The following is a 288,358-nucleotide window of genomic DNA, read 5'->3' on the forward strand; positions in this document are numbered from 1 at the left end:
TGCCAACATGATAAAAAGAAAACTTCTCAGCCTGGCATTCAAGGTCCTCCAAAATCTGGCCTCAACCTATTTTTCTGGCATTACCTCATGCTGTTACTTCATTCCAGCCAGATTTAGGTGCTCCTTATCTCCATGACTGGAATGGCCCTCCACCCTCCTTTCTCCTTCTCTGCTTGTTAAAATCCTGCCCTAGAAAAAAACACTGGTCCTATAGTCCAAACAGTGCCTTTGGCACTATCAGTGTGACCTCTAACAAGTAATTTAACCTCCCAGGGGTTAGTTTCCTCATTTGTAAAATGAAGGGGTTGTATTAAATGGTCTCTAAGGACCCTTCCAGCTCTCCATCAATCAATGGTTATCTTACCTTCTATAGAGATGTTAGTCATTATGAGTCTCCCTAGTTGAAAGGGATCTCACTCATCTTTTTTCTTAGAACTACTTTTCATCTAGACTTCTTTGAAATATCCACATTCTCTCTCCCTTTTACTGAAACTTATGTTGTTTGGTCTTTTTCAGTTGTGTTCCACTCTTCAAGACTTCATTTGGGGTTTTCTTGGCAGAGATATTGGAGTGCTTTTCCATTTCCTTCTCCAGCTTGTTTTACAGATGAGGAAACTGAGGCAAACAGGATAAAGTGACTTGCCCAGGGTCACACAGCTAGTAAGTGCCTGAGGCCAGATTTGAATTCAGGAAGAGTTTTCCTGACTCCAGGCCTGGAGCTCCATCCACTGTGCCACCTATGCTTGCCTAGGGATAGGTTTCCTTTGCATTTGGTTCCAAGTGGATTCAGTGTCTCTTCTTCCTTGTTTCATAGTTCCTAGGTTCATTGTCTAACACTGGAGAGCACCCCAGAGGTCATCTAGTCTAACTCCTTCACAGTAACAATATTTCCTAGGGCCCCAACATGTTGATTGGGTGTGTTGCTAAAGCCCTACCTCAAATGGGTTAAGCTGATTCTTTTCCTTAAGAAGAAGTCAAATCCTTAAGCCAGTCAAGTTTCTCTTTGAGACTGGCTCAAGTCCGTGAAATGGCTTTCTGTTTGTGTCAGTACTGATGGTCTCAGGCTCTATCTCTGAGGTTTCTGACCATGTACCAGCATCATGTATAAGGCTGTGCCCAGTGTCCTCATTGAATGTCTTTCTGCTATGGCTAAGTTGTTGTTGATCCTTCCTGTTCCAAGAGGACCAGTGATGGGGTGAACTGGATTTCAGTGAGGTGGCATTCCTCAAAGTCATCAGCCTCACTCTTTCTTCCAGAGTCATCAAAGCCCCGTGGCAAGACAAAAGTCATGATGATTGTTGACAGCCCAGTATGCAGTGGATGACCTCAGCATCTTTGATGTCTGACCAAGCTTAGAGGGCTCCACATCACCTGCTTCAGCTGCCTTCCTGGCCATTGGAACAAATTGTTCTTATCCACTCATTCTGAGGTGGAAAAGTCTTCACGTGCTTGGGGCAGACACTCTTCTAACTCACTGACAGTGTTGTGGCCTGTCAATTACCCTCAATCTGGCTTAGCTTGTCTACCAAGATGGTACTGTGGTGTGTATGCTGCACATGCTATAGCTTCTTGGAGCCACAGGTGAGAGTTGAGGGCCAGGTGGACACCAAAGGTGGACGAGAAGCCCTCAAAAGGGCCCAATTAGCCCTCCCACCAGACATGCTTGTCCTCTTGGAATGCCCATACCCCTATGACTAAGTATGCCTGCTTTGATTAACTGGGTAATGACCTATGAGTGTTTTATTTCATTCCAATATTGGACCTAAACTCACAGGGGACCAGCCTGAGTTAGGCACAGATCACAACAGTTCTTGCACTCTTCCAAAGAAGGGAGGGAGGTACCTTCTCATACCTCTTCTTGGTCATTATGATTTCACAGCTTCCAGTTTTGCGATTATTCCTTCCATGTAAATTGTAGTCATTGTGTATATGATCTTCTTGGACTCTGCCTACTTCACTTTGAATCAGTTCATATATTTCTTCCCATGTTTCTTGAAAGACCAGTTCCCAAATTGTAGCATTTAGAGGATGTGTTTCTCTTTAAAGGCTATCTCACCAGTAACCTGGATGAAGAGGCTGTAGGCAAGAGCTCCTATTCCAGGTGAACACCCTCCTCACCTGCGAGGTATTTGAGGAATGTTTCTTTTGCATCAAGAAGTTCGATGGGAAGGCATCCCTTACCTAGCAGATTCTCCTTTCCTGGGCTTGGCTCACTTTTGCCGGAAGGGCTTATTTCTACTAGGTCTAGGTGGGTGGTGTATACAAATAAACATATATATATATATATATATATATATATATATACACACACACACATGTGTGCGTGTGTGCGTGTGTGTGTATGTCACACATGTCATACACACATATATGTGTGCACATGTCACACACATCATACACATATACGTGCACATATCACACACATGTAGATGTTACATGTTATACATGTGTACATGTTACACATTCATGCATACCTATGTGTGTGTGACATACACACATACAAGTATATATAGCACATAAACACATTATGTATGTTACTATTCTCTGCTTATAGGCTCTCCCATTTATGCAGAGGTGTGTTCAAGAGCCAATTGTTAAATTTAGTCCTTGGCAATAAGCAAACACTACAAATCAGGACCTGATCTAATGTTTTGTTGACTGTGTAGACTTAAGAAAATGATGAAGACAATGTTAATAGTGCAGAATAAATTTAAAAGTGTGTTGTGCCTACATTTTTTTCCCCTGACCTGGTTGTTAGACATTTACTATCACACCTCCCTCTTTATGAAAGCTTGCACTTGCCTAGAGGTATGATCTCAATGAGTCTCTCTCCTTTGTATTTTGGACTTCCAATTCACTTCAATAAATCTTTATTAAGTGTCTGCTGTGTGCCAGGCTCTATGCTAAGCACTTGGGATAAAAATAAGAAAAAGAGACAGTCTCTGCCCTTGAAGAGTTTATGATCTGAAAGGAGTCAGAGATTATTCTTCCTGTTCTCCTGCCTTAGCCTCTCTGAAATGAGAATGTATCTTCTGTCCCTTCAGAGATACAAACTTCTCTCCAGAGCTTTACCTGTGCCAGCATTAATCACACCAGAAGAGGATTTAGTGACTGCCAAATTTTCTATTATGTAAAGGGGGGGGGGTAAAATAATAACAATGAAAAGACAGTGAACAGGGGAGGGAACAATTCATTTGGTGAAGAGGAGACTGACAGTATGAACCAAGGCTCAATCAGCTTCTCCTCCCAACAACTTAATGAAGATCTGAGTTTTAACAGAATCCCCTTTAAAAACCAAGAGAGAGGAAATGCTGAGCTGCTCTATGAATCACCATGTGTACCTGTTGTTTCAGGTGTTTTATGTTTGTTTGTTTTTGTTTTTCCCAGGACTAGGGAAAGGTCACTTCTCAGCTTCTGATTTGCATCATCTACATCTGAAGCTCATTGAATTGAGGAGGAAGAATCAGGGGAGTTGGGCAACTAGAAATTGGGTGTCCCATTTGACCCTGTCAATGCTTTCCTCCCACACAGTGAGTAACCAGTATGACTGTTAGTTACAGCTTCTGGTTTCTCTCTCCCAGGAGGCTTCAAGACAGTTTCAGAAAGCTGAGTTCCAAACATGTCTCCAACTGGTGAATTCTGGGCTATCAAAAGAGACTGCATGAGTCTTTTATCTCCCTTACAGAGCTAGCTGGGCAGGGAGCCTGTGAAACCCGACTGATATCTGTAGTTATCATTTCCATCATTTCTTATAAAGTGATATTCCATTACATTCATGAACCACAACTTGTTCATTCATTCTTGAATTAATGGGCATCTTTTTCTTTTTCAAGTTCTTTGCTACTACAGAAAGTGCTGTGTTTTGGTGTACATGGGGCCTTTCTTCTTATCAATGAACTCCTTGGGGTACTGAACTAGAATTCTTTATATTAGAAGAGAAATTTGTTATTTTGTGAATTCTTTAACTCTGTTCACTTTTATTCAATTTGACACAGCTGTGTGCAAGGCACTGTGGGTACATAATCAGAAAAGAAATAGTCTTTCCTTAAGGTTTACAGGCTAGTCAGAGATTTTTCAACTTTTCTTTTTTGTATCAAGGACCCCTTTGGAAGTCTGATGAAACCTAAGCACAATAATGTCGGTCATTCAGTCAACAAGCATTTCTTTAAAATTCTATTTTATTTTCAATTCCAAATCTTTCCCTCCCTCTCCCCTTGTCCCATGCATGGAGAAGAAGGCAATGAAAATAAAGCCTGTTACAAATACACGTTGTCATGCAAATCAAATCCCCGCCTTGTTGGGAAAGAAAGAAAGAGAAAGGAAGGAAGGAAAGAAGGAAGGGAGGGGAAAAAAGGAAGGAAATATGCTTGTATCTGCACTATTCTATGTGGAGGTGGATAGCATGTTTCATGTTTGGTCATTGTGTTGACAGATCAAGAAGCATTTATCACATTTCAGACACTATATACTAAGCTCTGGAATACAAATACTAGCAGAAGAAAAGAGAGTCCTTGCCCTCAAGGAGCTTATGTTCTATTGGGGGAAAATAACTCATAAGAGGGAGCTGAAAGGGTTGGAGGGTGGCGGGGGCAAAGGTACTCATAGAGGAGTGTTAGAGAAAGTCCAAAGAGTTTGGAGTGAAGCCTGGAGAGCAATAAACAGAAGAGTAATTAAAGGCTAAGGGCAGCTAGGTGGCTCAGTGGATAGAGGGCTGGGGCGGAGTCAGAAGACTAATCTTCCTGAGTTCAAATCCTGTCTCAGACACTTACTAGCAGTGTGACTCTGGGCAAATCTCTTCGCCCTGTTTGCCTCAGTTTCCTCATCTGTAAAATGGGCTGAGAAAGAAACTGAAAACCCTGAATGGGGTCATGAAGAATCAGACATGACTGAACAACGACAACAAAACTAAAGGCCAGTCTAAAATGGAGGTTTAGGAATGAGCCAGCTGGTCAAATGAAGGCACCCAGGGGGTGGGGGGTGGGGAGGAGTGTATTTTCAATGTGAAGAGGCTTCTGTGGCATGACAGAAAATATAGAGATGCAGGAGTAGAAGTTTTGATATCCTAGGATGCTTTTCTTCAGGAACTCTGCTCTCAGTTTTAAAGACACAAAATAAATTACACAGAATCATAAAGGAAAGCAAAAGTTAGTAAAAATAAAGATGTAATTTTTTCCCCATGGAAATTTATAGAACCTTGAAATCTATCCACAGATCTGGACCCTAAATTCATAACCTTTGTATTAGGGGATACAAACTTGTATATTAATATGGGGGGGGGGGGAGAGAGAGAGAGAGAGAGAGAGAGAGAGAGAGAGAGAGAGAGAGAGAGAGAGAGAGAGAGAGAAGGGGAGGGAGGAGGGGGAGGGAATAACTGGAGGGGACCGGGAAGGCTTCATAGAAGGGATTACATACGAGCTAAGTCTTGAAGGATTCTGAGAGTCAGAGCTTGAGGTGGGAGTGTGCATGGCATGCCAGGGGACATATTATGTGAATGCATGGAAGAGTGTCCAGTTCGATGCAAGGCACTATGGCTACAAAGACAGAAATGAAACAGTTCCTTGTCCTCAAGGTGATGGCTCTGTGAGTGGACAAAAAAGGATGGAGGGAGGAAGAAAGGAGGGAAATAAGTATTTCTTAAGGACCTACTATATGCCCAACACTGTGCTAAGTACTTTACAAATATCTCATTTGATCCTCACAACAACCCCGGAAGGTAGGTGTTATTATTACCCCATTTTACAGTTGAGGAAACTGAGGCAGACTTGCCAAACATCACACAACTTTAAAGTGTTTTGAGGACAGATTTGAACTCAGGTTTCCTGACACCAGGACCAGATCTTTATCCTCTGTGCCATTTAGCTGCCATCATAAGGGATGTTGAGGTAGAATCCACAGGATTTGGCAATGGGTTGGATAAGGAGGGTGAAGGAAAAGAGAAGAGTCTAGGCAGACTTGGAGACCATGAACTCAGAAGACTGGGAAGATGGTGTTACCTCAGAAGGACATAGGGACATTGAGAGAAGGAGTAGGTTTAGTTGAGAAGATGGTGGTTCTTTTTGGTAGCCACGTTGAGTTTGAGATGTCAACATGATATCCAGGTGGAGACGGCTAGCACAGCATTGGTGATATGGAACTAGAGTTCTGACAAGACATTTGGGTTGGATTTATTGCTTTGTGAGTCATCTTTGTAGAGATGATAATTAAGCCTATGGGCGTGGGTGAGATCACACAAAAAAGTTTGTTCTATAAAACCCTTCAGATACTTGAAGACAGTGATCATGTATCTCACCAGTTCTTCTCTTCTGTAGGATGTCCCCAATTCTGAAAAGCTAATCTTCATATGGCACCGTTAAGAGTTCCCCTTGCTCTCCTGATTCCCCTTATCAAAGAAGCTCCAGCTTATCCTTAAGATGAGGCTCATGGAATTGTTCTGGCCTGTTCAGTGCATGTTCTAGCCTTACTTCAGAGCAAAGGTCCCACTTCCTCCAGGAAATTCCCTTGACCTGCTTCTCCCTACCTTAAAATTAATACTTTTTTCCTTCCTCCCATCATCCCACCCAGTCTAACTAAGGCTGGAAACTGTTAGTAAATTTTCTTTGGTCATTCAATACTGTCACTGTTTACTATGTGAAAGGTACTGAGCTGGGCCTGGGGATGCAGAGGCCAGGGAGGCAGTCCCAGCCACCAGAGCGCTTACAGGCTAGCAGAGTTTTGGTGTGGTCACTGGATCCAGATGGCTCTGGAGGAGCAAGTGAGGCTGGTGAACCTGCACAGCCCTCCCTCACTGAAATCAAAGTGAACTTCGAGTGATGTCATCATCTCCCTGATGTCATGGTCCTTTTCTAAAACAAAGGACAAACACAACAACATTGCATTTAGTCCTAGTTCTTTTGCTTTTTTGTGTGTCCTTATTTGCTTTATAAAAGTAATTGAGCATGTTCTGTTTTTACTTTGCTCTTCATTAGTTCAGACAAGTTTCATGACGTTTCTGTGGGTTCATGTTTGTAATTTCTTAAGGTGTAATAAAATAACATGGACCACAGTTTCTTCAGTTGTCTCCCAGATGACCATTACCTATTTAGCCTCTCAGTATTTTTTCCCCTGCCATTAATGCCTTGATACATATGGTATCTTTCTTTTTGCCTTTCATTTTCTTGAGATACGTACCTGGGAGTGGGCCCAATCTTAATTTCTTTTTTTCTATCCTCCACTTACCAATTCTCGCCAAGTCATGTTGGCCTCCCTTCCCTCCCAATACATTAACCTGGATCTCCTATTCCTCTGCACTTTTCCCTTCCTGGATGGAATGAATACAAGAAGCAGGCAAAGACTGAAAAGAGTATACATTGGGGGAGGAGGAATAAGGAAGGACTCAGTCTTTTCCTGACCAGGGCCCAACATGTTCCTGGGTGGATTTCATTGTCTAGTTGTTTATTTTTCTGTCTCCTATTCTGTCCAAGTGAGAAAATCTCATGACTTCCTTTAGGTTGGGATAGAGACATGTGGGCCAGACAATAATGGAATTGGGTGTATTTAGAATGGCTTGATTGACAGGATACAAAGAGTGGTAATTAGTGGACCAATATTAATTTGGAAGGGTGACTCTAGCAAGTACCTGGAGGATCTGTGATGTTCCACATTTTTAATCAGTAGTAATAATGGTACCATATTCACATAGTGCTTCAAAGTTTTCAAAGTGCTTTCCTTATAATGACGATAATATGAAAACAGCCTTTTCAGATTTGTAGATTACATAAAGCTAGGAGAGATGGCTAGCATGTTGTACGGCAAAGTCAGAATTGAAAAACATTTCAAGGCTGGAACTAGAATGTGGCTATGAGAGGGTTCCCACATGTAGGGGAGGCTGAAGCCTCCTCATTAGTGCTTGGCTCAGGTAGATTCCAAGAAGTTTGGAGCTGAGGACTCATGGAAGGGAGCCAGAGATCATTTCTGGGCTTGTCTATCTGACCACGTGTCTGTTCCATCTGTCCAATCATTTGATAGCTCTTGGGAGAGGATTAATGTTGGGGGTGGGGGGGAAGTCCAGTTTCTGTTCCAAATCCAAAGGGGTTTGTCAGGCCCTGAGACCTGCCCCAACTGCAAGCTGTGTTATATGGAGACATCTGGTATATAATGTGGGATTGACAGGTCCCTCTGCAGGGTAGGGGAGGCCAGGTATCAGATGCTAACCAGCCCCCAGCCCCAAACTCTCACAGCATCCCTAGCTCCAAGTTACACCTGCTTCTTTTCCTTCATCTCCCCAAGCATCAGAGTCCCGTCCAGTGGGAGAATAACTGAATCACCAGATTTTAGAGCTGAAAGGGATCTCAGTGACCATTTGATCCAATCCATACTTCCCAAAGTATGTCAAACCCTGTAATCTGTCATTGAGCCTCTGAATTCACTTCCAGTCAAGTGAAACTTACAGCTTGCTTCCTGAGGCAACCTCACTCCTCTTTGGGATGGTGTCAATTGATAGTTTCTCCTGACATCAAGCCTAAATTTGTGTCACTGGAACTTTCTCCTATTCCTTCCAGTTTCATTACCTCTAGTCAAGCAAAGCCAGTCTAAACTCTCTTCCACACAACAGCTCTTCAAATATTTGAAGATAGCTGACATGTTCTCCACTGTTACCCTCACCAGTCTTCTCTTCTCCAGGCTAAACATCTCTAATTCCTTTAATTAGTCCTCATGGCATGGACTTAAAGCCCTTCACCATTCTGGTTATTCTGTGTTTCAGATGTCCTCCAGCTTATCAACATCCTTTTTAAACCATGGTGCTGAACACAATAATCCAAATGTGGTCTGATGAGAGCAGAATGCAGGGTCACTGCCTCCTTATTCCCAGAGGTTCTATCTTTCTTAAAGCTGCTGAAGTCTCATTAGCTTTTTTGTCCACCATATCAGCCTGTTGATTTGTTGAGAGTACAATGTACTAAACCCCGAAGATCTTTTCCAGATCGAGTCTAATCACACCTTCCCCATTTTATATTGGTGAAATAATTTTTGGAATCCAAGCATAAGACTTGATATTTATTCCTACATTAAATTCCACTTTGTTAGAATTAGCCCAGTATTCTAGCCCTATCCAGTTTTTTTTGGAATTTGACTGTCATCCATTGTGAGCTATGCCTCCTAGCTTAGTGTCATTGGCAAATCTGATAAGCATGCCTGCTTTGCCTTTATCCAAGTCACTGATAAAAACTGTAGATGGCATTCCTGCATTCTATCAATTTAAAGACTTGTCAAAGATAGGAGGCCTGGGAAAGACTTTAATTTAGAAAGGCCAAGGTTGTCCACTGCATCCTGGGCCATTGCTAGTCATACTGGCTTCTGTTTTGCCACTGGACTTTGATTACTCTGGAGAAGAGAGACTGATGCCTTGGGCAGCTCTGCCTCACTTAAATCCAATTCACAGGGAAGCCAAGACACCACTCTCACTATGTCATTGGTCCTTTTAAAGAATGAAGGATGAACAACAAGATTAGTCCGCCATTGCGTGTTTTTTTAAAATTTTATTTTCTTAATCAAGAAAAATCTGCTTCCTCTCCTTCCCACTGTTCCCTCCAATTAAGAAAAAGAAATACTCAAGCAAAACAAAATTTTACATGGGCCATGTCCAGAAAAAAGCATTATTTTATACTCAGAGTCCTTTGCCTCTCTATCAGGAGGTGTTTCCTCATTAGACATCGTCCCTAATTCTTTCAAAGTTATCTTTACAACATTATTTTTGTATAAATGTTTTTCTGGTTCTGCTCATTCACTCTGTATCAGTTTATTCTTCCCAAGCTACTCAAAAACCATCCCCTTCATTATTTCTTAACGCACAATAGTATTCAATCACATTTATATTCCACATTTGTTTGATCATTCTCCAGTTGAAGAATACCCCCTCAGGTTCCCATTCTTTGCCATCTCAAAAAGAACTATAAATATTTTTGTACATTCTTAGAATTTGTTTTGCTTGGGACTAACCCCTCCCTTAATCTAACTTTCCCCTAATTCTTCCTTCTCCTCGTTCCCTCAGATTTCCCTGTTGAGTGAAACGTATTTCTGTATCTATCTGTGTATGTATGTGTATTTTCTCCTTTGACCAGTTCAGATGAGAGTAGGACGGTGGCGCCCTAGACAGAAATAGGGAAATTAGGAAGAAGGGTATAGATAATGGGATAGATAATGAATTCTCTTTTGGACATTTTGAACTTGAGTTGCTTAGAGGTGTTGAGCAGGAATTTGGAAATGTGGGACCTGAGTTCAGGAGACAGATGAGGGCTGGGTATGTTGATTTGTGAGTCATTTGCATATAGATGAGAATTGAATACATGGGGACCAAGGGAAGTGGAAAGAAAAGCCTAGTAAAGACCTGGAGTTTAACCTTGCATAGAGGGATCAGGGTTATGATCCAGGAAGGGAGATCGAGAAGGAATGGTCAGACAGTTAGGGAGGAAAACCTGAAGAAAGCACCATCATGAAAACTCGGGGAGAAGAGATAATTTAGGAGGGGATGATCAACAGCATTAAATGCTGCAGAAAGGTCAAGGATGAGGACTGAGAAAAGACCATTAGATTTCACAATTAGGAGAGTGAGAAGCAACTTTGGAGATAGCTGTTTCAATTGAGTGGTGGGGTTGGAACCTATATTGCCAGGAGAAGAGAAGTGAATGGGATGTAAGGAAGTGGAGATAATGAGTATATACTGTTTTGTTTTGTTTTTTTAAAGTTTGGCTGTGAAAAGGAGAAGAGACATGAGAATAGTTTGAGGGAATGCTATGATAATTTTTTTTTTTTAAGAATGGGAGAGTGGGCAGTTTTAGGTACCAGGGAAGAGACCAGTGGATAAAGAGGATGATGACTATTAAGACAGAAGGATGTTAGAAGGGACAAGCTCCTAGAAGAGACAGGAGTGGATGAGATAATCTTGGCAAGCAGAAGGACCATCCCTTCTTAGTTTGCAACAAAGGAGAAAAAAAAATGAGGAATAGGAAGAGGATTTGAATTGTAGAATTGGGAGAGGGAGCTGACAAAAGATGACTTCCATTCTCTTAGTAAAGCATGAAAAAAAAAAGGTCTTTGCTGAGGGTGGTGTGGGAGGTTTGGGGAGAAAAGAGGCTTGGACACTGTAGGGAGTGTGACACCAGCCCCTAGAAGAGTAAAGGAACCCAGCAGTTGAGATTAGAGAAGAAATTGGGCTGGATCCTAGTCAAAATGGTTGTGACTTCCTCCAGCAGTGTTCCAACAGCACATGGGATGATGATGGATATGGACATTTTGAACTTGAGAGGCCCATGGGACAACTCAGATGGAGATGTTGAGAAGGAATTTGGAAATGTGGAACAAAGACATGGAGGCAATCCAAGACTAAGGTTTGGAAAAAGGAACAGGCCACAAATGGATAAGGGAGTAAGGTGTTTAAAGGGCCTTATTTTGTTTCTAGTGATTAACAAGTGGACCAGTTGACTATAGTGTTAAGATTTCAAAAGGAACAAATTAAGACTTGAGTATGGGATGGCCAGAGAAAGCAGGGAGGGATGGAGTGACTGAAGGGTATGGTAAACACAAAGAGTTAGGAAGGGCAGAGAGACATGGAAGAGTAGGTTATAGTCAGGAGGGTTTCAGTTTTGGATTGTGGAGATGGTATAACTCCTGTCTGGAGATGAGGTGGACTAGAGGCACAGCTTAAGGTATCACAGATTTAGAGCTGCATTGGGCCTGAGAGGCCATCCAGGCTAACTCTCTCAACAAAACTAGCAAGGGTGAGAGGTAAGATTTGAACTCTGGTTTCCTGACTCCTGTTCCAATACTTCTTCTCTAGTATGCCACATCCTAGGTTGTTGAACTGGGAAGCATGGAGGTTTGAGGGGACACCAACCTATGTACTAAGACAGTGCCTATCCATGGCAACACTGTCCCTGAATAGAGGGAAACCTTGGACCTTATGCTCATTATCAGCCATCATGCTCTTGGGAGGGAAGGAGTTCTGGGGGGGGGAAGGGGTCCCTCACTTCCCTTTTGGGGGGATAGAGAAAGCAGGGCAGGAAGCTACAGATTCATCATTGTTGGTGAACAATGAGCCATTAAAGCTCTAATTAAAGATGTAATTACGGCAAATAAATTCTGGGCTGGGAATGGATGATGAATGACCGGAAGCTTGGCTCAGATAGCAGAGGGGGTGGGGAGAACACCACTACCGACGTCCCTGGAGAGATCACCCTTCATAAATTACCCTCTTGACCCCCAGAGATCACCCTGTTCCTGGAAAATGCCAATCAAGGGTACTGTAGACCACCCCTCCTCCTTTCCCTGATTATATTGAGAGTCTGAACAAGGGATGGCAGGTACAGTGGAAAGCACTCCAAATGTAGTCATAAGACCCAAACTGGGCCTCAGTTTCTTCACCTGTCACATGATGTGGTTTATCAGCTCTAAATCTCTGATTCTATTTACTTTCATGGCTTGCCTAGAAGCATGGGGCATTTGTCCTCATAGGAGACAGCCTTTCTTTAGAGAACGGAGGCAGGGAGGGAGACCAGCTTCTACCAGTCAGTAGCGGTTAATCTGGGGTCCAAAGAGTAAATGCTTCTTCCTCCAGAGACCAGAGAAGACAGCAGTCTGGTCACAGATTCAAGTCTCAGCGTGGACTGGTCAGAAGGATGAACCCTCAAGGAAGCAGCCCTCCTCATCAATTTTCCTGATCATACAGCACCTATTCTTTTTTCCATTTTAAGTGCCCCTTTATGTGTTGTCTATAAGCTTCTTGGGGGCAAGAACTGTCTTGTCTTGTTCTTGATTTAACACAGTCCCTTCCCTTACACATGAGGAATTTAAGCTTTCTCTTGAAGCGACAAGGCCCAAAGTGCCCTGCATTAGGGGCAGGTTCTACTACACATCCTACCTCTTTAAATATCATCTTTGGCTTAGAGGCTGGGGAGAGAGCCTATGGTGAGGCCTCAGAATTGGTGTGGCCTTCTCTGTGTCAAATGTGCAGCCAAGAACAAGGGAGTGAGGTGGGTATGGCCATCCTTACAACAGGACAGAAAATGAGGAAAGGACAGACAGCCTGGGGCAGGGTCTATGAGCTAAATATTTTCCATTTTGTGCCTTTTCCTCCTACCTTCAGGATACCATGACCTTAGGGTTAGGAAAAACCTAGATGTCCTCTGAAATCCTGAGCTTTGGAGGCTGGTATGCCAGGATTATAACTCTAATGGCTTATCCTGTCACGGGGATGGGGAAGGGTCCTATGACTGCTCAGGCTCAGTTCACCCACCAGAAACAGGAAGACTAAACTCCTTATCCCCATATTCTGTGCCTAAGCTGTGAGTACCTACTACCCTTGGACAGGTATGGTGCCCCAATCTCTTCTATTTTCTAGTGACTATTCCTTGGGGCTGAGGATCAGGCTTAAAGCACTGGAGGAGAGGAAGAGACCCTGGAGGTGTGGGAGAAGAGAGAGAGGGAAAGAGGGGAGGAGAGAGGGAGAGAGAAGGGAAGAGAGGGGGAGAGAGAGGGGAGGAGGGAGACAGGGAGAGAGAGAGAGAGAGAGAGAGTGAGAGAGAGAGAGAGAGAGAGGGAGAGAGAGGGAGAATGTGTGTGTAAGGGGGTGGGGGGGGGCACTGACAGCAGAACAAATGCCTGTAATTTTATAACCAATCTCAGTGTGTCCACGGGGGGCCGTTTGCGCCTCCGCTCAGGACCAATCAGTCTGACAGAGCTATGAGTCTGCCTGAGTGAATGTGAGCCTCTCCCCCCACACCACCACTCATAGCAACCTCATTACCACCCACCCATTCCTCCCTGCTTACCCCTGATGCCCAGTTACCAAGGATCAGGCTCAGGCAGGGGGCCTGAAGTAGGCAGGGAGACACTGGGCTCAAGAGATGCAGGGACTTCAACCCTCATAATAGCCTCCTGAGGCTGGCCCGGGGCCAGGGGGCACATGAGGTGAGGCAAGTAAGAACCTGGCAGGGTCACTCAGACCCAGAGACTTGCACTCTAAGCAAATTCATTAAAGGTCTTTGAAGATGAAGCCAGCCCATCAGGAAGGAGATACTGAGAGAGGCCTCGATAACAAACATTTGTTGAGTACTAACTCTACCCTTGCACTCAAGAAGTTTATAGTGTAGTTAAGGGATTCTTAACCTGGGATCCATGAACTTGTTTTGTTCCCTTGTAATACTGTGCATTTTGTTTCATGCATTTAAAAAACATTATTTTGAGAATATTTCCCCATCCTGCCAAAGGAGATCACAATGCAAAGAAGGTTAAGAACTCTTGATTTAGTTGCAGAGATATTGTGCATATACATCCAAAGAACAAGGGACTTAGAGACAGAAACACACACATCCAGAGGAAGAGGGAGGAGACAGACATGGCCAACCTCTCTGCCTATCTCTTATCAGCCAAATTGGGCTACTCTCTGTCCCCTGTATACTCCACGAGCTTCCCATTTTCCTGTCTTTGCTCAGCTCCCTATATCCTGGGATACTTTCTTCCCTCCTTTGTTGAATTCCCACTTATCCTTCAAAGCTAAATTTGAATATCACTTCCTCCAGGAAGCCTTTCTTGATCCCCCTCACCACCCTCACTGAACACTTGGGTTGAACCATTTTTAGGCATGTTAAATATATGTATGTCATATTCTCTACCAGGCTGAACTCTTTAGCCCTTCTTTTTCCCCAAAGCCTAAAACAGTGACCCAAAAAGTAGATGCTTCGTAAATATCTATTGGATTGAGTTGTTGGATGGGCATGGATGGGAGATGAAGAGACGGAGAAATGATAGATGGAGAGGAGAAAAAAGTCAAGAGGCCATGGGAAACTAGAAGAGGGAGAAGAAAGACACCCACATCCAGGTAGGGTAGGGTGAGAAGATGGAGTTGGAAGCACCAGGGGGAGAAGCAGAAGGAAAGAGTAGAAAAGGTGAAGGGCAGAGAAGGTACATAGGAGGAAATGGGGGACTGGGCTGTAGGGGAGAGTAAGTACAGAGACATAGGGGAGAACCGGAGAGAAGACAAAAAGAGGAGAGGGAGATGAGATCATGAGCTTAGACTGCCTCATTTGGTAGATGAGGAAACCAAGGCTCAGGAAGGTGTAAATGACTCGTCCAGAGTCACACAGGCAGGATTTGGACCAAGGTCCTCTGACTTTACAGCCATATCATGAAGACACAGGGTGGGGTGGGGGATCAAAGCAAAGAGGGAATGGTGGAACAGTGACATTGGTTGTAGGGTTGAGGCTCTGGTCTTGCCAATGATGAGGCTCCTGGAGAGAGAGAGAGAGAGAGAGAGAGAGAGAGAGAGAGAGAGAGAGAGAGAGAGAGAGAGAGAGAGAGAGAGAGTGTGTGTGTGTGTGTGTGTGTGTGTGTGTGTGTGTGTGTGTGTGTGTCTGTGCGTGCTGGAAGGAGAGTGGTGTGTGTGGGGCTTTCTGCCTATGATCGGTGGTTATTAAAGGGCGGCCTTGCTGGGCTATCTGGCTCCGGGGACGGCCAAGCTCCCATTAGTCTCTCTAATTGTCAACAATCTAATTTAGTGTCTGCAGCCCAAGTCGGCTGCGGGTTAAACAGAGAGAGCTAGGCTTGGCCATAAATCTGTCCTCCCGGTCCAGCTCCCTGGTGCTAACTCTGCAGCTAAGTGGTGGTGGTGGAGGGTGGGGGAGGAAGGGATTAGGGCTGTCCTCAGGGTGACCCTCAATTGCTGGTGTCAATAGTCTTGGATCACAACTGATTCCTGCCCCACCTCATGGAGTAGGACCCATAGGGAACTTGTTTGGGAGCATCCCCCAGCAGTCACCTCAGATCCTTAAAGGGACGGTCTCTAAGGGCAGAAAATGCAATCCTCCACACCCATTAAATCTTTACCTATGTCTTTGACACTCTCATGATCATTTCAGATCACTTGTTCTTCAAACGACAGATTTTCAAATGATACCACGATGAGAATACAGATATAAGGAAGTTAATTCAGGTGAGTCACTACCCACCTGAGTAATACAGAAGAGTTGAATAGTGTGACATGCTGTGGCTGACTGTGACAATGTAAATGACACTATAGCTAACAATGTGATTTGACAGAATGGTTGAACCCTAGTTGTGGCCCAGAGACTAGAGCCATTAATCCTCTCTTTCCCCATCCATGATCCATAGATTCTCTGTTCTGCTCTGCTCTCAAACCATGGGAGAGCTGAAAGGGAGTACTGGGTTCCTGGCACGGGGAAGGGAGGCCGTTGACAGCCTTAGATGAAGGGTCAATAGCAGAGACCAAGGAATCAATAGCTCCTCTCCACAGCAAGAAAATTCCTCATTCAGCCTCCCCTAGATCTAACTGGGAACATCCTCTTACTCTTACCACATGGTCTAAAGTTCTGACTCTTTTTTTCTTCCTTTCTAGGGTCTCAAATGAAAAAAAGGGTTTCCCAGTCTTCCCAAGCCCATGTGGGATGGGCTCAGACACTAATGACCTTGCTCCCCTGAGAGCTGCTAATTGAAAGCCAAGGGTTTGTCGGGTAGAAGGAGAAGCTTCAGGACTGAGGGGGGTCCTGAGAGGCTAGGGTTGATGTGGGGAGGAAACCAATTTCTCTCAGTTGCAGCTCCATCAGCATCCAGACACCCACCCAGTCTCCCCTGCTGCTAACGAAGTGCCTTTAATTAGCAGTCTAATAAAATGCTCTTAATTGGTAAGAGCCAATCAGGAAGAGGGGAGGTCTTCTTCCCCCACCCCCTTCACCATCACTGCTGATGGCTGCAGCAGTTGTAAAGGAGGAAGGTTGCTGTCCCAGACCAGAGAAGGAAGAAGAGTAGAGAGAGTTTTGCAAAGGTAGCTTTAGGAACTCCAGCCTTTTTGGGGTAAAAGAGCCTTGATATTGATAGGATTTTAAGAATGGAGTTCACTCTGTCCAAGTCTCAAGCTTTGACCAGGCCAGGAATCAGACTAGTAATGAAATACCCCATTAGGTTTGCCTTAGTAAGGGCACTTGCCTCCTTCCTGGCCTCTGATATTAAAGCCTCTGGAGGTACAGCGATACTCTTTTATGGGAGCAGATAGGTGGTTACCACCAGTAAGAGGAGGAAAAAAAGCTGCTCTCCTTATGGGAAGGCTATGGAGGACCTTCTACCATGACTGAAAGGTCCTGAAAGGGGAATGGATAACATAAACCACAAACTCCTCATAAGGAAGTGGGTATAAAATCTAGAAGGATCTCCTTTACCAGATTCAATCTCACAGCATCAGAGAAGAGAGGTACCATCTATGTCCATCAGTCCTAGACAGACCATGGGGGCTAATTCCTTTAGGAAAGAGGGAGAGGAAAGAGAAGAGAGGGAGAAATTTCTTATATTTTGGGAAGAGATTCTCAGGAATCACATCATGACTACCCATAGAATCACCAATATTTTCCCATTCTTTATAGCTTATCAGACTGTCTTGCCTCAAGTAGCCTCTGTTAGGGCTCAGTATAGTCAAATTGCAAATCTCTTGGTAAGCTGACCAACTTGCAGAGAAAATGTGTGTGTGTGTGTGTGTGTGTGAAAGAGAGTGAGAGGGAGGGAGGGAAAGGGAAAGAGAGAGTGAGAGGTAGAGAGAGAGAGAAAGAGAGAGAGAGAGAGAAGTGAGAGCACAAACTGGGCAGCTTTTTAACCAGGGCCATATCCACCATGGTTGTTCTCAGGGCTTAGCTCAATGTTCTCTAGCACTTTAGGGTTTTATTGTCATATATGAATGCCTCATTATTTTATTGTTTATATTTAATAACTTGTACTGCTTTTCAATTTTATTCTCCTTCCTATGGCTGGGTAAAGAGACAAGACACTTGGCAAATTGACAATTTAATCTTATATTTGTAATTTAAGTTACTTTTTTGGAACAGTTAAAAAAACACACTCTATTACCATGATCCTAGCTCTTGAATATATTAGTACGTTAACTATACATCACCATAACATAATCACAAAAGTCAAAGCGCTTGTTACTTGAGTCTAGAGAACAAAAAGCTAAACAAAACCAAAGTCTCCTAGGAAACCTCACATCTCTATACTCCTAGCCCCATCCTCACAGTTCCAGTCTGTCTGAACACCCCCTTTCAACCACTGCTTAGGTTGGACTCACTTTCTTACCAATCTGGGAAAGCATTAAAGAAGGTAGTATTTTTCTCAAGGTGATTGCACAAGCCCACACCCTAGCAAACTATAGGTTCCTTCGGTGCCAAGAGTTGCCAGGTGTAAGGGTGGGGTGGGGTGGGGGGAGTGGATCAAAATATTAAAATGACATTCATAGTCAGAGAGAAAAGCCCTATTACTCAAAGTAGCTGAGTGGCCAACTGCATTGGTCAGAAAACAATTTTCAGTTGTCTTCTTTCTGGGAAGTCTCAGGTCACATGAGCTAAACTTCCAACAGTGAGGTTCCAGAAACTCACTTGGAAATCAGATAGCCACACTCACGGATTTACCACTTTCTCTCCTTAGCACCCAAAATTCTGGTTATGAGCAATGAGCAAAGGTGTGAAGGAGTGCAATACTCAGCTCATGCTCCCTAAGATCTTCACATCTTATGATACATATAGTGAAACTGGCAACAGGAAGAGAGGATGGATTCATTTATGGTGAGTGAAGCCTGCAACGATGAAACTTGACATCTCTGTAACAATGACATCCTTTGTCAAACGGGGAAGGAGATATATCTGATGTGTGAACAGGAAGGGACAGAGAGAAAGGGAGAAAGTCATTTTCTCAGATCCCAGTAAGCTTGTTTACATAACTCCAATATGTGGGGAGAAAAGTTAGGGAGTAAAACTAAACTTGATCAGGAGATAAAGACTAGAGTGTGGCTTGCAACAGAGGGAATTCTCCTTTCCATTTGCAAGCAACTTGGCTGCCATAGATTCAGATCTGTAGATTAGCTCACCAAGGCCACATGATTTGGGTGTGGGATCACTCTCACTTGAGGCAATGGGGATTTCTCATATGAAATCAAGTTCTATAAGGGTTAATCTCTAATATGTCCAATATAATCCCAGAAAAAAAAATCATTTAAACTCTTACCAATTTCTCCCCCTGAAAAATTTCTTCCTCACTTAAGAAATGTGTTAAATCAACTACAGGTATTCAGACCAATGAGAAATGAGAGAGAGAAATGTATTTCTTTCATCTTCAGTTTCTGATTGTACCAAATCAAAAGATGAAATTTGTTTTGACACAAGCAGGGGACCAACATAGAGTAGCCACAGCCTCTCTTCAGTAAGAGGTTAAAGGTTTTCACATTTATGACAATCACAGACATTAATATATGCCATTGTTTCAGTTCAGAGTCTCTCAGAATATTAGGATTTAGCTAAAAGAACTTTGCCAAGAGACAGCTGCATAATAAGATTTCCCTTTCACAATTCCTTCATATTCATTTTTAAATTGCATACTTGAAAATACAAAGTTCTTCTAGCATTGAAAATATGCACATTTGGTAGTTCAGGGTGTTAAGAGAATGTGTGCATGCACACTTGCACACGCACACACACTTCCCTTCAATTAGTCTCATCCCATATTTAGCTGATGGAATTTTCCAAAATCTTTAATTTTAGCAAGTAATACCAGAGTCCTACATATATATGAGAAGACATCTGCAATGGAGGTATTTCATTCTACTTCAGCTACTTTCCCATCATTCCTTTTAACAGGTTAAGAGACTTTCTTTGTTCTTTTTTCTCTTTTCTTTTTAAAAAGGTCAGACCCTATGTTTATTCTAGCCCAGTTGGGGATTAGTGAAAATCAATTCCTGTTGAAATCATGCAGAGATGGTAAGTGGGGTTTACCTTCCCTGGAAATGAACTTCTACTTACCTGATTATTTCTTCTACAATGCACTGGTAAATGACCCCCAAAGCTCAGAAATGTGAGATTCAAGTTTTTCAGGCCACTTAACTTCATTCCCTTTTTCATCATCAGCAGAGAGGACGGCTCATGGAAGGTACTCCTCTGAGCTAACAGCTCTGAAGTTGCCAAATCCATGCTCAATCTCATTAAAAGCTAGAAGCTTCTTTATGGTGTACACCAAATAGACTTTGAAATAAGTCTTGAAAACAGCATAGTTTCAAAAGGACCTGGGGTTAGAGTCATATCTCCAGTACCAATTATGACCCATTATCTCCCCTGTATTAAAGAGCAGCATAGAGCAGAAGGCTAGGAAAGTTATGGCTATTGTATGCTAGTTTTGCAATAGCTACAAGTCCATGTCCATTTATTTCAGTGTTTGAAATGTATGCATTTTGGAGCTGACACCTCTCTTTCACCTGCAGCAAAATCCTTAATTCAAGAATAAAGACCAATTAAGTGAAAAGTCATTAGCAGACACCCCAACAAGGGATCCTAATAATGACTGACTAGGAAATCAACCTTTGCAGCATTTGTGAGGGGGTTAGTCACTGTGCTAGAAAATTATTTTTCTTCATATGACCTGGAATACAAATATTAAGTGTGCTGATATACTGAGGAAGGGAAAAGCATATATACGTGTATCCAATTCTTCTATTAATACTCAACCACCAGAGTCTGTTCAGGCCACATTTTGGACACACCTCCAGAAGAAGACATGTTAGATGCCCTCCTGTTTGACTGATGCCTGGTTCTAAGAGTCCTGGAATAGCCTCCTGGTTCTGTCTGACTTTCAGGCTATCAGTGTTGCCTGAGAAGTTGTTTTGTTTGGCCAGCTGTAACTAAAAAGGGAAATGATAGATTTGCCTGCTCAGCTTCCATGAGAAACTTGAGGAGGGACATACATGATGGTAGGGCCTTGGTTATCCTACTTGCTCTGAGCCCAGTTTGATGGTTAATGCAAGTTTACATATTCCATGTTATGGGGTCTGGGAACATGTAGAGTAAACTTCTGTGATTCCCAGTGTCCTCACTAACACTGTGGAGGGTCACATGAGTCATGGTCACATGTCTGATCCAACATGGATGCTTTCTAGACAACTATTTAATGATGGTCATTCATTTACATTACCAACTAAATGCCTGAGAAATCTGTGTGGGTTAGGGGTGGGAAGGGAAAGGAAAGGAAGAGAGGGGAAGAATGGCTAATACAATCCCAATCTCCTCCTCAATTAGGTGAAATTTGTTTCCCAAATTTCAGCCTGATTCTTCTTTGATGGCAGCTCAACCCTAAGTACATGGTTTAGAAAAGAACGCAGGCAGATTCTGCAATACAAAGTTAAAGTGATTAGATTTTATTTGGGGGGAGATGGTATTTACTAGCCCCAAAGCAATCTTGATCATCTTTTCGCTCTTGACTATTTCTTCAACTATTTGGTTCACAATTGCAGGAAAGATGTTACCACTTGAATGCTCAGCATCCTGATATGAGCAGAAGTAAGCTGTTATGCTGAATACACCCAAGGGATTGGCCCTGGTCACTCTAAACCTTTTTTGTAGTCTGAGGGATTTAAGATGAAGTACAATTGCTTTTATTACACATCTAATTGTTAATGAGAGGAAATGTAATCAGTTCCTCCTTCCAATGCTCTACATGGAATCAGGGAGACTGCTGTGTCCAGGAAAAAAAAAAGGCAGACAAAGATGGGGGCTGGCATAGTCCTGTTTTTTGGTGGGGGAAGAGGTGAGGAGTGCTAGTTCCTATGTACCACTTTTACAGGCTCAGTATCCACTACAGACTCACCTACTGGGATAACCTGAAGCAAAATCTTGGCTTGGACACTTTATCTGAACAATTTTTTAACCCTTTTGAGTGTGGTATCTTCTGGTTGATCTACCTCAAGCATGCTGAAGACATTCATATATCTTCTTTCTAAGTGGTTAGAGAACTGGGAAGAGGGAAGAGAGAAAGAGAGAGAAAGGAGGAAACAAGAGATCCTGGATCAATGTACCAGATATGCCAGTGGTAATAAACCACAAAAATGCCACACACACATTCACACATCCTTTCACTCGGGACAGCCCCAGAAGGCATTAGGCAACTTTTGCCTCTTCTTCATTAATGGTGTTTCTCAGTCAGGTGCTGGATGCTCCCAAAGCTCAAAAGTCTGCAGAGGCTGCTAAGCTGTCTAGCTCCAAGCAGCATCCTCCTGTCCCTCAGGAGGAGCTCTCTCAGGGGCACTAGTTCTTCTGCTTAACAGCAAAGCAACAGAGATTCTGGCAAAACACTAAATATATTTATAGGTCATCTGTGCCTGCAACCAAAGAGGGGGAAAACAGGTGCAGTGGGGAAAGGAAGAAGGGACAGGGAAGGGGGGAGGTTTAAAAGTTCCAATCATTCACCAAAGATAAAAGACATCTTCTGATAGCAGCACTTTAGCAGTCAGCTGTGCTGAGCAGACCATCCTGGGTCGACTGCAGGCCAACTCTGTTCAAACATGAGTCTGAAAGCCCCACTTTTCAGCTAGTCCTGGGTAACTGGATAGTTGTTGTTTTTGTTGTTGCTTGTCCTGGCATTGGCAGATACATTAAATACCGCAACTTTAATGAGTCCTGTAAAAGGAAAGGAAAGAGTTAGTTCTGTTTTCCAACATCTTCTTCAAATATAAGAGTTAATGAACATCAACTTTGCTTCTACTTGGGGTAGAGATCCCAAGAGCTTCCTTAACCTCATACCCCAACTGAGCAGCTATAACCACAGGTAAGAAAGACTATTTTTTAAGGATATATAAAAAGTCTGGCACTTGATAATACTGCTGCTGTTTGAACCATCTAGTGAAACTCAGGACTGTGTCTAGTCTAGTATAAAGCACTAAGTAACAGTAACAGCTAATCCTGGTCAATCAATCAACTTTTCATTCATTAAAAATTTATTTAGGACCTACCACATATAATAAGGTATTGTACTAGGCAATACAAAATTTGATACAAGGATTTCCAGCCAAGATGTCTGCCTGGATGAGAGGCAGATGTATCAACTCCCATATACTTACTTGAGTAAAACTCTGAAGTTTGCACCAGACTGAATAATGGAAAACAAATCCAGTAAGAAACCATAGGAAGTGACTACTCCAGTTCCAAAACTGCACAAGGGGTCAGACATAAGCCCAAGGGCAATAGGAAAAGGGGATTGTCAGCAAAGTCAGTTCCTGCCAAGGTTCAGCCTTAGATCACTCCTACCACTTACCACCTTTGTGGGACTACACATGTGCTACAGAACAAAGGTGGAAAAAATCATGCAACTGTTTTGACTAGGTCCACTAAAATTTATCTCACAAAACCGCAACTGGGTCCTTGCTGCTACTAGACAACCCTATTAAAACTCCCTTATCAACTCACTATCCCACTCTCCACAGTGGCTTTTTCCAAACTTTCTCATCTCTCCTCAAACCTACCATTATTCCCCTCCTTTCTTCCTCATCTCCTCTCACTCAAATGCCTTCGCCACTCTCTTCTCCTTCACCCCCATCTCATGATCAAGCGGCTTTGATCCTTAACAAGGCTAAAACCTCTGTTTAAACAATCTTATTCCATCCCATCTCCTCCAAGAGACTGCCCCTTCTGTCATCCCATTCTATCACTTATTTTCTTTCTTTTTTAATTTTTAAAAATATATTTAATATTTCATTTTCCCTCAACTACATGTAAAAACAAATTTTAATATTCATTTAAAAAAAATCTTAGAGTTCCAAATTCTCTCCCTCCTCTCCCCCTTCATGGAGAAGGCAAGCTGTTTGACATGGGTTATAGATGTGAAGTCATGCAAAACATTTGCATGTCAGTCATGTTGTCTATCACTGGCTCATTTCCTACTGCCTACAAACACGTCCATGTCTGCCCCATTCTCAAAAAGCCCTCACTTGATCCTTCCATGCCTGCTAATTACTGTCTTTTATCTCTTATGCCCTTTGTAGCTAATCTCCTCAAAAAGGCATTCTACAACAGGGGCCTCCACTTTCTTTCCTCTTAACTCAATTCTTAACCTCTTACAATCTGGCTCCATTATTCAAAGCCTTTCATAACATAGCCCCCTCCCACCTTTCTAGTCTTCTTATACCTTACTCCTCATCACACACTCCGATCCAGAGGCACTGGCTTCTGGGTTGTTCCACGAAAAAGACACTTCATCTCTTGGTTCCGGGATTCTCTCTAGCTGTGCCCCAGGCCTGAAATGCTTTCCCTCTTCAGCTCCACCTACTGACTTCCCGGGTTTCCTTTAATTCCCAACTAAAAGTCTACCTTTTACAGGAAACCTTCCCCAACCCCTCTTAATTCTAGTGTCTTTTCTTTGTTAATTACTTCCTATTCATTCTGTAGAAAGCTCACTTTGTATATATTTGTTTGCATGTTGAGGGCAGGGACTGTCTTTTGCCCCTTTCTATATACACCCTGTGCTCAGCATAATACCTGGTGCTTCATAAATGTTTATTGATTGATTTATTGAAAACTGAGGGCAAAGTAAATATATAATTAACCCATCACCTCCTGAAAGTAATCACAAAAAGAAAGGTCCCAGAAATGTCATAGCTGAAATCAGAGCTCACACGCTACTGTAAGCCACCAGAAAGAAAGATATAAAGTACTAAGGAACCACAATCAGTTACAGTAACATCTACTATAAATGAGATGAGAGCTTGAAATACAATACTCTAAAAGGCAAAAGGTATAAACTTATAACTGACTATATTTTACAGGGGAAAAAGAGGACCTTTAAAGGGTAAGAGGATACCAAGCAATCTCGATGAAAAGACAAGAGCTGAGAGAAATAAGTGAATCAAAAGAAATTCAGAAAGGCAAACCTATCTGATCAATTGGAAACAGTTTTACATAGCGTTAATATTCTAACTGGAGGGAGAAGAAAAGTATGTTTTTCCAGAACCTTCATGTCTTTAAAGAGAACTGAGTGAATTCCATAAGAAAAGCAGAGGTCTCTGGAGGTGGATGGGCTCTGTTGTGAGTGTCCGAGAAGGGAAGGTAAAAGGAATATACTAATGTACAAAAAAAGGAAAAGGAGATGGAGCAGATGCTATTCCTCATAATTGGGATTTGTGAGCAGAGTTTACACAAGTGAAGGAAGGGGGATGGGCATCAGAGGAACTTCAGACTTCCCTGAAGTGGAGAAAGGAGAGTTGAACACAAACATACAAAATCTAGTGCTGAAATACAGCAAATGCAACGGGAGGATCACTGGGAATGGGGAAAGTGATTAAGAGGGAGAATAACACGAGAAAGGAATAGTCACAAGTCAAACAAACTTTCTCATCCTGAAGGAGGGATGAAAAAAGAGGACAATAAAGGAAGAGCAAATGGCTAGAATCCAGGGAGGAAGGAGTGCTTCAGATGTTTTTTAAAAAACGATCTCTTTCTTTCTTTCTTTCTTTCTTTCTTTCTTTCTTTCTTTCTTTCTTTCTTTCTTTCTTTCTTTCTCTCCATTTTCAATTGTGGGGGTGCAGAGCAAAGAGCAATGATGACATCCAAAAAAGGCCACTGAAATATTTTTAAAATGCACAGAAGGGGAAGCAGAGCTAAGAAGGTGGTGTAGCAGGAAGCAGTAGAACAAGCTTCCCCAAAATTCCTCCTGTATTAGACTGACTCCTGACAGGAAGGAAAAAAGTCACAGTGAGTTATTTTTCCAGCTGAGGTCAGCATAAAGAGACAGAGAAGGCTGGGAATACCAGGGACAGGGTCTGGCCAGGAGATGCCATGTGGAATACTCTAGCAGGTAGGGAGGAACTGGTCACCGGGGCAGGAGGTCCTAGACTTATACTGGGTTATTGTGACAGAACATGGGCAGACTGCAGAGGGGACCTGTTCCCAGCAGTGGCATTTCAGGGTAAGGGGCAATTTGCAATGTAGCTCAGATCCCAAGAGCAGAGTGGAAGTCTCAGTCCTAGCTTCCAGTCTTAAGCCTGCAGAGGAATAACAAGGGCAGGAACCAGGTTAGTCTATTCTTGCTCAGATGCGAACCCCAGTCAGGAACTTACAGAGCTCATACCAGGAGGCAGCCATCAGCCTGTGCCCTGGAACAGACCACTTTTGGGAGCACTGAAAACTTAAAGGTCCCTAACCTGAGCTGTTCTTAAGATGCTGGAATAACACAATATTCAATACCTCCAGAAAGCAGTAACAGGAGTAGCCCTTCCCTCCAGAAGTGTGTAGGGCCTGGTCCTAACAAAGTTTGATGTCAGGAAGTAGGCTGAAAGAATGAGCAAACAAAAAGAACTCTATTATCAAAAAAAACCCCAAAACTTATCATGGTGACAGATGCTCAAGATACAAACCCAAATGGAATAACTCCAGAATATCTATAAGCAAAGCCTCAAAGGAAAACACAACTTGGGCACAAATTCAACTAGAATGGCAGAGAGATGAAGCAAGAATTAAAATAAAAAGTTATGTGTTTTTATAAATGAAATGAAAGCACTAGAAGAAAAAAAAACTAGAAAAGAAATGAGGGTCATGGGAGAAAATGGAAAGGTAATTAGCAACTTGGCATAAGAGTTATAAAATCTTGCCCAAGCAATAAACTCCTGACAGAGGGGCAAAGTGTAAACAAAAGGAATCTACCAGAGACCCCCTGAAAGAAACCATCAAACAAGAACATTATAGCTCAAATCTGGAAATTCCAAATCAAATCAAAAATACTACCGCAGCTGGAAGTAAAGAACTCAAATGTGGAGGAGCCACAGTCAGGGTCACATGTGATTTTAAACAGCTACCACCATAAAAGAGTGGAGAGCTCAGAATACAATATTCCAGAAAGCAAAGGATATAGGCTTACAACCAAGCATAACTTACCCCGCAAATCTGAGTATAATGCTAGAGTGAAAAAAAATGGATCTTTAATGAAATAGAAGACCTCCAAGCAATACTGATGAAAAAAACAGAGCTGAGTAGAAACTTTGAAATTCAAACAGAGAAGTTAAGAGATACATAAAAATGGTAAACATGAATGAACAACTGTAAGAGATTCATACAGATAAACTGTTCACATTCAAATATGGGGAGATGATTCATTTGTCCCCTCTGAACTCTATTATCATTAGAGGTTAGAGGAAGTCTAATTAGATAAGGTGAGAGGAAGAAGAATACTTAGGGTAGGGGAAGTTGGAGGTGTGGGCAGCGTGGGGGATAAAAAAAGGTTAAGGAAAATTATCTTGTATTATCAGAGTGTATAATCAGTGTACAAGTATACAAATGAAGAGGGTGTCAGTGGGAACGGCTGATAATGATTCTCACTCTCATATAAACTGGTCAAGAACATAAACACGCACATACACATAGAGAGAGCTAAGTACAAAAATTTTTTCACTCAACTGAAAAATAGAAGGGCAAGAGGGAAGAAAGAAGGAGGAATCAGAGGGAGGGCAAATTAAGGGAGGGAGTAGTCCTAAGTAAAACAAACCCTAATTAAGAATGTATAAAAATATAGCTCTTTTTTTTAAGGGGACAACAGATTAGAAACTGAGGGAATGTCCATCAAGTTGAGGATGACTGAACAAGTTATGGTATACGAATGAGGAAATACTTATTGTGCTGTAATAAATGATGAAGGGGAGAGTTTCAGAAAAACTGGAGAAGACTTGTATCAACTGATGCTAAGCAAAGTGAAAGGAACCAGTAGGACAATTAATATAATGACAACAAAATAGTAAAGATGCATAGTGAAGCACAACAAATCCCCATATTGACCTTGTCAAAAAATATTCTTATTTTAGAAGCCAAATTGCAAAGGGTTGAGAAATTTGTGATTTGAGGGGAAGTAAAGACAACAGAGTAGGCCACTTTTTCTAGGAGTTTGGTTGTGAAAGGGAGGAGAGATATAAGAAGATAGCTTGGGGAGATGGTAGAGTCTAGTGATGGTCTTTTCAAGATGGGGAAGACTTGAGTATGTTTGTATGAAGGAAAACTAGTATATAGGGAGACACTGAAGATTAGAGAGAGGGAATGATTGTGGAGTGGATATGATAGAAAAGGTGGGATCAAGGATACATGTAGAGAGGGTCACTTTGGAGAAAAGGGTCTCCTCTTCAGCAGAGGAAAGAGTAAAGGTGGAAAGAATGAGAGATACTATAAAGGGGTTTTTAAATGTAGAGAAGGAAGGAGGGAAGACGGTTAATGGTGAATAATCTATTTTCTTAGTAAGGCATAAGTCAGGGTCCTTCAGCTTTGAGGGAGGGAAGAGGGCAGGGTGTGGGAGGCTTGAGGAGAGAAGCAAAGGTTTAGAACAGTCTCTGTGGGGAGTGCAAAAGAGAGAAGCAAAATGACTGTCTTGTAGCGAGGGACGAGGTGATATTAGATGACAAATTTGTAGTGGCCTTGGTTTGGCTGTATGACTTCCTCCAGCTCCAGGAGCACCAGGAGGAGTGAAAAGGGCATATGATCTGAGTAATCCAGGGTTGGGGTATAGCAAGGTGTGGGTAATGATAGGACAGGAAGGCAAGAGATTAAGAAGCAGAGGAGAGTATGGAACTGAAGTGGTTAACTACAATAGTAGCATCAAACAAATAGAAAGGAATCCCTGCAAACTGCATACTTAGAAAACCAAAAATTAACCTCATCTATGTTTTACTGTCTTTTATTTATTCTGTTAAACATTTCTCAGTGACATTTTAATCTCATTCCTCTGCTCTAGCTGGCTGCTTTGACACCTCTGAAGTATAAGGCTGAATTTATGAAGCAAGAGAAGTAAGGTTAGATGAAGGATGATGGCCTGAGAAGAGTACTCAGATGTGGAGAAGTCAGAGGTCTTGAAAAGGATGGAGAATAGGTTTAGGAAGGAGAGGAATAAGGGGTGATGAGATGACGGATTATAATGTGATAAAAGAATTTTGGAGTTTTTGATGGCTGTAGAAAACAATTGTGGATGTGACCTTCCTTGTATGTCAATGAGGCAGAGTGCCAGCTTACGGGAGTTAAGAAGGTTGAGGGCACTTGTGGATAACTGAAGGGACTGGTGAGTTATATGGCATTTTATAATTTATTCAGAAGGTAGTACTTCTAGATGCAGGACAATCTCAAATATTTGAATGAACTCATCTGGATTAGAGAAGTAATCTTGAGAACCTGGATATCTTGTGACCTCTTCATGCCCAAGAGAGGCTGGAAATGATTGATGATGGGTCTTCCTTAACTCTCTCCAAACAGACAATTTCAAGGTAATAAGGCCTGGCCCTGATTTGCAGGTGGATTAGGGGAGAGAGTAATGAGCCTGAGAACCTATTGATAAAGTGAGATCTTGAATCATGGGAACCCAATAAACATGGCTAGACTATACATGTTATAATTTCAAGGGAATTATGTCTTTATGACATGTGACATATACTTGGTTAAAAGGGTTCCTGTTGTCATAATGTGTCATGACCAGATTTAAACTAAGCAATACAAAAAAGAGGCAAAGCATGGGTCTTTTAGTTTCCAAGGTAATTCAAATTCAAAATTTTATTTTCTTTTTAGAGCCCAGTAAGATATAGTTTTGTAGAGGGTGACGGAATCACCAGCAGTAGTGGTGGTTTCCAGATCTCTCAGCCCACAGATGAGAAAGACAACTTAGAAGATTAGCAGGAAAGTTCTGCTGGACCTAGATGGCAGTGGAATGCAGTCTAGTGTGGACCATGCCAGCACAGCCCCAGACCCAGGAAACCAGGAGCAGGTGTTGGGAGTGACTGCATCAGTAGCGGCAGCAGCTGTTTCCAGAGATCTCAGTCTACGATTGGTAAGGGGGTTGAATAACTTATCAGAAGTAGATTACAGGGGTCTCTTTGCTAGCACTGAGGCAGGACTCTGTTGCTTTGCCCATACTTGGATCCTGGTCACAGTCCTGGGTAGGAGTCCCAGGGCGAGGAGGAGTGCTAGCATAGCAGAGGTTGCAGCAGCAATGGAGGAAGGATCTTCCTCACAGTTTCAGGACAGAAAAGAATGCTTATGGTCATTCACAGACCAAAGCATAGGCCAGGAGAGGAGCAAACAGCTCTCCTTAGATCATATCACCCTGGAAGAACTGAAAACTTATAGGTCCCTAGGAGTATCTCTGAAAACAGCTGCACAAAATTCCTGAAGCTTTAGACAGTACACTCCCCACTCTGGAAGCAGAGTCCTACCTTAACAAAGAGTTAAAAAGTCAAGTAATAGGTGGGGAAAATGAGCCAACAAGGAAAAATACTGACTACAGAAACTTACTTTGGTGACAAGGAAGATCAAAACATACACTAACAAGAAGGAAACAAAGTCAATACCCCTACATCCAAAGCCTCCAAGAAAAATATGAATTGGTCTCAGGCCATGGAAGAACTCAAAAAGGATTTAGAAAGTCAAGTAAGAGAGGTACAGGAAAAAATGGGAAGAGAAATAGAGAGGGATGTAAGAAAATAATGAAAAACAACCCAACAACTTGCTAAAGAAGACACACGGAATACTGAAGAAAATAATACCTTAAAAAACAGATGAGGCCAAATGGCAAAAGAGGTCCAAAGAACCAATGAGAAGAAGAATGCCTTAAAAAGTAGAGCTGGTCAAATGGAAAAGAAGGTCCAAAAAGTTCACTGAAGAATATAATTCCTTAAAAATTAGAATGGAGCATATGGAAGCTAATGACTTTATGAGAAATCAAGAAATCATAAAACAAAACCAAAAGAATGAAGACAATGTGAAATATCTCAGTGGAAAAACAACTAACCTGGAAAATCGATCCAGGAGAGATTATTTTAAAATTATTGGACTACCTGAAAGCCATGATCAAAAAAAGAACTTAGACATCATCTTTCAAGAAATTATTATGGAAAACTGCTCTGATATTCTAGAACCAGAAGGCAAAATAGCGATTGAAAGACTCCGCCAATCATCTCCTGAAAGAGATCCTAAAATGAAAACTGCCAGGAATACTATAGCCAAATTCCAGAGTTCCCAGGTCAAGGAGAAAATATTGCAAGCAGCCAGAAAAAAACAATTCAAGTATTGTGAAGCCACAATCAGGATAATACAAAATTTAGCAGGTTCTGTATTAAAGGATTAGAGAGCTTAGAATATGACATTCATGAGGGTAAAGGAGCTAGGCTTACAACCAAGAATCACCCACCTAGCAAAGCTGAGTATAATCCAGGAAAGATAGAAATAGACATTCAATGAGATAGAGGAATTTCAAGCATTCTTGAGAGAAGAACAGAGCTAAATAGAAAATTTGACTATCAAATACAAGACTCAAGAGAAATATGAAAAGGTAAACAAGAAAGAGAAATCATAAGAGATTTATTAAAGTTAAACTGTTTACATTCCTACGTGGAAAGATGATAATTCTAACTCATAAGCCCCTTCCCATTATTAGAGTAATCAGAAGGAGTATATATAGACAGAGTGCACAGGTGTGAATATGAAGGGATATCAAAAAAATAAAATTAAGGGGCGAGAGAGGGATGTACTGGAAAAAAGAGAAAGGGAGAAGTAGAATGGGGTAACTCATCTCACATAAAAGAGGCAAGAAAAAGCTTTTACAGTGGAGGGGAAGAGGGGGAAAGTGAAGGGGACTGCGTGAACCTTACTCTCATAAGAATTGGCTCAAAGCAGGTGTAATTTACACACTCAATTGGGCACAGAAATCTATCTTGCCCTACAGGAAAGTAGGGGGGAAAGGGGATGGAGGGGTGATAGAAGGGAGGCAGACTGGGGGAGGGTGTAGTCAGAAGCAAAACTCTTTTGAGGAGGGACAGGGTGAAAGAAGAGAGAGAACAGAATAAATGGGTGGGGGATAGGATGGAGGGAAATACATAGGGAAATACGCTAGTCTTTCACAACATGACTACTATGTAAGTGTTTTGCATAACTACTCATGTATAGCCTATATCAAATTGCTTACCTTCTCAATGGGGGTGGGGTGGGGAGGGAGGAAGGAAGAGAATTTGGAACTCAAAGTTTAAAAATTAATGTTAAAATTGTTTTTACATGTAACTGGGGTAAAATAAAATACTAAATTAAAAAAAAAAAAGATCTTGAAGCCCAAAGATGTTAAAAAGATTCTCAAGGTGACAAAGTTCATTAGTAGTGGAACTTCAATCAGACATTACCCAGTTCTACTTACTCTGAAACCAACACATTCCCCCAAGTCTTCCAAATCATTTGGTCAGCGTAAAGGTAATAGTTACCAATTTACAATATGGAGTAGATCAAAATTAGTGGTGTAAAAGTGAAAGGATCCTTATCCCATTACCTTTACCATTTTCCTCCACATTTTTCACTGTTCCTCAAGACATTATTTAGATGTCACCACAGCCATAAACTTCTCACTCTAGTCATCTGGAAATCATTACAAGTTTACTTACTCCACGCCAAAGCGGGGCTTCCATTTTAAATGTAGTAAAAGGGGAGATATCATTGGTTTAAAGATGGCAGAATGTATCCCAAACCCTATTCAGGATACAAAACAAAACAGACTTGTTTTGGGGAAAAGAATAATTTTTCCAGAATCATCAGGAACAAAAACTACATCAACCAAAGGTAATATTGGATAAGGCAGCCCCAAATCTTTCTGTTACTCAGGAAAAAGTTGTGCTTTGCCTGTGCTTCCCCATCTTCTAACACTCATATGCAGAACTAGATACACAACCATTTTTCCTACCTGTGCAAGTGTGAGGTCAATGTATGATTATTTATCTCGAGACATAGGTGTATGTGCGAGAAGGGGATCGAGGTGGCTCAGCTGGGGCAGCTGGGTCATTAAGGAAGTCCCAGATGAGGATTGTGTCATCATGTGAACTACTGACGATCTGGAATTCATCAAACTGGAGTCGGAAAACTCTTCCTGAATGCTCCTAAACAGGCAGAAAAAAAAAAAAGTCTACATTGTTTTGTAGCCTACCATATTAGAATTTCTTCAGGGATCCAGGCAGTAGGCTTCTCTATTTTTTCAACAAGATGCTCCTTGATCCCTTTTGGACAAATAGCAATGAAGAATAACCAAGAAATGGAAAAATGCCTGAACTGGTCCAGACTAATGGGACAGAAATGCAGTATGAAAATGCTACAGCATGTCCAAAGTCAGCTGCCAAGAATGATTCTTCACTAGCAGTTCTAAGGACACGCACAAAACAGGATTTAATTGGGATTCAAGGCAGGTGAAAATAGTATGAAGATCTGGCAACAATAAGCCTAGATTATAATGATATTCTAGAATTCAAATAGTAAAAGCATTATATTATTCTCTCTTACCCATTTTCAACTTAATAAACATTTACTAAGCATCTACTGAGTGGAGAACACTGGATTTTAGTTACTATGGGAAATATAAAATTTAGATAAAATACAGTACATGCCCTTCTAATGCCTCTTTTTTTCTTTCCTTCCTTCCTATGTATAAGTTTACTATAGCTTTATTCAACTATAAATTTAAATACCACATGTGAACTGAAATAGAGCTCAGCACTTCTACAGACTTGCTTCTTCTCTCCCATAGTTCACGTAGGAAGCACTACCTAAACACTGAATGCTAGTGAAACTAAGTACCAAGAGCATTTTTCCCCTTGTTGTTCTTGGCTGGGGGTAGTAGTCAAGACTTCCACTATCAAAAAGGAGAGACAAAAAAAAAAAAGACTCACACGCAAAACTATACTATTCCATTTCAGCTTCAGAAGTTGCTATAAGCTTGTGGAGTGCCTTTTCTGTTCGGGGAGGGAAAAACATAAAAGGGAACTGGCCTGCAGAGAGCATTTGTTATCTGTGGACTTGCTCCTACTGTTTGAAAATTGAACACAAACAGTAGGAGGTTTCCTATCTTCAGCATGAGCTGGGCTTGATTCTGGAGGCTATGTGAAACAAAGAAGGAGGGGTGAATGGATTGAAGGTTGCCCTTTAGCTAGAGCTCTTGACAATTCTGAAAACCATGCTCTGTTCCACTCCATCATTGCTGCTAGGGCCTGGCATATTTAAAAAGCAAATTTTTTGTGTCCAGTTTGCTCCTCCTACTGCCTTTTCAGTGGACACTAATGTTGTTGTTCTTAAAAATGACAATAAAGTTTATCAGAATGTCAGTTTTGTTCAGTGCCTTTAAAGTCACCACTGACAGATTCCTTCAATACCTGCATTTTAACAGGCCAGGGAAGCTACCCTGTCACAGGGCATTTCTTGAATCTGAGATAAGAACAGTAAATCCCCAGACAGTATCTGGATACCTGTTTTCATAGTTTTCCTCTCTTTCCTTCCCTCTTTGTGGTTTGAGTGAGGAAGAAAGAACTATTTGAAGTTCACACATGTTACTACCAATCCACAATTTCTCATGCTTAGAGAGCTCAGTCAAACTGGAATCCAGTAAATAACTAATTTACTTTGTTCATTTAATGTACTGTAACCCAAATGGATTTTAAGTTATGGCCAAGAAAAAGGACAAGATGGTGTCTTGGGCTCCAAAAGGGAAGGATGAGACTTTAACTTCTAAAGGAATTCTCTTAGCACTCTAGTAGTTGCTACAGTCCTGAAAGTCTTCACAAATTTCTTTCTTTCCTAGGATATCATGACTACATTTATAAAGAGTCTTGGGACAGCTAGGTGGTGCAGTGAGCAGAGCACCGGCACTGGAGTCAGGAGGACCTGAATTCAACCTCAGACACTTGACACATTTACTAGCTGTGTGACCTTGGGCAAGTCACTTAACCCCAATTGCCCTCTCCCTGCCACCCAAAAAAAGAATCTCTAACAAGCAAGCTTTAAAGTATCTCCTCTTTGCACTGATATGACCTATATCACTTTCTGGGGGAACATTTTCTCATTTCAACCTACATACTCTTGTCTTTTCCCTCTCTTTGACCTGTCCAGTCCAGAAGAGCTGTATATTGCAATATGGGACACAGGCCTTATTTGTTAGTATCTTTTCTGTGGACCTTTGTTTTCTAAGGAAGGTGATGAATTTAAAAATGTAGATCCAAAGTATGTTTTTTGTTAGAGCAAATGGATTACTATGCTTTCCTAGGAGTTCACAGCTTCATGAACATTATGTATGGAGGACAAATAGACCAATGTAAACCTTGATGTATCTACACACAATCTTACAATAATAGAATATTATTAAGGAACAATTATTTGAAAAGCCATCTGGTTACTTTTTAAAATGTGTGTGTGTGTGTGTGTGGCTCCTGTTTTGTTTTTCTAAAATAAGATATTGCTGGATGTTAGTTACATGGTTAAGCTCAATTAAAATGAAATGACAGAAATAAATTTCTAATTTCTATTTCTGTGCTAAAGCACAGGAATAATTTAGAAGGAAGTTTTTGTTGAATGATGCCAAAACAACACACGGATAATAGAATCATAGGATCACAGATTTTAGAGTTAGAAGGTGCCTCAGGGACCATTGAGTTTAACCCCTTCATTTTATGAAGAAACCAAGATACAGAGAGGAGAAGTGACTTGCTCAGGGGTCACATATCTAACAAATGTCTAACAAGTCTGAGGTAGGACTTCAACCCATGTTTTCCTGAAAACTATTTACAAAGCATGAGTGAAAAATGCACATGCATGCAAGTAGGTGACACTGCTGATAGGGAGAGAATGGACTTTAAGCACCCACAAAAAAGGCAGGTTCTGAGACAAAGTATTCAGACAGAACTCAGAATGCCACATTCTGGGTTCTTGCTTTTCCAAGTTCTCAAAAGTACAAAGGAGTCTTCACTTCCTGCTCAGTGTTCTTAGCCTAAGAGGAGAAGCTTTCAGCTTAAGGCCATTAACATTTTCCCAAAACAAGCACCTGCCAAACAAGAGAACAGAAAGCTAGTGATTTTGGAAGGTGATGCTCTTCCTTCTTAGTGCTTTTCAAAACTCCCCAAATGCAATGCTATGAATGGGGAGCAAGGGGTTTGAAAATCTCAAATGAGGAGCGAGTCATGTTGCCAGAGGCACCATTTCTTGAACAAGATGTATAACCAAGGAGGGGTGACCAGTGCATGTGTATGAGGGGGCCTGGGGAAAGGGGTCATTTCAATTCCCCTGGCACTTTGTGTTGGAGCAGGTGTGCTGGTCCTCACACACTGGACACATTCCAAAGTGGATAATTATATTCTCTTTCCCTAAGTACCCCCTGCAGTTTCTAGTGGATACAGAATTCTTATTCACTTCCTGTATTAAACTGTTGTGTTTAGTTGCTGTGCAGCTGTTAAACAGCTGCCACATTCCACTTCATGCACTTTTGGATGAGAGGCACTACATAAAAATATTTTATTGTCATATATATGCTGCCTTCTCATTTGGTCCTAGGTTTTGTGATGTTCAGCTATCAAATCCAACCCAAGGCTCCATAGTAGAGGAACATCTCCATTTCTAACTTGTTTCCTAATTCTTCACCCCAAATGAAGCTCTTACCACAAGGGTCCGCAGACAGAGAGTTCCTGCAGGAGCACGGGGGTCCAGAGCAGCTACAAGATCCCATACTTTAATTTTCCTATGGATCAAAAAAAGAAATAACCACAAAAATCTTTTGTTAAAAGCAAAATTTAAGGAGCAGGGAAAAGCAACAGCAGAAATTCACATAAACAAACATTTACAGTGAACAGAGCTTATTTGATAAATTTAGCTTGTGGGAATACATATAAACCTTTTTGTTCTCAAGACATGGCTTTTGCATTCACTCTTGGGTAGAGCTTAACAGGGGGGAAAAGTATGTGGTTAACATAAAAATGAGAAACAGGTGAGCTTCACTAAACAGGACACAGACAGATGGAAAGCTTACACCAAACCTGGAGAGGGTTAAAAAGAGATATTTGACACATCAGGTATCTGGTGATAACAAGAGCTTAATTAGAACCCAGGAACTTCTACTTTTGGTTTCTCTCTTTGCTGGCTGATTCATAGAACAGCAGTAATTATATGTGCTGGGGAACAGGTGATCACTTAAAAGCCCTGGAGTTTACATTTGTATACTCTCTAACTCCGATTTAACTATGAAAAAGTCTAACAATTTCATTAATCAGTCATAAGATACTTCTTTATGTAAAGGAAACCTCTAATGAATACACATGGTAAGTACTAGATAAAATCAAAAGAATGGTGGTTGGCAATGGGAGGTAGTGCAACAAGAGAAAACAGCCTTAGATTTTAACATCTGGAATTTACCATCCCAAAACTAATGAACAACTTCCCATGGGAGTAATGGTGATGACTGACATAGAGGGATAAGCAACTACTACATTAGCAAATGAATGGATATTATCAGTGTAAGCAACTGAAGATCTAAGGAAATGCTGCTAATTATTCTATGGATATTTTTAAAAATGTCTTTAAGACTAAGTTACAGCCTTTTTGAGTCAGACAACTTAAATAGAAGTAATGAGTCCCTTTAGAAGTCTAATTAATCAAATATTTACTGAATGTATTTAACTAGCAATCTATCTATATGACATGAGTGGGTACTGTAACTTAGAGAAATCAGAGTGAAAAACCTGCATATTAGTGAAATAGTTACTACTGAAATATTTGGACAAATAAGTCAAAATGGATGAAAACAGAGTAGTACTTTTGGAAGCCACCTGAAGAAGGCTAAATGCAAAGGCTATCAACTAAATTTCACAATTACTGACCCCTTCTGCGTTTCAGGTTTGACAGAGGACTGCTCTTTTCATTAACTTTTATTCATACAATGGCTCTTTTACTTACTAGGCCTTTTCTACGTTTGCTATTAAGGCTTTTGTTTGCATTATAAATTACATACATGGTCATGCTAAGTAACCAAAATAATTAGGAGACAGAACAAGTTTTGGACATAGGGTCCCACAAAGCTTGGGACTAATTGTTATGATAAAGCCTCTAAGCCAAAGAGATACCCTACAATGGAAGCAGCAACCCACTGCTAGTAAGAGAGTAACTCTACCTTCAATATCTTAAGGTAGGGGGATAGAGGGAGGCAGATTTTCTGAATCTTGTTGAAAACCTCACCCATCATAGGCCCCACTGACTATCCTCTTGTTATCAAATCGAATACAGCGCACCAGTTCCTCATGGCCCTCCAGCACTCGTAAACATGCTCCACACTCTATGTCCCACAACCTGAAAAAAGAGTAAAGGAAGAAATGGAAGTGTATTTCAGAGAACATGGATTACAATCATAAAAATTCACTTACCATAAACATAAACAATGCTTAAAAAAATTAGAGTACTGAATGGCAAGGGAAATCATCTTTTTAATAGTAATGATAGCACAACTTTTGATTCAGAATAGCTCAGAACTTATTTACATCTGGTTATGATGACCTGAGAAGTGCCCATGAAGATGCAGACTACTGTGCAGCTAGTTCAATCTCATTTTTTTTTAAAGTAAAGCACTTTAGAAAATTTTATTTTTTTAATTTTTTTTATTTTATATAAAACTAGTTTGGAGAGAGTTGATACATAATCTTACTTTATAAAAAAAAGGGTGAATGGGAAACATTTACAAATCACTTGGAAGCTTAAAAAAATCACAAATGAAATCAGTAATTTCATGTGTGTCTACCCATCATCTCTGAATACTAAATGACTTATTATTACCAAGGAATTAATATTTACATAGGTATTAAAATACACCTAGATGAGTTCTGCTGCTTTAAAAATACACAAGAGTGATAACTTAGAACACTCTGACTTTTATAATTTAAGATCATTTTAGGAAAGCAAATGTTTGTTTTCATGATCAGGAAACAAGAATACTTTTCCCACAGTCATCATCCAATATCAAAAACACTGCACAGTTTGATTTACCTTTATTTCATTGTAAAATTAATCCCCTCCTACACGTGTGTGAACTATTTTGATATTCAGTAGTTCCAAAAGCAACTCCCCGCCAAAAAAATTTAAGGCTAGTCTAATATTATAGATATTTTCTTGCCCTTAAAAAACAACATTCCCCTCCCCTTCCTCAAACTAAACCTTACAGTACTGACTCCTAACAATGAACGCAAATATTTTTTAAAGCTGTTAATAAAATATATTTCCTTTTGGTCTGACCACAGGAGGTAGGAAAGATATTCTTAGCTCAAGTGTAGCATATATTTTCAGTCACTCTATACTATATAACCTTACAATTAGATTTTCTTAGGCAGAAACTGGTCAAACGTGTATAAGGTTGCCTGGAAAGTGAATGAATCAGTCCAGCAAGTAGTGCCCTCTGAAAACAACAATGAGAATGTAGATCAACCATTTCCCTTCCTTGCAAAGTATCTCTAACATACATCCCACACAATTTGGTTTAATTATACATAGAGGTTGACTTTTTTTTTGTTGTTTCTTTATGGTGTAGTATAAGAAGAAAAGCCTTTACATTTAATTTAGAAAGGAACTTCTTAGCAATACATACATACATGTATATATACATATGTTTGTGTATATGTACTAAAATTAATTTAAATTACTGTATGCTTTAAGTTTAATTTATCAAATTATATGTAAAGTAAGAAAATTCTATTAGAATGATTATATTTGGTGCTGAATAAGGGACATTCTTATCTCACATCTTACTCCAGGAGTGAAAGGAATAGAAGAATCTTCCAAAATCTCAGTCATGTTTGTGTCAACATCTTTATGAATTTTTTTTTTGAGGCAGAAGGCAAGGCAACTGGGGTTAAGTAACTTGCCCAAGGCCACACAGCTAGTAAGTGTGTTAAGTATCTGAGGTCAGATTTGAACTCAGGTCCTCCTGGCTCCAGGGCTGGTGCTCTACTCTCTGTGCCACCTAGCTGCCCCATGACAACATCTTTATGAAGTGAGAACATCAAATGAATATTTAACTCTTCGGATTCTTTATAACTGCCAACACATATATCTTCAGTAACAGAGGGAAAAATGAAACTGCCAGTAAAGTATGTGGTGTTTGGATGACATGTTCTCTGTATGAATTCTTCAGGGGGAACAGAAATCTTTCTGAAGCAGAGACAGAGAGAAGGAACCTTTGGCTTCTTAGTTTGTACTTTTCTTTTGGTCCTTAACTTTCCCAGGTTGGAAGTACAACAGCCTCTCATAGGCCTGTTCCCACTGTTGTTGGCATGGCAGTTTTGACTGGCTGTGTTTCCATCCTGAGCTGGTTCACTTCTCCTTAGACAACCTACTGTTCCCTTCACTTTGGGCTCACCATATTGGTGCCTGACTCAGTGCAGCCTAACGGCTTAACCTAGTGTAGCCCAGAACATCTGAGCTCAAGTGATCCACCATCCTCTTCTGCCCCAGTAGCAGGGATACAGGTATACATAGACTACCATGTTTGGCTTTGGTTGGTACTTTCACCTCATGCAGAGGTAATTTTAGAGAAAGAAAACCTTTTTTAAAAAAATTATTATTTAATTTAATATTGTTAGTTTTCAGCATTGATTTCCACAAGAGTTTGAATTACAAATTTTCTCCCCATTTCTACCCTCCCCTCCACTCTAAGATGGCATATATTCTGACTGCCCCACTCCCCAGTCAGCCCTCCCTTCTGTCACCCCACTCCCTCCCATCCCCTTTTCCCTTACTTTCTTGTAGGGCAAGATAGATTTTTATGCCCCATTGCCTATGTATCTTATTTCCAGTTGCATGTAAAAACTTCTTTTTTTTTTTGAACATCTGCTTTTAAAACTTTGAGTTCCAAATTCTCTCCCTTCTTCCCTCCCCACCCACCCTAAGAAAGCAAGCAATTCAACATAGGCTACATGTGTATCATTATGCAAAACCCTTCCACAATACTCATGTTGTGAAAGACTATATTTTGCTCCTTCCTATCTTATACCCCTTTATTCAATTTTCTCCCTTGACCCTGTCCCTTTTCGAAAGTGCTTTTGATTACCTCCTCCCTCTATCTGCCCTCCCTTCTATCATCCCCCCTTTTTTATCTCCTTCCTACTTCTTTCCTATGGGGTAGGATACCCATTTGAGTGTGTATGTTATTCCCTCAAGTCAAATTCGATGAGAGCAAGATTCACTCATTTCCCCTCACCTGCCCCCTCTTCCCTTCCAATGAACTGCTTTTTCTTGCCATTTTTATGACAGATAATTTGCCCCATTCTGTCTCTCCCTCTCTCAATATATTCCTCTCTCATCCCTTAATTTGATTTTATTTTTTTAGATATCATCCCTTCATATTCAACTCACCCTGTGCCCTCTCTCTCTACACACACACACACACACACACACACACACACACACACACACACACGTATATTCCCTTCAGCTACCCTAATACTGAGGTCTCATGAATTATACACACCATCTTTCCATGTAGGAATGTAAACAAAACAGTTCAACTTTAGTAAGTCCCTTACGATTTCTCTTTCTTGTTTACCTTTTCATGCTTCTTTTGACTCTTGTGTTTGAAAGTCAAATTTTCTATTCAGCTCTGGTCTTTTCACTGAGAAAAGCTTGAAAATCCTCTATTTTATTGAAAATCCATATTTTGCCTTGGAGCAGTATACTCAGTTTTGCTGGATAGGTAATTCTTGGTTTTAATCCTAGTTCCATTGACCTCCAGAATATCATATTCCAAGCCTTTCGATCCCTCAATGTAGAAGCTGTTAGATCTTGTGTTATTCTGATTGTGTTTCCACAATACTCAATTTGCTTCTTTCTGGCTGATTGCAGTATTTTCTCCTTGATTTGGGAGCTCTGGAATTTGGAGACAATATCCCTAGGAGTTTTTTTTTGGGGATCTTTTTCAGGAGGTGATTGGTGGATTCTTTCAATTTCTATTTTACTCTCTGGCTCTAGAATACCAGGGCAGTTGTCCTTGATAATTTCTTGAAAGATGACATCTAGGCTCTTTTTTTGATCATGGCTTTCAGGTAGTCCAATAATTTTTAAATTCTCTCTCCTGGATCTATTTTCCAGGTCAGTGGTTTTTCCAATGAGACATTTCTCACTGTCTTCCATTTTTTCATTCCTTTGGTTCTGTTTTATAATATCTTGATTTCTCATAAAGTCACTAGCTTCCACTTGCTCCAATCTCATTTTTAAGGTGGCATTTTCTTCAGTGGTCTTTTGGACCTCCTTTTCCATTTGGCTAATTCTGCCTTTCAAGGCATTCTTCTCCTCATTGGCTTTTTGGAGCTCTTTTGCCATTTGAGTTAGTCTATTTTTTAAGGTGTTATTTTCTTCAGTATTTTTTTGGGTCTCCTTTAGCAAGTCATTGATTTGTTTGGTTTTCTCGCATCACTCTCATTTCTCCTCTACTTCTCTAACTCGCTTTTCCAATTCTTTTTTGAGCTCTTCCATGGCCTGAGACCAGTTCATGTTTTTCTTGGAAGCTTCTGATGTAGGCTCTTTGACTCTGTTGACTTCTTCTGGCTGTATGTTTTGGTCTTCTTTGTCACCAAAGAAAGATTCCAAAGTCTGACTCTGAATCTGAGTCCATTTTCGCTGCCTGTTCATGTTCCCAGCCAACTACCTGACCCTTGGGCTTTTCATTGGGGTATGACTGCTTGTAGAGTGGAGAGTGCTTTGTCCCAAGCTTGAGGGGCTGTGCTGTTGTTTTCGAGCTATTTCTACACAGCAAGCTCTGCCACACCAGCACTCTTCCTCCCTCAAGAACTGCCAACCTGGATTGTGACTCAGATCTAAGCAGGCTCTGCACTCCTGCTGGGATCCGCCACACACACACACTGGTATACACACACACACACACACACACACACACACACACACACACACACACACTGTTTAAACAGGTTTAATATTTAGTTACTAGGAAAGAGATCATCGACAAAAACATTACTTCTCTGACTCTGCTCAGGAGTAGTCTGTCCTGCAAGGAACTAAAGAAAATTTTTTTACAATTTAGAGGTTCTTTTTTTTTTAAAACTGTCCTAAAGAGAATGAAATGAAAACATGATGCCATCATTGAAACCTGGGTAACCTGTGGATCCAATAGGGATAAGTGAATGGAATGGGCTATAATTTTTCTGAAAAGGTTATCTGTTACTCACCTGATAGTATTGTCAGATGAGCCGCTCACTACTAGCCTATCTCTGTACTGCAGACAGGCAATGCCTCGCTTGTGGCCATTTAAGGTCCTAACAAATTCACAAGTACTCGTGTTCCATACCTGAGACAAAAAAATAGTATTTGGTAGTTCATTTGGGGCTTTTTACTGGCAAGCTCCAGGTGTGGTACAGCCCAAGTCCTGTGCCATTAGGGCAGTTAATTTTGTAGGCAAAGTCATCTTTTTAATATAGGTGGTATATCTTTTGATTCAGAATAACCTAGAACTTATTTGCATCTGGTTTTTTATGGCCTGAGAAGTTGGCAAATAAATGCAGATTGTGAGGCTAATTCAATCTTACAGATGTTTTCTTGAACTTAAAACTTATACCTGTCCTTCCCACACTCAGGAACATCATGGCAATGAAGCATCTAAGAGTAATTAAGATCTATCTTATCTTTAAAGTCATTATTCATTTAAGTCTAGGTCAATTCCTATATTAGCTGGAAAGTCATCTTGAAGTGACACTTAAACATAAACTTGTCTTTGATAAAGTTTTCAGGTTAATTCTTCTTATTCTAAATTGAGGAACAGTTGGCAAAGAACTGGTTTCCAGGCTAACAATACTTAGAATTTCTTACCTTTATAGTCCTGTCTCCTGATGCAGAGACAATATACTTGTCATCAAAGTCCACAACATTAACAGCAGCTCGATGTCCTACCAGCACCCTTCGAAGGGTGATATCGGTGGGGGAGGCCATATCCCATACAGCAATAGAACGGTCTTTGGAGCATGTCACCATCATTCCATTATTGAAACGCAAATGAAGAACTGCTTCACAATGGTGAATCAATGTGTTCAACATTTCACCTGTATTTACATCCCATACTCTGGAAAGAATAAAAGTGAACTGGGCAGGTGAATTGGAATGGAAAAAAAACTTCATGCTACAATTCATTCAACAATATACATAAAGGTTCATAAAATTTTGTGGTGAAGAGTTACCGTAGTCTTCATTTAAAGCCCTGAGAGTGACTTCAGAAAAGGTGTTCCAATGAACAATGGGTGTGTGTGTGTGTGTGTGTGTCTATATGCCTGCTTACTTGTTCTAGTGCTTATGTGTGCTGTTGATAAAGAATTGCCCTCCATGAATTTGAGTTTACAGAACAGCTATTAGTCCGCTTTTCTCCCCTTTGCCAGTCCCATAACAAACAGATTTCTATCCCTTCTTCTTTCAATGACATAATCATTAAAAGTATCTCATCCTATGGATGCTCAATAAGTGTTGGATATTGATGACAATGAGGATTAAGGTAGTGTGGGCCTTTAAGTCAACAGAACAGAAATAGGAATAGCTTATTCTCTTCACAGAGGATAAACTGCTATAATAAACATTTAACTCAAGAGTGTCTAACAATGTAGATAGCTCTTTTTTTTTTCCATTTAAAAAAAGAAGTTACTTTTGATGCATTATGTTTGCTAAGTCCTTTAGCCTAAGGCAAAATTCCTTACCGAGGTTTCCTGCAGTGTTGTCGGTATCCAGAACTCAAACTACACTGGACTCCAGCAGCATAATGGCTATGTCATCAAATCACTAACGCCTCTGGAAATTGAGTGCCCCCTCCCTTACTGAAGCTTGCAATTAAAAACTGCAGGGATGGCAGGGGAGGGGCTGGCAAGAAGAGAGTATCACTCACCTATACAAATTTAAACTGTGATGTTGTGCTGCCATACTATGGTTGTCACCACCTGAAACTGATGCTTTGTCATATAGACATATAATTTCTGTGAGGTATTTTTCTAGATGAATGTACAAGTTTGCCATAAAGATGACAAGTTAAATACCAATTGGCCAGAGTGGAAAGGTTATTACTTTCTAGTATAAACAGTAACTATATAACTTAGAATGTGTATTTTTAAATGTGCAAAAATGCCAAATGATATGGTTTTGGGAAAGAGCTTTTTAGTTCTGGAATTTTACATCATGATTTTATATTGTTCCTTAGATGTAGTTTTAGAAACATGTTCCTCAGGATATATGCAAAATTACTAAATCTCAACACCAGCAAAAAAACAAAAGAAGAGTGGAAGGGAAAGGTTTCAGAGCCCCAACAAGTTGTCTTTGGTCCCTTATACCTGACGGTGGAATCAGAAGACCCAGTTATGATCACCCTCTCGTCATACTGGAGGCACAAGACTGATCCTGTGTGTCCTGTGAGGATTCGCTTGCACTCCAACGTGTTCTTATCCCAGATCTAGAAAGGCAAACAAGGAGTACAGACCCTTGTGATCATTGCGGCAGTGGGCTACGTGGCAATGGTTTTATTATAGCAGAGCTTGGCTTGCAGTTAGGCTAAAACTGATGAGGGAGTGTGCAGTACATTTATAGGTAAAGCTGAGTTTAAAAACACTTTTTAGTATTTGTGGCTTTGTTATCTGTTTCAGTGAGGAACAAAGGTAGTATGCAATTACTGCAGGACCAATCACATTGTAAGGAAAGCCCATATTGGATAGAAGCAGAACACATCAACCTGGATCTGATAAATTTATATAGGCTCTTCTGGTAAATGCAGGCACTTACGAGGAAAATACTTTAGATTCTGGGGTGAGATGTATACCCTAAAGCCCTAAAAATTCTCCTCTGCCTTTCAAAATTACTATTATTAATGTTCTAAATTGCTTTGGGTGATGGCTGTCCTTTTTACCTCAACTTCCCTAATTGAGCATACGGGAAGCCTCACCTTGATAGTGTTGTCTCGAAGGCCACTTACTATCTTCTGATCATCATATTGTAAACAGTAAACTCCTTTGCTAGTTTCACTCCGGCAATGGATTCTCTGTAAACTGTGTCTTCCACAACGCCAGTTAGATTCTATTGTCTGTGAGGGATGGGTGACAAGTGGCAATAATTAGGCCAATCAAAATCACTCAGCTTCTCTCTCCTGATGTCATAGAAGCAAGAGTCAAAATGAGGAAAGATAGACGATGCACACTTCATGCTTATTGATGGGTTCCTCAGAACTAGAGCCAAATTGGAAATTTGTTTTCTAGGCAATATACCTCTATCTTTAGAAGTCGACTTAATGGCACTTCTCCATCTGCTACCACTCCTAGAGATTTTTCTAGGACTTTAGAAACTGACCTTGCCAAAAGAGGTCACACATTAATCAGCCTCATGTGCTCAGCATTCTATCTGAATATAGATTGACTATCTCAACTGATAAGTTTTTGTTAATGTTGTCTGAATTTAACTTTCAATTATCTTCCAGGAGCACTTACCAGATCTCAACATTATATGACATAAAAGCATCAAGCACCATCAGAAGGCTGATTAACAGGCAGTGATGGAAAGATTAAAGATTTGGCTCATGACTTTCTAGACTGCAAGAATCTTAATCACTTATTAAGAAAATGGCCTTTTAACTCAAATTAATGCATTTTATATCCCTTTGCTCAAGTATGTATGCGCCACAGGATCACTACTGTAGCAAACCAACAGTTTTCATTAAAATTTTACAAATACCTGTGCAGAATCCACAGATCCTTACCTCAATGTCCTGTATAATTTTAGGATAAAGTGCTCTGTAAAAAGAGTTTGGAGGGGCAACCCCATCAGGAGGTTTGTTTTTGAATAAATACTGTCCCCTAAAAGACAAGAAACATTTATTAATGATTTCACCTTTTATTTATATGGCTCTTTGCACTTTTTCAAAGTACTTTCATACCCAGATTTAATCTGATCCTCAAAACCACCCATTAAGGTATGAGTGTAATCTTGATTCCAGAAGTTCTAAGCCAAGAAGTACATAACTCTGAGACAGTGTTCACTCTCTGTTTTGCATTATTTACAGGGACCAATTAGCAGCGATTTGCTTTCTAATAAAACAGGGCTACTTCCTGGTAAGAATAACACACAAATAAAATGTACTTTGCTTATTTCTTGGCTTCTGGGACCCTGGATTGTGGAAATCTTGAGTTATATTTGTAGTAACAGCCATTTATTACTTTCGTAGACGGCTGGCTACAAGTATTTCTAGTGCAAAACTACAGAGTAACTGTACAATGTCAAGAGATAAAGTCAACACTGGTAGTGTTCACATACTACTCTACTTATTATTCCAATGAGTGAATATTACATTGGCTTTCACTTTTGAAAACAATACTTTCACTGGTGAATATATCATGTGGATACAGCTGAGAATCAAAATGCATGGCCAACAGTGCTTTCTACACTAGGTAAAGTTGACATCAAGATCAATGGATCCTGGTACGAGGTATAGCTTAATATAAGACTTCTGGATCTGGAGGATATCTTTTTTAGGTCCTTACCCATGTGGGCTTAGTTGCCTTGGCTGCTCAGTTACCTACACGTTACTGGACAATGTGGCAATACTTTAAAAGCGGAAACTCGGTTTACTCTTATAGAAAACAAAAGGGGGTCACTGGAATATCAAGCAGCAGGCAGAAAGTAAGATGAAGAGAAATGCCTACAAGTCTTAAGGCAGAAATCAGCCTTCACAGGTGCATTTCCAGCTATGCATACACACATGCTTTTTCCTGCCTTTGCTTGTTTCCTAGTAAGCAACATTTGTTAGCATCTCCTTCCTTATGACAGTACATCTCTACAATACTCATATCCCAAGCTAGATTTTTGCTACAAAAAATTTCAGTAAATGGCAATCACTTCCTGCTGTGTAAAAAATTTAATTCCTCATCCTGAAGTTAAGGACCCACCAAACACGGTGTGGAAGCTAGTAAACCCCACTATGGGCGTACTAACTGCTGTTATGACTGGCACAGTGCCTTGCAAAGTGAAGACAGGCAGAAATGCCTCTGAGTGTAATCCTGGCACTAGAGAAATGCCGTTTTCTCTGGGCCAGTCATCCACTCCTCCCTCCACAGCTCCATTACAATATAATTAATTGTTCAATGTCTCCAGGAGTATTTCTCCCCTGCCCTCTCCTTATTATACACCTTGAAAATTAGTTGAGAAAATTTCCTATTAGGAAGACAGCTAGCTCTATTGTCTATGCTGATACAAAATACTAAGCTGGCAAGGAAGAGGCCAAAATGCTTTTATTTGTGGGAAAAAAAGGTGGCAGAGAGAATGTATATTTACAAAAAGAAAGGCATAACAGAAATGCATTTAAGGGCAAAATGGCTGAAAATACGCCTCCTTTAAAAAGTAATCCTATCAGTGTGTTCAAGGTGAGTGGATTGCTGCCTTATAATAGAAATTAATCACAGTTCTGAAATAAGAGCTTACAATACTGGCAAATGCCAACCATACCCCAAACAAGTTCCTATCTTTCTTTTCACTTCCTAGCACCCTGCACACAGGTACCTCAAGAGAACCTGCACATGTCCTGATACTATTTCAGGGATGTCAAGGAAAGAGGACACTTGTACACCTGCCTCTATTTACACCTATATACCTTGAGTCCTAACACTTCAAGTCATTGCTGAGAGAAGAACCAACCTAGACAGGGCATAGGGAATATAATGCTGCAAAATGCTCAAAGTTAGTTCTGTCATTTCTTCTACTGTATTTCCTGAGCCTGTTGGCTTAACGCAATACGAGGGCATCGTTTATTCACTGAGTAAACAATGAATCCATACCATGTGTAAGGTTTCATGCTAGATAATGCTTGATTGCTTTACAATGATCCTGGAACATACGTAGATAACTCATCATCCTCGTGTCTTCTTAAAAAACTGACTTCTCATCTAGCATCTGAACAGCCACCAAACAAAAGTACTAGAGAAAAGGGCACCTGGATGTCAAAAAACCTAGGTGTGCATGCTTTTTTGCTGGTGTCTCTGTACCATATGCTCAATCCTTTTAGAAAGTTAAGTTCTTTGACAATAGGGACCACTTCTATCTATGTGAAGTGCTAGTACCTATGAGAGTGTGGGTACTTGATAAATGTTAAATATTAAGAGCAAAGTGTTATCATAAAATGTGGCCTGCTGATTAAGAAAATGGGGCTTTTCCCAAGTGGTCTTTTATTGTACTTTAAGACTTATCATTATTGAGCAGAGACAGTGTACTCAGCACTGTACAAGACAGAAAAATGACAGAGTTCATGCCTTGGGGGGTGGTGGTACATTCTAAAGCAGACCAACAAATCCATTTGGATGTAAAATATAAGTGCTGAGAGGAGGCTGAATCTTAAAGCCTAAAGCTTCACTGGTAGTTTATATTTATTTTTTTGGATGGGGGGATTTGAAGAAAGCTTCAAAGATAGAGCGCAGGCAAAGGTACATCACTGAAAGGCTTCAATGAAATGGTGAACTTTTTGGGACAAATTTCAAAGGAAGAAGGGAGTGACTGAGGGAAGACATGAGGAAGCTTGAACAAAGCAGAAGGAAGGAAAACTGATAAGGAAAGAGATAAACATCAATCACGAGAGGGAGAAAGGGAACACGCAGAGATGGAAGCAGCATGGATGAAGCGATTTGACATTAACAGTAATATTATCCAGAGTCTTGATGTGGAAGTAGAGGGAATCAAATTAGAACCCCCCCCCCCCCAAAAAAAAGAGTAGGAATAGGTTTAATCTTCTGTCATTGGAAAGTCTGCAGGAGTAGCAGCCATATAGCTGATATTGAATCTTGGTTGATTTGGATTTCATATCTTGGAAAAGGCACGAAACACATTTTTCAGTGAGCATGTTTGGCTGCAACTATAATTAAAATAGTTTTATTCAGGACCAGACCTGAATATAATTATTAATTATGTGAAGTCTGTTTTTGGTGTTTTCTACTTCCCCTAGTGACCTATTTTCTCCAAGTTTTTTCTCTTCCTTATCCTAATGAAAACCTATGCATCCACATTGAAACATCAATAACTTAAAGTAAGTTTTAAAGTGTTACTGCTTCCAGTGGTATTAACCTAAAAGAATGGGAATGAATTTCTAGTTGTGGAATTTTTAATCAGTACAGTAGAAGCAACCAACTTTTGTTGTTGTTGTTCAATTGTGTATGACTCTTTTGTGACCCTACGGACCAAGTGTCCATGAGGCTTTCTTGGCAAAGGTACTGGAGTTGTTCGCCATTTCCTTCTCCAGTTTTAGGCAGAGGTTAAGTGACTTGCCCAGGGTCACACAGCTAGTAAATGACTGGGATCATATAAGAACTCTGGTCTTTCTGACTCTAGGCCCAGTGCTCTATCCACTTTACCACCTAGCTGCCCCTAAGCAACCAACTATACTATGCCAGAAGAACTGGGTGCAGGGATGATTTCATTTTTGGCTTTCCAATCCCAGGGTGTAGCAAAGTAAGTACCTTGTAAATAGTAGATAGCTTAATAAGTAACTACTGAATGGAATTTCCTATATGACAGGCTGATCTTGGTGGTACTGATGACATCTTTGTAAAAGTATCATATGATTGTATTTTCATTTGTGTTGTCATATGCAGCACTCATATCTTCATTTCCAAGGTAGAGTGTTACTTATGAAAACATATTATGGTAGCAAATATAAAATCTCAATAGAAATTAACATAGCTTTGGTTAATGCAATTTTTGTTTTTAAAAAATGCCTAGAAATTTGTCCACGGTAACTGGTTTTATTAGAAATTTTTGTGACAAAGAGAATGAAAGAACCCTCTGAAATACTAATCTACTTAATGTGTTTAAATACTGAGTTTCAATCACAAAAGTACCTACATATTTCAGAAATATTCTCGGATGAGTCTATTTTAAAAAGTATTCCTCAAGTCAGTAATTTTTTGTCTTTTTATGATATGAGATGAACCATTGATGCTAATTTGGAGACATGTGAGAATGAATATGTTTACACCATTTTTTATACCTGCTAAAATGCATGAGTGCCATTTTAATCTTGTTTATGAAATATTCATATCCGGCTTTCTTGCAGTCAATATCCTAGAGATACCCTTGGACAGAAAATTATATATAGATGATTTTTCCCAAAGCAAGGAACTTTTAAGAAAAAGCTAGTTTCTTGTTAAAGGAGCAGCTTGAAGTTTTAGTGAAATGCCCTTTGTTTAAAGTCTCTGAGCCCATTAGCCAGATAATTTCCCAAAACCAGTATTTTGGGATTAAATTACAAAATATCCCAAGAAAACCAGAATCAGATTTGGCTTCAAATCCATTCTCTGTCACTTATTACCTATGTGACCCAAATAATCTCTTTAGGATTCAATTTTCTTAGCTGTAGAATCAGAAGGTTAGATTAGATGACCTGGGGTATTAATGTATGTTGAGACTATAGAATATCAGCTAAAAGGGCAAGCATACTCTTTGCTCTTATTTCCAAGATTTCATCAGCTCTACTTTACATAATTTAAAGAGTATTGGGCCAAAAAAAGTTTATTAAATGGAACGGGAAAAAATATTTCCCATCCTATTTTTGCTACAAGCTAGCTAGGCCACTGGGCCATGTATTAAGAGGCACCACCTGGCTTCCAATGGCTATAGATGCCCAGTACCTGAAGCTCTGTAGTAGCAGGAAAGTTGAAAAAGCTCACCATCCTCTCCGTTCTGCCAGGCCTCTCCACAGGGAGTCTGTCCTGACCATTCTCTCGATGAGTTTCTTCCACAACATCCCATCTGATGTCACTCGATACCACTCTTTGCACACAAGCTCAGCGGCACACAGTGATTTGGCATCCAGGTATGATAAAATGTTTTCAGCAATATGATCTAAACCTCGAGCTGTGGAAAAAACACAACGACAATGGGAATATGAAGTGATTCCCCGCCCCCCCCCCCCTTCAAAAGGTCCTTAAAAGACAAAACAGTATTTGGTCTACTGTAAGGACACATCATTGTCCCTAGTGTGGTCCAGTTTCTCTCTGAAACACAGAGTTGGATAAAATGAGTGTTAATATTTTTTCTATAAGGTTACAGAAATAAACTGTATTTTCCATCTTTCTATGGATAAGGGAGCTAAAGTTAACAACTAGCAAAACCCCCAAGACATTAAAAATAAAAAAGAATCCAGAAAGCAATACAAACTATCTATATGGATTTCAGCATTAGGGGATAAGGATGTTCTCTATGGATGGCATCTCAAACTCTGTGATACAGATCCCCAAAATCTTTATATTAGGGTCATTTCTCATTTCTTTCTATAGCACTTCAAAAGCTCTTTTGTAAAACATTAATATTTAAAATGTGCTAGGGATAGGGGTTGCATATCTGGAGAAAAAGGTTAGTATGCTTTGTATTGTAGTATTTGGGACAAGGAAGTGGTAAGAGGTGGGTACAGAGAAAGAAAATACTGATGCAAGTTAAAGTCACTCTCTTTAAGAAGCATAGGTGTAGGTCAGGAGCACAGTTGACAAGACACAGCCCTTCCATCATTGGAGATAAATTTCAGTGGAGGGGAGGAAGAGGAAAAAAAAAAGTTCGAGGAATTTGTATATATTTTTTAGCATGTAGAGAAAAGTAGTTTCTTTGCGTTTTAATAATACCATTGTAAAACAAAAGAAGTAAATGACTAAAAATGAAAGGACAATGGATTACCCCCCTCCTCTTGAATACTTTCCACCTTGAATTTCTGTGACACTCCCTCTTCAAACCTCCCATGACTCCCTGTCCCTCCACCTTGTCAGCTTGAGAATCTTGATTCTTCTTTCATCGAAAAAAAAACTGAGACCATTAGCTGAGAGCTCCCTCTTCTCCTTTCTTCATCTCACGTCATCTTTATGGTTTTCTGCCATCATCTTCTCTTCACCTCTGTTTTCACGTGAAGAGAACATGTGCAAGTGATCCCATTCCATCCCACCTTCTCCTACAGATGGCTCCCTCTATCATCTCTACTCTTTTACTTATGCTCAATCTCTCCCTTTTTACTGGTTGCTTCTCTACTGACTACAAACATGCCCATGTCTCTCTCTTATGCTTAAAAAAAACTTCACCTGTTCCATTCCTCCCTGTTAGCTATTGTCTCATATCTTGCTTTTTTTTTTTCCTGGCTAAACTCCTTGAGAAGGTCATCTTTCATTTCCTTTCTTTCACACCCTTCTTAATTTTCTACAGTTCAGCTTCCAACCTTATCATTCAACTGAAACTGCTGTTTCCAAAGTTACCTGACATCAATCCTCATGCTTCTTGACCCTCTCTGCAATCATCCTCTTCTCCCTGATACTCTCTTCTAGGTTTTTGTGACACTACTTTCTCTTGTAGTAGAAAGCCTCCAAGGAGGTTTTCCTCTTAGCTGTCTGATCTGCTCCTTTTCAGTCTCTGTCACTGCATCTTCATTTAAGTCATGTTTGCTAAATGTGGGTGACCCCCAGGGCTCTGGCCTGGGCCCTCTTCTTCTCTCCCTCTATATCATTACACTTGATGATCTAATTATTTCTATGCTGAGGTTTCTTAGATCTACTTTATCCAGCCATAACTTCTCTCCTAGACCTCCCAATTCACATCTCTAGTTGCCTACTGAACATCTCACACTGGGTGTCTCATAAACATCTTAAACTTAACCAAAACTGAACTCATTATCTTTCCTTCCAAACTTATTTCCAAATTTCTCTATTACTTTTGAGGACACCGCCATCGTCCCAGTCACCCAAGTTCACAGTATGGGTGTCATCCTTGATTCTTCACTCTCTCTCACCCCCATAGCCTACCTGGTTCAGAATCCTATTGATTTTGCCTTCATAACATCTCTCATAAATGGCCCTTCTCCCCTCTGACATTGTTAGCAACCTGGTGCAGGTCTTCATCATCTCACTCTTGAACTACTGCAATGGCCTTTTAGTTGGTCTCCTGGCCTCAAGTCTCTCATTTACTCCAGATCATCCTCCATTTAGCTGTCAAGTTAATTTTCTGACAATATCATTCTCCATTTAATATTATAGCTCATACCCACTATAAGATCCCCATTTTGAATCGTAAAATATTTCTCCTACCATAGGAGCATCCTTCAACTTTCAATGAATCTATATTTCCTCCTTTTTCCCCCATCCTGTTTCAATCCCTCCTTTTGCCTCCTCACCCATTCTCTTGTAGACTTTCTTCTGGAGTTATTTTCCTTTTATTGTTAACCTTTGGCTTGGTCAGGGTACAACACATTTTCTCCTCTATATTCTTCCTTCCCGCTCTCCTTTTATGCATCCTCCCACTCTGCAGTTTAGTTCCATAAAAAAACACCGATTCACCTATAGGCTGGTGTTGGGAGGCTGGTTCTCTACTATCACTTCTATTTGATTTCCACTTTCACCCTTTTCTCCTTGTGTACTTTTAGAAAGAAATCTCTTAATGATCTCCTCTGATATTATTTTGTTGTTGTTGTTAACCCCATAATTGTGTTCCTCTTTTAATTTTTTCTTCCTTTTTTTCCTGGGGTGATATATTTTGTAGACTGTGCCTTCATTGGTTGCTCTATTTGTTTACCTTGTATTTCTGTTGTCTGGGGTGTTTGAAAAGCAAATAGTCTGATCAGGTCTGGTTTCTTTGTCAGAATGCTTCAAATGCCTCTTTTATTGAATATTCATTTTTTTTTCACTGATGATTAGCCTCAGAATCTCACCCCCATACTCAATAAATTTCAGTGGCTTCCTAACACCTCCAAGATCAAATCTTGTTTGGCATTCAAAGTCCTTTATAAGTTAGTCTCCTCTTTCTGTATTTCTTCCCCCCCACCCATACTCTTTGATCAAATGACACTGGCCTCCTTGATGTTTCATGAAACAAGGTACTCCATCTCTCAGCTCTGGGCATTTTTCTGGCTGTCCTCCATGCCTGGAATGCTTTCCCTCCTCATCTCTTTCTCCTGGCCTCCTTCCTTCTTAGCCCAACTAAAATCTCAACTTCTCCAGGAAACTTTTCCCCAATGTCTCTTCATTTTAATACCTTCTACATCAAAGCCATCTATGGTCATATGAAAAAATTCTCTAAATCACCACTGATTAGAGAAATGAAAATTAAAACAAATCTGAGGTACCATCACACACCCATCAGATAGGTTAATATGAGAGAAAAGGAAAATAATAAATGTTGGAGAAGACTGGGACACTAATGTATTGTTGGTGGAGTTGTAAACTGATCCAGCTACTATTCTGGAGAGCAACAGGGAACTATTCCCAAAGGGCAATCAAACCTCTGATCCAGCAATCCAATTAGCAGGTCTGTATCCCAAAGAGATTTTTTTTTTAAAAGGGACAGGGCCTATTTGTACAAAAAATATTTATAGCACCTCTTTTTGTGGTGGCAAAAAATTAGAAACTGAGGAAATGCCTATCAATTGGGGAATAGCTGAACAAGTTGTGGCATATGAAGGTACTGGAATACTATTGTGCTATAAGAAATGAGGAGCAGATGGACTTCAGAAAAACCTGGAAAGACTTACACAAATTGATGCTGAATGAAGTGAGCCGAACAACATTCTATATCAGGGCTGTCCAAAATGCAGCCAGCAGGCTGCATAGGGCCCACAGTGCACTTTATGGGGCCCGCCTACGAGCATGGAAATTTACATAAATGCTAAGCAAACGAAGCTGAGCTACCACAGAGCTCTCACTAAAATGGCAAATCAAAATATATTGTCTACTGTTTCAATAAAAACCTAAGGTTAGACAGCCCTGTTCCATATGGTAAGAGTAATACTGTGTGATGACCAACTATGACTGACTTCGCTTCTCAGCAATACAACGATCCAAGACAATTCCAAAAGACTCATGATGGAAAATGCCATCCACATCCACAGAAAGAAATGATGGGAGTCTGAATGCCAATTGAAGCATACTATTTCAACTTTTTTTTTCCTGTTTTTTTCCTTTTCTTCTGTTTCTTCTTTTACAACATGACTAATGTGGAAATACGTTTTACATGATTGCACATATATAACCTATAGTATATTGTTTGTCATCTTGGGGAGGGGGCTAGGAAGGGAAGGAAAAAAATGTGGAACTCAAAATTTTTCAAAAAATGAATGTTGAAAATTGTATTTACATTTAATTGGAAAAAATAAAATACTATTAAATTAAAAATAAAATAAAATTAGAAGAGAAAAAAAATTAATACCTTCCTTCTGTTAATTATTTTGTACCTATCCTTGATATAGTTTGTTTCTATTTGTTTGCTTGTTGTCTTCACCATTAGATTATGAACTCCTTGAGGGCAGGGACTATCTTTTGCCTCTCCTTGTATCCCTAGCACTTAGCACAGTGTCTGTCCCATAGTAGGCACTTAATAAATGCTTACTGACTGACTGGCTTGGGTTGCATTTTGAGCTCCTTTGCTTTCTGGAATACATTATTCCATTCCCTCTTATGGTTTCTGATGGGTTACTTAGATTTCCTTTTCTTTATATTTGAAGGTCTTTCTTGGTTGCCTGTAGAATTTGTTGTTTGTTACTGGAATTATTCAATTTAACCACTATGTGTCTTGGATTTTGCAGCATAGCATTTTTCCCTCCTAAAGAGAATCTGTGAATTCTTTCAACTGGCCCTTTGTTCTTTTTGTAGTTCAGTCATGTCTGACTCTTAATGACCCTATTTGGGGTTTTCTTGGAAAAGATATTGGAGTGGTTTGCCATTTCCTTTTCCAGTTCATTTTACAGATGATGAGGAAACTGAGGCAAACAGGATTAAGCAAGTTGCCTGGGGTCACACAGCTACTAAATGTTTGAAGCCAGATTTGAACTCAGGAAAACAGGCATTCATGACTCCAGGTCTAGTACTCTATCACTGTATCACTTAGCTGTGCAACACTTTGTTCTAGGACACTTATAATCCTTTGTCTCTTCCCACCTGGTCCTCAATATCAATATGTTTTGCTTTGATAGAGATCTTTTGCTTTCATAGAGATGTTTTCTTTTAATACTATTGCCTTTTGCTTCTTTTCTCCAGATTGTTCTTTACTTAAGGGAATTTGGATTCCAAATTATCCTCTTTTTTGTTTCTTTGGTGAGGTTTGTCACTGTAGATTCAAGTTTTTCTATTCTGCCAATTACTACTGCTATAAAATTCTCTTCATATTTCATATTTCTCTCTTAAACTATTGAGGAACATCCTGCTATGGTTCTGTGCACTCTTGGGAATCCACAGGGTTCTCTGCCTCATCAAGTGTTGGTTCATTTTCCTTTGTTTTGTAATATTTATTATAGGATGTCTGAACTTGTTTAGATGATCTGGAGGTCATATTCCCTATTTGTTATTAAAATCTTGCCTATTGATATATCTGCTTATGCTCAAGATCTTTAACTAACAAAGTTTTACCCTGAGATCTTTGTCAATCTTTTCCCTCAGTGCTCACTCTCTTACTCCTTCCTCCCTTTGACGGCATTTTCCTCAGGGGTTGGACTTTGAGCTATCTCAGATGCGCTTCTTATACTGGGGAATTCAAATTTTGCCAGTCTTGGTCTCTGCCTCAAATGTCTTCTGGAGTAGGAGAAGAAAGAAATGACTACAGGTGGATGCCGGTCTCCCCCTTCCTTTTTTTCTCCCAGGCCTGGTGGAGCCTTACATATGCTGCCCAGTTTCCTCTTTTCTGACTGAATGATGAAGAAGCATAATGTCCTGCCATGCTGCAGTTGTAACCAGAACAAGTTTCTGGCTTTTGGTTTCTCAAGTGCAAAAGGCAGGAGGGTAGAAGGCAGAGATGAGTTCTGTTATAAACCCACGAGTTGGTTTGTGTAGCCTTGCCAGAGCATAGTGGCTGAATTTATTAAGGATCAGCTTTTCTGCTGTTACTTCATTGGTTTGTTACCTTCTTAAGGTTCTTGGTGTCTTAGACCAGTGGAGTCAAACTCAAATAGAAACAAGGGTCATTGCATATTAACATCATCTATGTTTTACTGTTACTTATATTTTATTTCCTAATTACATTTTAATCTTGTTCGGGTCATACTTGTGAGTGTGGTAGGTTGCACACAGCCTGTGTGATGTGTGTTTGAAATCTCTTGCTTAGATTATGGACACAGCTGAACTTGCTTTATCTCCAAGTAATTTCTATTTGGGATAGGTTTGAGTGGTTGTGAGGATTGGAGAAAGTGTGTGCAATCTAGTCCCTCATCTTACTGGTGATGTGACCTGGAAATCTCCATGTTCAATTGGTTGCCACGTCTTATGTATTTGACCTCCACAATATACGTCACATCCATCCCTTTCTCTCTATTCCTTAGTCCCCTACCCCAGTTTACATCCTACCTGAACCATTACAATCGTCTCCTAACTAGTTGCCTTGCCTCTAGTCTCTCCCCTCTCTAATCCTTCTTCCTACAGCTGCTAACTGATATTGCCAATAGCACAGGTCTGGTCATGTCATTCCCCATTTTAAGAAGCTTCAGCGGCCCACTGCCAATAGAATAAAAATCAGACTCCTCTAGTGTTCGAAGCCTCTTACAATCCTGCTCCAACCTATCTTTCAGATTGACTTCCCATCACTTTGTCCCATGCGGTCTCCATTCCAGCCAAACGAGCCTACCCATTCCTTCCCTATTTGCACCAACTGGTCCTCCTCCTTCCCTCTGACTTTCGGCATCCCTAGCACCTTTCAAGGCCCTGCACCCATGCCCCACGCTTCATGAGGCCTCTCCTGAGCCCCGTGATTAATTATTATTATTGTTGTTGTTTCCCTTTACCAGAACTTAAGCTCTTCGAGGGCCCGGACCATAGCATCTTTTCTTTGTATCCTGAGCACCTGGCCCATTGTAGGGATTTAATAAATGTTTGTTGTTAAGCTGGCCAATAATTTTGGCAGCATCTCAGTGACTATATTATAGGTATAAGTATAAGAATATTCTGCAGAGACAGAGACATTCAAAGTTATTTTTCTTTACAGGTCACATCAGAAGCTTTCTGCAGACTCATAGTTCAGAAGAGCCTCCTCTTTTCCCAATTTTCTCAAGCACAATATTTTACTAAACAAGAGAAAGAGAACACTAAGCTTCATTTTGTGTATTTTTTCCCTCTGGATTATAAGTGCAAGCATGTATAAACATGCTCAAGATCAACCACCAATCAAATGTAAGTCAGTAAGAACCTATTTTTGATTTAATGACAGATAAACTTATAAATTCAGCACTAAAACGTTTATTTTCAAGATATGATTAAAATATATTTGATGGAATTTAACTTTTGGGGTTGAAAAACATCTTCATACAAGATAGATTCTATAATGTAGTTGAAATTTATTGTCCTTTCGATATTAGTTTCTCTTTAAGAATTGATTTTAATGTAGTTACAATCCTTATATTTACCTAAGAGAAGCATTTCCCAAAGTAATAATGCCTTCCTGGTGTACTAGATTACTACCATTAAGCACTTAGCACAAAAAGAAAAAAAAAAAGATTTCTAAATCTCTCATAGCCTACATATTTATATAGTTTTTCAATAGCTGTTTGGTTACTAAGCACACTGAGGTTGTAAAACCTAGAGTTTACATATTTAACTTCATAACAAGGCTCCTGAGGAACCCTTCTAAGATTCTCAATTAAAAATGTTTCCTATTCAATCCTAGAATTTATACTGGTTGCTGATCAAACTTATAAAAATAAATTATTAATATACAATAAATACAACTTGAAACCAAGACTGCTTATAGATATTCCAGATAAGACATCTCCTAAGAAAGGGTTTTATTTGGGTATAAAGGGCTCCTGTGGTGAATGATGAGGCACAAAGAGGTTGAAGAGGATGAAAGAAACATTATTTTAAAAATTATTTTTGTTTTAATATAGTTTATATATTATATGTATATATTACACATAAACATTATATTTTATATATTTATAAATATATTTTTATGTAAATTATTATTTAAAAAGATTTCTTTATTATACTTTTGCTTTGAGGTGATTCAAATAAAAGGGACAAGTTTAAAAATAAGGTTAATATATCAAAAAGAGAAAATGTTCAGGTAAGAACCATACCATTAGATGTTATCAAAGTTATCAAAACTCTTCTTTAAGAAGAGCTAATAGAGCCAATCTCATAGAAAAATTTATGTTTTGTAAAAACCAGTTGACCTACCTGGCAAGGCAGTTATGAAATCTCTCTGTAGCATGGGTTTGAGGTATGAGTTTATGTGCCCATGTTGGTAGTGACACATCTGGGATATTAGATGTTCCACAAATTCCACCTGGTCAGACTCTGACCACTGTTCAAAATATTTGACGCACAGCTCCTTCTCCTTCTCATAACTTGCAGAGAGTTTCCTTTGCTTGGGTACAATCATGCTGGAGGTACCATTGGCCAGTTTTGTCTAAAGAAGGGAAATAAAAAGAAATTTAGGACAAATTAACAAGTAAAACTCAGAGGAAAATTTACGAAATTTTGGAAGGCATGTACTAGGCAAATGCCAGAAGGATACATCTTATCACACCACGCTTTTAGTGATCAGGTACTACTATGCATTGTCATTGTCTAGAACGGTGTGAGAAAAGACCATACCAAATATGATTAATACCTAAATATGAAATTGCTATATGCAGCAAGCCAAGAGAAACCATGTTAAACAGGCCATAGAAGAGAAAGATGTTTGGAAAGCATAATTTTTTTTATCTTTGTGTCCTTAGGACACAAGAGAGACTTCTTGTACGCAGTAGGTGTTTAACAGATGTTTGCTGAACTGAGCTGAAAATACTCTCATACTCATTTTCTTAGTGGTAAATATCAGCAAGAAAACCTAAGGGTAAAGAATGACCAAGGTATATAAAAGGCTGTACAGAAACCCCTAATTAATTTTATAATAAAAACTCAAATCCTATCTTCTAAGTTATCATACAAAAAAAACCACCCCTCATTACATTATTACTTTTATGAAAATCCCATTTTTATACTTTAAAAGATCTACAATTTTGTCAATATGAGGATTTTTTTGTAATGATTTAAACTGCAACCCCTCTGAACTTTAGTAAACAGTTTTATGTTTGCTGCAGCCAAAACAGATGATCATCTGGAGGCCTTCTGGTGATGAGTCTCTCTGTGTTGCTCCTCAGATGATAGATCCATTCTGTTCCTACACTGGGTATCTAAATGCTTTCAAACTTCATCACAACACTTGATAGCAAATAGAGGTGACCCTAGGTTCTCATAGGCTATGATGTAAACTACTGCAAGCTGTGGTGGATCCTTCCATCAACATCACATACAGTATTAAAAACATTTTTATTAGAATTAGCACATGGAAATTATCTGATAATGTGCCTTCAACATAAATCATCTTTGAAGAAAGCTTTACTTTCTTTAGCTCAAACCTACACAACTTGGCAGTAGGTAGAGGCCAAAATTAAAATAGGCTAAACTTTTCTGGGCCACAGATAAGCTGCTCACTTTCTAAGTAAAGGTACAATTAATGATTAAACTACTTTGCAAATAAACTATATTTTTTAAAAAGGGAAATTTCAATTAATAGCAATTAATAGCAATAACTTACTGCTTAAGATTTTTATTTATCATGAAATCACATTAATGTTAAAAAAATTACTTTGCTAAGCGGTACAAGTTTTAATACATTTTTCAGGTTTTCTTACTGTTTACATTTAGTAACAACTGAAAACACAGAGAAAAGATACAACTCTTGCTCCTCCCAGACCAGAGACAGACTGATAATGGTTGGTTGCCATGGGTCCTAAGACAAACACTGGTAACCCACCCACCAAGTTACATGATAGGCACATTGGTGACTAGTCTAAGGTGGGTTAAGTAGGACATGGACAAAACACTTGTTAAATCTTTACATTCTCCACATTTTTCGCAGGCTGCCCAAAATTCTTTGGTGTGTTGCAAGGGGCTCTCTGCCAAGAAAACAACATACCCAATGGCCACAACAATGTAAGCAGAAAGAGCAATAACTATCAAACAATTAAAAGCGAATGTTGCAAAATTACAAATAATAAGGAAGGCCTCAAGGCAGTTGGTAGCTCAGGACTTGGAATCAAGAAGACCTGAGGCTCAAAACTAACTTCAAACACTTATTAGCTATGTGACCATCACTTAACCTCTGTCTGCCTCAGTTTCCTCATCTGTAAAATGGAGACAATAAGCACTCATCTCCCACCAAATGAGATATTTGTAAAATGCTTAGCATAGTGCCTGGCACATAGTAGGCATACTTATTCGCTTCTTGTCCCACTTCCCTTCCCCAAAAGAGAGCTAAATCTTCTCCAATTCCTCTGCAGAGGCAGGAGGTCCATGAATGTAGACAACTGCATACATTTTCAGATTTTTTCAATGCATTGATTGGCTTTGCTGATTTTCCTTCTTTATTTCTTTAAAATATATTTCTTGTTATATGGGATAGCTCTTTGGGAGGATTGAGGGGAAGGATCCTAAAATAAATTTAGGTGATGTAAAAACAAAAGAAGATCAATAAAAACTTTTTTATACGGATCTTTGCTTCTCAGACCACAAGTTCCAAGAAAGCAGAGACTATGTCCTGTCTAAGCTTTTTATCCTTTCCAGACCTAGCAGAGGGCTACACATATATAGTAGGCATTTAAAAAGTGATTGCTGAATGAAAGGGAAATTGAAAAGGGAAAACCTGAGAAATGTTAGATTAAGATTTATAGCTAACAAATATGGTGAGTTATGTAATTTTTTCTTGAACAACCCAAACTTCTTACTCTACCTCCTTTTACATATATGTCTTCTGTTCTTTAAAAAATAGAATGGATTTGACTGCTGTTTGGTGTAATCTAGAATTCACAATTGCTTGATCAAAACCAATTCAGAATAGGGAATGTTAGTAACAAATTGCCAATTTAAGAATTATGCTGTTTATACTTCAAACTAGGTATTACTTTACCTTTGGGGTTATACCTTGGTTACCAGCTATCAGTACCATTAACAAATGAAACTGCTTTGGGATTTTACAAGATTGTACGAGTGTAGCCAGAGGGAAACAAATTCAGGCTATATTCACCTGTGATGAACAAAGCTAAAGCTAAAGCATGACACTTAAATGAACAATTAGTTTCTGAAAGTGAATTAACTGAAGGAGAAGTTATTAATTTCCTAACAATTTCTTTCATCTACCTGGCACTGGCCTTTTAGTCATCCTATCTTCAGGACTGGATATATGCATGCCCTGTGAGATGACATGATGTGCATATCTTAGGCCTAAAACCTACTGACCATTGCAAATTAATCAGTCCTAGATATGATCAAGCAGGCCAGTAAAAAAGCAGACAGGCTATATTGTTTTAAATACTGACTCATCATTACTCATTACACCATGTTTTTTATTTAGATCTTACAAGAATGGATTAGCTTATTTCATTTTCAACTAGAAGTTGTACTTTATTATAAAGATTTCTGGTAGTAAAAGGCCTATAATATTCCTCTACATAGTTTTTCTTAAATACATAAAGTAAATGTAGCAAAAAAGCTATGTTCTACAGTTGCAAAAATAAAATCCTCAAATTTCAATTTGAGGACTTTTGAAAACCCACTAGGGCAAAATGAAAAAGTTCAGTTATTAAGAAACCAACAGGCTGTATATTAGATTGCGTGTGTGAGAGGGTAATGGTTACCAGAGGTGGTAGGATTGATTTGGCTTCCCCAGAAAAAGCCTGATGACTCAACCACTTGTGTGGAAGTCCCCAGGAAAGCTGACAAACTGCCTCAGCTTAATGGTAACAGTAACTATCTGCTCTGGCTGTCAACCCTTCCTTCCTTCCACTACGTATCTCCTCCTCCTCTTTTCTTAAAATCAATATGTAGCTTCATAAAGAAAACAACAACACAGCTGTCAGATGGAGTAAACAAACTGGAAGTTAAATATTTATATAGCTGTCCTCCAGATCAGGGGTTGGCTGATGCTGGAGGGCCAAATCCCACCAGCAGCCTGTTTTTGTATAGTCAGTAAACTAAGAATGGTTTTTACATTTTCAAATACAATGAAACTTTATTTGAAAATGTAAAAAACCATTTTTAGCTCACCGGCCTACAAAAATAGCCTGCATTTGGCTACCCTGGCCGTAGTTTGCTGACTCCTGCTCTGGATAATGCAGTATTCAAGGATTAATATACTACTACATATATCACATTCAAAATGATCATAGAGTTTCTTCTAAGTGTAGCTCTGCTACTATAAGAAGAAGAAACTGGTCTGGATTGTGACCATGGTACTCTTCCACCACCGTTAAAGCAGTGTGCTGAATTCTGTGGATTTACAGTAACATATAATTTGGAACAAGAAGGGATTTTAATGTTTATCAAGTCCCAAGCTTTTGTTTGACAGATGTGGAAACTGAGGCCCCACAAGGTTAAGTGACTTGCTCAAGGTCAGACAGGAAATAAGAGACTCATGATGGGACAGTCAGGGCTGACTAAATGTCATTTGATCACTTAAACACATATTGACCAACTATTATACACAGGCAAAGCTCAGAAGGAAAGGGCTAAAAAAAATAATTAAGGCATGATCTTGTGTCCAAACTCATAATTTGATGCAGGAGCCTATGATATGGTAGCTTGTTTGCAAGGTGGAGTTCTTGTTTCACAGAACAGAACTCGTTCAATATTTGTTAAATCCTGAATGAATAATATTTCACATTCACACACCAGCATTTTATAGTTTATAAAGTACTTTCCTAGCACAGAATCACAGTTCTGGAATTTAAAGGGGCTTCAGCTGCCATCTGTGCCAATCAGTGGCTGAACAAGAATCTTCTCTAGTTATTCAATTTTTGCCTGAAAATCTAAAATAAGGGGGAACCTATTACTTCTCCAACACACTTCTGGAAACCTCTCTGATTATTAGGAGATTTTCCTTAAATTTAACCTCAGTTTGCCTCTTGGAAACATGTATGCACAGATCTTCCTGCAGTCCACTGAGACCAAGGAAAACAATTTTAATTTTTCTTCCATTTGATGACCCTATCATATTCTGGATTTGTCTCTTCATCTGCAAAATTGGGGGTGGGGTGGTCTAGATGACTTTTAAGGTCCCTTACAGTTCTAGATATATGATCCTATAATTCTGTGCCCTTCTCCTAAGTCTTTTCTTCTTTGGGAGAAATGTTTTCAGTTCCTTTAACCCATCTTCATATAGCATGACCCTGAGACCATTTATTATCCTAATCACTCTCTACAAGACACAATCCAGCTTATCAATGTCCTTCTGTTCTGAACAGCACAGAGTAAAGCAGGACATCATCTACCTGGTGTTGGACAAAATGCCTTTTAATGCAGGCCGAGAACAAGTTAGCCTTTCTTGACAGCCCTGTTAATCTAACTCTTGATAATGAGCTTCTATTCTACTACAATCACAAGATTTTTTAAAAAATGGACTGTTGTATAGTTAGAACTCCCTCACTTGGTATTTATGAAGTAGATTTTTTTGAATCTAAGTATAAGATTTTACATTTGCTCCTATTAAATACCATCTTATTGGATTTAGCCCAATGCTGTAGTCTGTTCAGATCTTTTTGGACCCTGTTGTCCAAAGTAACAGCTGTCTCTCTTGGCTTTAACTCATCTACAGTTTTCATAAGGATGTCCTAGGAGTTAAACAAAGGCTTGCTGATTGATTGATGGACCTATTCCTTTTTCTAAGTCATTATTGGCAAAAATCATAAAGAGCACAGGGCCAAGCATAATATCCTTGGAGTAGTCCACTACTGACTTCTAGTAATGCTTTGAAAAAAATAAGTTAGTCTTTCATGACTTATTGATGAAATAGTTTGAACACCACTTCCTCTCCCAGATCATTAACTAATCATTAATGATACTTTCTAGAATTCTACCAGAGACTGAAGTCAATCTCAACGGTCAACCATTCGTAGACTCCAGTGTTCATCTTTCTGTAACTTGGAACAACACTTGCTCTTCTCCACAGTCCTCTAGTATCTCTCAATCTCTATGATTAAAAAATCAGTAACAATAGAGAGGTACCACAGCTGAACAGACAGAAAGCCGAATTCGGAAGACCGAGGTTCGAGTGATATGTGTGATTTGTGGTTTGAGTTTGGGGAAGTTAATTAACTTCTCAGTTTCCCAGGCAACTCTCTCAAAGTTTCAGAAGAGATGCTGATCTTCACTGATAGAGGGAGTTTCCTCACCAGGAGTTCCCTACACCTATGGAAAAACACAGGTCCAGATGTGGACTGAAAAACCAACTAGCAAAATAAATGACAGTGGTTCAGTAATCACAACTTTCCTGGTTCTTTCAGCACAAGGCTAGATGGAAAGTAAGAACTGAGAAAGAGCCAAGCTTCATAAAGTATGTATGACATGCTTATCAAATTTGCAGATGACACAAAGTTAGGAGAGACAACTACCACGCCGGATGACAAAATCAGGATACAAAAAGATAGGAACAGGATACAACACTGAGCTGAATCTAATAAGATGCAACTTGATAAAGGTAAATGTAAAATCTTATACTTTGGTCTGAAAAATAAATTTCACAAATGTAAAGCAGAGGAGGTACTGAGCAGATACCAGTTTATCTTAAAAAAGATCTTGAGATTTTAGTGGAATATAAGCTCCTAGCTATCTCCTCACAGAAAAAGACTAGAAGACCAAAGCAAAAGACTGGATTAGACTGGATATGAAGAAGAAAGTACAATGACCTAAAAGTTGGTTTACATCCTTTAATATTCACAACTTTCAGTTATTAAAAATTAAGTGAGAACCTAAAGGAGTAGGTTAATTATTCTTTTCCCACTCAGGAGGAAAAAATTGCAGTTGTCAGGGAAGAGAGATGTTGAAGAAAGTGGTATAGGTTTTCACAGACATGTACATCAGTTTTCTCTGTGAGGTCACTCCATTAATATTTTAACAGCTCCTACAACAGATGATTATGTATTAGGTGAACTCATAAGCATGTCAAATCTGGTTAGTAAGCATAGAAGACAGGGAGGCATCAGAAGAAGGAATGTTCACATTAAATTAACATCTTGAGTAATTTTCAGTAATCAACCAGGAAATAAAGTTTGACCTTTTTCTACTTTTCAAAAACAAAAAATATCAGGAAACTAACGTACAACTTCCCTAACACAGATGGAGTTATTAAAGTTGATAATGCTGGAAAAGTCTGCCAAATATCTTTTCCCTGATGACTTATTATAAGGAAAACCTTATAAGACTAAAAAAATTAAAATGATGTCATCATTTGGATTCTTTACTAGATTTTGTGATAGCCAAAAGGATAGGACAGGCATGTAAAATTTTAAGTTTCAAAGGAAAGGCAGTTGTTTTCTTAGTGGGTTCTCTCATGCAACTTTATAGCTTCCAGGGTGATAGGTTCTTTTGTTCTAAACTAAGAAACTCACAGTGGTTTAATTTACTGCTGCATTATTATAGCTACTAACTACTCACACCTCCAAGGCTGGTAAACTCACTGATCTAGACAGTGCTACCTTAAAAGGATTTTTGGATGGGTCCTAGTGAAGGGAGGAAAAAAAAAAGGACATAATGTTTAATTATAAGAAATGATTGAAATAGGCACAGACATACCCCGGGTGCCTCTGCACTGCAGCAAGCTCTAAACTTGTTATCGTTAATGGTTTAAATTTCACTGTGCTAATCATTTCAGGACACAAGCCTTTCTTGATAATCTAATGAATTATTCCAACATCCTTCAGCAAAAAAAAAAATCCTCCATGACAGCACTAATTACAAGACGTTTTCCCAGTGCTTATGTAAAATATGACAGAGCAGCAGCTTAGGGAATTGCAGAAAACTGCTTCTAATTTCCACTGAGAAACTGACAAACACCTCTCTTTCATCTCTCCCAGCTCTCAAGTAAGATTTAACTTTCTCATTTAGTTAATTACCGAGTGAGGATCATCATTTCCCCGGATCGGAGCGGCACAGAGCCTTTATCGTGTTAACTTGTGAACTTGATCGATGGCTGCTGCTAAAACTTAATAACTTCACCCCCTGGCAAATTGTAAGATAAATATAATAGGAGAAACTCTGACAGTAAAAACCTGCCAGAAATGAGCGCTGTGTTTATGTTTCTTTGCAGGCAGCAAAAAAACAACCGACAGCTTATTACTGGGTGCGTGTTACTTATATTTAAAAGACTCCAGGCAGTTAACTTTCTGCGTACTGTTCAAACTTTGCTCACAAGAAGAAAAAAAACATGGAGAGCCTCAGCGAAATATACATAGATGCGTAGGGAAGCAAAAATAGAGAGAAAAGTAACATAAATTACTAAATCATGATTAGGTGTGAACCCTAAAAGTGCTTTGGTTTGAAATATAAAATATCCTAGAAGGCAATAAAATTAAGAGATAAACACCTTAAAAAAAAAGATCCTGAACTTTTAAGGCCTTGTAAGAGCTATCATTGGAGCCAATGCAGGAGAGAATTTTGCAGCACTGATATTTTCCAAAGACCATGAGCCCATGTCTGAAGAATTCAATTAACTGCAGTATTCCTAGATCTCTGGCATCTCAAAACCCCCCAGGGTTAGAAAATCATTCACTGACTACACTATTTAACCCTTTCAGTGCCCTTCTCTATTGTGAAAAGTATCATGCAGCCAAAAATACTTAGTCTAAAATCCTGTTTCCCTTTTCCTATCCAAATTACCCATTTGAGATGGTTCTAACAGCAGTCTTTTTGTTAAATGTGTATGTGGATGTAGGAGTTTAAAATTTAATTGAGGTAGAACTAGTATCTCCGGCCTGGTATCCATCTATATAACATTCTAACTAGGAAACTAAGTTTTATGCTTTCCATGGTGAATGGCTAACAAGGACGGCAGATATAATAGTCACCATAAACAATTAAGTTCAACCTCAGTAGAAATGAAAAACAGTAAAGAGTGCTTTGCTTAACAAAGACCCCCTATGGCTATTTATAGAATATAACAGCCTTAAAACAACCTCCCTGACAAGTCTCTAAATTTTCAGCTTGCAAAAAGAATCTAAATATTAAATCTAAGAGCTATCTCTAAGGGTATGACTAGAAAAAGGTAACCTGGATGTTTGCAAAAGGCAGAAGTATAATAGGGATTCTAGGGCCTATCTCACTAGATACCATAACATGTATATTGAAATGACTTAAGGATAATGTTAGTGCCTAAGAACTACATAATTGACCTTAATGGCCCACTATTTTGTTAACTTATAGGTCAGAGAATGGGAAAACTGGGCATTCCTTTGCATTCTACACTTACATCCATTTACCTAAGGGATTAATTTGTCAATTTGTTTTGGTTCTCTTTATGTTTAGGGAGGAATGAGCCAATTATTTCATAGACACTAATCAAACTGTGTCTTAGGGAGTTAGTACCAGATCTCAAACTATACTATGAAGCCATGAAAATGAAAATGATTTGATACTAGCAAAAAAAAAAAAAAAAGAGAGGTCAATCAATAGAATCAATTAAGTATACAACATGGAGAAGCAAACAGATACAGTAGCATAGTGTTTGATAAACCCAAAGACCCCACTTAGGAGACTCACTTTTTTTTTTTTTGAGAATTAAAAGGATTTTATCGTAAGTATGCCAAGATAGCATGACAATTTAGATAGGCATACCTCAGCAAAAGAGGTTGGGCCATTGCATTTCAGTTCTTCCTCAAGGTAGCAAGAACATGACAATTTGTAGGTAGGGGTACATGACCAAAAGCTGGTGATACAAAAATTGCAAACTTGGTGTCTCCTTTCCCACCAGAGCCTTCCCCAACACTGTTTGGGAAGCAGAGCTGGGAACAATGGATAACTGAGTCAATATAACTTTCAACATGATATGCCATTAGTATTCTTTTTTCCCCCAAGTGATTTAATAGGATCTTATTTTTTTCCAATTACATGTCTTTAAAGACAACTTTTAACATTTATTTTTTGAAAGTTTGAAGTTCCAAATTTTTCTCCTTCCCAAGATGGTAAGCAATGTGATACAGGTTATACATGTGCAATCATGTAAAACATATTTCCATATTGAGCACTCCCTCTTTGACTAAAAACACACTGAGAAAGTTGGACAGCAGTCTGGCAGAAATTAGGTTTAGACCAACACTTCACACCATACACGAAGACGAGCTCCAAACAAATAGATGACATATATAAACAGTCACATCATAAACAGAGGAGCAAACCTTTCAGACCAATGGATAGGGGAAGAGTTCATGAGTAAACAAGTGACAGAGAAGATCAAGATAAAATTGACAATTTTGATTACATAAAATTACAAAGTTTTTTTTGCAACAATTTAATTTAAAATTAGAAGGGAAACAAGTAACTGGGGGGGGGGGGGAACCTTTGCAACAAGTTTCTCTGATAAAGGTCTCCTTTCCAAAGTGTGTAAGAGGCATTTCCCAAAGACAAATGGTTAAGAGAAATATATGAATGAGCAATTTTCAAATGAAGAAATTCACGCTATTAACAATCCTATGAAAATGTGTTCTAAATTACTAATAATTCAATAAATAGAAATGAAAATAACTTTGAGGTCCTGCTTCCATAACTATCAGACTGGCAAAAATGACAAAAGAAGAAAATAACAAATGTTGGAGGGCTGCTGGAAAACATGTATGCTAGTTGGTAAAGCTGTAAATTGGTTCAGCTGTTCTGGAGAGCAATTGTCCTGGGTGGCCCAGAGAATCACCAAACTGTGCATACTTTCAATCAAACACACTACTACACCACTATGAGGCCTAAATGCCACCCGCCAAAAAAAAATCAGAGAAAGGAAAGGATCTATATGTATGAAAATATTTATAGCAACTCTTTTCATGGTAGATAAAAACTGGAAACTGGCACGGGGGTATGTTATATTGTGGAATGGCTAAACAAACTGTGATATATGAAAAGTAATATTATGATGTCATAAGAAATGATGAAACTGATAGAAAAAGGCAAGAAGATCTTTATGAGCTTATACAGAGCAATGTGAGCAGAACTAGTGGAAAAAATTTATACAATGATAGCATTATAGAGAAAAAAACAACTTTGAAAGACTTCAGGACTTTGATCAATTTAATGATAAATCACAGGGCCAAAAGAGTGAAGATGAAACATGTTACTCAACTCCTGACTGGAAAGTGATGAACTTGAAATGCATTAAGGGGTGTGTGTGTGTGTGTCTGGCTAACATAGGGACTTCTTTTGTTGGACTATGTAGCTATGGAGTATGGGATTTATTTTTCAGGTATTTAAAAAAATTTGCTCACATTTCTTCGAGCAAAAAAAAAAGCAGAGGAAGGGTAGTGGGAAAGATAGACCTAAAAATTACTTGTTATTGAAAAATTAAAGTAAAAAACTATTGCAAAAAAAAAAAAAGAAAAGAAAGCAAATTGGATGATCCAGGACCACTACTGGAATATAGTACCCTGACCAGTGAAAGCTACAGTGAGATGAGGTCTTAGCTTTCTTGGCCAGCAAGTATACTATAGCAGTCTTCATGATTACCCCATTCACTTGTGAATCATGAATCACACTGTGGCTACAGAGCCAAACATTATGGCAGCTAAATCAGCACATCAAAGCTAAAGCAGTTTATCTTGTAATTGTCAAATGAATGTCACATCTTAAGCACAATGGGTCTAAATTCAGTTTGATTGGGTATGACCCATGGTTACTTACAAAAGGAAAGAATGTAAAAATGACTAACTTTCCTCCTCCAATGTCATCAAATTCATCATACCTAGCAAGATCATGAACATTTCTTATAGAAAACCTAAGAAAAAGAGCCAGAAGCCGGTTTTGGAGAGTCAGAATTACATACTAATGTGACTGTACCTATAGTCTATGACAAGGCTGGGTCCTTAGAGGATAAAAGGACAGAAAACATTAGTATATAAGGGACTAAATGTTACTTAGCTAAGATCACCTTATTTAAGTGGAACAGCAGTAATGCTTGTTGGACAAACAGTTTCTCTCCCACACTGCTAAACAATAAACATCAAAAGGGAGAGGAGATGAAAAACTATTTTCTTAAACCACTAGTTAATGTTTCAGGCAGGCTAATAAAGTTTAATTGTCCAGAATCTGGTTGCTCTTTCTGTATAACTTTCTCTGATAGAGGTTGCTCATCTGGATGTTAAATGATGTTAATATTACCAAAATAAAATATCTGTGATGGGAGAAAGTTTAAACTAAGAGTTTTGTCTCCCCCACTATATCCTCCCTTTGCTTAGCTTTATGAAGTTTACTTCTCCTATAAATAATAGTGAAGGAATCTTTGGTTGCCAGAGGAAAAGCACAAAAGCCTTGTTGGACTATTTTTATTCAGTAGAACCTGATAATACACATGAAAAATGAAAATAAGATTTACATATAGTGAAAAAGAAAGCTCTTCCTCCTTCTAGAACTGCCGAGTCTCATTAGAAACAACAAAACAACCCATTAAGGAAGTGTAACGCCTAGGTAGAACTTGCTCATTGAAGAAAGCTTTGCAAAGTGCACCTAAAACTGGGATTAGGAAAGAGAAGATTTGAATTGGTGTTTCAAGAAGCCAACTCAGCTTTCTATAAGAAATTCAGCCCTTTCCAAATGCTTGTTAATGCATGTTAAATGCGGCAGGAAATAATCCTTTGAGGAAAGCAGCACAGGACTCTCTGAGCTGCACTGAATGAAGTAAATGACTTGTGACTTCTGAAGTCTTGGTTATCTGCAGGTAAAACTTTAATAACCCTTGGAACATCAAGGGACTGAAGTCATTTCTCTCTGGAATTCTTGGGTAATTGTTTTCTTAATTTATCCAGGAAAAACTTGGTTTGGATACAGCACGTTTTTTAGAAGTAGAGATCAAAATAACTTACTCAAATTCACACGTTAGTATGGCTGGGATTAAAACCCCCAACGTACTCAATGTTACTGACTTTACAGATTTTCTGGAATAAAGCATGATGTTTTTCTCTTCACCAAGTTAATGAGTAGAATATAGTACAGATGCCCAATGAGTAAAACATTTACTGATAATCTTAGAAAGCTCCCCATAAGTACAAATACTACAATGCTGGCTTAGCGCCACACTGAAGACAATGTTAAATGTTAGCCTGAAAGCTAGGCCAAAACTTATCATAGAACCTTAGAGTAGGAAATGATTTCAGAAGACATCTAGTTGGACCACTGTGAAGGAGTTAAGGTATTCCCTCTACCATAATCCACAAATGGTAATCCAGCCTTTGCTTGAAGGTATTCAGTCCAGAACTTCTCTCTAACAGTGAGAATTTCCTTCATATCAAACTTAAGTCTGCTTCTCTTCAATTTCTGCCCATAGCTCCTACAATTCTGCCTTCGGAGGCTAACCACAAATCTATTTCCCCTACAAGATGATCTTTGAAATAATTGAACACGGCTTTCATAGCCTGTCTCAAGTTCTCTTTTCTTCTCTAAGATAAATATCCCTAGCTCGTTCAAATGACTCATGTATAGCACCTTCTCAAGGAATTTCGCCACTCTCATCACTGTCCTCCAGATACTCTATAATTTATCAATGTCCATTCTTAATAAATATTGCTCAAAGCTAACACAATATTCCACATGTGGTCTGACTAGCACATAGTACAGCAAGCCAATTAATCCTGGACATGATACCTCTCTAAATGCAGACTAAGAATAAGCTTTCTTGGCAGTTGACTCATATTTAGCTTGTGGTCCACTGAAACCTTCAGATCTTTTTCAGGCAAAATGGTGACTAGATATGTCCTTCATTTTATGTTCATGAAGTCAGTTTTTGAACTCAAGTATAAAACTTTACATTTATTCCCATTAAAAAGACTCTTAATAGATCCAATGTGTTAGCTAGCTCTTCCAGTTTTGTCTCATTTGCAGATGTGATAAGCACACTATCTTTTTGTTGTTTAGTCATTTTCAGTCATGTCTGACTCTTTGCGACCTTTTGGGGTTTTCGTAGCAAAGACATTGGAGTAGTTTGCCATTTCCTTTTCCAGCTTATTTTACAGATGAGGAAACTGAGGCAAATAGGGTTAAGTGACTTGCCCAGGGTCACAGAGCATACTGTCTAGTCAATAGTAAAAATGTTAAACAGCACAGGATCAAGCACAGATCCCTAGAATATTCCACTGGTGATCTTCCAAGATAATAGTTAATTATTAATATTACTCTTCGGGTCTCGACATTTAATAAAATTTTTATTTCCCTTACTGTTACCTAATCCATATCTTTTCATATTTTCCACAATAATAGTATTAGAGATGGTCAAATGATTTGCCAAAATGAAGAAAACTTGTTTTCTACAGCTCTCACTGGTCTAGCAATCTAGCAAAAGTTTATCATGATCTGTTCTTGATGAAGCCAGGCTGGATATTTGTGATCCTTGTTTTCCTTTTCTAGATCTTAACTAATCATCTTTTTAAAATATTTTGCTAGAAAATGAAGTTAAGCTCAATGGTCTGTAGTTTATATACTTTATTCTCTTGCCATTTCGAAAACTATTACATTTGCCCTTCTTGAGGCCCATGGTACCTCTCACATTCTCCATGATTTCAAAGAGAAATGATAGTGGTTTGGGAATCATACCTGGCAGTTCTTGTGACACCCTGAAATCAGTTTACTTGAACCTTGTGACTTGAACTCTTCCAGGGATGGTTAATCAATCAGTAAGTCCATCAACATTTACTAAGCACCTACCAGGAACTGTGCTAAGCACTGAAGATACAAAGAAAGGGGAAAAGAGAGCCCCTGCCCTAGAAGAGCTCACAATGTAATGGGGGAAGACAACACATAAAAAGAAGCTGAAAAGCAGGTTGTTGGGGAATGGGGAGAGGAAGGTTACCTGGCATGGGGGCATAATGAGGATCTGCAGCCAAGTGGGAAATGATTAGGTGGCTACACAAGGCTTCCTCCTTTAATAGAGGATCTGAGTGGAGATCTCTAAGGGAGAGGTCCCAGAGACAGGAAGTACTGAGAAGGTATGAGTTTCAGAGTTGATACAATTTTTGCAGGAAGATGACTGAGGGTAAACAATGATGAAGTCCAGGAGTTAAGCCAGGTGCTAATGTTCTCTAAATAATTCCTTATTTATATGAACTCCCAGTTAGCCACTTTTGTTCAATCTATTCCAATCCAAAGAGGTTTGGAAGAGGAAAAAGAAGCAGGACGAGAGTTGAGCAACTCTCTCTCTCTGGTTACCTGTTATCACCCCTTTACCGTCCCCAAACAGCATTCTGTCCCCTTTCTGATCCTCTTTCCCACAAATTAATAAATGCCATTTGTTATCCTTAGTTTTTCTTGATAGCCTCAGCTGATTCTGAACTTCAGTCATCCTGAAACGATTTTTCCAGGACCACATCATGCTTTACAATTCTGCCCTTGTTTCCAAATTCTTTATGTCTTTAAAAAAAAAATTTAGGTTGATCCATGAGTAGAGTTCCCTGGTACCCACCCTGATCTCTTTAGACAACTACTACTCCTTATCAGAACCGTTTGTTTTTGTGACTTCAGAATGTTGTGCAAGGGCTTTTATCTCCACTACATCCATACTCTTCTTTCTACTCACAAAGCCACTGACTGAGTCCCAGCTCTTACTATCTTTCACCTGGACTACTGCAATAGCTTTCTAATTGCTCTTCTTGCTTCCAGGCTTTCTCGCTTTTCTAATCTCTCCTACATACAGCTGCCAAAGTGATTTCTGAGAAGTCCAACTCTGATCAGATCATTTATTGATAGATTCTAGGATCAAATATAAATTTCCTTGTTTGGCTCACAAAGTCCTTAATAAACTGGACCCAACTTATTACCTTTCCAACCTTATACATTATTCCCTTTCCCACAATCCAAATAGCTACACTGGCTTTCCTGTTGTTTCTCACACATGACACACTATCTCCCACCTATGCCTTTGCACAGCCATCCCTCATGCCTAGAATTCATTATCTCAACTCCACCTGTTATAACTCCTGATTTTCTTCAAAACTCCATTAAACACTATCTTCTATATTATTATTTTTCTGTCCTCCCTCCAGCTGACAGTGCCCTCCCTCTCAAAAAAAATTACCTTGTATATATCTTGTATACATTTTACATATATTTATTTATGTTCAGGCTGTCTGAAAGAATGTAAGCTTTTTTTTTGGATATCATCCCATCAAAGTCAACTCACACCCCACATTCTCTGCCTATGTATACTTCTTTTAACTGTCCTAATAGTGACACAGTTGTTAAAGAGTATCATCTTCCCATGTAGAGATGCAAATAGTTTAACTTTATTGAATCTTTTATGTTTTCTCTTTCTTGTTTACCTTTTTATACTTCTCTTGAGTCTTGTATTTGAAAATCAAAATTTCTGTACAGCTCTGGTCTTTTAATCAGGAATGCTTGAAAGTCCTCTAATTAATTGTCAATTTTTTCCCCCTGAAAGATTATGCCAGTTTCACTAAGTAGGTAATTCTTGGTCTTACTCCTAGCTCCTTTGTGTTCTGGAATATCATATTTCAAACCCTCTGATCCTTTAATGTAGAAGCTGCTAAATCCTATATAATCCTGATCATATTTTAATGATATTTGAATTGTTTCTTTCTGGCTGCTTGCAGTATTTTTTCCTTGACCCTGGAGTTCTGGAGCCTATAATATTCATGGCAGTTTTCATTTTGGGATCTCTTTCAGGAGGCAATTGGTGGGTTCTCTCAATTTCTATTTTACCCTCTGGTTCTAGGATATCAGAGCACTTTTTCTTGATAATTGCTTGAATTATGATGTGCAGGCTCTTCTTTTGATCATGGCTTTCAAGCAGTCCAATACTTCTTAAATGATCTCTCCTGGATCTAATTTCCAGGTTAGTTGTTTTTCCAATGAGAGATTTCACATTTTCTTCTATTTTTTCATTCTTTTGATTTTGTTTGATTGATTCCTGATGTCTCATGGAGTCATTAGCTTCTGCTTGCCCAATTCTAATTTTTAAAGAATTATTTTCTTCAGTTATATTTTGTACTGCCTTTTCCATTTGGCCAATTCTACTTTTTTAAGAAGTTAGTTTTCTTCGGTGGATTTTTGTAACTCCTTTTCTATTTGGCCAATTCTACTTTTTTTTTAGTGAGTTATTTTCTTTAGTGATTTCTGTACATCTTTTCCCATTTTTTTTTTGAGTGCTTTCTTTACCAAGCTGTTGACTCTTTTTTCATGATTCTCTTGCATCACTCTCATTTTTTTTCCCATTTTTTTTCTTCTGCCTCTTTTATTGAGTTTTAAAGTCCTTTTTGAGTGATTCCAGGCATTCTTTTTGGGCCTGAGACCAATTCACATTTTTCTCTGAGGCTTCAAATACTGGTGTTTTGACATTGCTATCCTCTTCTGAGTTTGTGTTTTGATCTTCCCCGGTGCCATAGTAACTTTCTATGATCAAGTTCTTTTTTCATTTTTGGCTCATATTTTCCAACCTATTTCATGACTTTTAAAGTTGAGCTCTGCTCCTGGAGGGAGGGGCAGTGTCCCAAGTTTCTTGTGCAAGGGGTGGGGGGAGGCCCTGGCCACTGTGCTGTGCTGGGGGCTAGAGGCCTCGCAGCTTGCTCACTGTGCTGCCGACCTGGGGCCTCAGTTGCTGAGACAGGGGGTCAGGGACTCCTGTTGGCTTGCCCAGACACTGCCTGCACTGGACTGAATTCTCCTTTTACCCAAGTGAGACAGATCTTTCCTGCTGACCTTCTAAGTTGCCTTGGGCTATAAAATTGTTTCACCCTGTCTTTCTGTTGGTTCTGCCACCCTAGAATGCATTTTGAGGCATTTTTTATAGTTGTTTGGAGGTGAATTTGGGAAGTTCAGGTGAGTTCCTGCCTTATTCTACCATCTTGGTTCCACCTCTGAGAATGTCAGCTTCTTGAGGGCAGTGACTGTTCCATTTTAATCTTTTTATCTTCTGGTAGGTACTTACTGATTGATTCCTTCTGGGTTCACTTTCCCTGTAGAATTTCAGTCCATGAGATGCTACTTAATTTTTTTTTGAGCTCTTTGAAATATGCTCTTTTAAAATTTAGGGTACAAATCAGACTATGCTCTGTTTTCCTATTCTTATCACAAATAATAAACTGAAGCTACTTCTCCCAAAGGTTCCCATCATTTCTAGAATTCGTATTAATTTGTTAGATTGACTACCTTTAGAAGAATGAAATTATCAAGGGAAGCCAATAATTTATTAGCTATTGTGGAGGGAGGGAAGGGGAAGTAAAGATGGAGAAAGGGAGGGAGTGGGAAGGAAGGAGAGAGGAGGGAAGGGAGGGAGGGAGAGGGGGGGAGGGGGGAGAGAGAGAGAGAGAGGGAGAGGGAGAAAGGGAGAAAGAGAGAGAGAAAGAGAGAGAGGGAGAGAGGGAGAAAGAGAGAGAGAAAGAGAAAGTGCAAGCTCTTTTAAGATGTATAACGGAAGTCTTTCATTGCTACTATATTACGCCTTTGTGATATACTTGTGATGTTTCCCAAATGTATCTAATTCCTTTTTCTTTAAAGACAGTCTTAGTATAGTTTAATGATCTGTGGTTTAGTTTAATGATCATATATGTATTTATATTTCTACCTCTGGGCTTTATCCAAATGGCCTCTACCATGTGTACCCCCTCTCCCCAACTCCAATTCACCTGGTTCCTAGATTTCTTCACATGAATATACCTGCTTAATATAATAATCCCATCTCTGTTCTTCCTTCTCTTTTATCCTTTTACAGACCCTGTTCCTTTTGAATAAGACATGACTTGATAATATTAAGTCCTGAAACACTGTAGAGCATTCTAAATGTGATCTATAATCAATCTAACCATTCATGCATGAAAAACCAAGTGGATGAAGAACATCTATTGATTGGACTATGAGGTAGTAATTATATGGGTAACCCATAGAGCTGGTCCATCTGTAAATATATTTCGGACAGACACAGCAAGAGGACAATGATAAGGGCCCAGAAGTCAAGAGGAAGAAGAGAATGGGTTGTATTGCCTTTGAGTAACTGAGCAGTACAATTAACGTCTCTAAGCTTGTCTTTGAAACAAAGGCCCATCTTACTAATATTAATATTCTTTCAGTGATGTGGTATGGCTGCAGCTGTGTTTAGAACTGAAGTTGTGGTTTACCAAAAAGGCAAGAAAAATATGCATAGTGGAGGAAGTGGCACAAAAGTTGCCACTAGAGCACCATAGGACTAGTTAAAAAGGTGGTTGTGTGGGGACAGTGAGGGATACCCAAAGGACAGACAACATGTTTTACAAGTATCTATGCAATGTCTAGAGATCTAAAGGGGCTACACAAGACCCCAGAATAAAAAGATATAATTCACAATCTGCATCACTGGAAAGAGAACACACAACAATATTACACGTTTACTGATGTATCCAAGTAGAACCTTCCAAAAGCACATTCTAGTTATGGCTCTCATCCTCCTAATTTGCTTTCTTTGTATTAGGATCACCAAGTAACCTTGCTTGTTACCTGGACTTTGTACATTTTTATGTGAACCTCTAAGGAAACTGGTTTTATTGCGTGTTCCATTTTTAGATTTTTTTTGGCCTATTAATTTTTGGGTGTCTCCACTACAAATTTTTTCTACACTGTAGATATTCTCTGCAGCTTACAGTCTTTAACATGGTAACTGTATCATACATTGGACACTTGTTGATATTCAGTTTAGCATCTTACTAAATACGGTCTCATATGATGTTTCAAATATATTGTAATAAGCTCTTCAAGGGCTTAAAACATTTCATACTTTTTTTCATTAAAAATATCTGTTGAATTGATTTTCAATCTGAAGGGTCAAAGTGATGGTGAAATACTTGCTTATGGGATTAGAGAAAGAAAAGTACTTAATGCTAGAAATGCAATTTGTTGGTCTCCATCCTCACTTAGCCATCATCATTCTCAATCTGGGCACAAAGTAGTTCTGTACTTTGCTTGTACTTGCTATATCTTTAACCAATCTACCTGAACATCCTGATGTAACAGTTGCACTAAATTTTATTGTACAAAAAAATTAAACAAAAAAGGTATTCCCCAAAAGATATAATAGATGGTAATGGGTTAGAAATTTCTTTACATATAACTAAGAAGGAATAAAAAGGGAGGATACTCAGAATGTGATCCTCTCAGTATGTATCACTATACAGCAGGGATATTTGCGCCTTGATATTTTTAGACAAAGTTTTAAAGCTATTGTCAAAACACATCCTGTAACATCCAAACTAACTGAGAGGCAGGGAAGAAAGAAGAAAAGAAAGATGACCAGCCCAGTGATCTTTAGGGCAATGCTCTAGTTTTCTATATAAACCTTACTTGGTTTTATTAGGAAAGCAAACTTCCTATAGGCTATTGAAAGCATTTTGCTTTCTTCCGAACTTCTAATCTCATTTTAGGAATCAGCAAAGGAGCAAAGTTAGAAATCAGATGAATTCCAGCTGTCATCAGCACCCCTCTTTCAAAAATTGGCAGAAAAACTCTGCTACCTTGTAATTTTGCCTGAAGGTTATTTACATTTTCCCCACATGGGCATCATTTTTATGGGATTTCATGAGACCAAAGACTGCAGATCTGGGCCTTTCTGAGAAAAGAAGCTGAATTCTGAGAAATGCAGGATTCATTTCAATTTTTTTTTCATAATAGGACAAAATCCCACCAATGATATTGGGGAGATGGAACGAAGAAGGGAAAATAGAGAATCAGAGAAAGATGGGAAAATTGAGAATCACTTTAATGTTTCTGCTGTTGCTTAGAGAAGTGTATTATGCCCTTCCCTACAGATGTTACCATTTCTCAAAGGCTGAAATTACTTCTGTGAAGGTAGCTTCTTCTTTACTACACTACTTTCTGCCTCGCCAGGATGTGGGTCTTGCTTAGGGCTGTAGTAGCTATAGCACCTTTCAACTAAAAACAGCTCTACAAATACTTTGCTGGTAGTACAATGTACAACACTTACTTTGCTTTGTAGGGATGAATACAAATTGATGAAGGTTTTTTTTTCCTGGAACAAAACAGTTCCTAACAGGTTCTTAGAGGTTCTTTCTTGTTAAAAGAAGGACAAAAAGAAGAGTCAATATCACAGGACCAGAAGATCAGAGAACTGGAGGAGTTCAGGGGCCCTGCCTGTTTGTAACCTCAGACATTTTTACTAGCTATGTGACCCTGGGCAAGTCACTTAACCTTTGACTATGTCATCTTCCTCAACTGTGAAAAAAAAAATGGGGATAATAAAAGCATCTACCTCAAAAGTCTGTTATAAAAATTAAATGAGATAATATTTGTAAAGTGCTTAGCACAGTATTTGCAATATAGTAGGCACTTATGGTTTTCTTCCATTTCTCTTCTTTCCTTCTGTCATTAACTGGCTTCTAATGACTTTGGTTAGGTTGATTAACCTCTTTTTATGTAAAAAAAGGATTGGCTCAAATTATCTCTAAAAAGTTCCATGATTTTATGATTCACACAACTATGCTATAGAATAGTTGTTAATCTGTATTGGTAGAGTAGGATTTCTCACTGGGGATTTCCTACACTAGTAAAATCTCAGGTTTGGACAAAAACAAAATCCCAAAGGAAACTCAGACTGTTTGCAACACTAGACAGTGTTTATGTACCAAAATGCCTCTATGCTTCCTTCTTGCTCTCTTTCCCCCATCCCTATGTCTTTCAGTGACAATGGGAATTAGAGCCCCAAGAATGGTATGGGTCAATATATTTAATCTCTCTACTGATGCGGTGCCTCTTTTTTCCCTACTCTTACCTTTTCTCATTACCAATTCTTTCTTCACCACTGTGTTCAGTGTTAGAGCTTGTTGCATATTTGAGAGGTCTGTGTTTTATCCTTTTAGCTTTTTAGATAAAAGATTGTTCTAGAAATTTGACATTCAAAATGAATGTTTCCCTCTCTTAATGACTTTATTTTCCATTGCTTTTTTTGTTAATTCTACACAAGTGATCAAGTCAGAGCAGTATGTCCATGAATAGCTTACAGGTACAATGAGACTACTGGGATGCTCCCCTCATTTGGTCAAAGGCCATGGACATGGATCATAAGGCTGCTTCTGTCTGCCATACTTGATTGTGGATCTTGGAGACCTCAAAGGATGTCTAGTGTCCTCATGAACACAATGTTTTGTTAGCTGTAGGAGTATATGAAATTGCTTTGTCTACAATAAATAGATAAAAAAGAAAAGATAATGACAGCATAGCACTTTGTAAAACCTAACATATGTCAGTTATTATTCACAGAACTTGGCTCACATTTTGGCTAGAAGGATTTAAATTAAAATTTCTTCAGAGTCTAACACCAAATAGAACAGAACCTGGTGGTCTTTAAAAATGAGACACATTTTCTTGTTCAGTTATTTTAATACATAAATATATATGCACATATGTAATATTTATAATCACGTATATACATATTTACACACAGTCCTTGAGACCTACCAGATATTTTTAATGTTAATGTTAGAATGTGGTCTATATAATCTAAGAAGTAGGGGAAAGAGTCTTTCCTAAGGGCCCAAAAGCCATTAGCACATTAGTTTAGGGCAAATCAGGTTCGTCCACAGAACCTGGTCACTGCACTCTTCTCTGAGGACAAATTCATCTTTTCCTATGTTTAAAGTCTGCCTACATATTAAAACTGAATGTTAAGTTCATAAAGTGGGAGCTAAGAGAACAGAAAAGATCTTTTAATATGCTACTATGTATGGCCAACATGCACTCCATACTATCCAGGTAGACTGGTACCATCCAGAATAGTGAAGAAAATTGGGTACTTGTAGAGGACCTGCTGATCAAGGATGCTGGCTCAGCTCAAGGGAGCTGAGCTGGTTCTGGACCTAGAATAGGGGAAAGATTTGTCAGGAAGTTTCTGTGTGACACAAGCTGAGTCAGATTTCAGGTGGCTCTGAGGACAGCATTTTTAACCTGAAGTCAAGTGTGTGGACTTAAGACTGAGACAGAAAAGGATGAGAGAAAAGAAAGACAAGGAGAGAGAGAGAAAAAAGACAGACAAAAAAGGGGGAGGGAGACGGAGAGAGCATGCTCAGCCTAGGCCTAAGGATAACAGTCAAGTACTACTTAGCATAGTAAGAAAGACTAGTGACCCCAAGGGCTAAGAGTAGAGGAGAAGCCAGTTGCTGAGTGCAGAATACCTGGAAAAGTCTCATCAATACTGTAAACTTGGGTCAAACTAATTGAATAATATGAGGTTGTAATTGCAATTTACCAAATCTGCATATAATTGGTACCTTAGGATTCACTGGGGCTGTTGCAAGCAGGCTATATACTTCACAATGGCTGATTTCTACATTTCATAGAAATGTATCATTCAGATATGAGATACTTCAGGAGCACTAATAAGGAAGTGTACCATTGAAGAAGGGAGAAAAGGTCATCGATTTCTAGGGGCAAAATTTTGGCTAAAAAAATCCCTCTCTATTCTCCTAAAGCAGTGGCAACAGAAAGAAATCAGTTAGGGGAGCCTTCTGTTTGGAGGTTGCTGGTTTCACTGTATCCCTTCTCCTGACCATAAAGGAATCAACAGGCATGCTATATTAGTTGGAAAGGTATAATTAAGAGATATTGAAAGAACCTGACTCATGAAAAGAATCTGCTGACCATTCCGCTTTCTGAACTTAGTATTACTCCATTTCCTACCTCCATATCTCTGCACAGTCTTGAACTATGCCCCTTTATAATGCTCTCCATTCTTACCTAGGACCCCAAGAATAACTAGCTTTCTCCAAGACTCAGCTCATGTGTCACCTGCTACAGGAAACTCTTCCTGATGCTTTTAGTTGTTGGTATTCTTTCCCTCCATCTCAAGTTTTCATCTACATATTTATCTGCTAACATGCTACATACTCCCAGCAGAAGACAAGCTCCTTGAGGGCAGAAACAGCTTAAAAATATTCTGTCTTTATATTTCCAGCACCTAGCATGGTGTCTTCTACATAGTAAGAACCTTAATAATGCTTGCTGCATTAGACTGACTACTTCAAGGTCAAATTCCTCCACGAAGTTTCCTTGTACCCTCAGTTGAAAATAACTTATTCTTCCTCTGAATACCCATATCATGTTCTCCATTTCTGTTGAGAGTACCACTATCCTTCCAATCAATCAATCAGCATACATTTATTAATCATCTCTTATATACCAAGTATTGTGCTAGATTGAAGATACAAAGAATTTTAATAATACAAGCCCTACTCCTAAGAAATTTCCGTTCTAACATGGAAACAACAAGTACATATATAACTGGATGCAGAATAAATACAAATAATTACAAGGTAGGTAGGGAGGAAAAGTACTAGCAGTAGGTCAAGGGTGGGGGGAATCATGAAAAGTTTCATGTTGAAAGTGGTGTTTGAGCCATATATTGAAACACAAGAGATTCTATGAGGCCAAGTGAAGAAGGCCTTTCCAGGGATAGGGAAAGGAAAGTGCAGAGGCATGGAGATACTGCTATAGTAAAGTAACAGAGGGAAAGTTAGTTTAGCTGTACTGCAGAGCACAGGTGAGGGAGTAATATCCAATGAAACTGGAAAGATAGGTTGAGGCTAAGTTGTGTAGAGTTTGAAAAGCTAAACAGAGAGGTTTATTCTTTAACCTGGAGGCAATAGAGAGCGACTGGCATTTATTAAACAGAGAACTGACATGGCTAGTTCCACATTTAAGGAAAATCAGTTTGGCAATTAAGCAGAAGACAGACTAGAGCAGGGAGAGATTTGAGGCACAGAGATCAATTAGGGAGCTGCTGAAATAATCCAGGTGATGAGGGCCTGAACTAATGTGATGACTGTGTGAGTAGTGACAAAGGGCTGAATGTTTTCAGCCTTGGCATTATCCTTGACTTTTCCCTTTCCTCACATTTCAATCTGTTTCCAAGTCCTATAGATTCTATTACTGCAACATCCCTCACATTTGTCCCCGCTTTGTTTCTTTCACAGTCTCTACCTTATCTTCAGGCCCTTATCTCATTCTCACCTGACTACTTCAACAGGCTTTTAACTAGCTGCTAGACTTCTAGTCTTCTTTCTCTCCAATTCATCCTCTATATAATCATCAAACTGATACTGTCAGACACACATCTGACAATGTCATCCTCCTACTTTAATGGCTTCTCACTACCTTTAGGATAAAATCCTCATCCTGGCATTTAAGGCCCTTTAGTTTTGCTTTTGCTTCCTTCCCCCTCTCCTGTCTCTAGTGTTATTTCATATTACTTCCTCTCTATTGCCTCTAGGCAGTTCAGCTAAACTAACTTTCCCTCTGTTCCTTTACCATAGCAGTATTCTCCATTCTAGTCTAACTGGCCCACAGGCTATTCTTTCTATATCTTTTTACAAGTGGTCCCCATACCTGAAATGCACATATTCTTGACCTCCACTCTTGGAACCCTTCATTTTCTTCAAGGCATATCAGGGATCAATTCCTATAAGAGGCCTTTTTTGAGCCTCCCCATTTTTAAAGACAGCTTCTTGAAACTACTTTGTATTGTTTTGAATATACTTTTCAGTTACATATTTGTACACAGGCTGCATTCCTCCTTGTAATCTCCTTGTAATGTAATCTCTTTGAAGGAAGGGACTGTTTCATTTTTGTTTTTAAAGTAGGAACTTAAATTATTAGTTGAACTGAATTGAGTTACTGTTTTGAAAGAGGGGCTATAATCTTGAAAGGGAAGGCAAAGTTGGGGGCAGGGTGTCAACGAAGGAGTTAGGTCAAAGGATAAGAGTTTTGATCTGCACCTACGGAAAGTTGAAACAAATTTATCAACTTAACAAGCACCTACCTGTGCCTAGGCACTGTGCTAGAACACCATCACAATCAAGGTGGGAGTATAGATGGAGAGAACTGAGCTGTCTGGTTGCCAGTAGATGGCTGTAGACTATGTTTCCTAAAATATCAGAAATAGGAATTTCTAACAAACAAAATCTGTTTCTGCCGTGGCAGAGCTTCAACCTCCTTTTTTCAGTTGTGGCTCTGTGGCCAGATACAAACACTGGGCAATTGGTCCCTTATGCTATTCCTTTGAAGAGGGTTAGAGCTCCCTCTAGCACCTTTAACTAAAGAAACACCACAGGCCCTCATAGAGCTGACACAGTTTGGTGTTGCCCCACAGTTAACTGCAATATGGAGATTTTTATTTTTAATTTGCTTTAATTGTTGCTACGATATGAATAATTAATAGGGCTGCCTAAGCCAGTTTTGTAAAGTTCACAATATGCAAAGCCAGGAGAGAAATATCTACTTAAAAAAGGAACTTAAAAATGGTTATAACTGTTATAATATTACAGAATTCGAAATATTTATTCATGATTTGTTACAACATTATGCCCTACCAACAAAGGAACATACTGCCAAATACTTCCTACAAAAAGATGCTATGAGTCTTCCCCATTTATTCTTCTCTTCATGGCCACAAAAATCACTGCACCTATAGCACTGTACAGGAGTAAAGTAGGTCAGTGTTAGGAGAACCTTGTTCTTCAGTGGGGGGAATGGAAAGGTATGTCTGTAAACACTTAACCTAGTTTTATCCATTCTGCTGGAAGTATTTATAGGCATTATATACCCCCCTGGACAATAGAAGACTATTCAAATTGAAAGCTGTATTCTTCTCATATGCTTGCGGACCTCCTCTTCCACAGGGACCTTAAGCCAATGGGACTGATATTGTCACTGAACATGTCTCCACTCTAAATGCTTATATTTAAGTAACTATAAATTCAAGAAAATATATCATTAAAAAATGATGTAGTAATCCCACCCAATCTAGAAAGATCATGACCACCACTTGAGAAGCCTCCAAGACTGCAATTAGTTTAAAGGTTACAGCACAATCACTCTGGCACTGCAGCTCCAAATTGAAAAGTACTTTATTTTTCATTGCTGAATTTCAAATCTGTTCCTTCTTGAAAGCACTGCATTCCAACAGCCTTCTTAAAATCAATACAAATATGAAAGCAGCTAATAAATTCCTTGAATCAAAGAGGGAAAAATAGAGGTATGCAGAGATTAGCCCTGTAGAGAGTTATATCTTGGAAGATCTCTTTATTAAATTCTTCAAAAGCCTACATTCTAAAAATTATCAACATTTCCAGTACTAAGCGGTTAACTATGAAAAATATATAATACTCTAGTTATTTAGCTCACCATGCAGATACCGTTAAAAGCTTCCTCTATAACAAACCAAACAGTGTTTCTAGGGCATATTTTTTGCACATTTCCCCCTGCAGTACTTAGGTGCCCAATAGATTGAGTTCCTTTTGTCTTAAGCCTTAGATACATACACTAAGTCTCTGTCAAAGAACGATTTCAAAAGACTGAATTCCCTAACCCTAACCTCAGCTCTCATTTCCCACTGCAGGAATCAATGCCAATGGGCAAAATAATACAATTTTTGGCTTTGTATTTTCCCCTTGGGGTATTATAACATCATCATGCTCTTTTCATGGAAAGCACAAGGGAGAAAAGGAACTGTTTGAAAACTGTGATTCATTAACCTACTAAGATGCCCAATCATGCTTCTTAAGACAGGACTGACTGCTATGCTTCTCTTGAAATCCATTTGATATATGTTTGAAGCTGTAATTCATGATCTAGAACAAGAATGACAAACCTAAATTAACATTGATAGAAAAGTGATTTGATTTTGTCTCTTGGCTCTTTCACTTCATTCAATTTTGGGAAATCCAAAGGCTTCAGAACACTGGCATTAATTAAGCAACAGTTTTATTACATACAATCAAAGCCTTAAAAGGAGAGCATAACAGACAGTTCCTCTTAGAAATTACAAGGTTCAATTAACAGTTTTACTTTTTTGTGGTTGCTAATTAAGGTATTTTTAATTTTTATGATCTCTTTAGTGAACGCTAAAAGGGAATATACTACAAGTGCAAGAGAAGAAAAACAAACAAAAAATTAGTGTTGAGATTTAAGTAGCTACGTGTACTTAAATATTTTCTAAACTTGGCTGTTTAACAAGTTATAGCACTGAGTAGGAATTAATTTCCTGATTACCATATCTACTATATTCTCTGTGGTCTTCAAAGGCTTGTCAGATTCAACATAAATGGCTGCTGCATTTTAAATCTAGTTGTTATAGGCATAACATACAGATATTGTTCTTTTTATTTTAATTTAGGGAGAATTAATGTCATGCAACTTCATTTTCCATTTAAACCGACCTTTTTAAAAGCACTATATTTTAGTGAGACCCATGTGTTGAGAAAAGTTGGTAGGATGATGTACATTCTCTCTATTTTACTTTTAATTTCAAATACTATTTACTAGTTCTTAGTGAATACATTTTTGGTGAATTTAGGTTTGCTCCCCGCCCCCCCCCCCCATATAGGATATTTAGGAAGCATACTCTGAATCTCTTGACTTTTAAATGAAATGTGCTTAGGAAGATACAGTAATAGAGGAAGGGATATCTATTTCTAATTTAGAATTTCAAAAGCCAACAACAAAATTCACTATGGAAATTGATTATGTAAAACCTTAGTCAAATAATAATATTCACACATATTCTAATATTGGGTATTGTATTCAGGTTGTTCCAACCTTGTCTTTGAAAATTATAAATTTTGCCTCAGTTTTATAAAACTGTATCTTCTCAAATGTAACTTACTGTAATTCAGACATTATATAATCTTTACTTTTGTTCTTTCCCTTTTTTATATAAAATGCAATAAATGACTGTTTCGAGGACTCCTAACCTAACAAATTATGTCAGAAATTCCTATCCTCTAAAAACTGCAAAGGAAAGTTACCCAGAGAACAAAACTCCTTTTTCAACCTATAAAAAACAAAATACAAAAATGTAGCCATTAAGTCCTACAAAGCTAAAAGAAAACTGGACCTGAAGAGATTAATAAAAAAAAAAAATCTCACTGCTTAACCCCCAGGACCATGAATACTTTAATCCAAAAATATAACCTAAAAAAAAAGAGGGAAAAAAACTCCCATAAACTGCAAATAAACCCCACACAGATGTAAATAAAGCCACTCTTTAGGTTGCCCATTAATCCACAAGTGGCATATTCATCTTATTTACAGTATTATACCCCCTGCCATGATATTCCATTAGAGTCACGCTACAGACTCCATAGTTAACACTGTAGGAACCATTTCTTTCTAAACCTGGCTTTCTTCCTTTCTCTTTTGTCTCCCCTTTCACATGCCCCTTGCCCCCAGTAGAAATACTTTCAGTTTAAATTTCTCATTCTTTTAGGTGTTACTGATGAATAGGGAAAAAAGAAATCAATGATTGAGTTATACAGCTCAAGATAAAAGAGAACACTTAAATTTAGGTTCATTGCATGAGCAATTTTTAAAAATTCCAGCTTAATATGGTCTTAGTTCTTCACATGAACAAATGCATATAACATGTTTCTATGTACCTGGGCATGAAATTTGTTAATCTTGTGTCTTTCCAATACAGATTATTCAATGTACTTAAAATGAACATTAGAAGAACACCTGTGAGCAAATATTTGCTTTATGAAAATGATTTGATGGATCTATGTTGTATCACTCATTCCTCTAACCAGATCCCCTAAGTGGAAAAGGTAGGGGCCTTGAGGTACAACTATTCTTCTGATGTCCTAATTTCTACTCAATCACTCAAGCATCCAGATTCTTGGATTCTCTCCTAAAAAACGTTTGTGTCTGTTGCATATGATCAAGGTCTAAGTAGCCTTAAGAAATGTATCTTTAAAAATAAATGACCATGCTTGAGTTAAGGAGTTTTTTGGACAGCAGGGGGAAAGGCTCTCCCAGAAAGGTGGCTTTGCCAAAGTCAGGGGGACAGGGATTGTAATCCCAAATAATTCTCTTATGCTAACTACTCTGAAGGAATCCATAACAGTTACCACCCTGTACAACTCATTTTCTAACATCACAGATATTTTATATGCAGAAAAATGGGGGAAAGAGAATAGTCAAAATCAAACCTTACAGAATTGAAGACCAGGTTTACAAGACAGGTAATTATTATATACTAAGCAGTTAAAGCCAAATAATGGAATTACTGGACAGATAATTCAGAAATTTCATACTGAAAATACAGTACAATATTCAAGAAGGGGAAACAAAGCTAAATTGCTTATGTTCTATGGGAAAGGTGTTGCAGAAAACACGCTGAGAAACTTATAGGTCCTTCTTACTGTGGGGCCAAGCACTAATTTTAAGGAAAACATACAGGGTCTCCAACTCTTTTCTTTTTCTTTCTGGGGGTTGGTGAAAATGGGGAAAATGACTATAAATCTTTCAGTCCAAAGGTGGGTGAATAATGAAATGGACAATCATCAAATTAGTTGTATTCTTTCAAAAGTTAACATGTCTCAAGACAAAAAATCAATGAGTAAGGAAAAGAAACTTTCTGAGAATGGAAGAATGTGGAATCACCTCAATAGGATTAGAGTAGTTCCATTTGTCACACTCTAAGCTACACTCTAATGTGCATATGGTGAGTTAAGCCCTTGACTTATGGGTGAAAATTTTTCTGAGGCTATGCCTAACAGACAAGTTCTGGAAGGGAGGGCTCTTAAGGTGACTACGTAACTATAGTTCAGCTAGGGAGTAAAAAAGAGTCATGCAGTTACGCAGTCAATTGGATATGCTTCCAGGAATGGCTTGACCTATTATAAACTTAAAAAGGTACCACTCTAAAGATACACCTTTTAACACTGCTATTGAGAACTAAGTCTCACTGGGAAAAAAGTCCATAACAGTGTGAACAAACATAGGATAAATGAATCAAGTGGAACTCTAGCATCATTGAAGGAAGAAAAAGATCACTTCAGTCTTGTGGAAACCTGGTGTAGAAGAAAAGTTATTAAAATCTAAATCCCATGTACCCTATGAGATCAAGTCACTGGTACCAAGAATAAAACTTTACTTGTTCACTAATACTGTAAAGTTCAAAAGGAGGGCTCAGGTTTCACCAACTTTGTAGGAGATCTATTTAGACCTCCAGACCTGGAATATGTTTATTGCCAGAGAGCTCACATGCATTGAGCTTTTGAAGTTGATAGATAATGAGCTGAAGATGCTTACCTCTATAAATATCCATTAAAAGCTGAAAAAGCAGCATATGAATTATAAAGAATTAAATCTGTAATCCAAATTTAGGCATGTAAAAGAAACAGTAAGCAAAACAGTAAGAAGATTTTAACTTTTTTGTGTGTGTGCTATGTACAGTTGTGCCTTAAGAACAAAAAGGCAGTATTAGATTCTAGTAATAATAGTAATATTTTAAGAGAGTATTACTTCTCATTATGATATGAACCCTAAAACACTGGAACAGGCTAAGGAAGTATTTCCAAGAAGAGCTTACTGTGGCCCACAGAATTTGGGCTTCATCTCTGACATCATTCCAAGAACAATATTAACTAGGAATGGGTTGTTTGGCTAGGGGGCAGTGAAGTACTTCTATTCTTTTGAGCCTTGCCATGGAACAGAAATATTGTAGATTTAGTCACTGTAATTTACTATCTTAGGAGATACAGGATTGGACATAATTCCACAACTTCCCTTGATAGCAACTCCTATTAGGAAAGTCCTATAACTAATTTGAATTATCCTTTAAGCCCATTATTTCCTGTTTTGTCCTCATTAGAGACAGGCTTCATCAGGGTATGTTACTCTTTACATACCAACATTCTTACAATTACTTGCCTTCTACAGATGATTACAGGTACACAAGAGAAAGAAATTCCACCATTTGGTCTCCTTTGTATGTCTATGTTTTGTCAATTTACATAACACAACTAATACTACCATGTGTGAAGTGCTACTTGAAGCATTTAGTTCAATATGTAAAAGTGCATTAAGATCACAGGCCGACAGCATTCTATGGTTAAGGCCTGCCAATGGGTATGCTGTTCATGGTGATAATCTTGGATTTGGACATTTTGGTCACTGATTTTAAAGGAATTGGGTTCCTAAATTATATTGCTACTTTAAGTAATAATTTTCAATATTAGAAGGACCCTAAGTGAGCTATAAGTGGGTTAAGCTGGCCTTTATTATTAAAACTATAGTGTAATTTTTTTTCTCTTCCTGCAAATACTTATATGATTTTAAACTACCATATTCACTTTATATCAAATGATAAAAAATCAAACAACTTGTCATTTAGCGTTAGAAAATTAATAGGTAGAGAAAAAAACTCTCAAATAAAAATAAAAGGAACTTAATGAAAATATGTTGTAGCTTGTTAACTAAATTTTATTTCTATTATAACAACTTGAAGCAGCAGCACCCATGTACAAAGCTGAAGCATTCAGATATTACCTAAATGAGAACACTGGTAGCTGCTAAAAAGGAACAACAACAACAACAAAAAAAAAAAAACCCCAAACAAAAACCAGCAGCTCTGTCAGAACTTAATTTATTGCCTTTCATCTGATTTTTAAAGGAGTACAACATTAAACCCAAAGTACAAACTAAAAAGGGTTTTTGGTGGTATTCAAAATATTCCTAAATGAAACTCCCAAGGAAGGAGCTGATTAGCAGTGGCCATGTATGGGATATTAAATTGGAGAGTAAGCAGCATTTCTTGAAAGTCTGTAAACAGATTTAGAATGAAGCCACATTGCTTATATACAAGGGGCACAGAAAAGATAATTTAAAACCTATGGATTTTTTTTCCCTTTTCCTTTTCAGAAACTGTCTGGTATTGTGCAGCTGTGCTGCTGTCTTCATCACTCCCTCTGTCTCCAGTCTTGCTAATTAAAAGGTTGATCACAGAACAATGCTCTTCTCATTAATTTCAGTGTTCCGATTGGGCAGGATCCCCGCTTACCCCACCTGATCTTTTCACACTGCTGAAGTTAATGTGACAGGAGCCCGAAGATGGATTACCTGCTGCCATATTGCCCATCGCCTCCAATCAGGAGCTATCTGTGTAAACTGATTGTTCTAATTTGCTCTCATTATTTTTACAATATCAGGAGAAAATAACGCACACAGCTCACTGTCAAAGCCATGAAAATCAGCCATTAGTTAAACCCAGACACTGAGTGGCTTTATTAGGGGCACTGCAGTTTATTGATGTAGCTCGAGTCAAACAAGGCATTTGCTCCAACAGAAAAAAATGGTTATGTTGAAAGTAAATATTTATTGTAATAATACAGCAACAACAGGATGTTTGAAGTACCCTGCTCTTATCTCAGAAGCTTGGCTTTTGACAGAAATTAACAGTAGTGGAGGCCAGGGTTAGGCACCAGAAAACACAGAACATGTAATGTGCACTCAATAGCTCAAAATCTTGCCTATTAACCTTAAATCTATGAGCATTTATATCTCTTAGGTCTTATATAAATGAACCCTATTCTGTGATTAGGAAAATTAATCAATCAACAAAAATTATTTTATTTTGTGCCTTACACATAGTAGGAGCACAATAAATAATTGCTAGATTGAATTTTGCTCTAAACACCACACTTTCTCCAAATAGTACAACATGGTTCAGGAACAAAAACTGTTTCTGTGGTGATAACTCAGGTACTACTCCGAACAAGCAGTCTTAATTTTTCCATTATATTTTCAACAAGGATGATTACAAGCTTTGTTATTAATTTGCTTAAAATTCTAGAGAAATGAAAAGATAGGCAATAGTTAAAAACAGACTTAACCAAACTACAGACTGGACTTCAATGCTCTCAGCAATAGATTATTTAAAACAGAAAGCAAAACAGAGTTGACAGGTTTGGAATTCTGGTATTTTTTTCAACAAAATTTGTCTCTCCCCACCCACCCCCAAACATGGAGGCACACTAAAGAAAACATGTTTTCATGCTGTGATGTAAAAGCTAACACCCACTGCAAAAAAAAAAATAATAAAGTTCAGTCCAAATTTCTACACATGCCTATGAACATTTCGCTACTAGACTTGTCAAGTTGTTTGCTAAGATGAACAAATGTTGCCAAAATAGCATTTTTTTTTCCATTTTGGAAAGGGGTGGGTAGAGAAGGAGCAATGGGTTTACAATGAATAGAAAAGGTCTCCTTTAAAAAAAAAAAACAAAAGGTATTTAAAGGATTTTCCCCTCTTCTAACTTGGCATCAGGAGGAAGTGTGGCTTCCTCTCATTTGTTTTCTACATAAAGGGCAAGGGCGCCCTTCTTGGCTGTTCCCCTTTTAATGGCCACTTTTCTTTTTCTGAGAAATGTGTGCCATGCTTTTCTCCTTAAAATTCCTGCACTAAAAGACTGCACCATACTGCACTCCGCAAAACGTGCTGATGGCGCCAATTACAAGCCCCCAGCCGAACGCTCCAGCCCCCACCATTCGGGTAGATTTATGCGGGCTCTTGCCGACGTTATTACAAGTCAGAGTTTATTGGGAAATTGTTACATTATGCGGAGTGTCTAACAAATTGCTTATGCTGCTATAATTGGATTACAACAGCCGCTTGCTCCCACCGGTAAGATTAGGCAAGTAGGACTCCTGCCGATCTCTGAGCGTTAGCAGTAATTTTATTTGCCTTGCCTCTCTCTTTCCTAACAACATGCCTCTCTCCCTGCCAGCTGTCTGCTGAAAAGGCACAGGCTTGTTCCTTGGCCCTAACAATGCAATTACAGCCCCGCAGATCGCACTGTTTGTGCATTAAGTACAGAGCCAAAACGAGGCGAATTGATCGTTTGACTTTTGGAAGAGCCATGTGATCTCTCCGTGCGGGTGATCCAACATGCATCAATGAGCAATGCTGCAGTAAATTCTTGATGAAGAACTTCCCTGCTTCAGCCCCTTCTCTCTACCTCCCCTTTTTTTCTTTGAGGAAGATATTGAGACCCATCATATGCTAATCTAGATCAGTCAACTTACAGGCTTGATCTTATTAGCTTCTTGGCTACATTTAAATCTGGACTGGTTTTAGCATCTTCAGGTACTTCAATCAGATATGCCAGTAGTTCCTCAGTCATCAAAGTGCTGCTGCTACTAAAAACGTTCACAAAGAGTTCATTTCAAAGAACTACTGAAAGTTGTAGATTTTGTCAAATAAACCTGCTTTTGAATATCTCTGTCCATATTCCCAAGCAATCAACACTAAAACAGGAATTCTCCTTTTTTTCTACAGAACTGCTCTGCTGGAGGATCAGCAATGATGCTGGCCAGTATGCCAACAAGAAGAATCAATACAGCTGGACTTGGGGCACTGAGGCGGCCAGACCGATTGCTGCTCTAGGCAAAGTTTTTAACATCTTTCACTGACAGCTTTCAGCTTCTTGTTTCTTTTTTGTTTTATGTTTAACAATGAGTGCTGGTAGCTGAGAGAGTTACTCTGATTAGAGGGTACAACTCCTATAGCCCCTAGGGTTTGGTATTCCCCTTGGCTTGAGACAGACCTCAACTCAATTCTGCCATTTTCAGCATTTTCCCAAACAATACAATCTATGGTTGGATTTCCTCGATGACACATACAAGAATGCATTAAATTTTTTTATTTTCATATGCTATTATTCCTAGAAATACCATGCATCCATTCATTCAATTCATTCAACACATTAAACACAATTTGAATCAATATCAACTTCTCCACAGCACTCTGTTAACTGCTGGAGATAACACAAAGTTTAGCTAAGACATGATCTCTGTCATCAAATATGCTATATGGTACCAACAGAGTTGTAATATAGATAGGTACAAGCGGACACATATGCACATCTATTCTTACTTACAGGTTCATATAAACTCTTACCTACAAAAGTCCAGTCCTTGGTTGAATTATCAATTCAATGCCAAAGTCATAACCTCTGTGCCAGTTTTCTCATTAGCAAAAGAAGCTAATAATACTCATCAACTTTATGCAATTTGAAAGGCATTAAAATGGCTTTTCTAAAGTTTCATTCATGCTTTTTTATAATACTGAAAAGTGACAGCTAAGAGTCATTACAATTCAGAGTTTTTAGAAAAAGGGCATTCAACATGATATGATTAAATCCTATTACATTAACAACAAAGCTAACATTTAAACCTGTTAATGTTGGTGTGTGGAAAGGACCAACTGACATACTACTTGTGGAAAAGCAGATTAAAGAAGCCTGTTAACATGTAGTTTAAAACTCAAAAGAAACTCTGAACAGCTGAAATGCCTTATAAATAGCTCAGACCCAGAGGAAGTGCAAACGTCTGCATTGTGAATTGTAGATCTTAATTACCGACAATGGCTGGTACAGCAAGTAGCACGAAAAAAAGTGAAACAGTTGCACTGTTCATGGTTGGCAATAATTCTTCAGGAAAATATTTACTATCAATCAGTTATGAGAAAAGGGACTCTGTGCTCGTAAAACAGCACGTTGCTTCTCATACCAGGACCATTTTGCTTCAGCATAATCTGAATTTAAACAGCTTGTTTCCTGCGGATATAATTTTGGAAATAAATAAAACAAGTCTTCTATCAAAATCTGGAGTGAGTGGAAAGGAACATCACATTTTTCTGTCTCAGTCAGTTGCAAACAGATTATCAGACTAAGAAAAAAACCCTTTACAAACCATTGCTGAAGGTTTATCTCAAACTCATAAAAAGGCAGAGAATTCTGTACTGAGGCCAGAAATCCAGGCAAGCCATGTGACAACTAAATTCAATCTGTTTTGTGTATATACGTTTAGGTAGAATAAGGCAAAGCCAGAAACTAAAATTTTCAGCTTACAATTTTAACAAAGAAATTTGTAGTTTTCATTTTTCTTTACTAATAAAAAAATCATGAAGGCTGACACACCAGACCTGCAAATTATAGATTTTAAAGACTAAGGTGACAGTCAATAATGGCCACCTAATTAAAGCCACAATAATTTCAGCACTCATCTCATGTACCAAAATAAATAATGCCTTCATGAACTATAATGCTATAATTAGTAAGAGGGAAAAGGTTTTGTAGCAAATAATTTCAATATCCCCAAATCCAACTGGGAGCAAAATGATACTAAAGAAAATAAGTCTGCTCCCTTCCTGAGTTTTTAATCTTTTCTTAGGTTACCTTCGCCATTTTTAATATCAAAGATATCATTGTTAGTTTGAAGTGACATTTATAATCCTCTGTTTCAATTTCTTCATATTCTAACTAGACAAGAAGACTCTTCTCAAAAGTTGATTGGAAGGTTAAGATATTGTCAGTAAAGTAACCTTAGATACAACATTCTGTATCTTCAGAGTGATATAATAGTACTGTCGCTAAAGATTCTGCACTGAAACAAATTTGTAGCTTTTATATATATTACACAAAAAAGGAAGGCTTAAGTATTCAACAAGGGCTTTGAGACATGTTTAAGGCAACAATGTTGTTCATATCACACCTGAGCTTCCCTGAACTAGTTTTTGTGACAAAAATGGCTAACACCAAGATATTGAAGGTGTTGTATGGGGAACTGATGGAAAAGAGTAAAGACGGCAAAGTAGCTCAAGAAACATATTTAAGGCACATTGGAGCACAATTTGAATCAATATTAATATCTAAACCAAGTTAACAACAGCAGAGACATCAATGGCAGCAGATTATATGACAAAATGGCAGCAAACTAGAAAATAGTGTCTGTATACAGTCCTATAATGGAGGTGAAAACCATCTTTTTTTCAAAGATTATGCTACTGCTAATGTAAGTGGAATTGATAACACTGATCTCTTCAGCTGTATCTATTCTACAATAGCTCTTCCAAAGGAACATGAGACCCTGCAAATAAAATGAGGAAATGTTTTCAATATTCCTGTATTCTTTGTACTCTTTGTAAAGAAGTTGGTTCTAACTACACACATTTGCTTGCCAAGAAACACTGAAGCATTGGTTAAAACAGGGAACAATTAACTAGAATAGATGTTCAGGGCCAAGAGGAGTTTGTACAAGTAAGTTAGATAAGCACCAACAGGAAAAGGTTAAGAGATATAGCCAGAAAATGTCTGTGAGATCCAGACCAAATATATTGGACCTAGTATGCCTCTACTGAATTATCATCTGGTCAACACTAAGAACCATGTTTAAGCTTGAGCATTTAATGGAAGTACCAAATGAGATTTATGGCAGGATAAGACTAAAACGGCCAAGAAAGGGATGAGAAGGTCACCATCTGGGAGTGAGTCAGAATGCTGAGCATCAATAAGAAAACTTATTTCCACACCCAAGAGCTTAACAGAAATTATACCATTGTACCAGATGCCAAAATATTTCTAACCATGCACCACTGAAGGAGAGGGTGGGAAAAAAACCACACTATACAGACACACACCAACATAACTAGCTAGCTTGGAGATCCTGGCTTACAAAGTATGGAGTAAACAAAAGGAACAGATGCTCACTTGGCCGGCTCTCAATAAAACTCATTAAAATTGTCACCCTGTCCTTGGATCTGTGCTCATGCTAAGATTTTACCTTGTTTAGCCAGAAGTCACCCACTTGTGATGAGACCCTAAGTGCAACATAATCTAGAAATAAAAAACAAAACCCTCCTTAAACATATAGCAATATACAACCAAATTGAGCAGGAAGTAGGGGATGGGAGTGCTACAGAATAAAATTTTTTAGTTCTAAAAATACTGATTGTAAATAAAGCATCTATAATTTATAAAAGTCATACATGTCCCACATTTTAAAAGAAATCATTCAGATATCTTGATATCTGAGAGATCTAATTGGTGAACCTTTAAGAGAGTGTCCTGACATTTTCCTTAAGCAGCCTCTTAATTGTTAATCTGAATATAAATATTGGATCTTCATTTGGTAATCCTGCCCATAGACTTTTGGATAATTTGAAGAAATAATATCAGTAAAAACAAACAAAATATCTCTGCCTTTGGATTTTGGAGGGTAAGATTGCAACTACATGACATTAGTCCTATTTCTAATAATAATAGTAATACAGCTGAGGGCCTGGATATAAAGTACAATGAGGTAGTTAAAGTTACAAGTGTTGTAACAGCAATAGATCCCTAAATGGCTATAAAGGCAATAATTTTACAGATACTCCATATTAAAAAGTCAGCTAAACAAACAAAAACACTAAAATACTGTTTCAATTTCTAAAAGAGATACTTGAATTTACTTAACTTTGGAATATCTGACATAACCAAATTCAGGTCAAACAGCTGGCTAGAGGAAGCTCCTGAACATATCATGGATCACAATGTAAACCTGAGTAGTAGTAGATAGAAAAACCTCAACTGTCTATAGCCTGTATCTAAGGGTCACCTCAGTGTCTATTCCATGGATAGCTCATACATATATACTTTAGAGCAATGGCTTTTAAAGTACAATCATGGCAGATAGGAAGAAACTGCAATAAGAAAGTTAGAGTAAATGAATTTCAACAAACGATGAGAATAGCTCGTTTCAGTTGCAAATAGATTCATGTAGAATTTAGAAAAACTATCATGTACAACATAACTATTCTAATTTACACAGTAGAAAGAAGTAGCTTATATGTATGGTTAAACATGCTTGTCTACACAGACCCAAAGCATCAAATACAATGTTCTTTCAGCAGGTACTCAACAAATAATAATAGATGGTGAGGTAATGATTATAATTTCTTCTATCTCAGGTTTCATTCTCCCTATAAACATACGCTTTACTTATTCACATATTAAAACCTTAAATTAATTTGTAAAATGACAGTATATGGCATTTTACCCACTTACTACCATCCAGGCAACAAATGAGAGTTCATCTGAGACAAATCTTGACATAAAACCCTTGCAACAGATTCCAATGTAACTGAAGCACTGGAAAACCTAATTTCTCATATAATTTGCTGCAACTCATCATATAACAACATGACAGACAAATGATGTTCAGCTGTATCGTTTCTAAAATAGGCAACCCTAAAGTAACTTTTGTTTACAGCCACCCTGGATGAAAATAATTCTCCTAGATACCAACTGGCATACTATTAATTTTCAATATTACTTACTTTGGCCACACAATTTTCAGTCTTCATAGCAGTACTTGCTAGACATACAGTTTCTTGGTTTAAGCAGAGTCTGGCACAGCTATTGTAAGTCTGTGAAAAGATTTTTTTAAAAAAAGTTTCAATACAGAAACACTACTCACCTTACGAATCTTCACATTTTAGTACAAGGGAAATAATTCTATTATTCTGCCTTTACTTTATGTCCCACATACAATGAACCATTACTTGTACCTGTAAACCACAATTATTAATCAGGCTCAAGAATTAATGGCGCTATATGTTGAGAACATATTTTTTTGAAAGTTTCAGAGAAAACTGCTAAAAGTCCCACTTTGATGGAGTTGTGAGCTCAGTGACATGGGCAATTTATCCAAGTATATTTCAACCCATCCATGCATTTTCATCCTGGGCAACTCTGGTCCAGGATGAAATCCTATAATTCTTTCCCACTCTAGATCTATGATCCCATGATCCTCCAAAATGGTCCATCGAACATACTGAAGAATTTCTTCTAAAGGTGACATTGCATGAATACAAATGGAGAATATGAGTTGTCCATTGATTATATCTATGACCAGTCCATTTCTTTTTTCTGGTAATACACCTCTTTGATGATCTATTTTGTTTTGCTTCTCCTTGACAACCTTCACTAGTGAAGAGGCAGCGTGGTTCAGTAGAAAAGGTATCAGCTCAGGAATTAGAGGACCTAGGTTTGAATTCCACCTTTGAGGCTTATTATCTATGTGACCTTGGGCTTATTATCTATGTAACCTCCTTAAGCCTTAGTTTCCCCATATGTAAAATAAGGAAGTCTGCTGGATGGATTCGGAGGTCCCTTCTAGTTCTACATCTATGACCCTAAGATATAATTTTACAGACCAGAGGGGTGAAATTCAACCTCAAAATTCCACCAAATTAAAATGTAAATGGGAAACCATTTAACAAAATTAATAGAAATACAACATGGATAATGCTAATTTGTGGTTTTCTAAATCAATATGTAGCCCACAGGGATTCCCTTCTCCGAGTTTGATACTATTGTTGTAGCCTATTTATGCCCACCATGGGCTCTTCTGTTGCCCTTTGGATGACCAAAAACTTTAATTTTTCAGAGACTCTGATGGCCCATGATATTCAGCATTAGAATTTGATGACTAAAGAATGTGATTCTTAGAGCAAAACAATTCTGTAGAAGCTCTCCTACCACAAGGTATCCCTTATACTTATGTCAAAACCATATAAAATTCCTTGAAAGATGTAACAACTTTGTTTGCTAATTATCAATCGATGCATAAATTAGAGGGACATACTCTTGCCAAAGGTCCCTGGTGCCATCTTGAAGACTGTTCAGCACAGAGTCTAATGGAAGAAGGATTCCTTATAGATAGTGAGGTCTTTCAAATATTCCTCTTTGTAGATATCATTTGGTTGATTGTACACTGTAGTGTTCCTAAGTAAGCAAGGTCCATAACCACTCAAAGAGTTCAGTGCAACTAGACAAAGAGGAGAAACCAAGAGGATGAAGAACGCATACTGTCTAGACTAAGATATAAATCTAAATGAAGAGCTCACAAAGTTTATCAGCCTAGCTCTTAGCTAGACATTGCAGATGGGCAATGAACAGGAACCTGAATTGAATAGGAAGAAAGTACCTCGAATTGCCTCTGGGCTTTTAATAACCCCAAGCTTCTCCATAAAACAAAGAACCATCTTTTAAATTCTTTCATTAATCTTGAATCTCTAAATTTTAAAAATTCTAATTCACAATCTTTTCTTTGGGTTCATATTAAATACAGAGCAACTCCTACCCTGGGAATAATCTGTTGATTTCAATCTAAGGCAGTGTGGTATGACAGAAGTGCATCAGACAGGGACTTGGGAGAAACCTGGGGATGAAGCCCCTCCCTACCATTGACTGCATGATCATGGTAGAATTATAATAACCCCTCTGTATGTTAGTTTCTTCATCTGTGAAACAGGGTTGATAATGCCAATAGAATTTACTTTTCAGGGATGATGAAGGGATCAAATGAGATACCGTGAGTAAAGTACTTTGCAAGCCTTAAAGTGCTATATAAATGCCAGTTGTTATTATTATTCCATCTTTATTTTAAAAGGCCTAAAATAAGGGAGAAGTAAGCTTATGGTTCAGGGAAACAAGAGAGAACATTTCTAACAAACTTTAATATTATTCCTGAGAAAAAGATAAACAAGTCATGAAATCTTCCAGGTGATGATATGACATGTGTTAAGTCTCCAATTTTGTTAGAAAAGGATAAGATCCAAATTAGGATGGGGCAAAGAAAATAATTTGATAGGTTAATTTTAGTCCCTAATGAATATGTCAGTATATTAAAATCAGCAGTTAAGCATGACTGGTGTTGCTGTTCAGGATATACATAACTGCAGTATGGCAGATGAAGATGAAGATGAAACATGTACATGTGGCAAGTTGCACATTACTTATTACAACTCTGGCCAATGCCAGAACAGTTCTACTGTATCTGAAGATGATGCGGATGATATAATTATTTTTGTGTTTAAAATAACGCTAGGTAGAAACAAAGAAGAAACTCAGATAATTCCTCTTATAGCTCACATTAAGGTTGAGTGGATTTCTTCTTTTACATTAATTCATTCTCTCAGGAATTAGATAAGGAAAGCTCTCAGGAAGAGAGAAGGTATGTAGCTACTTTTACTATGCCATCAACATCAAGTTTATTTTCGATTTAGCCAAGTTAATATTTTCTGAATTTACTCACCTAAGATATCAATCCAATTGTTTTATTAAGCATATAATTTTAAGGTTAAAATGTAGTTATTGCATAATAAATATTTAAAAAGTTCTGACAGAGTGCATTTGAACACTTCTGTTTTGTGCTCAGGGTTCAATATTTCTTTTGCAACTGTTCACACAAAAAACATTTACTGCATCATAAAAAATACAAGCTGCAAAAGATCCCTGGATTGTTTTAAGACATCTGAGAGGTCATTAACACTTTGTAAAGAACTGAAATTGAAATTTAAGTCTTAGCAAGCAGAAAGTTGTTAAAGGCTATTTTGTTTCCTCCAAAATTGCAACTTTTTGGCAAATCAGAATTTCTTTCTTTTGCATGTGGGGGTTTTTACCAAAGTGAAACTAGAGGCAAATTACTTGACTATTTTATCCCTAGTTGGTAAAATGGGGTATATTGCTGCTGTCTGTTTGTAAGAATCAATGAGTTAAAACTTGTGGAGCCCTTTGATCTCAGTAGAGAAAGGGGAGTAAATTCAATGTCTTACTATTACAACAACACTTCTAAGGTGGAACGCAAATCAGTCAATACTCAAAATAGCCACAGGCAAGATAGGTTTCTGCACTACTGCAATGTTTGAAAAGGTGGCTTCATTTCTGAACCAGAGGCAGAGAATTCTGCGTTGGAGTGCCTTAATAAGGTTTTATATTGCATATAAAGCACGCAAGCATAAACCGGTGAGACGCCTGCTTGCTGAAAACTACCTTCTCTGTGAAAGCAGGCTGTAATTCTGAACAAGTTTTCAATTTTCCCACTGCTGCTAGGGTAAAACATTTTAAAGAGTTTAATTTTTTACAATGGATTCAATGACATAGGATTATCTAACAAAGTAATGGCTAATCAATAGAAGGTTTAGTTGTCAGGTGAAACATATAACACACTAAAAGGGATTGATTGCCAGACTTCTCCTTATTTACTAGGAGGTATATATTTAAAATGACACAAACTTGTTACTTGGCTGCATTCTTTTAACCTTGCAAAGAGCTGCTTCAGAGGTCTGTTCAGCAACCCTATAGCAAAACAAGATACAGTATAATGAAAATGGGTGAGAGACAGGGGTTGGGGAACCTTACATGATGGCATCCAATTATGTCAGGACCAAGAACGTGATGTAGAAAAAGCAAGTGCAAAGCTACATCTTAGGCAAGCAGGAACTCGTCTTTAAAAATACCTCACAGATGCTACCAAATCTGGTTCAGTAACTGCATAGCTATAGTTGATCTCATCCTGTATTGCTTTTAGGGTAGGTTCTTTTAGAACTTGTGCAGCTAGGCACAACAGTCTTTTTAAAAAAAAATGCTGTGTCCAGATTAAGTGTTGAATACAAAACAGAATTAGGTCCATATGGATTTTGACAAGCATAAATGCTATTTCCTTTATAATTTATACACAGTAGCTCAAGCTTCTGTATGAAAATATACTTTTTATGGTCACTGCAACCCAGGAGTTCAATAATATTTTTCCCTACTAAGTCTGTGATTACACAATTTATCAAGGAATGGTTACACTGAAATAAAAATAAAACAAAAATACCAACCCCCTATATAGTCTTCCTTCCTCCAAGTAATTTTAAGAAAGCTGGTTATTAAATTGCTTCTTTTTGAAGAGTTTTTGTAGCTAGGCACAAATTGCCAGCCATGTTTTTTTTTAAGTTATTAGACTCTAAAGAATACAGCAGAAGCGGGAAGTTATATAAACAAATCACTTCATCAGACTTGGGAAGATCACTTTTGTCTCACTTAGGAGACCTGCATTAATTACCTTTAAGGTCTTTTACATGGACTATTTAAAATAAATGAAATTTATTTATTTATTTCAAATGAGGTGCTTCTGCCAAAGTATTAAATAATGTCTACAAATACAAAAGCATTTTTATAAATAGGTAATTAAAATAGATGACTAAAATTAAGTCAAGCTGCAAAACATTACCCAGAATGCATTGTGAGTTTTTTTAATAAACATTTCAGGCATTTTTTTCCCCTATCAGAAGCCCAATGCACTCTAGGAAAAAAAAAAGCCTACAAGTTTTTAAAGAAAAAAAAATAATGAAATAATGCCAAAATCCAAACTAAAGTATTTACAGGAGAGTCCCTTAAGCATAGTTTGTCATATTGCAATTACACCTTGCTTAGTGCCAAGCCAAAGTCCTTAATATTACCACTAGAGGGAGAAAGTGCTTTAACACAAGTCAGTGGTAGATAGGTTAGGGAATGGGTTTTTCTTGAGCAATTATCATAACAAAGCTCCCTTGGCTGTGTGTACCTTCTAATTACTCAACACAATTAAAATGACTAACCTAAAACAAATAGGAAAAAAATCTTCCTGCCTGATATCAAAGACTTCATTAAATTCTTGGAGTTTTTTTCATCAATCAAATCAGAAAGAAGGGAATGCCATCATATCCAAACACTACAGCTATTAAATGAAGTAAATGCTGCTAGATTTCTTTTTTTTAAGGAAGAACTGGATTTCTCGCAAAAAAGAAATGTCGTGGTATTTACCCATCTGGATGCTGCTTGAAAACAAATTGTCCTCCAAAGAGCAGAAATACAGTATGTTTTCTTTCAGTTCACTGGCTTATGAATTTGACTTTTTTTGTTGTTGTTTTGTTAATACACACTATAATGTCATTTTGTGTGCTGGTGATGTGCTATGTTTTCCTCTTACTCATCCAACTGTGTAAAGGATCTATGCCCACTGCACTGCCATGCTTACGCTGGGCTATTTAAACTCATGTAACTTGCTTGTTGCTGCTTCTATGGAGTCATTCCAAGACATTGATTACTTGGAACAACCCAGGATTTAAAATTTTTAAAGGGGATGGGGGGGGGGCGGGAGGGAAAAGCAGGGAAAACAACTACTTGCTGTTTCTAAGAGGTTTAAATCCTTTCTTTTATAAGGTCCTGTCATTAACAGAAGATGACAACCAAGTCATTTTTCTTTCTGCTGACAATTGTGACATTTTTCCAGCAGCGTGCAAGGTGTTGAAAACCTGGCAGCTGTTACCTCCTGGGATGAAGCTACTTTTTTATCCTCCCTTGACAGTTTAACTCAGTGGGTCAGCACCTTTAAAGACTGCAAAGTATCCTTGAAGAGGATGGAGGCTTGAATTACTGCTCCCTCCCTAATCAATGTAAACCCTCACTGCAGGTGAACTCTCCATCTATAGAGGTGCACGGGGGAGGAAAATGTAATGCCCTGAGCCAGATGGTTTTTATCTTGTTTTTAAAGAATAAAGGAACTAGCTAACAAGGGGGACAGCTACTTTGTTAGCATCTTGGCCTCTCTCATGGCTTTGCATCCCCAGGGTTCCAGCCATACAAGAGAAAGAATACAGAAAAACGTAAACACTTAAAGAAATATAACTAGAGGGCTGGCATCATGCTGCTTTCAAAGAGTTTAGAGAACTCTGATGAATGCTTTATTTATCACTGCCCACGTTCTCAGGATGGTAAGTGGACACATACACAAAGGGCAGGGGGGTGGAGGAAGAATTAGACAGCGGTCACAATTTACTCAATTACAGAGAAAGGCTGGGCTGACAGATCTTAATAGCAGTAATACAGAAGCAAAAGAAGAACTAGTATATCATAAGACTATATTTTCATAAGGTAACTTGTACTTTAATATATCCTCCCCAGGCTTTTCCCCTGCTTATAGACAGGACAAAAAACGAAGGAAGCAGTAGATACATTTTGTTGACTTAACACCTTAGAGGGAAAAAGTAGAAAGAAAACTCTGGCCACTTCAGATGTCAGTCAAATTGTAATCCATATTTTTAGAATCAAAAGGACAGGTGAAATTTATAAAAGTGAAAGGACATTAACTTTCCACTAAAAGGGTATGTTGCTTCTCTTTCCTGTTTCCCTTATTTCCTGCTGTTAGAAATGAAACAAGAGAAATCAGGCAGACCAAATGACTTGTCTGGATAAAAAAGTAGTGTCTCTGGGCTACTACTTTCAGTATTCAAATACTTAAGCTAATATTGTGACAGCGGTAATGGCCTTTTTCTCAAGGATCTTAAAAGATTTCAAATAATCTTTGAAAACTGTAAGTTTAGTTTAAAATGGTACTAGGTTGGTTACAATGTAACTATGCTCATACATCGCAAAAGGGAAAGATAAAACTTTCTAATAACATAGAAGAGGTTCTTGAAATCCTATCAGAATCCTCTGGATAAACAATACCAAGTTAGGGGGCTGACCTGAAGTACAGCTTACATGATTCAAATCTTGCTTACATAGTACTAGCCCACAAGGCACCTTTGACACATCTTTCCCCAACAGAGCTTGTCTGCTGAACAAACCAATAACAGCAAATGGCACTTCATTATTACTCCATTCAACAGAGGGAAGGGGGAGTTTAAACAACCTGCACTATGCCTTATCTTTAAAAACAAAACAAAAACCACAAAAGTGGGGTAATCAAGTTCAGGGCAGTCCTGGACAGCTGCCCTGTGACCTGCTTATGCTGACCCCTGCTATTCATCACTCATCCCTAAGATTGGGAGGGCAAGCTCCTAGGGAGTGACCACCACAATAGACAGCTACAAGCCAACAGTAATCTGGTTGGAGCAAAAAACCAGATGGCACTGCAATAAATTTACAAATCTACATTCATGGAGCTGTTTAAACACCCAGGAGCTAAAAGGCTCTGAGAGCCCCAGGAGGATCTCTTACTTTCCTGTTTCTAAAGGCCATTTCTCTTTTGGAGAACACTGAGTTCATGCTCTTCATAAAGAGAATAGAGATAAAAACCCTTGACAAAGGAGGGAGGAGGAAAAAGCGTCGTGACCTAATTAATCTCTAGTGCTTGGATCTCGACACTGAGCGATAGGTATTAGAAAAGTCATTTGGAGAGAGGGTGGGCAAGGAAGTTGTTGAATTAAATGGGGGGGAGGCGGGAAAAGCTGCTAAAAAAAAAGTACAGAAAAAAATTCAATCCCTTTCAAATACTGCATACAACACAACTTGCAACTGTAAAATAATTCAATAACTCATGCATTTATTTTTTAAATGAATCAGATTAGTCCCATGTGTGACCTGCTGGTCCATCTGTATGTGCTGGACTTAATGGGCACGATTTTCTCTTTTGCTTCAGTTTGAAGTCTGAGAGAGATAAATTTAGTTTAATTTTCAACAGATCAGCCTATCCATTTTCCAAATGGACCATCTGGACCAGCCTATTAAAATTAATTTATAACTTTGCAGAGTGAAAATTCGTTTGTTAGCTTAAATAAAGTTGCCAAAACTTTTTTTTCTCATGTCATTGTTAACTGACAGTTGTTTCCATATAAGAGTTATACCCACCTCTAATTTTATCTAACTCAATAAAGTACTTCTATTCAGATGTACAGGATAAATAGCTTTTCACCTTCAAGTGACCAAGTTACAATCTAAATATCTCAATATTACTGATACTAATTAAAACAAACAAACAACTCTCTCCAAAATCTACTAAAATGAACCAACTGCATTAGGACAATTTGTTTACAAAATGGAACACAGTACTTACTGAAAAAGAATTTAAATACACAGTAGATAAAAAAATAAAGATATGACTTTAAGTATATATTCCTGAAAGTAACATGTATACATATACGTGTATGTTTGTTATCTATTTATAGACATATTGATATGTAAACTAGAGCCCAGGACAGTGCCATGACACCATATAAATTGAAATTGCTGCTGCTGAATATTATATAATTTGTTTATCAAACCTGGCAGACCCAAAATGAAACTGACCTCAAAAAGTTACAAATGGTGCTTTTTCTCCTCTCCATTTTTCAGAGAGAGAGAGAGAGAGAGAGAGAGAGAGAGAGAGAGAGAGAGAGAGAGAGAGAGAGAGAGAGAGAGAGAGAGGGAGGGAGAGAAAGAGAAAGAGAGAGAGACTTACTTAGAGAGACAGGGACATATAGAGAAGAGACAGATTGAAAGACAGGGAGATGCAAGAGAGTTAGCTATTGAGGCCCTTTGGTAACTGTTGGCCCCTTTGAAAACCATCTTCAGTGAAAGTGCTATACAACGAAAATGAGGTTCACCACCCAAGTGGGTAGGAATCTAAGTTAAGATCACAGAAACTATGGCTTTTGGAAGCAACTTATTTGTGTATTCATTTGCTACCAAGGAAAGATGGTACAAAACAGTAGTAACAGAGAGAAAAGCACTTCTTTCCACCCTTAGGATGTTCTCATGATCATGTTGACTTTCTCTGTTGTTTTTAGAATTTCTTATTTCTGTAAAAAAAAAAAAAGGGGGGGGGGGAGCACCACAAAACTAAACTTTCACAGGTAAAATGTGTATACCTTTGAAGCAAACTGGAAAAGATATGGAGAATCAATGACATCCCAACACATATACACAACTTACTCTGTGTCTCTCTTTCCATCCCTGTCTCTGTCTCTCTCTGTTCTGCCTCCCTGGGAAAAATGAGATGGAGAGGAGAAAAAGCACCACCCATAAGTAAAAAGAAGTTAGTTTCTACTTTAGGTCTGTCAGGCTTGATGAACAAATTATATAAATGACTTTCCTTTATAATTAAGCCAAATATTGACTATGCCCAAGAAAAAATTTAAGTTCTTTTTCCTGCACAAGGAATCTTACTTTCATTATGATTTCATTATATGTAAGAAATTGACTGTCATGTATTTGTTCACTACAGATATTGTTGAGTGATTTTTTGAAAGGCTAGAAATATATATATCTCATCAGTCTAAGTTCTAAGTATTCACTCCAGGGCAGATAATAGAAAGCTGAGGATGGTTGTTTGTTTTGTTTTGCTATTGGGGGGAGAGAGAGAGAGAGAGAGAGAGAGAGAGAGAGAGAGAGAGAGAGAGAATATGTGTGTGTATTTAAAGTTAGAGTGAATTTCATACCTGTCTAAGTGAATTCTTCTCTGGTATTATCTTCCTAGGGGGCTCGTCATTATTACAGTCTTCTCTCTCTGAGGAATTCTGTGAAAGAAAGTAAGCTTTAATTCAGTTCTCATCATCTCCAACATTATTCTGTGGGAGGAAACTGAATAACAACTATCATTTTTCAAGCTAAAACTTTATATATCTGTGTGCTTAATTATTTGCATGTGTGTATGCATATGTATATGTACACATGCATATATGTATGTATATACATATACACATACACACAACCAAAAACATGCAGGGACATATGCACATATTATTAAAAACACATGTAAATGTTGTGTGTGTTTGTATGTGGGGGGTGCTTCACAAATGTTTTAGGTATTGCATGTTGACTAATGCATACTCTAGGCCAGGCTTATCTCCCTCTAAAGCAGCAAGTACTACATGCAAATAGGTATAAGTCTAGGCCTATTTAAGGACCATGATCAAAATATTCTCTATAACCCGTTTCAAATGAGTGATTTTTAACTATGCCAGATGATAAGTATGGTAAAAAAAAAAAGCCACTGGCAATTTTAATAGTTGGCTTTATATATTTTTCTAAGTCTGAGTCTCAAAAGAGCAGGGATTATTAGGAAGAAGCAAAATAGGAAACCAGCCAACTACACACTAGTGGTGAGGGTGCTTTGGAATATTATTTTTAGAAGGGGTACGTTTAAATATTTTTAATAAGATATTTTATTGTAAGAAAATTTAGCTTTCCATGGCATAGAGGTATTTATTTTGTGAAAAGTCAAGTCTCCAGTGTCAAGACCCCTGTTTTGTTTTGTGTTTTGTGTTATAAGCAAGGCTCAATGCCTCTAGAAGATAGTAACTCGCCAGAGGAGCAATTTTCGAACCTTACTCAAGTCATACTGATGCCTCGTTCTGGCCCTTCTGGGCCCTCAAAACTGGGTCTACCTTCTTAGCTCTCTTTCCTATCTTTCCTGGAGGACTTATGTCAGAAAGCCAATATTAATTAAATAATTAATTCGTTAATTCAAGTATGAGTAGGATTGATTTCGAAAAACTGTTTGGCTTCTGTCATTACCAAATAAGAGATAACAAAGGGATTTTCATATACTTAGAAAGAAAACTAACTAAATAAAATTTCCTTTAAAGCAAAGTTCATAAGTAACAACAGCTATACTATTTATAAACTAGAAAACAGGTAAAATTCCAACAATTTTAGTATCTACATTTATAACACTAAAATTTGAACTATTCTTGTTTTGAGATAGTGTCATCTGTTCAATTCTAATTGGAAACTATTTTCTTTCCATAATTGAAAAATAATTGTAATTGTTAAGTGTATATAAAAGTTTTCATGTAAGTTTCAAATCAAGCATCTATCCTTATTCTACAGCAGGCGTTCTTAGCATTTTTTGTGTCATGGACCCCTTCCCCTTCTCAGAATACTGTCTTGAAAAACATAAAATAAAATACATAGGATCATAAAAGAAACCATGTATGTTGAAATAGTTATGGAAATATTTAAATGAGAAGGTCATGTATTGTAAGTTAAGAGCCCTTATTTGAAGAATATTTGAGTCCTTAAGGTTGATATAAATTGGGAATGGTTCTCTACAATAGCTCTAGAGATCCGGTGCTCCTTTTGGGTAGATACAAAAACTCCTATACCTTAGTTGGAGGTTAATTTTATGATATTTAAAATATATGATGTCCTCAATATGATGGCTCTTAAAAATGTTAGAACTAGAAAAAGAAAAACCATATATTATCATAAGCATTGCAAAGAGAGCCAAGATCTTTTGAGATTTTTGCTTTTCTCCATATCAAGTGAAGGAATGATTACTGACTACTTTTAAATGGGTAATAAAGATTGCTTTTTACTTGTAGAGTGCTAAATGAAAAAACTGTCCACAAATTATGGGAGTGTATACAAAGGGAAAAGTCAAGTTCCGACCTATATCATTTATGAATAAATCTCTAGAAAAGAATATGTAGTTCAATTTTTAAAAAATTCTAGTAAACTTATACAATAAAAAGTTTGCTGATTTCTATAGCATTTAATTTATAAGCAATTATTTCCAAATCCACAAGCTGTTCTACTATCATTTTTGATCAGATAATTCAAACCTGGTTAAATGAATACCAAGTGTCCTGTAATTACAAATTACTAAAGTTTTGGTGTATTGTATACTTGTAAAATCCTGTTATAACAAACTGAAACAGCAAGATGTTTTGTTTTAAAGAAATTCAGTTATAATAAAAACATTGTTAAAAAGCTATAGGTGCTCAAGATGAAAGATAATTTAGGCCAAGCTTTTCTACACTATATGAAAAGCAGCATAGGAACAAGTGGGAGATGCCTCCCACATACCTACTACTATTTTCTTTCTCCAAATTTTTAATATTTTGTACACTGCGTTGTTTGATTTTGGTGGATGGGAATTAGTTACCGTCAAGAAAGACTGGGGTTATCTGAGGTATAAAAGGTAATATGAGAACAGGAAAACTGAAGGGATAGCCCAACTAATCCCCCCTACCAGCAATGCAAAGAACATACAAATACTTTTTGTATAAAGAGTAACAATAAAAAGGGGTCAGAGAAAATGATGTTAGAGTAAATTATTTATAATCAAATACATTTCCTATGGGTCACTCAACAATATATAAAAATACCATGAAAAACAATGATTTGTAATGCTATTTGACATGATAAGATTTTATTTCTGCATTTTATAGTGGGCCAAACTTGGTTATTTCTAAGCCAAAATGCCAAATGGATAAGAAAGTTGACAGCTCATTGTATGGCACTTCACCCAAATAATTATACTATTTTATCTTAGTTCTGTGAAACTGGGGCAGCCTTCTGGAATGGCTCTGGACTCTTCCCACTCTCACCCCTCCCACTCCCCATTTTCTGGTGGCAAAGAAATAGCAACAAAGCAATGGAGACATAAAAGCTGAAAAGCCAAAAATTACTTCTTATGAGAGAAAGCCAGTCAATCCCCCCCCCCCCCAAGAAGGAAAGGAGTTCTCAAATGAATTTGCTAATGTCTCCATTACCAAAAGAAGGCCAGGCTTCTCGCACAAAAGTAGAGAAATGTGGGGAAAAGAGAGGGCACTGAAGAAACGAAACAAAAAAAAAAAGTGGAGGAAAGAAGAAAGAAAAGACAGATGGAAATTGGCAATGGTGGTAATTATTAGTTGTAATGGGGGAGGTAAGCAGTAGACACTGATAGCAGAGGAGAGATAAGCCAGTGATGAAGAGACAAAAGACAAACTAGTTTTGCAATTTGGGAGGACAAACAACTGGAAGAGAAGTACTGTAGCCTTTGGAGAGATGGGACATCTCTTCGTGTATGTGGAACACATACATATATCACCTATATTTCAACACCACCAACCCTGAAATATGCAGACCATCGTTCATGCATTTGCATGCACCAGACAGCCATCTGTAATTGATCTTGAAGATATCAACTACCAACAAAAAGCCACCCAAGTCACATCTAAAAAGCCACACCTTCAATGTTTCCATGTATCTCTCTGGAAGCATGTCAACTAAAACATTTCAATTAATTTATAGGAGATGTGAGGGAAAACAAAGGTTTGTCTTTTATTTGCATCTACGGCACATCACGGTACATGATTTTCAAAATGATGACTCTGAGTCAAGAAAAGACTAAATTATACTCTATTTAGGAAGGCAAGTATATACATCATCATTTTAGAAAGATTTCAATAAAAGAATATATACTTTTAAAAAAAGAGTACCTGTGGCTGAAAAATCCTACAGCCAACAGTGATTAGCAGTTCTGACCTTAGCTAGCCTGTTCTCGGAAGAGAGACAGAAAGCCATCACCAGGCCCACCCTCAAAGCTTTTTCCAGCTTGGTTCAACTTCCCAGAGCTTGTACTCTGATATCAGACACCAGAGTCACCTCCAAACTATATTTAGATATCAAGGTAACATTTCAGGACCTAATCATAGTTAAAAACTTTCTGGGGCAAAAACTGACATAATTAGATCTACCTTTCATAAAATGTTCTTTTGTTAATTCACTTACTTTCTAGTTCAATAGTATTATTAATAAACCAGGCAAAGGGGCAAAGCCAAACATTTCAATTACAACTTGGAGTCAACTTCAAACTTTTTGTTCAGCGTTATAATAATGTTAACACTGTCGTTGAAGTTTGAAAAGTCAAGGGGAAACACATACGATTTGTAGGAATACAACACCAGATCTTAAGACTACATTTTGAAATGTTTCCTATGTAGCAAGAACTTGGTGCTAATGTTTGTTCAATGACTATCAGAAGGCAAGGAAGGAGGACTGTTGAATAAAAGAGTTGGACTAAAAGTTCAGGAGACAAATCAAAATCATTTCAAAATGAACACGTACAAAACTCCTCTTCTTTTCTCTCCCAATTTCCCTGTCACTCATCAGTGCTGCCAACCATTTCCCCAGTCACTCAGCCTTGAAAGCTTGAGATAATTTCTGACTCATTCCTCTTTTTCACCCATGAAATTTGGTCAGTTACCAGGGTCTATCAATTTTTCCTTCAAAATCTCTCTCATATCTATCTATATTCTCCATATCTGTAATCCTACTGTTACTACTACCCTAGTTCAAAACTATCAACACTTTTTGCCTGGATTAGGTGAAAGCCTACTAGCCAGTCTCCCTAACTTGAGGCCTTGCCTCACCTCTCTTTCCTGCCAATTACCTGCTTAAAAGTGCCAGATTAAATACTTTCTTAAATATTGTTATCATTCTGATATCATCCGCTCAAAAACCTTCAATGATTCCCCATTGCCTACTATATGCAATATAAATTACTCTTCCTGGTTTTAAAGGCCATCCATAATCCGTTGTCAGTTTCTACGCAACTTTATTTTCCACCACTATTCAATTTACAAACTCTGCTCTAGTCAGGCACTCAATAAATGTTTGTAGAATTTCTTCAGTGAGTGTCCCACTACTAACACACTATGTTCCTTCCTAATTGTCTCTTCAGGCATTCCCATTAGCTGGGATGCCTTCCTGTCTTTCTATGTCCTTAATCAAAAATCCTGCAATCTTTCAAGGTACAAGCCAAGTTCCATATTCTCCATGAAACATTTCCTTATCTAGAAATCTAGTTCTCACAAATCTTTTTCTCCCTCAAGTGTGATGGCCCTTACAGACTGACTATACCACACAATTTTGCATTTAACAGAATTGTTGTAGTCCACTCCAAACCCTCACATGAGGAAGGCCCAATGTGAATCTGTGTTAGATAACAATCCAAGAGTAATACAACAAAAGTTAATTTCATTGGACTTTCCAGAGAAATAGTCCAGAGTCCTGTTAAGTTCTTACATCACATATTTTTGATATGATATTCCTTAAAAAAAGAAAAGAAACTTAAAAAAACCTTAATCACTATCAAATAAAATGATCATTTCCATATACAAAGTAAAACTGAAAAAAGATTTATATGTGAAATTGCAAATCTGTATTATGTAGAACTTGCTTTTCCTTCTAAATATAGAATAAATTCAACAAAAGCTGTCCAGTTTGGCCTTCATTCTGTTCTAGTATTCTGATTAGTATGCCCTTTGCCTCCATCAAAGGATTTTGCCTGGTACCTTGATTCCTGAGGCATATTCATAACAGTGATGTCTCAATCTTAGCAGAATGGCACTGTATTGTTATCCATTTAATGTCGCAAAATACTATCTTGTACTATTCTTAACTTGTTGTTATGACTATGTCCCCAAACAGACTACAAGCTCCCTGAAGACATGGGATGTCATTTTTTTTCTATTACTCTAAAGAACTTAGTACATACTATGATAGATCTAGAGCAAAAAAGAGACCTCAGGGACAATTTATTCCAACTCCCTCGTTTTACAAATAAAGAACCCGAGGCTTGGAGAAGTTAAGTGACTTGCCCAAGATCACACAGGTAGCAAGCATCAGAGATGGGATTTGAACCCAAGTTTTTTGATTCCAGAATTAGAATTATTTCTCTTATACTATATAGCTTCCTGGTAAAAAGTGAGGACAGGACATATCAAAAGTGGGATTCAAGTCTATGCTTCCCTGCACAGATGAAAACATGCTAGAATAAGGAAAAATAAGCTTGAGACTACAGCCTTAGACCACTCAGATCTCCTGACGTCAGTGATTCTGCCATTGTGCTCAATGAATCTTTCAGTCCATTTTCCACACTGCCTCCAAAGTGATTTCCATTAAGCACAGGTCTGACCAAGATGCTCCCCTTCTCAAATTCTAGTGGCTCCCTATTGTCTCTAGAATAAACTATAAACTATGTAGCTTTGAAGGGTCCTTCACACCAAACTTGCATATTACTCTCCTCCTGTGCTCTACAATTCTGCCAAACTGGTTTCCTCTCTGTTTCTCACATGACACTTCATCTCCAGTCTCAGTACCTTTGCACTGGACCACCACAGGCCGAGACTGTGCTCAGAATCTCCTGCTTCCTTTAAGACACAGTAAGTTTTTTCTCATTTCCACACATGCCATTGTCCCCCCCTCCCCAAACTACCTTGTATTTTTTTTTATTTCACTATTTTTTATTCATTTTTATCTATTTTCTTTATATTTATTCTGAATAATGTATGTTGTTTTCTTTCTCATTAGAAGGTAACCTCTTTGAATCTGTATCTCTAGCACTGAGCAGTGTCCGGCTCATCAGTGGATCCTTAATAAATGCTTGCTGAGGCTCTTTTTGTGGTAGCCAAGAATTGGAAATCAAAGGGATGCCCATCAATTGGGGAACGGCTGAACAAGCTGTGGTATATGAAGGTAATGGAATACTATTGTGCCATAAGAAATGGGGATGATACGGACTTCGTAACAACCTGGAAAAACCTACAGGACATAATGCTGAGTGAGCGGAGCAGAGCCAGGAGAACATTGTACACAACCGCAGATACATGGATTCCGTGAGGACCAATCCTGACATACTTCGCTCTTCTCAGCAATGAAAGGTGCAAGGACAACTCCAGGGGACTCACAATGGAGAATGCTATCTTCATCCAGAGAAAAAACTGTGAAGTTTTAATACAGATTGAGGCGCACTACATGCTTGCCTTTTTTCTTCTCTTCTTGGGTTGTTTTTTTTTTTGGTTCTGTCTCTTTTTTCTCATGATTCATTCCATTGGTCATAATTCTTCTCCACAACTTGACTACTGTATAAATTAATTCAATGTGAAGTTATACATGGTAGTTATATGAGATTCCATGCCGTCTTGGGGGGGGGGGGAGGGGAGAAAATCTGGAACTCAAAATTATGTAGAACCGTGTGTGGTAAACTAAAAATAAATTTAAATTAAAAAAAATAAATGCTTGCTGATTGACTGGATGGCTAGTTGATAAAACAATGCAATCTTCACTCTTTGGCTAGTACATGGATAAATAAATCCATAATTGAGAGTCCATCAGCTCTTCCATCAAAGAGTCTACCCCAAAATCAGAAGGAAAACAAAACACCTCTGGCCACTAGAAAAGTTCTTTTCTTGTTGTTTGTTGTTGTTTTGGAGGAAGAAGGCAGGGCAATTGGGGTTAAGTGACTTGCCCAAGGTCACACAGCTAGTAAGTGTGCCAAGTGTCTGAAGCTGGATTTGAACTCAGGTCCTCCTGACTCCAGGGCTGCTGTTCTACTCACTGTGTCACCTGGCTGCCCCTAGGACAGTTCTCTTAACGGTGACTAGACAGTAACTAGAATACTTAATGGTTTAGGATTGTAGCTACATTCCATATGGTCTACTGAACAGGTTGTCTAATATGTTCAGTTCTCAACAAGCAGGTTTCCCTGCTGTATCTTTTCTTTTTTAAACATTTAAAAATGTTTCTTTAACAACAGCATGGAAAGGATATTCAGAAAAAGTGTGGTATTGGTTCAGTTGGGCACAACTTCCCTTCCTCTACATTTACCATAGTGGATGCAGGGTCAAAATTGTGGCAAACCAAAGGAGCCTCCAACTGTTCTTGTATTGGCTTTTGTTCTTAGGCAATCAGGAAGTTGTATGAACAGCTTGAACCTTAGTCCTCTGACTAAGTCTTGAAGACTATCATCATTTTTTTTGGGAAAAAAAAAATCCTAATCTATGTAGCAAGGACCTTTGTAACATGTTGCTTTTACCACAAATGGCTTTTCCTCTATTCTTGATCTTTCTGCTATATCTGATCTCATTTACATATATATGTGTGTGTGTATATATATAGATATATACATATATGCACACACATACATGCATATGCATATATGCACATACTTATTTTAATCAGCCAAAACTCATCTTCCCACCCTCCCACCCCAATGGCCACTCCCATCCCCAATTGAGAAGGCAAGAAAAACTAATTCCATTAAAATATATATAGTCAACCAAAACAATTTTCTAGATTGGCCATGTCCAAAAACATATTTGCCTCATTGTGTATGCTGAACCCTTCACTGTTGTATCTGGAGGTGGGTTGCATGTTTCATCATTAGTCCTCTGGAGTCATGGTTAATCATTATACTACTAAGAGTTCAGCACAACAGTATTCTATCTCGTTTATATATATCATAATACATTCATCAATCCCCCCATTTATGGACACCCTCTTTCTCTTCTTTGCTTTCTATCTCCTTGTTGAATGAAATGCATTTTTGTACATAATGTGTGTGTGTGTGTGTGTGTGTATGTGTGTGTGTGTTCTTCCTTCTTCTGACCAGTTCTGATGAAAGTGAAGTTCAAGTGTCAGACATTCCTCCTATCTCCTCATGTCTCCTTGTGCACCCTGATTATGTAAAATAATTTTCCCCAACTATGCTTTCTTTTCTATTTCAGTGTATTCTTTCTCCCTCTGTCCATTCTTAAGATTATCAAGACATAACAGAACCACTTCCAAGCCCTGTCTAATTGGATTCCCTCTTTGACCCCTGCTGATGATGCTAAGGACACATGTATTATCTCCTTATATTTGAATATAAGCAGTTTATCCTTGTCTAGTCCTTTTCGTGTTTACCTTTTTAAATGTTTCTCTTCACCTCTGAACTTCAAAGTTTCTATGCTCTTATGATGTTTTCATCAGGAATGTTTGGAAGTTCTCTATTTCATTAAAAATCTATTTTTCTCTCCTTTGGCATATACTCAGTTTTGCTAGGTAGGTTATTCTTGCCTGTGACTCAACACATTTCCTTCGCCTTCTGGAAAACTGTATTCTAAGTTCTCTAGTCCTTTAAAGTGGTGATTGTTCTCATCACGTGTGATGCTAACTGTAGCTCCTGAGTACTTAGAGTCTTTCTTTCTGCCTGCTTTTCTTTGGCCTGGAATCTCAGGATTTTGGCTATGATTTTCCTGGGAGTTTTCATTTTGAGGTTTCTTCCAGGAGGGGAGAGATGGATTCTTTCTATTTTTACTTTGCCCTTTGGTTTTAAGAGATCTGGGCAATTTTCTTTTAAGATTTCTTGAAATAGGATGTTTAGGCTCTTTTTGGGGGAGGGGGGTCATGACATTGAGATAGTCCCATGATTCTTAAATTTTTTCTATTCAGTCTGTTTTCCAGGTCAGCTTTTGCTATGAGACACCTCACACTTTCTTCTATTTTTTTTTTAGCCTTTTGATTTTGTTTGATTACTTCTTGTTCCTTATGGAAGTCATTAGTTCTATTTGGTCCATACTAATTTTCAGTGAGTTTGTTGTTTGGGCAAGGTTTTGGACCTCTTGTGACAAGCTCTTGAGTCCCTTTCCAATTCTTTCTTCCATGGCTCTCATTTCTTTTCCAATCCCTCCCCCTGCCCCAATTATACTCAAAACACTTTAAAAATTTTTTTAAACTCTTGCTGCTTATCTTCTAGGAATTCTACTTGAGTTTGTGCCCAGTCTGTGTCTTGCTCTAAAGCTTTTGCTTGTAAATGTTCTGGAGTCATTCATTCTCTTCTTCAGTGTTTGTTTTAAGCTTCTTTGTCACCATAATTGCTCTTAATTTTTTTCTTTTGTTTGCTCATTCTTCCAGCCTACTTCTTGACTTTGAACTTAATGTTAGGTCTAGGCTCTGTGGCACTTCTAAAGGAAGGTCTGGGCTGGTTTTATTGCTGCTTTCTTGGGGTACTGAATACTGTATTTTTTTAGGATAGCAGGCTGGGGACTTGCAAGCTTTCAGTGCTCCCAGAGCTTCCTGATTCAGAGCAAAGTCTGTTCGTTCCCTCTTCAGCTCCCTGGTCTCAACTCTGCAAGTTCCTGACCTGGGTTTGGGTCTGAGCAAGAGTAGACTGCTATTAGATTCAACCCCTATCAGCCGGCTAGAAAACTCTGTTGGTTCCAAGTGGCAGAACTGCACACTCCCCTGTGGTCTAGGGTTCTTGTGCTGGCTGCTCCTCTTAAGGCTGAGACAGAAGGTAAAAATGAGATTCTGCGTTGTGCCTAGTGAGCTACACTGCTACTGTTGGCTTCTAAATTTCCATTCTCAGTATACTGCCTAGAATCTCCCTATCTGGAAAGCCAACACTGTGTGCAAATCTCCTTTTCAATCTGCCCTGGATCTATAAACTAGAAATGAGTAATGGGTGACAAAGCTGCCAACTGGCACCTGTCTCCTTAGTAGTTCCCTAGTATGGGTCTAGGACTTCCTCTTGAGCTGATGTACAGCCTCTCCTTGGGTGCCAGAGTGCTCTATGTGCAGTGTGTTTCTGGCCTAAATCAGTCCTCCCTTTCTGTCTCACTATGCTGAGCTGGGCTGAACAAATGACTTGCTGTGACTTTTTCTGAACTTCCCCATCAGGATTTGGTCTGGTGAATTTTCTAGAGTTTGGAGTAATAGTTGGAAGAGAGTTCACTGCACTGTTCCCTACCACTCGGCCATCTTGGCTCCATCCATATTTTTCCATGGACCATTATAAAGGGACTGTATGATAGAAAGGTAAATTAAACTGACTCACTTATATGGAGAGATTCTTTTATCCTACTTTGAATCTTCCTTGCACACACAGCAGCTGCTCCAAACCTTATTTTCCTCAAGCCTTTACACCATCAAGTACATGAGTGGAAAAATATCATCCATGCTCTACTTCCAAGTCCCTCTACACCATTCCCCATTCTCTTCTCCTTTGCTCTAGAATTCTGAATAAGAAATGGTCCTTTTCTCACAGGCCAGCCTTCTGGAACCCTGCACCTTCCTTTCCAGCTTCTGTGGGGGCTTGCCCGTCCAATCATTGTCATTCTTTCTTCCACTTCAATCTCTCCTTATCAACTAGTTCTTTCCCTGCCACCTACAAACATGCCTAAGAATCCCATATCTTAAAACAAAAACAAAAATAAAACCTTACTTAATTCTGCTTTTCCCCTTAGTTATCATCTATACCTTTCCTCCTTCTCACAGCCAAAGCCTTAGAAGAAGCTGTCTATTTCAACCACTTGACATCTTACTTCCAACCCTACTGGCTTCACATTCTAGTGAAATTGCTCTCTCCTCCATTACCAAACATGTCTTAATAAATTTCACAGCCTTTTCTCAAGTCTTGTCCTTGACTTCTCCTGACTACCTCTCCCTCCCCAGTTCCAATGACATTGCTCTCTTCTCCTTTTCTTCCGGTCTGATCATTACTTTCCTTGGTACTTTGCTTCTGTTCCATCCCTTAACAGTGGGTATCCCCCAAGGCTCCATCCTGGGCCCTCTTCTCTAGTTACATTTTCATTCTTGGTAAGCTCATTAACTCTCATGAGTTCAATTATGATCTCTCTGCAATTTATTCTCAAATTGACATGTGTAATCCTAATCTCCTTTGAGTTTTAACTCCAAATCATCACTGGATATCTCTACCTCTATGTCCCATAGGCATTTCAAATTGAACACGTCCAAAACAGAGCTTCTGTTGAGGGTACCATCATCCTCCTAGTCACCAATGTTTGAAACTTCAGTGTCATCTTCTACTCATCACTTATACCTCTTTCACATACCCATTTTCAAGTCTTGTTATTTCTTACTTCACAACCTCTCTCATATATATCATTTTTCTACTCACATAGCCATTCTCTTAGTTCAGACTCTCATCACCTACCTCTCTCCTGGACTATTGCGATAACTGTCTTGTTGGTCTCCCTCCATCAAGTCTCTCTCCATTCAGTTGCCAAAATGATTTTCCTAAAGCAGAGGCCTGATGTCACCCACCAATCAATTCCAGTGGCTCCCTATTATCTCCAGGACTAAATATAAAATAATTAGGCCTTCAAAGACCCTGTACAACCTGATCCCTTGTTACTGAGTTTCTAGTTTTCTTATACTTTCCTCTCCTTCATATACTCTATCATACAACTACACCAGCTTCTTGCTGTTACTCACACAGCACTCTATCTCCTGACTACCTGCTTTGTCAAAGGCTGTCCCCTATAGGTGGAATGCCCTCCCTTCACACCTCTACATTCTGGCTTCAGGATTCAGCTCATATTCCATCTTCTACAGGAGGCCTTTCCCAGTGCTGCCACATTACTATTAGTACCCTTCCTCTAAGATTACTTTCTGTTTACACTGTATACATCCTATCCGTCCTAAAAAGTTATTTACGTGGTTGTCTCCCCCATTAGAATATGCTCTCCCTGAGGGCAGGGGCTGTGCTTGTTTTTGCCTTTCTTTGTATCCTACAGCTTTAAAAGTATCTGGAACAGAATGAGTGCATAATAAATTCTTATTTATTATCATCTTCCAAAACTATCCCTCCTTCAAACTTCATTATTTCTGTTGAAGGTACCACTTTCAGTCACCAGAATAGCAACCTTATAGTGATCCTCAACTCATTCACTCAATCCATAAACATTTATTAAGCACTATGTGTCAGGCACCGTGCTAAGCACTGGAAAAACAAAAAGTGGGAAAAGATAGTACCTGTCCTCAAGGAGCTTATAGTCCAATGGGGAGACAACAAGCATATAAACATATACAATGCAAGCTCTATGGTGGGGGGGGGGGGTGTGTTGAAATAATTAGTAGAAAGAAGGCACTAGAATTAAAAAGGGTTGGGGAAGACTTCTAGTAAAAGGGATTTTAATTGAGACTTAAAGGAAGCTAGGGAGGCCAGCAGACAGTGTGGAGGAGAGGCAGCATTCCAGGCACTGGGGACAGCAATAGAAAATGCCCAGAGCTAAAATATGTAGTACCTCCTAAAGGGGATGGCTAGGAGACCACTGTCACTGGATCTTTCCCCACCCTCCCCCCAATATCCAATCAGTTGCTAAGTCAGCTCTATTTCTACAACATTTCTAATATTCATTCTACTCATACGGCCATCTACCCCAATTCAAATCCTCCTTACCTCTTGCCTAGATTACTGTTATAGTTTTCTAACACGATTCCTAGCTTTCAATCTCTCCCTTTTCCAAACTGTCCTCTGTACAGTTGTCAAAAAAAGCCTAGAGCTGACTATGTTACTCAAAAATTTTGGAAGCTCTCCATTGACACTAGGATAAAATACCAACTCCTTAGCTTAGCATTTAAAGTTCTTCACAATCTCCACATGCTTTAAGATCCAGTGACAATGGTCTCCTTGCTGTTCCTTCCACTAGCCACTCTATCTCCTGACTCAGGGCACTTTTACTAGCTGTCTTCTATTCCTCGAATGTTCTCCCTCGTCATCTCTGGCTCCTGGGCTCACTAGCTTCCTTCAAGTCTCAGTTAAAATCTCACTTTTTACAATAAGACTTTCCTATGTTCTTCTCCCCCCAAATATATATGCATCTATACACACATATACATTTATATGGGCACTTCATACATGCTTACTGATTTACCTGACTTGACTATCTGATTTCAGTTTACTTTTCTGGATTAGCTTCCCACTGTTTCCCTTCATGGACTCTCCCTTCAAAAGAAATAGGCCTACTCATTCCATGATTTTAGCATATCATCTTTTGCATTTATGCTTTGAAGTGCTTTCCCCATGTTTGAAATGCTCTATTTCACCTCAGCTTCATAAAATCTCCTACTTCCTTCAAGGCAGGGCTTATATGCCACCTCCTAGAGGAAGACTTTCCTGATCCCCTAGTTTTTAGCCCTCTCTCTCCTCAAATTATCTTTTACTCATTTGTCTGTTAATTTGTTTAGTTTCTGGAGGGAAGGGATTGTTTTTAATTTGTCTTTATATTTCCAGGCCCTAGCACAAAGCCTTGCACAAAGTAGGTACTTAATAAATGCTTGGTGAATTGAATTAAGATGAAAAGCCAAATCCTCCTCTTTAACTTACAGTACTCCATAAGTAAACATCTTGATCAATGTAGAAGAATGTAACTCGCAGTGTGTATTTGGATGTCTAGGCAATTGTTACAAATAAAATTAAATGGCATCATTATCATATGGTAGTAATATTTGTCATTTGTGCTATATTCACTGAAAGAGTTCTAAGTCCTTTGTAAACCTTAATTTTCCACCACAATGGCAAAGTTGGTAAACTTCAGTGTACTATGATTATGAACAAATAATTAAATCATCACACAGGAAGGCATTACATTCAGGAAAAAGAATACAGGATTTAATTATCAATATAGATAGTCTATTGGATTGGGAAATTAACAGAAGATACTTTGCCCCCTATCACTTTGTAATTTTGAGTCAATTATAATAATCTCTAATGCGTTCTCTAATCTACAAAATGAAAAGAATTCACTTCAAGGTTAAAAGGGTGAACATACATATATTCATACTCCTCAAAGAAAAGCAACTCTTACATGCAAGGCATTGTACTACATACCTTAAAAATATTTTAAATAATACATTTACATTTTAACAGTTACACAATTAATTCTATTTTTTTAAAAAAGGTCAAAAGCTGACTGAATAAACCTTTGGGGTCCAGTTTTAAGAAGATATGGAAGTGCCTCATAAGGTACCACTCTTTCATATGTTTTCATATACAACGTTTGGCTAATATGTTTATCATCCTACATACTCTATTAAGCCACAATCACATCAAAGCCTATCTATACTTCTGATTTTTAATAAGCGTTTTAGATTAAAGTTTTTATGGGATGATAATATTTTTGATTATATGTCCAATCCAAATACAATGCAAGGAGCCAGATATAAGAAAGCACTCTATTCAATGACCAAATGGACAGGGCTTCCAGCAGTACTACCTTATTCCCCAAAGAGAAAACAAAAAATTCTGCCTAGTAGGTTTTTCCCCCTGCTATGTTGTCCGATACTAATTATAAAACAGTACAGATGTAACCCTTCTCAAAATGCAAAGGGACTGAGCATATATGCAAAGAACAACTATTTTTTATGCTTCCAAATTCTTAATCCTGTTTGGAGCTGTCAGTGGGGGTTAATGGAAGCCTTGGATAGGAGAATTCCAATCTGGTTGGCAGATGGATAGGTTGGTTATAGCTGCATAACTATGTCTTGCCTGCAGGCACAATTCAGAACACTGTTAAAGCAATATAAAGTCTCTGTCAAGCTGAACCATTTGGATCAGTAGCAAGGAGAAATAATAATAAAAAAAAGAAGTTCATTTCTGGGCCTTGTGCATTTATGCTAGTATGCAGAAACTGATTAATTGTCATAGTGTGGTGGTCTTCTATACCTCAGATTTCTACTTCTGGAGTAGATTTTGCATGCTAATATAATCATTCTCCCTCTTGAGACATTAGCAAATAATCAAATGAAAAACAGGATCATAATTTACCGAGATTCGAGCAATTCTCTATGCAAATTTGACTTGTTATTGCTGCTGCCTCGTTAATCTGAATGCCTTTGACAAACTCCTTTGATTTATGAACTCGTGACAACTCCAATGTGTATATATTTTGCTAGATTGACATTATCATTAAGAGTGGGTGGACTGAGCTCACATGAATGGCTGATTTTATTCGCTGGTGTCTGCTGCTCAACAGCTGAGCATCTCCTTCTCACAAAGCCCCTGAGCGGCAGGCTCTTCCCATCTACCCATCCATTCATCATCTCGATGTTAATTGGCCCAGGCTTTAAGCAAATTTTCAACACGATTTAAAGGCACGATGACACTGATTACTGACCCTCTGCCATACGGTGCCTATTGATTAACCTGACAGAGATGATGAGCTTGAGGGAAACTAGGTGTGTGGGGACCTCAGGGGGAAAAATATATTGTCTATGTAGGCAAACACTTGTCATTACCTCACAAGCCAGAATTTGCACAACATACATCCTTAAAACACACTACTGCTTTAACACCTATACCTAATGCAGAAAGTACTTTCCATTCTGTAATATCAGTTCACTGATATTACAAATACGTCATGTCATAGCACATGACACATTCAGTATTTAGAAGAATTCCCCAGATAGATAGATGGCTGCCTATCAACCAATTATGCCTGTGCTGGCTGATATATGCATGTATTTTAGCAAAAAGTGAAGCAAATGCTAGGTAGCCTGTTAGTGCTATAAATGTACCACAATAAAGAAGAATGAAGTGGAAGAATCACCTATGTCTTTCAAGATTTTTTTAAGAAATATGCAACAGTTATACTACCACTATATCATTAGAGATAAGAGAAGTAATGATAGGACTTAACAAATATTATATTCAGTTGTTAAATTTTCTCAACAAGATTCCTCAATTGCTAGACAGGTTCCTGGGACAGAAAAAGTTAATACTGGAATTGTTTTCCATAAAAGCAGATTAATATTTAAGACTAAAAAATACAGCTCAATCTCTTCAGACAATTTCAGTAACTACTGTATTTAGGAAAGTGGTATAGGCTTGGGTTTTTTAAATAGTTAAAATGTAAATAATTCAATTTTAAAAGAAAATTAAATGCTTTCTTAATACTATGGAATTTTTTTTAAAGGGTTCATGACTTGTTATCAGAGTTGGGCACATATAGTAATAACAAAACTGAAACCTTTAATATTTCTAGATCAACAAATGCATAGAAACAAATAAGAGATGAAACTTAAGTGATTTTTAGATAGGATTCTTAGTTTATTTAAAACAAAGCTAACAAAATATGCTCCCTAGGTTATAACTGCTGGCCACTGGATCTCCTTGTTTACTTACGGATCCTGGGGGATGGCCAATATACAATTTTACGGCCAGAGAGTTTGGTACTGTACTAACAGTTATTTCAAAGCTAAAATAATAAACTGTGAGCAGCCGCAACTGTAGCCCCTATTACAGTGACATGGGCTGTTAATGTAAGAGATCAAATGTTTCTCAAGTCAAACAGCGTTGGTGCCTATTACACTGGAACATGTAGCTCAGTCCCTAAAAGCCTGCCCCCTGTTCTTTCAAGATAAACAAGCTCCCCTAAAGCTCTGAGGTGCTTTGCTAGGGAGGACGGAAGAGGGGAACCCATGAGGCAATGATGAGTAATGGACAGAGATGAGATTCCTTTCTTTTGTAAGTTTCAAGTAAAAGAATTTCTCAATACAATATTTTAATATTTCACCAAGAAGGCATAGGGATAAGCAAACAGTCTGCTATAAGGATGTGAGGCAAAGCTAAAGCCTTTCCTGGTTGTTATGTTTGGAATAGAGATTACATGGCTGTATGAATAAATTCAACTTTGTGACTTCGTTAAAGATCTGAACATCAACTTAGCAATGACTATGAAGGTAAATATAAAACCCAACCTGCAAAGAGTTTAATAGGCTTCACTTCATATGTAATAAGTCCACTGAAACTTATAAAAGATTTTTTTTCTTTTGCTTAAAAGATCAAAACTACACCACAACACATAGAACTTACCCTACTAAGTAGATGCTTTACATTTTATTTTGCTTGACATTCCAAAGCCATCATCGAATTAAGACTATCCATAATAATGTGGCTTAATGTCATAAAAACCTCAACAGGCTTGCAAGGGAGGCATTTTTAAAGCACTTTTTTTTAAACATAATGAGACTAGGGATACTAGTATAACTTTTAAAAAGTTAGCATTTTTTTGTACCATTTAAAATCTGTAGCTAATGTATAGCAGCTTAAATTACTCAATAATGTAAAGCAAATACAATCTCACTAAAGATCTGGAGTGGAAGTGTGAAAACTCCTAGAAATTAGAATGAAGGTGATCAAGCTCACCTAATTTGTGAACAATAAAACAGTTAATCTGGTTAACCTCTCATTTTTAAATCCATACAATTATTTAAGTGATTTCTAAAATATATATTGAAAAGTCTAACATTATTGTTTTTCTCTAGCAGATTCTCTTTGTTTCCTAATTTTTATTGCCACATTTACACAAACATTTCATCCAGAAATACTTTAAATATAGGTTTATGTGGATGAAGAGGCAAACATTTGCTTCTGCTAATAAGGACATCTGGTTATTTTTGTAACTCACAGACATCTGCATTATGTAGAACTGCTTGATTCCTCATAACAGGGTAGAAAACTATAGAACCCTTAGGTTGTAAGTTGAAATTCTTTTTATCTCTGCAGCATCATTATTTATGCTCTCAGCCTCGTTTCTGAGTATCTTTTCTGCTTAATGTCAACCAATTCACCACCTTGGCTATTTTCCCTGATTTGCTGTTTACAGTTACCTTTGAGCAGTGGCTGAAACGATCCTAAGATTCCTCCCAGGGTGAGGAAATTGTATTCCTCCAGGTGCACTCAAATTTTGGAATGATGAGTAAATCACACCAACTACTTAAGCGAACTTCTAAAAGACTTGCATTTAGATGTGTGGTTCTGTCGTGCTATTGTGCCTTGTTCAATCACTCTCTTCAATTTGTCTTTTATTCTGTGTACTTGCTCTTGTCCTGACTTTTGCTTTTTCCACTCATCGCAGTATCAGTGATTTTTCTGGTCTCTCAAGTTTCAACTACCCTTTCTTCTCAATGATTTCCATCCAAGCTTTTTGGATTTTTTTTTGGGTCCCTAAGATTGGAAAACATAGTCCAACACAAGTCTCAAAGGTATATCTTATAGGAACAGTGGTGTATCCATTTGAAATCAAACACTAGACTTTGTTCTATTCTTGGCTGCCCTCTTTTTACTTGTTATAGTGTGATGAGGAAAAAGGGAGTGACTGGAAGCTTTATATCAATTTAAAATGGACTCCCCCAATGCCAAATAGATCCATTACTGTTCTTTTGGGGAAGCAGTATTCTAGGCTTTTAACTGGTACTATATTTATTTTTACTATAATATAAACCTTGCAATTTTTAAAATTTTCATTTCAGAAATACAAAAACAAACCCCCTGGAAAACAGGATAACCTTAATACACTGCACACTGTGTATAATTCACTGAGGGAAACCACACTTAATTTTTTGGTTGCTTGTAAGCCATCTAATACAGGATGAAGTCCCTGACTAAGGTTTTTAAATCTAAGTGAGGATTCTCCATTTAAGAGCTGCAATAGCCAGCAGCACAGAAATTAAACACTAACCCACTTCTACTATTTTTCACACATTAATATTTCCTACCAATAGATTACTTTGGACTTCCACCATACTTCACCATCAGTACTTTTAAAAGATTATTTGGGAGGTTGGCTAATTTCAGTTTGAGTTTCTAAACCCTTAATGAAAAAATGTATTTATAGGTTATTTGCACCATGAAAAAGGTTTTTTAAATCATCCTTTGCCTAGGTACTGGGGATTGTTCCTTTTTATGCTGATGCAAATGAGTTTTGCTTAGAAGTAAAAATATGGATGGATGGAGAGATATAATTGCAATAATAAACTCAAGATCTTAAAATGTTTTTCAATTCCCATTTATACAGTAATTAAATATCTTATATACACTACCTCTTTTGAGTTTCATTAACAACCTTCTAAGGTAGGTTCTATCATCTCCATTTTACTGATGAGGAAACTGAAGCTCGAAGAAATTAAGAGATCTGCCCAGTCACACTGCTGGTTAAGTTTGTGAGTCTGGATTTGAACTCAAGTCCTCATAACTCAAAGTCTACCGTTTTATTCATTATTTATTCATTGTCTCTTCAGAGTATGCTACAGCATGGTTGCATGCTTCAAGTTTTTTGCTACTGAATAGCATTTTTCTGCTATTAGAACATATTATTGTCTTCTACTGCCCAAATGGAAGGAAATTAATTTAATCACACATTACCATTATCTTACATAGGATCACAATTCCTCTGTCAAATTAAACAGAATCATAAGACATCTAATCTGTTTTTAAAGTATTTTTAAATAAAACAACCTTAAGTGACTGTAACAATTATAAATAACAAAATATCCTTGTCATTTTCAGCAGGTGTCTGAACCCTATACATGCCAGTTAAATATGAAGGTTCAACAGAAATGGAAGACTAGAATTGTAGGCTGATTTCTTAGAAAACACCATACCTGATTAACGAATAAAAGGAGCTCAAATATTCAAGAACTTCTCTGTTTTTGGCTTGAATTTCACCTTTTTAAAGGTAGCTTTTATTTACTGGTATTTTTAAAAAAATAATTTTAATTGCATTTAACATAGTGCTTAAGTATATACTTAATACTTTTGGTGGGACTAATTTTAACATGAGCTGCATGTAAAATGAACTTTTATCTTTAATGCCATTTGTCCTGTTATTTCTATTAGCCACTGTCAAGTGTTATTGTTATGTTACATCATGAAAAAGGACTGCTTCACTAACTGCCGAGTTTGGTAATTGCTGATTGATTTGACAGATATCAAACAACATTAATTTCAATGCTATCATACTTGTGTTTGCAGCAGAGAGCCTATGAAGACTGGACTAGCCAGTTTTGGTTTTCAGGTTAATGTTGCCTCTATTCTCTCCTGTCTAAATCAATGTACCTCTTGATCTTGCAAACAACAAGGGAATAGTTGACTTCAAAAACAGTTGCCTATCACTGCCTGCTGCACAAAGGACATTCTATTCTGAGCAGTGGTTGGTAAGGAAAGTATAGCCATTTCTAAATGCCAGTGGTTCCCAACATCCATGTTCCTCCTGAGCAGAATGAAGTCTGAGAGTGCTGACTGGAGGGTCATTTGACCCACAAGGGCCTGGAAAGGTTTCCAGAATAACAGAGGTCATGTAATTGCCAAAAGAGCATTAGACACTCAATCACAATGGATAATTAAATGACCTACATGATTCCTGAAATGGCTCCTCTATATATGGTCTATTACTTGCATCCCTCAAGATAAGCTACTCCTTTGATATGACCTGACCTATAAGCCCAACCTGAGTCTCCACACTAGCTGCTTGCTTCTATTGCTTTGTAAATGCCCCCCAACAGCACACATGTCCCAGACCACACTTTCAAGTAGACACACATAAAAATCAATCATGTGTCCTCTTCCTACCATGTTCTCTGGAATACAAAAGACTGTAAGAAAAGGTGGAAAAATAAGTAAATTCCTAGACTAGATTTTTTCCTAGATTGGAAGAAAAAGAGGTATAAGAATTACAAGAGCAAAAAGTTACAAGAAGCCTTTATTTTCGAGTTTCCACCTTAGTATACCACTAAACGATGGGAGAATTGTGAAGCACTAGTAGAAGTGGCCAGTGGAGACTAAGTTAAGAAATCGAAACTTGCCTGGACAGTTTTTGATACTGTGATCTATTAACAGGATTTATCTTAGCCTAGTTCTTTAATCCACACAAAAGAAAAGCTAACTCTAAACAAATAAAAATGTACAAGGAATAAACTATTTGCTTGATAGTAGGAGCAAAAGAAGCAAAACCCTCATGCTTTAAGTTTTTTCATCTGTATTTTATGTGTCACTGCAACACTTGGTCAGAAATGCTATCTAACAGAAGCCAGCCACATAAAATGGCAATAACATGATTGAAGAGAATTTGCCTTTTAAGAGAAGAAAGGTCTGGCTGGCTGTGGCCCTAGAGGCAGCTGCACATCTAGCAAGCATTACAAAAAAGGCAAGAGATCAAGTAACCAAAGACAATCCCACAATGATGCCAAGAGAGAAGGGGTAAAAGGGGACAAAGAGCTCACAATCAGAGTACCTTAGGGCTAGTAGGATTTTCCGGTTTCCACAGGAAATTATACAGCTTCAGGCTGCTGGCTATTGAGATACACCATCCCTGATCTCTTACTAGGATATCAATGGCTTATTAAACCTAGAACATATCTGTTTTAGTTAACTTCTGGGTGGGGAGGGGACAGGAAGGGAGGGAAAGAACAAAATGTACTTAAATGCTGAATTTTTTCTCCAGGCTGAATGCCTTTCATCCAATAAGACATTCAAAGCAGTGACCCAGCAAATGGATTGAAAAAGCAATCTTCCGTCTCAGTGCCACATTATCATTCCTATTCAGTATTCTCCATGAGATATCTCAATCAGCTGTGTGTAAGTGACAACGCAGCCCATTGCTGGGTTAATTAAACATTTGACTTTAACACCCTCCCCTTCATTAAGCAAATAAAAACAGATAATTCAAACTGCACTTCATCCTCAGGGTACACAACACACATGTCAAAATTAAGAGAGTCCAAGGCCTCTGGGGATTTCTGTTGGGACCATAATCAGTTTAAATCTTATCTGGTTTATCAATTATTCTATTGATTAAAGCAAAGTGATTATACACAACTCCTTTGCCACATGGGATTTATATCAGCAAAGCAAGAAAACAACTCCAGGAGGCTCCAAACTGATTTAAAAGCAGACAGACTGACCAATAATAGTCAATTATTACATACCAGTGATCCATATATGGATTCTTAGTTTCAGATGGGTTAAGTGAACTGTTTCCAATCACTATGTCCCTATGATATACCTTATATTGCCTAAGAGTAAATTTATGTATTAGAAGACAAACATATTTTCTAGTAATTTAAACAGCGGTCAGTATCTCAAGACTTGAAAAACGTTTTATAGGCTCAAGACTTGTAATGTGGCTGAGCTGCTCTCAAGCAAAAGAAGCAAAATTGTATGCCAATATTCTTGTCCAGCTATATAAAAACAACAGAAGATGAACAGGGGGCATCCTTGGGATCTTACTTCTCCAAAAGTTATTTGGTACCCAGGTTAACCATCATCTTGGTATCTTGAAAGACTATGCTCCAGGAAAAAAAAAATTTAGAGAAATCAGAAAGCTTTCCTGAGCTAGAATGATGGCCCATTTCCCTTTAATTCTAGGGGCAAGTCTTCAAAGATTTATTTCATTGAAAATTTGAACTTAATTTCTTAAATAAGACTAATGCGGGAACCTCATAATGCCACTGAACACCTCCTCAAAACTGTACTAACATTTGAACTATGAACACAACTTAGACACCTGCCCCTGAAATGTTTTGCATGATTTTCTACAAAAGTCCAGAACCTTCACACCTTAAGGCCATGTTCTACCACATATAAGAAAAGAGCTAATAAAATCCAAAGAAAAAAATGAGAGTTAAATTTGTGCACTCATAGGTATGTCTTCATAAACCAAATTTCTTCACCACTATGTTGGACCACATAAGCATTCAACCATAATTTAGCTTATCTTCTTCAGATTTTCCTTTTTCAGGCAGACTAAGAAATCTGCATTAGCATGCTGTATTTTACTCTCATCACTAGAAATACTGAGGGTGCTATTTGTAATTGTATTCTTTTTAAGAGGTTTGTTCTCTGCAGCTGTTTTCTGCTTGCAGTGTATTTTGTGTAATCAGCACATCATCATAAATACATTGGCTGTTCCCCTGAGGGTAGCTGTCAGTGTTTAATTTACAGAACAACCTGGCCAATGTGAATTTTAACACTACAGCACTATGGCAAGGAGTTACCACACTCTGTGAAAAACAGGTTTCTATGAATTTTTATATCAGGAACTGATCCCAGGACAATTTAGGTTTTAGAAATAGATTGTTTAAAGAAGCACTTCATACCTCGTATGCAATGGATTCTTTACCATTTTTAGTCTTGTAAAGAAGCCCTGAGCTAACTACTAAACCACAAGTGGGCACAATCAATTGCTGAGACAACAAAGATGAAAAATCCATGAATTACCAGAAGGAGGCAGTATAAGAGATGCTAGCTTTGTCTTCTAGTTTGTTATTGACTTTTAGGGCTGCAAAGGACCTTAGAGATCATGAAAGTTAATTCTCGAATCTTTACAGATAAGACAGAAGTGGTATACAGTATTAGATATCTCTTGACTCCTAGTCTAGAGCTTTTTCTACTATACAATAGTATTTAATTAACTACCAAAATTATAAGCATGAAACAAAATGTCACTGCTCACTTACATGCATGGAGTAGAGGGGGAAATGTCTTTACTGCGATGGGCTGGACTGGGATATATGATGAGACATAAATGATGTGACCATAAGTTTGTCACTGCTCTATGTTAATTAATTATCTTAATAGATAATTAATGGATAATGAAATACCTTTATATTACTAAACGAAAAGAATATTTTCAACTAAAGGCCATCAATGATACTCTTTCAAAGTATACAATGTTATACCTAGGTGGGTTACTCAGTGAAGCTTAACCACTTGGTATGATACCAAAATGCACCAAATGAAATTGAGGAAATACCCTTATCAGCTCTCAGAAGCCAGAAATCTGTCATAAATTTTAATGTCTTCCTAGAAAACATATTTGGACGAAAATCTTCAAAAGACCAACATCACATTAAAAAGCAGAGAATGCTTCAAAACAACTGTGTTCAAGATAATATGCATGATTAATAGACATGAGAAAGAAATTTGAAAGATAGCCAAAAAAAGCATTTTTTGCTAATGCCATTGTTGCTGTGATTCATTAGTTTTTCATTTATAAAGGTTTTTTTTCCCCCAAATTAAGATTCTTAAGGGTTAAACTGGTTTTTAAAATGAGTATTGCTGGGGGGGGGGAGGGTAGAAATGGGGAGAAAATTTGTAACTCAAAATCTTGTGGAAATCAATGTTGAAAACTAAAATATTAAATAAAAAAATAAAAAAGAGTATCGCTACAGTTTGTTTTTAAAATATTTTAGAATTATATATTCATGATATGTTATATGTGAATTGTGGCTAACATTTCACTTAAAGTACAGAATGAGAAAGATTTACTAGATTTTGGAGTGCTTCAGATTTCCCCAGGTTTCTGATAAAATTAAATTCTGTACTCTTAATAAGATTTTTGGCACCTGATCCCATAAAAATTAAAGTTTTAAGTATTTTCTAGCTGGTTCTTGAATAACATGTGTAGGAATGTCTTTAAGTTAACTACTGTTTCTTGTATTGAGAAACAAACCAAACAAATCTTTTCTACCTAATATTTAAAAATCAAGTCTAAAAATAAAGCCTTATCTCTTTCCTTCACTTCTGCATAGCTACTTATGGCTGCATAAAATACAAAACCAGAAAAATGGCTCACCAGAAGCATTAAAATAATTAGAACTAGCCCTATAGGCAGTTTATTTGCTTTTTTAAACAATGAAAATGAAACTAAGGGTTAGAAGTACAGCAAGAAAGTTAGTCCAAAACATTAATTCTCTTCTACAATCAATTTTATATACATAACATACACCATAATTTTTAAAGGGAAAAATTATTCATGATTTTTGTTTTGAACATTAGAATTACAAAAATACATTCTGAGGCCCTCTGAACCAAACTGGATGAAGTTAGCCTTAGGTCAGTCATACAGAAGACTGAATTACTGAATTGCACCTTCCCTGGAGACCATGTAGTTCCATATACTGCCATTAGATAGCAGCACAGTACACACCATCAGTCATGTCCCCCACAATCTTATCTTCCCCTAAGGCTTGAGCTCTGCTTATTCCATACCCTCATCGTGGTCGTCGGGTGAGTGAGTGTGAGAGTGAGTGTGTGCGTGTGAGCGCGTGTGCACGCTAACACACTCACACACTCTCTCTCTCCTTTACTCCCCTCCACACACACATACACAGCTGATTCTAATTCAATTAGTGCCGTCTGCAGCTCCAGAAAAGAGTAATTCAATTAGTGCATTGTGGAGCTCCTCTATACCTCTAAGCAGATGTTCACAATCTTCAGAAACTGGAGCTAAAAGTACCTGTACTACTTTGATATGCTACTACATATGCCATGTCAAAATACTTAGACCTTTCTGAAAAGAATGAGATGGATGAAATTAAGTCAGGCTGACTAGGTAGATATATACAACATATAGATCCTTTAGTGAACAATAGAATAGGATTTTTTTTTTAGTGAACATTCCACAGAGTTGTGAGATAAGCACTTTTTAAACCTTAGAACACTATGTAAATATGAACTACTATGCTTTATCCTAAAGACTTAATGAGTCAATACTATGATGTAGCAACTAAAAAAATTAATTCAATCTAAGGTTGCTTTAACAGAAGTATAATGATTACATTATAGAAGTAACAGTCTCACTCTTACCCTCTGAGCCAGTCAGATCACAGCTAAAATACTGTGTTCAGTTCTAGGTATCACAGTTTAAAGGGGGCAGTGACAAACTGGAATACATCCAGATAAGGATGACTAAAATGGTACAGGTCTTGAAACCATTATCATATGAGCTGGGGGAACGATGTTTAGCCTGCCAAAGAGAAAAATTTGAGGGTTACGTAACAACTCTCTTCAAATACTGAATCTGAAGTGCTATTATGTGGAAGAGGGAGGAATAAACCTATTTTTAGTAGGCTTATTGTAAATTCCTTTAGTGTGGGGACTGTCTTTTTTTTTGTCTTTACATCGCCAATGCCTGACACATATTAGCAACTTAGTGTTTGTCTATTTTTTTTCTGTACAGGACATAATTTAGACCAATGAACAGAAATTGTAGGAGTTAGTTTTCAGTTTAATATAAGAAAAAAATCTAACTAGGAGAAATGACTAATAATCAAATAGGTTGCCTGCCTTCTAATCACTTGATGTTAAACAAAGGCTATGTGACAATTTGTTATGGCCATTGTAAAAGGGATTCTTACATAGGAAATGAGGATTAACTTCTATAATCAATCAATCAATAAACATTTTAAGCTGCTTACTATGTGCTAGTAGTCACTGTGCTAATCTCAAGGAGCTTACAATCTAATGAGTCAACATGCAAACAAATATGTACAACACAAGCTATACACTGGATAAATAGGAAATAATTAAGAGAGAAAAGGCACTAGAATTAAGGAGGGTTGGGGGGAGGCTTCCAGTAAAAAAATGGGATTTCAGTTGAGACTTGAAAGAAGCCAGGCAAGTCAGCAGGTGGAGCTGAGGAGGGAGAGCCTTCCAGGTCAGGGGAACAGATAGAGAAAATGCCTACAGACGAGAGACAGGATGTCTTTGTTCACAGAACCCAGGAAACCACTGAATCAAAGAATAAGTGTCCAGATTGGAAAGGTAGGAACCAACTAGGTTATAAAGGGCTTTGAAGGCCAAAGATAGCATTTTGTATTTGATCCTGGAAGTGTGTGCGTGTGCGTGTGTGTGTATGTGTGAGAGAGAGAGAGCGAGAGAGAGAGAGAGAGATGGTTGGATCTCACTATTACTGATCAGCATGGAAATTTTGGCTTGCTCCATTTTTCACACCTGCACTGGTTTTGCTTCTCCTTAGGCAGTCTGGTGTCCCTACTCTCCAGGGGACTCATCATATTGGCTTTATTTAGCCATATCGCAGCTCAGAACTCCCAAGATCAAGTGATCCAGCAGTATCAGCTTCCCCCAGGGCAGGGATTACAGGCATGTACCAACACACCTGGCTTTGTACTATTTCTAAGTGATCGAAAAGTTTCCACAAAAATACAAACCTTACTATTTTTTTTTAACTCCTTAGCTGTCTGCACTCAAATTATTCTACCAAATTGGGGGGGGGGGAGTTGCAGTCTTCTTCTCTAGAAAGAATAATCAGCCAATTGGAATTCAATTTCTGGAAGAAGAATTTCTGAAAATTTATTATTCAATAAGTATTTATTAAATGCCTGCCTACTGTGTGCCAGGGACCGTGCTAGGTGCTGGGGATACAAAAAATTAAACAATCTCTACCTGCAACCAGTTTATAGCCCATTGGGGGAAATAAGTACACACCCACACCCCCTCCACACACCATAACCCAATAAAGTTAATAGATATGTATGACTATGTGTATATGTACAAAATACTTAAATACGAGGTAGTTTGGGATGGAGGGCACTAGCAGTTGGGGGAGGAGGATAAGAAAGGCTCAAGCAAAAGACAGTGCCAGAGCTGCATCTTTAAGCTAGAGAGGGACTCTGAGGCAGACGTAAAGAGGAGGTACATTCTAGGCATTGGGGGCATGGCCAGTGTAAGGGCATGGAGACAGGAAATGGAGTGTTATGAGACAGGAACACAGAAAAATGCCAATTTGGTTGGATTACAGAATGCCGGAAGAGGAATGATGACCAATGAGGTTGGACAGTGGGATCCTAGAAACTACATGTAAAATCAACTTTACTCTCCGTGTTTGTTTCTTTTTTAAATATAGCTTAATACTTGATGGAAACCAAGAACAACTAAGTCTTTTTGAAAGTATAATCATGCCTATGAAGACATCATTCAATACAAGACAGGGGCCCCCACATTTGTTAAGAGTCCCTCCTCTTCCTGTTGTAGATTGTATGACCTTCTTATGACCAGTAGAAAATTACTTAGTCTTTCTGAACCCACCCCAGTTTCCTCATGTATTAAATAATACTACTTCTACTACCTGCTATATGGGGTTATTGTGAGGACCAAACAAGAAGCCATGTAACACACTTTATAAACTTTAAGTCACACACACACACACACACACCAGATATTATGAAAAATTATTAAGATATGGATAATGAAGACTCGGGTTTAAATACCTCTGCTGACATTTACTAGATCTATGACCCTGGTCAAATTACTTAAACTTTATGTTTCTCAGACAACTCCACAGGAACTAAATAGTTCCTAAATAGTCCCAATAGTGTAATGCCAAGGATGGTTATATTTTTCAATTCATTTTACCATATACTAAAAATAAGAGACATTTCATTCCTATCACACTTACAGAAGGTTAAACTAAATGTGCAATTGCCCCTTAAAACTTCTAATAAAGGCTAATTTAAATATTTTTACCACTGATTCTTATTTTTCAGTGATTCAAAACAGTTGAAATAACTTATTCTGGCTTAAAATGTCACATACAAAGTATCCACTAAGGTACAGCTTAAACTTAAGATAAAGAATGAGAGGCCACGTGTTAACATAGTGGTCAGAACTGGACTTGGTGTGGAGAACGCCTTGGTTGAGTTCTGTCTCTTGCACATATTGGCAGTGTAATTCTGGGCAAATCACTCAACCTCTCAGTGCCATAGACAACTCTCTAAAACTAAGTTGCAGAGAAAATGCCTATCTATAGTGATGGAGACAGTTTCTCATTGGGAGTGCCTTATTGATCTAGTCAACAACAAAAAATAAAAACCATTTAAGCCAGGGTCCATTATTAAGATATCAAAAGATATTTTAGATAAGCTTATCATCTGCAAATAGTATCATTCTATCTTTAAAATATTAATAAAAATATTTTCCTTCAATACTTTTCAGTAAAAAAAATTTTTTTAAACATTTCTACCTCAGCTTACCTTATGCCTATCAATACAACGAATTAGTACACTCACCAAACTGATAGAAAACTCCACATAAGTAGCCAAATGTCAAGGCCATAGTAAGACTAGAGAAATGAATACTGTCTCCAAATACATTTTTGTTTGATTTTCAACACTGTCTTGTAACATTACACCTGTTTAACCAAAACCTATTGTATTGACATGCAAACTTAAGGCATTAGACCTCTCTTCTATGAACTTGGATACTGACTGCCCTAACCCATCTTCCTGTTCATCTTGCTCACAATGACTACATGTATGTTCCCTCACTGCCAAGCTGATTTGGTTCCATCTCGAACACTTCTCTTTAACACTGACCCTTTCCATGCATTTAAGGCAACTACTTCCAACCCCATCAATGAAAGCAGACAAATGGAGGAGGAAGGAATGAGCTGCAAACACCTCAAACAAGAAGGTTGCTTAAAAAACCAAGTGTCACATTCTGGCACTTCAATATTTCATAGCCAATACAAGGAATGTGCAACGACGCTGCAACTTTAAATCTCTTCCTCCTATGTCAGTCTCTCTTCCTCTCATTGTAATGCCAAAGGGAACAGCAATCAGAGTGGAGATGTTCAACGTGATAGAGGTCAGGACACCAGCAGATCAACGTACCAGAAACACGACCTTGTTTATTTTTTTTCCTCAGTATTATTGTTTACAGGGTGCTTTGCTCATGTACCTTGTGGTTCTTAGCTAAAAGATGAAATTACAGCCCAGGATGAAGCGCTCAGGCACACATCCAATTTGTGTTTCCATCTCAGAAAACAAAAAGCTTCTAAGGCCCTCAGGCTGCCATTCAAACTTGGAGGCTGACATTTTTAACAGCGTGAACCAGAGACTGGCAGAGAGAATGATCTAATGCATTTCTGACTTGTCAATCAAAGAGCTCACCTCTGCTGTCTTGTAAACAGTTGGGGGCCATCTAACTACATTCATAAACCTGGGGAGAGCTTACTACCAGCTGGGGTGCGGGAGCCACATGTTGTGGCTTCTATTGACTGAAATTATGATTCAGTTTATAATCTTACTGTAAATAGTCCACAGGCACATTTCCTGAACTACTGGAATACAATCAGAGTAGGGAATACAAAACAGATTTTGGTCAAATGGTGTGTTATTTGCAAGCTGTTGGATTCCTGTACCCATTTTTATTATCAATTCTCCTCATAGGAACCCACCATGCCACCAATGAAATGTTGTTTGGTATTTTTTTTTAAGTCTAAAACAAATGTTGTACCAAGAAACACCTACGAAATAGATACTTCTTCCACAATTCTATCTGTAGAAATCCTTTTCTTCCTTCATGAACAATGCTGGAACCATCTCCACTGTCTTCCATGAAGCCTTCCCTGATCTTACCAGGTCCAAGTGATCTCTCCCTCTCTAACTGTCCCATACCAACTCTGACCTTTCATATGCACTTATGGTTATCTATATACTTGTCCTATAACTCTTAGGAGATTCAAGCTCCTTGAAAGTAAAGTCTGCATTTCATCTCTATAGCCTCAAAACCAAGTACAGTATTACACACAAACAGGTACTCAATACATGTATGTTGAATTGAAAATTTGTATTACTTAAATAACACCTATTGAGTGACTGTGGATCATGTACAGTACAAGAATGACGATGAGCAATATTTTAGCACAACTGTAACCATGTACTTTTCTATCTTCACTGAAAAATTGGTTGTCAACACTACAATATTATTTTTTAAGAACATGAAAAAAAAAAGCAACCCCATAAGATGGGAGAGTCTGTCCCTGACACTTTGATATCTTTAGCCACTAGTTAAACCCAAAGATGCAGAAGTCTGAAATTATTCCCTAAAACTTATCTAAGGAGATAACAGGAGATAACAACATTTCTGTTTCTGCTAATTTCATGAAACATGGGATCTGAATTTAATTCATACTGTCCCATCCTGACCTTCATTCTAAACCTGCCTCCTAGGTATTTCCAACATGATGTTTTATTAATCAATCAACAAGCATTTATTAAATACCTTACTAAATGTCAAGCATTGTACTAGACACTAGGAATATAAAAAATGAAAGTCTCTACCCTCATGGAAGCTATATTCTCTTAGGAGAGACAACACGTTCATAAAGATAGGGTCTGGAATTTTGATTCCATTGATATAGGGAATACCCATAAATATAGGTAAGATTTGTACAAAAATACAAAATTAGGTTTTTGTTCACTGAGAAGAAAATTTTTTTAAAGCAAAATAAATACAAGGCAATAGTGGTGGAAGGTGGGAAGACACTACAGAAGATGATGCTTGAGCTGAGATGTAAAGAAAATTAGGGATTCTAAGAGGGGGAGGTTAAGGATTGAGTACAATCCAGACATGGGGACTTCACATCCTGTACAAAGTTGAAAACAGGAAATGGAATATCATGTGGAAGGAACACAAAAGAAGGCCAGTTTGACTGGGCTGTAAAGTACATAAAGGAGAGTATTATTATATATGATAAGATTAGAAAGCCAAATTGTGAACAGCTTTAAATGACAAAAAACTTAGTATTTGACTCTGGAGGCAATAGGGAGCCACTGGAGCTTACAGAGTAGGGGACAAAAATGGTCAGACCTATGTTTTAGGAATGCTACTTTGGCAATTCAAATTTAACATGCCCAAAATAAACTCATTGTGTTCTCCCTAAAACATGTTTTGCTGCCTGACTACTATTTCTATCATTTTCATCACCATGCATGTCTTCAGACACCTAGTGACAAAATTTCAAAGTCATCTGATTCCTCTCATCTTTCAATCATTAATCAATCAACAAGCATTTATTAAGTAGAGTGCCAAGCCTAGAATCGGGAAAACTCATCTTTCTGAGTTCAAATCTGGCTTTAGACACTTACTAGTTGTATGATCCTGGGCAAGACACTTAACCTTGTTTGCCTCTGTTTCCTCATGTGTAAAATGAGCTGGAGAAGGAAACAGCAAACTGCTCCAGTATCTTTGTCAAGAAAATCCTAAATGAGGTCAGGAAGAGTCAGATGTGACTGAAAAACAAGTGAACAACAAAAAGTACCTACTATGTGCCAGGCATTGTGCTAGGTGCTTGGGGATATAAATTTTAAAAAATGAAACAATCCCTACTCTCAAAGTAGCCTATCACTAAGTATTACTTTCTACTTTACAGGTATGTGTCCCTCTGTCTCCCTTCTCTCTATTCCCACTGCTACTACCTAAAAAACAAGCCCTCAGTATATCTCTTTCCAGAACTACTGAAAGTCTTCTGGTTGGTGGGCCACAAACCTTTCTCCTCTTCAATCCATCCTCCACACGGCTGCCAAAGTGATTTTGCTTAAATGCAGGTCTAACTATGTCACCCATATCCCCCTACTAAACAAATTCCAGTGGCCTCCTATTGCTTCCAAAATAAAATATAAACTCTTCTGTTTGGCAATTAAAATCTTCAAAACCTGGTCCCAAACTACCTTTCCGGCCTAATTATGCTACTCTTTTTCACATGTTCTACAGTAAAGCCAAACTGGTTTACTGATGCTCCTTACACACAACATTCCACCTCTTGCTGTTTTATAGTCACTGATTTCTGTTTGGTCTATTCTAGTTTTCAGGGAGTCCAGTACTTGGTTAAGGTTTATCACTTTCTCTTCTAGGCTCTTTATTCTCCAGAATTTTTAATTTCAATTTTTATCTCTTCCTTAATTTCGTCTGGGTATTCATAGTTCTTGTGGAAAATCCATTTTTTCCTTTGAGTCTTCGCTTAGAGTTATTATGGAGTTATCTCTCCTTCTTTTGGCACATCTCTGGCACTACAATTTTTTTATATTAGCCAGAGGATTTTGTTTTGTTTTTACTTCTCTCTCTAGCTTTGGTTCTTTAATTGGGACTGTTCCAGAGCCAGACTTTTCACTCTGCTTTGCTTTTAGGTAGGGATAGAGGGGGTCACCTCTGCTTATTCACAACCTGGGTAATTTGGGTTCCTGGGTTAAGTTCCCCAGAATCTTTCAGATTCAGAGTGCTGGATCTTCAAGGCATTTTGTGGTATCTCAGGGCAGGATAAGTGCTAAGAGCCCCTAGGCCAGAGTATCCTGGGGTGGTCTTTCCCTTCCCCACCCCCCAGGCCCAAGGTCCCCATCTGGGTCTTTTTGACTACTCTAGGGATTTCCAGAGAAGCTCTTCACTCTCGTTGCCATTGGACACAAGGCCTTTGGCCCACTTCTGGTTGAACTGGGAGGTGGTGGGCTTGTCTGCCTGCGCTTGGCACTATTTTGGCTCACAATATCATTTCCTATTACCTATGGGCTTCTGGCTAACTTTTTGGGCAACTCAGCAATGGAAGAAGAAATTTTCTGTTATTTTCTCACTGAATTTCTTAATCATTATTTGGTCTGGTGCAAACTTTAGGGTTTTATAGATATAGGTGGGTATATGGGAGCTAAGTGTTCTTCCTCCCATTCAGGCAGCCATCTCATCTGGAAGCTTCCCTTCTCACCTCTTCCTTCAGCTTAAGTTCTACTTTCTATGAACCCTTCCTGATTCACCACCTTCTAGTGCCCACCCCTCTTAAAGTTAGTTTGTATTTATTTTGTAGGTGTTCTGTATGTGCTTAGATTTCTATTTATATACATAATTGTCCTGGGAGAATGTGAGCTCCTTGAGGGCAGGAGCTGTTTCATTTTCACCTGATTAATCTCCACTGCCTTTCACAGTTACTTAGTACATGGGAGGTGCTTAATACTACAATAATTTGATTGTTCCTGTCTCATACTCAAATCCAGATGATATTTCAGATTAATCTTCATAATGTATAGTTCCAGTCATGTTAATGCTACATTCAAAAACCTTCAACAATTCCCCATTATCAACGAAATCAAGCCATGCTCTGTGGCCTGACATACAGTACTGAATGTTCTCCATATTTTAGCCACAGTCTACCATTTTGACTTTTTCCCCAACTATTCCCCTTACATTACATTCTAGCCAACAATTACTACTTGTGGTTTCCCATATCTACCTCATGGTTTCCTGTCTCTGTGCCTCTCCTCACACTGGTCCCATCCTTTGCCCACTCTACCGGTTCTAGCCATCCAATTCTTACACATACTTCGAGACCCATCAAATGGCAAGATGGCGGCCAGAAAGCAGGGACTTGTGTGAGCTCCCTGCCAGGTCCCTCCAAAAACCTATAAAAAATGGCTCTGAACAAATTTTAGAACTGCAGAACCCACAAAATAGCAGAGGGAGGCAGGGCTCCAGGCCAGGACAACTCAGATGGTCACTGAGTGAGGTCTACTGCACACGGAGCTGGGAGCAGAGGGGAGCGGAGCTCAGCGTGGGCGGTGGCAGGACCAACCAGACCAGAAGCCACACGGAACAAGCCCTAGCACCCTGAATCAGTGAGCTGTGGCAGTTACCAGACTTCTCAACCCACAAACACCAAAGGCAACAGAGAAGGTTAGTGGGAAAAGCTGCAGGAACAGAGTGGAAGGAGTTCATGGTTCGGTCACCACCCCTGGGGGCAGCAGAGGTGGTGTAGCTACAGAACTACAGTTGTAGTTGCTTCCGGCCCCAGGCCCACCTGGTGGGAGGAATTAAGTGGCAGATCAGAACAGGAGTGCAGAGCCTGCTTAAGATTTTCATCAGGTCCGGGTTGGCGGTTCTTGGGGAAGGAGGAGTGCTGGTGTGGCAGAGCTGGCTGTATAGAAATAGCTCTGAAAACAACAGCACATCCCCTCAAGCTTGGAACAAAGTACTCTCTACTCTACAAGTAATCAAACCCTGACAAAAAACTCAAGGGTCAAGTAAGTTGGCTGGCAACATGGCCAGGCAGTGAAAACACACTCATATTCAGTCTCAGACTTTGGAATCTTTCTTTGGTGACAAAGAAGGCCAAAACATACAGCCAGAAGAAATCAACAAAGTCAAAGAGCCTACATCAAAAGCCTCCAAGAAAAACATGAACTGGTCTCAGGCCATGGAAGAGCTCAAAAAGGATTTGGAAAAGCAAGTTAGAGAAGTAGAGGAAAAATTGGGAAGAGAAATGAGAAGGATGTGAGAAAACCATGAAAAACAAATCAATGACTTGCTAAAGGAGAACCAAAAAAAATACTGAAAAAAATACTGAAGAAAACAACACTTTAAAAAATAGACTAACTCAAATGGCAAAAGAGCTCCAAAAAGCCAATGAGGAGAAGAATGCCTTGAAAGGCAGAATTAGCCAAATGGAAAAGGAGGTCCAAAAGACCACTGAAGAAAATAAAAATCAGACTGTGGCAAGTGGAAGCTAGTGACTTTATGAGAAATCAAGATATTATAAAACAGAACCAAAGGAATGAAAAAGTGGAAGACAATGTGAAATATCTCATTGGAAAAACCACTGACCTGGAAAATAGATCCAGGAGTGAGAATTTAAAAATTATTGGACTACCTGAAAGCCATGATCAAAAAAAGAGCCTAGATATCATCTTTCAAGAAATTATCAAAGAGAACTGCCTTGACATTCTAGAGCCACAGGGCAAAATAGAAATTGAAAGAATCCACAGATCGCCTCCTCAAAAAGATCCCAAAAAGAAAACTCCTAGGAATATTGTTGCCAAATTCCAGAGCTCCCAGATCAAGGAGAAAATACTGCAAGCAGCCAGAAAGAAACAATTTGAGTATTGTGGAAACACAATCGGAATAACAGTATCTAGCAGCTTCTACCTTAAGGGATCGAAGGGCTTGGAATATGATATTCTGGAGGTCAACGGAGCTAGGATTAAAACGAAAAATCACCTACCCAGCAAAGCTGAGTATCATGCTCCAAGGCAAAATATGGACTTTCAAGCTTTCTCAGTGAAAAGACCAGAGCTAAACAGAAAATCTGACTTTCAAACACAAGAATCAAGAGAAGCATGAAAAGGTAAACAAGAAAGAGAAATCCCAAGGGACTTACTAAAGTTGAACTGTTTTGCTTACATTCCTACTTGGAAAGATGATGTGTATGATTCATGAGACCTCAGTATTAAGGGAGCTGAAGGGAATATGCATATATACATATATATACATATATATATATATGTTTGTGTGTGTGTGTGAGTGTGTGTGAGTATATATATGGGTATGTATATGTATATATGTGTGTATGCGTGTGTGTGTGTGTGTGTGTGTGTGTGTGTGTGTGTATAAACAGAGGGCACAGGGTGATTTGAATATAAAGAGATGATGTCTAAAAAAAATAAAATCAAATTAAGGGATGAGAGATGAATATACTGAGAGAGGGAGAAAGGGAGAGATAGAATGGGGTAAATTATCTCTCATAAAAGTGGCAAGAAAAAGCAGTTCTGTAAGAAGGGAAGAGGGCGCAGGTGAGGGGGAATGAGTGAATCTTGCTTTCATTGGATCTGACCTGAGGAGGGAGTACCATACACACTCAATTGGGTATCTTACCCCATAGGAAAGGAGGAGGAAGAAGATAAAAAAGGGGGGATGATAGAAGGGAGGGCAGATAGGGGAAGGAGGTAATCAAAAACAAACCCTTTCGAAAAGGGACAGGGTCAAGGGAGAAAATTCAATAAAGGGTGATAGGTTAGGAAGGAGCAAAACATAAGTTAGTCTTTCACAACATGAGTATTGTGGAAGGGTTTTACATAATGATACACATGTGACCTATGCTGAATTGCTTGCCTTCTTAGGGAGGGTGGGTGGGGAAGGAAGAAGGGAGAGAATTTGGAACTCAAAGTTTTAAAAACAGATGTTCAAAAACAAACAAAAAAAAAGCCTTTGCGTGCAACTAGGAAATAAGATACACAGGCAATGGGGCGTAGAAATTTATCTTGCCCTACAAGAAAGGAAGGGAAAAGGGGATTTGAGGGGAATGGAGTGACAGAAGGGAGGGATGACTGGGGAACAGGGCAACCAGAATATACGCCATCTTGGAGTGGGCGGGAGGGCAGAAATGGGGAGAAAATTTGTAATTCAAACTCTTGTGAAAATCAAAGCTGAAAACTAAATATATTAAATAAATTTTTAAAAAAAGGCATATCAAATGTCATCTCCTCCATGAAGCTTTTCCTGAAATCCCCAGATGAATTTAATCATTCTCCTTTGAACTAACATAGCATTTTGTATCTTCTCACTATACTTTCAAGTTATCTCTTAGAGTTATTTATGTATATATCTTATTTTTCCTACTAGAATGTAAGCCTCAATGAGAACAGAGATTATACCATATCAATCTTTTTATCCTTCTACAGTCCCTAATCATAGTGGATGTTGTATAAGTATTTGCTGAATGAATGCCAAATGAAGAAATGATCTATAGTTACCTGGCTAGGACCAAAGAGATAAACTACTTTTATGGCAAGTGCTGGGGCATCTGAAGTAGAACAAAGATGTAGTAAAAAGGTGCTCGGATAAATTTCATTACATCCCAGTCCTATAGAGCCATCTTACAATGCATACAAATGGTCACAGAGGAAAAGGGCAAGACATGGCCATTTCAGAAATAAGTAGTACCACTATTAGAAAAAAAAAAAAGAACTTATGTATTTCCTAACAGTTAACATTACATAACAACTTGAAATTTATGGAGTGCATTCCTCACAGCTATCCTTCAATGCAGGTGGGTGTAAGTACTATTATCTATTATTACATAAAGTAAATTGAGACTCTGAGAAAGTAAGTGACTTGCCCAGCATTACATATCTAGTAAAATGTCAAAGTCAGGATATAATCTAGCTCTCCGGACTCCAAGGCCAGCACACTTCCTACTGTACACTACTGACTCTCTACTAACAGTTAGATATCTCAGTATATAAGAATATGCCAAAGCAGGTGGTCCAAGATACAGGTCACTGAGAAAACAGCAATAGTGGTTGGAAATATACTTACTACATCAGCAGCACTGGTTGGAAATATACTGGTTTCATAGGATGGCAAAAGGGCAAGAAAGAACACTCTAACAACTATCTTTTTGCCAGAACACTGGAGACATCTTATAATGTTATATTTTCATCTATAAAACTAAAAATAGTTGATATGGGTTTTAAAATGTATATACTGCTTAAATAAATATTATCTCATTTAATTCTCAAAGCAATTCTGTAAAGTCAATCATCAAGCATTTATTAAACACCGACATGTGCTGACTATTGTGTTAAGGCCTGGGGACAAAAAGAAAGGCAAAAACACAATCCAGCCCCACCTTCTAGGAGCTCATATTATAACAAGGGAGACAATATATCAATGTATATACAAGACATGTGACAGTGTAAATGGAAAATAATTTCAGAGGAAAGGTTCTAGTAAGATTGAAGGCTCTAAGAAAGGTCTCCTGCAGAAGGCAGAATTTGAACTGAGTCTAGAAGGAAGCTAAGAAAACCAGGAGGTAGAGGTAAGGAGGGAGAACATCCCAGTAAGAGGGAAAAGACAGTGAAAGGGCAGGTGACTCAGGAGATGGAGCATCCTGTGTAATTAACTGGAAAGAGGGCGGTTAAGATGCTTCTTGTTGCTTGACCTTCATTTTCTAAGGGGGCCAATGCCATTAAGGGGGGACGTCTTGATTTGTGTATGAATTGGATTTAAGAGAGGTAGAGTTGTACAAATCTGTCAACTTCATTCTCTCTTCCAGAGTCATCGAAATCCAATGGCCGGACAAAAGTCAAGATGACGGACGATGGCCCAGGATGCAGTGGATGACCATAGTATCTTCAATGCCTGACTAAGCTCTAAACTTGTTCTCATTCGCCCATTCTGCCAGGCGAAGTCTTCACATGCTTGGGATAGACATCCCCCTAAGTCAATGACAGGCTTGGGGGCTGTCAGTTACTCTCAACCTGGTTTAATCTGTCTGCTGAGACTATTTATTGGGGGTATGGCCACTGCCCATGCTACAACTTCTTGGAGCCACACAACCTGACCTCTTCTTCCCTTTCTAGTTTTCTTATATTTTACTCCCTTCCACATAGTCTGCTGTCTTACTGGCATGCATGAGGTGTTCAGTAGAACTAGCACCTCAGGGTGAGGCTTGCTGAGCCCTTTTCAGGGCTGCTCATCCACCTTTGGCGTCTACCTGATTCACTCAGCTCTCATACGTGGCTCCAAGAAGTTGTAGCATGGGCAGAGGCCACACGCCCAGTAAATAGTCACAGAGCCCTAAGGCTGGAGACAGAACTGCATCTTTGAGTCTTCTGATGCCAAAGGCAGAGGGCTCTTTCCACTGTCTTCAGTTACCCAGCCTCTACCCCTCCTAACTCCTGAGGACTGAATCTCAAATAAATCAAGAAATCCAAGATCACAAATCAAGAATAAGATTTTCTTTCCAGTATGTGCTTTCTTTTAGACTCAATATCAAATAACAGTCAGAATAATTTTCAGTTACAGGATGCAGTATTATGTAGCAAATACATACAAGTATTAAGAAATGAAGGAAATCAACTGTTATTACTAAACTTGAAATAATTTGGCCACTTAACTCACTAAAAACAAATGGAAATATAAATTAACGTAAATGATTTGGCAATTTTCTTCCACAGATACATATAGTCTCTGAATTCTGGTCAATATCTGTATATGGTAATAAACCATGAAATAAATAAGTCTTATAAGTCTCTCTCCCAGCCATGCCAATTTATAACCACTGGAACAGTATTTCATAATCATGATCTCTCTGGGGGAATAAACATCTGCACATATATGCAGAGTGCCATTAGCACTTTTTTCTCCACTGGCTGTGTGTGTGTGTGTGTGTGTGTGTCTGTGCGCGTGAACAAATCTGAGGCTTCAGGTTGAAGCTGGTACAAACTCTGGCCAAAAACCTTCAGTGTTTCTCTACTGCTTCAAAGATAAAATATAAACTCCTCAGCCTGGTGTTTTAAATTCTTCTACATCTGATTCCCATTTACTTTTCCAGATTTATTTTATACTACTCCTTTTTACGTACTCTATTATCAAAGGTGTTAAACACTTGTCCTGCAGGCATGTATTTCTGAGGGTAGCAACCCAAAAAGAAATTAAAACATAATTGAGAAATATTCAACAAAACAAATAAAAACACAAGAGAAAATAGATAATGTTCATGTGTGGTTTTTTTAAGTTAGTATGTGGCCACAGGGGACTTTGCCTAAAGAGACCACAAATACAGGTCAAATTCTGACAAATTCCATGGACCTGGATAATACTATTTTGTTGCCCTGAAAGTCTGTTGTATAGATTATGATCAAGCTATACTTGGTAAATCTTTTTGTCAAAATAATTTTCACTGTAATAGTATAAGAGGATTTGAGTTTTACCTTTGTCACTAACTTATTCCCAAACAATAAAAATTCCAAAACTCTCAGCATTTTTATGTCCATCTTCCTTGATCTCGAGCATAACAATGCTAAATTTTCATAGCATTGCTGTTTTAATGTTTCACTTTATGTTTAGCAAGACTGTGTATATTTACCAGCATTTTGAAATTTAGGCTGCCTCTCCTGAATTCATCCCCCCTCACAATTCTGACCGTTGTTGTATGACTGAAGCTAATTCAAAGGCAACAAATGTTTCCCATAGTCCAAGATTCTACTCAAGTTTACTGCCATTTCATGCTACCTAAAATATCTATTTATATACTTAGCGTTACAATCAAATTCTTCTGGAATTTCATCTTCCAAGGAAAAAAAAATTTAAATCCTAAGCTGCTCCACCACTTCCAGCTGCTTACTTTCTAATGTTTAACTCCTATCTAATACTCTATACAATGAAATCGCCATCATTTGCTGGGGAGATGAAAACAATCCTCCAAGTACAATATACATAAACAAGAAATAATTAAGCCACAGATTTTGCATATAACATTTTTTCATAAAAGAGAAAATCAAAGCATGCCTAAATTGGACCCAACCATATAACCTTCAGGTTATTTTTCAGAATTTTCATTAAAATGTCATTAGTTCAGCAATTAAACCTAGTTAACATCCTGATTTTATCATTCCTGTTTCTGGTATATAATCAGACAAACTGAGAATGATTAAATAGTCTCCCAAATTTCTGTCATAAGTTAAAGAATTTTAAAAATCTCAGAATGCTCCCTGCTTCCAAAAAGAAGGAAAATGAATGCAAAAAAACCATATTGTTCTACTGTGAAACTTTTAAACATTAGCCTGAGATATCTAATATTATATATTTTAAGAGTGCGAATTATTATCTCAAACATATCTTTCCTTCTCTCACCTATAGTTCATCAACACCAAAAAAAAAAAAAAGACATTGGTGGTACAAAGAGTTCTCTAAAATGTTACAAAAAATATCATTCAAAATGAAGTAGCATTTATTGAAAGGAAATGAATCAAATTAACACTTTTTATTGAACACTCATCATGCATAAGGTACTATACGAACTCTGCAATTTTATCAGACAAGAAACACCAAGAAAAGTTGTCCCAAGTCCCATTTTGCCTATAGGATTCTGTCTCTTGCAATATATCTCAAGCAATAAGTACCCTGTTCCATTCAAACTGGACTTCTTATGAAGTCTTCCTCGACTTGGGGGGAGAGGAGATTCATTCTTCAACTTGCCAATACAGTCTCTAAACCAATTTTTCCTCACAAAGTATTTAGTAGTTGTAGTTATTTCACACTTTTGTACTAGCAAAATATTTTATGTATACTTTCTCTCTCTCTCTCCCCTTCCCTCCCTCCCTCCCTCCCTCCCTACGGATCCAGTAGCTTGTTGATTAAGACCCACTAAAAATGGAACCCTAGCAATATTACTGAATGTGTCTAGAGTTCTTTCCTATTCAATTATGCATTACCATTTAAGATCTAAATTTTTCTTCTAAGAATACCTTAGTATATCTAAGTTAGATTCTAATTTAGGTTAGTTTTTGCCTTTGGCAATTAAGTATCATATTTTTAATTAGATGTGATTATCTTTAATGTTTCTATAACATGGTTATGTGAATCACTCAACAGCATTAAACCAGGTACTATGGGGAGATAAAAGGAGCAGATAGGTCCACATATAGGCCACATTCCTAAAATGAGAGCTATCTGAAGGGGAAAAAATACATAAATACATTAAAAAAAAACCCCCACTAAGTTTAGGCCAAGCTTATCAGGGAAAATGTAAAAAGTACTTTCTATGTTCAAACCACTACAATATGAGGCACCTCACTGAAAGGCTACTATGTAAATTAAATATCCATGGTGTTCCATACCAAAGGTAATTTGTTTAGAGCAGAGTTCTGGACCCACCTCTATCATCAACTAGCTACATGACCTTGTGCAAGTCATTTAACCTCTCTATGGCGCAGTTTATTTAGAAAACGGGAATAACAATACCTACTCGATGATGATGAAAATAAAATCATGCACGTTAAAATACTCTGACATCTGTAAAGTGCTATACAAATAAAGGTATATCATTCTGTGCTCAAAACATTTTAAGTAAAGACTCATGATTACATGAGTCTATGTAAAGTTTAAATTTTAGCTATCATTAATAAAACTAGCTGAGTTTAATACTGAAAGGATTGCTCAGCATAGTAAATAGAAGACTGGCTGTGGCCTCAGGAAAGCCAAGGTTCAAATTCTGCCTCTGACAGTATTTGGCACTGAACTCTCTGTGCTCCAGGCAATTTCTCTAAGACAATCATCTGCAGACTAGTTGCTACACTGATATTTGGGGGTTTCCACACCAGGAGCTCCCTACTCCAGTGAAATCACAAGTGCAGAATTATAACAACAACAAAAAATGTTAGTATTAGCAAAAAAGATTTCAATGTTAAATTATAAAAAACAAACAGAATCTTGTAAAATTGTCATTACTAAAATAGCACCATTAAGGAGCAACAGTTATTAGCACTTACACTGGCAACATAACTAAGAAAAATCTATCACTCAGAATGCTGATTCCCTCATTTTATCTGGAATTTAGATATAATGTATTTTATATATTACTATTTTTATATTGAAAATTCTTTAAGATCAATTATGCCACAGAGGAGCAAGATGTTAATAATTACTGTATTATATATTGCTACCAAATGCTGACTAAAAATCTTCCAAAACTGAAGTGTATAGGTTAGTTTTATTTGCCAAGAATATCACTTGAATGTCCCTGACCACATACATATGTATTAAATGTTAGTTATAAATTAAAACTAAACTATCTGCCTCTTTCTCTACTCTTCCTCTTCAACTTCCACAGCAACCTGGCATTGGCCTAATTCTGAAAGGAATTTCCCCTTTAGGATCCATTAAGACCATATCAGTCCACCTAGATTGTTTTATTAAATATTTAATATGTTTAATTCTATCTTCATGGATTTCTAGGCCTTGTGTTAACTAAAGCGTAAATAACACGTGGTCTTAAATGGGAATGCATAGTACTAGGAACAGAAGGCTCAATATACTATATGCCCTCAATGGTCATAAGAAAAACATGGATGTCTATTTAGTCAATTGCATGTAATTAACTGATGACTTATATAAATTGGCTTGATGTAGGTCCAGAGAAAACATTATACGTTGAAGTTATTTGCTGAGGCTACTTCTTAAAGTTCAATACTTCTGCATTTAATGGATCTGAGAACCAATAGCTAAGTCAATGTCAATTTTGGCAAATCAATCATATTCAATCAATGGAATGAAAATGTTTTAGACTGCATAAATCTGGATCTACATGAAAAGATCATTAAAGAAGCATATCAAATGACATGAAAAATAGCTAAGATATGAAGAAGAGTTAAATGAATGTCAGTAAAGAGTGTGAAAGAAGAGAGAGGCACACTCACACCCATGTATATACCCCCTTCTCTCCCCACCCCCTGCCCCCCCCCGAGACAGAGAAAGTACCTGGAAAGCTGTGAGTGCGCCAGTCCCTGGGTTATACAGGCATCGCAGCGAAGGCATGCTGTCCGCCAGGCTGGAGCAGCCCAGCCACAGAGACCTGGGCATAGAGCACTGCAGAGAGAGGACAACTATGAGATGGGACAGTATGAGACAGGATGGTACAGATTACAGGAACTTTAAAGGCGTTGCTGAATTGTGTCAATACAGTTACAGCTGGCCTTCAGAACAGAAACAACTTCAAGAAACATACTACTAATTGGTCTGCCCGCCCCACCAAGAGAAAGTCAAAAAGGTCATTAATAGCAAAAGAAGGAAAGAAAGGGAGGAAGGGAGGAATCAAGGGAGGATGAAAGAGGGAAGGATGATGGAGAGGGAGAGAAGATGAGAACAAAAGATGGCCTAGTCCAAAAAATTAAATGTTTAATCTTTTTTTTTGTATGTGTGAATTTGGTCAAAGGAAAATTATGTCTTTGTCCAATTAATCAACCCTCTTTCCCATGTATAGGCAGTCACCTCTAATGTACCATAGGGTGAACAATTCTGCAAAGTAAGCAGAAAAGGGGAATGGTCCATGGCAGCATTTTAACATTAGGAAAGCTAGAAAACAAAACACTTCAGTAAAGTTAGGCTTTTTGGAGGTTAGGGAAAAGAAAAAAGGAAAGAAAATATAGCAACAACCTTGGGGGCAGTGACAGTAAGTAACTCTGTGACAGTTTGCATGTGTTTTATGTGTTTAGCTACTCTGCTATTCATTAAGCAAAATGCATTGTTACCATAGAAGCTGCCTCTTCATCTTTCCAGATGGATCAAAAACACAAAGGGGCCAAGAAACAACTAAAACAGAAGGAAAAACAACAACAAAAAGCCCCCACAGAGCTGCTCCTAGTATTTAAAAACTAACTAAAAAGAAGGTAAAATACTACTAGATATATCAGAGTATTCTCAGCATCAAATAGTCTAAGAAAACTTGGAAAACCTTTCACTATGCTAATGTTACTGTTGCCTCAGAGATGTATAAAATAGTCAATCCTTTACTGTGATATTTAACATGCTTCATTTATTTCTACAGTTTACTACAGCAAATATTTAAAAAGAGAATATCTTTGTTCAGAAGATAACTTGCTATTATTTAATCGTGTTTGATTAGAGTAAAAGCTAAATATCTGACCATCATGTATAAGAAACATGAAAGAATTCTTTTTTAAAAAGAGTTGTAGGGGCAGAGCCAAGATGGCGGCTGGAAAGCAGGGACTTGCATGAGCTCCCCCTCCGGTCCCTCCAAAAACCTATAAAAAATGGATCTGAACAAATTCTGGAGCTGCAGAACCCATGAAATAGCAGAGGGAAGCAGGGCTCCAGCCCAGGACAGCCTGGAAGGTCACTGGGTAAGGTCTAACCCATGGAGCTGGGAGTGGAGGGGAGCAGAGCCCAGCGTGGGCTGCGCCTGGACCAACCAGACCAGAAGCCAGGTGGAACAGGCCCTAGCACCCTGAATCAGTGAGCTACGGCAGTTACCAGACTTCTCAACCCACAAACACCAAAGACAACAGAGAAGGTTACTGGGAAAAGCTTCTGGGACAGAGTGAAAGGAGTTCATGGTTCGACCACCACCCCCGAGGGCAGTAGAAGTGGTGAAGCTTTGAGGACAGAACTACAGCTGCAGCTGCTTCTGGCCCCAGACCCACCTGGTGGGAGGAATTAAGTGGCAGATCAGAGCAGGGAGTGCAGAGCCTGCTTAAGATCTGAGTTGCGGTCTAGGTTGGTGGTTCTTGGGGGAGGAGAAGCGCTGGTGTGGCAGTTTGCTGTGTAGAAATAATTATGAAAACAAGAGCGCAACCCCTCAAGTTTGGGACAAAGTACTCTCTACTCTACAAGCAGTCATACCCCGATGAAAAACTCAAGGGTCAAGTAGTTGGCTGGGAACATGGCCAGGCAGTGAAAACGCTCTCAGATGCAGACTCGGACTTTGGAGTCTTTCTTTGGTGACAAAGAAGACCCAAACATACAGCCAGAAGAAGTCAACAAAGTCAAAGAGCCTACATCAAAAGCCTCCAAGAAAAACATGAACTGGCCTCAGGCCATGGAAGAGCTCAAAAAGGATTTGGAAAAGCAAGTTAGAGAAGTAGAGGAAAAATTGGAATGAGAAACAAGAGTGATGTGAGAAAACCATGAAAAACAAGTCAATGACTGGCCAAAGGGGACCCAAAAAATACTGAAGAAACTAACACCTTAAAAGATAGACTAACTCAAACAGCAAAAGAGCTCCAAAAAGCCAATGAGGAGAAGAATGTCTTGAAAGGCAGAATTAGCCAAATGGAAAAGGAGGTCCAAAAGACCACTGAAGAAAATACTACCTTAAAAACTAGACTGGAGCAAGTGGAAGCTAGTGACTTTATGAGAAATCAAGATATTATAAAACAGAACCAAAGGAATGAAAAAATGGAAGACAATGAGAAATACTTTGTTGGAAAAACCACTGACCTGGAAAATAGATCCAGGAGAGAGAATTTAAAAATTATTGGACTACCTGAAAGCCATGATCAAAAAAAGAGCCTAGATATCATCTTTCAAGAAATTATCAAGGAAAACTGCCCTGATATTCTAGCTCCTAGGAATATTGTCTCCAAATTCCAGAGCTCCCCAGATCAAGGAGAAAATCCTGCAAGCAGCCAGAAAGAAACAATTTACACAATATCTAGCAGCTTCTACATTAAGGGATTGAAGGGCTTGGAATATGATATTCTGGAGGTCAATGGAGCTAGGATTAAAACCAAGAATCACCTACCCAGAAAAACTGAGTATCATGCTCCAAGGCAAAATATGGGCTTTCAATAAAATAGAGGACTCTCAAGCTTTCTCAGTGAAAAGACCAGAGCTGAATAGAAAATTTGACTTTCGAACACAAGAATCAAGAGAAGCATGAAAAGGTAATCAAGAAAGAGAAAGTCTAAATGAGGATAGTTCAGCTTAACTATTCAAATGGGAGGGAGGAACACAAGTGGATGAAAAAATTATGTATGTGCTATTGATGGGCAGTCCACAGAACTATTTGCCAATTATTTGTTTCTTGGGTAGGTGCTAAAGATAGGCAATGAATTGGAATCCAAAACCAAAAAGGAGAGCTAGGTAGCTTGTATCTGACAAAACATATATGCTCTTAAGGACCTATGGCCTGTCTTTTTAATAACAATATTCTTCTAGTAAGTGCTAAATTTCTGTGAAGCATGGATACTAGAGGTCTCCAAAGAATAAGCTGCACATCACTCAAAGGTGAGATGCATTGAAGAGTTTGCACTTACAAATTGTCAGCAGGCTGTAGCATATTACCAATGAAAAATTTTGCAAGACAGGCATTTCCTATCAAAGAAGTGGATGACTGGAAAAGCAGCTGGGTAATGAATGTAATGTAATGAAATGAAATGTAATGTAATGAAAGCAAGGGTGCTACACTGATAACCAAACAACAACAAGAGATCAAAGGAAGGTTCACATTATATTGTACAACTGTGGAAAATTAAGGGAGGACAGTGAACAAGAGTTGCAAATGGTGAGAAGCCATGGATGGGTTGTAATTTGTACCACTGGAAGGGATACCTATATTTATGCCTACAATCTAAGTAACTTACACATGTAGTACCAAAAACTAGCAAAGCCAAAATCAACTTAGTACATGTGTTTGCTAAGTTTTTCTCTGAAGTAGAATATGATAAAATTAAAAATACTATAGTAAAAAATCTAGCATTGTGAAATTCAATAAGGATTACTAAATGGATTCCTACTTCAAGTCAAGACATTTTGTCACCATCTTAACTTCAATCAACTTTGCTTTTCAAAACCAAAGCAAGAGTTCTATTATGAAATTTTTCAACAAAAGTTGTCTTCTCACCTGTTTTTAAAATTTGGCACTTTGTTTTAAAAATTCATGAACATATATTCTCTCACCTTCAGTAATCAAAGACAGACTTAGATACTTCAATGGGAATACTGGCTAGTGCCCATCAAGTTCAACTGCAAGAATTATTTACAAAGAGATCATGTCTCAAATATTTCCTCCCATCTTGACTGACTGGAGTGGTTATCACAAATCTTTAGAACATCCTGAGGGCCAAGAGTTGGCTTTATTCAGTATTTACTATAGGAAAGCTGAATAATAAAACCTCAGCAGGTCCCTGCTGATCAACACTTAAAAGTAATAGAAGCTATATAATCAGCAATTTTTTTAAAAAGCAATGCATTGAAAGTTTATGTATCCTGAAGCCATGGACCAGAATGATTATCTTTTCACTAATATCATTTGTAAAATTTAGGCCAGTGGAACTACTTAATAAACCACAGGATGTATCTAGAATCCACCTATACAAATTCAATGATTCTTAGAGATTCTCATTTATCTCATGAATGACACTCCCTACTTCAAAACGTTGTAGTGAGGATAAAATAAGACACATTTTCAAATGTCTTGAAAGATGTAAGGTATCATATAAATGTAAGGTATTGTTACTGTTATCTCAGAGAGCAATCTCCCTGGAATCCCAGGATTATTAACATATGATAATTATACATATGGTAATTATAACTTAAGAGGCTTTGGAAAAATTACTAACAAACAGCAAGTTATTTCTATCTATAACAATTCAATCAGCAAATATTTATTAGCTACTACATGCCCACTATGAACTAGAATGCCAGGATTTGGTTACTGCATTGAAAGACCTTACAATCTATCTGGGGGGAAAAGATTAATACACATAAAACAAAAATGAACAGTGCAAAGTAATATATAGTTAATGGTTAAATTATTGTTATTACAGGAGTTTAGAAGCAACATGTCAGTAATGGCTAGAGTAACAGAAACAGCAATGATAACTAATAGTTAGACAGTGAAGAAATTGGCTATAATAATAGATACATGTTACGGATAACCTTGAAAGTCAGAGAGGTGTTGAGATTCAAAACAGTAGGAAATAGTCACTGAAATTTTTTGAGCTGAGATGTGACATGATGAAATAGTATTTAAGGAAGATTAAACTAGTAGTGGATTAGAGGGTGAAGAGTCTGAAATCTTTTGCTTCATTTCTTCTATAAGATAAGGGAGATGAGCTCAGAGAATACTCCAAGCACAGGGGAAAGTCTGGGCAAAGACATGGTGATAGGAGATGGGATACAGTTGTGAAGGGCAGCAAAAAAGGCCAGTTAGTTGGACCACAGAGTGAAGGAGTATATAATAAGGCAAGAAAGTTAGTTTGGAAGTAGGTGATAAAGGGCGTTAAATACCAAAATTTCATATGTTTTCCTAGAGGCAATAGGAGATCAGTAGAGATTATTAAATAGGGAGGTAACATGGTCAGACCAATACTTCAAGAAGATCATTTGGGCAGCTGGGTAGATAGAGGAGAGACCTGAGGCAAGGAGACCAATTAGAAGGTTATTACAATAATCCAAGTGAGACAGGATAATAAACTGAACTATGGTAGTAGTCCTATGAGTGAAGAAAAGGGAATAGATATAAGATATGATGGAGAGGTAAAATGGGCAAGATCAAGCAAATGATTGGATATGTGGGATGAGAGAATGTAAGGAGTCTCACCTCGGAGAAGATGACACTGAGACTGGGACCCTGAGTGCCTGGAAGGATGGTGGTATCCTTGATAGAAATAGGGAAGTTCAGAAGGGGATGGATATGAGGTAAGGAGGAATAATAAGTTCTGTTTTGGACAAGTTGATTTTGAGATGCCTATGGAAAACCATGTTTTAAAATGTCCAATAAATAGAAAAAGGATAATGATAAATGTTGGAGAGGATGTGGGAAAATTGGAATACTAATGCACTGTTGGTAGAGTTGTGAAATTATCTAACCAGTTGGGTGAGCAATTTGGAATTATGCCCAAAGGGCAAACTATGCATACCCTTTGTTCTAGCAAAACCACTACTACGTTTGTATCCCAAGGAGATCAGGAAAAAGGAAAAAGGACTGACATGTACAAAAATATTTATCACATCTCTTTTTGTAGTGACAAAGGATTGGAAATCAAGGGGATGCCCATCAATTTGTGAATGGCTGAACAAGTCATGGTATGTGAATGTATTGGAATACTACTGTGCTATAAGAAATGATGAACATGTTGATTTCAGCAAAACCTGGAAAGACTTACATGAACTGATGCAAAGTGAAACGAGCAGAACCAGGAAAACACTGTACACAGTAACAGCAATGTTGTTCAATGATCAGCTATGAATGACTTAGCTCTTCTCAGCAATACAACGATCCCAGAAAATTCCAAAGGACTCATGATGGAAAATGCTATCCACATACAGAGAAAAAACGGATGAAATCTGAATGTAGATTGATGCATACTATTTTTACTTTTGTGTGTCTGTGTGTTTTTTTTTTCCTTTTGTTCTATTTCTTCTTTCACAACACTACTAATACAGAAATGTTTTATGTGATTGCACATATATAACCTAGATCAAATTGCTTACCATGGGGGGCTGGGGGGGTGGGAGGGAGAAAATTTGGAGCTCAAATTTCTTTTTAAATGAATGTTAAAAAATATCTTTACATGTAATTGGAAAAAACAAAATCCTATTTAAAAAATAAAAGAAAATTAAGAAAAAAAAAAGAAAATGTCCAATAGACTGTTGGTGATGTGAGACTGAAGGTCAGGAGAAAGACTAAGGCTTAAATGTTTTTACAATGCATTCTCTGGATCTCTCTTTTGCTCTTATCACACTTGACTTTCTATCAAACTAATCTGGAGACATGATGTATTCTCCCTAGTAGAGAGTAAGCTTCTTTTTTTTAAAAAAAATTACATATTTTTTCAGTCTGCAAAAATCTGCCTTCTCACCCTCCTATTCCAAACCCTCCAACATGAGAACTAACAAAAAACATAATCCATTACAAACATATATAGTCAAGCAAAACAATTTCCACACTGTCCATGTCCAAAATAAAAATCTCATTCTGCATTCTAGTCCTTCACTTCTCCATCAGAAGGTGAGTATGATGTTTCATTATTAGTCCTCTGGAATTGTGGTTTGTCATTACACTGATAAGAGTCCCCAGTTCTATCAAAGGTGTTTGAATTTGCCATATTGCTGTCATTGCACGAACTGTTCTCCTGATTCTGTTTACTTCAGTCAGCGTCACATTATGTCTTCCCAATTTTCTGTAAAATTAGACCCTTCATCGTTTCTCACAACACAATAGTATTCCATCACATTTACATACTATAATTTGTTCATCCATTCCCCAATTTAAGGACACTTCCTCAGATTCCGATTCTTTGCCACCTTTGAGAGCTACAAATATTTTTGTACATCCTTAAGTTTTGGGAGAGTGTTTTTTTTTGTTTGTTTTTCTGCTTAGGACTAATCCTCCCCTTTACATACCCTTCCACTAATTTCCCTCTTCTACTTCCCTTTTTCCCTCCCTATTTTCCTGCTGAATGAAATGTATTTCTGTATTGTGTATACATTCTTCTTTCAACTACTTCAGATGAGTCAGGCTGAAGTGCCAACTACTCTCCCCACCTCCTCCTCATTTATACTTATGTACCCTAATTATATGAAATAATTTTCCCTAATTTTCCTTTTCTGCCCTCCCCCAGTTCATTCCTCTTCCCCTCTTCCCATTCTTCTTTTTTAATATATTTTATTATTTAATATTTTTAGTTTTCAGCATTGATTTCCATAAGATTTTGAATTATAAATTCTCTCCCCATTTCTACCCTCCCCCACACTCCAAGATGGCATATATTCTGATTGCCCTGTTCCCCAGTCAGCCCTCCTTCTATCACCCCATTCCCCCCCCAACACCGTTTCCCTTACTTTCATGTAGGGCAAGATAGATTTCTATGCCCCATTGCCTGTATATCTTATTTCCTAGTTGCATGCAAAAACAACTTTTTTTTTTGAACATCTGCTTTTATAACTTTGAGTTCCAAATTCTCTCCCCTCTTTCCTCCCCACCCAACCTCCCTAAGAAGGCAAGCAATTCAACATAGGCTACATGTGTATCATTACGCAAAACCCTTCCATAATACTCATGTTGTGAAAGACTAACTATGGTTTGCTCCCACCTATCCTGTCCCCCTTTATTCAATTTTCTCCCTTGACCCTGTCCCTTTTCAAAAGTGTTTGCTTTTGATTACCTCCTCCCCCTATCTGCCCTCCCTTCTATCATACCCCCTTTTTTTATCCCCTTCTTCCTTCTTTCCTATGGGGTAAGATACCCAATTGAGTGTGTATGTTATTCCCTCAAGTCAAATTCGATGAGAGCAAGATTCACTCATTCCCCCTCACCTGCTCCCTCTTCCCTCCCAACAGAACTGCTTTTTCTTGCCACTTTTATGAGAGAGAATTTACCCCATTCTCTCTCCCCTTTCTCCCTCTCTCAATATATTCCTCTCTCATCCCTTAATTTCATTTTATTAGATATCATCCCTTCACATTCAACTCGCCCTGTGCCCTCTGCCTAACACACACACACACACACACACACACACACACACACACACACATATATTCCCTTCAGCTACCACAACACTGAGGTCTCATGGATTACACACATCATCTTTCCATGTAGGAAGGTAAACAAAACAGTTCAATTTTAGTAAGTCCCTTATGATTTCTCTTTTTTGTTTAACTTTTCATGCTTCTCTTGATTCTTGTGTTTGAAAGTCAAATTTTCTATTCAGCTCTGGTCTTTTCACTGAGAAAGCTTGAAAGTCCTCTATTTTATTGAAAATCCATATTTTGCCTTGGAGCATGATACTCAGCTTTGCTGGGTAGGTGATTCTTGGTTTTAATCCTAGCTCCATTGACCTCTGGAATATCATATTCCAAGCCCTTTGATTCCTTAATGTAGAAGCTGCTAGATCTTGTGTTATCCTGATTGTGTTTCCACAATACTCAAATTGTTTCTTTCTGGCTGCTTGCAGTATTTTCTCCTTGATCTGGGAGCTCTGGAATTTGGCAACAATATTCCTAGGAGTTTTCCTTTTGGGATCTTTTTCAGGAGGTGATCAGTGGATTCTTTCAATTTCTATTTTACCCTCTGCCTCTAGAACATCAGGGCAGTTCTCCTTGATAATTTCTTGAAAGATGATATCTAGGCTCTTTTTTCGATCATGGCTTTCAGGTGGTCCAATAATTTTTAAATTCTCCCTCCTGGATCTATTTTCCAGGTCAGTGGTTTTTCCAATGAGATATTTCACATTGTCTTCCACTTTTTCATTCCTTTGGTTCTGTTTTATAATATCTTGATTTCTCATAAAGTCACTAGCTTCCACTTGCTCCAATCTCATTTTTAAGGTGGCATTTTCTTCAGTGGTCTTTTGGACCTCCTTTTCCATTTGGCTAATTCTGCCTTTCAAGGCATTCTTCTTCTCATTGGCTTTTTGGAGCTCTTTTGTCATTTGAGTTAGTCTATTTTTTAAAGTGTTATTTTCTTCAGTATTTTTTGGGTCTCCTTTAGCAAGTCATTGATTTGTTTTTCATGGTTTTCTCACATCACTCTCATTTCTCTTCCCAATTTTTCCTCTACTTCTCTAACTTGCTTTTCCAAATCCTTTTTGAGCTCTTCCATGGCCTGAGACCAATTCATATTTTTCTTGGAGGCTTTTGATGTAGGCTCTTTGACTTTGTTGACTTCTTCTGGCTGTATGTTTTGGTCTTCTTTGTCACCAAAGAAAGACTCCAAAGTCCGAGTCTGCATCTGAGAGCATTTTCACTGCCTGGCCATGCTCCCAGCCAACTACTTGACCCTTGAGTTTTTCATCGGGGTATGACTGCTTGTAGAGTAGAGAGTACTTTGTTCCAAGCTTGAGGGGCTGCACTGCTGTTTTCAGAGCTACTTCTACAGGGCAAGCTCTGCCATACCAGTGCTCCTTCTCCCCCAAGAACTGCCAACCAGGATTTCAGCCCAGATCCAGGCAGGGCAAAGCACGCTTTACATTCCTGCTCTGATCTGTCACTTAATTCCTCCCACCAGGTAGGCCTGGGGCTGGAATCTACTGCAGCTGTAGCTCTGGAAGCAGCCTCTGAGCTGTACCACCTCCTTTCACTCTGTCCCCGCAGCTTTTCCCAGTAACCTTCTCTGTTGTCTTTGGTGTTTGTGGGTTGAGAAGTCTGGTAACTGCCACAGCTTACTGATTCAGGGTGCTAGGGCCTGTTCCACCCGGCTCCTGGTCTAGTTGGTCCTGGCGCAGCCCACACTGGGCTCTCCTCTGCCCTGAGCTCCATGCAATAGACCCTTTCCAGTGACCATCCAGGCTGTCCTGGGCTGGAGCCCTGCTTTCCTCTGCTATTTCGTGGGTTCTGCAGCTCTAGAATTTGTTCAAAGCCATTTTTATAGATGTTTGAAGGGACCTGGGGGAGAGCTTAAGCAAGTCCCTGCTTTCCAGCCACCATCTTGGCTCCGCCCTGGCATTCTTCTCTTAAGATCATCAAAAGACTTATATCTACAAAAATATAGCTCTTTTGGTGGAGGCAAAGAATTGCTAATTGAGGGGTTGCCCCACAAGTTGTGGCATATGACTGGGATGAATACTATTGTGCTATGAGAAATGATAAGGTGGATGGTTTCAGAAAAACCTGGTAAGACCTATATGAATTGATGCAGAGTGAAGTGAGCAGAATAAGAAGATTATCATACAAAGTAAGAGCAATATTGCAGTTATAATCAACGGTGAAAGTCTAAACTACTCTGATGAATACAATGAGCCAAGACAATTCCAAAAGGTTCATGGTGAAAAATGCTATCCACCTTCAGAGAACTAATAAACTCTGAGTGCAAATTGAAGTATAACTTTTTTCACTTTCTTTTTCTTGCTTTTTTGGTGCAATAAGACTAATATGGAAATGTGTTTTGCATGATTTCACGTGTATAACTGATATCATATTGCTTACCTTCTCAATGGGTGGGGAAAGGGTTGGAGGAAGGGAGAGAATTTGGCACTTGAAAATTGTTTAAATATGAATGTTTTAAATAAATAATACATTTCAAGAAAACCAATAAAGACACGTAAAATTTTTAAAAAGATTTTACCCACTCCGGGAAAAAAAGATTACCAAGACATAGCAAAACTACTTCCAAGGCTTGTCTGACTGGATTCCCTTAATGATCCCTGTTGATGAGTATTCAAAGGGATCACAAGTATCATCTCCCTATATTATAATGTAAGCAGTTTATCCTTGTTTAGTCAATTATCACTGTCCGTCCATGTTTACCTTCTCATGTTTTTCACTCCTGTGCTTGAACTTCAAAGTTTCTATGAGCTCTGTTCTTTCATCTGGAATGCTTGGAAGTCCTCTTTTTTCATTAATGGCCCACTTCAGCCTCAGTTTTGCTGGGTATCGTATTCTTGACTGTAAGCTTATATCCTTTTCCTTCTGGAATATTATATTCCAATTCTCTGGTTTTTTATAGTAGTGCTCTTGCCTCAACCCAGACCCCAGTGTCAAAAGACCTTTCTGTCTCCCTATGCCAACCTGGGGCTGGACAAAGGACTCACTGACTTTTTCTGGATTTCTCTAGCAAAATGTGGTCTGGTACATTTTCTAGATTTGTTTGGAGGGGTTGTAGATGGGAGCTCAGCTACACTGCTTCTTGACACATCTTGGTTATGCTACAGTAAGCTTCTTGAGGGCAGCAACTATGTAATTTTTCAACTTTACTCACCCAGAATCTAGTATTGTACACTGCGCTAATCAAGACATTTAATAAATGCAGATTAAATTGAATAAGGTGCTCATCATGTAGAATATTTGATTGCATAGTACCTATTTGAAGATAAGATCTTAAGGAGTCAGACAGCATGGTACAAGGAAAAGGGTGGTGAATGTGGGAGCCCAAGGACCTGAGTTCAAATTCCTCCTCCGCCACTATTATCTCTGTGTCCTCTTTGGGCCACAGGTCCCTTATCTATAAAATTAAAGGTTGGACTAAATGACCTCTAAGGTCTTTTCCCATTCTAGATCTTTGATCCTAAGATCTTTAGAAGGGTAGACCTAAAGATAAAATAAGTGACAGAGCATATGAATGAAGGCAACTAATTCATTTTGATACAGAGTGCTATGAGTTTGGGATATGAAATGTTTAAATGCTTCAATCAACTTCCTGCAATAGGTGAGTTCAATTGTACCATTCCTGTTCACAGACCTAATTTGAGCCTTGAAAGGTCAATCTCAGAGAAAATTACTTGGCTGTGGAATTCTTGCTTTGTAAATCCCTAGAGCTGGCTTTTAGGACATTAAACTGAAGAATAAATGCTACTTGCTTATTCTTTAACTGGGCCAAAATTGTAGACTCCTTAATGCAAACAAATTGTTTCATGAGCAGTTGTTATAGTAACTGAAATAAGTCTACGTCCAAATAAACTACTGCAAGTAACCCTGATTTGTGAGTGAAATCACAGAAAAGGTCTTTGAGGTTATTTACAAAATAAATTCATTGAGTTTAGTTTAAGGAAAACAATTAAAGGAGGAGGTTGTTATTCAAAGGACAAAGAAAAATGCATAGTAGTTTATAGTAAAATAGCTGCAAAAACTGGGACAATTTGAGCAAAGGAAAATATGGCTTAAATACTGGGAAAAATGAGAAAGAAATACTACTGCACAGCCTTTCAAGCAATGTGCTATATAAAGTTAAGTGAAATAAGGTAGAATGTTGAATTACAGCCTTTTGGAGGGCTACAATTTCATTATACTTCTGGCATATCATCCATGGCACTTTTTTTTCATCTCCCCTTAATTTTCCCTCCAAGAGCTCTGAAATCAATTCTACTAAACATTTCTAATTATTCTCAGTCCCTTAAAGGCAGAGAAGGTCAAAGGCTAAACACCATCTGTTTTAGCCAGTCTCCTTGCCCTTAGCATTCAGAGTCTGCCCTGGGGCAGGAGGCAGTCATCTCAAATTCCAACTTGGCCTTTGGACATGGCAATTTAGGTTGAGAGAGTTAGGGAAGAGAGGAAGAAGAGATATTTTTTAACCACCCTTATTATTTTTTAACCAGCCTTGACTAGGATAAAGTATATTATCACTAAATCTGCAAAATGCACTTTAGTAAATATTGATGCTAGGGCTGCGACATAATAAAATTAAAAATATATAAATTAGAATTTACATATCACAAGTGAGTATTGTTCTTCAAAGAAGTCATCTAGGGATGCTATATGTAAAAACTGTGATTGTTCAAAATGGTTTCTAAAATTGTGGCTTATTCCCCCCTCCATATACTGCAATATTCCCATAAAACTTAGAAAGAAGGGAAATCTTTTAATACTGAGAAGTAGTCACCAATGCTTATTTAGAACTGTTAAAATTCTAACTTGGCTACCAATAAAAATAAATTTCATTCATTATTGTTTATTAAATATGTAGTTACTCAAACAATACTCTGAATAAACTGGAATTTTGAACAAACAAGTGCTTTAAAATTCTAATAACTATGCGTAAGCAGTAAATTATTCTTCCTTGAATTTCTACTGCTCAGTATAGCAAGAGTAACTAAGTACATAATTACATAAGAGAGCCACCCAATTTCCAAAGGAGCCATTCCGGTGAATTGTGTAAATAATATGCTTTAAAAAAAACCTATGCTAACACATGAATCTTGATTTACCAGATATGAAGTAGTTGTATACCTGTGAGACCAGAACACAGCCTTGAAAGGCCTTCCTAATTATAAATTTACCAAAGATACTAAAATTATCCAAAGCAAATTAATACATAGACTTTTCTATAATCTTACATCAATGTGTTTTTGGGTATTCAACTTCAGTTCTAAAAACAAAAGATTTCAGAAGTCACTGGCAAAAGAAAAAAACACTAAAAAGGATGATCATCTTTGTGATACAATTTGATACTGACATCAGGTTATCATTTCCTTCATATTTATTAATATTTAGATTTGTGTTGTTTCTTTCATTTGTTTCGATATACTAAAACGGACAGATATACTGTCAGTTACTGGTTTTATTAAAGTATTTTTGTCTTGTTTTTGTTTTTTAATTAGCTAAAATAAAAGTCAAATTTTTAAAGAGATATATACACTATTAGCTGACAATTGGTTATAATAATGCTAAACTGAGGTACTATATTGTATGATACTAAAGAAAAATAGCTTCAAAATCAACCTCAGTTTACAAAATCAGCAACAACCAACATAAACTCACAATAAAATAGTTCAAAACTCAGTAATAGGATTTTTGCAATCTACTGCAGATTGACAGTAAATACGCTTCCTTTACCAGCTTCCAAACACTTCAAAAAATGCTAACCTTTCTTAAAGGTTAAGTCAATCTCTATATTTTTCTAAGAAATCACTGATTTCCAAATACTTAATTCTAACACAAATACAAAACATCATGGAAATTTATCCACAATATACTTTTCCCTCCATTTTAGAAAGCTTTTGCTAGTTCACAAAAGTGGAAAGGTAACAATATCAGGGTAGGTTTTGCCTACTATATCTCCTAAACATTCTCTGAAATGACTTTTCAACTTCTTAGTTGTATTGGAATTTTGTCAAATCCAATAACTTAAATCCCATTGCAATGTATTCCAAAAACCTGTACAAATTCCTCTGTTGTCCTAGTTGAGACTAGGAGTCATTTGGTTATACAAAATAGTAATTCTTGATGCAGTGGTACTTGTTTTAACAAGATTCAATTTATACAAAAAAATTTATAAAACAATCACAATGGTCAATGTAAGAAGCTGCAGTTTCATGTATTTGGGGAAGAAAAACCACTTTGGAGCCAACAGGGAAGCAAGAAGCAAAAAAAAAAAAAGTTTCCGGTTTACAAAAGGATTTCACAATGTATTTTTTCTTCTATATAGGATTTTCATGTTCATAGCAGCTCCTATAAAACATGAAGTCCAACATTACGTCAATAATTTACATAGTAAAAAAAGTCAGGCTTGGTTACCATGTGAGGGATCAGAACTCTTGACATTCAATTCTCAGAAGCACTCATTTCCAAGGCAGAAAGAGTCCACACGGCAAATTCCTTTAAGGATATAGAAACAGACCTTCCTATTAGGCTTTGGAAGCATATTACTCCTTGCAAATGATGTGGAATGGGAACATGGCAGTCCCATCAAGGTGTCACAAGGAGTATTAAGAAAACATCTATATGAAGAAATTCTGCTCATTAAAAGAACCCTTAACATCAGATAATACCCCAACATTCTTTGGAACTCAATATTACTTTTGTAGCAATTAAATTACTTGCTTAACATTCAACATACATTTATTATTTTGATCACTAAAAAAAGTAAAAGTCTATGTAAATAAACTAAACATTATCCATTTTGTAGTCTTCCTTGGTTCAGTAGTGTTTGCATATTTGTAAAATGTCAAATGAAGGGTAACTAAAAAGTATGAAATAAATTTCTGTTCCAAAAGAAAAAGTGTCAAGGTTCCAAGTAATCAACAAAAATGAACACTAGCTTCTCCCACTTTGTGAAATTTAGCTTGAGAGTAAGTTTATCGTCCATTGGCTAGCTTGAAATGTTGTGAGGCCATTTTCTGAGATGGTGTGGTTATTGCTGAGGATATATGAAAAATTCTTATCTTTCTCTCAGGACCCTAGTAATGAAATTACATATTTACTACAACATCCAAAATGAATGTTTCTGAAAAAAGCAAAATGTGATAGATAATGAAATGAAGTGTAAGATTTTTCTTTATATTTTCTTAAAGTAGTTAATTATTTAATCTAATTTTCCATGTGATAAGTTGTAACCTATTACTACTTCAAGCATATTGCCTATTTTTAGGCACTACTCTAGAAATCAGCACATCCTAATTCTTAATGTAAAATATTTGTACAGGTTTATGATTCAGGTTTAACAATTTTGTTCCTATGTAAAGTAGGAGGCAGGGAAGTTCTGATCTATGCATTAAACTATATCCTTTAAAAATACCTAGAAACATAAGGACTTAAGAATTAGCTTTAACTTTTCCATTTTCTCAATAAACGTTAGTTCGTTAATGGAACCCTTGAAATGTTTGTTAGGTATTTCAGTTATCTAACAGTTTAATTTGTCCGACTTTGTTGCTTGATGCAAGTCACCTTACTACTGCAGGCATTAGTTAATAAATAAGAGAGAAGAGCAAAAAACACACACATTTATCTATACTGTTCTATTTCTAAATTAAGTTTTCTTTTCTCAATCTGACTTTAGCCTCCTCTCTAGCTCCCATCTTTTAAAAATAAAAGTAGTTGCTTTTCTCTAACTGAAAATGAAAGAAAAAAACATAATTGGTCAATATCAAAAGAATTGCTGCCTCTTAAAAGATCTGGATATACATAAAAAACAATTTCTGTGTTTTAACAAAATGTACGTATCCATCTCCTTTTCCAAATGACAAAACATTTGGATCTTGAATGAAAATCTTCTTTAAAGGTTTATGTTAAAATTAAAATTTTAAAGTCAATCTCTTCTTTCAATAGTATCTCCCTCTGCCTAATGTGTAGTACATAAAACACAAGGACATTAAATATAAAACTTGTTATTAAGGGGCAAAGGGCAATGGTATTAGTATGGGCGACGCATGCTCAGGTAGTGTTCAACTATTATCTTCAGTTTAAGGAAGCTGAAAGTATGCAAATTTAGGCATCATAATTTTTAACTAAAATTGTCAGTTTTATGGCTATTTATAGTATGTGTCCGGTCTTGCAGAACTCCATCTTCTAACACCTCATCTGTAACATACACTGCTTTTAAACCACATTAATACATTCTTACTGGGATACTTTTCTCTAACAGTACCAACCAAGAAACAGATCAATACTCTTAATACAGTAAGGACAATTTCATTACCATGAAAACCTGTTCAAGGCAGCCAGATGCTGAACAAAGAGCAAGGCTTTCATCAGGTTTATTCCTAACATGTCTCCATTCCTCAGGGATGAATATTTTGGTTTGATGGGCAAGCAGAAGTAGGGAAAAAATAAATGGAATGTAAAATAAGAATTAAGAAACTTTACAGTGAAATTGTGAGACATTCAGTTAAAATGAATTCCTTTTTACCTAAAGAGTATTTATTATTGATCACTGTACCAATATATTCCTATGTAATCATAATGCCACATTACAAATGTTATGATATCAGATTGTGATGTTGCGGTTCAACACTTGAATAAAATGATGCCAGGGAGGGGGACAGGAGAGAACAGGAAAGGAATGAAAATGAAGTGTTACATATATCCATGTACACGTGCACTGGGAGGTACAGTGGAGAAAGAAAGACCATATTAAGGTTTTTTTAAAAAAGAATTTTCATTAGCAGAAAATGTTTTTAAACCTTTATTTCTTTCTAAATTTGCATCAGAAGAAAAAAATATTTACCATAAATTTATATAAGGTGATAACTTTTAGCTTTTCTTTACATTATCATGGTCTGAGAAATAATGAATGCATAATTACTCATTGAAACTTATCATGTGGTATCTGAGTGGTCTAACTTTCATCTAAAACTAATCCCTTGTCTTGTCTTACTTTATTTACTTCCAATGGTCTAAAAGTGTAATATATCCTTTCAGGACTAGCTTTAATCATTTTCACAACTATAGTTGCTATGACAACAGGATGCAGCTATTCTGTGCTGCTTTTGTTTTTTCCCATTTTAGTTGCCATAACAACACAATCATTCTGGCTTTCTACAATATGTAACAACTTTATTTTAGGTCTGTGTTCTCAAGGATACTGGATTCCCCCATAAAGAAGGCAAATAATAAAATTTTATTAGGATTTCTTAAAAAATATATCAAGTAATGTCTAATAGAAATAAAACCCTTTTAGGAAAGAACTCTTTGGCAGGGACTTTCATTACGCTAAAACTGAAAAACTGAGAGCACCTACCAAAGTCAGTAGTAAGATCTACCATTAATATTGGACCCATGTTGTGCATACTCCCCTTAACAATACACTGTAATATGCATCCTGATTATGAACTGTTGGTAAATGTCCATTAAGTGCACTTTATAAGTAAATAATCAAGCATGTGGCTATCTCTAAACCAGATACTTTCCTGCAATAATCTAAAGTAATTAATTAGGAGTCTTCAAAGTTCATGGTATTTAAACTATAAGACAGGTCAAATTCCCTTAAAAAAAATACTATATTGCCAGGTTATTTTCTGCCACTTTCCCTCCCTATTCCCACAGGTCAAACTGCATCAGAGGACCATGCTTGGACACTGTACCACTGTTTTTTGATGGTGAAAGGGGAGAGGGGAGAAAAGCAGAGTATTGCAGTGACTCCATAATAGGTACCTAGAAAAAATGTTTCATGGAACCTGAAGAAACCAATTGGGGTTTATCCTAAAGAAATAAATTCCTATTACCTTGGTCCACAACAGAATATGGAAATTGCTTTGTTTTATATAGGGTGCCCCAAAACTTAAAATTGTACTAAGACTTTTGGGATACCCTATATAATCCTTTATCGTACTAATATTTATTATGACAGAATTCTACTGTATCTACAAAGGGCTATTTTGATTCAGTAATTTAAACTACAGTAGTTCAATGCTTTGATCAACTAACTGATGGTTAAGGACTGATATCAAAATGATGCAAATACCTTTAAAATTACAATGTGTAGCCTAAAGGGATGTGAAAACCATTAGTAACAGGATATTTTTAGAAATCATTAGTCTATGCATTAATGATACATAAGATGGTCATTTTAATCAAAGCATAAACTTTAGAACTTCCTTAGCACAATACGTTAAAAAAATTCTACAAAAAAATGAAAAAATAAAATAAAATTTGCCACTTTTCTAAATTTCAAGAAAAAAAATTAGAATGTCTATTTCCTGAGACTATGAATAAGAGATGCTACAAACAGAAGGAAGATATAAAGGAAATTACTGGAGCAGCATGTCTTTCTTGGGGGCCTCTTTCCAACTCAGAAAGATAAGCAATTATAAGTCAAGATCAGTGAAGGAAACTTGAGATAGCAGTAGTTGGAAAAAGAAACTGCCTCACCAGCAAGGGACAACAGGTCTGTCATCAATCTTTGGTATATATGATTCTAACCAACGGGGAGACAGGACAAGGAAAATGAGACAAGAGAGAAATGGGCTCTGGCTACCCTGATCCCTGACATCAAAGTCAAGCTTTCTACTTGGGCTTTAACAGCACAAGAGCCCGTCCTTTTGCAATACTACTCTTCAGTTTTCTCGACTTTGGTAAGGGGTCAGCTGATAACTAACCAAATGCTTCCCTTCTTTAGACAGAATGAGAGCCCTGGAAGAAGAGAACTAAATTATATGCACCAAGAGCCAGGAGTTCGTTTAGTTTAAATGTGTTAAGTGACTGAAAGGCTTTACTTCCCTTTTTTGCATGTGTGAACTCTGTATATTAGGAACATAAGAAATCTGATATTCTAAAAAGGTTCAACATTAATGTAAATATAAGCCCACTGTGTCCATTTTTATGAAATGTTACCATACAATGTAAAGAACTGGTTTTGAAATAATTACTAGATATTCTTTGAACTTGCCTAGTTCTTTTTTCAACTGAAAGAAAGCCTTCTATAAAGAAAGACTGAATTCCAGAATAATGGACATTGATCAAAATAGAACTCTGGAATGTGAGGGAAAAGAAATAGTTTTATATCTACTAAGTTCTACCCCAGATGCTTAAAAGAAAAAAAAATTCTTCATCCAAGCTGAGATAAGATACAGATAGATGTCTTACTCCATTTCCTACTGAATACAGGTCAATATTCAATAAAGGGTACAATTAACATCCCTGCTAATAAGCCTGTGGAACAAATGAAACCCTAGACACTGAAACAAAAATCAAAGTGATGGTATACTATGCAACAAAAAGTTAAGTTCATGCTAACCAACTATGTATGGATAATCCATTTTTTTCTCTTACGAAATTTCCATTTTCTAAAATGCATATGAAATCTTAAAATTCAGAAAAAAGCAAAAGAATTTATTCTACCATGAAATCGTTATCATTTTTCTTGCATTCTGGACAGGTAGAAAACAGTAAGGATTTTCTGATGTATCAATTAAAGAAGCATACCATCAGTTTATGGTATTTCAAGTGCACCACTTTGATCCAACACTGATTCACACTTAATCAAAGATACCATGAAAACTGTGAAAACATAACCAAGGCATGAACGCAATGCTAAGAAACTGCAATAGAGTACAATTTTCACTTAGCATTTCTTGTTAAGATTGACTCAAAATGACGATGTCTTACCCTAGGAAATAGAAGGCTGACAAGCTTGTACATATACTATATATATTGCTTTCTACTATTAAGAACTCTTTTTGCTAATAAATTTGACCTAACAGGTCAATAAATATTTATTTAGCATCTACTATGTGCCAGGCACTGTTCTGGTAATATAAAGAAAGGTGATACAAAGAAGACAGTACTGCTCTCAAGGAGATCTCAGTCTAACGGAGGAAACAATAAGCAAACAACTATGTACAAACATGCTATATGCAGAATAAATTAGAGATATTCAGCAGCGAGAAGGTACTAAAATTAAGGGGGAATGGTAAAGTCTTCCTGTAGAGTTTAGCTGAGATTTGAGGGAAGCCAGGAAGTATAGGAGAGAGAAAATTCCAGGCATGGGGGACAACCAGTGAAAATGCCTGGAAGAGGGAGTGCATTGAGCAAGGAAAATCAAGGAAGCCAATGGCACTGGTTTTTGGAGGTGAGGGTTGGGAGAGGGGAAGAATGTAAGATGTAAGGAACATAGAAAGGTGGACGGAAGGGGACAGGCAGGTTATAAAGGGCTTTAAAAGTCAAACAGAACATTTTATATTTGATCTTGGAGGTGATAGGGGGGTCACTGGAGTTTACTGGGTAGGGGGTTTGGGGATGTGTGTGACATGGTCAGACCTGGGCTTTAGGAAAATTATTTTGGCAGTGAAGTAGAGGATAGACTGGAGGCAGGGAGACCAACCAACAGGCTATTGCAGTAGTACAGGAATGAAGGGGCCCTGCATCAAGGTGGTGGAAGAGGAAAGAAGGGTTATATATGAGAGATGTTACAAAGATAAATGACAAGTCTTGGCTCCGTTGGACTGAGATTGGATATGGGGAACAAGAGTGAGGTATCAAGGATGATACCTATGTTGCAAGCTTGTGTGACTAGGAAGATGATAGTATTCTTGACAATAATAGGGAACTTAGGTAGAAGGGAGGGTTTTTCAGGAAAAGATAAGGAGTTCAGTTTGGACATGTTGAATTTAAGATGTCTCCAAGACATCCAATTCAAGATGTTTAAAAGGTAGCTGGCAATGTGAGACTGGAAGTCAGCAGAGGTTAGGGCTAGATAGATTGGAGAATCATCTGCATAGAGATAACTGAATCTATGGAAGCTGATAAGATCACCAAGTGAAACACTATAGAGGAAAAGAGAAGCTAGCCCAGGGAAGAACCCATAAGACACCCAGAGTGAGTGGGAATGACCTAGACGAAGATCCAGCAAAAGTTGATTGAGGAGAGGTCAGAAGACAGGAGAACCAGAAGAGGTGGTGTCCCAACAACCTAGAGAAGAGAGAGTAAAAAGGAGAAGAGAGTGAGCAAGAGTGTCAAAGGCTACAGAGAGGTAAAGAAGCATGAGGACTGAGAGAAGACCATTAGATTTGGCATTTAAGAGATCATTAATAACTTTACTGAGAGCAGTTTCAGTTGGGTAATGAGGTTCGAAGCCAGACTGTAGAGAGTGAGGAAGAAAGTGAAAAGAGAGGAAGTGAAGACACCTATTGCATGTAGCCTTTCCAAGTAGTTTAGCCAAGAAAGAGAGGAGAAATATGAAACAACAGCTAGCAGGGAGGGCTAGGTCAAGTGATGTTTTTTAAAAGAGGGGAGAAAAATGTGCATATTTGAAGGAAGTAGGGAAACAGCCAGTGGACAAGGAGAGATGGAAGATAAGTGAAACAGTAGTGATGACAGAAATAATAAATCTATTAAAGAAGATGGAATAGAATGGAAAAACTTGTGCAAGTAGAGGGGTTTCCTTGGCAAAGACAAGATTTATTTCACATGTTACAGGGAGACACTGGCAGAAGCCAACTGTGAGATCTAAGTTGAGGAGGAAGGGAAAAGCCGAAATTCTCTGTGAATGACCTCAACTTTATTAGTAAACTATGAGGCAAGGTTCTGAGCTGGGGGTAGGGGAGGAGGGAGTCACAGGATGTTTGAGGAGAAATTAAAAGGTCTGGAAAAGCATCAGTAGTGAACAGGAGAGTGACTCAATTAGGGAGGTATAAAAGGATTGCCTTGTTGCAGTGAGGGCCTAGTTGAGATTAAGTAACATAAATTTGTAGTGGATCCAGTCAGCACAATTTTGTGATTTCATCTAGCTTCATTCAGTAGCATCTGAGTAGGAACCAAGGTAGCAGATGGTGGGAGGAATCCAGGGCTGAAGGAATAGAATTCAAGATAAGAGGACAGTGTAGAGTTGAAATGGTTCACTAAGGGATCAAGATGAGAAAGAGAGGAGAAAGTAGACAGTACTTCAGTGATGGCCAGAGGAAGAACTAAGGGGTTGAGTGACTAGAGGTCATGGTGAGGACAAAGAACAGGATTTCGGGTTGCAAGGTGGATGGAGAAATGGAATGATAATAGACAGTCATCCGACAAAAAAATTTCATTGTTCATAAACATGGAAGTGGACCACTTGTGGGTGATGGCAGCTGAGGTAAGGTAAAGGAGTAGGTCATGGGAAATGAGCAAATTGAAGAAGTGGGAAATAAGGGTATTTGACAGAGTATCAATATGCATGCTAAAGTAAAGTCTCTTAGTATGAGGAGAAAAAGACTGTGATCATGACTAATGTGAAAATATGTTTAATGTGAATGTATAAGTAAAGCCTATATCAGATTGCACACCATCTTGGAGAGGGGGGAGGAGAAGGAAGGGGAGAATTTAAAACTCAAAATCTTATGGAAGTGAATGTTGAAAACTAAAAATAAATTAATTATATAAGAAAAATAAATAAGCATAGAAAAAAGAAAAAGACTGTGAGCCAGGCACTGAAATAACTGAGGCAAGAAAGGGTACGTCCTGGAGGTTGGTAGACAACAGTTAGTAAAATTTTTATTAGGCAGTAGATATGGATGAGTGAACCTCAAAGGAGGAGAGGTCACTGAGTGAAGGAGAGGGAGAATCTAGAAGTAGCAATGGGGAGCAAGGAGTATTCCCACTTCCCAATCTCAACTGGTAAGTTAGGGGAAATGAGAAAAGGTACAACCAGAGCTAGAAAGGGTGAACAGGGAGACTATGTCATCAGGAGGGAGCCAGGTCTCAGTGAGAGCCAGAAGATTAAAGGAGTGGAAAAGGAGAAGTTTTAAGAGAAAGCAAGGTTGTTATCTCTCTGGTGTAGGAGCATGTATACTAGAGAGCACCAATGGAAGGGGTAGGTCGCTTTTCAGGGCAGTATTAAGAGAACAGGTAGCGGGGGATGGAAAATGAAGTTTGTATAATGATAGCTAGGGGTTCAGGCTCAGTGTAATGGGCAGGGAATGACCTGGTGGGAGCTTGTTAATCATTGCCAAATAAGTATAGGAGGATTATCAGTATTACTAAGGATTGGGCCTCAGGATGGTACTCTCAGAATGTCAGGCAGGCAGCTGGAGCAAGAAGGAATGTCTCTGTCCTCTGCGGGCAGGAAGGGTCCCCTACAAGGGGGAAGAGACCTAATATATCTTTTTCCTCTTTTTATCTTTTTTCTCTAAACCCAATTTATCTTTTGTTATCTTTTTTCTCTAAAACCAATCTAATTTTTAAAACACTTCAAATTACAGAACACAGTTTTTGTTTTTTCCAAGCCTAATACAGGCTCTCAAGGCTTGCAATATTTGAGGCATAGCTGAACTGAGGTTATAATGTAGGATAAATACCAACCTTTTACTGTACAAGCTGTTTAAAAAAATCGAATAAGATACAATAAGAAATGCTAATTAATAAAATGTAGGCTTGAGATTTTTTTTTTTAGGGCAGAACTCTTACTAAAACTACTATTCAACTTTCAAAAATATCACGTAGAGATCAAAGTTTGTATTTGTCATTTCAATTTACGTTGTTTCATTAAAAAAAAAACTAAGAAAGCACATTAAATTATGATCAAAGGCTATTTATGGAATTTTAAAACCCAATTGTTTTTACTTCTATAACTAGTTAAACAGTGTTAAGTGGTTGTAGAGGAAAAGGAAGAGGGAAGAGAGGTCATGAAAAAAAAGATTAATGTTTTTCAATACCTAACCTTTATCCAAACCAAAGATTCTCAAAGTGTGATCTTCCAACTAGCCGGTGGTCTTCAGGAGTCTTCCAGATAGGTCCCAGAGTTGTTTTATTATAGGATCATTTTTATAATGAAATCTTTATTTTGGTTTCCATCAAGAATTAATTTTGAGGCAATATGGTATAGGCCTTACCACCAAGTGGCACATTTTTTTTTTAGCCACAGCTATTTAAGAACACTGTCCACTAAAGGTATGGTATGACCGTAATATGCAAAAGTACAGGAAACACCCTCTACGGTGTTCCATGAAACTATGGATGCTTTAAGTAATGAAGTAATATGATAGATAATATTCTTCCAGCCCTGGTTCTGCTTCTAGCTATGAGACCGTGAGCAAATCACCCTACATCTCTGAATCAAAATTTACTGATCTATAAAGTTAAGTATATGGATTAACGAATCCCTTCCAGCTATGACATTCTACAATTCTTTTTTTAATATAATTCATTTATTTTTAGTTTTCAACATTCATTTCCATAAGAGTTTGAGTTTTAAATTTTCTCCCTCTCCCTCTCTTCTCCCCTCCCCAAGACAGTGTGCAATCTGATATAGACTCTACTTATATATTCATATTAAACATTTTCACATTAGTCATTGATGTAAAGAAGAAACAGAACTATTGGGAGGAACCATGAGAAAGAAACAAAACAACAAAAGAAAAGGAGAGAAAAGAGTATGCTTCCATCTGTATTCAGATTCCAAAGTTCTTTCTCTAGATGTGGATAGCATTTTCCATCATGAGTCTTTGGGAGTTGTCTTAGATCCTTGCATTGCTGACAAGAGTTAAGTCTATCAAAGTCGGTCATCACACAATGTGGGTGTTGCTGTGTATAATGTTCTCCTGGTTCTGCTCACTTCACTCAGCATCAGTTCATGTAAGTCTTTCCAGGTTTTTCTGAAGTCCACCTGCTCATCATTTCTTATGGAATAATAGTACTCCATTACGTTCATATACTACAACTTGTTCAGCCATTCCCCAACTGATGGACATCCCCTCAATTTCCAATTCTTTGCCATCACAAAAAGAGCTGTTATAAATATTTTTGTAGATGTGGGTCCTTTTCCCATTTTTATGATCTCTTTGGGATTCAGATCTAGAAATGGTATTGCTGGGTCACAGGGTATGCACGTTTTTATAGCCCTTTGGGCATATTTCCAAATTGCTCTCCAGAATGGTTGATCAGTTCACAACTCCACCAACAATGGATTAGTGTTCCAATTTTCCCACATCTTCTCCAACATTTATCATTTTCCTGTTTTGTTATGTTAGCCAATCTGATAGGTGATATGGTAGACCTTCTACAATGCTAAATCATGATAGTCGGTCAATAAACAATTATTAAGCCCCTACTATGAGCTGAACACTGTGCTAAGTACAGGGGATACAAAAAGAAGCAAAATAGAGTCCCTGCCCTCAAGGAGCTAAGGGGGGAGGTGGAACAACAAGCAAATATGTACAAAGATGTATATAGGATAAATGGGAAACGATTATAAGAGGGAAAGCACTAGAACTAAGAGGTGTTAGGTAAGGCTATAGAAGATGGGATTTTAGTTGGGATTTAAAGGAAGCTGACTGGTGAAGAACAGCCAGGAAGCCAGTGTCGCTAGATCACTGGATCACAAGTTGGGGAATAAAGTATAAGAAGGCTGGAAAGGGGAGGGGGGCTAGGCTACAAAGGGCTTTGCATGCCAGGGAATTTGAACCTAAAAGTGATAAAGAGCCACTGAAGATTACTTGGTGGGGGAAAGGGGTCAAACGGTAACATGGTCAGACCTGGGTTTTAGGAAAATTCACTTTAATGGCTGCATGGAAGATGAGACTGGTGTGGGGAAGATACTTGAGGCAGGCAGACCCATAAGCAGGCTATTGCACTGGAACAGGCATAAGGTGATAAGCGCCTGGACCAGAGTGATGGTAGTGTCATAGGAAAGACAGGGCATATTCAAGAAATGATGCAAAAGTGAAACTGACGGGCCTTGGCAACAGATTGAATACAGGGGTTAAAAGATAGTAAGGAACCCAGCATGACTGGCTGAGGGAGGAAAGGAGGGTTACGGGGAAAGATAATAAGTTTGATTTTGGACATTTTGAATTAATAATGTCTACTGGACATCCACTTCAAGATGTCTGAATGGAAGTCAGAGATGTGAGACTGGAGGTGAGCAGAGAAGATAGGGCAGGACAGGACTTGAGAATCATCAGCATAAAAGTGGTAATTAAATTCATGGGAGCTGATGAGATTACCAAGTGAGGTAGCATGGAGGGAGAAGAGAAGACAAGCTAGAACAGACCCTTATAGAATACCTATATTTAGAGGATGTGATCTGAACAGCAAAGGAAACAGAAGGAGCAGTCAGATAGGCAGGAGAATAAGAAGGGAAAAAGAATATCAAGGAGGAAAGGATGCTCAAGAGTGTTAAAGGCTTACGAGTGCTTGAGGAGAATGAAGATTGAGAAAATCTTCATTTTAAAATTCCTCACTGATAATTTCATCAAGTGCCTAGATGGGTGACTTTGAGCTAATCACCTCACTATAAGCATCTGGTTCCTCCTTCGGTAAAATGGAAATCCATGTAAAGCCATTTACTCTACCTAACTTCACTGAGGTTCAAAAGACATATATGGAATATATGCAAAATGCTTTGTAAACTATAAAGCACCATATAAAAGCTATTATCAACAAGAAGTGGACTACCCTTTACATTAATTCTGGTGAAGGTTGATTTTGTTTTTCTTTTTTTGAGAGGCAATCGGGGGTCAGTGACTTGCCCAACGTTACACAGCTAATAAGTGTCAAGCATCTGAGGTAAAATTTGAACTCAGGTCCTTCTGACTCCAGAGCTGGTGCTCTATCCACTGAGCCATCCAGCTGCCCCTGAAATTTATTTTTTTAGGATCATATTGCAAATACGCAGACTAGACAAGCCAAGAGGGTTTTTACTGCCCCCAAATAATCAAGGCCCATTGTTCTAGACTATTCTAGACTATGAGCACAAGAGGCTGGACCAGCATGTCCAAACCAAAATCCTGAAAAAAGGAAAAGATAAACAGCCCAGGTTTCCCAGAATTGTGAAATATGAATGACTGAAGCAGATCTACAATTGATGTGAAAGAGAAGTCAAAGCATCCCAAATGTACAACACATCCACCGATTTATATTGCCCTTACTGGCCACTGGCTTCATCATACTATTCTTTGAATACAACTGATCAAAACAGAAAGGTCCCTAGAAACACCCGAAGGGTGGTGGCAGCTAAAACACTTAAATATATCCATCCATACACTCCTGACAAGTAAAATTCCATCATCCCAGACAGGGATAGATTATGGCTGCGTGCCTGAGTGAATAGAGGGAAAGAGATAATTAAGAACAAGATGTTCCAGTAGGACTTTGATAACCACCAGTCAAGTCATCTCTGCACCATTTTTTCCCTGACACTATCAAACAAGCACACTCAGCATTTTGCTGGCTTCTCAAAATGATGATTTATGAAGATTCACAGGTCTTGCAAATATATGCTTTAAAAATACAGTCACTCCAGAGGATGTTAAATTTTAAATGACCAAGGCCAAATACATTTTTTTATTTTAACATATAACAACACCTGTGCCATCTGCACAGATCTCTTTAGGGTTTGCAGAATGCTTTACACTTAACTTTAGGTTACCTCCCAAGAATCCTGGGAAAGGTGGGTAGATACTTTTTACAGTGACCATATTTCTGACTTCCTCAGTAAAGGGAACTCCCAGTGAGGAACTTTCTTTACCAACCATAAATGAAGCACTTCTCTAAGCAATGCTAAGCAATCACTAGAGAAAGTCTGACAGACCTGGGTTCAAATTCTGTTTCAGACATATATTGTCTGAGAGCCTAGAGCCAGGGAACATTCTAAAACAATTTTTAAAGAAAAAGATAGTAAAAACCTAAAAAGTACAGTAGTGATTAAAAAGAGGCAGTAAGACTTCATTCAACAGGGTATGCCAGAATAAACTCATTCCCCCACCCCCTTTTTTAGACAGGACTACTAAACTAGAAGATGAAGGGAATGCTATGAGTCTAAATTAAAAAAATAAAAAGACTGAGTCTCCCCATCTCACCCAGGCTGAAAGTACAAGGCTACTCACAGGCCCAATATCACTACTGACTGGCATGGTGCTTTGACCTCCTCCATTTCTGACCTGGACCTTTCTGTCCTCCTTAAGCAACCTGGTACCACCTCCCCTCTATCTTGGTGCCAGACAGTGTAGACCCTCTACTGACTTGGCTCATCACAGCTCAGAATTCCCAGGCTTAAGAGATCTAGCAGCCTTACCCTTCCTGGAGAAGGAGATCACAAGTTTGTGCCACTATGTCCAGCAGTTTACCTAGGTTTGGACAAAGCTTTTTACAAAGTATCTTATATTATTCTTATGAAGAAAATGGAGACATACAGAAGAAAGGAAACAAGCAAATACCTACTGGTGCTGGCACATGCCAGGCATTATGTTAAGCGCCTTACAAATATTATCTCATTTGATCTTCACAACAACCCTGGGAAGCGGGTGCTGTTATTAACCCCATTTTCCACTTTAGGAAACTGAGGCAGACAGAGGTTAAATGATTGGACTAAAGTCAAAAAACGAACTGATCCCACCACTCGAGAGAACAATTTGGAACTATACCCAGTGGACTATACATCTGTGCATGCCCTTGGACCCAGCAACACCATTTCCAGGTCTGTATCCCGAAGAGATCATAAAAACGAGAAAAGGACCCACATCTACAAAAATATTTATAGCAGCTCTTTTTGTGGTGGTAAAGAAATAGAAATTGAGGGGATGCCGATCAGTTGGGGAATGACTGAACAAGCTGTGGTATATGAATGTAACGGAGTACTATTGTTCCATAAGAAATGATGAGCAGGTAGACTTCAGAAAAACCTGGGAAGACTTACATGAACTGATGCTGAGTGAAGTGAGCAGAACCAGGAGAACATTATACACAGTAACACCCACATTGTGTGATAACCAATTTTGATAGACTTAACTCTTCTCAGCAATACAAGGATCTAAGACAATTCCAAAAGACTCATGATGGAAAATGCTATCCACATCCAAAGAAAGAACTTTGGAATCTGAATACAGATGGAAGCATACTCTTTTCTCTATTTTTTGTTTCTCCTTTCTTATGATTTCCCCCTTTGGTTCTAATTCTTCTTTACAACATGAATAATGTGGAAATATGTTTAATATGATTGTACAAGTATAGCCTATATCAGATTGCATGCCGTCTTGGGGAAGGGGGAGTGGAGGGAACGGGAGAAAATTTGGAACTCAAAATCTTATAGAAGTGAATGTTAAAAACTAAAAACAAATAAATTAAAATTTTAAAAAAATAAAGTCACACAGCTAGTAAATATCTGAAGCTCGATATGAACTCAGGTCTTCCTGACTCCAAGCCCAGTGCTCTATCTACTGCCCCACCTAGCTGTCTCTAGACATTAGTACAAGCAAATGTATTCAGAACTGGTTGGATGGCTGGACTCAAAAGAGTTAATTGTTCATTGTCCAAGTGGCAAAAGATTGTCAATGGAGCACTCCAGGGATCTGGGCTGGCCTTGTGCTATTGGGCACTTTCATCAATGACCTGGACAAAAGCATAAATGGTATGCTTATTGAAACTGCAGATGACCGAGAATTGGGAAGTATAGTAAACATAACAGATAATAGTCACTGATTCTAATAAAGTGAAATTCAGTGGGAATAAGTGTAAAGTCTTGCACTTGGGTATAAGAAAAAAACAAAACCAGTTTACAAGTATAAGATAAGGGACTACGGATAGACAGCGATTCTGAAAAAAATCTGGAGGTTTTAATAAATAGCAAGCTCAGTGTGATGTGCCAGCCAAAAAAACGAATATGATTTTGGGTTGCATTAAGAGGCGTAGAGCTTTTATAACCTAAAAAGGGGACATATCTTTTAGCAATAGAGAGTTATAGGTCCACGTCAGACTTCATCTGGAATATTATATTCAGTTCTGGGCACCATGGCTGAAGGACAACGGTAAATTGAAGGACAATCAGGACGGTGAAGAGCCTGAAATCTGTGACATAAAATTTCTTGTAGGAGGTAGCATTTGAACTGAAGCTCAAGGAGTACTAGTGGTTCCAAGAGCCATTAAGTAACTTGCAAAGTTACAAAGACAGTGTCACAGATAGGACTTGATTTCAGGTCTTCCTGACTCTAAGGCCAGCCCTCTAATCACCATCCCTTGACATCTGTAATTGGGACTGGAAAATGCACAAAGCACTTCAGACGACATCTCCCCACATGGGAGAAGATAGAGAACCTGCTTCAGGCAGAGTTGTGATGACATGCAATGGAACTATATTGGAAAGACGTTTTAGCATGTGAAGACATTCTGTAAATGGTTCTGGTTTGATAACCACATGATGGACAGGCTCTTTGGTTAGAATTAAGAAACCAAAACTTGGGATACGTTCAGATAGGCCTCAAGTGCCTTAACCTCATTCTCTTCAACTGTTAGATCTTGGTTTGACTCATTTGTGAGGGTGTCTGGTAAGAGAGAATCCTATAAGAGGACTTGGGCCTTCTCCCTGCTGAGGCTAACATGTGGCAACATGAAATGGGCCTTGGTCTTTTTGTATTGCCACTTGTTCTTCTTTGGAGGCTCCAACCTGGTGAGTTTCAAAAGGTCAGGAAAGCAATCCCCCAGTAGTCTATACTAGCTTATGTAGCCAGTCTAACATCAATGCCCTGAGGAGCAAGATATTACTTTCCAGACTCAGCCCAGAAGGAGCTTAGGTAGATATTCATGCAGTGGTCATGCTACAACCATACATAAACTTGGTGAAATCAATGTTACGTAGACACTAAGAGTGAGACCACTCTCTCTAGAGAATGAGGCAGGATAAGGAAGAGTACGTCTCTGAGGTGCTGAGAAATATTTGTACTTTTGTTTTTGCTATTTTTGAGTTAAATATTCCTCTGTAAAAGCTCACTGATGCTAAGTGGTTAAATGGAATTAGGATGTTAATCATTGGCACCCAACACTGAAAGGAATACAACTGATGGGGGCTCAAGCAAATGGCAGTAGAAAATAAAACCTTCCCAATCCCTCCACTCCCCCGTGCACGCGCGCGCGCGCACACACACTCTCTCTCTCTCTCTCTCTCTCTCTCTCTCTCTCTCTCTCTCTCTCTCAGGGAAAGATAGAGAGGCCTCAGAGTGAGACAAGAAGAAAGCTACTATACTATTTCTATTGTGGTGGGGGAAAGAAAAAAGTGGATAAATGACCCACTTATCTGCGAGGTCAGCTTTTTGTTTCTAGTAACTGTTCCATTTCATATACTTATTTTTAACTTATGTAGAGTATTTCAAGAAAAACAACTTCATTACTTCTAATTCAATAAATATCACTAATTTAATCCTCCAGTATCAAAATCTTCATAGTTTCATTTCTAAATTATGTCCTAGACCTATTTATATTTTAGTTCTATTCCTATCTAATATTTACTATAATATCTCCAGTTTCACTATTACTAGAAAACCCTTTTCTTAACATTTTAACCATCTGATCTTTAAACATTTTGTTCTGAATGGATTTTCAAATCACCTGAAAACAATCTTTTCTTCTTTTTTAAACTGTTTCATGTACTGTTTTGTGGTGGTGATCTACAACAAATTTGTGCATCTCTCATGAATGCTATTAGAAAAATTCTGGTCTGGTCAAAGCTTGATGGCTAATTTCAACCCCCACCTCCTCACAATTTTTTTTTATACTTTACTAATGAGAACTATAATTTACCACCAACTACTCATAAGAAATTATAGCCCTGCTGGCTGGCAAGTAATTTGCAAAAGCAGATCAGTTAAGCTGCATAAAATAAATATCCACCTGCACGTACTAGCACTAATCAGGGCGTGAAATTAAACTTTTTATTCAGTGGGAAATAACTGCTTCAAGGCTGTGATTTAGTCTGGAAAGCAAATATTAAGGTCATCCTATTCTCTCTGGTGTTTATAGTATTTCTAATAGGGGAGGGGGAGGGCAAAGAACAGTCAAATTTTGCTTTCTAAGTCTAAGAATGAAAATATTTCATTGATGTGTTAGCAAATTTGCCATTTGCTTTCTTAATTGCACATGCTTAATGGAGCCAAGTTGCTGAAAATGTAGTATTTGAAGGGGGTTGTTACTTAAGTACTTAAGCCCATACTGACCACTACACTGAGATCCATATTATATTCAGCTACGCACAGTCCGCTAAGTACAGCCAATTCAAGAGCCAAACGTATAAATGGAATTTTTCAAAATGGACTATCTTTATGATTTTTTTTACCTCCATAACTATACAGTCAATTCTTAATTATCCACAGTAATCAAGGACCAAGATACCAGAAAAAAGTAAATATACTACTGATCTCTAAAGATTAGTCAACTATCTCAATCACTTCCTTCCACAATGTTATGAAAAATGCCAAATTCACTAATACGAATTTCATCTTTCTCCTCTATAATTTTGTGTCCATTCTAGCTATCTGGAAGAAGCAGAAGAGAACTAAGATGCTAAGAAAGACAGAAAAGGCCTGGTAAATGCAAAAATTAAACAAACTAAACCAATTCAATTCAAATAATCATCACAAGAATGGCATCCAACATTTACATAGTGTCTTTAGATTTTATAAAACACTATCTCACAAAAGTGCTAACAAATGTCAGAGCTTGAATTTAAACCCAGACACCAAGTAAACTATTCTTTCCACACTATTCAATATTGTCCCTCTAGTATTTACTAATTACTATATAAAAGTCAGAGCTAGGATAAAGTTCCTTAAAAAGAAGTCCCCATGCTAACAATCTAAAAAATGTGTATATTCTTTAATCTAGGAATGCCACTGCTAGGCAAACACCCCAAGGAGGTCAAAGACAGAAAAGAAGATATCATATACACCAAAATAGTCAAAGTAGCACTTTCTGCGGTAGCAAAGAATTGGAAACAAAAGAGATGCTAAATGCTTGGAAAATGACTAATTACACTATGATATATGAATGTAACAGATAATTATTATTATATAAGAAATGATATATATGAAAAATTTCAAGAAGCATGGCAAGACTAATATGAACTGATACAGACTGAGGCAGAATCAGGAAAAGAACATATGTAATGATTATGATGATGTTATAGATAAAACACATCTCCAACTGCCTTTTGGACCTCTCAAACTGGATATCCTATAGACATCCTAACCCTATCTTCACTTCAAACACTATCTTCTTTGTAAGTTCCCTATTACAGATGAGGGTAATACCAATCCTCTTGATAACCCAAGCTCACAACCTAGATGGCATCCTCAACTCCTTTCTGTCTCTCTCACTCCCCAGAGCCAATCAGTTGCCAAGTCCTGCCTTTTCTAACCTGTCTCATATATGCCCCCTTCTCTCTTCTGACACAACCACCACCACCCTAGTGCAGGTCCCTTTCACCTCTTGCCTAGACCATTGCAATAGCCTGCCAGTTGGTCTCCCTGCCACAAGTCTCTCCCTATTCCAGGCTCTCCTCCATTCAGCAGTCAAACTTATCTTGCTTGATCACAGATCTGACCATGTTACACCCTGTTCAATGAACTCCAGTGGCTCCCTATTGCTTACAGGATCAAATATAAAATGCTGCTTGGCTTTTAAAGACTTTCATAGCCTGGTCCCTTCCAACCTTTCTGATCTTCTTGCATCTTACTGCACTCCATGTACTCTGTGATACAGTTTTGTTCCTTGAACATGACACTCCACCTCCCAGTTTCTAATGCCTGGCCTCCCTGGATTCCTTCAAGTCTCAGCTAAAGTCCCATCTTCTGCAAGAAGTCTTGGTCAGTCAGCCTTAACTATACTATCTTCTTTCTGAGATTATCTCCAATTTATATACTCCAAAGTACGTGCTTTGTTTGTACATAGTTGTTTGCATGTTTTCTCTCCCAAAAGATTGTGAGCTCCTTGAAACCTTAAAAAGACTGTTTTGTGCCTTTCTTTTGTTTTACCAGGGCCACATATTGGTGCTTAATAAATGTTTGTGATCGAATTGACTAATGACCAAGCTTGGCTAGAAGAGTCACAAAAATGCATCTCTTTCCCCTCTTTAACGAGGTAGGGGACTAAGAGTGTGGAATATTATATGTCAGACATGGTTAGTGTGTTGGTTTGTTTTGCTAAATTTTTTTCTTGGCTTTTTAAATTTTTTACAAGGGATGGCTCATTGGGTAGGGTATTGGGGAGAGATATATTCAGAAATTCAGGTGATTTAAAAACAGAGGACATCAATAAAGACAAGATGTAAAAAGAAACTAATAGCTTGGTTGGCAAAATAAGACAAACAAAAACTATAATACAAAGTACTGAGGGCTGTGATTTGGTATGGGAAGCAAATATTAAAACCATATATAAGATAAATAAAAGTGTAAACAATTGGTCACTATTCAATTGCCATTCAATTTAATTTAATAAACATTTATTAGTCAGTCAATAATCATGTATTAAGCAACTCCTTTACAAGTGCCAGGCACTGTCCTAAGTGCTGGGAATACAAAGATAGGTAAAAGGTGGTTTCTGCTCTCAAGAAGCTTACAATCTAACAGGTGAAGACAACACATAAAAAGAAGATGGAAAAGGAGGGGATGGAGAGGAAATAACAGTTACCCAGTGCTGGAGCATGATAAAGTCCTCTAGCCAGGAAGGGAAGGACCCAAGGGGGTACTCAGGAGGAATAAAGAGGTATTTCAAAGCTGATTTGATATTTCAGGAAGATGAGTTCCTGGAGAAGTCCAGGTGAACAGACAATCGGGAAGTGATGTGATGTCTGCCCTGGAATCCCTCCTTAGAGGATTTAAGAGGAACTCTCTGATTTCTAGCCTCCACTCTTTCTAATCAGAGGGAAGGAGGGGCACATTTGCTATGGTCCAGGAATCTTTATTACCATAGTCATCTTATAGAATTAAACCCAATTCTTTAAACAGTATTTTAAATATATTTTCTATTAAAGACAAAAATATGAGACACATGCCTTAGGTCATGTAAATAAAGGATCAGATTTTAAATAACTAAATTAAGAACAAAGCAAAACAAAGATAAAACACTAATGAATACCTACACTTGAGAATGAAAAATGTGCTGAGCTTGGGAGTAAAAAGATACCTGAGTTCAAATGTGATCTTCCAAGACTTACAGCCTGAGTGGCCAAATCATCAGACCTCTGTATACCTCAGCTTCCTCATCTGTAAAACAGGAATGATAATACCTGTGGTATACACCTCACAGGGTTGTTGTGAAGATTAAATGAGATAATGTACATTAAAATGCTTTCAAAACCTTAAAATTTTCACAATTATTATTCATGACACTTTAGTTAAGATCAATTAGTCATTGAACAATCATTTAAGGGCTTACTATGTGCTAGGCACTGTGTTATGCCCTGAAGATATGGGGAATAACAAAAATAGCCCCTGCCTCATAAGGAAATCACAACCTAAAGAAGGAGAAACAACATGCAAACATATATGTACATATAAGATGTATACAGCATCAATGAGATGTAATCTCAGAGGGAAGGAACTTGGGGAATGGGGGTAAGGAGTGACCAGGAAAAGGCCTACTGCAAAAGACAGAATTTGAGCTGAATCTTGAAGGAAGCGTGGAAGCTAATTCTATTCATCTACTATGGACAAAACAGAATTCAGTTATCATTTAAAATTAGACTAAAACAAAAGAAAAGTAGAATGGTTTGAGAAAATCTCGGAGCTAGAAGAAAAGTTAGACTTAGTGGTCATATATTCCAATGTAGACATATACAGAAATCCATCAGCCACTGGCAAATAATCATCTAAAATCCATGCAAAGATCTCTAGTGATAGTCAACTCACTACCTTACAGAGGTAACCCATTCCACTTTTGGACAACTCTAATAATTGGGATGTTTTTCTGGACATCTAGCCAGAATGTGCCCCTCTGTAACTCCCTGTTCTCCCTCCCCAAGCACCACTGCTGCTTGTCTTACTCTTTGGGGCTAAGCAGAAAATATCAAACTACTCTTTCACAGTGTATACCAAGAGCAGAAAATTCGCACTTACCCTGCCTGGTCTTACCCTGGGAAAATGAACCTGACTGCTAATACTCTCAATCTCCTACTGTATTGGACCAGGGCTGTTTTGGTAGCTTTGCCCATCTAGGTGTTTCACACAGGCACAGGAGGAAATCCTAGGAAGATGCTAGGCAAAATGACCACAGGTCCATCCTAAAAGCTAAGGGGTCACAATTGTGCAGTTAATGTTAAACACACTGATGCCATGAAAAATACATTGGATTTAGAATCAAAGGATCTGAATTCTAATCCTATTAACCATTAATTATCTGTGTGACCTGTGGGAAAATCATTTACTTTCCCTGGACCCCAACTTTCTTTCTTGTAAAGTGAGGAAAATGAACCAGATGGCATCTGAGTTCCCTTCTAACTCTATGGTCCTATAATACTGTATCACACATGACCTGTGTGACCTTGGGCAAGTGCATTCCCCTCTTTTTCAAAACCCATTCCACCTCATCACAAGCAGTGATTCAAACATTAAACAAAGTAGGTTAACCCACAGACAGTCACAGACAGAACTGCATGGCACTTACTCCAAAACACCAAACAACAGGTGAATGAATTTGAAAAAGTATCTATGAGAGTACTTAATGAATGAGTTCCAGGTACTCTACTAAGCACTGGGGATATAAATAAAAGAAGTGAGACAGGATCTGCTCTCAAGATATTTATATTCCAGTAAAGGAAGATAACACATAGGGGAATGAAGGCCTGGGCAAGGAATTTTGGTCTGTGGAGTCACAAAGATGATGACTTTATTCATAGGAGAGCCTACTGACATGCCCTTTCCGCAAGATGGTTTTTATGGATAGGGATATAAAACACAGTATGCTTAGGGACCACTCAATATGGATTATCATATAGCTAGTCAGGTTTGCATGCACTAGAGTTGCCTCAGCCCCAGGTCAAAGTTCCAAAATTGATACGCTTAACTTCCCTAGGAATGAGGGGCATGGATCAGGAGGTCCAGTACACAGGGTGCTAGTCTAGTGGGGAGAAAAACGGGGCAGCAGAGCAAATGGCCTAAGTGGACATAGTCTGGTCTTTGGGGCCAGCTAGATGGAAGGTAAAGTAAATCTGCACTCACCCAAAGTGGTTCAGCCCCAGATGCAAGGTTAGGGTATAGATTCTAAACTACTTAAGCCAAAATTTTCCAACCTCTCTACTGTGGAACTCCATGTTCCACAAATGCTAGCTCAAATTGGTTATTTTTTAAAATAATTTTGTTATTCTAGATTTAAAAACTAAAAAGGGAAAAAAAGTTTCTATATGTAGAACACAAAAAGAAGATTGTATATGAGTCCATGAATCTCCATTTCATACTGCTTTGGTTTTTTAGAAATACTTAATAAATTCCACATTACTTTCAGAACTGTCCTGCTTGTCTGTTCTTTTGAACTTTCTTCTGTTCTCTTCTGTGCATTTTTTTTAAAGTTTCAATGACCCTCTTTTTTTTGGCATAACTATTGATTTAATATTTTGTTTTCCCCCCAATTACATGCAAAAACAATTTTTAACATTAGGGTTTTTTTTATTTTGACTTTCAAATTCTCTCCCTTCCTCCACTTCCTATTTCCTGAGACAGTAAGAGATCTGATATAGGTTATACATGTGCAATCATGTGCAAAATATTTTCACATTAGTCATATTGTGAAAGAAAACTTGAACAAAAAAAAAAAAGAAAGTGAAAAACAGTATGCTTTGGTCTACATTTAGGCTCCATCAATTCTTTCTCTGGAGGCAGAGAGCATTTTCCATCATGAGTCTTTTGAGATTGACTTGCTGTAATAGCAATTTATATTTGAAGATCTTTCCCACCCATTAATCGGCCATGTGACCTCCTTATGTCACAGAAAGCCTAAGTGTGGTGGAAGGAGCTTCCTGAGAGGAAAAGGAAGTTATGTCACAGGAAATGCAGAGACAGAGCAGTTATAGCTGCTAATGGTCACCGTGATAGCTAGAGTTGAACTGTGACTTAGCTATACTGTGAGTTTGTCTTTGGGAAAACCCTAGCAGGGGGTTGGAGAAGTTTTGAGATGGCAAGGCTCCATGTTGTGATATTATGTATGGAATGTTTTCTTGCTCTGATAGACTGGGTAAATGGCTTGTGGGATATGGTTTTCTGGTGTCTGAATAAATGGTTTACTTCTTCTACCTTCTATGTGGAGAGTCTCATATACTTTGCAATACAGAACCACATAGGCATTTTGACAATTATCACCTACGTTGCCTTACTGACCCACTTGCGTCACTGTATTGCTGAGAATAGCTAAATCATTCACAGTTGTTCACTGTACAATATTATTACTGTGTACAACGTTCTCCTGGTTCTGCTCACGTCATTCTGCATCAGTTCATGTTAAGTCTTTCCAGGCTTTCCTGAAATCATTTTGCTCATCATTTCTTATAGCACAATAGTACTCCATTACAATCATATACCACAACTTGTCCAGCCATTCCCCAATTGATGGGCATCCCCTCAATTTCCAATTCTTTGCCACCACAAAAAGAGCCACTATAAATATTTTTGTACAAATAGATCCATTTGTGGTATTGTTGTGTTATTGTTGGAACAAAGAACTTTCAAATTGCTCTCCAGAATGGCTGGATGAGTTCACAACTCCACTAACAGTGGCATCACTATTGTTAGAGCCCCAATTCCTCCAACTAAAAACAGAGAGAAGAACACTCCTTGTACAAAACAAGTAAGTATAATCAAGCAAAATAAATCCGTACCATGGCCATGTCCAAAAATGTATGACTCTTTTCGCATTGGGTCCATCTCTTTTCTGTCAGGAAATGAGTAACAAGTTTTATCGTAGGACCTCTGGAGAAGTGGTTGGTCATTAATTTGATCAGAATTTTTAAGTCTTTCAGAAATACGTTTTGTTTTTTACAATGATGTTGTCATTATATAAATTATTCTCCTTGTTTTGCTTACTTCATTCAAATTAATCCATACTTCCCAGCATTTTCTGAAATTGTCTCTTTCATAATTTCTAAGAGAATATTTCACTACATTAATATAGTGTTATTCCTTTCACATTGCAACTTTCCTTATCTCAATTTTGATATATTACAGATAGGCCTAAGAAAATCAGTGGAAATTTTCAGGGAGTTTTGTGGAAACCTCAGACGACACATGGAGGGCAGCAGATGACATAGAAAAAGTTTAGAAACTCAGAAATACATAAAATACATGTATAGTATAATATCAACATATTCTATCTTTTAACAACATAACAACTCAATTCTTGAGTACAAAGTGAGGGCCAAAAATTTTTACATGGATCTTCTAGATCTCAGGACAACTCACCCTTAACCCTTGAGTTATCCTTGAAGGGATAACTGCATTACAGTCTGTTCAGCAATATCCCAATTGAGGAGTATCTCTTTCAGTTTCCGGTTCTTGGCTTTTTTTCTACCTTTTTAATATTTGCTCCAGAATATCAGGAATTTTATTTTACTTGTGGCTATTCCCTTCTTGGTATTATCCTCCCTGCTAATTGCACTTTCCCCTAACTCCTTCTGATTCTGAGTTTGATGTATTTCTATGCCAATCTCTTTATGTGTGCACATACAAGCATGAGCTTTTAACCCTCCTCTACTCAGTTCAAATAACAGTGAAGATTATCTGCTGCTCTCTCCCCCTATACCCTACGCCATTATGGAATATTCTTTTCACATATGAGAAATAGTAGCTTCCACTTTGTTCTTCCTCCTTTCTATATGGGTATATACACTTCCTTTTATTACCCCTTTTCAAATCTACTGAACAGAACCAATCCACCTTTATGTCCTCTATTTTTCTTACTTAATTCCTTTGGCACCCTTAAAAACTGAAGGGACATTTGTTTCTTCTTCATCTATTAGAACATTAACAATATTTCATCAATCATATTACCTGCCTCCTCAATGGGTGGAGAAGGGGCAGAAGAGAAGAAGAAAATTTGGAACTCAAAACTTTTAAAAAATTAATGTTAAATTTTTTAATGTAATTGGGAACTATTTAACAAAATGAAAAAATTTAAAACAGTATAGTGACAAATACCCTCTTCCAAATGATCAAACAAATTTACCTTCCCTAGGTTTCTCTTGACTATTATGTTTACATTTCAAAGTTCTTACTTAGCTCTGGTCTTTTCATCAGGAATGCTTCAAAGTCCTCTATTCCATTAAAGATCCATTCTCAGGCGCAACCCCCTTACCCCCCACCTCCCCATTAAACTCAGTTTTGCTGGGTAAGTTTTTCTTGGTTTTAAGACTGTCTTTTGTCTTGTATAATACAACATTTCAAACTCTCCTCTCCTTTACAATAGAAGCTTCCAGTTCTTATGTGATTCCAACTGTTGTTCTTTGGTATTTGAACTGCTCTACTTCCTGAATGCTTACAGTATTTTTTTTATTTGATTTTAGAGCTCTGTATTTTGACTCTGACTTTCTCAGGACTTTTTCTTTTGGAATGTATTTCGGGAGGTGATTGATGGATTCTTTCCTCACTTCACCCTTTGGTTCTAAGATATCTGAGCAATCCTCATTTCTTGAAATATAGTGACCAGGTTTTTTTCTTTTTCTTTCTTTCCTCCTTTTTTTTTTTTTTTTTTTGGAACTATGACTTTCGGAGACTGTTTTTAATCACGATTTTCAGGGAGTCCAATGATTCTTAAAACATCTTTCCTTGATCTGCTTTCCAAGTCAGTTTTTTTAAAATATCAGATCTTATATTTCCTTCTGTTTTTTCCCAATCTTTTGATTTTATTCTGATATTTCCTGCTGTTTTGTAAAGTCAAACTCTATCTGTTCCAGTGTAATTTTCAGGTAGTCTATTATCTAAATAAGGTATATTACCTTTTCTTCAAACTTATTTATTCTCCTTTGAATTCTTTCATGAGCTTTTCTTTTCTTTCTTTAAAAACAAAAAAACTCTTGCTTCCCGTTTTCTAGATATCTATGTAGTTGTTGTAGAAAACCCATTTCTCTCTTTGACTCTCTGCTTATGGCTATTTTCTTTCCACAATTCCTAGGCTGCATTTTTGAGCATCTCTAGATTTGAGATAATTTTTTTATACTGATTAGTATCTTTTTTGGTTTAATCATCTCTCTAGCTTTAGTTCCTGAATTGGGACTCTGTCGCAGTTAGGCTCTGCTCCCTTCTTTGCTTTTAGGTAGGGTGGCCTTACTTGGTCTCACCTGGATCACTTGGGTTCCTGTGTTGACCTCCACTTCTCAGGCTTAGACACCCCTTGATCTTTGAGGTTCAGAGTGCTAGGTCTTCAGAGCTTTCTACAGCATCTCAGAAGAGCGTTAAGAAGGACTTCTGAGCCAAAGTTGTCCTCATTTGAGCTCTGACACTTCTCAGTTCTTCCAAGATCTTCCTTGTGGTTCTCCAGCAACCCTGGGATGTTCCAACAATTCTAAGGTCTTCTTGATAGAGCGCTCTATTCTTTCTACCTCCCAAAACAAAGCCTTGTAAGCTACAACTTCTCTGGGTGGCCTCTCTGCAACAGGCACAGCTACAGGCTTGTTTGCTTACAATGATGCTGGTTTTGTTGAGTCTCCTTTTCTATTGCCCATGGGCTTCTGGCTGACTTTTTGCACAGTTCTGGGGTAGAAAGAGCCACTATGGTTTCTCACTGGATTTCTTGATCAATATTCAATCTGATATAAATTTCAGGGTTTTGCTGGGGTAGGTATGTGGCAGCTACATAGTCTGCCTTCAAGCAGTCATCATGGCCCACTCAAATTGTTTATGTACATGAAAGTAGAATTACTGAGATGAAGCAGGGCTGAAAACAAAAATGAGAGTTGAAGGGGATATGTTCCCTTCTGATTTCCTCCCCTCCTCCTTGAAGGTGGCCCATATGTAGTTACCATGATTTCTGAACCAAAAATCAGGACATATGAGATCTAATATAGTACTTCCCCCCGATTTGTGAATGAGAAACAATACTTGAAATATGAGATGTACAGTTACCATACTCATGGAACACTTAACAGGGAAATGGATAGGCAGAATGGTATAACGGAAAAACAATGGATTTGGAATCAGAGTACTTAGCTCTGCTATGTACTACCTGTATGACTTTAGCCAAATTATTTCTCCTTTCTGGATCTTAATTTCCTCATCTGAAAAATGAGAGGATTAGATTAGATGATCTTTAAAGTTCCTTCCAGCTCTAAATCCTATGGTTCCATCTCCTGACTCCACTATTCTGGTACAGGCTATCTACCCCCCATATCAGGAACATATTTTTTCCTCAGCCTCTTGGATTCCGTAGCTCCCTTTAATATCCTAACTTCTATAGTGGCCTTTCCCAAACCATCTCGCTTCTTTATTATTGCTCTCCACATACTCCCCAAATTACTTTATATTTACTTATCTATGCATATGTTGTAGCCTTCTAATAACATGTAAATTCCTTAAGGACAGATACTGACTTTTTTAACTTTATATTTTCCCAGTACCTAACAGAGCATTTTTCATGTAATAATAAATGCTTATTGATTGACTAATAAATTTGTTACATAAGTGTTAAATAACCCTAAATAAATGTTCACTGCATTGAATCACAATTTATCACAGAATCAACCTGTCTTATTATCTGTATTTTGTAAGCCAGGAAATTAAGGCTTTAAAGAAAAGTGCCTCTGCTCAAGGTCACATGGCTGGTGTTCTTGGAAGAGTCAGAATTAAAACCCAGTTCTGATTACTAGTAGTTCTTTCCTTATGATACAATGGCATAAAGCCTAAATTCAACGTAAACTGGATGTTAAGCACTTTAAACACAATCCAGACAAACATAACAGGTATAGCTCTTTGGGTTGTCAATTAAAAACAACTGAACTTGTCACTAGTCCATTCAGCAAAACAGATGTCACTTTGTAGAGCTTTGATATTTTTCTTAAATACCTTTGAAAACAAGGATCGAAAAATATGAACTCTTATAAAAAGGGCTTTATTGTATTTTTATAGCATATTACATACCTTGTAACAATCATTTTGTTAACTGTGAATGTCAGTTTTATTTTCGGTCCCTTTTTTCCTGGCTATTTACAAGCTTTGTAAGAATCGTTCCTTAATTAAGTCTAAACATAGTTTTATATAAATGGATTCCTGGAAATAAAACGTTCAGACTTAAGAAATGATTGTTACGGAGACTGTAACAGGCCGTAAAAAACGAATGCCACTTTAAACAAAGATTTCTCATTTTAATTAAAAAGATAATCATCAGAAACATTCGTACACTTAACAGAACCATTTGAAGCAGCTTCTTTGGGAAAAAAAATATCTACTATCCTATGCAAGCTTATATAGTATAATTTATAAGACATTTAATCAAAGTCTCAGTTGATCATACAATATGTAGTTATATACTGTAGCTACATTTTAAAAAGTTTTATTGATGCTTTTTTTTCTTTCCACAATACATTACCAATATACCCCTTTTCTCTCAATACTTCCTCCCCAAAAGAATCTTCCTTTTCAACAAAGAAAAAATGGTTAAGCAAAACCAAACAACATGGTAATGGGAACTACATTCTAAAGACACATTGAAAGAAATGAGGGTCCAAATGAGGAAATGAACAGTTTCCACAATTCTTTAATACGTAATTAATGTCTGATGGCAACGGTGCATTTTTTTAAAAATTTGTAATATTTTAAAACACTTGGGAACCTGAGAATGTGATAAAAGATTTTAAAAGCTTGCTGAGGATAGCTATAATATAAAACTCTCCTAGTCTTTTAACATCCAATAGCATGTGCACATAGGAATGTGTTAGGCATCAGAAATAAGCATCAGATTTAGATAAATGCTCATAATCAAGAATGGAAACACAAGGAAGAGAGTTTGCATTCTTCAATTCATGAACAAAATACTAGTTATCTACTTTGGTTTTCAAACTACTGTATGAATATGGATAGGAATAAGGAGCCTTTAAAGACAGAGACTGTTTTTTCTAAGTAAGTATTTGATTGGTTTAATTACTTCCCTTCCCCTTGGAGAAATGGTAGACTATGGGGAAGCTGATGAGTTGGGTCAGTTTTGCCAAACTATCTTCTTCTTTTAAAAAAGTCTTTGTTACAAGGAATGGCTCTCTGGGGAGGGGAAATGTTTGGGAAAAAAAGGTGATTTAAAAACCAAAGATATCAACAAAAAATCTTTAAAAGAAAAATCCCTTTTCTATTAGCCAATATGCAAAAGTATGTCATGCAAATGATTATAAATTTAATGGCTAGAAAAAAGAATAAGATTATTTATTGTTACTATTACAATTAATTATCTGTAATTTGTTTAAATACTTTCTAGTACTACATTATTTTTCTGACTAAAAATTATCTTTTCCAAACTATACTGGAGTGAATCAAGCTGAATTAATTGGCTAGGGTCTGGGGAATCTTAGTCTCATTTCATAATGTAATTACCATTAGGAATCAAATGAAAGTAACATGGAACATAATTACAATCAAGAGCCAATAACTCATTCCAACACTGGACAAACCACCTTAAAGGTAGTTCTCACCCCACTCTCCCAAATATGTTCCTAGAAACTGATGATTATAAATTATATTATCATAAAACAAATCATACTTTACCACAAGAATAATGTTTACAGGATCATAAATTCAGAACTGGAGGGGACCTCAGAGGCCAAGCCTAACTCCCTCATTTTACAGATAAGAAAACTGAGGTTCAGAAAGATTAAGTGTTCTGCCCAGAGTCATACACAGTTATAAGTTTAAAAAAAATGATTAGAACTCTGGTCTTCCTGATTCATAAAACCCATTATCCACTATGTTTATTATAGTTGGCATGTTGAACCTTAAATCAATGATAAATTTGTCTCCTTAAAATTTAGGATGTCTTTGGTGGGGTTAATGAAAGCTTCTAAAGAAATCTGAACTCATACATTCTTTTTCTCTAGATAAACTTTTCTGTAACAAGATTAAAATTAATTTCAATTATCTTAAAGCTAAGCTCAAAATACTGTAGTAATTAGATAATTATTTACTCTTCATGAGGGTGGTGTTATGCCCCCTTGAAAACACATTTTTTAAAGTAATATATAACCTATTTCCCATCTTCCTACTCTCTTGCTTTATTTAAAGCCTCAAGGCTCAATATCAAACAAAATCAAGGCCACCAGGACCATATAAATGCTGTTAAGTCACTCTTTTCCATCTTTCACTGCCACAAGGCCTACTTCATATTTTGCTGACAAGCTCTCAGAACATTTCAAAAAGAAAGGCACAAATACAATAATCAGGTCACTAGCATAGACTTGTTAAAATATCTCTCACAGAACTGCTACGACAGTATCCTAAATGGGCACCTACTCTTGTTTTCTGTTTGGATAGGAAGCAATAAAAACATAGTGAACCGAGGTGTGGGTAGAAAATAGTTCCTTGTACAAAGCCGGACCTCAATACTTAGTGAATTAAGTATTGATCAAGCTCATTCATTTAGCATTTACTAAGCATTTGCTATGAGTCAGGCACTGTGCGAGGTGCTAGGAATATGAAGACAAAAATGAAATATTCCCTGACTTTGAGGAGCTTACAATTCTGTGTGGGGAAAAAGGGGGGGGGTGGTTAGTTCATGTATAAGTATATACAAAATACATACTAAGTAGTTTTGGGGAAATGGGCAACCCCTTATTGAGCCCCTACTATGTACATAACACTATTCTAGGATTCGGAGGAGGTGGCATGAAGGATGCGGAGATAATTACAATTAGTTCCCTGCCATCATGGAATCTGAAATCTGGGAGGGGAGTTTGTAAACAAACAGGATTATGCAGAGCAATAAAAGCAAAAGTTCAGGACTAGCTACACATGAGCTGCAGGACACTACATGAATTCTTCTGCCATATTAAAACCTTGCAACAATCATGAGTGTACCTCATAATTTGCAAAGAACTTATGTATTTGTCTCATTTCTTTGTACCAAGTGCTTTGGGCTCTATTTTAGAAGATTATCACTAATTCTAAAACTATATTTAAATAGGGCTTGCCACACTTCTGTGGTCACTGTCCTTTTGCTATCTGCCACTCCAATGTGAACTTGAAGTCAGCCTGAAGTCTCTGTTTAAAAAAGACAAACTTGCCCCCCTTCCTTGTCCCTGATCAGCATGCTCTGGTCATTTTCCTGACATCCAACTTATATATACTCCAGGAAATGCTTACAGTCCTTGAGTTTTTTATCTTTCCTTGTCTGTGAAGTAGTATAACTTAAGAAGAAAACAATGATTTGCATATCCTACTGCCCATCCACCCCCAAAAGGCTTCAGGTGAGCATTGCTTCAGTGTTAGTAAAGTGACTACATTCTGAGCCTCTACTGTCAGTAATGTGCTGCTGGGCCAACTGATGATCAACAGACTTGGGTGAGGTGTTGATGGGGTATTTGAACTTGTACTTTATTTAAAATATATATTTTATAACTATTTAATAATATAATCCTACGAATTTTATTTTAGGTATTTAAAAATACAAGCTTCACAAGACTGCCAAAGGGGTCTATGACACAAAAAAGGTTAAGAATCCCCACCAGAGAGGCTATATGCCAACTATGCAGTGTAGTTCAAGGTCGTATCTCATATGGGTATGGTTGTGTATGCTCAAGCACCTAAACATGCAGGGATGCCTTAACAACTTACTCATCCATACTTCAATCTCTGGATGACTGTTTCTAGAACTTCTAATGACACAATCCACTGAGATGAAGTTTCACTGACAATTGAAAACCGGTATTTTCACCTTTTTTAATAATACCTTTAATCATAATTGAATAGAAGTTTTAATAGGATAAAGTCTACTTTACACGTGGTCTTCACTCCAATAATTATAAGGAATTAGTCCATCCATATACCATCTACTCTAATCTCATCAATCATACCATCATAGAATGGCCGTAGGATGTTGAAAAAGCATCAGTATCTGATATAAAACAGATTCAATTCAACACCCTTCCAGCTGTATGATCCTGCCTACTCCAGCTGACTCATCTATATCCAGGTCCCCTAAGCAAGAAAATCCTCCCAAAGGCTTTGTGTTGATAATCTCCTTTGGTGATCTTATTTACTCCCTTTGGCTCAATTATTTCTACACAGATGATTATATATATGCGCGCACACGCACGCGCACACGCGCACACACACACACACACACACACAGAGCTGCCTTTTGAACACATCCACCTCAATCTCTTACTGGCATCTCAAATATGTCCAAAATAGAACTAATATTCCCCTAAGTCCCCACTTTCCCCCTAAACTTCCCTATTTCTGTTGAAAGTATCATCATCATACTAGTGAGCCAGGTTAATAATGCTGGTACCATCCTTGATTCTTCCCTCTGTCTCATCCACTTTATTGTTAACTTCTGTTAATTCTACCTCAACATCTCTCCCTTTTTCACCACAGCCACCACCCTAGATGATGCCCTCATTACCTCTAGGATTAGCTCAATTGCCAATTAGTCTTCCAACTTCCAATATCTTCCCTCACTTATTCATCCTCCACATAGCTGCCAAAATAATCTTTTATATTTGAAGACAAAGAATTTGGGTTAAAATCTTAATCTGGCAGCTTACTACCCTGGACAAGTCACTGAGCTTCTCTAAGGTTCAAGTTTGTTCATCTATAAAATGAAGGGGTGGGGGTGGATTAATGACTTCTGAGGTCCCTGCTAGTGCTCATTCTACGATGCTGTGATCCTACGTTGCTCCCCCACTCATGCTGTTTACCTGTGGGCATTCTCTAAGAGTAGTCTATGCCTGTAATGCACTTCTCTTGTCTCTGCCTTGAAGAATATTTATTTCTTCAAGGCTCAGTTCAGGTACCACTCCACCCTCTACCCTCGATTGTTAGTGTCTTCTTCCATCCTCAAATTACTTTTTAGCATATACTCTGTGTGTCTACACATATATACAACATAGATACATATTCATATATACCACAGCATATACATATACACATATATACACACACTAAAATTATTTTTTCATCTATTTGTGTACATGTAGTCCACTAGAAGAATGTAAACGCATCAAGAGCAAGTGCTGTTTTTGTCTCTTTGTATCCACAGTGCCTCGTATACAGTGACACAACATATTTGTGGAATTAAACTAAGCACTTCCATGCACAAAGCACTCTACACTACTTGGCACTAGGGGAGATGCAAAGATCAGTAAGACAAGGTCTCTACCTTCAAAGAGTTGCTGTACTGCATTCAGATTCTGAGAATATCTAAGACAACTGTCACTAAAAAAGAATTCTAATGAGGTTCTTACCAGTAATGGAAGACAAATAAAAAAGGTCCACACAGTTACCACAGTCAGCTTTTTCATTTTTTTCTTGTTAGAGTGAATAAAATGCACTCGTTAAAATTTTGCACCATGCCCTGGGTTCTTCAAACACTGGAGAAATCTATACAGCTATCAAAGGAAAAAATATTTCTTCCTTGACTGGCTAAGAAGGTACAGATGACCTGAATTCCTGAGAGTGTTATTTTTCATAGTCATGACTAATCATGACTACTTCAAAAGTCAGAAGTGAAGACCAAGTTGTCAAACCTTAACATGTACTTATACTTTTCTGGGTTTCATCCACAAAGGTGAAAGTTGTTGTAAGCAACACAAAAGGGCTATGTATCACATACTGTTAAATCCTTTTGTTTCACAAAAAGATTTGTAATAAGACTGGACTCATATGAATAAAGCCCTTACTGATCTTATGTCTTCTTTAACAAGGAAAAATAATCTTTCTATTTCCCACATTTCTGGACATAACTAAAAATTTAAAAGTAATGCAGATGCATTTTTTAACCATTTTGGAGGATATGAGTTTATGAAAGAATATATTGTTTCTGCTATATGTTTTTCCATTTTAATAATGAAAAAAATCTGGATATTAAATGAAAACTATAAAAAACAGGAAAAATGCAACTCAATTTCTCAATGCTATTTGTCAAATTTATTTAAAAGAGACATGGTAAGCCGTGAATGTAAATCAAACAAATGAAGAAAAAAAGCAATCAGCAAGGATGACTATCTTCATGATTTTTGATAATCAATCAATCAGCAAGCATAAATTAAGCACCTACTACATGGCAGGTACTCTGCTAGGCACTAGGAATACAAATGCAATCAAAGAAACAATTCCAACCCACAAAAAGCTTACATTCTAACAGGAAAGAAAACAAGGACATATAAAAGCTTATACTGAATAAATATAAAGAAAATAAAAACAAAGTATTTAAATACAAGGTAGTTTGAGAGAGAAGACAGTTTCTAAGAGAATCAAAAGGACTTCATGTAGAAGGGTAGAATGTGACTTGGCATTTGCTTGACTACATATGTTTGTCTTTCTTTTCTTCTGCGTCCCCTCCTCAATTTTGAGAGAAGGGAATTGGAGGGGATATTAGAAGATTCTTAAGATTATGATATTTTCTTTAATTCTTCATCATAAAACCGCACTTATCACACTGGATATGAAGTGTACTTTTGATGAAGTCCATTTTTCCAAATCTTGCCTTGATTACAGACCATAGATTTTCAAAGGAGTTTAAATGAGGTGAGTTCTCTAGTCACTTGAGCACATTTAACCCCATCTATTTGCCTAAATCTCTTAACATTTCATTACATGTACAAGGTCATGATACTATATGGAGCTCCCTTTGGGAATTTCTGTAATTCTAGAATATTTCTGCTTTTCAGGATAACTCAGTTCATCACTCGTTCAATACAGACATGACTTCTAGACCACTAGAAGTCAAGAATATCTGAAATATTTTTGGGGGAGTGTGTGTGTTTGTGTGTGTGTGTGTGATTTTAATCTGATGAAGATGTCCAAATATTACAGGCTTACCTTCTGACAACGATTTTGGCATAGCTTTGAATGAAAAAGTGAGTTTCATTAAGTAAAAATTACCTTTTGCCAATCCTGAAGCTGGAAGATCAGTCAGAGGTCTAAAAATAAAATAACTAACAACTGCTATGAAGAAAAAACAATGGTAATGGAAGTACAAAACCTGGAGTATGTTAGAGGAATCAAAACAACACTTCTAGCTGTCAAGTCCCTCTGAAGGTCATTGCCTATTTCTGAGGATTAATTAGGCTGCTTGCAACAACGGTATGAATTCTTGGCATTGTTTTTCATTTTCTGCAGTGCTTTCCTTGGCATTCCTCTTTCCTTTACAATCAAATGCAAGTGATCCTGTTTCACTGTGGGTGTGATTAATCCCTGAAAGGACTTAATTACCCACACCAATAGCTGCTGTAATATCTCCAACAGTCATTGAAGTGTGCTCTTTAAAAGCCACAACTTTTACATGTCTCCTTGGAGTAATATTTATTCTTAAAAACCACACTATTAAAACTACAACAAAAGAAAGCAATGAAATGCTGTGTGTACGGCATGAAACCATCACTCAACTGACAGAAAAGTAACTTAAGTGGGGGAAATGAGCTCAGTCTAGTTTCATCTGGTTAAGGTCAGGCTTCTAAGTCAGGTTAGTGTCAGTAAAAGCACACCTGAAGGACCACTACTGTCACAAAATGCATTGCTTTTTTGAAGTAATTTGAACCCAGTATGTGCAAATTTCTGTGCACTCAAAATACAAAGATGCCTAAAAAATGGACATACAGAATGGACATTAAAGCAGAAATCCACTAATCTTAGCATTCCCTCTGATAAATGAACTAAAGATATGTAGGAGAACTGCTTTTCAGGGCCTCAACCAACAAAGGTTCCAACAAATATTCCTAAATTCCCTAATAAGCCACTAGAGTTTAATTAACCACAAATTTATCTAAATCTTTCTTGAATTTCTTTATATTTTTAGTCTTTATTACCTCTTGGAATAAGTGCCCTAATTATATACAATGTGTGAAGTCATGTTTTACTTGTCCTAAAATGACTTCATTCAAGCTTCAAGCAGTATTTCAATGTTTGGGGATTTAGTGAACTTCTTCACATTCACCCTATTCATAGCCTGTACAATTTTTAAAAAATCAATCTTACCTTTTCTTAGCCTATGTCTTTCTAGGCCTAACTTTTAAAAAGTCTGCCCTCATAAAGCACTTCCTCTGTTTCTTTGATCATTTTCAAATCTCACCTCTGACACACATTTTAGCTGTATGACCCAAGTCACTTAAACATTAGGGGCTGTTCAGTTTTCTCATCTGTAAAATAAAAGGGGTAAGAGGCCACAAGGATAGACTCTATGAACTCCAAGATCCCTTCCAGCTCTAAATCAATGATTGCACACTCCTACGTCAACTGTCCTTCTTTGTATCTTTTCTAGCCCCATTATATATATATTTTAAGGGATCTTTTTCCCCCTAACAAATTGTTGGCAAAAGAACCTGAGGATCTGCTATGATCACTGACTCCTAATAAAACCATTATTAGTTTGGTATAATCTAGTACTTCTAATGTGCTTTAAAACAATGTTTCCTTAAGTAGGTTAAACATGTGCTCCATAAACTTTGTATTATTCATCTCTGGCAAACCCTTTTTCATCAAGGGAGCAAAGTTAAACCTCAGCCTAGATCTCAGATAAAACAAAAATCAGGAGTACAAATAAAGGGTTTTTGTGTAATTAATCTTCTCTAAAATATTTTCATAGTTTAAGATTTGTGTAAAATTACCAATTTCATTTTTACCTCTGGGGGCAAAATTTTAACTATTAAAATATGCAAACTACAAAATCTATGCAAAAGTTGTCTGAAATAATAGTGTGGGGAAAGGAATGAGGGAAGAGAGAACAAACCTAGATTTTGTAAATAAACTTTAGTCAAAAGGAGGTTCTTTTTATGCACTGATTACCCAGTGAAGAGTATTTGAGACTATTAGGTAGCTCTGTGGATAGTGTTGGACCTGGAGTCAGGAAGACCCAAATTCAAATCTAGCTTCAGATCCTTACTAGCTGTGTAATCCTAAGCAAGGCACTTAACCTTTGTCTGCCTCAGTTTATTCACCTATAAAATGGGAATAATAACAGCACCCCCCCCAATTGTTGTGAGAATTAGAGAAGATGGACGATATTTGTAAAGCAATTTGCAAGCTTTAAAGTACTATATAAATGCCAGCTACTATCACTATCAAGTCTATAAACATTCTTCACAGCCAGTCTGGTTGAGTGACTGTTATCTCCATGCAGGAGATAACAAGGAAGAATAGGACAGTCTCACCGAATTTAAATTATGCCCAAAATACACCTGAACCAATATTCTGATGGTGCCATCAGAGATGTTTTGTGGAATAGTGTGGTTGTCATTCTTGGCCTTAACTTTACAAGGTTACAGGTGTCCTCCAAACATTTAATAATACATTCTAAATAATACATTATAGATCACTCATAAATTTATCTAAACATTTCTTAAATCTATTTGTATTTTAGTTCTTTTGGAGTAACAAAATTCTTAGCTTTAACACAGTGTGAAATTGTCTTTCATCTGTGCTAAAACTGCCCTTCCATTCATGTCAACAAGTATTTATTAAGCACCTACTTTGTGCCAAGCACTGTGCATCACTCAAAGTTAAAGTGATACTACAGAAACTATAGGATTTCTGAGTTGGAAGACACCTTAGAGATTTAGTCTAGCTTTACATATAAAGACAGTGAGGCTCAAAGGAGTGACTTCCCCATAGTTCCACAGTGGATAACAGAGCAAGAACTTGAAGTCAGGTCTTTTGACTCTTCTGTGGAAGGCTCTCTCTCATTCTAGTATTCAAAACACTGGTTAATTAAGTTCATATCTAGTATACTCACATTCTTCAAGATGTTGTAAACAGAGTCATTAAGAGAGCTCAAAAGTTAACACAAGTCAACAAGGATCTCATAAATAGGAAAATGAGACCAAAGAGAAGCTGACTTACCCAGATTCATGTAAAAGACTGCTACAGACCTCAACTAGAACACTAAATGTGTAGATCTCAGGCTTCTGCTCTGGCATTTAACATATCTCTATTATATTTCTTGGTGACCACTTGGGCTTCCTTTCAGACAAAAGTTATGGCTGGTAGTGCTAAAAGTTGAGTACTTGTCCATACAGCTTATTATCCCTATGGGAAGTGACTCAATCTTAATATTATAAGGCACCCTGACAAGTATAAAATATGGTCAATCTAGTTCAGATTTATAATTTTAACTTAATTCAAGTGGCACAATTTAAACATAACTAACTCCATGGTATACAAAACTGAGATCAAGTTGTAAAGAATGTTCTTTCACTGCTGTCTAAAGTAGATGATCTCATAATATGTGTTTGTGATCTGTAAATTATATTATTCCATAAATCTGGTAAAAATGTTGATAGAAAGATTCTATCCTCTAAGGAGAAAATAGAAACTAAGTGACTACCAACTTTAAAAACTAGAAGCTGTCCATATGTGTATATGAATAATTCCTGCCTTGTAAAGTAAAAATAAAGTGGATCATAGGCTCATAGATTTAGAATCGAAAGAGGACTGGGAATTCATTCTAGTTCAATCCTTTCTCTGTAAACAGATGGGAAAACCGAGGCCAAGATTGCCCAAAGTCAAATAGGTAGAGAGCAAAAGAGCCAGGACTCCACATCCTCTAACTGTAAATACTTTTCACTACCCTATGCTACCTCCTAAATCAAAGACTTTTATACTTGATACAGTATTTAAACTTTGGGTATTAACTCAAAGGGACATTTCAAACAACTGATTTCTATGTTCTTAATAAAATTTTAATTCTGAAAAGTAAAAGCACTAATTCCCATCAAATGAACTTTTGCCAAATGTTACAAATCACTGAGAACGAATTCTTGGAAACAACACAGATTGTTTTGGCCTAATATTAACTAAGTTAGTAGTTATTTTAGTTTGCAAGTCCTTACGGTATTCCAGGCAGCAACACTGTAAATACCAACCATTCATTCAAAGAATGGAGTTAGGGGCTGTCATTATTCCAAACTCAACTCTGGAGAAATTAGAAACATATGTGAATAATGTTGATTTCCTAAAGACCAACTGATAAACTCAGATAAAGTGTAAGTCTTTTTCATTATCACTCGCCAGAAGTAACTACAGTCTGATGTCATCATCTTAGGTTTTGTACATGGGATAGCCAAGGGCAATCAGATTAAAAGCCTCAAATGCTAAACTTACTCAAAATTGACCAAACATAAGCAAAGCACAAGTATAGCATGACACAAAGTAAAAGAAATATGTAACAAAGAAGAACCCCACATCCCCTACTCTCTAATGGGTAAAGAGATGTAATAACACTTTTCCCATTCCACCGTTCCACTCGTTTTTCTTCTGCATCTCCCAATCCCTCTCCACTCTCGCACTCCCACCTCACTAATTCACTCTGCAACACTTAGGGAAACTCTCCACCACCCAGTCCTTTCTGAAACTGTCCTAACCTTCCTTGCCTTTCCTTCCACGAAGGAGGCATTTGCCCCTAACCTTAGTGTAGCCTCTAAACTCTCCTCCTTCCCCTGCCCCTGACCTTGTTCTGGTCAATACCGTCCCACTACTTAGAGATCATCAACTTGTTCCGTTACAATATTAGCCCCCCACCCCCACCCCTCGTCCGTTCCAAAGCAGGAGAGTAGCTCATCCCTTCGTCTCCTCTTTGGCTGGCTCAGGCCTCCCCAGTCCCGGTGCCCTCGTCTCTAGCGGGCCCTGGTCCCAGCCCCGGGAGCCCGGCTTCCTCCCCGCAGCCCCGCGGATGTGGGCGTCCGGCCCTTCCCGCTCCGCCCCGCACTCGGCCCCCAAATACCTGTCCTCCCCCGCAGCGCCCGAGAGCCGCCGGCAGCGCCGCGGGACCGACAACGGCCCCTGCCTGCCCCCGCCCCCGCGACCTTCCATTTCCCCAGGAACTGGCCTGCTCTCCCCTTCCCCTTCGTTGCCCCGCGCGCCACGGGCAGCCCCCCTCCGTCGGGACCCCGCTGTCACTGGGACTCTCCTCCACAAGATGGCGGAGCTGCTACTCCCGACCCCCCGGGCCCAGGCCCCCAGCTCCTGGCCTGCCCGGACCTGCCCGGACCCGTCCGGCTGCCGCCGCCCCCGCCGCCCCCGCCCTCGGACCCCAGGCTCGCTGCCCCCCTCGCCAGGCGAGCGGTCCAGGCCCAAGCCGCAGCCGAGAACGACGCGGCTGCTACTCCCGCCGCAGCTGCTTCCCGGCCCGCGCCTTCTCCTCACCATAAACTTGAGCGCCTTCTCCTGCAGCACCGCCTCGGCCGGGTCCATAATCACCGGGGGCCGCTGGGTCTCACAGCTCCGCCAGGGCCGCCCCCTTCGTGCCAGGCCGCAGCCAGCGCAGCTCCCGGATCCCGCCTCCTCTTCCTTCCCCCCGCCCTCTCCCTACCTCTCCCGGCGCCGGCAGGGGGGCAAGGGAGAACCGGCTCAGCCGCGCGCAAGCGCGGGCCCGAGGGCTCACGGGATAGGTAGTTCTCGGCCTGATCGCGGCAGAGGGCGGGGCAATGAAGGGAACTGAGACACCCGCCAATCCCTGCGGTAGTCCAGCTCCACTTTTCCCTACGAGGTCTAGTCCAAGGAGGCCCGCCTACCTCGAGTTGGGAAAGGGGCTTGTGGGAAATGTAGTTTTTCAGTCTCTGGGTAGCGGAAGTGCATGTGTCACCTTGGTTACTGGGAGAAGCTTAGGGAGTCTGACTTGGGACGTGATCGCAAGATGGCGACCATTGTCACTTTTACCTACTAGCAAGGAGTTTATCGCAGGCACAGAGAAAGCTTCTACTGGAGCCCTGCGAACTCAGATTTAGGGGGCTGGATACCCCCAAAAACCTCATGAGTCTGTTCCGTAGCCAAAGCATTGCTATCCACTGGCACTAAGCTTGTGGGCAGACTGCTGTGTGCTTTGGCATCACTTGTTTTCCCTGCCTCAGGACTTTCCCACTCGTTGGCGAGAACTCATCAGCTGGCCTGCAAAATTCAGGCCTCTATTCCCAAAATTAGGCTAGATCTTGCCATTGGAACTAGCTGTCTAGTTCTGGGAAACCATACCTGACTCGACCAAAGAGTGCAGTTCTGGCCAAAAGCCAAGCTTGTGAAATGTCTTTATGTGGTAGAAATAGGTGGGACTACAGTAAGTCAGAGTTCCAGGGGTTTTTTTTGTTTGTTTGTTTGTTTTGTTTGGGAGCAGGAGTGGTGGGGTGTATTGGGCGGGGGTTGAATGTGGTTTTAAATTCTGGGAAATTCATTTTGGAATTTGGTTCTACATTAAAACAAAATAAGCCTGCCTAAAAGGTTAAGCTTAAGCAAACCCAAGCCTAAAATTGACATGACATATAGATACAGACAGATAGTTATAAATATATTGATGTATAAATTTATGAAATAGGTGAATTAAAACATGTGGGGGCGAGGTGATTAGGAATTTGATGTTTCCCCAACTTACCAACTCATCAGCCTGATAAAATTTCAAGGCATGAGCCCTTAGAGGAATCTTAGTAGAACCTCTCCATGGAGAGAGTGAGCATACTCACTAGTACCTTACTTAGAGGACTCAGAACTATACCCACTACCTGAAGCTGCCGCCAAGATGATTGGCTACCTGGAATTTAAGAAGACCGATTCTTGTAGAAGGAGCTTCTACTCTCTGTTGTCTATCACCTCTGCCTCACTTAGATCCAATTCAAGCACCAGTCAAGACATCACCCAGTCTTCTTCAGAAACTAAGGACAAACAACAACAATAATAAAAAAATAAAAGAGCTAATAGACCCAACAGTTCACTCAGGCATTCTTTTCGCATTCTCTCATCCAGAAGATAGGTTAGTGCACAGAAGCACAGACATGGTTCTAGGGGAAAGGAAAACTATTTCCTGTACCCAGGAACTGGAAATGACTTTTAGAAAAGAGACAAGTTGCACATTCTTGCAGGCAGCTGGAAAGAAGAAATTCTGATCATAGCCTCTACACTCATTTCTACCAACCCCTTCCCCCCACCACACACACACACAATCAACCAATCAATCTATAAACATTTATTAAGCACCTACTGTGTGTGCCAAGTGCTGAACTAATGAGTGAGTTGCTTCTATACTTACAGGGTGTGTTGTCTTCAGCAACGGGTAGATTCACCGATAGGCTGGGTCAAACAAGTTGCTCTTCAGAGCTGACTCCTGCTGAAGCTTGGCCACTGGCCCTCCAGTGGCTCTTCCAACTTTTGTAAGCTCACAAGGTCTTAGTCTAATGACTACGCCATTCCATCTCCAACACTCAGTTACCTAAGAGCAGGGGGACAGCGAAACAGCAGGGCCATGCAGACATGACTTCATGTTAGCCAGGGTAGAAAGAGTAGGCTACTCTCTCTCTCCTAACCCAGAAGTTTATAGCTTATAAGCCTTTGCCTTAATCATCACCAGGAAAGAGAGCAATTTGGCCAGTTAGTGCTTATCAATCATATGCACATTTACTGGCAGCTCAGCAGCCAGTCGAAAAGTCTTTCATCACCACTGAAAACAGACAGGAAACGGTTTCAGAAAACCTGCATATATTCTGAAGTGGAGACCATGTGAGCTGGGCCCTTTTTCATTCCATATCATCATATGCTTCCAAAAGTTGGATCACCATTGATTGACCCCACACACACACACACACACACACACACACACACTTGCACCTACATGGTCCAACAACAGGCAGAGCCCCTTGTGAATGCTCCCAGGACTGGACCCTTATTGACCAGGCCCCAGTTACATTTTAATTCCCAAATTAAAAGGTCTTTTTTCAATACTTATTCTTCTTGACTTCTCTGCAGCACGTGACACTGTTGACCACCTTCTCCTCCTGGATATTCTCATTTCTATGGGGTTTTGTGACTCTGCTCTCTCTTGGTCCCCCTACATATCTGATTTTCCTCAGTGTCTGTTGCTGGATTTTCATTCATGTCATGCCCATTAACTGAGGGTTTCCCCCAAGAGTCTATCCTAGGTTCTTTTCTCTTTTCTCTCTATATTTCTCACTTGGTGAACCCCCATGAGTTTAATTATCAGCTCTGTTCATTTAATTATGAAATCTGTATACTTTGCCCCCTTCTTCTCAGCCCCAGTCCTATATCATCAACTGCCTTACTGTATACAAATTGGATGTTCCATAGGCATTTGAAATTCAGTTATATCCAAAACAGAACTCATTACTTTTACCTCCAAACCTCCCCCCCTTTCCAGATTTCCTCATTATTATGCAGGGCATACTATTTGCCTAGTCAGTTTCCCACCTCGATGACATCTTCTCTCTCACTGATCCCATATATCCAATCAGTTGCCGAATCTTGTCATTCCTGTCTCTACATCTTTCACATATGTTCCCTTCTCTCCATTCACAGAACCATGACCCCAAGTTCAAACCCTCATTATCTCTTGCCTGAACTGTTGCAATAGGCTTCTAATTGGACTGCCTGCCTCAAGTCTCTCCTCATTCCAATTCATCCTCAACACAGCTGTCAAAGTTATTTTCCTAAAATGCCGGTCTAATTATGTCACCTGCCTACTCAATAAATGGCTTCCTATTACTTCTAAGATCAAATGTAAAGTCCTGGCATTTAAAAACTTCACCTTCTGGCCTCTTCCTATTTTTTCTAGTCTTTTAACACATTTTCCTCTCCATGCATATTTTGGTCCAATCATACTGTCCTTCTCTCCCTGTCTCGCAGTTGATGCTCCCATGCCTTGGCACTGTCTCCCATAATTGGAATACTCTCCTAATCTCTCCCTTACAGAATTCCTGGATTCTTTCAAATATCACCTTTTTTTTCTCTCCCAAGTATGGCCTTCTACATGAGATCTACCTTTGTCCCTCTAGCTCCTAGTAATTTATCCTCTCAGATTATCTTCTTCTTCTTCTTTTTGTTTTTTTTTAGATAATCTGGGTTAAGTGACTTGCCCAGGGTCACACAGCTACTAAGTAGCTGAGGCTGGATTTGAACTCGGGTCATTTTGACTCCAAAGCTGGTACTCTATCCACCGCATCACCTAGCTGTCCCTCAGATTACCGTCTTTCTACTCTCTCTATTTATATATATTGTATAGACCTAGATATTTACATGTTATCTCTTCCATTAGAATGTAAACTCCTTGAGGGGCAGGTACTATCTATACCTTTCCTTACATCCCCAACTTTTAATACAATGCCAACCACATACACATTGTAAACACTTAATAAATGCTTTTGATTGACTAATTCCAACTGTCTATTTTGTCTTTTAAGCTCTCTTCTATTCCTTTTCTGGATAATGTTTTCTCCTATCTATAATTGCAAACTATATAATCTATTTTCTATTTTTGTGACATAACTTTTTATTTGATATAATTTTATCCACTTGGAATTTATTATGGAATGAAGTTTATAGAGTGAGGTACTATTTTAAACTTTTTTTTTCCTAAATTTATTTTCAACATTCCCAACAGTTCTTGTGAAACTAGGAGTCCCTTCTCCTGTAGGTTATATTACTGGGTTTATTAAAAACTAGACTGTTTCACACATTTTTTTGTATGGCTTACTTAGCTACATTATTCTCGCTATGTACTTTTCTATTCTTTATTTGGTGCCTCAGAGAGTTTTGATAATTATTGATTCATAATCTAGTTTTGAGATATGGTAGCGTCAAGTCTCTCTTCTTCCCACCAATTTATATTTTCCACCCATTATATCCCTTGATATTCTTTCCCTTTCATTCCTCCAAATAAATTTTACTATTTGGGGTTTTTTATTATTACTAATTATAGAAAATATCTCTTTGGGAATTTAATTGCAATAACACTAGATCTATGGAGTTATATAGATAGTATTAGAATTTTTATAGAGAGGCAACATGGAGTGGTGGATTGAGAGCCAAGGTTGGAGTCAGGGAGACCTGAGATCAACCTCTAACACATACCAGTTATGTGATCTGAGGCCTCTCACATGCCAGGCAGGAAACTCTCTTAAGATTATAAGTTGTATAACAGTTGCAAATCTGCATTGGTGTTGCAACAATTCAGCTAGCAGCTGCTGTAGGGGTGAAAGAACAACACAAGCCCAACAACAAGAATGCTGCCAGCACAGGTTCTTTTGATCTGCTTTACTAAGGAAAGCAACAATAAGGGGTTAACAATCTTATTTCAATCCAACATACAAATATCATTCACTTAGTTCAGGCAAAAAAGCCAGCACCCTGAACTTCAGAGCAAATACAAACAAATTATAAAGATACATTATAAACAGACCAAATACAATTCATAGTTACCAAGAAAGCATCAACGTCTGAGTTCACAAGCTGGAGGGCTCTTAACTATAGCTGCCCAGAGTCTCCACATCAACACTCCTCCAAGAGCAAGAGCCCCAAGCAAATAGCTCTGTTCTCTACAAAATGCATAAAACATCTGATGCTCAACTTCCCAAAGCACACAGGAGACTTGTATAGATTCAATTACGGGGCAGCTAAGTGGCACAGTGAATAGAGCACCAGCCCTGGAGTCAGGAGGACCTGAGTTCAAATCCTGCCTCAGACACTTGACACACTTACTAACTGTGTGACCTTGAGCAAGTCACTTACCCCTGATTGCCCGTCCTTCCCCCTCTGCAAAAAAAAAAAAAAATAGATTCAATTACAAAGTGTTCCTTAAAGAAATAAAGAACAACTTAAATAGCTGGAGAAATATTCAGTGCTCATGCCTAGGCTATTCCAATATGATAAAAATCATAATACTCCCAAAATGAATTTAAACTTTTGATGCTATACCAATCAAATTATCAAGGGGATACATTACAGAACTTGATAAAATGATAACAATATTCATTTGGAAAAACAACAGATTTAGAACATCAAGGGAAATGATGAAAAGAAGTAAGGATGAAGGGGAAATAGCACTTTTAGACCTCAAACTATATTATAAAGTAGTTGTCATAAAAACTATCCAAATCACTTATATTGGTTAAATAGAGAAATAGCTCAATGGAACAGAATAAACAAGGAAAATTCAGAAAAAATAGGACTTAATAACCCAGCATTTGATAAAATAGAAAATATAAATTACGTAGGGAAAAATTCTATTTGATTTTTTAAAAAAAACTTGGAAAACTGAAAGCAACTGGCAGAAATTAGGCTTAGACCAATAGCTTATAACATACTCCATAATATATTCTAAACAGATATGAGACCTTAATATTAAGTGTCTTGCCACTGAACTTCAATGACTCTGGAAGAGAAAGTAAGGCTAATAACTTTGAGTAACTCTGCCCCACTTAAATCCAATTCATGTGCAAGTCAAGACATCACCCTGTGATGTCACTGGTCCTCTTTGAACGTGAAGGATGAATAGCAACAATTAAAAAATTAGAAGGGAAATAAATCATATACCTCTCACCCCTATGAGTAGAAGATGTAGTCTTAACCAAACAAGAGATAGAGGCAATTACAAAAGATAAAATAGATAACTTTGATTACTTGAAACTGAAAAGCTTTTGTACAGAAAACATTAAAGCATCCAGGATAAGAAGGGAAGTAGTCAAATGAGGGAAAATATCTTTACATCAAATTTCTCTAATAAGGGTTTGACATTCAAGATATATGTGTGTGTGTGTGTGTGCATACACACACACAATTAATAGAAATACTGAAGATTAATGGCCGTTCTTCAATAGATAAATGGTCAAAGGATATGAACAAATGGTTTTCAAAATAATTGCAAAGAATTTAAAACCACATAAAAAAATTCTCCAAGGAACCAATAATAAGAGAAATGCAAATGAAAACAACCTTGAGGTTTCACTGCACACCCTGCAAACTGGCAAAAATGACAAAAATTGGCCATAGTCAATGTTGGAGGGATTAGGGAAAGATAGGCACATTAATCCATAGTTGATGGAGTTGTGAAAGGTTGTGACTATTTTGGAAAGTAACTTAAAATTATGAAAATTAAGATACTAAAGTGTCCATGCTCTTTGAATCAGAGAGTCTTTTGCTGGGCTTATTTCCCCAGGAAGTCATTGATAAAAAACAAAAGTCCCCATATACTCCAAAGTATTTATTTGTGATACCTAAGAATTGGAATCAAAGTAGATGTCTATTAACTAAACATATTGTGTTAGGTGAATATTACTGTGCTGTATGAAATGATGTCTGAGATGAATACAAAGAACTATGAAAAGCTCTATATTAACTGATGCAGAGTGGAATAAGCAAAGCCAAAAAACACAATATACCCATAACTATAACAATTTAAATGTGAAGAATGGCACACCAAAGAAAAGTAAATATAGCAAAACTATAAAGATCAAACGGGACTCAAATGAAGAGATACGAAAAGATATTCCTAACTTACCTGTCCTTGGAGATGGGAGATCTATAGGTATTACACATTGTATATGTTTTTGGACTTTTTCAATGTATTGATCAGTTGTGCTGAGGTTTTTTTTTTTCCTTTTTAGAAAAATACTATTTGTCATATATGTTCATAATAGTTCTTTGGGAGGGCAAAGAAGGGGCATACATGGGATACTATGTTGATGCAGGAAATAGAAAATATCAATAAAAACTTATTTTTAAAAAGAAATGTATTTTTGATCATATTAAGGAAAAGTATTTCTACGATTTTTGATAATTTTAACATGCGTGTTGTATTTTGTCAATGGATTTTTGTGCATCTATATAATCATATAACATTTATTTTTGTTATTATATTCATAGTTTTCCTAATATTGCACCATTCTTGCATTCATAGTATAAATGGAACCTGGTCACAGAGAATAGTTTTTTTAATATATTGCTGTCACATCTTTGCTAATATTTTATTTCATATTTTTACATCAATATTCATTAGTTATCTTGGCCTCTGCCTTTTGGTTTATATATCAGGTCAATATCTGCCTCCTAAAAAGAGGTTGGTATGGTGCCTGTTATTTTTCTGAACAGTTTATATGGCATAGGTATGATTTGTCCATCAAATACTTTATAAAACATTGTAAATACATTTGTGCCAGTTTTTCCCCCCTTTGGAAATTCATTCATGACTTGCTCAATTTCCCTTTCTGAGACTTCCTTGTTTAAATTCTCTCTATCCTGTTCTCTTAATCTGGACATTTTACGTTTTTGTAAATATATTCAACCAGGTAATTCAAGTTTTAACTGGATATAATAGTTTTTGTTAATTTTTTTATTCTACATTCATTATGAATTTCCCCTTCTTATTTTTTATTTTATTAACTAGGTTTCCTCTCTCATTTTATGCCTCTCTGCATCTCCTTCACTCTGATCAAATTAGCTATTTGTTTATCTACTTTATTGGTCTTTGTAAAAAAAAATCAATTTAGTTATCATGTCAGTGGTCTTTTTGTTTTCAGTTCTTTTTATCTCTTCCTTGATTTTTAGAATTTCAATTTTGGTTTTCATTTGGTATTACTAATTTACTCATTTTCTAGGTTTTTAAAATGATGGTCAAGTAATTGGTTTTCTCTTTCTCTGTTTTGTTAATATATGTGAGAGAAGTAAATATCCCTTAAATTTTATCATATTGTCTTATTACCAATGTTCTCTCAATTGTCAAATCTTTTTTTCAGTCCCCATCCTTTTTTTTCCTCTCCAATGAGGTAAAATCCTCAAGGTAAAATTTCAATTCTCATCTTTTTACTTCTCCAAATTCTTTTGCATACTCCTTAATTTTCATCTTCCTCAATCCTACACTACCAATGTCCGACTTCAAATCACCTGTCCCTTCTGCAGTGACCTCTGAAATGCCCTTATTGTAATTAACAAATGTCCTTTCATTTTAGACCTCTTCCTCTCTTGTTCCTTCCATCTTCTGGTGCTCACTGAACCCTGGCTCCCCTAGATTACAGTCCTTCACTGGCCGTTATTTTCAGTACTGATTGTACCTTCTCTAACACTTTCCTCTCTGCCCCTTCCTCCCCCACCCCCTCCACTAGTCCTATCAGAGAAGTCAAAGTACTTCCTGTTCCTCATTGCATTTCCAGATGCACTTCCAAAATCACTCAGTAACCTCTCCTCCTTTGAGATTCAAGATACCCTACTCAACTTGGATCCCAGTGGCGCTTATCTACCAATCCCCAGGACATTCTCTCTCCTTTGTACCTGAATCACAGTCACCCTCTCACCCCAATTCTCAAATTCATACTAGGGATTTTAATGTACATATTGATAATCACTCGGATACTTAGACTGCCCTGTTCTTCTATCTACTCAACTCCCATGACCTTCTCCTCTACTCCACCTCAGCTATACACAAGGATAATCATATCCTTGACCTTGTTATCACCATCAAGTGTTCTACTTCTACGTGTAAGAACTCTGACATTTTTTTATCTGATCATATTTTTTTATCATTCCGTCTCCTGTTATACTTTATTACTCTCATACCTATTCTTTATCCTTACAATGACCTCAAATCCCTTCACTTCTCAATAATTTCCCAGGTTATCGCTCCTGCTCAGGCTACACTCTCCTTTCTCAATCTTGACTGGTAAATCCATTCAACTCTATACTAGCTTCTCCCCTCAAATGTCTTGCTCACTCTGTCCTATTTCCACTTCTGCCTTGCCAAACCCTAATTTGGGATTATTCACGATATCTACCTCCTTAGTTCCTAATTATGTATTGCTGAAAAAGCTAGAGGAAATCATAATTTTTGGCTGTTTTGATTTGGTCCTCTATAAATTTAAGTTTAAACCTCAACCATGTTCTCATTGCAACAAGACAATCCATCTACCTCCTTACTTGATGGTCTATCTCACTAACCACAATGGCAGTTCAACTTCAAAACCTTCTTTTATCTTATCTTTTCTATCTATTCTTTTATCTTATCAGTCCTCCTACAGCAACCCTACTCTTCATTCTCCCAGCTGAAGACCTCTCACCTCATGCTTCACTGAAAAAAAAACAAAAAACCTTTTCCATTCACCACAAGCTGGGTTTTTATCCCACTCTTCTTATCTTAAAATCCACCTGACATTATCCCCTACTATCTCCTGCTTACTTTAGAGACATACTCTTGATCTTATCCCTCCTTATATTCTCCAGAAGATTGCTCCCACTATCATTTCTTCTTTTTCTTTCTCTGTTTCTGCCTGTGTTTGTTTGTCTTTCTCTAATTACTATAAATGCCCAAGTCTTACTCACTCTTATGAAACAATGACCAGATCCTTCTATCCCTGCTAGCTATTGTCCTATATCTCTCATCCCCTTCTCAGCTAAACTTGAAAAAAGCGCTCAGTGTCTCCACTTCTTGTCTCTCTAATCCTCCCCAATCTGGTTTCCTACCTCATTATTCAACTGAAACTTTTCTCTCCAAAGTTACTAATGATTTCCTAATTATGAAATCTAATAGCCTTTTCTAATTCCTCATCCTCCTTGACTTCTTTGCTTCACTCGACACTATTGAGCACACAATCCTGGCTGCTCTCTTCTCTCTGGATTTTCTTGATATGGCTCTCTCTTAGCTCTTCTGTTTTTCTGACCATTCCTTAATCACCTTTCCATCCTCATTCACATCATATCAACTAACTACAGATGTATCCCAAGGCTCTTTCTTGAGCCCTCTTATCTTTTCTCTATGTAGCACCCCCTTTGGGGCCACTCCACCAAATGGGCACTCAAGCTTTTAGATTGGTTGCCTCAGAAGGCAGTTGCTACTATTCTTAATGTCCTAGGGATGACCCTGAGGATCCGGATATTCTCATACTGTTGCTCCTACACCAGTGTGCTTCCCATGAAAAATCCAGTTGAACTCCAGATTTCTTTCTCAAAGACTAAGCCTTAAATCCAATTCACTCTGGGTCTCAGGGATTAGACAATAGGTCCCTGCCTGAGCACCATGTAATGGTTATTTTTGGGCCCTCATGGCTCAGAGTGAATGTAAATAGTAACTATTTCTCTTTTGGCCAGCAACCCTGAGGGTCTTCTTTTCCCAGTTTGATTTTTTTTTTAATTAAAAGGGCCATCCCTTGACTCACTTCTTAAAGAGGACTATTCACTGAATGGGAGTTGCCTCACTCAAAGGGAGAACATGAAAAGACCTTAGCTTAAAAGGGCCATTGCATCCTAGGCCATCTCCAATCTTCTTGACTGATATCTGGCCACTGGAACCAGATGGCTCTGGAGGAGAAAGTGAGGCTGGTGACTTTGCACTGCCCTCACTCACTCAAATCAAAGTCAATTGCAAGTCATGTCATCATCTCCCTGATATGATAGTCCTCTTTGAGAATGATGGACATACCACATTCACACAATTAGTTTATAGAAAAAGAATTTAGTCAGAAAGGATGACAAGAACAAAAGCTGGAGGCATACTCTTTTCTTAGGTATACAAAGTCCCTGGGGAGAGTAGGTTTAAATTTAAAATACAAGGCTAGTGAAACACAAGTGTAGAGAACACATTTGGCGAAGGGGTACCTCTGCACTGGGCCTGAAGTCAGGAAGACTCATCTTCTTGAGTTCAAATCCAGCCTTAGACAACTTATTAGCTGTGTGATGCTGGGCAAGTCACTTAATCCTGTTTGCCTCAGTTTTCTCATCTGTAAAATAAACTGGAAAGGAAATGGTGAACCACTCCAGTAAATTTGCCAAGAAAACTCCAAATGGTGTCATTAAGAGTTGATCAAAACTGGAATGACTCAACAGCAACAACAACAACAACAAAACCTCTGAACTCCTGACCCTCAAAGTCCTTTTCTCCCTTCCTGGAGTCTTTACCAAGTTCCATATATGTGTAGCTCCTTACTTGTTGGGTGGCCAGCTAGGTCTTGATGGTCTATGCCTCTGTTGAGTCTACATCTTCTCTCCATTATCAAGGGAAGCTGTTTATCCTTAGGTTACTGTCTCCTCTCCAGCCATAGCCACTTCCTTTGGTGTTAGCCACTATTACTCTGTTGGCTCCTCTGGCTGCTGGTGGCATCTCTTCATGAAATTGCTCTCTGAACATGTCTGCCTCAGAATACTCTTGCCTAAGATCAAGAAAGAACCAGCATCAGAAACATAAGAGGCAATGTGCTCATGGCGTGTAGCCTAGTTAGGAGGAAAGGTACCCCAGCCTAATCCTTCCAAGACCTCAGAGTCCTGTAATTCTAAAAACTCTTCCATTAAGTGCAGGAGTTTGCCACATTTTTCTGACTCATATTATGCATGCCTTGTGCTATAATAATCTAGTCACACAACTGATCTAAACTCCCTGTGTCTCTTCTCCAGGGGTGCATGGGTGCCTTCCTAAGAAGTTTCTAAACTCCAGCCTATGATTTCCCTGTGGTAGAGGATATTCAGACCTCACCATGAATTTGGAAATGTAGAGAATGTTCCATATCTTTAATTGTTCCACAAATATCTTTCTCCAGGGTCAGTATTGAAAATCTGCCTTTGGACACTCCCTTTCTGATTAAGAGAGTTTTGATAGTATAAATGAAAAGAACACAACAATTGAAAATGAATGTTGCAAAATAACAAAGAACAAGTTTGGCTCTAAAGAGGAGATGTGAGAAGATGCCTCTCCCCATTCCTTTGCAGAGGTGGGGGTGGGGTACCATGGGTGTGGAACATTGTCAGGTTTTTATGCCTCTTATTTCTTTTCTAAAAATTCTATCATAAAGGATGTCTCTATGGGAGGGACAGGGAAGAGCCATACGACCAATTTAGGCAATATAAAAAATAAAAGATTGCAATAAAAATTCATTTTTTTTTAAAGAAAAGAGTTTTGACTAAATAGCATTCTCTTATCCTCAGTAGTATCCTCAGTATCCTCAGTGTTGAGTTTTCAAAAATTCTCTGAAGATACTATCTTTCCAGATATATTTATCTGGGTTATAGGTTTTGTCCATTCCTTCCCATCATTGAATGACTGCTTCATGTCTTCCCAACATGTCTGCAGCATCTCACAGAACACTCTCAATATCTTTCTTGCTGAAGTCATAAGGATTGCTTTAACTAGCAGTTCTCTATCTGGCTCTAGGTACATGGCTATACACCATTGCTCTATTCATAATGGACAGAGTAATAAAACAGATCTCAGTACCTAATTCATGCATAGTTGTTTACTTAGCTTAAAGTCACTGTATAATTTATAAACCAAACATATCAACAAAACAAGCTATCTAATAATAGCCTGGAAACAAGAGGGAAAAAAAGTTAATTTGTCTCCCATATAACCTTACAATACTATGGCTTCCGAGATGGATAGCTCAGACAAGCTCCACTCTGTAGTGTTCTCTAGGAGACCCACACACTGAGTTGGGGAGTGTCCCCAGATGCTACATAAACAAACCCAACTGTGCATTTCCCAGACTTCCTGGGTTTGAAGCAGTTTTTGTGCTGTCTGGGGGTCCCCAAGGCTCTAGGAAGTCATTGGGTTTATAGCTACTTGGTAGATATTTATTATGCATTCTTTTATTATTATATACTGTTCATTTGCTGGAGAGGCAGCATGATATAGTGGATAAAGAAAGGTCCTCAAAGTCAGAAAGACCTGGATTCAAGTCTCACCTCTCACACATACTGGCGATGTTACCCTAGGCAAGTTACTCCATCTCTCATTGCTGGGCAATTTTGTAATACGCCAAGTTGCAAAAAAGGCGCTGACTCGTATTGGCAGAGGAAGTTTCCTCACTTGGGTATTCCATATAGCAATAAAATCATAGATCCAGACTGTAGCCTTCTTTTTATTTGCTTATCGGTTCCATGCTAAGAGTAAAAATAACATATGTAGTATCAATTGTTTTGGTTTACTTCTGTAAATAGCCAATTCCATCATGTCAAGGTCATGTTACTAAGTCTCCTTGAAATATAGAAAGTTCAGGAAGGAAGCAAGGTTTGCTAGTGAGCAGGGAAGAACTGATTTCTGATTGGGTAAATTCATAAATCTACACATTCCTTATGATTGGGTGCTACCCTGTAAAGGGAGACAAAGCTGAGGGAAAGAACATCACTGACTTTCTGAGACCATAGAGAGCCCAGAACATCTTCAGCACTTCCAACAAATTGGGTATGCATAAACATTCAAGGTTAGTGTGGGACTTCCCAGGACCCAGATTCCTCCCCTCTTTTTTTTTAATAGGTTGGGTGAGCAGGTATCATCACCACCTGGTAGTTAAACACAGAATCATAGGCTGTTAAAACTGAAAGGCAGATTTGAAATCATGTAGTCTAAATTCCTCATTGTAGATGAAGAAACAAAGACCCAGAGTAAGGAATTGAGTTGCTAGTAATTGGAAAAGGTGGAACATTAGTCCAGGATGCATGGCACTGAAGAAAAGAAGGAGGAGGAGGGGAAGGGGAAGGGGAAGGAGGAAGGAGGAAGTGGAGGAGGAGGAGGACAAGGAAGAGGAAGAGGAGGAAGGAGGAGAAGAAATAATAATAATAATCATGTTTCAGGATTAAAATATAAGACACTAAGGCTATTAATCCTGATTTTTAACCTTGGCACTAAACTTGAATCCTAATATGGGTAAGGAGTTTTGTCTTGTTATTTTCTTGCAGGGTTTCTCCCTTTTTGGTTCTCCTCTTCCATTTGACCCTCTCCTCTGTTGCTCCTACCTAAGTAGGCCTCAGCTTTGCAGTCAGAGCAAAAAAAAATATCATCTATGAGGCTGCAAACATTTTAATCCATTTGTAAAACAGTTCTACTAGGCTTCCATACTTCTCCCTGTGCACTGGCGGCCATGCGTCTGATCCTTGGTACCTGCAGACCAGCTGTGAAGGAGGTTTCTACTGTGATTCTCAGACCTGATTCCGCTCTGGTTTCTTTCAAGCCAGGGCTAATTTCACAGAATCATAGGGTCTGGCTGAGTTGATATACTCATCCTAAAGGAGAAGGTAGTCCTCATTGCCTTGGGCCTTTTCCGACATTGATTCTGAGAAGTCAGTGAAAGCTGGTAATTCCTAACCCTGCCATTAACATGATATGTGTCTTTGGCAGATCATTTTCCCTCTCTGGATCTCAGTTTCTTCATTCATAAAATGAGGAAATTAGACGAAGTCTCCAAAACTACTTCTGGTCCTAGCATTATTCTATGATACTTCAATTCCATGGAGTTGACAAAAGTTAAGGATCTCCACGCTTTTTCTGAGACACCAGTTCTCCTCACTGGGACGCTTAAATCCTCCCCATAGCTCAAACAGCACTGGCCCCAGGAGGTGACACTGCACACTAGGCTGCAAACTAGACTCTACAGGCAGGCGGAGAAAGCTTTCTCCAGTCCCAAGCAGGGCTTCAAGGCCCTGGATCTGGTGGTTTGTTTGTCAATATTATTTGTTGTTAGCTTAATTATAGGAAAATTGAAAAGTGTAACACATCGCTATGAAGCCCTTAAGGCTGGTTAATCTGGTGACCAATGCGATTTTTATTAGCTGAGCCCATTTTGATTGAGCAGAGCCCTGGAAAAAAAAAAAGGTGTGTGTGTGTGGGGGGGGGGGGGGAGTTGGGAGCCTGAAGGCTCCAAATTAGGACATATGCAACAGCACCCAATCAACAGTTCTTCCTGAAATCAGAAGGGACTGAATGGAAAGGTAAGGCTCTGAAATAAATGCCAATAGAAAAGTCAGAGTAACTTAAGGCTGACCCCACTAATGAACTTAGCAACCAGTCTTTCAGAGATGTTCAGCAGTGCCCGGTAATGATGCTGCTGATGGTAGGGTTTTAAGCTCTGAATTAGTCTTCAGAGTTTAGGACCCAGAAAAAAGCAAATAAATAAGTAAGCAAATAAGTAATTATATTGTTATCGCATCACTGTGGACTTGCTTGTGATTTTTAAAAAAATGTCTTGAGATTTAGTTTCATGTTGAAAGTCCATTTGAGTCGGGAATTTGGGCTTCACACGGGATGAAGTATGAACTGATGCAAATTAAAGTAAGCAGACCCAAGGGAACAAAATGCAACAATGTAAATGAAAAGGACAATACACAACCAAAACTCTGTGATGTGGAATTATAACGACCAAACTAGGCCCCAAAGAAGTGATGTGAGAAGGCACTAAACCTACCTTCTTTGCGGAGTCTGGGATTATGAGTGTGGAATATTGCACAGAGTGTCGAATTTTTTCTAACTCTTAGTTTTGCTTGACTTTTCCCCCCTCTTTTATTATGTGTTATGAGGCCTGGCTCCCTGAGAGGGGAAGGAGAGAGAGAGTTATTGGGAAATGTGGGTGGTATCTAAACAAAAGATTAAAAAAATTTTAAGTAATTTACTTAATGTTACTTAAGTAATTTACTTAATATTACTCAAATTATTTAACATTTTTAGTTTAAGATAGCAAGAACTTGAAATTATACATTCAGCCATCTTGCTGATCAAGGTGCTAATCTCTGCATTGATGACTCAGTCAGTGAGGTATAGTGGGGAAAGGTCTGGATTTGGAGTCTGACAATTTCAATTCAAATCCCAGCTCTGATACTACCTGTGTGACTTTGGATAAGTCATTTAACCTCATTGTGCCTCAGTTTTCTCATATGTAAAGCAAGGTGTTTTTGGACTAGATGGCCTCTAATGTCCATTCCAACTTTAAATCTATGACCCTATGATTGGTCAGTGAAAGCAACAGCGGCAGTAACAGTACTTTGAATTGTCTCTTATTCCTTTTTTGGACTTCAGTTTACTCCTTTGAAAAGTAGGGAAGATAACCATCCTACCTCAGGGGAGACCACCCTGAAATGGATGAGGCTTCCTCTTCAACTTCAGGAATCTTGAAAGGAGGATCCTGGCTAATTGTACCAAAGATGCTGAAAGAGTATCACCCACCCCAGGAAGGAAGGCTACCTGAGGAGCAGTACTGGGGGTGGCATAAGAATGTGATTCATATGCTGACAGAGGCTTTTTTACCCAAACACAATATCTGTGTCAGATGAGCCTGCCGCCTGGCGGCAATAAAGAGGGAGAAAACAGAGACAAATGTGTGTGTGTGTGAGTGTGTGTTCGTGCACGCATGCAGGAAGGGAAGGGTTCTTTGCATTTTTATGAATATAAAAATTTAGTACAAGATGTTTTGCAGAATTAAATCTTTGGGCCTGAATCAACCAGGTAATCACATTATATGGATGCCAGGGAAGAGATACCTGTGACTGCTGTGTGTCTTCTAATATGATGATTCTGTGTGACGACTTTATGCACTTTAATTTGCTGGGGCAATCATTAATTGCAAATGAAACAGTTGGTGTTTGGCTTTAAATGAAGCTGATTGGGTCAGTCACTGAGCGTTTGGCTCCATGATCTACAGCTGCTGCTTTCCTTGTGCACTCCTGCCTTCTCTTTCAAAGCTTTCTCACCCAGTGTTTCGGGGACCCCCTGAGGAAGAGGCTGTGAAACATTGGGGGTTTTAATCTGTGCATTCCTTTGGGCATTATTACTTTAATTTTAATATTTTGGATAATAAAGAATGATTTTAAATTAAATTTGCGGATCTGCCATCTGGAAGTGTTTGGACTTTTCCCTCCTATCTGGCAGTTCTTTGATTAATTCTGTCTGAATGTTAACAAAAAAGAATAGGGGGAACAGGAGGGGGAAAGCGAAAGAGGCTACTCTGGTATCTCTAGGGAGAGACAGGAAAAGAGAACTGGGCCCTGGGCCCCAGGCCATGCCCAGAGGTCTGGTAGAAAGAGCTCAGAACACAAAATCAGAATTAGTCACTGAATTGTAGCTACCACACCCAGTTCTTGAGAGGCAGTGATTTTAAGAGCAGTGAAGAGAGTATCAAGATTAGGGTTCAAATCCTGCCTCTGATGCTCAATAGCTATGTGCCCAAAGAAAAGTCACCCAACTACTCAGCCTCAATTCATCATCTGTAAAATGGAATCATAAAACTTGCTTCACAATGTAAGGTCCAGCTGAGATAATGTATCAATGTGGGCATACGGCAAGTTATTTTACCTTTCTATGTTTGTTTCCTTATCTATAAAATGGGAGGGTTGGTCTACATAACCTCTAAAGTTCCTTTCAGCTCTAAATCTATGATCCCATGACACTTCCCCCCTTTATCCTCCCCATCCAAATCCTTTGGCAAAATTTCCTGTAAGCTTCATAAGAACAAACTGTTTGTCTTTCTGTTTCCAGTGCTAGCATAGTACCTTGAATGTGGTAGGTTTCTAATAGGTGTTTATTGAATTGATATGATATAAGGAAAGTAATTTATGATGATTTTCCCTCAGTTTCTCTCTTTGTTTAATGGAGAGAACAAAAGTTGTTTCCCTCATCTCGTTATGATGGTTATGAAAGTGAAGTGTTTTGAATTCATTCCAGCAAAATTTCCTGAATCTAAGGTGTCTTCACGATGCTAAAAAGAACCAGACACTTTTGATTTCATGACAGGCTATGTGCACTTCCAGGGCTAAGCAAAGTTGGGTACGAGTGACCTCTGTGAAGTCTTGATTCTTGTTTATTTACAATCTCTGTGACTTTGGGCTAGTCTTCTAACGCCTCTGAAACTCAAGTTCCCTCCTGAGCCAACCATCTCATTGGTAAAATGAGAAGGGTGGGTTAAATCCTATGATTCCAAAGCATTTTCTACTATACCATTCTGCTCCTCATCGTGTTGGAGAGTGCTTTGGATTGGGGGAGGGTGATTAGTTGGGAGAAAATGGGCCTGAAAAGAACTGAAGTTGAGGCGGGAGGGAGAGAATGGGTGATGGGAGTAAGTCACCTAGAGTACTTGGAAACCACTGTGACAACATAATGGCCAAAGTCTTGTCTTCTATCTCTTCTACTTTTGATTCTCTCCTTTCTTTCCATCAAACTATCTTACCTTCTCTCTCCACTCATATCCATACCTCCTTCCTGACTAGAAGCCCTACTTTTAGTGCCTGGACTCTGGGCATTGACCTGTGTTTTCACTGGACACTTCTGCCTCTACCCTCTCTGTAGTCTAGTGCACATGGATTCCACAGGGAAGTGGGAGAGGGAGGTATTCAGACTCAGTCCTCCTTCAAGTCATCAGGCAAAACATCACAAGATGACCTTGTAAGGTCATCTAGTCAAACTGTACTTAACCCAGTCCAAACAATTGAACATTTGTCTTATTTTTAAAGTCCTGGTGTTGGTATCCTTTTTTATTTTAAAAATTATTTTTTAATGGGCAAACCATTCATGGACCATCTATGAAAAAAAGGCCTGGAGCTTTTTCTGGTTTTTTTTTTCTCCATATATATAAAAAAAATCCCTCACTCTCCCAAATACAACCTCCCAATCTCCCCAAGAGGAGAAAACAACCCCAACAAGTGCCTCTGAAAGAAAAAAAAGCCTTTTAAGGACTCATGAATATTTAGCTCGTCCTCATGTAAAATATATGACTTTGTGTAAGGATCAGGCGAACGAGGTGCATGATTTTTTTCTGATTTATGGGCACGAGGACGGATTATTCATAGCAGAGCAGCTGTGTGGAAAGATTCATCCGCTGCAAAATGTGATTGTACATCAGGCAGTGTGTGGGAACGGAGCTATGACTAATGGCTGCTTTACATATAAATGAGAAGGTTTGTGCTAGGAACTGTAAAAAAATACAATCACTCAGCTGACGGGCAGGGCTCCTTATCGTGGGTGCAGGAGAGGGACTACAGGAAAGGGAGATATCTGAGTGCCTTCCCCAGAAAAGCTGAGCAAGGTGGAGTAAGGTTGGGGGGAGGTAAAGGCGGGGTGGGTGGGAGAGAGCATGGGAGAGGCTGCTAGCTGGCTTTGCTATGTGTCAAGCTCTCCTTGAACCTGGCCACAATCTATCACTACACTTGCATTTCCATAAGGCTGAGCAAGAAGGGGATAATTTCTGAGAAGGCTGTTTCCCAGGACTCAACAGAGGCCTTCGAGGCTCCCTCAGAACCTAGACGAAGCCCACATTGGAGCACCTGCATTTCCACACTCTTACGAAAGGCTATGATACCAGGGCTGAGCTCATCAGGACTCGACTTTGGCGTGGGGAAGGTTTGAACGACTTTCAGAGGTCATCGTGAGATCTGTTTGTGTAAACACCTGAAGAGAAAAATCTGCCAATCTTAGATTCCCTCTGCTACTCCTCACTTCTCTCTCTCCCCTTCTCTGTGTGTGTGTCTCTCTCTCTCCCTCTTGCTTGTATCTGAGACAGGCTGTCTAGACATTGCAGATGTGGACAGATGTTGGGTCTGTAATTTATAACAACGGCCTCCAGAAGGCAATTCCAATTTGTTTCGGTAAGGCTTTGAGTTACAGGCAGAAAAAATATCCTGTAAATACCGTTGACTTACATGGTAACTACACCAAGGGTTTACTTAGCGAACGATTACTAACTACAGAATAATTACACATCTCTGCAAATTACCAGAGGATGTAACCTGATCTACCAGAGAACATCTTGATTAGATCCTAATAAAATGACCACCGAATAGAGTCCTTGGCTTTAAAGACCTACTGAATCATAGAAATGATCTATATTTTATAGAAATTTGTGTCTTTCTGTTTAAATAAGAATAACTGGCATTTATGTAGTGCATTAAATTTTGCCAATCCCCACAACGACCCTGAGAGGTAGGTGATATTATTATCCCCATTTCACAGGTAAGTAAATTGAGGCAAACAGAAGTTAATTGACTAGCCCAAGGTCACATAGCTGGTAAATAGCTGATGCTGAATTTGAACTCAGGTCTTATCTTCCTGACTTCAGACTTAGAGCTCCATCCACTGGGCCACCTAGCTGCCTGAATATTCATTCACCTGATTGCTGTGTTCAGGCATACCTCAGCCCAGTCTGTATGCCAGAAAGTACTTCCTTATCAGGTAAACTAAGGAAGTTAGATATTTTATGGTGTCATAAGCTAATGTAGTTTTAAACCACGGGGCAAATGTATATAAATCAAGCTTCTCTGGAGAAGCCAGAGAGCTCCAGCTAATAATAATTACAATGGCAATATCAAGGGGACAGGTACCCTGGGGTATGTGTGTGTGTGTGTGTGTGTGTGTGTGTGTGTGTATATATATTTTTTTTTTTCCTTAGAATCCTAAGATGTAAAATCTAGAAGGGACCTTCAACATCTTCATTTTTAGGTAAGGAAATGGAGTTCTAAAGAGGTTAAATGACCTACCTGAGATCATACAGGTCATCAGTAGCAAAGGGGGATTTTTGAACCAATTTCTTCTGACTCCATATCTAATGTTCTTTCCAGTTGTGCTGATCCACATTCACACTCTCAAACAGTCCTTCAAATGGCCAATAGCCCAGATTTGCAAACTATCTGTTGAGGATTAGGGGTACAGACTGGAGCCAGAGGACCAGAACACAGTTAACTGCCCCACCCAGGAAGCTAACTGGCCCCTCTTAGCACTGTGTTCTAACATAAGCAGAATGGGAACAGCCGCAATTTGGATTTGCTTCTGTAACATGTTTTCCAAGTAAGTCAGCATGTTCAGATGCACACCCCTGGGACAGAGCAAAGGTTTTTTTCCCCACTTAGTAGATAGAGAGAGAGAGGCACAGCAAAGGTCTCCATCCAAGGTCACATAGGTAGTTAAGAGCAGATTCCAAATTTGCACTTTGGGATCTACTGTCCTTGAGGACTCTGACCACCTGCCTGCTTGACAGTTACCTAGTAATAGATAAAAGAACTGTCTAGGAAATATTTTGTTCTTTGGTGGGGAAAGTAAGGAAACTCCATACACAAGCTTCGATTCATATTCAAATTCATATTTATCCTACCATCTACTCCTCTGGTTTGCTTGGTTCGCTGGAAAGAACTTTGCCATCTCCCAGCTGATCCTCTCCAGGTCACATTAAAAGACAACAAAACATAAAACTAAACTTGAGACGGCACTAATCATGGCCCCATAGGTACATAGCATAATAAAAGCTTAGGCCTCGAGCTAAGACCCATTCGAGTACCTGGATTTCATGAAGTCTTTGTGGTTTTTGTCTCTCTTGTTCTGTTCACGTGTATGCACATGTACAGATACACAGCATGTTCAGTGTACAGCTTGGATGACATCTCACTTTACCCACAGCATCTACCCTAATGGAGTCAGGTTTAGAATGTCAGTTCCTGGCAGAGCCACAGAAATTATTACCACCTTGGAGGGTTGGCCATCTGGAATCATGTTGAAGGAATTAGGATTTAGGGGTCAGGAGAAGAGAAGGTTGATTGAGTACAGGAACTAAATATATGGAAGAAACATTGATAGTCTCTAGATTCCCTCAGAGATGGCTAGAGAGGCATCATCTGCTATATCAAAGGTGGGCTTAAAGAGAAACACCACCTCATTAGAGTGGAAGAATGGGGCTTTGGGAGACTTTTTCTGAGGGTTGTTCCAAATAGGAGGAAATCCTATGTGTCTGTGATGGGCACGATGTTCCTTCTATCTGGAGAGAGTGGGAATGACATAATAACCTTATGATGAACACCTTCACCCCAAGTCATCTATAATTGGATGGTCTGGTGCCTTCCAGGGATCCTGATGGGACCTCTAAATTCTGCTTATCCAGCTACCAATCAGGAAAGAGGGTGGCGGAATTTGTCTTTTTGGCCCAGTGAAATCCTGTTGGTGAGTGAAGGGGAACTCTAGAGGGAGCAAATTGGGTGTTTAATGAGGAAAAAAGAACCACTTGGGTTCAGGCCATAGAGTTTTTTTTTAAAAAAGTGGTCAAGAAAGAGAAAGCACTAGTATATTGCCAACTGTAGAGGAAGGGAACTTCCTTCATGGGACTTGGGGATCATTGGGTTGTGAAAGGGTGATGGGCAAAGAAGGAAAAGGGGAGAAGAGAAATATAAAGCAAGAGAAAAAGCTAGTGATAGATACATACATCCGTGGGGACACACAAATGGACCCAAACATATGTACTCGTATATATCTACAATGTTCTTAACCTGGAGTCTATAAATTTGTTTTATAAAAATGGCCATATTTCAATTTAATTGGGTTCTTTTGTAACCCTATGCATTTTATTTGATACATTTAAAAGCATTATTCTGAGAAGGGGTCTACAGGTTTTGCCAGACTGCCAAAGGAGTCCATGACACAAAAAAGGTTAAGAACTCTTGATCTATAGATACACATATATATCAATATACGTGTATATGTGCTGAGGAGAAGTTAGATGCAAACGAACCCATACACACGAAAGCATGTACATTTGATACACCCATGTACCATAATTGCAAATTGGAAGCAGACATATACAAATATATGTGCAAAAGTTTGTTCACATGTGCGTATATAGGCATACCTATGAGGAAAGGACATGATGAAGAACACAGGAACATGGTGCAGCTTGCACACTGAAGAAACAGGTCATATTTCTACATATATGCGTATTCTTCCCTACTAACCCCCATCACAGAACAAGTCAGAGGTATCTAAAAAAGACTTGGAAGGGTTGGGAAAAGTTTGTTGTACCTTAAAGGCCCTTACTAGAATAAGTCATGGCTTGGTCCTTTCTAGGCCAATACCAGTAACAGTTGTGCCCCTCTACTCACCTTGGCCAGACTAGGTACCTCCCCCAAAAGTATTCTGGGCTAAAAATGACCAGAACTTTGAAGGGGTATATAAGGGGTTTATAAATTCCTTTCTAGGTCCAGGTTCATCCTAAAATTATTTTATCTTACCCTACACTTAATATGTTCCATTCCCTCCCTGTCCCCCTCCCCAAAACACTTTTGAATTTCCTTTTATGGCTTAGCTTCCCTCATTTGATTGTAAACTCCTTGAGGCCAAGGACTGTCTACCTTTTTCATGTTTGCATCCCCAGTGCTTAGTGACTAGGAGGCACTTAATAAACGTTTATTGACTGACTTCCCCGAATGTAGACCAGAGCCTAGAATAATATTCAGTAGAAAACAGAAGAGTTTCCTGAAATCAGAGTCAAATTCCCAAGGTGGCTGAGCTTTATTTGGGGGGATTGGATAATAAGGGTCCATGGCCCTGGATAAATCAGACACTTTCAGACACTTCTCCTTGCAGCATTCTGAGTGGGTTCAGCTGAGGCAGAGGAGCAGATCAAAGAATATGGAGCTAACGTTGGACATGGCATTTTTTTCCTCCCTTCAAGCAATGCACAAGAAATGACCACCAGACTGGGGAGTTCAGGTAGCCAGACTTCTCCTTCCCTACACCACTCGCCTATGGGTGACACGCGTCCCTCTCTTGGTTTCCAATTCCTTCGTATCAGCGGTTCAGTCAGAGTGAACCGAGAGGGTAGCAAATAAACCTATTAAAGCTTGGGTTTTTTCCCCCAGGGGTAGAGTGGGTGAAGAGGAAACCAACCAAGAACCTTGCAATATTTGTCAAGAGACTGACGAGTAGTTCAGTCCTTTTGACCAAACCCCACCGCCCCGCAGACTCTTTTGCACACTCACCCTTACACCAAGACCCCCTACGGACTCACCCTGTCCCTCAGAGTCTCCCCACCCCCGCCCCCCAATCCAATCTCTTCCCCGATCCGTTCTCCCACCCCTCCCCTCCCCTCCCCTCCCCCTCCCCCTCTGCCTCCACCACCCTGCCCTATTAAGGAACAACTACCCTACGGAACGCCACGCCCCCGGCCTCAGCTCTGCCCCCCCCTCCCTGCTCGCACTCCTCTCCCTGACAGATGCCTCAGAGCCCCGGGCCGCAGTTAAGGTGACGAGATGCAGCAATTCTTTATGAACATTTCATTCCTGCTCGCTACACGACGTAAATTAGATGGTGTGTTACATTCGGGCAATAAGAGAGATATGTCACCACAGCGATGGCCCATTGGATGGAGAGGGTAATCCTGCCGTGAATTTCATTACCGCTTTTATATAGACAGAATTAGCTCGGTGACAGCGAGCCTGATTGTCTTTCACTAGGGGTTTGGAGAAGAGCTGAAAGGATTTCACCCTGATGCGAACACTACTGAGTGACCCCAGCTCACCAGCCGCTCCGATGATTGCCTCGCACCTTGCAGACACTGCAATTGAGTTTGCTGCTTTTTCTTTCCCTCCCCTCCTCCTAGCGCCACCCCCCCCCCCGGTCTCCAATCTTTCCCTCCTGGCTTTGGCTTGAAGCAAGACGAAAGGGGTCCTGGCGGTGCAGGTCACGAGGTTATGAAAAAGAGTAGGGGGGAGGTGGGTGGGACAACCCCCCTGGAGCCAGCTGGGTCTACCCCCCCCCCAGAGGCCAGGAGGCTCTGCAAAGTGATTGGGGGCTCAGACGATTAACTCGCTTTCTTTCCGCAGCTTCCCGACGTGAGCCTCAACTCAGAAAGCACAGAGAGGATAGGGCACCCTCTTTCCCCGACACAAACACACTAATTCCAGGCCCATCCTCCATTTTCCCCCGTGGGTTCGTAGGGTCACAGATTAAGAATTGGAAGGAAGGGTAGTTCGAGGCCGTCTATTCCAACTCCCTCATTTTACAGAGGAGAAACTAATAATCCAAGAGAAGTTCAGTGTCTGAGGTAGGATTTGAATCCAGGACTTTCCGGCTCTTTGTCCTTCCCTCTATCTGCTATTCATGCAATGACAGTTAATCAATCGATCTGCATTTATTAAGTACTTACTGTGTGCCAGGGCACTGTGACAGAGAAGCCAGTTCAACGGCCTATCAAAACTCAACTTTCTGGTCATAGACAAGAAAGCTGCCCTCCTCCAGCTCTGGCCTTCTGCTTTATTGTGCCCAGATCCCACCAGTGCCCACCACAGTCCTGTAGCTAGTGTTATGGAGAGAATTGGGGACAAATGTTATTTTCACCTCTAGCCCCCTACTCTTTTTGGCTCCCCCTGTCAAGGCCAAGTGAAGGAGAAGACCAGGGGACCTAACTCAACCTAAGCTGTGGAGTGAGCTGAAGTGAGGACTGAGGCCAATGCAGGTACTTGGACTGGTGTGCAGTGGTCTCCTGCCCCTCCACCCTTTCCCCAAAGGTCTAGTGTTTGCCCGGGACTCTTTTAATAGGAGAGGAAATAAGATCTTCTCTGTTCAGCTTTTGCCCTAACCCAGCTCCCAGCGGACACTTTAGCTTTCTTTTCCTCACCCTCAATTAATCCTTCCTCAAATGCAAGGCTTTCCTCAGGCAGCTGGCGGCCCCTGAGGATGGCTGTGGGTGGACTGGCTGCTGTAGGGCCCCTGCTGGCCTTGGGGGCTTCATGACATCTCTGCCCCCTCCTTGGAGCCCAGGGAGAGATATACATAAGATTCCATTCCTAGGCAGCTCTGGAGCCAGGCTGAGAGCAGACAGAGTAATCCCTGAGAAGCCCCTTGTCTTTTGGACAATCCGACACATCTGTCATTAATAGTTTCTTTCCAGGCCTGAATCACCCCCTCTTGCCCTCTGCACTAAGGAGGATTAGGGTCATTGTCTCCACTTTCCAGGGGAGGGAGTAAGGGACCCAGAGCTGCCTGGAGAGGCCCAGGCAATGCTGGGAAGATAGCCCGTGAAACACAGCTTTGACTCCCTCCAGTGTTTTTTGGTAGCACTGTGGGTTAGAGATATAGGTGTGCTTACCTCAATGAGAGCTGATTATTACATTTACAGTGTGAACATTCATACCTCAGAAATTGGCAAATGCTATAAACCAGTCTTGGTTTATTGTTTTGTCAGTTTTCTAGGCTTAAGAAAGTGATGGCGAAAAATGGTTAATAATATAGAAAGCACTTAGAAGTGTGGGGTGTGCGCATTTTTTCCCAGAAAACTGGTTGTTAAACACTTATCAGCACACCATTGATGGGAGAAAGTTTCTTGGGGTCTCTTTCCCTGGTTTCAAAGAGAGCATTTCTTAGCTTATCCACTACTACCTCTCCATTACTAACAAAGGTTGTGAAAGAGAACCTTGGAAGAAGTCACTGGATTTCAATGTCCCAGCTCCAAACTGGCAGGAAGATTTTCCACCCACCACCTTCTCTACGCTCAGCAAATGTAAGAAAGCAAAAGAAGAGCCGGTCTTGAAGCAAAGCTTGCCCAGCCATATGGCCTTGGAGAAGTAGCTTCTGAGCCTCATTTTTCCCATCTGTAAAATGGAAGTAATACCTGCCTCTATTACTTCATTGATGAAATGTGGTGAGGATCAAATGAGATGATACAAAAGATGTGAAATTATAAGGGGATAGATAGAGAAATATAAAAGGCTAATAATGTTTATGGGATCGTTGTGGAAAAATACTTTGAAAATTGCAAAGGCGGCATGGATGTAAGTGAATTATTGCTGTATTGATATCATTTTCTGTCAGTTGTCTGGCTACTATGATGAGATAAATATTATTTTGGGACACATTTAGAAATCTATTGTTCTCTCTCTCCTAGGCTAGGAGTATGCTGGACATTTAACAACAGGCTCTCAGCTTTAAAATAAAAAAAAGGAGAAAGCATTCCCGGACACATTTTTAATATGCATTTTTTTAACATTATCTCCATCACTTTCTTAAGTCTACACAGTCAACATAACATTAAATCAAGTCCTGATTTGTGGTGTTTGCCTATTTCCAAACAGTAAATATTCTCCAAAGAGTAAATACTCACACCGAGAATTTAACAATGGGCTCTCCAGAGCTTTCCAGCCTGCCTCCGTCCCTCCTCCTCCCCTCACTTCCCAAGGGCAGGGGTCCATTTTGCAAAGAGGCAGATTTAGGTTTGATGGAAAGAAAGTCTTCCTTAAAAATTAGAGCTATCTAAAAATAGAATGAGATGCCGCTGAATGTGTGGCATCTCCTACACTAATAGTCTTCAGAAAAAGGTTTGACAAACTCTTGCTTGGTATGTTGTAGAGGGATCTTGTTCAGGTAATGAGCTGATTAGATGGCCTTGGTAGTTAGTCCTTTTCAGCTCCAAGATTATGTGAGTTGTGCCTGTAACCTGGATGTGTATTTTCGGATTAGTGAAGGTCTCTTCCGGGGAAGTGCCTCTCCCCACACCCTGCCCCCCCACTCAAGAGGAGCAGGGCTGAGGGATCCCTCCTTAATCCAGTCTCCTGGAGCTCAGTGCAACTCAACAAACATTTATTGTCTACTTGGTATGGTAGAGAGAGTGCTGGCTCGGAAGACAGAAGAATCCTACCTCTGATCCTGCCTAGGTGATTTTGGGCAAGTCATTTAACCTCCTTGGGATTAATCTATAAAATGAGGTGGTTGGCCTAGAGGGCCTTTAGAAGTATGATGATGGGTATGCTAGTAAACATTTAATATCCAGCTCTCTGAAAATTAAAAAATGTATGTTGGACACACTTTTAAGTTTAATCTGCTTAATTAACATTTTCTCCATTGCTTTCTTAAGTCTAGACAATTAACAAAATAATAAATCAAGCCCTAATTTGTAGTATTTGACAATTTCCAGGGTATAAATATTTACACTGGCTATAGCACACCCTTGTCTATGATGCTAAATGGTGAGATACCCTGCTTGATGCTAGAGATGGAAGTGAAAGGACCAGTGAAGCCAATCCTCTCTAGATTAGAACCGTCAGGATCTCCTGAGGACATACCTATTGTTCTGTGACTATTTTGACCTTCCCCTCTGCCTCCCCAAACTCTCCTTCTTAAAGAGTATGTTTTCCTGCTGTAAAAGTTTCCAAACCAGAGAGAGTTCAAGTTAGATTTGAACACAAGCAATAAGGTCTTCCCTGGTCTCACCCCTCTGTTCTCACATCTTTCCCCTTTAAATCTTGTTTAAAGACCCACAGAGAAAGGAACATGGTCACTTGATTCTCCTAGAATCTCTTCTCCCACAGGGCATGAACCAGACTTCTGCATACCTTCTGGGTGCACATTCTCATGTCCTTGGGCAGAGCAACAGAGCATGTTGGGTCCTAGGGACACTACAGGATACCATTTACAATATGAAAGGTCTCTCCCTCTTTCCTCCCAGCTTAAGAAATTCATGCTGCTTAGGGATGCTTTTTTCCTCTTCCTTCCAAGACCAGGTCCATGGAGCTAGGGATCAGAGAGACGACAGTTGCCATCCCTCACCCTTTTCCTACCTGATATCAGAGCCTTTGTTGTCACTTTCTGACACTAATTGGCTGCTCTGGAGGCACAAGTTTCATAAATTATGGGATGGTGACTTCAGGTGACTAGAGTGGGTAGTGCTTGAGAATTTCTAAGCCCTCTTCCTGATCATGAACAGTGCTGACTATTAGTAATAGCAAGAAAAATCAAGCTACGCACTGCCAGTTAAACTGACCTTGCGGATAAGGAAAAAACTTACCAGCCCAGGAAAATGTCCCAGCTCCTGGCTCCCCAGCCCTCAAACCAAGACTGAATAAAAGGAAATCCTGGAAATCATCCTAACTACTACCACTATCACAGAACTTAGTTCAGTGCCTGGTACATAGTAAGCATTTAATAAACGTCTGTTGATTTGTATCCACATACACACGTGCACACATGCACACACATGTGCGCACATGTACACATGCATTTAAAACTCATCCTGATATAGATATTGCTGACCCTGGAGTAGGTGAAATTAGCTTGCTACAAAGCTGTGGCATAGTCTAATGTGCAAAGAAATCAAGTGATTTGCCCAGAACACACAAATGTTTGTAAGCATTTTCTTCCTCTCCCTTCCGATCTCAGCTCAAAATTTATCACCGAAGGTACCTTGAGAGTGGAACTATGACTTCCACCTCAAACTGGGGATGTGGGAGGGTGGGAAGAGTCTCTGAGGATGCCAGGCAAGTTTCTTCCTCCTTCTGTACTTTCCTCATCCCCTAATATTCCACACACACAGTATTCCTTAATAGGTATTTATGGGCTGACCTTCGCTGACTGGAGACTTGGGATGCCTTCACTGTTCCTTCCCCTGAGAGAAGTCCACAGCTAGGTTTGTCAATAGGTCTCTTTGATTATGGAGTTAGAGTCAGCCCAGGCTTCATCAGCTCCTTCCCTACTACCAACAAACATCTTTAAAAAGTTATTAAATCTGACCGTCCCCACCAGCAATTGTCCTAGATCTCTCCTCCTCTTCTTGGTCATTGTTGTTTCTTCATTCTCAAAGTAGACCAATGACATCACAGGCGATTTCTTGACTTGCTCCTGAATTAGATTTAAGTGAGGCAGGGCTGTGCGGCTAAACTCCTCGAGAAAGCTTCCTACGCTCAGTGTCTCCATTTCCTCTCCTCTAATTTTCTTCTAAACCCTTTGCAATTTGATTACTGGACCTCATCATTCAACTGAAACTACCCTCTGCAAAGTCACCAATGATCTCTTAATTGCCAAGTCTGATGGCCCTTTCTCAAACCTCATCCTTCTCGGCTCCTCTTGACCATTTGACACTGCGGATCACCTCCTCTTGGTTATCCTCTCCTCTCTAGATTTCTCTCCTGGTTCTCTTCCTATTTATCTGATTGCTCCTTCTCAGACTCTTTTGTTAGATCTTCATTGATATCATACCCTCTGATGGTGGGTACCCCAAAGTGGCTATGTATCTTAGGCCTTCTTCTCTTTTCTCTCTTCATCATCTCACTTGGCCATCTCATCAGTTCCCATGGATTCAATGATCATCGCTAGCACATGATTTCTCTATCTTCTTATCCACCTTTAATCTCTACTGAACCATAGTCCAGAATTATCACTTGCCTTTTGTGCAGCTCCAATTGGGTTTCCTGTAGGCATCTCAAACTCAAAATGTCCAAAAAAGAACTCATTATCTTTCCCCCCAAACTCTCCCATCTTTCTAGCTTCCTTATTTCTATCGAGCCTCCCTGTCACCCTGTCACAGCTTCACAATTCCATATCTTTGATTCCTCGCTATGACTCACCCCCATCCATTGTAAAACCTTGTCATTTCTACCTTTCCAATATCTCTGGTGTATGTTTCTTCTTTCCACTTACCTGGCGATCACCTATGGCCTGTACTTGTATAGGAACCTTCTAATTCTTCTCCTTTGCCTCAAGTCCCTCCCCACTCCAATCCGTCCTTCACTTACCTTTCAAAATGATTTTCCTAAAGGATAAGTCTGGCCATGCCACTCCTCTACTCAACAAACTCCAGTGGCATCCTCCAGGATCAAATATGAAATCTGCAGTTTTGCATTTAAAGCTTTTCCTAACATTGCCCCCTATCTATCATTCCAATCTCCCTGTTTCACTCCCCTGCTCGTACTCTGTGATCCAGCTACTCTAGCGTTGTTTGCTCTTCCTCATGTTCCCCGCTCCTCCATTTTCCATCTCCATGCCTTTGGACTTGTCCTTGTGCCCTGAAGGCTCTCCCTCCTTACCTATGCCTCTGAGTTTCCCTGGATTCCTTGAAAACTCAGTTCTTAATCCTGCCTTCTGCTGCAATCCTTTCTCTGACCCTCCAGCTGCTACTGGCTCACCTCTGAGATCAGCTTCCATCTACTCTGTATATATCTTGCATGTTTCTGGTTATTTACTTGGCGACTCCCCTGTTAGAATGTGAGCTCCTTCAGGGAAGGCTATTTGTACATTTCTTTGTATTCTCAGTTCACAGTACAGAGCCTGGCACATAGTAATTTCATAATAAATGCTTGTTTGACTGACGGACCAAATAAATGAATGAAGCAGCAACCTTCCAAAATGTCTGAGGTCTGGGACCGCTTTCCCTTCGATTCCCAAATACAGGAGAGTCAGAAGCCCTCCCTGAGCTCTCAGATACTGGGCTGGGCCCCAGGGGAATGCCCAGAAAACAGATGAGAGGTGAGGAGAGGAGCTACATCTGCTATGTTGTTTCCTACTTTGGGACCCATATATGTGTACCCATGTATGGCTGCATGGGAGACACTGCAGTATAGGGATGGTATGCTAGTTCTGGATTCAGAAGACTTTGGTTCAAATCCTACCACTGATGCCTCCTACCTTGGTGACTTTGGGCAAGTCATTTCACATAATTGGGCTTCCATTTCCTGATCTGTAAATGAGGGAGTGGGCTCAATGGCCTCTGAGCTATGATCCTGTGATGTGTTCTACACAGCCGCCTGCCTACAGCTGTGTGTGTGCTCCCCCGCTCCCCCCTTCATCTTCCCTGGACCCAAACAAAGGTGCGCCTCTGTGGCATTTCTGCTCACGGGCAGATGTGCGCCTATGTGTTGGGGTAGGAGACCCATGGGAATAGGGAGGGTTTGGGGGCATGTCCATGTGTGTATGTGTGTGTTTGTGTGTATGTGTGTGTGTGTTTCCAAATGCTTGGCTTTTTTCAAAATGGCTTAAAGCAGCGCTGTCATTTACGGGGTTTAAAATGTCAGAGCAGTGCCCGTGGGGAGGCAGGGGAGATTAAACTGCAAACAGTGAAGGTTATAGATGACGTTTCTGATAGTCTGACAGGCCAACTCAAATGATGCTGCACTTTAGCTATCATTTTAAAACAGACACACACACACTCTCAACTGATCATCTCCCCATCTTTTAATGGCATATTCTGAAGGCTAAAGAAAGATAAAGTCCCCTATCTAGAAAGCCATAGTACTGCTTTCTAAAACCAGAAGCTTCCTGGGTTGTGTATGCGTGTGTGTGTGTGTGTGTGTGTGTGTGTGTGTGTGTGTGTGATTTGCCTGTATATGAATGCTCCATGCTTCCCTTCCCCCTCTGTCAAAAGCTGACTCCAGATTCTTTTCTCTCAGGAAGATTTCCTGTAATTAACCCTCCCCAATCCTGATGATAATCATAGACTGTCAGAGCTCGAAGATTACAGCCTATCTTCCAGGGGTTCTTAGCCTAGGGACCATGACTTTTTTATATAACTGTATTTTAATTTAGTTGATATTCTTTATAATTCTATATATTTTATGTGTTTAAAAACATTATCATGAAAAAGGGTCCATAAGCTTCATTCGACTACCAAATGGATCTATGATACAAAAAAAACCATTAAGAATCTCTGATCTAGTCCAAATCCCTTGTATTACAGAGGAGAAAAGGGAATCCCAGAGAAGGGAAACTAATTTACCCGACATCACCCAAGGCATTAGTGGCAGTCAGGACTAGAATCCAGGTCTTTCAACCCTCAGGCCAAGGCAGTTTTCACTACACAGCCTCCTAGATTGGAGGTGCATTAATATGTACCATACTTGTTGATTTCTGTTTGTAGGTTGTTTTTTTTTAACTGGACTGAAAGCCCTTCCCGGGGGCAGAGATTGAGTCTTCCTGCCTCATCTAGGGAGTCCAGGCAGATATGAGATCTGATATAGTAGTTATAGTGTCAGGTAGTGCTAAAAACTTAAAGAGTTTGACTAACCTGGTGGTTCCCACTAATTTATTTAGTCAGTAAGTCAGCATTTATTAAGCACCGACTAATATATGCCAGGCACTGTGTTAAGCACAAGAAATGCTTGAGCACAGATCATATCAGTGATCCCAGTGAGAGTGGAGAAGGGTAGGACCAGACCAAGAACGTGGAGATGAAACCAACGGAACAAGGATGGATACAGATGTCTCCTTCTGGATATATATATATATATATTACATCAGTAGTTTGTACATTATTAAAAGACCCCATAGTTAAAGTTAGCAGGGGGAGGTATCTGGGATTCAGAACTAAATTAAATACAATGAGAGACCATATCACCCAGATTATGGTATGCCAGTGGATAGAAGGCCTCCTGAGTTAATCCACCAGTATATGTATCTTAGACAGGTGTAGCAAAGGGACAATGACCCAAGCCCAAAACTTAAGAGGAGGCTTGATCACATTTGGGAAAGGACACAGTGAATCTAATGATTCAGATTGCTCCTTGCCACAAAAGCCCATCTTTTTTTTTTCTTAAAGCAATAATAGTCTACCAGGGATGCTCTATGGCTCTGAATCACAGCATACCACAGTCTCAAAAGACTGGTCTCAAAATTGCAGGCGACCCAAAGGGCACTGAAAAGATGTGCAGTGGGTATAAGTAGGTTGCATCATCTTACCAATGATAACTTGAATTCAGGGAATTTCAGGAAATATGAAAGACCTTGTCAAGGACAGTGACGTCTAGGTGGCTCAGTGGATAAAGTGCTGGGCCGGGAGGCAGGAAGACGTGAGTTCAAATCTGGTCTCAGGCATTTCTAGTCATTTAACCTCAGCTGCGAAAAGGGAATGATAACAGCACCTATCTCACAGGGTTGCTGTGAGCAGTAAAAGAAATAATATTTGCAAAGAACTTGGACTATTATCTGGCACAGAGTAGGTATAGGCACTTAACAAATGCTTGTTCTTTCTTCTATGTATGCATAAAAAAAGGAGGAGGGCTAGTCATGTGATGAAAGTCAGGGATGATAGATGGACAGCTTGAGTTTTGCACTGGTGCCCACAAAAGAAATGGAGGAAAACATCCATTGAAGGGGGTGAGTTCTATGGAGGACTTGTCTGTGGACAAGGATTGAACAGGATGAAAGGCTGAGTTACAATGCATACTGGTGGAAGGAGATCATGAATCCACGGACATATGAAAATATGGAGAGAAAACCATAAGTCATCAGAGAGTTTCTTGATTGGCTAGATCGGCTGATTCTTGCTTGCCTAGAATTAGACCAATGAGAAGGTGGAACAGGGAGAAAAAACCTTAGGTCACAGTGGGAGCAAAGCTACCATACTACTCTGGGACTGTGAGGGGACTTGTCCATTAATGCTTTTGGTCTAGAGAGAATGATAGGACATTTCAGCCTAGGGCACTACAGCAAAGGGTTAGGTAGAAAGCTGAGGTGCCATTAGGACTGGATGGATTTCTTTGATTTGTACATCATAGAATTTTAAGAGCTAGATTTCTGATCACTTTATTCTGATGTATTATTTGTGAAGTTGTGCAGTCCCTTTTTCCTTGTAAATAAAGGCTAGGAAATCCCCTCTTGTGGACTGGAATGTGTGAAGGCAGAGGTGGAAAGTAAAAAGGGCAGTCAGTACTCAAACCAAGCACCAAGAGGTGATGGTATTGCCAAGAAAAGTATAATTAAGATGGGGCAAGTACACTAGATTTCAGGAGCCAAATCAATTGTTCAGGAGACTGGAAAAGCCCAGAAGCACCTAAGTTGAAAGAGGATCAGGAAATTGGTGGGAGAAATTTAGAAAATGGTCACCTTCCTGGGACGTTGGACCAGCTATCTACAAGCAGAGATAGGCTGACTATGGGTCATTGAGGGCTAAGGCCCAGGCCTGGATCCTTCACAAGCAGCTTCCTCACCTGCATCCTTCCTCAAAAGATAGAGATTGAGGGTGAAGGAACAGCCCCAGTGGGAGGGAAACAATTTCAACCAGTGGCCTCACTTCTTTTGGGGTTCTAATTCTTTACCAGCTCTAGCATTCAGTCATTCCAATTAACCACCATTATTAAGCACCTGCTATGTCCATCATACTAAGCTCTGGGGGTACAAAAAAAGGTCAAAAACAATCCTTGTACTCAAGGAACTTACAATATAATGGGAGAGACAATATGCAAACAACTATGTACAAACAAGATATATACAGAATAAAGAGGGCATAATTTGAGAGGCAAGGCAGTAAGATTAAGGAGGCCTGGGAAAGGCTTTTTGCAGAAATTCGGACTTTAGCTGAGACCTGGAGGAAGCCAGGGAAACTAGGAGGCAGAGTTAAGAAGGGAGAGAGATCCAGGCAGGAGGAAAGGACAGTGAAAGGACCCAGAATTGTGAGATAGAGTAGGTTCCCTGCCCCAGTTCCATTGCTACTATCATAGTGGGACACCAAGGAACTGCTTTTTCCTTTGGTTCAGTTGCCTCTGTTTTTGCCTTTCTTTGTACACTCATTATTTAGCACAGGGCCTGGCATAGAAGAGCTGGATTTAGTAAATATTTAACAATTTTGTATTGGTGTTTAACAAATGTGTATAAACTTGACTTTTCAAATGGAATTTTTATTGTGAAACTAAGGGAACAAAAACAAACCCTAAACCAGGGGATCTGTGAACTTGTTTTAAAAAATTTTTTTGATAACTATATTTCAATATAATTGCTTTCTTTTGTAATCTCATATATTTTATTTTATGCTATTAAAAATATTACTTGGAGGTTTCCCAGGTTTCCCCAGACTGTCAAAGGGTCTCATGATGCAAAAAAGTTTAAAAACCCCTGCCCTAAAGCAAAGAAAGAGAGACATTTACAAAGAGCAGATTTCTGCTCCTAATTTTAACTACTTTTTATTCTAAGATTGGAATGTCTGGTGACAGTTCATGGGACATAGGTTCTAATTCCTTTACATCAACTCAACATTGTCTAGGGAATTCAACCCTTCAACACTCCTTTTCAGACTTTGGGCGTTTCTTCCTTCCAATTTCCCTTTCTACTTCACAAGGCCATCTGAAAATCAAATTCAATGTGATTCAACAAAGGTTTATTAGCACCTACAGTGTGCAAAGCACTGGAGATATGAGAAAAAATGAGGCAGTTCCTGGCCTCATGGAGCTTATGTTATTCTGGTGGGATAAAGGGATACAAATGATGCGTAGGTAAGTATTTATAAGGTGATTCGAGGAGAGAAACAGAACTAACAAGGGGATAATAGACATAAAATGTTACATAAATATGAGTTCTTGTTTTTAAATAATAATAACAATGATAATAATAAATATCTGTTGCAGAAATAAATTATTTTGCTTCCTTTGGTGTTTGTGGCAAATATCTACACAAACACCAAAGAATCAAGCTCACTCACTGGCCTCCAGGGCCAGAACTATGAAAAGCAAAGGGTTAATTTCCCTGTTCTCTGTATCCTAGGCATTAGAGGCAGAAGACCAAATGATTGACTCATTCCACCAAGTTTGAAAATATCCAGTCAGGAGGGCAGAGCTCCTTGCCAATGGTACCCTGACCAAACTGCTGACACAGAACACAGCAACAACTACTGGGATGTCTGGGGCCCTCTGCACATCTCATTTAATTATGGGGCTTCATCTGCTATGCCTGTCAGTCCAAGGCCCTGACTAGGCTCAGCAATAGACATTGAAAATGCACCAGAAAAAAATCAGGCCTGCCGGAAAACAGCAACATCCCCCAACCCCACCCTCGTTCCTACACACATAGACATAGGGGCATTGGAGCTGAGTGGTCCCAGAAACTAACCCAGAAATGCCTCTATGGGCAAGGAATGGGCTGGTACAAATAGCTCTTGCTCACACATAGGCACAAGTGCCAAGATCATAGGTTTGTCTATTTAGAGCAGGAAAGGGCTTTCAAAGTCTAGTACAGCCCCTTCATTTTCACAATGAGGAAACTGAGGCCCAAATGAAGCTGAATTAACTTGTCCAAGGTCACAGAAGGAATACATGGCAGAGCCACCCTGACCTTCTGACTCCAAATCCTGATCCCACCAAGCTTCTATAGGTAACACCCTCTCCAGACGGGCAGCTGGCTCCAGAAATGAAGGAACAGAGATTTTGCTTCTTATGGGCTCTAGTCTACTTGGGAAAGAGTACAAGCATTTATATGGCACCTACTACATGCCATGCCAGGCCTGGTGCTAAATGCTTTACAGATACTGTCTCATTCAGTCTTCACAACAATCCTGAGAGGTAGGTGCTGTGTTTATCCTCATTTTATAGATGAGTAAACTGAGGCAAAATGAAGTTAAGTGACCTGCCTAAGGTCACTCAGCTAGTAAGTGTCCAAGGGCAGATTTGAACTCAGGTCCAGTGCTTTATCCACTGTTGCCTCCAGGAAAAGGAGACCAAACAAGTACCAGAGCCAGAGAGATGCCTCTGCCCACTGCCTCCTTTGTCTCTCTCTTTAGACATCAATCCTGCCCAACTCACCCTGGCATGGAGGGTTCTGCAGAAAAGTTTGAACTACAAAGGGCTATAAAATGGTGCATGCCCTTTGATCCAGCAATACCACTACTAGGTCTGTATCTCAAAAAGATTTAAACAAAAAGGTAAAGGACCTATATGTACAAAAATATTCCTAGCAGCTCTTTTTGGGGTAGCAAAGAGTTGGAAATTGAGGGGATGCCCATCAATTGGAGAATGGCTGAACTAGTTGTGGAATATGATTATGATGGAATACTATTGCATTATAAGAAATGATGAGCAGGATGGTTTCAGAAAAACTTGGAAAGACTTACATGAACTGATGCAAAGTGAAGAAAGCAGAATCAGGAAAACATTGTACACAGTAACAGCAATATTGCATGATGATCATCTGTGAATGACTTAACTATTCTCAGCAATTACAATGATCCAAGACAATTCTGAAAGGACATATGAAAAATGTAATCCACCTCCAGAGAAAGAACTGATAGAATCTGAATATAGATTGAAGTATACTATTATTTTACTTCGTTTTTCTTGTTTTTTTTTGTCTGTGTTTTCTTTCACAACATGACTAATATGGAATATGTTTTGCACTTGTATAACCTTTATCAAACGGCATACCTTCTCAGTGACGGGGCGTGGGGAGGAAAGGTGGGAAAGAATTTGAGAGTCAAAATTGTAAAAAAAAAAAAAAACAAAGGTTAAAAATTGTTTTACGTGTAATTTGGAAAAAATAAAACATTTAAATTTTTTTTAAAAAAAGTTTAGACTTATTTTGCACTTAAATAAGATGAGAAGTTTTTCTTATGTTTAGTCCTAGAGGAAAACTGTCCCAATAGGTCTGCTACTGTGTCTTCTTCCTCCTTCTCATTTTTGACTAGTGCATCCTTTTGGCTTCCTGGCTTCCTTCAAATCCCAGCCAAAATTCCACCTGACACAGGAAGCCTTCCCTGACCTCTCTTAATTTTGATGCCTTTCCTCTCTTCATTATTTCCCACTTATCTCATGTATAGATTGTTTATTCATAATTCTTTGCATGTTGTCTCCACCTTTGTATGATGAACTTCTTGAGAGCAAGGACCATCATATCTTTCTTTGTATCTCTAGCACTTAGCATAGTGCCTGGCACATAGTAGGTGCTTAATAAATGTTTATTGACTCACAACTGGTTCTGCTTTGGATCAACGTAAGGCTTACTGGATTATATTTGGGCATATTCCTGTGTATGATAACGGCACTGATTACAGGGTCAGGTCATATGAGTCTTTTTTAGTGTTCATCTTCATTTTTGTGAAGGGAGAGGAGGGGGCAGTGTTGAAGGAAGAGTTGGGATAGTTCCCCCCATTCTAAAGATGAATAAACTGAAGGCTTTCATACTCTACCTTGAATTATACTTATTTGTATATATGTTGCATGCTACCTGGGAGAACATATGTTCCTTGGCGGTAGAAACTGGGTGATTCTTCATCTTTGCAGAATACCCAGTGCCTAGCACAGTGTACTTCTCATAGTAGGTGCTTTAATAAATGCTCGTGGAATTGCATTTATCCCAAGGCAAAAAGCTGCCCTAGGTTCTAAGGTCTTCTCAGCAAGCTCTAAAACCCCTAAACATCTGAATCCCTAGATCAGTATTCTGAATCTTCGGCCATTTAACCCCTGACCTAACACCTCAGGATTCAGTCACATTCTGATCTCTACTGTCCTTTGATCACCACTGTATGTATCTGACTCCAATATTCAATCTTTCTTGAACTTCTCCACGCTCTGCCACTTACCAAAGCACCTAGTTTTCTTTTCCTAGCATCTATTTAAAGGAAAAAAGTAAATTACAGAAATACTACCATGGAGGTGAAGGCAAGCAAAGTATATATGAAAGACCAACGCAGAATGTTGTGCCTAGTTTCCTGAGCTTTTGAGGATTCTACCTAATCTACCCAAATTCATATAGGATTTGGCTCCTGCACCACATGGTAGGTTTGTTATTTTTTTTTTCTCATAGAGCATCTTCACCATACAAACCTTCCCTTTATTTCAGTCTCAGAAAAATTCCCTCAGCACTGGATTGGATCTCCACTTCTACCTGGACACCTATGGACAAACTCTTGGTAGGTTTTGTATTCTACACCAAAGCCCTTAGCTAATCTTGAAGGTTCCACACCAAGCCTGCTTAAGATTTGGTTTCCACCCACATATTCCCAGATGGCCATTAGTTAATTGACTTAATTAACACTCTACTCCCTCTGACAAAGGAAGTCACTTGGTACAGTAAAGTTGAGGGAACTCTGTTATTTACTACCTATATGATCTTGAGCGAATCATATAACCTCTTGGGGCTTCAGTTTTCTTTTTTGTAAAATGATGGCTGTGGACTAAATCATCTCTAAAGTCCTTTCCAATTCTAAACCTTATAAGACATTAAAAAAATCATATAGCCACTTTCCCATCCCCCAGAAGAGAATAATTTACCCTAAAAGTAAGAGATATGCCCCATTTGTTATATCTTCACACACACACACACACACACACACACACACACACACACACACACCAACAGCTCCCCCACTTCAACCCTTCAGGCGGTCTTTCACCATTTTGCTGAGGATTAGATTAGAGACCTCAGCCTCCTTCCCCTCCATATGCTTTCCAAGGTCAGCACCATGGGGCAGTGTTCAAGGAGCAAAAGCAAAGTTGAGGGTGAGGGTGCTTTGGAGGGGAGAGGGAAGTAGAGTAGTTTCCTCAGCCATATTGTGAGATCCCTGGGAGCAGAGATTGCTTGTATGTCCTCTTCTTCCTCTATGTTCTTCAAAGTATGTGATGTACAGAGTGGGCCACTCAATGAGGATTTGACGGCTGACTGATTGAGGAGGCTAGAGTTGAAGTTATGATAGTCCAGCCTGGAATGGTCATGGGGTAAGGGTCTCCAAGACTTTGCTCCCCTTGCCACCTACCTTCCTCACTCCTCCATGATCCCACAATAGAGATTTACAGATTCCCACCTCACCCCCACCCTCCCATGGGAAGGGGGAAATTCAGGCTTGGCCCTCGCTCATTTTTCATTGACATCCATAATGCCCTATCTGCATGACTTATCCCACTCAACCTGCTGAGGCAGAGGGTAAAAGGGAGAGAGAAGGGGAATAGGAGAGAACTCCCAGCCTCCCCCCCCCAGTGAGCCATGCAGCACCCCACCCCCTTGGATTCCCTCACCTTCAGGCAAAGGCAGATGATAGCAGATCTGAGCGGAGGAGTGGAGCTGTGGGGGGCAGCAAAGCCCCTTTCATTAGTATGCAGGGAGTGTGAGCCCCAGAGGGAGAGACAGAGGCAAAGGCAGAGATGGAGAGATAGAGAGATTGGAGAGATGGAGTCTGACTCCAAGAGAGAGGGACAGAAATAGAGAGAAAGAGGGAGTGAGAGAGGGAGATAAGGGGAGAGACAGGATGGGGAAGGGAGGGAGGGAGGGAGGAATGAAGAAAGGGAGGGAGGAAGAGAAAGAGGGAGGGAAAGAGACAGAGAAGGAGCCAGTTGCTTTATTCATGGCTGGTGATATTATAGACTGAGTGAAAATCACATTATCGTAATGGGAAAGTTAGAGTTGCTGAGATGATGCCCCGAAGCCTCTGCGCTGATTGGGGTGTGATTGCTATCTGTATTTATATGTAGAAAGCAAAGTTCACTGCCAGTTCAAGATGGTGGCGGCTGCTTCATGCTACATAATTCTTCAGTAGGGAGAAGCCTGGAGCAAGCGGAGCAGGGAGCCAGAGCTAGAGCTGGGGACCAAGCAGGAGATGGAGCATGAGCTAGAGCTGGAGTTCAGAGCAGGAGACAGGTCAGAAGGAGGCCCAAGCAGATAATGCAGGAGGCAGAGCCAGAGACCAAACCAGACATAGAGCTAGAAAAAGAAAGGAATATGGGGTGGACATGAGGTGGGGAGGGCTAGAGCATGAGCAAAACCTCAGGGCCCAGGAACAGGAGAAGGAGCCTGAGCAGATGCAAGATGAGGGTCAAAAACAGCAGGAGCAAAGGCAGCCTCCAGAGCTGACTCAGCCAGGGATTGAACATCCCTGAGCCAATGACCTCCCCACCACACACGGAGGCTGATGGACCAGAATGAGGCAGAGGGGCCCCATTTGGGAAGAACTCAGGAACAGGAGCATGGGGTTCCCAGGGTTTCTCACTTTCCAGGCTCACCAAAGATCCATCCCAGGAGATGGGTTGGGAAAAGGGCATTATTCCCCATGCCTTGAAGTTCTCATTCAGGTCTCAATCCAAACATAAAACGGGGGTCTACGTCTTGTTGTCCATGTGAGTTCCTTAGGGTGAGGGGAGGGAAGTCACTCTGTGGTCTCATATTTAGGAATAGAGATGGGAGGACTGGGAGGAAGAAGGGATAAGGAACTTGTCTCCCCTTCTCAGATGATGGATGCCCTCAAAGAAGTCTCTGATGTTTCTCAAGAATAAGGCTAGCTTGTGACCCATTCCTTGACTCCAGGGTCTTGTGGCTACTGTGCCCCTTACTTCTACCTGTAAGTAGATTCATGTCAGAAGGCTCTACTACTCTGTAGTCCCCCCAAGGCTTAATTAATGCACATGTTATGCACTATATAGTCATTCCTTGATACCTACTCTATGATTTTACTTTCATGTTCTACTTCTTCCTTGTGACACTCATATCCTGGGTCATACATGAAGCTGAACCTAGGCACTGAACAGAGAGACCAAGAGACATGAGGATATGTCAACACATTTACTAGAGTTATGCAGACATACTCCAAGGCATGATAACACAAAAGGCATGCCAATACATGTGGCAATATACCAACACATACAAAGATTCTAACTACATACGGAGACCTCATGATCTAAGACATATAAAGCATACACAAACACACACAACTATATATGCATGCATTTGTACTTATACCCAGGCTGTGATGAAACAAAGAGTGCATTGTTATTTTCTTTATGGTTCTTCCTAAAATCTTCAAATCTGTTTCTCCCATTTTAACCAGCACCTGCAGCTTTTGTTATCTGCTGATACCTATTCTCAATCCATCTTACTCACCTACTGATGCACCAGCCTTCCCATTTTCTGCCTGTCTATGTACTCTCTCTCCTTGCTCCTTGGTATGTTGTATATAGGTGTGTGATGGGGAGGGGGGTAGGAAGAGGAAAAAGGCATATGGTAAAAATTAGAACAAGTAAGCACATTGGCATCTCCTGGGAGGTCCAGGCTCTCCCTTCATGTGAAATAGGGCTTTGGGGATGGTCAGGCCACAGGACATGGAGGAAATGATCCCAGTTTCTCTTTGTTTTTTCACAGTGCCTGGCATGCAGTAGTCACTTAATAAATTGATTATCAATGATGGATTGATAAAGGGGGAATCCTAGGTTGTTCATGGTGATAGCTCCCAGAAGCATCAGGCAATGGGAAAGGCCTTAAGGGGTCATCTTGCCCATCCATGCTCCTGCCTCCTTAGAAGGTCAAAGTAGGCGAAGACAGAAGGGACTCTGGCTTTTCAGAATCATGAGGAACGTATAGATTCCATAGCTTCTTTGAACTTTACTGAACTTCCATATGTAATTTATGCCCTTCACCAATTTTTCCCTTGATACAGACACAGATTCTGGAGAATCCTATCCCTTCAGCACCACTCAGATATTGCCAGTCCATCAGGCCCCTCCTCAGAGGGCTGGCCCATTAGGTTGAAAGTCCAGGGCTTGGATTACTCAACCCTCAGATTCTGGTCTGTGGGGTTACTTCATCCTTTGCCCTATCCCTCTGTACCATATCCTATAGGTGTGGAAAGTGAACTCTGTAGTATCGGTCCTGCACCGTCCCATCCTAGCTCACATCCCATACCTACACAGAGTATAAGATAACAAAGATTCAATGTAAAACAGAAAAGAACCCCAACCCTCTATTTCCATTAGGTGAGGTGTGTGTGGGTGTGTAGGAACCAAGGAGTTGATTCCTGAACAACTTGTTGAGCTTACAGGGTGCTGAGCCTATGATTGAGATAAAATATTTTGGTTTGGGCCACTGTGGATCTGAGACAACCCTTTGTACTAAACCTGTAAAAAGAGACCAGTTGCAGAACTAAGCCTTTTGGGCCTGTTTGCTTTTTCCCCCCTTTTTGAAGAACAGTCCATTCAGCAGCAGAGCTAAGAGTAAATCTGAGTACGGGTTGGAGTAGGGTGGGGAGATGGGAAACCCAGATCCTTACAGAGTTGACTCTTCCCTTCAGGATCTGTTAATGGCTGCCTTATGGCAGAGGAACGTAGCATATACATGGGTTCTTAACCATGTATCTGAAGAAGACAGTTCCTGGCCTCTCAATTGTTGGACCCAGACCCAGAGAGTTCCTGAACTCCAACCTCTTTGACAGAGGAGTAGGAAAAGTTCTGGACAATGCCAAGTTCTTGAGTAGTTCAAGGATATGGCCTGGGGGAAGGGATTCTTGGCAGTATTAACCTCAGACTATCTCTCTAAAATTAAGTCAGAGAGTTCTATGATCCAGGCTCCTAGAGAGAAAAGTGGTACTTTCTGGACAGCATCAGATTTTTGGACAAAAGATCCTAGAATCCAGTCTTTTAGAGAGAGAAAGTAGGGTGGGTGTGGGAAGAGGAGGAATTCTTAAGCAGCACCAGACATAGATTTGCCTCTCCTGCAATCTCAAGAGTACTGAGACCTAGCCTTCTAGAGAAAGGAGCATTCCTGAGGAGCCTCAACTTCTTGTGGGAGAAAAGAAATGCACTTGAGTGTAAAATCCTAGAAAGCAGGACTATGCCTATTTTTGTATCACTAATAATTAGCACAGTGCCTAATACTTAAGAATTATTTAATAAGTGCTTATGAATTAAGTGTCCTCTGGGGCCAGGACAACAGCAAGGGACTTGGTCACTATATGAGGGGAGTCCAAATCACAGAATGGCACTAGGAATCTAGAGGACTTTTCTAGGGGTAGGTGAGATTCAGTGAAGGAGGAGAATTATATAGATTATGGGTGACAATGAGTCCTCTATATTTCTTGCAATTTCTGTGAGGCAAAATAAAGACTGTCCTGTAGTTGATATGTATTGTTACCTTGGGGGAATTAGGGACCATTTTACCTAAATCTGTGGAGACCTAATCACAAATTATATTCTGGGATCCTAGAAGGGATTCTGGGTAGGGGCAAAATGATCCAGAAAAAAGGTCATTTGGAGGACTACCACCAATACTGAAATTTGTCCAGAACTTTATGGTATTGGGCTGTGTTATATGTTGAAGGTTCATACAGGATTCCCACCCACCCATGGTAACTTGGAGTACTTTTTCCTTTGGGTAGAAACTTGGTTTTGCTTGTTTATGTTTTAAATTTTATACCAGGGCTGTCACCAGAGGGGAAGTACACTCATGGTTGCTAGGATATCAAGCAACCCCCAAGAGCTACATCTTTTTACTTTTTTGATAGAAGACTGGATTCTGGGATTTTCTTCTGTCCAAGCAGCTGGTACTGTCCAGGGACTTTCTCTTGCCCTACCCCAACCCCACTCCCAACTCTTGATCTTAGGGTTGCCAGAGAGGCAATCCTGGGGCTGGTAGTCTCTTTTCTCTCTAGAGGGCTGCATTTAAACCTCTACATTTGGATTATCTGCTTTTTTGTATTAACCATGCTCCTGTTCTGCTGCGGCATCATTAATAGTTGAAAATTCTAATAGGAAGCATTTTTGAACTTTGGACATATTTGCAAAAGGGCTTCTTGAAATTGTTTGCCTTTTCTATCCACTCCCATCCCACCCCACCCCCCATTAGGAATTAGCACCTGGGGAAGGGACAGAGCCCAATAATCTTGGAATCTAAGAGGCTGGGAGGAAAGCCTGGCTTCCCTGCCAGTAAGAAAGACCTACAGAAGAGAAGAACCATCTTTAAGGAAGAAGTAGAAGTGTCCCAAGGGTGGGACTCATCCCTTGTGAATTCATCCACTATAGATCCTAGATTGTCTCTGATTTTTCCATAAATTTCAGACCTTTGATTTGGGTATGATCCAGAACTGGCATGAGGGATTTGGAAATTCAGAGGCATCTGGAATTTTCACTTGAAAATAATTCTTAAAGAATTTCAATATTTTCAATGACTCCTAGGACACAGGATGAAACTGCTGGATGGAGGGATTATGGTGCTACGGGGTCAAGAGCCAACCCTAAATGCCTTAAAGGATTGGGAATAAACATAGAAAACTACCTATCTACAGGCAGAGGTGGTAAAACATCTAGCTCAGGGATAGAAGAATGAATGGGATAACCTCTGTCCAGGCTGGATGTGGGAGCTATGGCCTTGAGATAAAGTCACACTGTGTTATTACTGCCCCATAATGCCTGATGGTCAGAATCTGCCCTGGGACCCTGCTCACACTTCTGGGCCCCAGTCACATTAACTATAATCCAGCCCCAACCCCCACTCTCCCAGACATAAATCTTAATTGTGTCCGAGATTTTACAGTGTTAATTAATCATATTTAGGGCTGTTTCCAGCTGTTGCCTTGGGAAGGAAAGCCCCACACGTCTGTGACTTTGGGTAAATCTGATCAGATGCAGGAATCCTTTGATTCTAGAGAAACCAAGCGTGGGAGAGGCGCCTGGTAATCCATCACCATTGGGCGGGAACATGTTGGCCCCTATGCCAGCTCTGATCCCTGCCCGCCTCCTCCCCTTGAATGCTAGGGATTACTGCCTGGATAACTGATCTGGGCAGGGCAAAGTCTGGGGCCGGCGCCTCTGGGTATAGGAAGGGGGGCTTTATGAGAGTCTAGGGGGAGTGGTCTGGTGAAGGGTGGGGTTGGGGGACATAGGGTGACCAAAGAGGAATTTGGGGGGGCCAGGTTGAGGGTAGGAATGTGAAACAGAGGGAGAGAGATTGGATGCCAGCCCAGCTGGACAGAGTGTGAAGTTCCATGACAGGGAGAGGAGGAGGGGGGAGCACTTGGCTATATCAGAACACAGGTGTTTGATCTCCCCTCCAGTGTACAAATATCTTTATCTTTAAAAGGTGAGACTCATTCCAGACTACTCCTTCCATTTTTTTTTCTCTCATGGCCCTTCTTGGATCTTCCACTCTTTTGGCCTCCCCATACCCTGGGGCCAGAAGAAAGGGAGCCCTGAGAAAATGAAAGATGGGTTCTGGTTGGATGTCCTCCTTCCCCCTCAGGCTTTCCGAGGGTAGCCTCACAGGATCCAAGCACCATAGGATTTAGAACTGGAAGAGGCCTTTGAGATAATTTAATTCACCTCTCTTCCATTTTACATATGAGGAAACCAAGGCTCAATGGGGGAGATGGGGGTGGTAACATTCCATAGGCAGTAAGAAACAGAAGGGCAACTTGAATGATGAAGTAACCACTCAAAATTCAGCGTCCTATCCTCTCTGCTATGATGCCTCCACCAGAGTAGGAGTTGCAAGAGGGACCCTTTGGGATCTCACCCACTGGACCCCTACAGGAATCATGCAATTACTTAGCTGTTGAGTGGAAGAGCCAGCACCTGGACCTATATATTCTGGCTCTTGTGATGGCAAGCCTTGTGTCTGCAGTTTGGTTTCTTTGAGGCCTGTTTCTACTCCTGGATCCAAGGGGAAGGGGATAAGACAGACAAAGAAAGAGGAGGTAAGTGTGTGTATCTGTGTGTGGTGGGGGTGGGGTGGGCATGTAGTTTGAAATAGCTGGGAAGTATGGGAGGTGGAGATGAAGAAAAGAGGAACAATTACTTGGTAGATGTTGCTAACTTCCAGTAGGCTCTGGCCACCAACGCATCAACAGTCTGAGGAGCTGAGAAGGCCCTGGACAGTTACTGGAAGCTAGTTGTTAACGCTCAAAGTCAGCCAGACCACAGCAGTGCATAAGTGACTGGCCTTGACCTAAATGAAAGTCCAACCACCAATTCCTTGTTTATATTAGTCCCAGGACAGGAGGTGTGTGGGGTCCTTGGGTTCTTTCCTAAATCACAACAGCATCTCTCTTTCTGGCATTGACTCTGTTTTGTCTTGTGTGTCTCTCTCAGCTTCTCTCTCTGTCTTTCACTGTCTCGATCTATGTCTTGAGTTCTCAGAAGCCAAGCCATAGGTTGGGGAAAGTCTATTTCTGCCCAGGCCACCTGGGATGTGGTCGTTGAGGGAGGGAGTGTCAGGAAGCTTTGAAGTTCTTTGGGAACAGAGGGTTGGTGAGTTGTGCTCCCAATGAAGCAACTACTGGGAGACCCAGGTGGGTGTGCCCAGGACTAGGGAGAAAGAAAGCCCTCCGACCCTAGATCAGCAATGATATTCTCTATTTTCACTGCCCCTGGGGATCCCTAGCCAATTACCCCCACATTATGCCCTACAACAGACCCAGGCCCAAGGTGGAAGGGGTGGGGGATTCCAGGATGCCCCCCCACCCCCACCCCACTCCCAGCTTTCCCAGCCTGGCCTGGCCTAACTGGACCTGAATAATTGAGGAGGCCATTAAGGGCCTGCCGCTCCCTCACTGTCACCCGGCTGGCTGGGGAATGGGGCTAATTTGAATTGATAATAGGAAGCGCAGGGAAAAGTCATCTATAGCGAGGAGCGAGGGAGCGAGCCAGGAAGGGAGGGAGCGGGGAGCGAGCGATCCGGAGCAGATGCTAAATCTTGTATAATGAAAGAATCTGCCGATGTCAATTATGTGGAGCCGTCTTTGCGGTGGTTGGGGGCGATGGGCGGGCGGGCTGGCGGCGGGCTGGGTGCGTCCCATAAACTGAAACACCCATCAAAGGCTCATCCATATGGAGCGGCGGAGAGGAGATTACGGCATAAATTTGAATGTTATGAATGTGCATGAGGGCAGGCAGGAGCCCACCCCATCAGGGGCTGGAAGGGGGCCATATTTCAGCGTTTATACACCCCGGGCGGTTACAGTCCTTCCCCACCCCAGCTCTGCCATTCCTGGGCCATCCTCATTCCATTCCTCCAGCCTTCTGAACCCCTTCCCCAAAATGTTCCTTCTTGTGCCCCCAGAAGTCCTCTTTCTACCCACAGATTGCCTCTCCCGCCAGGTGTGCTCCTACCGCCACTCCCCCCACCCCCACCCCCTACCCCATGTGATCTCTCCCCTCTCCCCATGTTTCAGTATGTTTCTGAGTATGTAAGCATGTGATCTTGTCTGGGTTCCTTCAGTTCCTTCTATTCTTGTCCCAAAAGGGAGCCGTGATTTGTGGTCCCACTAGGCAGGGACTGTGATCTGCGTCTTGGAAAAAAAATGCAATAAAGGGAAAAATTTGGATCAAATACAGTATACACTACCTCCCTGAGGACTGGATGGGGGTGGGGAGGAGAGGGAAAGAACAGAGAGAGACATACACGCAGAGGGGAAAAATGGATAATAAAAAAAAATGAGAGGGGAAAAAGGGAGGAGAGAGACAGAGAGGGAGGAGATGAGGAAAATGTCTTTATGGGAATATCCCAATCATATTATAGAGAGAGGGAATTGGAAATTGGAAGAGACAAAGGGAATCCCAGGTTGGAATATGCAATCTAGGGGGCTGGGGTGGGGATCAAGAGGGGAAATTGAGGTGGAGGAAGGGTCATAAGTTAGACTCCAGAAGTGGAAGACTGGATAGAGCCCTGCATCCACAAGACCTGTAGGGTTAAGAAGTGGAAAACCCAACACAGGTGAGTGTGTCTAAGGGCCTTAAATCTGGTGACAGACTGTTGAAAGACAAGACTAGTCTAATGGGAGAGTATGGATTATGCATAGAACTGGGGAAGCAGAGTCCCAGACCATTAGTGTTAATTCAGTCTGGATAGCATAGACAATTGAGGTATCCCAATGGGTAGGCAAGAGGCCTAAGGGACCTAAGCCTCAGTTAGGAAACAAGCACCAGACACCAAGTGTCTGGGACTCTGGGGCAAGGACCTAATTCCTGGGAGGCTAGGTGTCACCAAGAACAGAATGACAGCACTCATGAGACTGACTCAATGTTGAAGCTCAGAAATTCTATTATATCCCACCTACCAAGAGTCAAGTTTGGTCTTAGAATCTGGGATAGAACTGAACCTCTGGATAGAGATTAAATGGTCCACCTACTAGAGTTAAAAAGGATAAAGGGGTAGGGAGACAACTGCTCCCATTCCTTCTTTCCTTCTCATCCTCCTTTCTCTGCTCCTACGCTCCTTCCCTTAAAGCTCTTCTGGTTACCGAGAAATAAGATTCTTTCTGTCTGAGTCCCAATTCCACCTACTTCGGTTCCAAATAAAAACTCTATTGTCCTTCCAGTCACTCAAACCCACTCTACTAGCTACCCTGGGAAGTCAGAGTTATATAGGAGAAAACATGCTTAGACTTGAACTTAGATGATAACTGGGTTTAAGTTCTGACTCTTAACTGTTAGTTCTGTGACCACAGGCAAGCCATTTAACTTCTGCGAGCCCCAATTTCCCTACCTGTAAAAAGGAAATGATGATATGTAAACTATCTACCTAACATTCAAGGTGACATGCATTTATGAAGCACCTACTGTATGCCAGACCCTGTGTTAAGTACTAGGTATACAAAGAAAGGCAAAAAACCAGTCTCTATTCTCACAGTCTAATCTGTTATCATATGAGGGAAGTGTTTTGTAAACTTTAAAGCATTACATAAATTTGAGTTGATGCTTCCCTTAAACTAATTCCCTTTTCCATGCACATTCCCGGACAGCTATCCAAGAAAGGTTCCTCTGGTCCACACTTTTCCCCCCACTAGGAGACAGTGGAACAGAGGATAGAGTTCTTGACCTGGAAGAGTCAGGAAGGAAGGAAGACTTATTAGGTTCAAAAACTGCCTCAAAAACTTACTTATTGTGTGATTCTGGCAAGTCATTTAACTTCTCTCAGCCTCAGTTTTCTTATCTGTAAAATGGGGCTAACACCACCTCCCTTACAAGATTGTCATGAAGATTAAATGAGATGATCAATGAAAAATGCCTCTGAAACCTTAAAGTGCTTTTATATATAAATGCTTTTGTTGTTAGGGTTTTCTTGGCAAAGATCCTGGATTGGTTTGCTATTTCCTTCTCCAGCTTATTTTTACAGATGAGGAAACTGAGGCAAACAGGGTTGAGTGACTCGCTCAGGGTCACACATCTAGCCATCTAGTTTGAGGCCAGATTTGAACTCATGAAGATGAATCTTCCTGAATCTAAGCCCGTTGCTCTATCCACTGCACCACCTACCTGCCCCATATAAATGCTAGTTATTATTATTAATTGTTATTTATTTAATCCCAATTCAATTTCTGAAACCTGGTCTCTAAAATCCTCCTCTCCCTGATTCTTTACAATTTCCAGAGAAAGACATCCCTAACTTCATTCCCATGCCCCTATCCTCCTCATCCCCTTCCTATCCCTCCACCCCCACCCTCTTCTCTCCATCCCTATTTGCATCCATACCCCTCACCCCTATCTTTCAGTATGCTGGTATCTCAGATCAGGACATCTCAGGCTGACCTTTCTGGCTTCCCAACTTCCCAGCTTATCTCTAGCCATCTTGAGTTATCCAAAGCAACACAAACACCGGCGACTTGAAGGTGTCCCTTCGGATTGTAGGGGAGTCCAAGACAGACTGCTCCCCCCTCTCCTCATAAATACTTTACCTCATAGTGCTTTCCAGTCTAAGAGAAGAAGAATGAAGAATCTGGCTCCCATGTTAAAAGAATGATCATAAGGTACTAAATTTCAGTCATGGAGTGACTGGATGCATTGACAGACCATCAACTCAGAGCCTCTCCCTGGGATCCCTCACATCCCATCCCTAGATGTGAGTGCTAGTTTCTGTTCTGTCCCTCTTCCTTTATGATTCTAGATTCAAAATTGAGGGCTTGGTTACCCCTACAGTGTACCTGACCAGGAGGGCTGGAGATTCTTTGAAAGGATTAGTGTGGGCCTGTATTGTTAAGCACAAGTCTAGGGGAATAAAATTTAGAGCAAATTGGTCACCTTGTCACCATTGTGTGTGAGCTCTGCAGGGCTTTCCCTTTGATCCTAATGGCTGTGGAATGATAGGGCATGATCATGGGCAGTCCTGTCCTTCATTCAACAACAATACACATTTGTTAAATGGATATTGTGTACATAGCATTATGTCAAGGCTGGAAATATAATGTTTAGGCAAAACAAATTCACTGCCCTGGTTTTTTGTTGGCTCACACCTTTGGATTACCCTTGTGCGCTCCTTGCATGTGATGCATTGTGATAGACCATTCAGATGTAGCATTTTGGGTTGAGGGATGGAGGTACCGGTCACTGGGGGCCATTCTGGTGTTCCTATGCTCCCATCCATCTCACTTAAAGGACACGGGAGATCCTATAGTCTTCTTCCCCAGATTCTCACCCCACCCTGGGCTCTCCCCAAAGATCTCCCCCTAGCCTCCCCAACTGTTACCCTTCCAATCTTCTCCATGAGGGCAGACATGCATTGAGCCCAACCCCAGCCTTACTATTGGAGTGAGGTGAGTTGCACCAAACTGATCGTTAAAACAGTCCAAGATGACTTTGCTCTCAGGGCTCTGGGATTAGATGAACAGGATCTTCCAGTCTTTCACCAGAAACCATCCCCTACCCCTGCTACTCCTAAGGCTGGGGAAGCAAGCCTTTCTCCGCTTCTTGGAGTTATTTGTCACTACGCTTCCCCAGATGTTCCTTTACAAATGTACTTTTAAAAGTAAATGGACAAATAATTCTGAAAGTTTGTTACTTGATATCCTGATGCCCATACTAGAATGAATATAAACTCTCCAAGGGTGGAGACCTGTCTTTCCCCTCTTCAGCCTGGGCACTACTGGGAGCATGTATTTCTTCCCATCCCTCTACCTGCCCTTCAGACCCGCTCTCCTCCCCAGGGTTCTGCACATATTTGGGGTAACAAATCCGCTGACCTCGAGGGGTCCCGTGAATGCTTTACTGAAACTCTCCCCCATCTACACTCTATTTCCCCTTCTCCGAAAGAGGTTTGTGACTATCCTGAGGAAACATGGCCCTATTTTGCCTTTTTGGTCAAGCTGGGCTGGGTTAGTAGAGGGGGAGTCAAGCAAATGGATCCTCTATGATCCCTCTGCATCGGGCCCCCCACTCCAGTGTCACCTTAACCTCTCATTCAGTCGTAGGACCTTGAGGTCAGAACAAAAATTTAGTCACACCCCAGGTGTTCCGGGGATTACTAACAATTCAGCTCCTCTTTCCCCTCCCCCACCCACCTCTCTCCTCCCCCAACTACAATCTTCCCAACCGCCCATCTAGGGTCAAGCTGCAGGACTAATCTCAGCCTGGACCAAAGCTGATCTGATCTGGTTTGGAAATTATCTCAGTTTCTGGGTTCTATATATTTGTAAAGGAAGGGGCAGTGAGAGGGTGCCAGAGGTATGGAGTGCCAGCCCTTTGGGCACAATGGGTTTTCTTTCTCCTTTGCTAGTCCAGACATCAACCTCCTGATGTCATTGGTCCTATTTGAGAATGAAGGACAAACAACAACAGCTAGGCAGCTGAACAAGAAGATAGCTATGCTTAAGGAAAAAGTTGTTGCTAAAGTTTCCCCCCAACCTTTTTCCTTGGCCAATCTGAAAAGATCGTTGGGTTGAGAGGGGAGAGGACTGAGTGGGAGAAATGAAAGTGGGTTGTGCTGAGAAGTTTCACAAGCTGCAGAACTCAGAGGAGATGAGAGGCCTGGAGACTATGCCCTAAGAGGATGGGTTTGAAAGAACTCGGGACATTTAGCCTGTCTAGAAAAGACTTGATGAGGGTGGGAATATGATAGCCTTCTTCAAGCAATAATAATAATTCTTAATAATAACAATAGATATTTTATAGTCCTTCAAGTTTAAAAAAAATACTTTACAGAGGGATTTGACTCCTTGAATTTGGCCCCAGGGATTCTAGTTGGTGCAGTGTAGAAAATTTTCGAAGGCAGATATTGACTTGATATGTGGGGAAGCATCCTAATAATTAGAGTCATCCAGACTTGGAATGATCTTCCTTTTGGAGGCAGTGGACCCTTCTCACAAGGTCCTTTAAGGGAAGCTGGATAAGCACTTTTAAAAGCAGTAGTCCCTTCCAACTAGTTTGTGTGGTATCAGTGGGAGGCTGGAGCTAGAGAGGAAGAATAGTATAGGGAAGGGGAGAGAAGAAAGATTAGGACTAAGTGAGAAATAGAGATAATGGAAGGACAGTGGGGAAGGTGATACTTGGGAGGGATTCATGATAGAAGTACTGAGGAGGGGTCAATAGGGGAACCGGGGAGGGAATACAGTGGGAGAATGACCTGGGTAGGGTGAGATAGCAAAGAGGTAGAAGAAGAAGAATGTGGAATGGGACCGAGGATGAGGGGCATAAGGAATGAGAGGGCATTTAGAACTGAGAAAAGAGGCCTCTCCCCTATAGGTGTGAACTAGATAATAAAAGGGCTGGCAATGAGGTGGGAGGAGGCTGTATGTCTAGAAAGTGACCCTGGTGCATAACCAGCTTCCCCTCAGCCCTGTCCCACCTTCTGGCCCAGGCTCCCAGTCATGTGTTCACAGTTGGACTTAGTGGAAAGCAGGTCTATGTATTTCTCTCATCCCCTCTCCCTTGCTATCAAAGTGAACAAGCCAGCTGGAGGTCAGGGTAACGATCATGGTTTCTTAGTCCTGTCCCCTCTCCCACCTTCCCTCAGTGCTAGATTCAGTCTACCTTCTCTTGCCAGAGAAAAGGGCCTGAAGGGCAGAGGACAGCAGGATGCCCTCAGTTTCTAGTGGTTCCCTTGGTCTGGGCAGGGTTTTCTGTCTCTTCCTTTTCCTTATCTGAGTTAATATCATAGTGGACAGAGTATTCAATTAAATAGATGTCAGGACACCCATGTCTTAGTCCCTCCTCTGTTTCCGAATTATCTGTGTGTCCAAGGGAAAGCCATTTCCCTCTCTGAGCCTCATTTTACCCATCTGTGAAATAAGGGAGTTGGGTAAGTATCACTGAGGCCTTCCAACACTGACATCTAAAGTCCATGGAATTCCTCCTTTCAGAATCACCTTACCCTTTTCTTTCTGTTACCTGCTTCTTCCTCACAACCTTAAAGCCATCTGACTTCTGTACTAGCTTATTCCCCCTTCCTCCTTTGTGCACCTCCACGACCATTGTGAAAACACCCTGTAAGCTCTCCCAGATTGTCCCCACACTTGCTTTTTCCTAGTCCATCTCTGGCACCCTTCCAACCTTAGGAACCAAGATCTATCAGCTTGTCTTCTGAAGCATCCTAGCTTCTTGTCCTCCTTCCGTGATCCCTAATGGGGCCTGGTGGTGACCACTCCCTTGACCCACAATAGAAAAATTATCCCTTTCTGCTCAGTTCCAAATTGCTAATTGGACAGAGCCTGAGATCCAAGGCAAGAAAGCTATAGACTAACCTCAAGTTCAGGGAACAACTCTCAGGCTAATTTTTCTTCCAGACCTAGTGGCAGGACCTTTGTGTCTCCTCCTACCCCTGGGGTAAGAAGGATGATCCATATCAGCAGCAAAGGGAAGGGCAATTCTGCAGCTGGGGTGGGCTTGGCAGGATTGCCTCTGGTATTTAACAATCCTTTTCCAACTCTGGCTGCCCTTTGCAGGTTTATAGTCATATAAACCACTGTGCCCAATGCAGATGCCAAGCTCCTGGTAACAGATGCTATGAATAGAAATGAAATAAATAAAGTGGTAGCCCTGGGGTCAGAGGGCAAGATGAAATAAAAATCTTTCCCCATTTTCTGGGAAAAGGGGTACAAAGAGCACCTCCCCATTTCAATCATGAAAGCCTCTTTCCCCTTAAAGCAGCCTATTCCATGTCTTTCTTCATCATTTACTTGTGGGCCCTAATAAGGACTGCTTTCTGGTCCCCTGCTCGTTAAGTGTCTCCCCCACCCCAAAGTTATCCCTCTCTGCTTGATCTAGAATCTCTAATTGGAAAGAGCCTGAGATAAGGAGTCTGCATCTATCCCTTTTCCTATCCCTGGGAGGCCCCATCAGCAATTCCCTGTGATAGATTGCCCAGGCAGAAGTGGGTTATATTAAACTAAGTTAGCTGGCTCTCTGCCTCAGGCTCCCCACACTCTTGTTGCTAGCCTGGATGAGATAGGGACCCACCTACTCCTTCCCACTGACAAAAAACACAAGTTACATGAAAGTTTAAAAAAGATTTTACTAAAAGTTGCATAGACTATCTGAGCTGGAAGGAAACTTAGAAATTATTTAGCCTAAGCACCACATTTCACTGAGGGCGAAATAGAGGCTTAGAAGGGAAAGTCACATGGAGAGTTAATGGTACTGGCAGAGCAAGAACTAGGAGCAGGTCGCCTCACCCCCAAGCCAGTGGTCCTTCCCCTATGCTGTGATTGCTATCAATTCCAAGTAGGTTAGCCCTTTAAGAGGGGAGTTAAATGGAAGGTAGGGCAAGGAAGAAGAGTAGAGACTTGTAAGGTTCACTGAAAGAATACTAATTTGGAGTGTCAAATGACGGGGTTGGGGGTAGCTAGGTGGCACAGTGAGTAGAACATCGGCCCTGGAATCAGGAGGACCTGAGTTCAAATCCGACCTCAGATACTTGACACATTTACTAGCTGTGTGACCTTGAGCAAGTCACTTAAACCAAATTGCCCTGGGGCTTGACCCCATGATCTCTAGCCTTCTAGCCCTGGATGCTATGATTATTTTGTCCATCCTGATCAGAGAGGACTCAGTGTGTAAAAGAGAATTGGGGTTGGGGTAGCTGCCATCAGTTCCAAAAGAAAGATGTAACTTATGAAAACTACAGCTCCCAGGAGGCAGTGCTCTAGGTGTCCTCTACCAATTCATACACTGTCACTACTCAAGGGGACAATAAATAATTCAGATAAACAAAACGGTAATAAAGATTGTCCAGTCCAGCCCCCTCATTTTGCAGATGAGGAAGCTGAACCCCTAAGATGTCAAGTGATTTGTTCAAGGTCACCTAGATGATAAATGGCAGAGCTGAATTTTGAACAGTAGTTTGTAGTCTGTGATTCACTGAGGCTCAGACAAAGATCCATGTGTCACTGCAACAAGAGATAGGGACTTGACTCAATGTCCAGTGAATGTGCTCATACAAGACACAGAGTTCCCGGTCAGGGAATGGCCCTGGCAGGAAGGGAAATGAGTTTCTGCGGTTGGCTCCATTCTCTTGCATCAGGGTTCGTACTTTTTCTATCCTAGCTCCCCACCCAACTCTCCCTCACTCTAGAGATGCTTGGGTAGGTGTCTGGCACCACTACTGCCACCTTCTTCTCTCAAATGGAACAAACATTTATTAAATATACTAACTAGATGCAAGGTAAAGAGATATAGAGAAAAAAATTAAAAATTGTTCCTGCTCTCAAGGAGTTTGCATTCTGCTGGGGAGTATGACATTTAAACAGAAATAAATGCAATAAAATTTGAGGAAAGAAAGAACACCAGAAACTAGGGGAGATCTAGAAAGGCTTTCTATATGAAGTGGTAGGACTTAAGTGAGCCTTGAAAGAATCTAAAAATTCTGAGGGAAAGAGGTAAGAAGGGAAGATATCAGAAGATGAAGTACATTTTAAGAAACAGAATGTATGCCAGTTTGGCTGGAACATAGTGTCAGTGAAGGGGAGGAATATATAAGAAGTCTAGAAATGTAGGTTGGAGTCATGCTGTGAAGGGTTCTACATGCCAAGCTGAGGATTTTATATTTTATTCCAGAGGCAATAAGGAATCATTGAAGATTACTGAGCAGGGGAATGATATGGTTAGACCTGTGCTTTTAGGAAGATTGTTTTGGTAGCTCCGTGAAAAATGGATTGGAGAGGGGAGGAGAATGGCAGCAGGGATAGCAATTAGGAGGCTATTACATCGTTCACCCCTTGGTATCCCAACCCCGGATTACTCCCATCATCAGTTTCCTTTGTTTCAATTCAGATGCTGCTGAATGGAGCTGGAGAAAAATCATAAAACCTTGCTGGCTGGATCAACTACACATTTACGCTACCTGATCTCAACTGGGGCAGCTGGGTAATGCAGTGGATACAGTTATCAGGCCTGGAGTCAGCAAGACCTGAGTTCAAATCTGGCCTCAGACACTTACTAGCTAGGTGACCCTGAGCAAGCCTGTTCACCCTGTTTGCCTCAGTTTCCTGATCTGAAAAATAAGCTGGAGAAGGAAATGGAAAACCACTCCAATATCTTTGCCCAGAAAACCCCAAACGGGATCACGAATATTTGGACAAGATTGACATGACTGAACCACAAATCTCAACTGGCCTCTCTGGACAATCTTCTACTCCTCCCTACTTGATTCACCACTCTCCACAAGGGCTATTCCAATCCTTCTGACTTGTCCTCAAGCTTATCTATCTGTTCTTTCTGTCCAGGGGGTCTCTAGCATAGTGGGAACAAAATCGCTTCTGGTTGTGCTTCCCAAATACTCTCCAGCATGCTTTTCCTCTCTGGTTCCTGGATCTCCTTGCAGAAGTATTATCTTCTTAATATACAAGTGTCACCTCCTCCCTTTTTACTGACCCTGGTTCTTTTGAACAAGATCTGTCCATTCTAAGCTATATTTCCATCATGGTGCTCATCCCATCAAGAGTAAAATCTATCTCCTTACATTCCACTACTTCATTTTGCTGGGTATTTATACTTTGTGGATTTTCCTGAAGTCTGAGGTCATGGATTTTATATTCTTGCTCCTTGTCCCCTATAAACTTTTGGGCGATCTCAACTGCTGCTTTTTAAAAAAAAATAAGATCGATTACTTTCTTTTAAATTACAATCATTTTCGTACCTACCTTCCCACTTGCTAAAGAATCAAACCCTCTTTTCCAATGAAGAAAACCAGTAAAGCAAAACCAACTGATAGAATGGCCATGTCTGGAAAAAGTAGGCGACATTCTGCCCATATGGTACCCCAATTCTCTGCCCAGAGGAAGGGGACAGTCAGCTACCATTCTTCTTCCTATTTTATAGCTCCTCTCTATAGTTTCTGGCTTGGTGAATATATATAGGTGGTTTTTATTCTTCTTCCTCCTTTTCAGTTTAAAGTCTTTTAAAATAGATTTGCGAGATTCCCGGTATATACTTTTTTATCTGCCCTTGTTAGGAGCACTCCATCCTGGGCTTATCTTTTCTATATTTTATCTGTGGTCCAGAATTCAATACAATACAATTTGATTCCATTTAACAAACATTTGTTAAAAACTGACGATATGCCAGGCAATGCGCCAGGTGCTAGGTATTCGAAGACAAAAATGAAATAGCCCCTTAGTGAATTTATAATCTATTGGGAATTGGGTGGGGAAACAACATGCAAATAGAAATATTAACAACATGTAAATAGAAAATTTAATATTATACACACACAGAGTAATTTCCATAGAGGGGAACTAGGCATAATATGAAGATTAGATTATTTTCAAAAATAAGTTTTATTGAAGTCTAATTTCCCAAGTATTCCTCTCCTTCTTCCTCTCAGAGAGCCATCCCATATAACAAATATTTTAAAGAACAAAAAAAGGAAAAAAACACATAAGTAATCGATACATTGAAAAAATCTGAAAATATGCGCCCTATGCAACATTTGTAAACCTCTCACCTCTGCAAAAAGTTGGGAGTGTCTTCTCATAACTCCTTCCCCCCCCACCCAGCCATGATTATTCTTTGTAATTTTACAACATTCACTTTTTATTTTATTTGTGGTTATTTTCTCCATTGATATTGTTGTAGTCATTGTGCATATTGTTTTCTTGTCGTCTTCTGCAGTTCACATAAATCTTTCCATTGTCCTCTGTATTCATCTCATTAATCATTTCTTATAGCACAATAATATTCCATTACGTTAATGTACCACAGTTTGTTTAGCCATTCCCCAACTGATGGGCATCTACTTTGTTTCCAATTCTTTTCTATCACAAAAAGTACTGCTGTAAATATTTTTAGCGTACATAAGGATTTTCTTCGTATCAATGGCCATTGATAAGATACAAGCCTAGTAATGGAATTTCTTTGTCAGAAGTTATAGGTATTTTAGTCACTTTATTTGCATATGGGCAATTTCTTTCCAAAATGGATGTATTAATTTATAGTTCCACCAACAACGCACTAGTGTGTGCCTATCTTCCCACAACCCATTCATCACTGACCATTCCCATCTTTTTGTCATCTTTGCCAATTTGCAGGGTATGAGATGAAACCTTAGGGTTGTTTTGATATACATTTCTCTTATTAGTGATTTGGAGTATTCTTTCATATGCTTATTAATACTTTGCAATTATTTTGAAAATTGTTTGTTCACATCCTTTGACCTCTTCTCTATTGGGGAATGGATTTTGGTCATAGATAAATAAACAGATAACTATTAGTTATAGATATATAGATTTATGTTAATTGTTCATATAGCATGGATACTAAACCCTTATCAGGAAAATTTGCTACCAAGATTTTTTCCCCATTCAACTGATTCTTGAACAGCAGACACTAACAATAGAACGATGGTTCTAGCGGGAATGTGGAGTGGTAAGGGCATGAGAGGGATGGGGGTGACATGGATGTATATAAGAAAGCCAGGAGTAGTGACCAGAGAAGGGAACTGCATCCCAAGCAGCCTACCATTCAAATTCTGAGTAGAACCCTAAGGTAGTAGTAGGTTTTTCTATCCTTCACAGTAGCAGTGCTAATGCTGACTTGGTAAGCATCCCTGAGCAAGAGGAGCAGAGTTTGGGGAGTTGACATGTTTCATCAGGGCAGATAATGAGTCTCTGGTCCTGAATGATAGTCAAGGTAGGAGTCAATGGAATCCTGTGACTCTGACGGTTATAGAAGTTTGAAGCATATTTGACGTACTCACCCTCTAATCCTCAGCCACATTAGCTCTTCCCCAGGACTCACTCAAATTCAAGTCAATTCAATCATTTACTGGGCAATATACTATATGCCAGGCACTAGGAATACAAAGACAAAAATAAAAACAGTGTCTGCCCTTCAGAAGCTAATATTCTACTGAGGAGAACCAACATATACACACACAAGTAAATATAAAATGAGCACTAACCAAATGTAATTTTGGGAGTGAGAGAGCACCAACTGGGGGGACAGAAGGGGGTCAAACTTGAATGGTGCTGAGGTCTCCATGAAGTGAAGGTGATGAGAGAGAGCATACTAGGCTTGAGAACAGCCTGTGCAAAAGCATGGGGGCCAGAGATGGAATGTCATGGATGGAGTACACTAAGTAGATCATTTTGGCCAGAATGTAGAGTGCATGAGCAATGAGCATTGTGAAATCAATATAGAGAAAGAGAATGAGCTTGGCACCAGATTGTGAAGAGTTTTAAATGCCAGAGAGGATTTTATTTCTGTTTTATCCTAGAGGGAATAGGTAATCACTGAAGTTTCTTGAGCAGGAGAGTAACAAAATTACAAGTCAGACCATTTCTATTTGGTTGCTATGCTGAAGATGGATGGGAGAGGGGAGAGACTTGAGGCAGGGAGATAAATGAGGAAATTATTGAAATAGTCTAGGTGAGAGGACATGAGGCCCTGAACTAGGGTATATATGGAGACAGGGGCACAGATGGGAGAGATGTTGTGGAGGTAGAATCAATAAGGCTTGGATGTATCGTTCATCCTTCATTCTTGAAAAGGACCAATGACATCATGAGGGTGATGTCTTGAGGGAATGAGAGAAAGTGAAGAGTCAAGGAAAACTCTGAGATTATAAACCTGGGGGATCAGAAGAATGGTGGTACCCTTAACAGAAATGGGTAATTTAGGAAGAAGGGTAGGGTTTGGGGGGAAGATAATGAGTTCTGTTTGGGAAATACTGAATTTGAAATACCTATGGGACACCCAGGTTGACACATCCAAAAGGTAATCGATAATGTAGGCCCTCAACTCAGGAGAAAGAAGAGGGCTCCATGTCCAGATTTGTAAGTTATCAGCATAAAGAGGATAATTCAACCCAGCAGAGGTGATGAGACCATCAAGGGAGAGAACAGAGAAAAGGAAAGGGCTGAAGGACAAAGTTCTGGGGTTCGCCCTCCTATGGATGATGATCCGACCAAGGAGACTGAGAAGAAATGGTCAAAAATGCTTTAGGGGAAAACTAAGAAAGTTGTGTTTAGAACACTCAGGAGGAAAGTGGTTAAGAGGAGGAAGTGGTCAGGAGTTTAAATTATATGGAAAGGTCAAGAAGGAAGAGCACTGAGGAAAGGTCACGGGATTTAGCAGTTAGGAGATTTTTGGAAAGGGTGGTTTCAGTCTAATAATGATGTTAGAAGTCAGATTGCAAGGAACTGAGAAATGAATGAGACATGAGAAAATGGAGGCAGCTTTTTTTTTTCTAGCAGTGAAAGGGAAGAAAAATATAAGATAATTACTTGAGGGGATAATAGAGTTATGAGAATTTTTTTAAGAGTGGGGGAAATGTGGGTCTATTTGTAGGCAGCAGAAGAGCCAGTGAGACAAAAAAACCCGGAAGATTAGAAAAAGAGAAAGGATGGTGAAAAAGACAAACACGTGGAGGAGACAAGACAGAATGGGATAAAGGGTCCAAGTAGAATTGGCCTTGGCAGGAAAAAGGGCCGTCTCTTTCCCTGAGGCTGCAGCAAGGGAGGAGAGAATCCCACCTTCAATTATTGCTGTTGTTCAGTCATTTCAAACTCTTCATGACCCCATTTTGGGGGTTTTCTTCACAAAGATACTGGAGTGGTCTGCCTTTTCCTTCTCCAGTTTACAGGTGAGGAACTGAGGCAAGCAGGGTTAAGTGAGTTGCTTAGGGTCACACAGCTAAGTAAAGTGTCTGAGGTAGGATTTGAACTCAGCTCCTTCTGACTCCAGGGTTAGCACTTTACCACTTTACCACCTAGCTACATCCTTGAAGATTATCTTCTTAACCAGCTTCTTCACCTCCTATCCACCCGTGATCCAGAACTGCTCTGGTGCCTAACACAGTATATTCCACTCTCTCATCTCTTACTAGGGAAGCATGCAGACATCTTTGGGGTCATCTGGCCCTCTGAAATCCTCCAAATGAGGCTCCTTTATTGTCTAATGTTTTGCAGGGTGGGAGAGGGTGGGCCTTTGCATTTATATAGCATCTTACAGCTTACCAAGTGTTTTTCTCACAACTCTATGAAGTAGGTATGATGAATATCCCTATTTTGCAGATGAAAAAACAAATTCAGAGCATGAAAGAGCAATGACCCCTTCAAAGTCATGTGGAACTAATTAGTGGAAAAGCCTAGAATTGGACCCAGGTCTTCTAACTCCAAGCTCTTGTGCTCTTTCAATATGTATGTGTGTATATGTGTGTGTGTGTGTGTGTGTGTGTGTGTACACATACACACATATACACACATATTTATAGTATATGTACTATACTGTAAATATATATCTATATACTATAAATAGATACATATACATATGTGTGTGTATATATATATGTATATATATATATAAATATAAAATAGTCACACAAAGATAAAGTATGTAGATGAGAAGAGTTTATAAGGTACAAGATTTTAAAAATTCAATCCAAGCTCTTCATGGAATTGATGAGTATAGTTTATAGGGCGATCAAGCCCCAAGTTCTTTTTCCCTACCTGCAGACCTAGATGGAGGCTTAATGAAAGGAACCTACTTCTAACCTGGGCTGTGTTTGAATTGGTAGCATTGTCAGGGCTGGGAAGATTCCTGGTGCATTATGGAACCTGTCTTTCCTTAGAATATCATCCCAGCTTATCCCTGCTGAATTGTATTACACTTTTGTCCTGCATGTGTTTCTCTCTAGCCCTGAATCCTTCCCAGATTCAGGCTGTTCTGTGCTGACTGGCAGCAGCCTTCTCCGTAGCCCTCTCCGGAGAGCTCTGGCCCCTGTGAGCTCTAGACTCCTACCCTTGTTCTTGACCCATTTCTCTCTGTCTGGCTCGGTTTGGATGAAGCATGTTCGCTAGCTGTCCACTTCACCTGTGGTTCTCAGCTAGTATCTGGGCCTAGTCTCTCTAGTGGACATATGGCCTCAGTGGTGATGCCATCTTTCCCTCAAGCTCTCACATCACTGTCATTGCAGCTCCCTCCTCTTGTCAGGGGCAGGCTCTTTCTTTTCCTGTTTGAAAGCCTGTGCTGCCCACTTATCTGTCTTAGGGAAACCACCAGCTCTCCATTTGCAGGTCATGAATCTAAGGCCTAATCAATCAATTAACCAATCGGCATTTATTAAGCACCTACTATATGACATGCATGTTGCTAGGTACTGGTGATATTAAAAGAAAAGTGACAGAGTCCCTGCCCGTCAAGGAGCTTACATCTTCCAAGGGAGGTATGGCATTTTCACCAAGTAAACAGAAGAGATATACAAAGTAGTGATTTTAAGGGTGGGGTGTTAACAACTCCTTTCTGAAGGGAGCTATAAAGGGAGCTAAGGTTTCCAAAAAGTGGACATGAGGAGAGAGATGCCTCAAGGTATGGTAGATAGGCCTGTATCGAAGACCAGAAGTGAGAAATAGAGGGTTCTGAACAGAGATTGGCAAGTAGACTAACTGGGCTGCATGCTAGAGTTCATGAGGGTGAGTATGGTGAAATCACCTTCAAAATACAGGCTGGAGTCAGATTGTGAAGGGCTTGAAATGCCAGACAGAGGGATTTGTACCTTATCCTAATGGCAACGGGGAATCCTTGAAGCTTCTTGAGCATGTGAGTAACATCATCTGGCCTATGCTTTCTTTAGGAATAGCAGTTTGGTATCAGGTCTTCACGGCTCAGTCCCACCTACTTCCTCAGGTTCTGTCAGTTACTTCCAGGAAAACGATTTTCAGAATCCTATCAATGCAGATCTACAAGGATAAATTACCTTAAATACATTTTATGACGATAGGTATCAAAATGAAGGAGGTTCAAATATTCCTAATAACTTCATAATCCCCCCAGCTCCTCCCCCACTTGCCCCCCCATCCTATGCCCTTCAAGGCCCCTACCATTTCCCTTCACATCACTAAGTTCCAAATTTGGAGAGGTGGGGGATTTGTACACGAAGCTGCTAGACCTATACCTTAATGGTGGCCACAGTGACATCGGATACTCCCCTCTCCCTCCCTTTCCCCTTCACCTTTCCCTTCCCCCCAAACCTAGGTTACAGAGGCCTGACTTCCTGCCTCTCCACGGGGAGGGCGGGGGCAGGAGCACAGAGACTGCTGACAAACTTCCCTATGTCCACTCATGCCTGTTTGGCTGAAGGGAAAGGAAAAATTGTCCTGAAGCCAGCCTGGATGGGAAGGTACGCAGACATGGCCTGGAGTGATGAAGGGCCCTGTTGCTTTTCCCAGCAAAGTTATGAGAAAAATGTGAAGACATATTATGGGATGATAATAATACCTGTAATTTACAAAAATGTTTAATGTACAAAGACCTTGAAGTACAAAGAATCAAATGAGATATTTGTAAAATACTTAGTAGAGTGTCTGGTACATAGTAGGTGCTTAATAAATGCTTGTTTCCTCCCTCCCTCCCTTTCTCCCTCTTTCATTCACTCCCTCTCTCCCTCTTTCTGTCCCTCCCTCCCTCCTTTCTTTCCTTCCTTTTCCCCTCCCTTTACATGTTATTTTTATTTGACCCTCTAAACAAACTTGTGAGGTAAGTACTATTGTCCTCATCTTATGGAAGAGGACACTGAAGTTCAATAAGTGTGAGAAGGTAATTCCAACTCTCCCAACAGGAGCTCTGGCTTCTTGGCACTGTTCTGAGCTACAGTGTGCTCGCTTTATCCAATCCCTATGGGGTCCTCAACGGCTGAAGGAAAAAGATCACAGATTGCAGCCGGAAAGAACTACAGAGATCAGCTAGTCTGATCCTCTCATTTCAAGGATGGGGAAACTGAGGCCCAGAGAAGTGATTTGTCAAGGTTCCACATACACGTAACATGCAGGTAACAGAAACTCTGACTCCAAATGTAGCGCTCTTTCCACTACATCCCAGAAACCAGGTCAAGGACAATGTAAAAATAAAGGAAGGAAATAAAGGTGCTTCTAAAGTTGCTTGAGTGGGGACTGTGCACTGCTTTCTATGTTACTATCCTACCTACAACCTCTCCTACAATTGTCTGCCTCCCCATTGCCACCTCTGTCCCCATCACCTCTCATCCATCTGTCCTATCCCTTCTGTTTCTATCCTGTGTCGTCTCACTCTTTCCCATCCTTGTCCCCCATTACCCATCACCTTTCTCCCATCTTGTGACCTATTCGTTCCCCATCCTCTCTCTATCCTCCGCTCCTCTGTCTCCATCCCTGCCTTCCTCTCATTTTTTTTGTTCTTTATCCCTCCCTGTTTGCTCTGTGCCCATACACCCTCAACTTGCTAAGGACCAGAGCTCTGGCGTTGTAGGCCTGTTTTCTTTGTAACATGTTTTATGTATATTATCTTTCTCCTCCCTCCTTCCCTTCCTTTTTTCCCTCCTGCTTTCCTCCCACCCCCCTCCTCTCTTTGCAACACTCTCCATGCCTAAGGCAGGCTCTCAAAGGCCCAGTTAACCTTTTCAACCCCTTATGATGAGAGAGAAATCATAGACCAAAAAGCATTGATCTTCAAATGGAAGCACCAGCCTGCCTCCCTAGCTCCCTACCCAATGCCTGCCTTCCTCAGGCTGCCTGGGTAGCAAGCAGTATGCTCTTCGCTCAGCCTGGCTCTCCTCGCTCCCTGCCTCCTCGGCCTCCTCGCCTGTATTTATATATACTAAAGCCTCTGCCCGAATAAAACATCCATAGAAAATCCAATTTCCTCGGAATCTCTTTTGGAGACGAGGCCTGAGATGGAGTAGGTAACCCCGGCGGTAACTGCCTGAACCACTCCTGCTGGCTGCAAAGGGGAGGCCCATTTTTCAATTATCTATCTGCAGTGACAGCAGCAAAGCTACTGAGCCGGGGAGGGGGAGGAGGGGAGGGAAAAGAGAGAGAGGAAGGAGAGGGAGAAGGGAAGGAGAGAGGGAGGGGAAGGAGAGGGGTGCAGGGAGGAGGGAGAGAGAAGGACAGGGGAAGGAGGAGGGAAAGGAGAGAAAGGGGAGTGGGTAGAGGCACAATGTTGTCTATATAGAAAGCACTCCATAAACATTTGCAGGATGAATGAAGAGGGATGATAATAGGGAGAAAGAAAGACAAGGAGGGCACTGATGGAAGAAGAGAAAAAAGAAAGAAATCAAAGAGTGAGATGGTGGGAGGTAGGGAGAGAAAGAGAGAAAGAGGAAAGAAGGGGGAGACGGGGGGGGGTGGGGAGAGAGAAAGAGAGAGAGAGAGAGAGAGAGAGAGAGAGAGAGAGAGAGAGAGAGAGAGAGCCAACAAGAGGCTCCTGTGTCAATCCGGGGAAACGGGCGGCAGAGTGATGCGGTCACAGCTCCTGCCATCAATATCCTCTAATATAAATGTCAGCGATGCTATTTTGCGCGCAGTCATTTCGCACACTGCTGATTACATTATCGTATAATGGAGGCGCCGGCGCCGCTGCTTCTCCCCTAACCCTCCCCCCGGTGATGTGTCAACAGCCGCCTCCATGAACAAGTCAATTTTCTGCAGGCTTGGCAGCGGAATAAATCTGCCCCGCGTTGGGGAGAGCCGGAGATATTTATATACCCGCGCCTGCCTTCGTGTGTGCGCGCGGCCCGGTGTGGGTTCCCGTGCGCGCGTGCGCGTGTCCACGCTCCCCCCCCCCCCCGCCCCACTCTCTCCCATCCCCGAGCCCCCCTCCGCGGGTGCCGGTGGAGTGGGCGCGCGAGCCGAATGATTTTCAGCCCAGCCTCAATCAGAGGTGAATTTAGAGCGGTCCCTCCGCCGGGTTCCCAGAAACAGCCGAACACGTTCATTTTCTTGAGTTGAACAGGAAAGGCGAGAATTATGTGTGGATTTATAGGACAGGCGCCGCTCAACCCCAGCGCTCTCGAAGCGCGGAGAAGGGGCTCCCAAGGCAAGAGCAGGGTGGCTATAAGCAGCTCGGTGCCGATCTGCGCCTGCTGGGACCCCCGCCCCAGCCCCGATGCCGAGTAAACGTTCGGCTTTAATTACTTTTGGTTATTGTCTTTGGTGCTGGCGAAGCTTCCGTGCAGAGCGCGCGGGGCAGGGGTTGGGGCACCGGAGACCCTGGCCCCGGCCGCTGTCCCCCAGCCCCAGGGGAGGGGATCGTAGACTAGAGGAGGGTCAGAGGATGCATAAGGACAGCTTCAGCTCAGAAGCAGATCGATATTGGAATATATCTAACAAGCGACCAGCCATGGGAGAGCAGACAGCCTAGGCATCTTTTGACACCTCACCTATGCCGCCTCCTGGCCTCTGCTGGAGCTGGCGGGCGCGGGGCGAGAAGCTAGGAGTAGGGTAGGTTTGACCCTGCCGTGACCGCTTCCCTCCTATCCCGCCCGAGAGAACCGCAACCTCTACCAGGTCCGAGCTGTTTCGGACCACTAGGGGGCGGCCCGGCCCCATCCTCTCGCTACGGATCCCGGCGCCTCCTCGGCGGAGGCGCCAAAGACTGTGGTCCCCAGGACCTTTTGCCCTCTGCGCCAGGCTAGGGAAAGGGAGGAGGAAACTAGACCACAGGACTCTCTCCAAACTACCCCTTCCCCCCGGTACAGGTCCAAGTCCGTGAGATAGGAGGGAGGGACCGGCAACTGTGTGTGTGGCAGGTGTTCCTCCCCGACTCCCACCCTTCGTTCCCACCACGCCATGGGCAGAAGGGACCAAAGTGCCTGGGACACGGAAACAGAGACCGTGCCCAGAGCTGGCTTTTCCTGGTCCCGTCGAAGCCGTCATCCACACCGTGCTTCCCACCTCTCCCCCACCTCCACCTCCGTCTGAATCTGCACCCTTGGAGAGGTGCAAGGACTATGACTGGGACCAAATCTCAAGGAGGGGGCTGTGGGCTCCTGCCCGTAAGCGTCCCCAAATCATCGCTAAGACGGAGTCTCCTCCTCTCTCTCCCCTCTTTAGTCCATGAGTGGGGAGGGAAGAAGGGGGAGGCGGAAGGAGGGGATTTTCTTTAGGCTGTAAGAGGGCAAGATCTTTGCATGTGCACAAGTGTGTGAATGTGCATTATAGTGAAAGCGTGAGTGGATGTGTGAGGACGACCGTGAAGCAGCGTGAAGAGGTTTGGAAAAGGGGGGAAGGAGAGTCGAGGAGACCTAGATGTGAAACCTGGCCCTGAAGCTTATAATCCGGTGAGCTTGGGCAAGCCTCATTCCCTGCCCCTCTGAACCTCAGTTTCTTCATATGCTAAAAACAAACAAACAAAAAACACACAACTGAGGATAATAACTAACCTCACAAGGGCTTCTGTAGGGATCGAATAAAATAACTTCTGTAAAGTATTATATAAACGTTAGCTCTAGTTGTCCTGCCCTTGTGTCATTTTACGTCTGTCATTGTATCTACAGGTCATTTTGCGTGCAATTCATTATTGTGTATGTCATTCATTATTAGGAACATCACAGAACACCTACCGAGTATCTGCTAGGAGTAAGACAAATTGCCTAGCGTTGTGTGTGCTTTGTCTGTGTATGTCATTTTGTATATGTCTCATTATGTGTGTCCCTGTGTGTGGGTGTACGTCATTGTGTCGCTGTTATTGTGTATATGTGTCAGTGTTTTGCTTGTCATTGTGTGTGTTGCTCTTGTGTGTCTTTGTCTCTGTGTGGGAGCATCGTATGTACATGATGCCAGTTATGTCATTGAATGTCCTATCTTTGTGTGGGTGTCATTGTGTGTACACACCATTATGCTTTGTGTCCTCCTGCGGATGTCATCGTATGCATAGTTCATTGTGCACTGGGGGGGGGGGGTACAGTCACACAGCTCCTGAGACAAATGGAAGGGGAGCTGATCTGTCAGAAGCAGAGCTGGCAATGACCTTCTTTTTCCAATTATATCCCGGTCAGAGGTGAGTGACCTCTTCCCGCTGAGGCCGTATCTTGTCATGCAAACCTCAAAGCTGGATGGAAATTAAAGGAATGTGACAGTCACGTGTGAAAACAATCAGCTATAGATGGGTTTGGATCAATGCCCCAGATTACAAATGCAACCAAAGCTATCACAGGCCAGGGAGGGCCTCTGCTTCGGAGGCTGTTTGGATCGAGGAGAGGGAAAACTCTCATATACGGGCACACGCACATCTGCTTCGGTCCCTCCCATGTCTTGCCTCTGAAGGAAGCAAATTTCTATCTGGCCTCGGCAGTTTTATTGGTTATCTCCCTTCCCCTCCTCCCCTTCCTCAGATCCAGACCAGTACTGGGAAGGGGGAAAGGGCACAGTAAAACTGATGGATTCTTATCCCTTGCCATGCCAGCAAGGCCCAACCTATAGACTGTGAGTGTTAGGACTGGAGGATCAGAGATAGAGCCAAGAATACCTTCCAGACCCTGCTCATATGCTCCCTGCAAACCTTCACAGAAGTATTGGGGAGGTGACTTTGAAGCTGCCTGATTCTGCCCCAGCCAAGATCATCCCAGATATCTATGATCCCACTGTCCCTGTCTACCCTGCTGTAGAAAAGCAGAAAGGTATGTGTCCTCTCATGGCTCTTTCTCCATGAATGTGTCCTACGGAGTGGGAGTATATAGGATAATCTGGGCCACATACGAATTATAAGAATATCCTCCGGGGACCCAGGTACCCCTGTAATCTGGATTCCTACAGTCCAGTGTGTCTCCATACACACTTCAAATCACCCAGTGACCAAGCAGCTAATATGGGTTCAGGGTCCCTGCACAACAAGGCTGAGTTCTCATAATACCCTGGAAAGTCCCTTTCAGGTAGGCATACTGGCTCAGTCCTGGAGAAGGGCTCCACCCAAGAAAGTTCTAGCTATTTTAAAAGTGACAAAGGGTTAATAAGGGGCCCTGGCATGTTGGGGGCCCTGGTCACTCCCCCTTCTCCTTTCTGGATGCATCTGTGGGCTTCTTGGCCGGGGTGAGGGGCGAAGGGGCCGCTGGGTCCACTTCTGGCTTAGTTATTGTTTTAATTTTGGTGCTGGCGTCCCTGGTGCCCGGAGCAGATAATGAAACAGAGAAAACACACCAGGAGAGGCTGGGATGGTGCCCAGGCGGCAGATTTCAGGGGCTGGGGCTGGAGTGGGGGGGGTGGTGAGTATCAGTGGGGGAGGGCCAGTTAAAGTCAGTAAAGTGCTTGGAGACACAGAAAATGGGAGTGGAGGTGCCGAGTTGGTGTTTCAGCTGGACAAGGCCTTTTGCTTAGAAAGCTGAATGCTCTGAATCAGACCACAGTCCCCATTCAGAGTATCTCGCATCCTCAGCAAGATGTAACAATGCGGATGGGGGGGGGGGGGGGGCGGGGAAGAGGAACAGCATAACCAGGGATAGGAAGGAGTGTGTTTAGGGAAAAGTTGGACAGAGAAGCCAGGGATCCTGACTTTTTCCACTCTAGGCCTCTGTCCAGTCTTCAGCCCCTCTGATCTGGTCTTGCTCCTGGATGTTGCTCCATCAACAAAGAATCCACAAGTGCCTCTTGTATGCCCATTCCTCGGCTCCCTTATTCTGTGCAGAAGCCACACACAGGGAAGGGCAGACCAGTCCCCCAAGCCTGTCTAGGAAAACAGAACAAAAAAGCACAGTCCAAGGAAACAGGCACACTCTGAACCTATAAGAAAGCTTGTGTTTGAGGTTCTCGATGCCCCCAAGTGCCTCCCTATCTACTTCTCTCTCTATCTGGCTTACTCTTGTGATCCTTCTCTTATAGCCCTAATGGACAGATAGAAGAGAATGGAATGAATGGGCCTATATCCAAATTCCAGGTGCCCTCTGCCCAGCAAGGATGAAGGGAAAACCCCAGTCTAATGCCAACTGTATTCTTCTCCACTACCACCCTTTTCCCTCTCCCCCTAAGGAACCTGCTAACAATTTAGCCACCTCTGGACCTCTGGGAAAAAGACACACCCAGCTATACCTTAGAAAAAGTGCCCAGGCACAGGGAAGAGGGGTTCTACAGAACCTCCCAAACCTGCCTACTAGGTAGCCATTACTACTAGAAAGCTTCCCCCTATCCATAAAAGGGAATGGTTAGGCTTTGCCACTCCCCAGGCCAGATGAAAGAGAGAAAGAAATACTGGAAGAAACAAGGTTTTTGCTATGGGCTCTCTGTGTTTGTCCCAATATTTGTGGGGGGATGGGAGTGGGTGGGAGGGGAATGGAAAAGCTGATCTCAGAGTTCTCCTTCCCTCCCATCATTGGGCAAATCTATTTTCCCTTCCCTACCTCTCATGGGGACTTAGATCAGATTGGAAAGGGGATGGTAATTTTTCCCACTTGACCTTCCTTCACTCCCAGGGGCAGGCAGGGCCATGAATGAAGAGGCCACATTTTCACATTCATGACAGCATATGTTGTGTTTCCTGAGACGCTGCGGGCGCTGTGCCTGTGGCAGGGGGGTGGGAGAGGCCACAGGGAAGAGGGAGAAGGAGGGGGAGCATTATGGGGGGGAAGGGACTGGGGGCTGGGAGCCTGGGGGGCTGGAGGGAGGGAGAGAAGCACGAACAATATTGTTGTGCAGAGCACACCAGGTGCTCCCTGTCAGCCTGAACAAAAAGGAAGAGTCAGCAACTGAGAGGAGTGGGGGGGGGGGGGACTGGAGGCAGGAGCCTCCTGCTCTGATGCATCCTCTCCCCATTAACCCCTCCCTTGCCATGTAGCCCAGCTCTGGCAGCACCCAGAGGAGGTACTGTGGGGTCTCTCTAGGGCTTATCACCCCCACCATGACCCTAGTGGCCCGATACAGGGAGAAGTTGCCTCCCCTGAGTCATAAAAAAGTCTGGGTGAGACATGGTTGGATGTCTCTTCCTTATCCTTCCCTAGCAGAGCCAGAAGGAGAAAAAGAAGTCTCAGATAGGAAAATTGTGCCCTAGGATTTAGAGCTGAAAGGGACCCTAGAGATTTAGCATAAATCCAATTATCAGTGATGCAACTGGGCCCAGAGAGGAGAAAGTCTCTTGTCCAGTCACTTGGGCAGGTGATCTGGGATGCAAACCCAGGTCCTCTGACTTCAGGTCCAGAGTTCTTTCCCATTGCCAAATATCTCTCCCAGCAGCAGAACCAAGACCTCATAGCGGGGCTGGTTGATAAATGGAAATCTGTGTGTGTGAGTTGGGGAGGGTGAGGTGAGTATGGAGACTGTGAGAAACAACAGAGGGATTTCTCTTGTCTGGTTTATCTTCTCCTGGGCTCTGGGCCAGGGGAGAGCAGCAAGGTTGGGGACGGTTTGCAAAAATCGCTGTGTGTGGGCTCTCCCTTAAGCAGTGCTGAGCAAGTATATACTCCAGCTGTGTCCTGTACTGGCCTACCTTCTTTAGGGGAGCCAAGAGAAGAGGCCATAGTCCCTCTGGAAAGCCAAAGACTACTTTAGGAAGTCTGGACTTATACAAAAGAGATAGAGAACTACCACAGAGCATAGGGGGTTGTAGGGGGTCAAGAGGCTTGAGAGTAGGAAAGGAGGTTGGCAGATAATGACCTGGGACATTGTGGTTGCTGATACAGAAACTGAGGAAAAAACTCTATCTTGCTGGGAATGGTGAGGGGGAAGTGAAGGAGAGGAGAAATGTGGGTTAACTTTGGTAAGAAACTAAAGAAGGCTCCTAATTCTGAGTTCCATCCCATTTCAAGGCATTGGGAAGGACCTGAGACCATTGGACTCCCCAACACACAAGATGGTCAACCAAGTCCAGATGTGGGCTCCTCCTCGTTGCTCAGGGCCCAAAATGAAATAATTCCTTCCTTAGCCTAAGCCTCCTGGATCCTGGAGTTGGGGAGCAGACACGGATTGTCCTTACCAATCCTTGCGTTCTGTTCTGCCCTGAGAGACCAAAGAGTGTATGTATCCTGAAGCCTAGAGCAGGAGCAGACTAGGATCCTGAATCCTTTCTCTGGAAACTCTGCTCCCCCTCCCCTATTCTGTACCTCAATCCCACTACCACCCTTTGCGGGAGATGAAAAAAGATGTGGAAAATGCGAGCTAGGCTCCTTTTGAGGCAGGAGCCCTGGGCTCCAGTAGTGCCTCTGGCCACTTACTATGAGATCTTGAGAAAGTCTCCGAGCCTCAGTTTCCTCATCTGTAAAATGGAACAGTTAATACCTGTCCCGCTGACCTCACCGGGTTTGTAGTGGGAATAGCAGATAATGGATGCAAACCTATTATTAAACATGAGCTACTCACTTTCCCCACCCCAGCCCCTCTTTCCATATTCCTGCCCCTCCCTCCCCACACGCAGACTGCCCCGCCCGAGCGGGGCGCCCCACCCCCACCCTTCCATTCCTTTGCGGAGCTTCCCCACCCCCCACCCCCCAACTTCCCCGGGGTCACCCACCGCGCCACTCACAGCTGCTTCGCGGCACCGCTAGCGCTGCTCTCATCTCGCCTTCCACCCTTGGCTCAGAGCCCCCCTCCCCGGCTCCAGCTGCGAGCGGAGCCCGTCCCAGGCGCGGCTCCAGCTCCTCAATGGCCCTTCTTCCCCATTACCCTGATGTCGGCCCCTCTCCCCCTCCGCGTTATCGGCTCCGCCAGGGTAATGAGGGCTCTGCTAATTACCGTTCCAGAAACTCCACTCACACTAACAGCTTCATCCGCGGAGCGGCAACATCTGCTCTGTACTGGCAGCGGCCCCCTCCGCTCCTCTCCTATCTTCTTCCCCCTCTCCCCTCCCCTCTCCTCCTCTCCCTTCCCCTCCCTCTTCCAGTTTTCCCCCTTTGGTACCTTCTCTCTCCCCTCTGCACCCCCCTCCCCCGCCCCCCTCCGCCAATCTTCCCTTTCCCTACGTCCTTCAGGTTCCTCTTCAATCTCAACCAGAGACACAGAAACAGAATCCAGAGACCCAGAGAAAACAGGAGCACGACAAAGAGGAAGAGACAGACAGAAAAAAGACACAGACACTGATTAAATGAATGCAAATGTGGAGGTGAAGGGTGGGGGGATTCGTGTCCGCATCGGGCCACATGGGTATGAGTGTAAATGTGTGCTTGCCGGTGTGTACCTGCATGTGCTGTTGTGTGTAGCTGTGCGCATATGTATTTGTGTGTGCTCCTGCTGCAGGGGGCATGACTAGAGGAAGCTCAGCCCATTTTATTCTGAGGTTAACAGGGGTTGCATAGCACCCCCGGAGAGCACACACACACACGCACACACACGCACGCACACACACATTCTTGCATAAAATGAAGCCACACTGTGGTGGAAAGGCAGCCAAGCAAACCATTAAGAAAGGTCAACAATATTATCAGCTCCTAATCCAATTAGTTACTGTTTATCCCGATTCTGGCTCATTCTGTGGGGAGGAGTAGGAGGCAGAGACTGAGGCTGGGAAGTGAGGATAGGGACCGCGGAAGGGGGAATGGGGCTGTACCGAGGTGAGCTCTGGAGTGGGGGAGGAAGCCAAGTCACTGCAATGATTTGATATTTCAATCCCGAAGTGACGATAACCGGTGGCGTTAATCCTACCCCCAGTGAAATGAATTCTATCCTACTTGGGATAACACAAACCCTTCCCCTTCCCCGCCCCCCATACTGATCCTACCTCTCCCCTACCCTGAAAATACTGATCCCTTTCCCCCCTAACTGTGATCAAGCAAGCAGTAGCTTTAGAATTTAACTATCTGACATGGAAATGGGGGCGGGATGGAAGTAGTAGTGTGTGCCTGGCAGGGGTAAGGGTTGGGGAGGGGGGAGAATGATGAAATCGAAGAGGACGAAGGAGGGAGTTCCCACCACTAGAGACCTTTAACAACCTTTCCCTTCTTCTCTGACCTCCCCGAGAGCCTGGAGTGGAGCTGGAAGACAGCTCCGGGAGGTTGGGGGCTGCGGCCACAGGTTACCTTGGGAGGGAGAGGCAGAGGAGGAGATGTTGGTAAATGGGCTATTAGTCCTGAAAGCCACTTCATTAATCCTACAGAACAAAACTGTCCTTCATTTTCTGCTCCCCTTTTCTCTCCCCCACACCATCCTGTCCTGTCCTTCTGAAAGCATTAGCTGGGACCTGGTCTTCCCTCCCCTCTTGGACATGGGGAGGGGAGCTGGGGGAGGGAAACAAAGAAGTCCCTCTCAGACAAGCCTTGGGGAAAGGTCCGACCTTTCCTGAGGTACAAGACTCCCGGAAATGGCAATACCTGGAGCCCAATAGGTTTTCCACCCTTAGATTCCCTTTTGTACCAACCCATTCTTTTCGGAATTGGACATGTGGTCCTCTTTCCCGGACCCACTCTCTGGACTCACCGAGGTATGTAACAATCACTGAAGAAACAGAAGTGGTTAGGCCAGGTCAGGGAGTGGGTAAGCGAGCAAGACTCAAGTCTTCATAGCCAAAGGTGGCAACAGTAGACAGGATAAAGCAGGTGTAGCTGGGGGGGGGGGGGGCGGCGATGTTTACCCTTCCTAAACCTAAGCTCCCTTGGGCTCAGGTGACCTGGGAATGGTTACATTTGCCAGTGCAAGTCCATCTCCCCTACCCCCATCTCTGACTGGCAAAGCAGGATGTCAAAGTAGGGAGCTTTCCTCATTCCATAAGAAGCTAGCCCAAGGGCTGAAGATCTGTCTAGGGGCAGGATGGTTAGTATTTTGTTCCCTGGGACTGTGTTCCTTGGGGTGAGTGAGGGAGACCCAGAGGATGAAATCCTTCCAGAGCACTAGGCCTTTGGCTCCTTGAAGAGTCTAGCTTCCACAGAGAAAACCCTGTGATTACTTTAAAGCTTCATGAGCTGTCCAAGCAGATCATATACTTCCACCAATACCAACCCTTCCTTCCAGAGCTCCCTGAGATATTGGCTGGGTCAATCCCTAAGAACCCTCAGGGCATCATTTTCCTCTCCCCACTACTCCATGAAATTATTATTATTCATTTTGGGACCCAGTAGAATGTTAAGCTCCTTGAGGCCAAAGACTATTTTGATTTTGAATTTGCATAATCAACACTTAGGATAGTGCCTTACCTGTAGTAGAAGACAAGGTAAATGTTTATTTAATTGAGTTGAACTGTATACCACCTCACAGGTATGCAGTGAGCATATAGTAAATCATATCATTTACAAAGCACTTTTTTCCAAATCTCATTTTATAACCATCACAACAGGGTTTTCTGGGCTACTTTGACAGATCTGTACAGATGACTTACCTATGTCTTCTGGTAAATCTTCCATAGGGAATCAGCCCAGTGTTCTGATAGCTTTCCTCAAGGTCAATTATCTTACATGGACAAAACAGGCTGCCTATTTCCACATGAGAAAATTGGGGCTCACAAAGGTTAAATGATTACTGAGTCAATGAGTGATGGATATGGGACTAGAACCTAGGTCTACACCCTAATGATTTTGTCCCAAGCCACATGGCTGTTAATGGTACATTCGTACCACTAGAGATCTAAAGGTCTGAGTGTGAATACCAGTTGGGCCCCTGCTACCTGTATGACGTCTCAAAAATGACCTAACTCCTCCAATCCTGTTTCCTTCTCTGAAAATGAGGGATAAAATGGACAATCCGTTTTATTCAATTGATGTCAAGAGAACTACAAGAAGGCTCTCAGTATACAAGGTAGATTCCCTGTGGGTGGTATTCAAGAGGATATGGACTAGAAGGACCCCACATGAAGGTTTATATGGTCCCCTCTTACTTTAAATCCCATAATTCTATGACTATAATCTACCTTTATACTCCTAATTCAATGCTCTTTCCATTCTACAAGCCACATCTTAATTGATAAATTGGCACTTGATAGGATTTTTAGCATGTTGGAAAAAGGTGCAATCAAGGTCCTTTCTCAGATCCATTATCCTACATGGACCTCTGAACATAGAGACTGAGTCCCCTCCACACCTTACCCTGCCCTAAAAAGATCTTAGGATGCTTGTGGGGCAAGGAAATAGAGGAGAAGGCACATACAGGGCTGTATTCCTCTGTGGTCATCAGCATTGCTTAGATGGACCTCGAGGACAAAACTGCAAAGGGTAAAAAACAGAAGTGGAAATCAACTTAGGGATTTTTTAGTCCAACCCCATCATTTTATGGATAAAACAAAACAAAACAAAAACAACCCACCACCAATAATAACTCTGAGGTCCAGAACTGCTAAGTGAATTGTCACCCAGATTACAAGTGTCAGAGCTCACAGTCCAACCTGGATCCCTCAAACTATTGCTCCTAGACTGTAGCTGACCACTACCTGATACCTAACCAATCAATCTAGGAAGGGCTGTTATCATGGGAAGGTTAGATATGGGAAAGTTAGCAAGGCTTTCTGGAGTACACGGCCTCTAGGGATCCTTGAACAGATCGAACAACTAATATCTGTTGGTCTTCTGAGTATCTGCACTAGGAGCTAGGGGAGAGATAAGACAAGGAGCAGATCTAGCTCCAGACTCTGGGAACTCAGGGTCTCTTGGAAGTGATAGGACTCAAATGTGAAAACTCACAATAGAAGGTAATGTGTTATCAATGTCAGATACCACACATCAGTGTCAGCATACCAGAATAGCATATCTATCTGAGTTCAGAGGAGGGAGGATATAAAGTCCCCTTCGGCTCTCATATCCTATGGGCGCTAGTGGAATTTCTGATTATCTTGGAGTTTTGTTTTTCTAGGCTCACTTCGCCTGGATGATGAAAAATTGCTCTAGCAGCTTCCCCAGGTTGGGGGTGGGGGTGTCCTGGGCTTCAATATCATTTGTGATCAAATTCAATTCCTCATCCTCACTCCAGGCTGCCCAGTCTTCCCCTTCTGAACTACTGACCATAGCCTTATCCAGCTGGAGGGTCACTCCCTGATTGTTTTACTCTTCAATGGCCACATTACCTGGGCAAACTTCTTGGTTCCTGTGGGTCCTGAAAACCAGAGACCTGAGCATTATAAATGGGAAAAGACCATTATCGCTGTTCATGGACCCAAGCAATATTTCCCGAAACCTTCTTTCCTCTAAATCCCCAAGTGACCCACCTTAACTCAGGCTTTCATCGCCTCTTGCTTGGACTACTACAAGAACTGGGTTTCTCTACCACCAGTATCTCCATCTGGCAATCATAAAGATCATAGAATTAAAGTTGGAAGGTCAGGCAGTCCAACCCTTTCATTTTATAGGTGAGGTCTCATATTGCACAGGATGCCAGAATTCCCTAGAACATAACACTGATAACATCATTCCCCTGCTTAGAAATCTTCAGTGGTTCCCCATTTCTTATTGAAGAACATTCAAATGCCTTAGGCTGATATTAAAGGGCCTCCACCTTAACAATGTTATAACCTACTTCAAACATGTAACTAAGTATCTCACAGGATTTAAAGCTTAGAAGAACTCTTAAAGATCATGTAGTCCAAAGCTATCATGTTTTAGATGACAAAACCAGAAAGGCTGTGACTGGTCCAGTGTGATTTGTTATACAGATTGTCCCCATAAAGCTTATTCTCCAGTCAAATTGGCCTATAAACTCTATGCCTCAAATAACTCTGGATTTTGCTTTATTGACACTAGCAAGTCTTCCAAAGCCCAGTCCTTCACTGTTTACCCAGATGTAAATGGGTCTTTTCATCTTCTGGATTTCTGGCCTGGAGTCAAGAAGGCCTGAGTCCAAATCTGGCCCCAGAGACTTACTAGCTGGCTGACCCTGGGTAAGTCATTTAACCCTGCTTGCCTCAGTTTCCTCATCTGCAAAATGAGCTGGAAAAGGAAATGGCAAATCACTTCAGTATCTTTATCAAGAAAACCCCAAATGGGTTCAGAGTCGGACATGACTGAAATGACTAAACAAGAACAACAAAAATCCTAATTAGGGCACTTACTCCCTGGCCATCTTGCCATCAGATTTGGTTACTGATGAATTTTTGAACCTTTTCCCCTTGTCCCTTTTGAACCTCATCCCATACCTTATCTCATTCCTCTTTCCCACTCACCCCCTCCACCAGTCTCCAATCAAATTAATATTGC

At 39.6% G+C, this 288,358-nt stretch overlaps 1 protein-coding gene and 1 pseudogene across 5 annotated transcripts; one reads left to right on the forward strand and one right to left on the reverse strand.

Moving 5' to 3' along the window:
• Window positions 1–17,801: 17,801 nt before the first annotated feature.
• Window positions 17,802–209,294, reverse strand: BTRC (beta-transducin repeat containing E3 ubiquitin protein ligase). 5 transcript variants are annotated; one of them, XM_036734773.1, is made up of 15 exons: window positions 209,059–209,294; window positions 153,446–153,553; window positions 109,170–109,247; window positions 99,498–99,587; window positions 59,747–59,978; window positions 51,293–51,479; window positions 46,345–46,441; window positions 45,538–45,675; window positions 44,933–45,051; window positions 43,437–43,686; window positions 42,800–42,918; window positions 37,812–37,922; window positions 36,243–36,321; window positions 32,515–32,707; window positions 17,802–22,460 (listed from the first exon to the last, which is right to left on the reverse strand). In XM_036734773.1, exons 1-14 carry the CDS (start codon window positions 209,104–209,106, stop codon window positions 32,546–32,548), a joined length of 1,818 nt encoding a protein of 605 aa, XP_036590668.1. In that variant the 5' UTR covers window positions 209,107–209,294; the 3' UTR covers window positions 17,802–22,460; window positions 32,515–32,545. The 5 variants fall into 5 exon arrangements, with proteins under 5 accessions (XP_036590668.1, XP_036590671.1, XP_036590670.1 ...); XM_036734775.1 differs by lacking the exon at window positions 209,059–209,294 and adding an exon at window positions 188,886–188,898 and having other exon boundaries at window positions 22,123–22,460; XM_036734774.1 differs by lacking the exon at window positions 209,059–209,294 and adding an exon at window positions 165,304–165,309 and having other exon boundaries at window positions 22,123–22,460.
• A 71,866-nt stretch (window positions 209,295–281,160) lies between these two features.
• Window positions 281,161–288,358, forward strand: part of LOC118829605 — a 25,275-nt pseudogene continuing 18,077 nt past the window's right edge.

This window comes from Trichosurus vulpecula, chromosome 8 (assembly GCF_011100635.1).
Source record: "Trichosurus vulpecula isolate mTriVul1 chromosome 8, mTriVul1.pri, whole genome shotgun sequence".
NCBI lineage: Eukaryota > Metazoa > Chordata > Mammalia > Diprotodontia > Phalangeridae > Trichosurus > Trichosurus vulpecula.

Coding starts and splice junctions, on each gene's coding strand:
- BTRC (XM_036734773.1), bottom strand. CDS start 209,106: ATGGACCCGGCCGAGGCGGTGCTGCAGGAGAAGGCGCTCAAGTTTATG. Junction 153,554..209,058: donor AGAAGGCGCTCAAGTTTATG/GTGAGGAGAAGG, acceptor CTCTCTCTGCAG/TGCTCTATGCCCAGGTCTCT. Junction 37,923..42,799: donor TCATCTGACAATACTATCAG/GTGAGTAACAGA, acceptor CTCTTTTTTCAG/GTTGTGGGACATAGAGTGTG.